This window comes from Haliotis rubra, unplaced genomic scaffold, assembly GCF_003918875.1.
Source record: "Haliotis rubra isolate DU_JTF1 unplaced genomic scaffold, ASM391887v1 Scf799, whole genome shotgun sequence".
NCBI lineage: Eukaryota > Metazoa > Mollusca > Gastropoda > Lepetellida > Haliotidae > Haliotis > Haliotis rubra.
Genome location: NW_025767522.1, coordinates 171,516 through 459,873, shown reverse-complemented (window position 1 = coordinate 459,873; position 288,358 = coordinate 171,516). Strand labels below are relative to the sequence as shown.

At 40.9% G+C, this 288,358-nt stretch overlaps 13 protein-coding genes and 1 long non-coding RNA gene across 21 annotated transcripts in view; 10 read left to right on the top strand and 4 right to left on the bottom strand.

The window, feature by feature from the left end:
* Window positions 1-4,125, top strand: part of LOC124261363 (toll-like receptor 4) — a 12,178-nt gene extending 8,053 nt beyond the window's left edge. Inside the window, exon 2 of the mRNA XM_046695663.1 lies at window positions 4,045-4,125. Coding sequence (XP_046551619.1) covers window positions 4,045-4,125 — 81 coding nt within the window. The remainder of the gene's footprint in view (window positions 1-4,044) is intronic.
* A 29,094-nt stretch (window positions 4,126-33,219) lies between these two features.
* LOC124261373 (failed axon connections homolog) lies at window positions 33,220-61,918 on the bottom strand. 6 transcript variants are annotated; one of them, XM_046695684.1, is made up of 7 exons: window positions 61,726-61,918; window positions 60,252-60,390; window positions 59,782-59,978; window positions 58,821-59,020; window positions 58,393-58,509; window positions 57,188-57,282; window positions 33,220-33,909 (listed from the first exon to the last, which is right to left on the bottom strand). In XM_046695684.1, exons 1-7 carry the CDS (start codon window positions 61,842-61,844, stop codon window positions 33,898-33,900), a joined length of 879 nt encoding a protein of 292 aa, XP_046551640.1. In that variant the 5' UTR covers window positions 61,845-61,918; the 3' UTR covers window positions 33,220-33,897. The 6 variants fall into 6 exon arrangements, with proteins under 6 accessions (XP_046551640.1, XP_046551637.1, XP_046551636.1 ...); XM_046695681.1 differs by lacking the exons at window positions 57,188-57,282; window positions 58,393-58,509 and adding an exon at window positions 34,996-35,112 and having other exon boundaries at window positions 33,220-34,004; window positions 61,726-61,908; XM_046695680.1 differs by lacking the exons at window positions 57,188-57,282; window positions 58,393-58,509; window positions 58,821-59,020; window positions 59,782-59,978; window positions 60,252-60,390 and adding exons at window positions 34,996-35,112; window positions 36,048-36,250; window positions 37,457-37,653; window positions 38,055-38,190 and having other exon boundaries at window positions 33,220-34,004; window positions 61,726-61,888.
* Window positions 61,919-64,187: 2,269 nt separating this feature from the next.
* Window positions 64,188-71,113, bottom strand: LOC124261372 (failed axon connections homolog). The gene is made up of 6 exons (XM_046695677.1): window positions 70,928-71,113; window positions 69,398-69,536; window positions 68,600-68,796; window positions 67,898-68,097; window positions 67,434-67,550; window positions 64,188-64,678 (listed from the first exon to the last, which is right to left on the bottom strand). The coding sequence occupies exons 1-6, from the start codon at window positions 71,044-71,046 to the stop codon at window positions 64,572-64,574; spliced, it is 879 nt and encodes a 292-aa protein (XP_046551633.1). The 5' UTR covers window positions 71,047-71,113; the 3' UTR covers window positions 64,188-64,571.
* Window positions 71,114-72,994: 1,881 nt separating this feature from the next.
* Window positions 72,995-77,830, top strand: LOC124261376 (failed axon connections homolog). The gene is made up of 4 exons (XM_046695688.1): window positions 72,995-73,196; window positions 75,718-75,850; window positions 76,764-76,875; window positions 77,562-77,830. Exons 1-4 carry the CDS (start codon window positions 73,084-73,086, stop codon window positions 77,627-77,629), a joined length of 426 nt encoding a protein of 141 aa, XP_046551644.1. The 5' UTR covers window positions 72,995-73,083; the 3' UTR covers window positions 77,630-77,830.
* A 3,990-nt stretch (window positions 77,831-81,820) lies between these two features.
* Window positions 81,821-86,942, top strand: LOC124261362 (failed axon connections homolog). Its single transcript, XM_046695662.1, is given in 8 exon segments — window positions 81,821-82,026; window positions 82,360-82,492; window positions 83,399-83,595; window positions 83,908-83,944; window positions 83,980-84,106; window positions 85,463-85,477; window positions 85,480-85,578; window positions 86,319-86,942. Coding segments are annotated over 8 exon segments (834 nt in total). The 5' UTR covers window positions 81,821-81,907; the 3' UTR covers window positions 86,426-86,942.
* LOC124261374 (failed axon connections homolog) lies at window positions 85,227-96,774 on the bottom strand. 2 transcript variants are annotated; one of them, XM_046695686.1, is made up of 7 exons: window positions 96,589-96,774; window positions 93,037-93,169; window positions 91,889-92,085; window positions 90,990-91,189; window positions 89,590-89,706; window positions 89,142-89,262; window positions 85,227-85,271 (listed from the first exon to the last, which is right to left on the bottom strand). In XM_046695686.1, exons 1-6 carry the CDS (start codon window positions 96,705-96,707, stop codon window positions 89,156-89,158), a joined length of 873 nt encoding a protein of 290 aa, XP_046551642.1. In that variant the 5' UTR covers window positions 96,708-96,774; the 3' UTR covers window positions 85,227-85,271; window positions 89,142-89,155. The 2 variants fall into 2 exon arrangements, with proteins under 2 accessions (XP_046551642.1, XP_046551641.1); XM_046695685.1 differs by lacking the exon at window positions 85,227-85,271 and having other exon boundaries at window positions 88,826-89,262; window positions 96,589-96,773.
* A 2,534-nt stretch (window positions 96,775-99,308) lies between these two features.
* Window positions 99,309-100,704, top strand: LOC124261375 (failed axon connections homolog). Its single transcript, XM_046695687.1, has 3 exons — window positions 99,309-99,483; window positions 99,976-100,175; window positions 100,527-100,704. Exons 1-3 carry the CDS (start codon window positions 99,347-99,349, stop codon window positions 100,649-100,651), a joined length of 462 nt encoding a protein of 153 aa, XP_046551643.1. The 5' UTR covers window positions 99,309-99,346; the 3' UTR covers window positions 100,652-100,704.
* Window positions 100,705-106,886: 6,182 nt separating this feature from the next.
* Window positions 106,887-118,901, top strand: LOC124261361 (toll-like receptor 4). The gene is made up of 2 exons (XM_046695661.1): window positions 106,887-106,901; window positions 115,718-118,901. The coding sequence occupies exons 1-2, from the start codon at window positions 106,887-106,889 to the stop codon at window positions 118,445-118,447; spliced, it is 2,745 nt and encodes a 914-aa protein (XP_046551617.1). The 3' UTR covers window positions 118,448-118,901.
* Window positions 118,902-120,598: 1,697 nt separating this feature from the next.
* LOC124261360 (failed axon connections homolog) lies at window positions 120,599-127,689 on the top strand. The gene is given in 7 exon segments (XM_046695660.1): window positions 120,599-120,687; window positions 122,447-122,579; window positions 123,460-123,650; window positions 123,993-124,192; window positions 125,608-125,724; window positions 126,191-126,205; window positions 126,208-127,689. Coding segments are annotated over 7 exon segments (834 nt in total). The 3' UTR covers window positions 126,297-127,689.
* An 11,702-nt stretch (window positions 127,690-139,391) lies between these two features.
* LOC124261359 (failed axon connections homolog) lies at window positions 139,392-145,883 on the bottom strand. The gene is made up of 6 exons (XM_046695659.1): window positions 145,680-145,883; window positions 142,763-142,907; window positions 141,660-141,856; window positions 140,750-140,999; window positions 139,750-139,756; window positions 139,392-139,527 (listed from the first exon to the last, which is right to left on the bottom strand). Exons 1-6 carry the CDS (start codon window positions 145,877-145,879, stop codon window positions 139,421-139,423), a joined length of 906 nt encoding a protein of 301 aa, XP_046551615.1. The 5' UTR covers window positions 145,880-145,883; the 3' UTR covers window positions 139,392-139,420.
* A 931-nt stretch (window positions 145,884-146,814) lies between these two features.
* LOC124261378 lies at window positions 146,815-172,352 on the top strand. The gene is made up of 5 exons (XR_006894306.1): window positions 146,815-146,910; window positions 148,010-148,206; window positions 148,695-148,904; window positions 167,104-167,106; window positions 172,311-172,352. It is a non-coding gene; the product is annotated as an uncharacterized LOC124261378 (long non-coding RNA).
* LOC124261369 (toll-like receptor 4) lies at window positions 150,042-166,373 on the top strand. Of its 2 annotated transcripts, none has more exons than XM_046695676.1 (2): window positions 150,042-150,515; window positions 163,247-166,373. In XM_046695676.1, the coding sequence occupies exon 2, from the start codon at window positions 163,307-163,309 to the stop codon at window positions 165,974-165,976; it is 2,670 nt and encodes an 889-aa protein (XP_046551632.1). In that variant the 5' UTR covers window positions 150,042-150,515; window positions 163,247-163,306; the 3' UTR covers window positions 165,977-166,373. The 2 variants fall into 2 exon arrangements, with proteins under 2 accessions (XP_046551632.1, XP_046551631.1); XM_046695675.1 differs by lacking the exon at window positions 150,042-150,515 and adding an exon at window positions 155,658-155,714.
* A 14,846-nt stretch (window positions 172,353-187,198) lies between the features above and the next one.
* On the top strand, window positions 187,199-211,139 carry LOC124261358 (toll-like receptor 4). Its single transcript, XM_046695658.1, has 3 exons — window positions 187,199-187,277; window positions 208,410-209,308; window positions 210,587-211,139. The coding sequence occupies exons 1-3, from the start codon at window positions 187,263-187,265 to the stop codon at window positions 211,137-211,139; spliced, it is 1,467 nt and encodes a 488-aa protein (XP_046551614.1). The 5' UTR covers window positions 187,199-187,262.
* A 24,751-nt stretch (window positions 211,140-235,890) lies between these two features.
* LOC124261380 (CD109 antigen-like) lies at window positions 235,891-279,774 on the top strand. Its single transcript, XM_046695690.1, has 42 exons — window positions 235,891-235,955; window positions 236,249-236,323; window positions 237,432-237,589; window positions 237,940-237,965; window positions 238,109-238,268; window positions 238,634-238,704; window positions 240,321-240,446; window positions 240,588-240,627; window positions 240,756-240,849; window positions 242,404-242,521; window positions 242,768-242,998; window positions 245,050-245,220; window positions 245,524-245,622; window positions 245,778-245,840; window positions 246,463-246,654; window positions 248,212-248,361; window positions 248,760-248,825; window positions 250,093-250,126; window positions 250,490-250,609; window positions 250,959-251,075; window positions 251,346-251,456; window positions 251,754-251,864; window positions 252,253-252,363; window positions 255,774-256,041; window positions 256,409-256,526; window positions 259,060-259,173; window positions 259,604-259,660; window positions 259,895-260,029; window positions 260,880-261,018; window positions 261,855-262,031; window positions 263,156-263,234; window positions 266,398-266,554; window positions 266,943-267,017; window positions 267,141-267,324; window positions 268,002-268,216; window positions 270,561-270,725; window positions 271,268-271,330; window positions 271,472-271,581; window positions 274,238-274,385; window positions 276,295-276,397; window positions 278,012-278,103; window positions 279,687-279,774. The coding sequence occupies exons 2-42, from the start codon at window positions 236,271-236,273 to the stop codon at window positions 279,699-279,701; spliced, it is 4,836 nt and encodes a 1,611-aa protein (XP_046551646.1). The 5' UTR covers window positions 235,891-235,955; window positions 236,249-236,270; the 3' UTR covers window positions 279,702-279,774.
* Window positions 279,775-288,358: the final 8,584 nt, after the last annotated feature.

The window sequence follows — 288,358 nt, the reverse complement described above, 5'->3', positions numbered from 1 at the left end:
AAAAGTACACATATTCTACGATTAAAAACCTGGTACACTTAAATTGACTAAATGTTTTGGGACTTACGTACCCTCTCAGGAGGACAATAATTTTACGCTACTTCAACCCACTTTGAGGGTACAGCCACTAACAATATCAGTTACTAATTTAAACTACCAATAATAAAATATATATCTATTTACAAATCAGTTAGCAAGTCTAATTTTTTTTAAAAGGCAATAATCAAATGAGAACTTATATGACTAAAAAGATCCTTCATAGTTTTTACTTTGAAATAAATATCCCTTGTGATGGAATATTCAACACAGTCAAGCAGGACATGCTTGACCGTGATTCTTTCATCACAAGGGATACAAAACGGAGGATCCTCACCTTTCAATAGGTACTCATGAGTATATCTTGTGTGGCCAATACGACATCGTCGTATGATGACCTCTTCAAATCTGGACTGACAACCCAAGTAAGTGTAACCGATAGTTGGTTTGATTGCATGTAATTTATTGATACCTACTTGGGCATCCCACTTCTTTTGCATCAGATCGCGGATGTATGTTCTAATGCTGGCTTTATAATCAGAGTATGGAATTAGAAGTGGTGTCACAGATTTGTTGAGTGCTGCCTTGGCAGCAAAATCGGCCATTGTATTCCCAGAAATGCCAACGTGGCTGGGTAACCAACAGAGGACGATGTCGTATTGGCCAGTTGCAAGATCATTATATAATTCTATAATTTCTATTAAAAGTGGATGTTTACAAGAAATATTTTTAATCGCCTGAAGGCAAGAAAGAGAGTCAGAAAATATGATATATTGTTTATATTTAGGGTGTCTATGCATATATTTAAGAGCTGTTAGGATTGCGTTTGCTTCTGCTGTGAAAGTTGAACTGTCATTGGGTAATCTGGAAGAGATTGTTTTGGACCCAATGACAGTGGCACAAGCAACCGCGCCACCATCTTTGGACCCATCTGTAAATAAGGATTTATATGTATTATATGTACTTTTTAATTGATTATATTCTTGTTTATATAATAAGTCATTAGTTTCTGATTTTTTAAATTTAGTGAGTGTTAGGTCGACTTGTGGCCTAACCAATTGCCAAGGAGGAGAAGAAAGAAGACGGGAAGAAGCTATATTTTCCAGCTCAATGCCGGCAGCAGCAATAAATGGCTTAATTCTGAGCCCAAGAGGCGGAACAAGAGAAGATTTTTTGTTATACAAATCCTCATAGAGAGGATTAAAGACACAGTGAAATGCAGGATTTGACTCATTAGAATATAATTTTGTAATATATTGTAATGATAATTTTATACGGCGTTGGGTAAGAGAAGGTTCGTCTGCCTCGACATAAAGACTGTCAACAGGAGAAGTTCTGAAGGACCCAAGACAAAGTCTCAGACCTTGATGGTGGACTGAATCTAAGAGGTTCAGGTTGCTTTTAAAGGCTCCACCATATACTATGGAGCCATAATCAAGTTTCGAGCAGACAAGTGATCTGTATAGGTGTAGGAGCGTAGCTTGATCCCCTCCCCACCTTGAATTAGACACGGCTTTCAATAAATCGAGTGCCTTCAGGCATTTAGTTTTTAGGGATTTGATATGTGGAAGGAAAGTCAAATGGGAGTCGAAAATTAGACCCAAGAACTTGGCCTCCTTGACAACTTTAATGGGAATACCATTTAAAAATAGTTCTGGGTCCTTATGAGGCTTATATTTTCTACAAAAGTGTATACAATTAGTTTTTGACTTAGAAAATTTAAAGCCATTTTCAAGACACCATTTATTTATTTTATTTAAACACAACTGCAGTTGTCGTTCAATAGTGTGCATATTTTTACCGCGACAAGAGATATTAAAATCATCCACAAATAATTATCCATCAATTGAATCATTTAAAACTTTTGATAAACTATTTATCTTTTATACTAAACAATGTGACAGACAAAATACTGCCTTCCGGCACACCCTGATCCTGATTATAATGGTCAGACAGGGTTGAACCCACTCGGACTTGAAATTGCCTGTCTTTAAAAACTGTGATATAAAAGAGGCAAACGGCCTCTTAAACCAAAATCATGTAAATCCCTCAAAATGCCATGCTTCCAGGTTGTATCATAAGCTTTCTCAAGATCAAAGAAAATTGATACAGCATGTTGTTTATTGACTATTGCATTTTTGACAAAGGATTCTAAACGTACCAAATGATCAATGGTACTACGATTTTTCCTGAAACCACATTGGATATTTGATATCAGGTTATTGGTTTCAAGATACCAAGTTAATCTATTATTCACCATTCTTTCCATGGTTTTACAGACGCAACTCGTTAAAGAGATTGGTCTATAATTAGACGGATCAGTATGATCCTTGCCAGGTTTTGGTATAGGGACTACTATGGCTTTACGCCACGAAGTTGGGAAATTCCCTCAAGTCCATATTGTGTCAAAAATATTTAGAAGTGTTTCCAAACATGAATCAGGTAAATGTTTCAAGAGCTGATAGTGTATATTATCAGCTCCTGTTGCTGTATCATGAGCTTGCTCAAGGGCAGTACGTAACTCATGCATTGAAAATAATTCATTGTAGTCTTCTCCATTGTCTGATGTAAAATTTATTCTTTTCTTCTCCTGTTGTTTCTGATGTTTCTGAAACTCAGGGACATAATTGGACGAAGACGAATGTTAAGCGAGTGTTCACCAAGCTTATTGTCAATGTCAGCCTTATCAGTTAACAAATTATCACCGTCCTTTAAATGATGAACGGTAGATTTGGAACCTTTGCCCTTTATTCTTTGTATCATGTTCCACACCTTTGACATCGGTGTTCGAGAATTTATTTTGGAAACATAGTTTCGCCAAGACTGACGCTTATTCTGTTTAAAACTGCGTCGCGCCTTGGCATTTAACATTTTACATTTATCTAAATTATGGACAGTAGGATGTCGGCGAAAATATTTTTCTGCTTTCTTCCTACACTTTCTGGCCTGTTTACATTCGTTATTGAACCATGGTTTACGAATATGTGGAACCGCAGAGGACTGAGGAATTGTTCTGTCAGCAATGCCATTAAGGATATCAGAAAACGACTGAATAGGATCTTCACTGTTCCTAAACCGATCATGAGTTAATTGTTCAGCACACAGAGTCTCATATAAGGACCAGTCAGCCCTGGCAAAGTTCCTTCTCGATAAGGTGGATCATCACTAGGGTTGACTGTTTTGAGAATGGTGGGGAAGTGATCACTCCCACATAGGTCATCATGGACCACCCATTCAAATTCATTATACAAGCTGGAGTCGGCAATTGACAGATCCAGGGAAGAATATGTTCCCGTAGCTGGATGTAGATAAGTGGGAGAACCATCGTTATATATACACAGGTGATTATCGGAAATAAATTCCTCAAGGATTTTACCTTTAGTATTAATATGGTCACTTCCCCAAAGGGTTGTGACCGTTCAGATCGCCCATGATGAGACATGGCTTCGGAAGTTGATCAAACAGATTTTGAAGATCGGATTGTTGAATATTTGAAGAAGGAGGTATATACAAGCTGCACAATGTCAGAGCAATGTGCAGAGTGAGACGCACAGCAACAGTTTGAAGATCCGTATTTAAAGTGACAGGACTGTGAATGACACTCTGGTGCACCAAAATAGAGGCGCCTCCATGTAGCTTTATTGCCTGGAGGGGAGAAGGAATGATAATCACTAAACCTTCTTAAATTAAAAGTATCAGTATTTTTAAGGTATGTCTCTTGAAGACATAATGCTGACGGTTGAAGATCTTGAATGAGTAATTGTATTTCATTGAAGTTATTCTTCAGTCCTCTGCAATTCCACTGAATTACATTAGACAATTGAGTCATGGTGGTGGCTCAATCGGAGATCTCTCGTGAATGGGAAGAAGAGCTATTCCTCCGCTTGTCCTGTGAGGACAGTGTGACCTCCATGTCGAGAGGTCCAAAGGGGTTCTCCAAAGGGAGCTCGGAAGGTAAAGGGACGGAATGTGTCTCTTTTCTGTTAAATTTTACCTTTGGTTTTCCAGAACTGGCTGAGGCTGGCTGTTTGTGAACTGTTTTGGATAGTATCTCAGGCTGACTCGCAGTCTGGGAAGAAGAAGAAGTAGATTGTGTGACTGGGGCATAGGTTGAGTAGCTGGTGGCTTTAGTGGAGCAGCAGAAACAGGGTTTACTGACCTGACCCAAGTCAAGTCTGTTTGACAAGCAGCAGAGGACGTTGCTACAGTACGAGTGACTGCAGCAGAGTATGTCACTGGAGTAGAAACCTCATGTACAAAAAAGTTTCTTGGCCTCAAGGTAAGAGATGTTTTTCTCACACTTTAATCTCATGATTTTTTGACTCTTTTGCCACACAGGGCATGATTTTGATGAGGAACCATGAGGGCCATGGCAGTTAGCACATTGAAAAATCTTGTTACAGTCTGTGCTGTCGTGGCTCTCGCCACAGCGATGACAAATCACAGAACCACGACAAGAGTTTGATCCATGACCGAATTTTGACATTTATAACACCGGAGCGGACTGGGGACATACACATCCACTCCGATATTAAAATACCCTGCTTTTATAGACTGTGGCAATGAGGCACGCGCAAACGTTAAGAGGTAAGTATTTGTTTGCACAATGTTACCTTCTTTGTTGAACGTGAAACGTTTGACTGCTGTCACACCCTGATCATGTAGTTCTGCGGCAATGTCCTCCTCGGACATATCCGAAAGACAACGAGCTCTGTCGCGAATGATTCCACGACAGGAATTTAAAGTTCTGTGCACAGACACAGCAACCTCAACATTAGCAAATGTTTCAATCGATAAAAGATTGAGAGATTGCTGTTTCCATGCACATTCCACCAGAAGTGAACCGCTACGGAGACGGGTGACGTTTTCAACGTCCCCACAAATTCCAGAAACAGCCTTAGAAATAGCAAAGGATTTAATTTGATCGGTAGGAAATCAGTAGCCTCTATCACCAGGAAACGAGCCCAGGAATCAGCATTTGAGGGAACAGTTCTCAAAGATTCATCAACATTGTCGATTCGTCTCTTTTTCATTTCTTGCTGAACCAGAGAGTTGTGTAGTCATAATGGAACGAATATGGTTCAGCACCCCTGTTCCCCACCCACCATGGAGTGTCAACAAGGACAGTGTCAATATGCACCGGATCTCCAAGATGCTGACACCAGGGATACAGGAGTGTTATACTCCAGAGAAAACAACACAAATGGCTGCATTTATCTACCAACCAAATATCAGACTGGTTCGGCCCGTGACAAGAAGTTGAAGACATACATCATTTGGAGGTCATTATCACCAGATTGGCCCATGAGCCACCGCCTTCTGGCATAGAACTCTAGGCAAGTTAACATAATAATTTGAACATTGAGGATAAAAAAATAACCACGGCCCAAAATAAAGCAATGTGCATATAATAGATTCACCATGCACAGGGCTTGGCGTGACCAGCCGATTGATAGAACCGGGCCAGTTCTACCACCCGTCTAGGTGAAGTAAGGGCCGAAGTGGTGTGTTGGGCAACAGGAACACGGTTCCAGGATCCTATTGCCCTCAACCACCAGAATCCCGTCCTCCACCGACACAGGGCGCAGGGGTTGCAATCCCCTCGGCAAACGGGGGTGGTGGACCTTAGCATTATCCCCCCACCACGAGGAGGTCCATGGGTGCAAACCACATTGGGGTCACTGAAGGGCTCCAAGTACCAGCGTTGTTGACCATGCGCTCCATGCACCGCACCACGAGGAGGTGGCGCGGCTTCATGTGCCACGAAGGGGGAAGTGTCCGATGTCCAGATGTCATCATAACATATTTAGGAGTGTTTCCAAGCCTGTGTCAGGGAGGTGTTTCAGAAGTTGATAATGGATTTCATCAGCTCCTGCCGCAGTGTCGTGAGCCTGTCCTAGGGCAGTACGTAATTCATGGAGGGAAAACATTTCGTTGTAATCCTCCCCATTATCAGAGTTAAAATTGATTGGTTTCTTTTCTTGTTGGGTTTGGTATTTCTGGAACTGAGGGTTATAATTTGATGAGGAGGAGTGGTTTGCCAAAGTTTCGCCAAGTTTGTTTGCAATTTCAGATTTATTTGTTAGGAGGGAGTCACCATCTTTCAGGTGGTGAACTCCTGATTTTGACCCTTTACCCTTAATCTTTTGAATCATGTTCCACACCTTGGACATGGGTGTGTGGGAGTTGATTTTTGACACATATTTCCTCCATGACCGGCGTTTAGTTTGTTTGAAGGCACGTTTTGCCCTGGCATTTGTCATTTCAACAACATTCAGGTTATGCACTGTAGATGTTGTCGGAAATATTTTTCCGCCTTCTTCCCTATTTTTCCTAGCTTGTTTGCAGTTTGTATCAAACCATGGTTTGCGTATGTGCGGGTTTGCAGAGGACTTTGGAATAGTTTTGTCTCTGATGGCATTTAGGACGTCTGAAAATAGTTCCATGGGGTCAGGAACATTCCTGAAGTTGTCCGGCTTAAGTTTTTCTGAACATAGGGTTTGGAATAAAGGCCAATTGGCCTTAGTAAAATTCCATCTTGTTGATGGTGGTTCATCCGTGGGGTTGATAGGAGTAAGAATTGTTGGGAAGTGGTCACTTCCACAAAGGTCGTCATGGACCGACCATTCGAACTCATTTAAAAGATTAGAATCTGTAAGTGATAGGTCGAGAGCAGAGTATGATCCAGTGGCAGGATGGAGGTAGGTGTTTGATCCATCGTTGAAGATGCATACATCATTATTTGAGAGAAACTCTTCAAGGACCTTTCCCTTACTATTTGTATCAGTACTCCCCCATAGGGGGTTATGGCTGCTGAAGTCGCCCATGATTATGCAGAGCTTCGGGAGTTGATCATATAAGTTCTGAAGATCTGATAGGCGAACAGTTGAGGTGGAGGAGATAGAGGGAACATAGTGTAAACCCTATGTTCAGAGTCAAGGACAGGAACAGTTTGTAGGTTGGTTTTAAGTGAAACGGGGCTATGAAGGACGCCCTGCCTCACCAGGATAGAAGTGCCTCCTGTAGCTTTTACACCGGAGGAGAAAAGGAGTGGTTGGAACTGTACCGACGGATGTCGAATTTATCGGTCCTTTTAGGTAGGTTTCTTGAGACAAAACGCGGATGGTTTGAAGTCTTGAATCAATAGCTGTAATTCATTATAATTATTCTTAAGTCCTCTGCAATTCCATTGGATCATGTTTTGTGGATTCATGGTGCTTCCATTGGTGACATGTCACGTGAACGTGAGAAAGCGTTTGATGAACTCCTATTGGTGAGGTGGAGCTGGAGTTACCTCCATATCCAGAGGGCCAAAGGAGTTATGCACCTTGATGGGGACCTCTGAAGGAGAGGTGGCCTTTGCTTTTGTGTTTGGCAGTTGTTCAAGTTGTTTTAGTCTCTAGCCTCTTTTTCCCCTTTTCTGCGCGCAGTTTCTGTTTCTGGTTTTGGCATTTGTTCTGGTGTTTGTGATTCAGAGGTTTTGACCTTTGGCGTTGGAGATGGAGTTGCTGAGATAGGCTGAGTTGTGCTGAGTTCAGTTGGCTGAGAAGACATGATCCATGTCAGGTGGGTCTAACATGAGATGGTTGCAGTAGTGATAGCAGGACGGGAGACAGCAGAAGAGTAGGTGATGGTTGAAGGGGCTGCAGTTAAACTTGCAACCCTCTTCTTTGCTTCGTGAAAGGAGATATTTTCTTTGTGCTTGATCTTTAGTATCTCGGATTCGCGTTTCCACACTGGACAGAACTTGGAAGAGGCCGTATGGTTACCACCGCAGTTTGTGCACTTGACTTCCTTAGTACAGTCGTTGCCCTCATACTACTAATAACAAAGCAAAATTCAGATTTTTTACTTTGTAGCAACAACGAGATTCGTTCGTCTTTTCAGCACATCAGATCAATATCTAAGAATATGCATGGGAATAGTGTCGTATCAAGAATTAGGCTGGAAAAATCGATAGATCTTATTGATTTCAATAATTACAGAAATTGTCAACAATCCATGATGCAAAATCTTGCACTACGACCACGACTTATTCCATTCTGCATTTTGACTAATCCTCCTGGTTACAATAGAAAACATTTAAACAAAAAGTATATACATAGATTTCTGGGAACTTTTAAACTGCCGTGCAAGAGCAAATATTCAATCTTAGTAATTAACAGAAAATGAATTAAACTGAAACTGGTCATTTAAGAGTAATGTATGTGGTACGGGTATCATAATTGTGTTTTGGATTCAAACCTTGCAGTGTTTCGGTCAATGTTTTCTGCCTAGTACTGTTTTGTCAAAAAACTCTTGGTCAAATCCTGCTGCCCCTTTCAAACTTCCGGGCACTTTAGAATGAAACAAAAGCAAAATATTCTACTAAACATAACACAGGGTGCAATGTGGAGGTGCCACAAAAGCAACTCCATTTCCTCGCTGGACAGTGAAAGACGAACATGTGGCGCAAGAGTAATGGTAAGTTATCCCTCGCATTTTCATTATTTTGCAAGTATACTACCCATCAAAAGTTTAGACTCACTAGTGTAAATGTAGCCACTTACTTGTCCACTGTTCTAAACTAGCTTTTTGCAAAATATTCCATACTGTTTAAAGGTACTGTTTAGTTATGAACTGGTGTATTGTAAAACATATTCGTAACATTGAAAAGATTATTGTCATGAGTTCAGTAAATGATTAAAATCTGTGAAAATTGGCGAATTCTTAACAAAACTTTACACCAAAACGAATCTGTTCACATGCACGACATTTGCTCATGCCTTTCGCAATTTGAAGCATCATCCTTGTGCAATTCATCTGCATAAGGTTTTCAGTTGGTTCCCCCAAGTTGGTGGAGAAATTCATCTTCGATGTAACCACATACATATACATAACATATAGTGAGTGCTTTAAGTGAGTCTAAACTTTTGATGGGTAGTATATATCAGGTTTTGCCATTTATCAGAAGGGACTAGAAATTTACAGATCTTTCTATAATATACTACTCAAAGTTTGATAAGGATCATATAGTTCTTACATTATAAAATCAATATATGAATTGATATGACACGCAAATTTCATCACAATGTTGGACTGACCCCTCTTGAGCCTCAAAACACAGGTTAGGTAGGGAAATGCATGCTGCAATGATCATGAGTAGCACGTGAAGCATGGTACCCACATTTTTCACATTTCTGAGTGCTTGTCGTTGATTTGAATTTGGGCATTGTCTTTACATCTGACATCGTTTAAGTCACTGTTACTCTATGAAAATGCCTCCACAACGTCAAAGACGTCGTTTGACTTTGAAGAATTGGCCAGATGCATAGGAATGCTCGAAAATGGTGCAAGACAACGTCACGTTGCAGAGCTATTGGGTGTCAGTCAGAGCGTTGTTTGCAGAGCTTGGAACCGGTATCAATCTCATGGTTCAGCTTCTCATCGACATGGAGGCGGCAGAGAAAGGTCCACCACGCAGCAAGCAGACCGTTTTCTTCTTGATTTCAGCACGACGTCATCGGTTTGCAACGGCGACTGCGCTTTAGAAATGATCTTCTGAATGCAACTGGAGTTAACATTTCCACGCAAACTGTGCGTAATCGTCTTCATGAAGCTGGTCTTCGTTCCCGGAGAGCCTGTATTCGCATCCCTCTTACTCAGCGACACAGACAAGATCGTTTGAATTGGGCCAGGGCTCATGTGAATTGGAGGGTTGTTGATTGGGCCCCTGTACTTTCACAGACGAGTCGAGGTTTTGTGTTGACTTCACAGATCGTCGTGCACGAGTGTGGAGAAGGGCAGGAGAATGATATCAGGACGCTAATGTTGCTTTACAACACGACAGATATGGTGGTGGGTCGTTGATGATTTGGGGAGGAATCAGTCGAGCTGGACGAACTGATCTCCATCCCTGTCCTGCGAGGCACAATGACCGGAGTGCGCTACAGGGATGAAGTCCTGATGTACGTGAGACCATATGCTGGTGCTGTTGGTCCTGACTTCATCTTCATGGACGATAATGCACGTCCACATCGTGCTAGGGTGGTGGACGAGTACCTGGAACGTGAGACAATTGTTCGTATGGACTGGCTGAGCTCTGTTCTCCAGACCTCAACCCTATCGAGCATGTCTGGAATATGCTTCAGGTAGCGATTTCACGTCGTCCTGTACAACCAACCACCCTCCAGGAACTTGAAAAATGTTCTGATCCAAGAATGGAACAATCTCTCTTGCGTCCATTCAAAACCTCGTTGGAAGCATGAGACGACGTTGCTAAGCTGTCATTGGAGCCAACGGAGGCCATACCCGCTATTGACACTTGTTTGTGCAGTGTGAAATGGAATGTGCAGAGTTTAAACAATTTCGTGATCATGAAATTACCATGCTTTTTATGGTACTCTCCCTTTACCTTAGGAGTACGCGATGAAATGTCATGTTTGCCAAATTTTTCTGTCACAATTTCTTGAAGTAAACATTTCTGAACATAAATCACTCTGTGTTGGTTGTCATTCACCTTTGTTGACAGTTTTACTAGTGCTGAAAAATATGATCCTTATCAAACTTTGTAGTATAGCTTGACACCCTCTCTATTTATTGCAATTGTGCGTTAAGCGAGGGCACCCTCCTGAGGGTCAAAACAAGATCTCGGAAAATGATCGTTTCAACACGAAATATGACAACCTCATCAGCAGACACGCCTTTGTTTGCTGTCAATTCTTGTATCTAGTTATTTAGGCCTTCATTCACAGTTTAGGCTAAATGCGTCAGTATTTTTTCAGTAATCGTTGAAAAATCAAACTGTACAATTTATATGGAGTTGCTCAAATTTAGCAAACAAACTGTCCATTGCCTTGTGATTTTACTGTCCAGGAGCTGACAGTTTGTAGTTTTAACCGTCATGTCATCAAACGTTATTCTAGAGATATTTGTTGTGAAGAAGAATGTTTTGTTGTAGACCTGCCTATACCTGGCGTATTTTGGAGTATTTATTACGATTTTGCAGTTTGTTCGACAGGGATTTAATGTAAAAAAAAAGAAACCAGCATGTACGATCAGAAAGAACAAATATACATCTACCCCAGGAATAACCAAGTCCTGGGCCCCGTTTCACAAAGCTCTCGTAAGCCTAAAATCTCGTAACTTTTCTTGTAGCATTCGTACTTACTATACTGTAACAATAACTTGCGATAGTTGTAGCGCTACGAGAGCTCTGTGACACGGGGCCAAGGTTATTACAAAGTATGTACATTGTTCATACTATCATTCAGATATTAGCATTGCACATTCGGGTTAAGGACATCACTAAGCATCTGAAAACCAAGACACAGCTAACCACTGTTGAATGTGCGAAATCAAATACAATAATGACTTCCTTTGTTCCAACCGTTGGCACCAGCGATATGGACAAGTCAATGGCTGTTGTTAAAGCAGAAATCCAAATGACAGACGAGCAGCAGCCAGACCAGCTACAACTCCAACCACAAAGGGCCAGGAGAGCTGCAGTCAGGCACTCCTGGGTGCGGCCATGGCTCAGAGAGGAGACGGGATAACAGTTTGGACAGTTCTCCAGCCTCGTAGACACCCATTTGAAAACAACACAAGGTTAACACCACAGCTCTTCGATGAAGTCCTGCTGATGGTGGCCCCATCAATCGATTGGGAAGTCACCCGTTTCAGGCAACCTCTTTCACTGAAACTGGCAGTCACACATAGGCAGCTTGAGGCGGAAGACAACTATGGGTCCCTTGCAGGTGTGGAGTGTCCACCATCTCAGAGATGGTTCCAGAAGTGTGACAGGCAATTGTGTCTAGCCTACCTGTGACCCCTGAAGCCTCGGCAGCCGTAGCTAACCAGTTTGTACAGAGATGGATATATCCCACGCCATTGGGGCCCTGTATGGCGAACACATTGCTATCAAGAAGCCACCTCAAACTTTCAGTCAATTACAAGGGCGTCTTTTCGATGCCACTCCTAGCTCTGATGGATGAATATTACAAGTTTGGATCGAGCTTGGTACTACCTCATGAAGCCATACAGCAGAAGGATGTCCAGGAAGGAGAAGACTCTCAAGAGGGAGGATAATCGTTATGATCCTGGCCAATAGATTCAGGTGTCTCCTCATGACCCTAGGGCAGAAGCCCAAAACTGTGAAGAATATAGTTGAGGCGGCAGTGGTTCTGCACAACCTATTTAGGCTGAGGCATCCATGCATTGCAGCACAATAGGTGGGCCATGAGGATGAAATCCACCATGGCATCCCAGGCGCATGAAGGACCAAGTGGACAGGCTAGATGTGGTTAAACCTCCTGCACCTCGCAGCCACATCAGCTAGAGCTAATGCGGTGGATCAGAGGGAACTCCTAAAGGCGCAGTAATTCTGATTTTCAGTACATATATGGGCGCAAGAACTCGTAACAGATCGTGAGCGTCCGTGAAACATACTCGTATCTACTCGCATTTTGTCGTATCTGCTCGTGAGTCATTCGTGTCAGGTCGTGAGCGTTGGGACCAGACAGAGCGTCACAGATCATCATGGGAGATCGTGGCATATCGCAACACATCTCAACGGAGCGTGGTGTTTGTCTTGTCTACGATTGATTTCGACCACTACGATTTCTAAGCACGATTAGTTGCGACACGCCGTGCTTTGTTATGATGCAATACTATCTATATGATCACGATTGACAATAAAATTGTGTTGATCGTAGAATTTGTTTTAGCCGTCCTAAATTGTTCTACGATCAACACAATTGTCACGACTGACCTCAAGATCTAATAAGATTTGATAGGATTGCCACAATTAGTCCACAATAGTCCATTTTCCACTTTACGAGATCTCCAGAGATTCCGGCAGTTTTTCCATAGCAACCCTTGCCAATGACGCAACAAAGGACACGCTATCTTCACAAAATGGCCTCCATGCTTTGACAGACAGCTTTTCTTTGTGTTATTTTTTTCTTTAACATGGATTTTCAGAATTTTAAAGTGCCCGAATTGAAACTGTTTTTGAAGAAATATGGCATAACATCATCGGGACACAGGAAGCATGTGCTAATTGCATTAGCTACTTGCGTTAGAGACCTTAAGTTAGAGGAGGACCCTGACAGGACCCGGGACGATCCAGAGAAAGACGTTCAAACCCGTCTGCGTAAATTAGGATGTCAATTCACTGACCCCTTCATGGTTCCTGGATATTCGCAAGATTTCTCTCATATTCCCGAATTCGGTTTGTATGACGTGTTCAATTATTTAATTTGTAACAGGGCCGAATACGACCGCAAAAAGCTAAAGGCCTACAAGTCTTACGAGGACTACCGTCTCTTCTTCGATGGGCATGTTTTAGACATGTTATACAATCATATCAGCGAGTCAAGTTGCATCGGGGCGTTTAGGGCCAGAGTGAAACCTACACAGAAGGATCGTACGTATCTTGGGAAAGATGTGTACGATCTGTGGTTTCTAATCCACAAAGAATCTGGGGAGGTGAAGGCTGCCTATTGTCAGTGTCCTGGGGGGTAAGAATCATATGTGTAGCCTCATCAAAACTTCTTTTTTTCTCTGTGTCCAATTTTTAATAGAGCTTATATTCATGATTTTATTCGGATTCTGTTTCTAAATTTAGTTGTGATTGCATGTATTTTCATTTGTTGTTGACAACTAGGACCCAACAATGAAATAGTGAAACTATTGGTGTATTAAATAAGGGTTCAAATGAACTGTTCAGTGAAAACGTTACATATGTGAAGGGAGTCAAATTGTTATTAAACTTTAGCATAAAATGCCCAAAACACAGCTTTGCATAAAAATGGAAGTGTTCATCCTCATTGATTTTCAAGGGTCTGCAGCCGCATGATGGAAAGGTATGTAGGCTAATCTCAACTGAAATATTTGTTTCAGTTTTCTGACCTTAAATGAGTATGTTGAATGGATCATTATGATGATGATATGCATTTCTTAGTAAACAAATTTATGTTTAAGAGACTGCTAATGTAAGGGAGATATTACCTTGTTTTAATGTTACATTAATCAAGTTTTAGAAACACAAGCAAATATGTGCATTGTGATTCATCTGTGGCCATGAATTAACACTGACTATGAGGTAGGTATGAAAAATATGCCACACACTGTAACAAATTTGCTGGACCTCTACATCCTCTGATGGCTGAAACAAGACTGAACAGTACTGATTTTGTGGTTTACTGTAAGTACCCCCTGTATATTTCATGCATTTAGTATCCTAGAAAGTGTGATGGGTTCACACAATTATGATTTCAACGAGTGTGATGGGTTCACACAAATATTATTTTAACTAGTGTGGTATGTTCAAACATTTATTATTTCAATCAGTGTGATGGGTTCACACAAATATCATTTCATCACAAGCATGATGGGTTCATGCTGTGGTGTGCATAATAACAAAGTGTATATTGTTGATACTGAAATGAGATGTAATGAAGCTTTTGAATGGTAGTCTTAAGAGTAATCTTTGACATCGGTTCGATTCCGGTCGAAAGCAAACACATCAAAGTCCTATTCAATGCATGCATTTATGTAGTGTCTTATGTTCAATATTTTGTGTTTGTATTGTCAATATAAATGTAGCATGTTTTTAACAACAGGTTACTTATATTTACCCAATAATCTTAAGTTGTGCACATATTATAACAGAATCCTTATTCACTGCTAGTATTTTTATTTGATGATACAATGTGTTATTGTATTAATATCTTTCTCATAATTGCTGCATGTTTCTGAGAAGCAAATGCATGTATTGCCAATAGCAATAGTATTTTCAGTATTTGAAAATCATCAAGTCTATAACTGATATCTAGCATTTTAATTGTAACATGGTTTTAAGATCTTCCTTATGTATGTATTTCACATACCATGCACATTGTTACTTAGTACATAAAAAGTAATTAACACGATATCTTTCCTAGTGTCAGCAAGTTTGAAACTTACTACTAATTTGTAGCAGTGCTCTTAAAATCTCTCTCTAAAATATGTTAGAAAGTGTTTTGATTATTGTTCACTGAAAATGTCATAATTAGTTGCCATCTGTCAAAGTATGACTTATTAGGCCGTGGGCCGAAGCCCCAAATTGTGTCAAAGTGCTTCAACATATCTGGTGAATACAAACTTAGTGTTTTATAATTAAGGCTGTTATTTATAAAGCCTATTAAAAAACCTTTCTTGTTAAATCACTTGCACATTAATTATTTAGAAGCCTTTAAATGAAAAATTCTAAAGCATTGAATCACCATGGTTGCAAGGTATTTTTGACCAATCAGAATGCAGGAAGCAGCTATTTTGTGCAGTACTACAACATGGCCGCTGCCATGGCTGTGGCATGTTTATGTCTCATTACTGACAATAAAATCGGTGATTTACTTCCAATTACGGATATAGCATGAGCAAAAGTGAGTGAATGTGTTGCAATATGGAAATAACTAGATGGCATTGAAAAATCTGTCTCTGAGAAAGTTAATACAGCTTCTAAAAGCACTTCCATCTGAAGTGTTACCAAACATTTACTGATAAGACTAGCAATGAGAGAGCTTTGACACGAAAAGACAAGGGTTGTTTGCATAAAGGATGGGCAGATTCTCTTCCTTAAAAAACTTGCAGACTTATGTTGCACTTTTGGCCTTAAATGTTAGATTAGGTAATGATTTATGTGGCCAATGCATATGCTTTACTCATAACGGTTGCAGTGTTGTTGACTACATGTTACCTTCTTCATTATTTCCTTTCACCACACAGTTTAATGTAGGCACACTAGATAACTCATGTCACTTTCCCCTGTCATGCACATTCAAACACATTTACCTCTAACAGTAATACACAGGAGGGTAAACAGGACAAAATTGAAAACAGTGCATTCATTCAAAACTTTACACTTGGTAACACTTTTTCAGAAGGCAGCTGATCACACACAAAAAACACATATGATGCTACATTTGCTTCAACTAACGAGAACACAACCATCTTGGTGGGATCAGGAATTAGAAAACATACAGCATGACAATTATGCAGCACTCAGAGCTCAGAGAGAGACTTTAGCTCGTAGACTTTAATATCTTCAGACAGTTACAAACACTCTTCAAATGAACATTTAAACAAAAAAAGATGACAGTTCCAAAACAAATAGAAAGATAAATTAGTAGCAGCAAGCACTAACCCTAAATTATCGTGGAAAACACTTTCAACCAATCATGTCAACAAATTGAACAATGGATAGATCACTTCTCAAATCATTTATGCATCAATACTCCTCAAAACACACAAGAACATTTACCTCCACCTTTACAACCTACAAACAACACACGTTCTTTTTTAAACCAACCTTTTTGCGACCAAGAAATATTATTTTCTCTTTGCCAAATAGTAAAACCCCTGATCCATGCGGAATTGCACATGGATTTCTGAAAGAGTGAAGAAGTTTCATTGTCCCAACTCTCACTGTTCTTTTAATAAAATATATTACTTTGGTTATTTCCCTCACATTTGGGGTAGGGGCATTGTATCCCCTTTATTAAAATCTCAATGACTCCCTTTGTAAATTATTTACATCAATTCTAAATAAAAGATCAAAGTTTGGTGCGATTTGAATAATATCATTTGTGAATATCAGGCTGGTTTCTGGGAAAACTATCCTAAAATAGACCACATATCTTTACACATCATACAGAAATATTCAATTAAAAAACAGGGTAGATTTTATTGATTTTTCAAAAGCTTTCAAGACATTTAAACATGATGAACTTTTAAATGCTCTCCATAAGGCTGGGTTAGATGGGAAGTATTTAAACATTATTACTTGTATGTATAATTCACTTTGTGCCTGTGTCAGAACCCTTGAGAGAAATTCTAAACAATTTTCTTGTAATGTGGGTAACCGTCAGGGATGCATTTTTAGCCCACAATAATTTATATTTATCAATCATTCATGTACAATTATGCAACGTGAAGGTGGTAAGGGGATATCTATTTCCACTGCTTTTAATAATAATGTGTATGACCTTATGTTTGCTAATGATGTTTCGGCTCTTTCGGACATGTGTATTCAAGTGCAGAAAAAAGATGACTGCCTTTGAATTATTTTGTAAAGAATCAGGAATGGAAGTAAATCTTAAGAAAACTAAAGCTGTTATATTTAGAAATGGAGGGCCTAGATCTTATGAAAAGTGGTATTTTAATGGGGAATAATTGGAAACTGTGTCTTTTAAATATAAGGCATTATATTTACACCAAAACTTGTTTGGTCCAGAGCAACACTTATGTTTAGCATCTCAAGCCAGAATTAAGCTGGGACAATCTGGCTGACATTCAGTCAGGCCCATAGAATTACAATATGACCTATATATTTTAAGATACCTTTTACAAAAATCAAGCTGTACAGATTTAATATACTCATGCCAATAATGGTTGCAACCCCCCTCCCCACCCTAACCCCACATACCCTCTCCAATAAAATAGACTGAAGGGGGTGACAACCATTATTGGCATGAGTATACATTTACAATAAGAAGTTCCCCATATTTCTGAGCCATAGCATAAAATTGGTGTGATCAGTGAATAAATCTTTTTTGAATAAATCTGTACAATTACTGGTTCCAAATTTCTTTCGAAAATGATTAACTGATTAAATTGCCTTTATATGACCCATGTAATCATATATTGGTGTAGAGAAATACAACTTCCCCATGACAGATTACCCTTTCAAAGTTACCTTATGGTTAAGTCATTAGATGATAGTGGTAGAACAACATGGGCATCAAAAGGTAAAAGTATTCTTTTAAATTTTGGTGTTGGATATGTTTGGTTGAGCCAACATGTTGGTGATGTAAAAATGTTTATAAGCTAATTTAAACAAAGATTATAAGATAATTTAAAGCAGTCTTGGTACACTTCCTTGAGTAATTCCTCCAAATGCAATTATTATCGGTATTTAAGGCAGTATTAAATGTTGCATGTTATTTACATAACCCTTCTACCCATTTAAAAACTGCTTCAGCACAATTTAGGTGTAGTAAGCTGTAAGGTAGCTGTAGAAACAGGCCGTTATATAATAGCATGCTTGTAATGCGCTGTTTTCCATGTACAACATGCTCAAAGCGCAAGACATAGAAGTACATACAAACAGACTATAGGAGAGAATAAAAGATTAGAGAGATACATGGAAACAATGCAATGAATTATCGTTTACACTCATAAGCTAATCTGAAAAAGTGCGTCTTTAGTAAAGATTTAAAATTAGAAAGTTCTGTACAGTCACTTAGATATTGAGGTAGTTGATTCCAGGCTGTAGAGGCTGCATACGAAAAGGACCTTTCACCATACGTAGAAGTCCTAACAGTGGGGATAACGAGGAAACGTTTATCCTGTGAATGGAGAGAGCGACATGGGCGGTGCTGTGTGAGGGACTGGGCCAGATAGGAAGGGGCAGATCCAGACAGACAGCGGAAAGTGAGGCACAGAAGCTTGAATTAAATCCTATAGTGAATGGGCAGCCAGTGTAAAGAATGTAGGAGTTTCAGAGCGTCATCAGATTTACGTGACTGGGTCACAATACGTGCAGCAGTGTTTTGCACACGCTGAAGTTTCCTTATCTGTGTCTTAGTGGCACCAGCGAGAAGAGAGTTACAGTAATCAATCCTGCTCATAACTAGAGATAGGACAAGAGTGGTGGCAGATTCGGTGGTGAGATATGGTCGGATATGTCCAATAGTACGCAACTGAGCAAAGCAGCTCTGGACTAGATGGAAACGTGATCATCCAGTGACACATCTGAGTCGATAATCACACTGTCTTTGACCTTGTCAGCGATTTGGATGTTTGTATTATCCCAATGGGCTAGCACTATAAAACCTGCTTAAGTCTGGGCTAGAACAAGCAGCCGTACATACACATACACACGCATGCACGTCGTCATATGAGCGAAATATTCTCAAGCACGACGTTAAACCAAATTTCACCTCACCTCGTTATCACATGACTTCAATGGTTCAATTTGGTTGTTTTATTGAGGCCCCTATGTCAATATTCCACAGAGAGAAGGCAAATGATTATCCCCGAGATACGGTGATCCTCCATCAGATCGGAAGAGGTCCTTACGCCCCCAGCATGACGACGTTTGCTGTTAAGCAAATACAGCTACATATTCAGATCGGGGATAGTAATGAATGATAATTACCCAGTTTGCACAGAGCTTTATTCTATGACGTGACACACATTTTGCCAAAGCGGCCATCACAGCTTTCTGGATAACTGGATTACTACTTGGTTGCCTCCCTTGTTCCACCATGTGTGGTACACTGGTCCCAGTCAGGCCAGAACGTTTCCTTCATACGTTCACAGTAGGCGGCCAGGTTAGGGTATTTGTCTACGGAAAAGCAAACGTTCATAAACGACAAGTATTTAACAACAATTGATGTCATTAATTCATATGACATCTTTTGAATTTTAGCTAAATTTAGTAAATTAAGTTGAAAACGGAAAGTGATAAATTTATATAATAATATCTCATAGTCGAAATAGAAGGAGATGTTAAAACCTTAGTGTAATGAGATGTAGGGTGGTACATACATTTTGTTGCAAATATTTGTCAAGACCTTTTTGGCAACACTTTTGTAAATGCAGTTGAGATGAGAAAAAGGAAGGAGTACATTATGTATCTTATGTTAACATTTTTCTGCGATGTTTCCAAGTCAGTACATGGTATGTACATTAATAAGTGAGTGAGTGAGTGAGTTTAGTTTTAACTCAGCAATATCCCAGCTATATGGCCGCGGTCTGTAAATAATCGAGTCTGGACCAGACATTCCAGTGATCAACAGCATGAGCATCAATCTGCGCAATTGGGAACCGATGACATGTGTCAACCAAGTCAGCGAGCCTGACAACCCGATCCTGTTAGTCGCCTCTTACGACAAGCATAGTCGCCTTTTATGGCAAGCACATGGGTTGCTGAAGACCTATTCTACCCCGGATCTTCACGGGTCTGTATTTTAATGTATGCATTGGCAGGATATTATCTATATAACACAATGTAGACCTATCAGAAGAGACTTTGATTTGGTTGTTTATAAGGCACACGGCCTGGTTCAAGCAAGAAAGAAATTAACAAATGCTGAGACCAATGAGAGCTCAGATTATATCGCAAAAACGGCAATATTTCACGTGCAACATGTTTAATGGTAGGATTCGCATGTAGTTGTTGCATGGAGCAAGGTTCATTAGACACTTTTTCATTTAACTCCATTTAAAGCGATGACCTTTCGCTTTTGATTTTGTAACTGTAACTGATTCTGTACCAGGAATTTACTGTTCATTCTGACCAAACATTTTAAACAAGTGAAACTGACTATACTTTTGGCAATTTCCGAGAAACTATACATTAACCATGTCATTGTCTACATCAGATAATAGGTCAATTTCTTAAAGTACAATTAACTTCTAAAATTAAATTATTCTTCTGATTTCTTCATTACACGAACATTCATCACCACACCCAAAGTAGGTCATATGCATTCAACGTAGATGGATGAGGTAACTAAAGGTACTTGCCCTTGAGGATGTTGTCGTGTCCAGTGCCTATGAAGTGCCAGTAAACCTTCGACAGTTGACCAAACACCACGCAGTCCGTCTCGCAGGGCTCGTCCCCTATAAGGAACCTCTTGGTCCCTGGAGCATGTGTGGACACATGAGTACATTGAAACAAAACAAATCACGTGACAGGTACAAGATTTCATTAATTTCGGGATGCAATTTCTTCCTGTTCTATGCTTATATGGGCCCGAAGATACTCGATGCTCAACCAGTGGAACGTGATTGTCTTAAAGGCACAATGCCAAACAATCTCTATAATATTTTGGCCTATATTACATATTGGGGCATATGCACTCGCTTTAGCTTCCTATTGGTGCAACAAAAAGACTTATTATCCCTTACCACTTGCCTGAGGTAAATAATTGAAACTTCGAGGCGAACAACACAGAGAACACTTGCCATATATGGAAGGCAAAGAATTACTCCGTACATCGAAAACTGTCGCATGCGGTGTTGTTGGTGTTTGCGGAACTGGTTTCAATCTCAAGTTGTGTGTGGGATATTCATAAAGAGCGCTCCAAGGGACATAACTCTATGGGGTTCGGTTGAAATAATGTTCGGCCGGCAGAGGGCGCGACAGTCGATTTAATGCAACGCGTAATTCTTCTTTGGATAATTTATATGTGTGTCATGGAACATCCTTGAATGTTTGCCACTACAGTTATGACACAATCAACCACTTTTCATTCTCTGTATTTTCATCCGGATGAAAACTGTATGATACACATCTACTTTCATAATATTACATATTGAATGTGGGATTCGATGTACTAAGTGTCAGGTTTATTATTTTGTCCAGACAAATTGCTCTTAACATCTATGTAAATAATTCCTTAGGACTTCTGCATACCTATGAAGTCTGACATGGATTGTAGATCCTTCTTAAACATTTCAGCAACCTCCTCTTCTGTGTGTCGGCCCAAACCTTAATTCCATCCTTGCTTTTTAAGAACTCGTTGAAACATCAGAAATGTAAACTTCGATAATTTCATGGCATTCATTACGAAAGATTTGTCGTTGTCAAATTGCCATCGGAAGAGGCCAACGAACCTGAAACCACAGCACTATTCGTTCACTATTCCTACACATATATGCGAGTAAAATACAATGGAGACGGCGATGTTAAGCGCCACTCGTGGCATGTAATATCGTTCTTCGTCTCCATTACCCCAGCCGGGGTGAAGGAACAAGAATACGCAGAAATATAATTTTTATTATTTTACCATTAAACTTTTGGAGATTACATTTCTTACCTGCCTTCGTTATTGTTAGAATTTTCGTAACATTTATTCTACAAAAAACACTTCTGGCGTAGTGGGCGAATGAAGCAAGGGCGGTAACTCCGCAAGTATATGGGCGCAAATACGCCTCTGATTGGCCCACGCCGCCCTAAAACTATAAAACCAACCAACCATATGGCGGACATGTGATTCAACGAGTTTATTTAGATTTAAGTCCCCTGTTCCTTCACTCCGTTCAACCGGAAGCTGGCGGGGGTAATGGAGGCGAAGAAAGATTTGATATGCCACGAGTGGACTTTAAAGTGTTGAATTAAATATATTATACACGAGTAATTATTAAATATAAGGTGTTAAATCTGAGAGCACAACCCTGTGAGGAAATGAGTGTCTACCTTTGATGGTGGCGATATTTTATTTTGATATTAAAAATATTTTTCGAACCAAAGCGAGGGAAGCACGCTGCCAACCTTTGCTCGCTTTGCTCGCATATACGAAGACTGGTCATTTTCTCTTTGTTGCGCAACCCTATTTGAGCTACAGTTTGCCTGTGCTTGAAGACAGCTGAGATAGGAGTATACAAATTATCAATCTGTTTGGCGTTATGGTTACGATGGACAGACAGATAGAAGTTCAATGGCACCAATTGACTGCTCCTCACCAGTATAGATGATCCTCCACCATGGCATGCATCGCCTGAGCTACTCCTCTGTCAGCAGCACTCAGGTTCCTGTTGAGGTCCACCCCCAGCTTCTTGTTGAGGAATTTGATACACAGTGATGACTCCGCTACCGACTGCCCATTATACTCAGTCCAAGTGAATTTGCCCTTTGATGAAGCTTCCATCACCATGGACGTTCTGTGTGGACGATCACAGACACATTGTAGTATTATTATTATTTCGATGGAACAAAACAGGAATTTAAGTGACTTCTTTGAGAGGCATTTTAGAAGTTGGATAGGTGAAGGAAAACCAAAATCTATGGACAGTCAACGTCTTTATTGCAATGGGTGCGACGTTTCGGTGTAGGTACTAACACCGTTATCAAGCAAGTGAGGCCTCACTTGCTTGATACAGGTGTTAGTACCTACACCGAAACACTTGCTTGATAATGGTGTTAGTACCTACACCGAAACGTCGCACCCATTGCAATAAAGAAGTTGATTATCCATAGAACTTGTTTTTCCTTTTCCTTCAGGAATTTAGGTGGCTTGGGATTAGAATGACTGTTTTGTGTCATAGGGATATGAATCGTTGCTCAGGGGGTCAACAACCTAGACCAGATTCAGATATGTCGTGACACATAGAGAACATTGCGAACCGCGACATGAAACAACAGTGTTGTCACTCATTTACTCACACTTTCACCTACCTGGTAGGGTATCTTAGCCATCCGGAGATAGGTCTCCAGCTTCACAGCAAATGGTGTCATGCTTGGGGCATAGGGACCTCTACCGATCTGATGATGGATCACTGTATTTCGAGGATAGTCCTTCTTTGCCTTTGTCTCTCTGTAAAATATCAAAATAGCGTATGTAAGTCTCGCGAGGCGCTACTACCGGTATTAAGCTGTTTCCCGGCTCCCTTTGCCAACTTGCGATATGAGAGACGATGCCAAGCTTACTTCCCGTACCAAATTTCCAGGTACAAACCACATAATACACTCTCCTACCCAGAGTTCCGTGCTACCAGGTAGGTCATCACTGCAACAGAGAGTGAGCATAACATACTATTCTGGCCGCATGGTCCTCTGGGTAGGAGAATGGTGACAAGCGTATATTGAAGGACCAGTTCTAGTTCCAAATATAACTTTACGAGACCGGACCAAGTGTACAGCCATGCTTGACTGTCATAGCTGTTTATACCATGACAAATATGAAACGTTGTTAGTTACCGGAAAGGCTAAGGTCTCGCGAAGTGTCGTGACCTACTTATTGGCCAAATAGATCAATGTACAGCTGATGGTTATGTTTTGGTTTCAAAGTTCTCAAATGTCGCTGACATAAACATTTAGCATATATATATTGTAGGACATACACTGTATAATTTTGGGTTCCATGTTTTTATGGTTGGCTGGTTGGTTTGTTTGTTTGTTGCTTAACGCCGCAATATTGAAGTTATATGACGGCGAACTGTAAATAATCGAGTCTGGACCAAACAATCCAGTGACCCACAGCATGAAGGTCATCTACGCAGTTGGGATACGATGACATGTGTCCACCAAGTGAGCAAGCTTGATCCCATTAGTCGCCTCTTACGACAAGCATGGGTCACTGATGACCAATTCTAACCCGGATCTTCAAGGTGTGATTTTTCAGTATTATGCATCACCTGAATTGATCAGGCATTCCACTGACATAATTTACAGTTAAACAGTTTCTGTTTTGATTCCACCTAAACTAATGCTTGGCAAAGGTGAAAACATTCACATTTACATCTGCGTGTGCAGATTGTGGAATATTTCCACCACCGAACGTTAGTAGCTTAAGGACTGAAATTACTGATTGATATACGGAATGCAGTCTGATACCATTAACCATACAAAAGAAATCTCTCAAAAAGACAAGGACATTTCATGAAATAAAACAATCCCATTCTTGCACCATCCTATTTCATAACTTCTCCAGTTTGTAATTTGATTGCATGAGTGATTTAGGCTTAACGCCGATTTCAACAGCATTGCATGTAAATAAAGGCGTTTCAGCTCTTAGTGGGAGGAAACACAGAAATGTTGATCTCAGACATGCAACATTTCTGTGACACTTCGAGCACGGCTATAGTGCTCACAAACCTGGCAAGGGCGCACCTGTATTCGAGCTCACATCCATCGGTTTCAGTGTACGACACTCTGTACGGTACGACGCACTGCAGAACGAATCGAGGCGCCTCAGACAACTGAATCTAGCCAAATACTGAATCTCTCTTTATTAGATATTCACACGTGATAACTCACTTGAAACATAGTTTTCTCAGGCCAATGACCGTTACAATGGCTACGACAGCACCTCCCACTACATACAGTACTTTCTGTGACGTGTCCATGTGGGTGAAAGTATCCATGACACTCTCCATAGTTTGCTCTGTGTGTCACTGTGCACTTCGCTGTGTTGCACAATCTGTCCTCAATAACATTCACTACGAGTGTTGAAGACTTTGGACTGTCGCCTGGATCGGGTTGGTTGTCTGGGGTCAGATATATAGTTAGTCTTACAGTCTCTCATTTTACCTTCCTTTCCTTCAATGTGAAAGCGTTATGTCTTCTGAATCTCCAATCTCACTGTGGCTCCTTTTCAGTTAAAATAAAATTATTTGTTTCTGTCAAAATGGTATATATTCTGAGATACAGCGTTAGTGTAGGTCAGATATGGTCAAATGTCGTTACAGGATTATTACCTGAGTTTATATTACTATTCTCCTGTTTGGTTGCCATATTCGGGATATATTCGCTCTTCTCTCTTCAGTTTTGTTGACTGTATTCTGGCGCGCCCAGATTGAAAGGAATTCCTGATGTTTGAATGTTTTAAATACGTTTTAAATATATCAGTTATTCAATTTCTGATACTTTACGTTTAAATACAGATAACATACAAAAGTAGTTTTTGTTGTTGTTTTGGTTTGTTTTTTTCCAGACAGCGAGGCTTTATGCATACACACATATATATTATACAGGAACCAACAGATGTTTCTTAAAAATACATTAGTAAATGTCAATTCCAATTCCACCATTACAAAAGTAATTTTACTGATATCTTGAATGGGTGATTTTATTCCAAAACTCATAACTCATTTTGTGATATATCGAGTCCGGTCTGACATCAACATTAAAGACAGAGCCAACACATATTCCGTTACCGTTTGCCGCCGTTTGGAAAACAGATGAAGTTACGGACATACACTCCTCAAAAAGAGTTACGCACAGACGTTTTCAGCTTTTTGTTTCGATATATTCTGACAGCAATCGTCTTTGAGACAATTCCTATGTTTGAATCCCGTTCATCATGTCGCGGTTAACAAAGATATTTTTACCGGGTTACATCTTCTTTTTATTCTCGAGTACAACGTTTCAGGGCTTGTTCTGGCCCCATCATCAGGTAAAACTGAACAGTAACTGTTCACTCTGGCCGTGACGTCACAATGCTTATGACGTCACAATGCTATGACGACGCAATACATGTTGGGGTCAATAGATACAGATGACATGGCTAATAGAATACATGCTATTATGAATATATAAGATGTCGTTTACTGCAAAATTAATGGATCAATTCAGAACTGTGCAGATTGTTGATTGATTTAGAAATGTACAGAGACGTATTTATAAATGTATAGAATGTAAAGTAATAGCAGTGTATACATAGAAATTATGCTTTATACATGGGAACAGTGACGAAGGTAGGGTATTGTCTTATTGTTTTATGTACCATGCATTTGGGAGGTAGACACCCTGATCCCTGTTTATTGCTGGTTTTGTGCGTTTGATGAAGATAGCTTCAATCAACTTGCGTTTCCGCCAGTCACTGATGTTTTTTGAGAGGACTTCAGTTCCCCAGTCAATTTCATGATCGGGATTATTCATAATGTGTTGGGAAACTGCAGATTTCAGATCTGATTTGTCCACTGAAGTTTTGTGTTCTTTCACACGTGTAGCTACTGGTCTGCCTGTCTCACCAATGAAGATGTCACCACAGTCACATTTCAGTTTATACACACAGCCTTTAGGGTTCTTGTGTATTGCGCGCAAACGGACCCCAAAAATGTGTTTGTAAACGTTTGTTATAAGAAATGAAAACGATACCTGAAACGTGCATGCAGAAAATGTTTTTTATGTAATGCACGTGCATGAGTAGAGACATCGACTATAAAAGACCAAACCAAATTCATCATATCATTAAAGGTCACATGCAACGTAAAACACAACTTTGCAGATTCTGATACCTTTCGGTGTGGACTTACCGAAACAAAGCGTAAAAAATGCAAATTCAACTTATAAAGTTGAAAAATAACGCGATGAAAAAAACGCGCGAAATCGGAGTTCAAACGTTTCACTAATTTTCCCCAGACTTTTCTGGGGAATACGGGTTTCAACAGCTGGGCTGCGCTCATAGCACGTGCGCAGTGAAATAGGTTCGCGCAACTTGGAAGCGGGCTGTCTGGTGAATACTCGGTGAAGGCTTTGGTGTGAGCTATTTTCATAATGTTTTGTTGATATCTCACAGGCGCGAGCTTTTTGTATGTTATGACAGTAAATAAACTGTTTATATAATTTCATTTGTCTATTTCACCACACGTTCTTCTTACCGAGTCACTTTCTCAGTTCGATACTTAAAAACAATGTCATTATTTAGAGTTGACACAATTTCTAACTGTGATATAGATATGTCGCTGTCACAGACAAAACTCAATGTCTTGTTTTATTGACACCTGTGTGTCTGCCTGCCTGTCTGCTAATGACAATATTCAATACACAACTGCGATCACTGACCACATGCAATTTGAACTTAACACCAATCAGGCTATACACCATAAACAAAACGCATTGATTTATGGCCCGAGTTCGGTCTCTGCCACATTATGTAATTACACAGACAGGCAGGTGTGATACTTGAACACATGACATGTTACGATGTCTGTTGATTGCAAAATGTTATACACAAAAAATGAGCAGGTATTTACAAAACCCAACTTTCTATATATACACACAATGAGCCGTGGAGGAGGCATCTGCTAATGAACCAGCCGTTACACTTGAGTGCACACCCACCCGCTCTGACTGGGTTCGGTATTCCGGCTGCTTCGTTTCGAGGGAGGTAAACCCAAGTACAAAATATTGCACTTTGGATTTGCGATTATACGCTTATAATTTTGTTTATTTGTTTTTTCATAATCAGCAATGCATATTATATGTCATGAAGAAGTGATAATTGTGTTTTAATTATGTTTGATTTTTTGGTTGCATGTGACCTTTAAGACATTTACGATTTAAACGAAGATAAAATATGACAAGATTGAATATTACTGGCCTAAATAACGCCACTGGACGTTTGGAAGCAGGGGGGTCCCAGTCTGCTGTTGCAAGACACGTCAACGTCCACCACAGCACCATATCCCGATTATGTCATCGATATACCCGCTTCAATTCGACCCAAGATCGTCCCCGAAGTGTAAGACCAAGATTTACCACTCCGGCCCAAGACCGTTTCATCCGGGTGTTCCACCTACGTCACGGATTTGCTACAGCAGCGTACACAGCAGGACAGATGCCTGGTCTTCGAAGAATTTCCAACCAAACCGTCAGAAATCGTCTGAGAGAAGTGTCCAGTGGTGTCCAATGGTGCAACAGGGTACAGGCATGGAACCGGGGGAACTAGCGACACGTTTGGTTTAGCGATGAATTGCGTGTCCATCTGCAAAGACGGGGTGGGAGACAACGTGTCTGTCGACGTCGCACGAACGTTTTGCGCCGAACTGCGTTTGACAGGTGGACAGATTGGTGGGGAAGGCATCATGTTGTGGGTAGCCATGTCCTACATGGGTAGATCAGAGATAATGGTGGTTCAAGGCAATCTTACTGCAAATCGCTACATAGACTAAATCCTGCGACCTTAAGACCTCCCACTTTTATACCGCCAGAGGGAGCTGTTTTAACACCACAACGCTCAAATCCACACAGCCTATCTCGCCAATACAAACGTCAATGTCCTTCCCTGGTCTTCCAAATCGCTTGATTTGAACCCGATCGAACATGTATTGGACGAAACCGCCTCCGTGGTGTAGTGGCTAGAGCATCCGCCAGGAGAGCAGAACGTCGCAGGTTCGATCCCCGACTGCATCTTACAGCCCCATTCCACAGAGATTTCAGACTCATCGGTCACCCACCAAAGAGTATCGTATCACAGTCCGAGGAATCTGATTTGTGTTTTTCGACTATCAGGTGAGTGTCCGACGTGTCGGGCGTGATCCGATGAGGCGAAATCGTCCGATGAAGGAAATAAGCTCAGAGCTTTTTCCGGTTGCAAATCGAGTCAGTGTCGGATGCATGTCAAGTCAGTCTGATGTGTGTCAGATTCGTGTTGTGCAACTACCGGACGTGTCCAGGCGACGTCTGCCGGCAATCTGATAAATATCCGATTATTAACAGTCATCTGACGCTGATTTGATTGCAGTCTGCGGTCTGTCAGATGCGCCTGATAGTCGACCATCACCAATTCGATTCTCCCCGGAGGGTAACATGATATTTAGCACCGTCCAATTCCTATCCGGTGTAACATCGGAGGTGTGCTCGTCGATTTCGTTCAGTTTACCCATGTTGTTCATCAGTTCTCAGCGCACGTTTTTCAAGGCTTCGTCTAGACCCCCGAAGTTCCCTAAGAGGAAATTCGAAACTGGGAAAGGGTTCGTTCGAGTATGTAACCAATATTTTCGAATTTCGTCCGACGCTTCTTTGGTGCACTGGGGCATTTCTCTCGGATCATCAGCAGCGCCATATTAAACTTATAAACTACATAGTTTCAATATAAACAATGTTGCAATACGGACAAAAGCAAGATCCTTTCCGAAGATCGAGAGAGCCACTCGGTGTCAAAGCCGTGCATCAGTCAGTGACGATCACCAACAATCCGAGCACGATCGATCAAAACCAAACGTTTTACCAGGCCCCGCTGGCCGACCGGCTGGAATGCGAACTCATTTTCAACGACTACGGCAAAGTTATCTTCTCGGGCTGACACACAAAGCACAGCGTTTGGGTTTTGACGCCGAAATTCAACTCGGTGCTGAAAGATTTACAGGCACAGATGCGATGGGTCGCCCTGTTTCACTGCATGGACAGGGATTCGTTCGAGGACTGTTTGCGAGAAAACCACGTGATCCCGAGCAAACAAGAACGAGAACGAGTGAAGAAACTGCTCGCCGAAACGAAACACGCCAAACTCTTGTTGAAAGCCAACCAACCCATGGCGTATAAAGTCTGCTAGCTTTTAAGCAAAATTCTAGCATAACTCAAGCGGATTAATGTTTTTGGTTAACGATGTTCGAAACTCTGGTTATGTGCAATTTGTCTTTCATCTCGATGTGTTTCGCGTGCATCAGATTTGATTTTATTAGACCTAAACATCGCTTCTTACATTACAATATGGAGTGCGACGAACTGCTCAAACAAATGTTGGATGACAATGATAATAATAATAATAAAAACGAGAAGCGAGAGAGACTGGTGGTGCTCGCAGTCGGTGGCAAAGCCAAACAATACTTGGGTGGGGGCGACCACACTCCCAATAAAATTAACAAAATGCCAGCCGAAGAAATCGACAAGCTGTACGCGAGATACAAAGCCAGACTCGGCGCCGAAATGATGAAAACTATAGGGTCGGCCATGTAGCAGATCTACGCCGACCTAGCGTCGTACTTCCTTCCCATTCCTCGGAACGTTGACTTTACCTGTGGGAAGATCTCTAGAAAGATCTGTTCATCGACCACGCCTTGAGTGCCGTCAGCTGTGTGTTGTACCATAGGTACGGCATGTTTTTAGCTCTGTTGACTGTGGCGTTCATCACGGCAAAGCACTGTCAATTTAAAGAAGAAAATAATGATAAAGCCGACGATGACGAAATCAGGAAGGTGAAAGGCATGAAAAAACACGTTGTGAAAAAGCACATCAAGCACGCCAGATTCAAGGTAGCCCTGTTCAAGAATAAAATGTTCAAACACCAGATGAACATGCTGAGAAGCGACGGACACAGGGTATACGGACTGAGAATCAACAAGACCTCGCCGTCTCCCATGGACACGAAACGATGGATCGCCATCGACAGAGTCACCACTTACACATACGGGCACAAACGTGTATCGATTGTTGAATGCTCACACACAGATGCGCACATACATCATGGAGAAAATTTATTAAAGCCTGCGCGGGTACTGGAAAGGTGCGGACGCCATCCCGAAACTCGCCAAAGCAGCTCGAGTCTCGGAAGAGAAAGCCAAAGACTGGCTAAAAAACAAGCCATCTGGCAAGTCTACCTGCCGGCGCCTCGATACATCCCGAGAAGAAAATTCCACATTCCGACGCCGAATAGCGTTTATCAAGCCGACATCCTGTTTCTCCCTCATGACAGGGTGAGGCGCAAAACCTACAAGTACGCCCTGACTGTCGTCGATGTCGCTACAAGGAAGCCGAACCGTTGATGACCAAAGATTCGAATGAAGTCGCCAAAGCCTTAGAACGCATATACAAACGCAGTCGCTTGACCTGGACTGCCGTATTGCAAGTCGATCCCGGACGCGAGTTCATGGGAGGCGTGTCGAAGCTGCTGGCCAAGCACGACGTTCAGGTGAGACGAGGTATAGCGGGAGGTCACCATAGCCAAGCCATCGCTGAGAGATTAAATCGCACCCTAGCCGAACGCCTGTTCTCGCACCAATACTCGCATGATATAATCGATCCTGGAAACAGAAACACAGAATGGGTTGTACGCTTGCCACGAGTGGTGGATGGCATCAACAACGAAGTCACCAGACTCGTGGGCAAAAGACCCGTCGAAGCCATCAATATGAAATCCGTCAAATCATCACCGGCGGCGGCACGTTGCGATAAAACAGAGAAAACATTACCTGACCGTGTCAGCGTTAGGTACTTATACCAGCCGGGCGAATACAAGGGAGACAGCAGAAAACGCGCCACCGACACGATATGGTCCATGAAAACGTGCAACATCGACCTGGTCAACATCAAAGACGGCGAACCGAACTTGTACTACTTGAAAGACGGGCCGCAGAGAGCATTCGTCAGAGAGGAGTTGATGATCGTACCTCGCGACACAATCCCTTACACATCACCAAGTGTGTGATGATAGTTTCTCATCATGATTTTTATCGGTCTTGCATGCCTATTTTCTGCTTAATGTAGCCAGCCAGCCACCCGTACACCGAGCCGAGAGAGACACACGCACACGCACTGTGACTCGTCCGGCCACAGCGCTCGGAGGAGCAACCACCCCCGAGGCAACCCGAGCCTTTTTGAAAATTAAGCCTTGGATAAGGACCTGGTCCCGTTCCACCATTGTGTATACTACTTGAACTCTACCAATATGATGATGGATCACCATATCTCGAGGATAGATTTTCACCCTTGTCTCTCTGTAAATATCGTAATAGATCAATGTACAGCTGATAGTTGTGTTTTGGTTACAAAGTTCTCAAATATAAAAATTAAGCATATTTCTATAGTCATTAGACCACATGCAGGGTATAATTTGGTGTTCCATGTTTTTCAGGTCGGTGTGCTACTACTAAAGCATAATTCAACACCAAAATTGATCATGCATTCCAGTAAAATGATTTACATAGAAACAGTTTGTATTTTTAGCCAACTACTTTGACTTTGAGTCTTTGAGCACCATGCAATAAAGAGAAAGATATTCATGATAACAATGTTGATGATGTTGTGAATACAAGAGCTATTTAAACGTTAATATTTACATATCTTGGTGAGGCAGTGAGTGTTTATGCTTTTTACACTGTTTTCATCAATATTCCAACACAGTAGCGGACACCAGAAATTGGCTTCATGCATTGTACCCATGTGGGAATCCCATCCAGGCCTTCTACCTGACAAACAAATGCTTTAACCACTGGGTTTTACATGAGATATATAAGCAAGTCGATCATAAATACGTTGTCCTAAATGATCAAGACCGCCTCCGTGGTGTAGTGGTAAGAGTGGAAGGTCGCGATTTGGATCCCCGACCATGTCATACCAAAATACGTTAAAATATGGTACTTGTTGGTCCCTCGGCGCTCGGCATTAATGGGTACAACAAGGACTGGTCGGCTCGGGGTCAGCAAGGACTGGTCAGCTGTATAATGTGTCTGAGTGTGGTATTCATGCTTCACTGCGGCATGGTATCTCAGTGGGCTAGCACTATAAAACCAGCTTCAGTCTGGGCTAGTACAAGCAGCCGCACATACACATACACACGCATGCACGTCATCATATGAGCGAAATATTCTCAAGCACGACGTTAAACCCAATTTCACCTCGCCTCACCTTAATGATCAAGGAGGCCTATAACCTCATTAATATACACAAGAAACAGTCATGTGACAAAGACCCGACCTTGACCTCTAACAGATCGGATGGACGCTGTGATTTGCTATTTACCGCATGTTGGTGGTTCAGGACGTTGCTCATAACATCAATCACTAGTATTTGATTCACTAACCAGCCACCGTCATATAATTTGAGTGTTCATGGTTAATGCGTACGTCGTTTAACAGCAAGCAAATAATAACTCCATTACAGAGATGCTGTCTCTGGTTTCCAAAAAGCAGGGTAGCACAACTAACAACTGATAACTTTATGGTAAAATATATTGTAAAAGAAGCTATTCGCATTTCAAACACACAAAATGTACATGAAAATGAAAGTTATAAATCAGTATGTTTATGGCCTCTTAAGGCAATAACTAGTTTTGATAGTGAGGGGGACAAGAATGTCCAAATTATATTCATGCCCTTCTTCTACGCCCCCCCCCCCCCCTTTCAGTCACTCTCTTACCGACCATGGCAAATAAACAAACAAACGAAACAAAACAAAACAAAACACAAAGAAACAAACATAAAATACTCCCCAAACAACCTACCCAACTCAATAACATTGTAACTTATTGTGGATTCCAACAAGCAGCAACAGAACCACTAAGAACTAGGAACATTACAGTACATTTTATATTTCAAACAAAGCTGTTCGATCCCCCTTCAGTCAACCTCTCCTTTAGCGACCAAAACATACACTCACACACACACACAAAGAGAAAAAATAGCAATAGCAACAGCAACCCAAACTCTCACTGGTGCACAAAAGAGGATATGAATTCATTTTACAACCTCAGTATATCAACATACATTGTGAGTATGTACAGCTACTAATTCCGTTCGAGGATAGTAATGAATGATTATTATCCAGTTTCCACAGAGCTTTATTTTATTACGAAGCACACATTATACGGCCATCACAGTTTTCTGGATAAATTACTTTGTTGCCTCCCTTGTTCCACCGTGTGTGATGCACTCGTCCCAGTCGGGCCAGAACACTTCCTTCATACGTTCACAGTAAGCGGCCAGGTTTGGGTATTTGTCTACGGACAAAAGAGAAAGGTCATAAGCAACACGTATGTAACAACAAATGATAACATTAATTCATATGTAAACTAGATCATTTGAATTTAAGCTAAATTCTGGGAGACTGGGATGTTAAAATCTCAATGTAATGAAAGGTAGGTTGGTGAATACATTTTGTTGCGATTGTTTGCATAATCAGTGAAGTCGAATCAGCCTGAAATCGAAAACTTCAATCCAATGGAAAGACATACACATCATCTCTCATCCAGGTAATGATATGATGACAGCTGGTAACAATTTAGGATAAATCTTTGTAATGTCGATTTTGTTGATGTTCACTTTTAGGCATGCATAAGATGACAGATATGCTTCAATGTAGGAGACTGGGTTAAAGTATGGTTTAAAGACCTTTTCGACAAAAAGTTTGTAAATGCAGTTGTTATGTGAAAAAAGTAGGAGTACATTATGTACCCTATGTTAACAATTTTCTGCGATGTTTTGAGCTCGGTACAGGGTATTACTTTCATGTATGCATGGAAAGAATCTTACATATATATAACTCAATGTTCACCTATCAATAGAGACTTTGAATTGGTTCCTAATATTGGACACGACCTGGCCCAAGCAATAAATAAATAAGCAAATGCTCAGACTAATGAGAGCTCAGATTATATCGCAAAAACGGCAATATTTCACGTGCAACATGTTTAATGGCTTGGTCGCTCATTTGTTATTCATGTTGCATGCACAATGGTAGGATTCATTGGTCATTCTGACCAAACATTTTAAACAAGTGAAACTGACTAAACTATTTGTAATTGCAGAGAAAATATGCATTAACCATGTCATGGTTTACATCAGATAATAGTTCAAATCAGTATTCCTGAAGATTAACTTCCGAAATCAAAATATTCTTCTGATTTCTCCATTGCATGAACAGACATCACCACATCCCAAAGTAGGAATATGCACTCAAGGTAGATGGATGAGGTAACTAAAAGTACTTGCCCTTGAGCATGTTATCGTATCCAGTGCGCGTGAACTGACTGTAAACCTGTGACAGATGAGCGAACACTGTGCAGTCCGTCTCACAGGGCTCGTCCCCCATCAGGAACTTCTTGGTCCCTGGAACAACCAGCATGTGTGGACAGATGAGTACATTGAAACACATCAAATCACATGACAGGTACAAGACAATAATCAATTTCAGGATGCAATTACATCCTGTTCAATGGTTACAATGGGTTCGCAGATATACGAGGTTATGCAAGACGAAGTGGAACAGGATTGTCTCAAGTGAAAGCATACCAGTGGAAGCGTACAGATGTTGCACAGGAAGGGGTAACATCACTGTCAGTGATGTTGCCGTGAGTGTGATCGATGTGAAGGCTGCATCATAGTGGTTTGGGAGAATTTGGGGGATGGGTGGTGGGGTTGGAGTGGGTTGGGTGTGTGTCCTGGAACAGCCTGCAATGTTTTCCTCTCTAGTTATGATGCAGCCACTTTTCATTGTCTATATTTTCATCTGGATGAAAACTGTATGATACACATCTATTTCCATAACATTGCATATTGAATGTGGGATTCGATGTACTAAGTGTCAGGTTTATTAATTTGTCCACCAAAAGTTACCGTTGCTCCTAAAAATATTTGACAGCCTCCGTGGCGTAGTGGTTAGAGCGTCCGCTTGGGGAGAGGAAGGTCGCGGGTTCGATCCCCGACCGCGTCATACCAAAAGACGTTCAAAAATGGTACTTGTTGGACCCTGCCTGGCGCTCGTCATTAATGGGTACAACAAGGACTTGTCGGCTCGGAGTCAGTATAATGTGTCTGAGTGGGGTATTCATGCTTCACTGCGGCACGGTATCTCAGTGGGCTAGCACTATAAAACCAGCTTAAGTCTGGGCTAGTACAAGCAGCCGCACATACACATACACACGCATGCACTTCATCATATGACGGAAATATTCTCAAGCACGACGTTAAACCCAATTTCACCTCACCTCACCTAAAAAATATTTAACATCTATGTACACAGATACCTTAAGACTTCTGCATACCTATGAAGTCTGACATTGATTGTAGATCCTTCTTTAACATTTCAATTCCCTCCTCTTCTGTGTGTCGGCCCAAGCCTTGATCCCATGCTTGCTTTTTGAAACGTCGTTGCAAGATCCAAAACAGAATCTTCGATAATTTCAAGGCATTCTTTACGAAAGATTTGTCGCAGCAGTCATATTGCCATCGGAAGAGGCCAATGAACCTGAAAATATATGCTAGTACAGTGGAAATTGCCAGCAACTTATCTTAGACGGTGATGGGAATTAAACTCGTTCGTTGTCCCCTTAAGCAGAATAGAAGTTACAATTCATGCTATGTATTAACGTCTTTTCCTATGACACGGTCAGAGGATTGAACCACCGATCTTCCACTCTCCAGATTGATGCTGCTTCGTCCTTCATGACTTCAGCGGTTCTAATGAAATCTAGGGTTGTCAGGTCCGCTGAATAGGTGGATGCATGTCATGATCATCGTATCCAAGCCACGTAGATGCTCATAATGGCAATCACTGGATTGACTGGTCCTGGTACGATTATTTACAGTTCGCCATCACATATCTGGATTATTGCGTTAATCAACAAACTAAACAATCTTGAAGAGACCTGAGATTCAAAATATCAATGTGTTTGGCGTTATGGTTACGATGGACAGTAAGGCTGGATATTGCCCTGATTCTCATATTGTGATATATTGCAATAATTTAAGAGATATAGCAATACATATTGTGACTGGAAGGTTTCTGTGCGACATCATCATCTTAGTTCCCGTCCCCAGTGTGTATGGTTGTATGCCACCGGTTTACCACGGATAAATAAAATGATATGAAGCCTTAATGTGGATTGTTTCATTGAACTATTACAACAAAGTTTTGCGAACACAATGATAAAGGTAATAGCATAACATGATTTTTATGGTCAGTGTTGTTTGCTTCAACAGAATGCACTTCAATGCAGTATGTAATTATTGTTACTGTTTGTCAGTGATTCATTCAGATTCAGCTCCAATATAAAGATGTGTTAACATGAACTATTGCAAAATGAAACAAAAACATGATTTAGATGAACTGCTTGAGCTAAAATCTCATATGACCTCAAATAGCCTAAGATCCTTGACGAGAATGTCATTATACCGTCCTACAAAATTTAGAAGACTTAGTCCTTGGTAGAACATTTGGCACTTTTGGAGCCACTTATAAACATACTTCAACATGTAAAATGTAGAAGTTAAAGGCAGATAATTCAAAGGGAGCTAACCCTGGATGACCCAATATATTGCACAATCTGAACCATATCGCGATATTCGAATCGGGAGGCACTGTACCGGTATATACCGGTTTATACTGGTTTACCGGTAATATTGCATAGTCCTGATGGATAGGCAGATAGAAGTTAAACTGACTGCTCCTCACCAGTAGATATGTTCCTCCATCATGGCCTGTATTGCCTGAGCTACTCCTCTGTCAGAAGGGCTCAGGTTCCTGTTGAGGTCCACCCCCAGCTTCTTGTTGAGGAATTCGATGCACAGTGATGAGTCCGCTACCTCCTGCCCATTATACTCAATCCAAGTGAATTTGCCCTTTGATGAACGTTGAAACCCATGGACGTTCTGTGTTGAAATCATAGACAAATTGTATTATAACATAGGATTTCCCTTGAAAAAGGTTCGGTGGGGTAGCCTAGTGGTTACAGTGTTGGCTCGTCACGCCGAAGACCCGGGTTCGATTCCCAACATGGGTACAATGTGTAAAGCCGTTTTCTGGTGTCCCCCGCCGTGATATTACTGGAATATTGCTAAAAGAGGCGTAAAACCATACTCACTCACTCCATTGAAGAAAACAGGGAATTGGATGGCTTAGGATTAGAATGACTGTTTTATTGATAAAATGATATGAATCGTTGCTCAGGTAGTCAACAGCCTGCTTTCCTCGACCACAATATGTCATGACACAACGAGAATATTGCTAACTGCGGCATGAACCACACTCATTCAGTCACTCTCTCACCTACCTGGTAGGGTATCTTAGCCATCCGGAGATAGGTTTCCAACTTCACAGCAAATGGCGTCATGCTTGGGGCATAGGGACCTCTATCAACCTGATGATGGATCACCGTATCTCGAGGATAGTCCTTTGCCTTTCTCTCTCTATAAAATATCATAAAAGATCAATCTACAGCTAATGGTTGTGTTTTGGTTTCAAAGTTCTCAAACATCGCTGACATAAACTTTAAGTATATTCATAGTCATTTTTTGACACACACACTGTACAATTTAGTGTTCCATTGTCTTATGGTCAGTGTGCAGCTACTAAATCTTTTCAGTACAATACATCACTTGAATTGATCATGCATTCCAGCAAAACAGTTTCCGTTTAGATTCCATCTAAACTAGTGCTTGGCAAAGGTGAAAACATTCATATTTACATCTGTGTGTGGAGTTTTGTGGACTATTTCCACTACTGAACCTACGTAGCTGAAGGACCTAAAATTACTCATTGACATACGGAATGCAGTCTGATGTCGTTAATCATAAAAAGAAGTCTCCTAAATAGACAGGAACATTTCATGAAACAAAAATCATCCCATTTTCATGAATTCTCCAGCTTGTAGTTTGATTGCAGTGATTTAGGCTTAACGCCAATTTCAACAGCGGTGCATGTAAATAAAGGTGTGTCAGTTTTATGTTTGGGAAAAAGGAGACATGGAGATTTCAGACATGTAACATTTCGGTGAAACCTTCGAGCACGGGGAATGTGCTCACAGGCATAGCAAGGGCGCACCTATATTCGAGCCCACGTTCATCGATTTCAGTGGATGGCGCTCTGCACGAGGCTATACAGAACGAATCGAGGCGCCTCAGACAACTGGATCTAGCCAAATACTGACTGAGTCTCTCTTTATAAGATATTTACACGTGATAACTCACTTGAAAAATAGTTTCCTCAGGCCAACGACCGTTACGATGGCTACGACAGCACCTCCCACTACATACAGAACTTTCTGTGATGTGTCCATGTCGTTGAAAGTATCCATGATACTCTCCATAGTTTGCTCTGTGTGTCACTGTGCACTTCGCTGTGTTGCACAATCCGTCCTCAATCACACCCACTGCATTTATCAGCAATTCTAGGTCATGTTCAAAAGGGGAATAAATGTTGAGGGCCTTGGACTGTCGGCTGGATCGGGTTGGTTGTCAGTAGCTCTCGCCCATTTTTTAGTTGTCTGGTGTAAGATATAGTCTTCTCAGTGGAACTCATTTTCCTTAAGTTTCCTTTCCTTCAATTGGAAAGGGTTATGTGTTCAGAATCTCCAGTCTAACTGTGGCTCCTTTTTAGTAAAATTATCAAAATGATATATATTCAGAGATAAAGCGTTAATGTAGGTCTTACGTCTTGTTTCAGTGTGTTGACTGCATTCGAACGGATCTGCAGGGATCTGATGAAGAATATCAATGAAAAGAGTTGCTGATATCTGAAATTTATTTAATTATATTAGAACACGATTTGAAGACACAGACAAATTAATGTTTTTAATATATCAGTAATTCAAATTCTGACACCTTGCATCTAAATACATACAACAAACACAAAAGTAATTTTACTGATTTTAGGAATAGGTGATTTTATTCCAAAAGGCGAAAAATGATTTAGGGCCCGTAAGTAAGTCACGGGACTTCGCGAGACCTTAGTACTTCCGGTGACAAACAACGTTTCATGCCTTTTCGAATGGTCTCATGACTGTCAGTTGACAGTTTACAATGTACCGATGATCCTTGCAGGGATAGCAAATATCCGACCTAACAATCCCCAATTTAGCTATTACGAGGAATTTAGGACCAGAACTGGTTCTTGAATATACGTTTGTCACCGGAAATCTGGTACCGGAAGTAAGCTTGGCACCGTCTCGCATATCGCCTCGCGAGACTTACAGGCCCTATTTCTGCATTAAAGAAGTATGTATATAGTGAGGAAGAGAGTCAATGCTTCTTTTACCTTTACAACAGCGATATCAGAAATGGACTTCTACCATTGCACCACGTTCAAAATCGAACAGCGTTCTTGGTGTGACGATCCAACGCATTACCCACATTTCTTCCCTCGTCCCTTTTACACTCATATGAATAGACATTTTCAGAGTGAATCTGATTTGCATATGTGATACTAGGTTATGGTATTAACAAAAGGGCACAAGTGGTCATGACATTTAATGGGCAACAATTCGCTGTGCAGAGTTGAATCCTTGTCATCGAACATCCAAATTCCACAATTGCCGAGCTTGTTTCTACGTTCGACAGCTCGGGAACAGCGCAGGTATCGTGGTTTCCAGCAAATTATATTGGTCGTGAGCCCACAAAATGGAGTAGGTTGGTCGAGGTCAGGTATTTGCTCGAGAACGTGTCAACGTGTCCCTGCGGCATGGATCGTTATACCAAGCACTCGATGGGCAGGTTCAGATTCATATCTTTTTGTGCCGCGTTAACAGAGCTTGAATAACACACAAGCTCACAGTGGCTTATCAGAGAGTGAATATTTGGTGTTATTCAGGTTGGTGTGTTTACACATGTACAGCCGGTTTAATCAGTTGCAGGTTCACAGTTCAAAAGCTAGAACGAGTACCCAAGGTCGAATTCCGGGTCGTGAACAGAAAGCGACACATTTTTAGATTTTAACACGCATTAATCAATTGTCAATTTAATTTGAAGGTATTGGGTTATCGTATGGTGTTACACTTGTGCCGTTGAATATGATTATGTGCATTTTCCTATGGTGCACGGTTCTCAATGGGAACTGATAACATTGTGTCGATAGCTTTGTACAGGGAAATACATGTGCAAGAAAAGATATGTGCCAGTTTAGCACACACTGATAGTTGCTGACGCTGTAGGTGCCCTTGAACTAAGGGTGAGACACCCGTCATCGTCTCTGGACAAACGCTAATCTAGCGATGACACAGATTAAGTCATTAATCAAATGGTAATTAATGGTATCACAGCACAACTCGTTCAAGATGGCTGTCTGCAAATGTACAATACATCAGTGATAAGGATTAACTATGGGGAGTACATATTATTATATAAAAATGAAGGGATTCATGATATACAGATGTCAAAGTTAAATAGTAGTTAGTCTTAGAACTAAGTGTTCAGTCCCAATGTGCTGGTCCTCAATCGCACGTGATGACATTTTCGGGTGAAATACTCTTGACTTTAAGATATTATATACAGTACAACCAGAAATTATTGAGAATTTAAGATTGTAATTTTTAATATTTTTTTCACTAATTACTCACGTATTAAATGTGAATATTAGCAGAAAATAACTCCAGATTCAAAGACAGGTGAACAGTTAGTATTTTGTCAAGTTACCATGGGCAGCAATGCAGGCTTCAATGCGGCGGGGCATACTACTGATCAAAGAAGTTAGAAAGTCGTGACCCATGCTGTCCCAATATCGGACCACCTCTTCTTTCATTTCAGCAATATTTGTCAGATTGTTCTTATTGACACTTTCCTTCATAAGTCCCCAAACATTTTCTATTGGATTTAGGTCAGGGTTATAGCTTGGCCAATGTAATAATGTTATATTTTGGGTCCGAAACCAGGCCTATGAATGCTTTGAACGATGTTTTGGGTCATTGTCCTGCTGCAAAATCCAAAAATTTCCATAGAACACGTGAGCAGATGGAAGTAAATGTCCCTCGAGAATATCTGTGTACCGCTCACTGTTCATATTCCCTTCAAAAACACAGAGGGGCGTTTCCCCTAACACAGATATGCCACCCCACACGTTAAATTTCGGATTGTACTTTGGGCGCTGATACAAAGGTTTTTCAGTTTTTTGGTCCAGAATTTCAGTGTATTAGGAAACAGCCACACAGAACTTTCATCTGAGAAAATCACATTGTCCCAGTTAAAATTTCTATGCTGTAAGCACCAGTTCAACCTTCGCTCCGTTTGCTCAGGTTTCATGATCGGTGATGGAATTCCTCGACTTTTCTGCCAACCCACTGCATGCAGCTCAGTTCTAATTGTCTCCTTACAGACAGACACAGTTCCTCTATCAATCATATCCAGCCTTAAGTTTTTTAAACTCCTTCGTTTGTTTTTAGAAACAAGAATACCAAGCCGCCACCTGTCACCGACAATCAATTTTCTGGGCCTACCTGCGCCCCCCTGGTGCTCAATGCCATATCCATGTGCAATATTTTTCAAAACACGATAAACAGTGGACAAAGGGATGCCGGTTCTACTTGAAATCACTTTAGCTGATCTGATGTCCTTGTTATAATACTCTAAAATCAACTTCCTCTTCTCTAAATCATCCATACTGAGGATCACTGGAAATGTCGCCTGCTAGCAAGTAAACAAAGGGGGATAACTCTTCCCAAACTTATGAAAAAGGATTAACGGAGTTGTCTCTATTGAGTGAAACCAAGCACTTGATAGCTGGTCAAGGTTGTTTATACTAGAAATCCAATTAAACATATTCCTAAAATTCTCAATAATTTCTGGCCATACTATATATTATACTGATCTGTTGATAATGACGCATTGCCGCCTTTTCACAAATTACTAAACGCAGGCGCAGTGATAGTTCTGATTCTCTTCCAGTGGGCTTTTATGATTCGATGATTCTGATCAAAGTCACCAGTATCATAATAGGTTCCTCTTCTTAAACTGTAAACAAAGTTTTAAATCTGAATGGTTTCCTAGAAAATATTTCATGTGTCTGTATTGTATGAACCATGTTGATAAATGAACGCGATTTGACAACCGGGAACACATTTTTTCTTATATCTATATCATTTAACGCGGGTCGTTATCATATTTGATTCCATTAGGGACATCTTATGCCCAGACACCTTTAAAGGCGCATTTCGATACGAAGAGTTGCTTCCCCTGAGCCAAACGCCCATGGGGCCCGTAAGAGTGGCGCGAGGCGCTACTTCCGGTAATAGATTTCCGGTGACATGCTTGTACTCAAGAACCAGTTCTGGTTCCTAACTGCGCGACCGCAAAATATGACTTCACTAGAATGGACCAAGTGTACTATCACGCTTGGCTGCACAGCTGTTTACAGGTACACGCGTGCTATTCATACAACTTAGTCCAGGTATGTTTGTAGCCTGTCGCATATCACAGTTTTCTGAGTCAGACAGCGTGTGTCGAGTATGATTAGCCAGGGCATGCCCGTTGTAGCAGTGTTATCGCCATTGCCGAAAAACGTTGTTTGTCACCGGAAGCACTAAAGTTTCGCAAAGTCCGTGACCTACCAACGGGTCCTATGATCATGGGTTTCGTTCGACGAGTCGTACTGATTATGTTACTGGGTTTCTCATACCCAGACTGTGGGGTTTGTGCAATCGTTTAAGTCATTGTAAAATATCTGTATGAATATTATTTAAGAAAAAACAATAACATACTATCAACATATATTAGGAAGGTCGTGAGTGATGAGGGTTCTAGGTATTTGTCACTTTGCTGAAACCTATAAGAACAGGTTGTGTACTCAACAACTAGGACCTGGGATTCGAACCCACGATCCTAGGTTTCTGGAGGGGCCATGTTGTTTGTCAGGGACATGCAGTATCGTATACATGCATTATTTCAGATTTACCTCCCACATCAAGCTCACACGCCATGGTATAACTAAAACATAAGGTTCAAAACGGCGTTAAAGCCACTTCCCTGCTAATAAGTACCAATAACACCCCACCCCAACCCCGCCCTTTCCAGCTTGGCTGTGTAATATTCCACAGGGAGAAGGCGAAGGGGTATGCCCGAGATACAGTGATCCTTTATCAGATCGGTAGAGGACCTTGCTTACGTCCCCAGCATGACGCCGTTTGCTGTGAGGCTGGAGACCTATCTCCGGATTGCCAGGATACCCTACCAGGTGCATTATGTGTTGAGTCAGTGAGTGAGGTAAACCACTGGCAATGACAGAATAAACTGTCGAAGCAACAAACCATTGTACACAATCAGCCAGGTAGACAGTGCTATAAAACAAATCACACATAACTTGACTCTCACTGCACATTCACCATGTGAGCATATAACCGCTGTTACAACTGCAATACCCACCAGTGGTAGTATCATTGACTACAACGTCCGAGACTTTGATCTGTTTGAAGGTGATTGTTGCACGCTGGTGGTCAGTTCATCACAGATCGTCCAGTTATTCGGTTGCTGTGTCAAGTACCAACATCCACCACATCGGGTCAAATTGAATGTCTGAAAGGCTCTCTGTATAGTTAGTGCTCGGTAGTTAGATGAACACTCCGTGTCAATGTTACAAGTTTTACTGGCATTGCTAATCGGATTGGGAATGATAGAGAATGAAAAGTATCAATCTGTGTCCCTCAGCACTGATACTTAGCATTTGATCTTTTGTTTAAGATGTCCTCGTGTAAGAAAGTGAGTGAGTTGTGATTTACGCCGCAAATATTCCAGCTATATGGCGGCGGTCTGTAAATAATCGTGTCTGGACCAGATAATCCAGTGATCAACACCATGAACATCGATCACGCAATTGGGATACGATGACATGTTAACCAAGTCAGCAAGCCTGAACACCCGATCCCGTTAGTCGCCTCTTACGACAAGCATGGGTTACTGAAGATCAATTCTACCCCGGATCTTCACGGGTTTCCTCATGGAAGTCACGTGGTAATACAGTTTAATTTCTGATGAAAATGTCAAAGGGCAAGACCCTGGATTGAGTACAATGGGAAGGCTGTACCGGATTCGACATTATATACTGACTTCCTGAACGAGAGAGAAGCTGGAGGTGGACCTCCACAAACACCTGAATCCCAGTGACACGGGTGCAACTATGGCTATGCGGGTCATAACAAGGCTCATCTGTACTGGTGAGCCTCGAGACTCTTATGAAGGATCATTACAATGAAACTACATTCGATTATAAATTTGGAACTCATAAGGACATGTATCCCATTAGTATTGATCAATCTGAGGTTTCAAGAAAAATTCTGTTTAAAAGTCTGAGTTATCGCAGAAGCGTAAATGTTGTCTCTGTCAACCCAAATCATTGACGGAGGATATGTTGAAATAACGCGGCCTAAAATATTGAGAAAGTCACATTCATTATCATTCATAATATTTTCAAATCATTTCCAATAAAACAATAATTTCACTTAATGACTGGCACCCGTGAAAATCCGGGTTAGAATTGGTCTTCAGTAACCCATGCTTTCGTAAGAGGCGTCTAACGGGATCGGGTGGTCAGGCTCGCTGACTTGGTAGACACGTCATTACTTCCCAATTGCGTAGATCGATGCTCATAATGTTTATCACTGGATTGTCTGGTCCAGGCTCGATTATTTACAGATCTCCGCGATATAGCTGGAGTATTGCTGAGTGAGGCGTAAATCTAAACTCACTCACTCTTGATGACTGACTGTGTCCCTGTTTCACGCTAATTAGAAAGTCTGGACGTTGACTGGAAGTGGCTACAAGACGGTGAAGCTTTTCTTTAATGCTTGGTTTGTGTGACACCGTTAATCTTTGACCAGGTCACGCACATGTGGATAAACGTATCCACGGGATCAACATGAATTGATATTAAAGATAATGAACAGCTGGAAGAGTGTTTCATGTTTCCTGCTATATTCCGCTACCAATATAAAAACGACAAAACCTTTACCAAGCAAACGTTGAACTCCTTGTTCCTTTCACACCGATCATATCTGTGATTGCTTCTGCCTCACTCCCAAAGAACATCGATATTAGCTTGCGAACTCGTTTGATAACCTTTGATGTTATGCCAATTTTAATGCAAATAGATATTAATAACATGATGTGTGATGTTTTCCTCAATAAGTGTAAAAACAGTTGACAGGATAATATCGGAATCTGATTAACTTGACACTAGGCGTGGTGTCAAAAGTCGGTTCACAAATACAGTATGGTGTGTGTCCACCACTGGCGCTGATGCAGACTTGACAACGACGACTCAGACAACACACAGCGATTGAAGAAAACTTGTTGTTCCATGTCTGAACCAACTCTTGTCCCAATTCAATGGCTAGGCTTAACGTCGCCCCATTTCATCCCAATACTCGATAGGAGACAGGTCCGGAGAATCAGCTGACCAGGGGAGTACCGGAATGGTCTGCTGCCTCAGGAAATCTGTCACAACACGAGCGACATATGGACGGGCATTATCTTGGTAAAGCGTGAAGTTATGTCTCTGTCCTTGATCTTATTCCTGTATCGAAGACCTGTCAGATTGCTGTTCACAATGCCAAGTTATATCCGACCATGAGATGTGATGCTCCCCCATACCATAGCGCCCCGCCACTAAACTGTCAACGTTGAACAACGCACACGTCAGCATACCGTTCACCTCGCCGTCTGTAGACCCTTGTCCTGCTATCTGACCTGTACTGATGAAATCTCGACTCGTCAGTGAACAAAACCCCAGCCCATCATGCACAAGGTACACGTGTCACGCGGGATACGTGACATCAAATTTCATGCAAAGGTCTTTGTTACATGTTTATTTATTTATTTTTATGCAATTTTTTTGTTATGCACAGTTACTTTTTCCTGTTAGTATATAACAATAGACATTGCAAGTGCAGGGACAAATTCAGTTTAGGGATAGTAATGAACGATAAGTACCAAGTTTGTGCAGAGCGTTATTTTATTACGAAACATATATTATGCCAAAACGGCCATTACAGCTCTCAGGAAAAGTTACTACTTGGTTGCCTCCCTTGTTTCACCGTGTGTGATGCACTGGTCCCAGTCCGGCCAGAATGTTTCCTTCATACGTTCACAGTAGGCGGCCAGGTTTGGGTATTTGTCTACGGAAAAAGAGAAAGGTCATAAGCAACAGGTATCTCACAGCAAATGATAACATTAATTCATGTGTCTACTAAATCCTGTGAATTTGAGTTGAATTTAGTAAATATAGTTAAGAAATGAAACTGATAAAATAATGTCACAACTCAATTTGTCAAACTCGATTCTGTTCATGTTCACTTTTAGGCATGCATAGGATGACAGCTATACTTCCATTTTGGAGACTGGTATGACTCAAAGACAATACTCTTGAAAAAGCAGTTGTGGTGAGAAAAAGGTAGATGTACATTACGTACCCTATGTTAACAGTATTCTGCAATGTTTTGAGGTTGGTATATGGTAAGTTCTTAAATGTATGCATTGACAAAATCGTACCTTCATATTTATTCAAGATTTAAACAAGGACAACTGACGCTACTATTGGCATCTATTGAAACTATGCATTAACCATGTTATTGTTTCCGTCAGGAAACGGTCCCAATCTGTATTCCTAAAGTAGAAATAACTTCCATGATCAAAGTATTCTCCTGATTTATCCATTACATGAAAACACATCACACACCCCAAAGAGGCCAGATGTATTAAGTGGAGATAGAGAAACGGAACGTTTTCAAATGATGAGGCAGCTAAAAGTACTTGCCCTTGAGGATGTTCTCGTGTCCAGTGCCCGTGAAATGCCAGTAAACCTGTGATAGCTGACCGAACACCGCACAGTCCGTCTCAAAGGGCTTGTCCCCCATCAGGAACTTCTTGGTCCCTGGAACATCCAGCATACGTGGACAGATGAGCATATTGAAACAAAACAAATCACATGAAACAAAGTATCATCGCTCCTGAAATATAGTTAACATTTATGTATATTATGCAGTTTACAATGACTTCTGCATACCTATGAAGTCCGACAGGGATTGTAGATCCTTCTTAAACATTCCTGTTGCCTCCTCTTCAGTGTGTCGCCCTAAGCCTTGACTCCATGCTTGTTTTCTAAAATGTCGTCGAATCATCCAAAAACTAAATTTGCCTACTTTGAAAATATCTATTATCCAAGATTTGTCGTTGCCATACACCCATCGAAGGAGGAGAAGGAACCTGAAACGACAGTACTATTCAGTCAACCATTCATGCAAGTAGATGCAAGTAAAATATGACATGGAAATTGCCAGCATCTTATCGTAAAGATATAAATTGAGGTGAACGCGTTCTTGTTTATTCCCCACTAAAGCATAACCTCAGTCAACGCCGTTTGGTTTGAACTATCTGGATACACCGGAGGAAGGATTGTTCAAGCTATCAATGTGTGTTGGCTCTATGGTTACGATGGACAGGCAGATAAAAGTTAAATGGCACCAACTGACTGTTTCTCACCAGTATAGATGATCCTCCACCATGGCATGAATCGCCTGAGCTACTCCTCTGTCAGCAGGATTCAGGTCCCTGTTGAGATCCACACCCAGCTTCTTGTTGAGGAATTTGATACACAGTGATGAGTCCGCTACCTCCTGCCCATTATACTCAACCCAAGTGAATTTGCCCTTTGATAAAGGTTGCATCCCATGGACGTTCTGTGATAGAAAGGGTGTGCGATGAAGCTGAATCTGTGTTTTGTTCAAAAGTAATATGAATCGTTCCTAAAGTAACCACGCGTCGTGACTAAACGAGAACTGGATCTTGAAACAACACTCATGTACTCACTCTCTCACCTACCTGGTAGGGTATCTTAGCCATCCGGAGATAGGTCTCCACCTTCACCGCAAATGGCGTCATACTTGGGGCATAGGGACCTCTACCAATCTGATGATGGATCACCGTATCTCGAGGATAGTCCTTCTTTGCCTTTGTGTCTCTATGAAATATCATAAACGATCATTGTTCAGCTGATGGTTGTCTTTTGATCTGAAAATCCTTGAATGTCTCTGACGTAGACTTTAAGTATAGTGATATAGTCATTGTATGACATACACTGTATAAATTATTGGTTTTATGGCCGGTGTGCTGCTAATAACTGTCTTCAGTATAAATCAACACCTAAACTGATCCACGTCAAACGAAGCTAAAAACTTTCAAAGCTCTGACTTATGAGGCAACTAATTTTGTTCAATGTTGCTCCTCCCCGTGAAGATCCGGGTTAGAATTGATCTTCAGTAACCCATGCTTGTCGTAAGAGGCGACTAACGGGATCGGGTGGTCGGCCTCGCTGACTTGGTTGACACATATGATCGGTTCCCAATTTCGCAGATCGATGCTCATGCTGGATTGTCTGGTCCAGACTCGATTTTTTACAGTTGAGAGCTATCTGAGTTAGATCGTAGTTGACGAAGTCGAAGGGATTCCGATTATACTCTCCAGCCACCGCGATGGATGGTACCAAACCTACGACTACCTTGTTGGGTCGGACGCCTTAAAAAATATTATCGTATGTGAAAGCCACTTGACCTCTGGGTATGGACATCATTTTCACTTCCGTGTGAGGGTAAAAATATTTAGCCGTTGTCGTAGAAAGAGCGGTGTTGTGTCCGTATATGTTACCGGGGTTAACCTCGACTCTCCTGATGCGAAGGACGATGTCGTCTATGTGTACCGTGTAATTTTCATCTTTTATGGTGGCCATCAAGAGAAAGGTTGGAGAGGATCTGTATAGTTTCACTTGCACGTCGACTTGGTTCATGATGTAGCGTCTAAGTTGAACGAGATCGTGCATTAGGGGACCTTCAATGTCGAAGCTCTTACTCTCCAGTATTATCTTGAATCTTTCGTACATTCCATCTGTTATGCCATGTCCTTGACGAATAGTTGCGATGTCAGCTTGGACTTGGCGTCGACTTCATTTGTAGTCAGCAACGTCTTAATGATAGCCTTGTACGGATAATAATTGTTCGTGGAATTGACGAGTCGTCCCTGTAGCCACATGTCCACTTGAGAGAATAGAGAATGCAGAAAAAGATTCACCGGAGAACATTCGTCCGTGGGCGCTAGACTGGTTCCGTCGGCCTTGGTCACGTGACATTTGACGTACAAGGATGAGCGTCTGAGATCTATGTAATCTAGACTGTACATGTTTTGTCTGCTAGTGTGAAATTCGATTGGAGCTGATCCGGATTGGGGACAAATGGGCGACAGTCTTGCAAATACGTCCTTTCTACTGCTGTTTGCATCGGGCCAGGCAAAACAGATTCAGTTCCGGGGACTGCGTTTTGCTGAAATACCCGGACTGTAGAGAATATGTCAGACATAATAAGCTAAATATATCTCTGGGGTTAATTGATTACATGGACCGTTACATAAATTTAAAAACATGTTTGTTTAAATAAAACTCATATTTATTGAGTTTGTAATTACTTTGTTTGATAAACATTCCGACACTGACATTGTTGACAGCAGTAGTGGGGTATTGGTCACGCTGAGAAATTTTTGAATGGAAATTCCCATGTTAAATGTGTCGATAAAAAGAGGTCCCCCAGTTCAACAGTATTGCAGATCAATGACGCAGTGTCAGCTTTATGTGGCCGGAAAGCAAGAAATGCAGGTCACAGACATATGAAATCATCAAGCACTCCGACCTGAATAACACCCACCATCGCAATTCAAGATCATGTTGAAAGGGGGCATAATTGTTAAGGGTCTTGGACTGTCAGTTGGATCGGGTTGGTTGTCATTCTTTTTGTTCTGTGTAGCAAACATAGTCTGTTTCACGGTCTCTGTTTCGCATTATGTTCCTTACCGCCTCGCCCTTTCTGCAGTGCGAAAGCGCTTTATGAAGCAAGTCTAAATGTCCTCAGGCTCTGAATCTCCCATGTTACTGGGGCTCCTTTTCAATTTGAAAGACTAATTCTTTCCATCAAAAGGATACACATACAAAGAGTAAGCGTTAGTAGAATTCAGATATGGTCAAATGTCGTTAAAGGATGAGTATTTAATATAATACTGTTTTAAATGGTCACCATATTTGCTTGAGTGTGATATTTTCGTTCGAGCACGGACTTCTCGCCCCAGGTGAATGCGTCAATTGTGTTGACTGTGTTCTGGCGCCCTGCCCGATTATGATGAGCAATATTAATGAAAAGAATTGGTGATATTTGATATTTGTTTAATAATATCCGAGGCACCATGTGCAGATATAAACAAATTCCTTTTTTTTAATGTATCAGTAATTAAATGTCTGGTATCTTGGAATTAAATACAGATAAGTTCAACTAATTACTCCTATCGTGAATGGGTGCTTTTATTCCAAAGGACGACAACTCTCCTTTTAAAACTTGAGAGACGTGAACACAGGGCCAAGCTCACCTGTTACAGATTGCCGCCATTTTGGAACCTGTAGAGTTGTATTTGAAGAAATCTGTACATCATTTCCCGCCTTTTGAGGATTGAAACAATTGATAATGATAATGATATCTTTAATTATATTTTATCAACATTGGAATACATATATCATTAAGACAACTGAAGATATCAGTAATTTATCATCCGGACAGTTAACATCCCAATAAGTGAATGAGTGAGGTTTCTTTTTACGCCGCTTTTACAGCAATATCACGACGGGAGACACCAGAATTGGGCGTTACACATTGCGCCCATGTGGGGAATTGAACCCGGGCCTTCGGCGTGACGAGCGAACGCTTTAACCACTTGGCTACCCCACCGCCCCAACTTCCCAATGAATTCATTAGTTTTGACATACATGTATTACTGGATCAAAGAAGTATGTATATAGTTAATAGGTGAGTCCACGCTTCTTTAAGCTATATGACAGCGATATCAGAAATGGGCTTCTACCATTGCACAATGTACCACAGAATCGAACAGGGGCCCTTGGTGTGACGATCGGACGAATTACCTACATTTCTTTTTTGAAGATATCTATGAACCACTTACCGCCTTTGGTGGACTGGAATAATTCTTTTGCCGTTCTTTCATGATACTTTTATTACAGATATATAACGATATTTTCAAGATCACTAATGATAGGTTTTATTTGATTGTAAATATCAGTAACGGTGAGAATCGAAGATGTCTTGAATTTAATAAACCATAACTCTCATTGAATAAATGATAGCTTAAACGAAGTATTGATATATGAAATGCATTTCTGGATATGTATAAAAGATTAGTTACACTCGTGTAACCTTGATTCGTGGATATAAGGGAAGTGCGGTGGAATTCATATTTTAAATGCATGATTTCATTTTGTATACGCACTGATTATTCTATTCACTGATTCAGCAAATTGAAAATGCCTAATATTCCACTCGTGAATAAAACCTTTGTTTACAGAAGCCATTTGCAATCATCACCTATTCATGTGCCCACAAAATGTGACGTCACCTTGTTTCGTGGATTACATAGTCGGTAACTTTATACCACTGCAGTAAGCATTGACACCAAGGAAAGCAGACAACGAGAAGTGAGAAGGTTGGAGCTAACAGTTTCTTTTTTACTTGACATTTTGTAAAAATAGAATTTGGTAATAGTAGTATTAGTGATCTGGGGCTATTTATCTCAGTGTTGGACAATTATATCTAGTGTACTTGCGTGTAATGCAGAGATTTCGTGGCATTGTATGTACATCAAAAGTACCGCTTCTTGACGTCAGTCGAGACTTAATTTACGAGCTAGCATGATAATTTCCACGATCCATGAATCAAGGTTATCCACGAATTTAGGTTAAAGTTCTGTATATAAGTTATCTTAAACTAAACTTTTGTTCTATAGATGTCAAAGTTTAATAGAAATTATCCTTTAGAACTAAATATACGATCCGACTGTGCTGGTCCTTCATGTAATGTGATGTCAACTTGTGGCATTTTCAAGTGTAATATTCTTGACTTCAGTCAATTATATTGACATGTCGATAACTTCCCATTGCTGCCATTTTACAATAGGGCGCATGTCGTATAAGTTAATCGACGCAGGCGCAAAAATAGTACTGATCCTTTTCTTTATAAATTCCAAATGATTCTGGAATAAAAGTGCCAGTATCAATATATTTATCTTTTCTCAAAATGTAAACCAGGCTTAGAAGTTATTTCATGTGTCTTCATTGTATGTACCTGTGATAAATCAATGTGATTTGAGAACGGGGAACAAACCCTTCGTATATCTGTTGTATTTAACGCCGGTCACTCTTTTCGATCCTCCTGAGATAGTACGTAAGTCCCAAAACTTTCAAAGTTAAATTTTTGCTTACCCGATTTTTAAACGTAGTATATTTGTTCCTTCAAATTTCGGCTAAACTTGTTCTACAATCGTCGGCGGCTGAAGGGGTGGTGTAAATTCGATTAAGGGGCAAGCTGTAACCAGACACCTTGGATTTCGATGCGCAGAGTTGCGTCCCCTGAACGTACCACAATCCTATGATCGTGATTTACGACCGACGATTCGTACTGATGATGTTCCTAGGTTTGTCAGAGCTCTACCTATCCTACTGAACTTCATCAAAGTACTTAAATCTTAGGGCGTTGGGGTAGCCTAGTGATTAAAGCGTTCACTCGTTACGCCGAAGGCCCGGGTTCGATTCCCACATGGGTAAAATGTGTGAAGCCCATCCCCCGCCGTGATATTGCTGGAATATTGCTAAAAGCGGCATAAAACCTTACACAATCACTCACTTAAATCTGAAACCTGTCTGATTTCGAGCTGTTGTCCGAAATTACAGAAATACTTATCAAAGCGGCGTTAAACAATGCTCACTCACTTTTTATGACAAGCATTATATATTTTAGCAGAACTTAAGGCAAGATTGCTGATTTATTGAGTGAGTGAGTTTAGTTTTGCGCCGCACTCAGCAATATTCCAGCTATATGACGGCGGTCTGTAAATAATCGAGTCTGGATCAGACGATCCGGTGATCAATAGCATGAGGTGCTGAGTCAGCTTGTGTGTTGAACCACTGGCAATGACGGAACAAACCATTGTACACAATCAGCCAGGTAGACAATGTTACGACACGATCGCCTGTTTCTCCCCTACACTGAGTACAAATACTTTAATTAGTTATCTAAGACACTTTCTAAGTAAAGTACAAATTCCAGAACGTTTATTGGGTTGAGTCCATCCGAGATTCGAACTCAAACGCCGCTGTGGCTGAGTGGGTTAGACAGCTGGCTTTGTGTGCTGGCGATGCCTGATTCTAGTAATTATGTTGGGTTGAGTCCCATCCGGGATTCGAACCCACACCTTCAGAGTAAGGCAGATGTTAAACTTCAACACACAGTCTTTTCTTGCATTGTATGTCAGCCTCAGTTGGCAAGCATATTAACTTGCAATTAGTGCGGCCGCTGCTTTACCCACTGCTTGAGCTTATGAGGGTCGTGTCATTCAGAAGCATAACTTCTGTCTGTGAAATGATCACATCCAAATTTAACACCCTGACTTCGATGGTCAAGGTGTCATCCACAAGCATAACTTCGTTATATCCAAGTTTAACACCCTGACTTCGATGGTCAAGGCGACTTATAACTTCGTTTATATACACAAGGAACAGTCATGTGAAAAAGACCCGACCTTGACCTTTAACGGGCTGGTGGTTCAGGGTGTTATTCATAACATCAATCACTTGTATATTTGCTCCTTACTTGATTTGACCGTATCCATGGTGTAGTGGTTAGAGCGTCCGCCCGGAGAGCGGAAGGTCGCAGGTTCGATCCCCGGCCGCGTAATACCAAAATACGTTAAAATATGGTACTTGTTGCTCCCTGCCTGGCGCTCGGCATTATTGGGTACAGCAAGGACTGGTCGGCTGTATAATGTGTCTGAGTGGGGTATACATGCGTAACTGCGGCATGGTATCTCAGTGAGCCAGCACTATAAAACCAGCTTAAGTCTGGGCTAGTACAAGCAGCCACACATGACACGCATGCACGTCGTCATATGAGCGAAATATTCTTAAGTTCTCAAACTCCATTTCACCTCACCTCACCTTACTTGACTTATTCACCACCCGTCGTCATGTAGTTGGAGTATAAATACGTGCGGCGTTAAACAAAAACATATAGTATCTCGATAACAGTGTATAGTCTGTTTGGGTACCGATGAATCAATCTGTTCCTGCAACAGTACGACTGTTACTTTACCCTCATAAAACTCATTAGGAAAATCAAAACAAAATGATGAGAGTTTGTTAAGTAACTTTTAATTTTGGAGACAAACGTTAAGCAACTTTTTTCCAGAGTTGCTCTGATGTTTTCATTACATTGATCATGAACTCATTTGGGGTTAGATTGTGATTCATCGGTATCATTTTGACCCAAACAGGCTGAAGCTCACTGTTGTTTTCAGCACGCAGGAATAGCACAAATAAGAGTGAGGGTGTAAGTGAGTTTAGTTTTACGCCGCACTCAGCAATATTCCAGCTATATGGCGGCGGTCTGTAAATAGTCGAGTCTGGACCAGACAATCCAGTGATCAACAGCATGAGCATCGATCTGCGCAATTGGGAACCGATGACATATGTCAACCATGACAGCGAGCCTGGCCACCCGATCCCTAGTCGCCTCATACGACAAGCATGGATTACTGAAGGTAAATTCTAACCCGGACCTTCACGGGTAAGCACAAATAAGAACTGAGAACGTTATAATAAATTTCTGTCCTAAACGAAGCTAATCACATTTCAAAGACAGACAGCATAGATTGGTGAATGAATATGTGTAACGCTGCGTTAGTATTGATAGTGAGGGACACAAGAATGGCAACATTGATATAACTGAAGTACAGTCAGCAGCCCGACCATTTGCAATGCTACCGACTTTCATTACCCATACGGTTGAGGAGATCCCGTGTAATATCTTTTTGATATTTGCACAGTGTACAATTAAGTGATTTTCGACGTTGATTGGTCGATCGTATATTTGTACCTTTTCATTGGATGTCGGAACGACTTTCACACCACTACGATTCATTGATGAATCGACCGTGCTGTAATCGCACTAATTTAAGATTCTAAAATGGAACCAAACAAAAAAAAGATACAGGGTTCCGATTTTGGTGCTTATTTAATGCTTCATTTCAATATGGTGTCTTTATCATCACAACATGTTTTTCATAAAAAAACATGCCTAATCGTATTTCAAACAAACATGGCTACCCAGTGCAATCAACGTCAAGGTCAAGGACGGATACATTACTGGACTTGTAGTGAGAATAATGCAACCGCTAAATTCCTTTCGCGTGTATGTGATAAACGCTGAACATGGTGAAATGGAAGTCGCAAGGTATTGAACAGACTGAAAGTGTTGCGGGAAACGATATTGAGTGAGTCGGCATATCGTCCTACTTACCGGGGAGTGTCACAAATGACATACTGCAAGATGATTTTTTACCTCCCAATCGAAAACAAAACTTTTGAAAGAGTTTGTTCCTGTTTTTGACCATGACATTGAAAACGTTTTGACTGTTTGGAGTTATCGTTCCTGACAAGGACACTGACGCGAGCCAAAACTAGGTCACAGTCCGTTTCAGCAAAATGTTGACAAACGGTCATAATTGTGTATCGTCTCTTAAAGAACGTTCATCATTCCTGCGTTTTTTGTTCTCTTGCAGATTTTCACTGTTTTATAAGTTAACGTTAACAAAAATTGACAGGTTTTCGCTGTTTTGTATCCAACAACAGTCACCTACTTTCTGACACAAGCAGGCTTGATCGACACATTTGCGATCTACGACTAAACATTATATATGTGATTGTACTCGTTGAAAATAAACTTAAGCTTTACAAGGTGGTTTGGTTTATAAACTCACCATCACACGAATTTGGAAACTGTTGAATTGTGTTGTTTTTCATAACGTTTTCTAAAGTACTATATTGTGGTTGGAATGCGATTCCATTAAGCTTGAGCAGTTTGGTTTCATTCGCGCATTAATACAGATAAGTTGATTTACTTGTAAACACTTACATGTATAAGGAGATGCGGCTTTGAGTTCATAAATACTGGTTTCTCGGTCGAATTACAGAATGGGTAATAAATAGAATAACCCACCAGGTACGAGTGATTACGGGAAAAATGTCCCTCGTGAAATAAATGTTAATCTCTATTTCTTAGCCCTCCACAAGCAAGCACGTACGTAAGCAATCAACCAATCAATCAACCCAGCAAGCAAGTAACTCACAAACTCACTCACTCACTGATGCACGAAAAAGAATATGAACTCCTTTCCCACAGTATAACAATAGACGTTGAAGGAACAGGCACAAATTCAGTTTGGGGGTAATAAAAAAGTGATAATACCTAATTTGGGCAGAGCTTTACATAATTACGAAACATATATAATGCCAAAACTGCCATTACAGCCCTGTGGAAAAGTGTTACTACTTGGTTGCCTCCCTTGTTCCACCGTGTGTGATGCACTGGTCCCAGTCGGGCCAGAACGTTTCCTTCATACGTTCACAGTAGGCGGCCAGGTTGGGGTATTTGTCTACGGAAAAAGGAAAGCTCATAAGCAACACGTATTTACCAACAAATGATAACGTCAATTCACATGAAAACTAGATTATTTGAAGTTTGATCTGAGTTAAATAAATTGATATAGAACTGAACCTGTTCACATAATATCACATCACATAGTCAAAATACATTGTGACTGGAACGTTAAAATCTCAATGTAATGAAACATAATTTGGTGGATTAATTTAGTTGCCAACAATCCAACGGAAAGAAATACAATAATATTTTTATACATGTAAGATATGTTGACAGCCGGTTAGGAGAAATATTTGTCATACTCGATTCTGTTTATGTTCATTTTCACGCATACATACGGTATAGGCTGATCATACGTTTAAAACACCTATACAGCACCTTTTGTAAATACAATTGTGAAAGCTGGGAGTACATTATGTACCCTTTTAATATCAGTACCCTGCGATGTTTAGAGATTGGTACAGCATACACACTTTAATGTATGCATAAACAGAATCTTAATTACCTTACCTTAATTACCTGTAACGCGATGTTCATGACGTCAACGTGTGAATATTCATATATAAATCTAATACACTATCAAAGCTGAACAGGTTTCAATTACACGTTAATGCCTCATCACCTGTCCATTGGAGACTTCGATTTGTACTAATTTTGTACACAGCCTGGTTCACGAAAGGAAAAACGCGTCTTCATCGACCAATGTGAGCTTAGATTGCATCGCAAAAACGGCACTATTTCACGTGTTGCATGCACAATAGCTTGGTCGCACATCTGGTCTTCATAGTGTGAGACAATTGTAGGGTTCGCACAAAATTCGTGCTTGGAGGAAGGCTGATTTGATTTGCGACTCATTTCTTCAGTTAACTCCAATCAAACCCACGATCGTGTAACTGGTTCTGTGAGAGGGATTACTGGTCATTCTCAACGAATATTTTACACGTCAAGTAAAACTGACGCAACTATTTAATTCTAAAGAGAAACTATGCATAAACTTTGTTATGGTTTTACTTGAGAATTGGGGTGAGGGTGGTTGTGGGGATAGAAATGCTTTCAAACCCGTGAGGTAGAAATGATAACTTAAAAGGCAACAAAAGGTTCTTGCCCCTGATGATGTCCTTGTGTCCAGTGCCCATGAACTGCCAGTAGAACTCTGACAGCTGACCGAACACCGCACAGTCCGCCTCGCAGGGCTCGTCACCCATCAGGAACTTCTTAGTCCCTGGAACAACCAGCGTGTGTGGACTGATGAGTATGTTGAAACCAAACAAACCCCATGACAAGTGCTAAATTTCATCAATTTCAGGATGCAGTTTCATCCTGTTCAACGTTTATGGAGAAAGTTATTGAACGTCATGCAATATTTTCCAACTTCAGTTATGCAATCCAGTTCCCATCGTTTGTATTGCTATTGTCGGTTTCAAGTGTGAAGTTTATAGTTTGGTCCATCAGAACCTACCCTCGCTGCTCAAAAAACATATTTAACGTCTCAGTATATAATTCAGTTCACAATAACTTAAAACTTCTGCATACCTATGAAGTCCGACAGGGATTGTAGATCCTTCTTAAACATTTCTGTTGCCTCCTCTTCTGTGTGTCGTCCCAAGCCTTGACTCCATGTTTGCTTTTTATAACGCCGTTGAATCATCCAAAACATAAACTTGCCTATTTTAAAAGCATTCACCATGAAAGATTTGTCGTTGTCATATTGCCATCGGAAGAGGATAAGGAACCTGAAACAAACGTACTACTCATTCTCTATTCATGCCAGTAGAGACCTGTGAAGATCCGGGCTGGAATAAATCTTCGACAACCCATGCTTGTCGTAAGAGGCGACTAACGGGATCGGGTGGTCAGGCTCGCTGACTTGGTTGACACATGTCATCGTATCCCAACTGCGTAGATCGATGTTAATGTTGTTGATCACTGGATTGTCTGGTCCAGGCACGATTATTCACAGACCGCCGCCATATAGCTGGAATATTGCTGAGTGCGGCGTAAAACTAAACTCACTCACTCGTGCACGTAGATGTAAGTGAAATATGATGAAAAGTGCCAGCAGCTTATCTTAGAGACGTGAACATGTTGAACATGTTCTTGTTTCATACAGCAAAGCAGAACAAGAGTCAAAAGTTACAAAACATCCTATGGATTCACGTCTTTTGGTATGGCACGGTTAAGGGTTCGATACATACACGCTCCTTCCACTTCACAACTTATGTGGTTCTAAGGGGGGAATAACGGTAGTTTGTTGATACATGTCATGATCATCGCATCCCAGATTCCTAGATCGATGTCAATGACTGGATTATCTGGTTCTGACACGATTATACACAACTGACCGCTGTCATATAGCTGGAATATTGTTGACACAACAAACAAAACAATCTTGAAGACAGCGGAGACAGATTATTGAAGCCATCCGGGTGTTGGCATCATGGTTACGATGGACAGGCAGATAAATGTTAAATGGCACCAACTGACTGTTTCTCACCAGTATAGATGATCCTCCACCATGGTCTGCATTGCCTGAACTACTCCTCTGTCAGCAGGACTGAGGTTCCTGTTGAGGTCCACCCCAAGCTTCTTGTTGAGGAATTTGATGCACAGTGATGAGTCCGCTACCTCCAGTCCATTATACTCAATCCAAGGAAATTTGCCCTTTGATGAACGTTGTCTTCCATGGACGTTCTGCGTGGATGATCACAGACTAAATATAGAATAACATAGGAATTCCATAATAGAAAACAGACATAAATTGCTTAGGATCAGAATGACGAGTCAGGGTTTTGGCTATAGTTGATGATTCACCTGAATCTGTATTTTGAGCAACATAGATGTGAATCGTTCCTAAAGTAGCCAACAGCTTGCTTTCTAGGACCAGATTAAGATATGTCATGACACAAAGAGAATATTGCGAACTAGATCATGGAACAACACTCATTGACTCACTCTCTCACCTACCTGGAAGGGTATTTTGGCAATCCGGAGGTAGGTCTCCAACTTTACCGCAAATGGCGTCATGCTTGGGGCATAGTGTGCTCTACCGGCCTGATGAAGGATCACCGTATCTCGAGGATAGTCCTTCTTTGCCCTTTTCTCTCTATTGAAATATCGTAATAGATCAAGGAGCAGCTGATTGTTCTCACTTGTTGCTGATATAAACTTACAGTGTAGTAATCCAGTCATTGTATGACACACACTGTATAAATTCCGTGTTTTTAAGGCCGATATGTGACTCGTGACTGTTTATTGTACAATAGAACAACGAAATAGATCATGCATTCCAGTATTATTTACAGTGAAACTGTTTCTATTTTGATCCAACTACTGAGTCTTTTAACACCATGAAATAAATAGAAAGACAATATACAAAAGCGACCTGAACTACTGCTGGGCAGAGGTCAAAACATTCACATGCACATCTTCGTCAGTTTAAGGACCTAAAAGTACTGATTGCTATACGGAATACTGAGAATATAGATAGGCCTTTTGAATAGAAAATAAAAATTCTTCATTAAATAGAACAATCACATCCAGGACGCCATCTCATTATTATTATGGTCTCTCCAGAATTTCGTTTTGATTGGACCGCCCCCGTGGCGTAGTGGTTAGAGTGTCCGCCCGTAGAGCAGAAGGTCGTGGGTTCGATCCCCGACCGTGTTATATCAAAAGACGTTAAAATATGGTACTTGTTGCTCCCTGCCTGGCGCTCGTCATTAATGGGTACAACAAGGACTGGTCGGCTCGGAGTCAGTATAATGTGTCTGAGTGGGGTATTCATGCTTCACTGCGGCATGGTATCTCAGTGGGCTAGCACTATGAAACCAGCTTAAGTCTGGGCTAGTACAAGCAGCCGCACATACACATACACGCGCATGCACGTCATCATATGAGCGATATATTCTCAAGCACGAGGTAAAACCCAGTTTCACCTCACCTCGTTTTGATTGGGTTTCGATCGGGTAGCCTGGCGGTTAAAGCGTTCGTTTGTCACACTGAGAACCCGGGCTCGATTCCCCACTTGAGTGTAATGTGTGAAACCATTCCTTAACCATTTCTGGTGTCCCCGGTTGTGATATTGCTGGAATATTGCTAAAAGCGGCGTAAAACTAAACTCACTCGGTCTCTCGTTTTGTTTTGGTGCGTGAGTGAATTAGGTTTACCTCCAGTTTCAGCAGTGTGGTCAAATGACGACTTTATGCGGGACAGCTTTATGTCGGAGGAAAGCCAGAAATATAGGTCTCAGTCATGTAACATTTTGGCGGAACCTTTGAGCATTGGTATGGTGCCCAGATAGAAGGGCGAACCGATACTTGAACCCACATTCGACGAAACTCTGAACGACGCTTGGCAGAGCGTCAGCTGGGTCACCTGTTTGTTTGGAGAAATATAAACTGTGTATCTCTTGACTAGATATTGACACTTGATAACCTACCTGAAACATAGCTTCCTCAGGCCGACGACCGATACAATGGCTACAACAGCACCTCCGAAAACATACAGTACTTTCTGGGATGTGTCCAGGTCTGTGAAGGTATCCATGATACTCTTCATCGTTTCCTGGGTATGTCAGTGAGCCTACGAGGAGTCAAACAGACCGACCTAAATTACACCCACCCTTATTATCGGTAATTCAAGGTCATGCTGAAAAGGGGCATAAGTGATAAGCGAATTGGACTGTCTGTTGGATCGGGTTGGTTGTCAGTCTATCTGGCCTTTCGTTGTGTGGGGTGTCTGATTCGCATTATTTTCCTTTCTGCCTCGCCCACTGCTCTTTTGCAAAGCATAGAGGCGTGTCACGCTTAGAAACAGCGTTAGAAAGACATATAGGTATATAGACCCTACCCTAGTACTATATAAAAGGAAAGGGATGTAACGACGGAACCACCCCCTCCTCAATCTAAGTTAGATTTCACCACGTAAACTATTTTTAAGGCCCCGTCGAGGCCTACGGATCAAAAGCGATACGATTTCCCTACAAAATGAGCTCTAAGTGGTCACAATCGGATCATTATTTCAAAAGTTATACGCCACGACTCACCGAAAACAGCTACCTCCGCAATTCCAAGCCAAAATCATGGATCACCCAAGACAGCGAAAACTCACCTTTTAAATTCGTTTTTTAATTCCAGCCACGTTGACAGCACCTATGTAGGGCTAGATTCGATCGGCAGCGCCATTCCACGGGTCTAACAACATCTACAAATCATTGATTGAGGATCTACAACATCATATTCCTCGACAGTAAGCCTATATGTCTTTCTAACGCTGTTTCTAAGCGTGACACGCCCCTGTGGGCTTGATTTACCCATGAAGTCAGAAAGAGCCTGTAGCTCCTTTGTTTCAAAGTAAGTCTAGATTTCCTCAGGTTCTGAATTTCTCTTTTCACTGGGGCTCCTATACAATTTAGAACGAAGTATTTGTGTCTGACTAAATGATATATACTATCCCCCCAAAAGAAACGCATAGGTCAGAAATCTGTTGAGAAAATGTTGTATTTTCAAACATGTATAACTCGTCCACAAATAGACTTTAGTACATGAATTTTGACATCAGTTTAGAAGAAGGTAATGTCTATACAACCAAGTGGATACTTTTAGATAACGGAGACGTTGAGCGCGATGGTGACGACGTAGCACGGTCCCGACGTCGGGTCTCCTGGCTCTCAGACCTGTTCTGAACCTGTTCTGTACAGTTTGACCGGTTATGATCCAGGCACCCTGGCTGCTGTGCTCTCACCCGTGGCAGTACGATCACACAAATGTAGTACCAGGATGTACCGATCTTGGGCGGCAGTGGTGACTCGAGGTCTGCCTGTACGGGGACGGTCATTTGTTATACCTGTTTGGTTGTAAGGAGCTACGAGCCGTGATATCGTGCTCAGACTAACATTCAGACGCCTGGCAACAGAAGATTGGTAATATCCAGCGTGCATTCTTTCAATGGCGATTTTCCGTGTCGCAGCGTCAAGACGTGGCGTAGTGATTTGACCTTGAAACTCACTCAAAACGAATGCCAATTTCCGAAAGTAATCTGTATTTTTATAGCCAGACAGTGCATGTTCTTTGCTGCTCAATTTCAACTGGAAGGTGATTTCTGTTGCGTTGTGGCGATGCCTATTTAATCCTTGTAAGAATTCTCATCAAAATCAATATTTTCAGGTAAAGTTTTCAGGTAAACACTTTTATTACATATTTTGACGATTGCTTGAACACAATAGGTAATTAATAGATTTTTGAAAATGCAAAACGCCTATGCGTTTCTTTTTTTGGATAGTATATATTCAGGGACTAAGCGTTAGTATAGGTCAGATATGGTTAAATGTCGTTGCACGATCATTGTTTTCATTGTATTACTGTCATGAATACACAATGCCATTTAGAAAGTGGTCAAATGTAACATAGGAGCTTGGGATTACATTTTCTCAGTAAAATACAGATTCTAGTAATTTTGTTGGGTTGAGTCCCATCCGAGGTGTCAGGCAGGTCTGAGGGTGCGGGTTCGACACAGTCTTTTCTTCCATTGTATGCCAGCCTCAGTTGACAAGCGTACTAACTGCTTGAGCTTATGTGGGTCGTGTCATCCGCGATTATAACTACAGGGAAATGATCACGTCCAAGCTTGACTTCAATGGTCAAGGCCACTTCGGTACAGGGAACAGTCGTGTGAAAAAGACCCGACCTTGACCTTTTATGGATCGGATGGACGCTGTGATTTGGCTAATGACATTGCTCATCGTATCAATCACGTGTATGTTCGACCTTACTCGATTATACTATTATCATATAGTTGGAGAGTTAATGTTTTCGGCGTTAAACAAAACATAAATGATAACTATATAATAATGTAGTCCACTGTGGTTTTCGACAACCAGGAATAACACAACTAAGAACAAAGAACAGCATAATACAATTTTATTTTAAACAAAGCTATTCCCATTTCAAAGACACACAATATACATTACTGACACGCCAAGAAGATGGAGTACGTGTAGCGTTGCTTGAGGTAATATTTAATTTTTATTGTGAGGGACAAAAGAATGGCCACATTATATAATTGAAGTACGTTTAGAAGCCCGACCAGTCTCAGAACTACCGACTTCTCTTAGCCCTCAACACACACGCACGCACGCACGCAATCAAGGTAAGACACTAACTCACTGGTGCACGAAAGAGAATCTGAACTCCTTTCACAACCAAAGTATATCAACAGACTTTGGAAGAACAAGCAAATGATTTATATTATACCAAAACTGCCATTACAGCTCTCTGGAAAAAGTTACTACTTGGTTGCCTCCCTTGTTCCACCGTGTGTGATGCACTGGTCCCAGTCAGGCCAGAACGTTTCCTTCATACGTTCACAGTAGGCGGCCAGGTTGGGGTATTTGTCTACGAACAAAAGGGAGAGGTCATAAGCAACACGTATTTAACAACAAATGACAATTTTAATTCATATGTAACCTGGATCATTTCAATTTATCTAAATTAAACAAATTCACACAGAACTGAAACAGTTCACATAATTTCACATCACATAGTCGAAATACATTGGGAATGGAAAGTTAAAATCTAGTAATGATGTAGTTTGGTGAATTAATTGTGTTGCCTTTGTTTTTATGTATACTCTCCCAAAAAAGGAAACGCATCATGAAAATAACAATTTCATGTAGCAATGAATTAAAACGTGATTCATTTTACAAAAGGTTTTGCTCTCTTTATGAGTCCTATGGTGTTTATGTTTTGAAACATCACAACAAAACGCACCATCCGTAAAATACCCATATTTAACAGCATGATTTTCAATTTCGGCGTGTAGTGTCACAGAATACACAATTCACATGCAATGCACTTGAAAGTTGGGGATCAGATAGTCTCAATGATGGGTATAAAAGGCTGATCGCTGTCTGTCGATTATTCACTGTATTTGGAATATTGTTGACGAATGCAAAATGCCCCGTCTAAGTGAAGCCAACCGTCATATCGCCATTGGTTTGCTTGAAGCTGGCCAGTCTCAACGAGCAGTTGCCCGACGCAGGAATGTTCACCAAAGCACCATTTCACGGCTCTGGGAGAGATATCGCCGGCAGAATGCGGTAGCAGATGCCCCTCGTAGTGGGCGACCTCGAGCGACCACTGCGGCGCAGGATCGCTACATCCGGGTACATCACCTGCGGTATCGAACAGCTACGGCGACCAGTACCGCTCGACAAATACCCGGATTGAGGAGGCTTTCTGCACAGACCGTCAGGAACAGGTTGAGAGAGGCTGGTTTAAGTGCAAGAAGACCTTATTTTGGCCTTGTGCTTCGACTACAACATCATCGACATCGAGTTTAATGGTGCACCAACGTTCAGGCCTGGAACCTACCGAATTGGCGCAGAATCTGGTTCAGTGATGAATCACGATTTCTATTGGAATGACGCGATGGAAGAATGCGGATGTACAGACGTGGACGTGGACGTTTCGCCGAAGCTTGCGTTCGCCAGGTGGACAGATTTGGCCGGGGAAGTGTTATGATGTGGGTAGCGATCACCTGCCGTAGGAGAAGTGATTTGGTGATGATCCAGGGCAACCTGACAGCTCAACGGTACTGTGACGAAATCCTACGCCCACACCTCCTTCCAGTCATTGATCGCCAGAGGGAGTTGTTTCAACAGGACAATGCCAGGCCCCACACAGCACGTCACACTAGAGACTTTCTTCAGAACCACAACATCATTGTGCCCCCCTGGCCCTCAAGATCACCGGACTGAAACCCGATCGAACATCTGTGGGATGCCCTGGACGGACGGGTGTGATGCCGTAACCCTCAGCCCCAGACACTTCAGCAACTCGCACAGGCACTACAGGCAGAGTGGGCTGCGATTGGGCAACACGAGATTCTGAGACTTATTCGTTCGATGCCGAGGCGATGCCGTGCAGTTCTGGATGCCCACGGTGGTCACACGAGGTATTGACTTCAGCGCCACCACACGTCTCCATGTGACACTCAAACTGACTTTCCTCGAGTTGGTACCAAAGACAGATAAGTCTGCATTCCCAGTGTGCAAGTTCGCTATATTTCATTGACTCATAAAGCCTACAAGATGTTTCAAAATAAACATAAAAACACAGTTGAAATTCATATATGCGTTTCATTTTTGGGAGAGTATATATTTGAATCAGTCTGAAATCGAAAATGTCAATCGAACGGAAAGAAATACACACAACTCCCTTTTATACATGTAACGACATGTTGACATCCGGTTACAATTATGGAAGAATATTTGTCAAACTTGATTCTGTTCACAGTAGACGGCATATGTAACCAGCTAGATCATTTCAATTTATCTAAATTAAACGAATTCATACAGAACTGAAACATAGTCGAAATACATTGAGAATGGAAAGTTAAAATCTTAAAGTAATGGTGTAGTTTGGTGGATTAATTGTGTTGCCTTTGTTTTTATGTATATTTGAATCAGTCTGAAATCGAATATGCCAATCGAACGGAAAGCAACACACAACTCCCTTTATACATGCAACGACATGTTGACAGCCGGTTACAATTATGGAGAATATTTGTCAAACTTGATTCTGTTGATGTTTATCGACTTATACAGTTTACATACCTAAACAACACATTTTGTAATTGTGATGAGGAAAAGGTAGGTGTCCATTATGTACACTATGTTAACAGTACCCTGCGATGTTTTTGGGCAGGTACAGAGTTCTTTAATGTATGCATTGACAGAATCTTACCTATATACAACACGATGTTCATAACATCAACGGGTGAATATCCATATATAAATCTAATACACTATCAAAGCTGGACAGGTTTCAATTACACTTTAAGTATGCCTCATCACCTGACCATTGGAGACTTCGATTTGTACTAATTTTGTACACAGCCTGATTCACGAAAGAAAAAAATGCGACTTCATCGACCATTGAGAGCTTAGATTGCATCGCAAAAACGGCACCATTTCATGTGTTGCATGCACAATAGCTTGTTCGCACATCTGGTCTTCATAGTGTGATGACAATTGTCGGGTTCGCACAAAATTCGTGCATGGAGGAAAGCTGACCAATAATAGCTCAGATTGCATCTCAAAGACGTTCAAAACCGTGAAGTGGAAATGATAACTTAAAAGTCACTTGCCCTTGAGGATGTCCTTGTGTCCAGTGCCCATGAACTGCCAGTAGAACGCTGACAGCTGGCCGAACACCGCACAGTCCGTCTCACAGGGCTGGTCCCCCATCAGGAACTTCTTGGGCCCTGGAACAACCAGCATGTGTGGACAGATGAATATATTGAAACAAATCAAATCACATGAAACAAAGTATCATCCTGAAATATAACAAACCACACCACAAGTGCCAAATTTCAGGATACAGTTTCATCCTATTCAACACATGTGGAGGAGGTCATGGAACGTCATGCAATGTTTTCCCACTTCAGTTATGATGCAATCCAGATCCCATCGTCTGTAGTGCCATTGTCGGTTTCGATATAACAAGTGTCAAGTTTATATTTTGGTCCATCGGAACCTACCCTCGCTGCTCAAACATATTTAACGTCTCAATATATAATTCAGTTCACAATAACTAAACACTTCTGCATACCTATGAAGTCCGACAGGGATTGTAGATCCTTCTTAAACATTTCTGTTCCCTCCTCTTCTGTGTGTCGGCCCAAACCTTGACTCCATAGTTGCTTTTTCACTTGTCGTTGAAGCATCCAAAACGTAAACTTGCCTATTTTAAAAGCATTCAGCATCAAAGATTTGTCGTTGTCATATTGCCCTCGGAAGAGGACAAGGAACCTGAAACCACAGTACCACAGCACTACTCATTCACTATTCAATATTCATGCAAGCAAACTATGATGGAAATTGCCACAAGTTTATCTTAAAGACGTAATGTGTTCCCCTAAAACATAACACCTGTGGAAAGTTACAAAACATCTTACATCGTGTATTAACGTATATTCGTTTGACGCCGTTACGTGAGTGAGTGAGTGAATTTGGTTTTACGCGGCGTTAGCAATATGCCAGCAATATCACGGGAGACACCAAAATGGGCTTCACACATTGTACTCATGTAAGGAATCGAACCCGGGTCTTCGAACAAACGCTTTCAACACTAGGTTACCCGCCTAAGGGATCGAAGCACAGGATAGAAGGAGCATGATGTTAATCACTGCATTGTCTGGTTCCGACATGTACACACCGCTATCATATACAAGGATTATTCAAGCAATCAATGTTTGCCGTAATGGCTACGATGGACAGACAGATTAAATGGCACCAACTGACTGTTTCTCACCAGTACAGATGTTCCTCCGCCATAACCTGCATCGCCTGAGCTACTCCTTTGTCAGCAGGACTCAGGTTCCTGTTGAGGTCCACTCCAAGCTTCTTGTTGAGGAACTCGATGCACAGTGTAGAGTCTGCTACTGCCTGTCCATTATACTCAATCCAAGGAACTTTGCCTTTTGATGAAGGTTGAAACCCATGGACGTTCTGTGTGGAGGATCATATTTTCATATAGAGATCAGACACTTACATGGCTAAGGATTAGAGTGATTCATAAAGGATTTAGGGTATTAGTGCTTGATCCAACTGAATATGTGTTTTGTGCAACAGCTAGGGGTATGAATCGCTGCTCATGCAGTCACCAACTTGCTTTCTTGGACCAGATTCAGAGTGGGTGAGTGTGAATATGGGATTCACCCATGAGGGGAATAGAACCCGGGTCTTCAGCGTGACGAGTGAGTGAGTGAGTGAGTTCTACGCCGCACTCAGCAATATCCCAGCTATATGGCAGCGGTATGTAAATAATCGAGTCTGGACCAGACATTCCAGTGATCAACAGCATGAGCATCGAGCTGCGCAATTGGGAAGCAATGACATGTGTCAACCAAGTCTGCGAGCCTGACCACCCGATCCCGTTAGTCGCCTCTTACGACAAGTATGGGTTACTGAAGATCAGTATTCTAACCCGGACCTTCATGGGTATTCGGCGTGACGAGCGGACGCTACTAGATTCCGATATGTGGTGACACAATGAGAATATTGCGAACTACGGCATGAAACAACGCTCATTCACTCATCTCTCACCTACCTGGTAGGGTATCTTGGCCATCCGGAGATAGGTCTCCAGCTTCACCGCAAATGGCGTCAAGCTTGGGGCGTAGGGACCTCTACCGACCTGATAATGGATCACCGTATCTCGAGGATAGTCCTTCTTTGTCTTTTTCTCTCTGTAAAATATTGTAATAGATCAAGGAACAGCTGATTATTCTCACTTGTCGCTGACATAACTTAAAGTATTGTAACCCAGTCATTGTACGACATACACTGTGTTATTTAGTGTTCCATGATTTTAAACCGATGTGCTACTGTTTTAAAATAGTACAATGGGCCGCTTCCGTGGTGTAGTGGTTAGAGCATCCGCCTGGAGGGCGGGAGCTTGCGGGTTCGATCTCCGGCCACATCATACCAACATGCGTTAAAATATGGTACTTGTTGGTCCCTGCCTGGCGCTCGGCATTAATGGGTACAACAATGACTGGTCGGCTCGGAGTCAGTATAATGTGTCTGAGTTGTGTATTCATGCTTAACTACGGCATGGCATGTCAGTGAGCGAGCACTATAAAACCAGCTTAAATCTGGGCTAGTACAAGCAGCCGGAATGCAGTCTCATATTGTTAAACATACACGAGGAGTCTTCTGAATAGAAAAAAATATACAGTCGAGCACCGTTGTCTCGATATTCATGGGACCAAGAAAAATATTTAGTTATCCGAACTTCGAGACATCCGACCAGGGTATATCATCACATATCAGTATGAAAGAAAACAAAACGTTTCTCAGTATGTTTTGATTCGCCACTATAATCCGTTATCAAAAGTTTTAGTTGTAACAGTGAGTACTTCCTTATTAAATCCTTCTTAATTAATCCTCATTAAATAACAAACGAGTGACACTGTCGACTCAATTAGCCCTAATTAGTTTTCACTACCGCATCCCTTTGTAAACGTGTGTAAACAACCTCACTTCAGATGGATAATTGCCCACGAAAGGTAGGTGAATATCGAGTTTCTTTGCAAATATCGAGTTAAAAGGGTAGTTTTGTTTGTTGGGACCATGACATTATATCGAGATATCCGAACTATCGAGACATACGTATCGAGTTAAAAGAGCTTGAATAATGATAAATTATAAAGGATTTTGCCGGGACCAAGATGTTATATCGAGACAACCGCGAGATATCGAGTTATCAGAGTTCGACACAACGGTGTTCAACTGTACATCATTAAATAAAACAATCTCATTCATACGCAATATCATTCTTATGGTCTCTCCAGCATCTCGTTTTGTTAGGGTGAGTGAATTTGGTTTAATGCCAGTTTCAACAGTGTTACAGTCAAATGGCGGCTTTATGTGTGAGGAAAGCCAGACATGTCGGTCTCAGACGTGTAACATGTCGGTTAAACGTTCGAGCACGCGTATTGTGCTCACATAGAGGGGCGAGCCTGTATTCCAACCCACACGACGCTCTGCAGAGAGACGTCGACAACTGGGTCATCCGTTTGTTTAGCGAAATATCGAGTGAGTATCTCTTGACTAGCTGTTCACACGAGATACTTACTTGAAACATAGTTTCCTCAGGCCGACGACCGACACGATTGATACGACAATACCTCCGACAGCATACAGTACTTTCTGTGATGTGTCCAGGTCGGTGAAACTATCCACGATACTCTCCATCGTTTTCTGGGTATGTCAGTGAACCTACGCTGTGTTAAACTGGCCGACCTAAATAACATCCACCATGATTATCGGTATTTCAAGATCATGTTGAAAAGGGGCATAAGTGGTAAGGGCCTTGGACTATCAGTTGGATCGGGTAGATAAACGTTTTCGCCCTTGTGTAGGGTCAAACATAGTCTGTCTCACAGTTTCTGATTCGCATTGTTTTCTTTCCCGCTTCGCCCTTTACTGCAGCGGAAAGCACTGTATGAAGCAAGTCTAGATTTCCTCAGGTTCTGAATCTCCCTTCTTACTGGGGCTCCTATACAATTTCAAAGGAAGTAAATATTCAAAGATTAAGAGTCAGCATAGGTCAGGTGTGGTCAAATGTACGTCGTTAAAGGATCATTACATCTTCAGTTTTTATAACTGTCGTGCTACATTTTATTTGTTTGCCATATGTGCATGAGTGTGATATTTCTGCTCGAGCATAAACTCTCTACCCCCCCCCCCCCCAGGTGAATGCATCAGTTCTGCTGACTGTACGGGGTGGTGGGGTAGCTTAGTGGTTAAAGCGTTCGCTCGTCACGCCGAAGACCCGGGTTCGATTCCCCACATGGGTGCAGTGTGTGAAGCCCATTTCTGGTGCTCCCCCGCTGTGATATTGCTGGAATATTGCTAAATGCGGCGTAAAACAAAACTCACTCGCTGACTGTACGGATATGATTATGTATATCATTGAAAATAGTTGCTGTTATTTGAAATTTGTATGCTACCATTAGAACACGATTTGAAGATATAAACAAATTCATGTTTCCAATGTATCCGTTATTCCTTTTCTTGAAACTTGATAAAACTTGAACGCTGTTCACTGTGTAAAAGAAATACTTTGATTAACATAAATGTACCTTCTTGAAGCGACGTACGTTGACAGTGGCTTACCAGACAGTCATTCGTCACCACTCGCTCCTTTCCGTCACCTCCAAGAAGACTCGTACCCCACTCGATACTTGTTGTGTGCGAAAATACGACAAACCAATCAGAACGCGCGTAAATGAGCGCGGTGCTTTGATAAAAATAATCCCGAGTACTTAAATCGTTTATGGCATTATGTCATTGTGTAAAAAATCATGAAAAATATATATCGTAATATTGAAAGTACAAAGAACGTAGCTAAAAGGATTTTGCTGCCTATCATGAAGTTTTTAATAAGAATCATGCGATTTACGGTGAGAGATTCAAATGCACGCACGTGCGTTTGTTGACAAAACTGCTCTCATGGGTCCAGCTAAGTGTATTTCTGACGATCTTGTGAGCTTGTTATGGAGATTGTACGTGCGCTTCGACCAATTTTAGGAAATGTGATTATAATCGCTACCAGTTTCAAAACAATAATATCGTTTTAGTCTGACTGTTTTTTGGTCATTCATATTTTTTTCAGCGAATTCATTTAAAATTCCACCAAGGGTGTGACAGCAAGGTTACACGAATGTTCAGTTTGAGAAATATTTTAAAGTAATTTTTGAGTATCTGCTTTGGGATTCAATGTAGCTGAATTTTTTTATTTGTATATTCAATATCCATTTGTGATGATTAAACCCTTTTAAGAACCCTTTTAATTAACATAACTGGAATTATAAGGTGAACAGCTGGTAATAATTACATTAGAATGTGTCTTTAACAAATATGTTTTTCTCCTTCTTTTAGTTGTATCAAAGAGGTTCAATTCTTTAAAATAAATAAGTAAACACCCCCACCCCCACCCCCACCCCCTTCCAAAACGACAACCTAGCAATACAATGTACATTTGCTTCGGTGATTTTTAGAAACATTGCAATCAGAGTTGACGTTCTTGTTTAAAGTTGTTCTGATGTTCATGCGCCAATATAAAATCCTTCTAGAGGGGCACGAGTCGCTATTCGGCTTGTCCCGGAATAACACGAGTTGGTCACGGATGACCAGAGAGTGAATGTTTGGAGTTATTCAGGTCGGTGTGTCGACCCACATACGGCCGGTATTCAGTTCAGGTACATACTTGTCGACGATTCACGAACCATGGAGGGACTTTTGGACACTTTCGTAGACGGGTCACCCAAAATTGCATATGCAGTCGGAGGTGTTGTAGTAGCTGCTGCATCGGTCGTCGTCATCAGGAAGCTCTTGTTAAAGTATGTAGTAACATCTAGTTATCAAGTCAGCTGCGGAAACCGCCGGTGAACGATTGTTTTGATACCCAGAGAAAACTCGCCGGGTATATCACAGTACAGTTTTTGTATCGAACGGAAAGGGCTGCATGTCTTAGTCTATGTATGTATGAAGTCGTACCTATGTGTAACAGTAAACAAGAGTACTGTGTTATTTAAAATGATAAAATATTTTGGTATAGCGCCTTTTCGATATAAATAACTTTCAGTGACTGAGAACGAAAGGTCAAAGGTCAAAGTTTAGAACAAGCACCCAAACTGAAATCTAGGTCGTGAACAGAAAAAGACATATTTTCAGATTGTAACAGTCATTATTCAAAAATGTTAGTTCCATTTAAAGGTTCTGGGTTATCGCACGGTGTTATCAGATTTTCTGGTTACTATAACAACAAGCGGTTTGCGGGTGTGCTAAACACGCTTACGTTGACCTTGAATAGCAATACGTGCAGATTCCTATGTACATGATGACAGTGTACGGTTCTCGGTGTGAGGGGCGGTGGGGTCGTGCCGAAGATCCGGGTTCGATTCCCTGGATGGGTACAATGTGTGAAGCCCATTTCTGGTGTCCCCCACCGTGATATTGCTGGAATATTGCTAAAAGCTGCGTAAAACCTAACTCACTCACTCTCGGTGTGATCTGATAACATTGAGTCGTTAGTTTCTGTAAATATTTAAATAAACCAGAAGAACTATTCGCCAGGTCAGCACACACTGATAGTTGTGGTGGCCGTGGTTCCCTAGAGCACCAAGCCTTACCCTCCGTAGGCTAATTGGAAATGATTAAGGAAGAACAGTTTTCAGTCTCTGTCTCTCAGGATTAATACTACTACTTTGCCACTTCACATTTGTTTGTTTGTTTACGATGTCCTCATATAAGTCTCACAGGTAATAACATGTATTTCGTAAGAGCTGTGAATAATGTGAATTACCCCACCTAGGCTAGGGGTGAGTCCCCGCTCTTTGTTCCGGGACCGATACAGTCACACGAGTGAACTGAAATTTATACACACTCCGATCGCGGCACCGAGGTACATGTCTAAATAATTATTATGTACAACTTATGTATGTTAAATACACATATGATGCACGAAATGGTTATGTTTACATATCTTTTGGTTGCAAGAATAGACTATGTCTACATGTACATGCATTTAACCAGTTTAAGACACAGATTAATGATACCACAGCACAGGACAGCATGACTGTCTATAAATGTACAAAACATCAGTGATAAGGATTAACAATGGGGATTACATCTTATAACTTATAACATTAAGGGTTCGAGACAAACAGATGTCAAAGTTAAATGGTAATTATCCTTTAGAACTACATGTTCGACGTGTGAAGGCCCTGGTTAGAATTGACCTTCATTAGTGAGTGAGAGTGTTTAGTTTTACGCCGCACTCAGCAATATTCCAGCTATATGGCGGCGGTCTGTAGATAATCTGGGCCCCGTTCCACAAAGCGATCGTAGCGCTAAGATCGTGACCCCCATGCTTTCACATAGACTTACGACTGTCGTAGCGTTACGATCGCTTTGAGAAACGGGGCCCTGGCCTTCAGTAACCCGTGACTTGTCGTAAGAGGCGACCAACGGGATCGGGGAGTTAGGCTCGCTGGCTTGGTTGACACATGTCATTGGTTTCCATTTGCGATCCTCATGCTGTTGATCACTGGATTGTCTGGTCCAAACTCGATTATTTACAGACCGCCGCCATATAGCTGGAATACAGCTGAGTGCGGCGTAAAACTAAATTCACTCACTCACTCACTCACTAAATGTTCAATCCGACTGTATAGGTGCTGAACAACGTGATTGCAGTACGTAACATGGCATTTTCAAGTGAAATATTCTTGACTTTAGTCATTCATATTGATATATTGACAATGGCCCATTTCTGCTCTTTCACTGTTGGGCGTATGTCGTGTAAGTTAGGCAGGCGCAAAATGGTTCTGATTATTTTCAAAGTCCACTGGACATTTTTAATTCCGAATGATTCTGAAAAACAAGTACCAGTTTCAATATAGGTTTCAAGCCGTGATATAACTGGTAAGGTTCAATGAGTGAGTGAATATGGTTTTTCACCCCTTTTAGCAATATTCCAGCAATTTTACGTCGGGTGACACCAGAAATGGTCTTCAGACATTGTACCCATGTGTCGAATCGACCCCGGGTCTTCGGCCTGATGACGGAACACTTCAACTACCCCACCACCCTTCTTTACGAGATTAAGACGAACCAACTCGTTGAAATATATACGCACCAATTACAACCCATTTTCACTTGGTTGTGTACCACCTATAACTAATTAACAACAGACATCACTTTATTATCGACATGCAACAAATTATATTTGTAAATCGAACTTATGCTCTTTTGTAAAACAGCAGGGTGCTTGATAACCGAAGCTAATACATTCTATTCATTTCTATTGAATAGACAATTTGGTTGTTATATTGAGGACACTATGCCAATATTCCACAGGCAGAAGGCGAAGGAGAATCCCCGAGATACGGTGATCCTTCATCAGATCGGTAGAGGTCCTTACGCCCCCAGCTTGACGCCGTTTGCTGTGAAGCTGGAAACCTACCTCCGGATGGCCAGGATACCCTACCAGGTAGGTGAATGATGTGTTGAGTCAGTGAATGAGGTAAACCACTGGCAATGACAGAACAAACCATCGAAGCAACAGACCATTATACACAGTCAGCCAGGTAGACATTGTTACCACCCGATACGCATAACTTGACTCCGACTACTCTGACTACAATGCCAACGTTTCAATGAGTTACTGAGTGAGAATGGGTTTACGCCGGTTTTTATCAAAATTCTAGCAATATCACGGCGGGGTACACAAGAATTGGGCTTCTCACATTGTACCAATGCTGGGAATCGAACCCGGGTCTTCGGCGTGACGAGCGAACGCCTTAATATTAGGCTACCCCACCGCCCCCCGAAAGTTTGGTCATTTGAACGTGGTTGTGGCACGTTGGTGGTCAGATCATCGCAGATCGTACAGAAACGTGAAGATCCGGATTAGAATAATATTATTGTTCTTCAGCAACCCATGCTTGTCGTAAGAGCTGACCAATGGGATCAGGTTGCTGACATGGTTAACACATGTCAGAGATCGATGATCATGGTCCAGACTCGATTATTTACAGACAGCTGGAATATTGCTGAGTGCTGCAACAACAAGCAAACAAAATCGGATCGTACAGATATTTGGTTGCTGTGTCAGGCACCAACAGGGTCCGAAAGCATGTCTGAAATGCTCTATAATTTGTGTTCAGTGGCGAGATGAACCCTCCATGTCAATGTTACCCTGCTGGTATTGCTAATGGAACTGGGGAATGATACAGAATGAAAAGTAACAATCTCTGTCTCTCAGCATTAGTATTTTGCCATCTTCACGTTTGTTTGTTTATTTAAGATGTCCTCATGTAAGCCACATATGGTAATAAAATGTAATCTGAAAGAGCCTTGAATTAATAGTACAAGTAACATTTGCTCTGTGATCTTCCACTCAGAACGTCCACGGGCTGAAAGTGTCATCTAAGGGCAAGGTCCCCTGGATTGAGTATAATGGGAAGGCTGTGGCGGATTCGACATTATGTATTGACTTCCTGAACATCTGTACTGGTGAGCCTAGAAACTGTTTGTTAGGATCGGTACAATGAAACCATGAAGATAGATTCTACTATGAATTTGGAAAATACACGTACATGTGCCCGATCGATTTGAGGTTTCAAATGGCAATAACCATTTCTGTGTGAAATGTTGCGTTCTCCTCGATGAAGTTAAAATATCATATAAAAGTCCCCCCCTGCTGATTAACATCGTTGACTGAAGGTATTTTGAATATATTTTGTGTAAATATTGGGAAAGTCTCATTTATTATCACTTAAAACATACTTTTCCAAATCATTTCAAATATACTGAGGGAAACAAATAAAGGAACACAGGACAGTTCAAGTGTTCCTTTAAAATATTCCAGTTTTCATCACCAGCTTGTGATGAATGGCGCTGTCGGAAGAAATCCGAGAATAAATAAAGGAACACTGCAATGAAGTGGTGTTCCCTTATTTATTTCCTTCAGTATATGTCACTTAAGCTGTTGATGACTGACGATGTCCCTTGCTTCACGCTAATTACAGTCTGGACCTTGACTGGAAGCGGACGCACGACGTCGGAACCTCCCTTTAATACATGTAGTTGGTTTGTGTGATATCGTCACTCTTTAACCAGGCCATGTAAAAGAACGTATATATCCGCTGGTTAAACACGAATTAATATTAATGATAATGACAGTTAGATTTGTGTTTCAGGTTCCTTGCTCTATTCCGCTACCAATATGACAACGACAAAACCTTTATTAAGCAAACGTCGAAGATAGGATGGATTGTTGTACCGATTATCAAGTATATGGTTGCAAAATCAACATGGTATCAAGGTTTGGGTCGCCACACAGAAGAGGAAGTGACACAGATGTTTAAGAAGGAGCTACATGCTCTTTCTGACTTCATGGGTAAATCAAGCCCACAGGGGCGTGTCACGCTTAGAAACAGCGTTAGAAAGACATATAGGTATATAGACCCTACCCTAGTACTATATAAAAGGAAAGGGATGTAACGACGGAACCACCCCCTCCTCAATCTGAGTTACATTTCACCACGTAAACTATTTCTAAGGCCCCGTCGAGGCCTACGGATCAAAGGCGAGATGATTTCCCTACAAAATGAGCTATAAATAGTCACAATCGGATCATTATTTCAAAAGTTATACGCCACGACTCACCGAAAACAGCTACCTCCGCAATTCCAAGCCAAAATCATGGATCACCCAAGACAGCGAAAACTCACCTTTTAAATTCGTTTATTAATTCCAGCCACGTTGACAGCACCTATGTAGGGCTAAGTTCGATCGGCAGCGCCATTCCACGGGTCTAAAAACTTATTGAAACATCTACAAATCATTGATTGAGGAGGGGGTGGTTCCGTCGTTACATCCCTTTCCTTTTATATAGTACTAGGGTTAGGGTCTATATACCTATATGCCTTTCTGACGCTGTTTCTAAGCGTGACACGCCCCTGTGATCAAGCCGACATATTTGTTTTCTGTGACACTATCTTGTATGTACCTGAAGTTTTACATACCAGATCAATTATTTTATCAAAAGAGACATTATGGGTACAGAAGAATCCGTGACTATATTTACAACTTCAGACATCAACATGTATATTTATGATATCGCAATGATACCTGGGTGGCAACTATTCATGGAAAGCGTGCTTGATAATTGCCTTGACATACACAAGATACACCGGCTGAGTCATTCTCAAGGACTTCAAGTCAAAGTCACTCCGCCTCAGTAACGTCTCACCCACAAAGAAGCCTGCTGAAAATACGAAAGGATGCACGTACAATTGACGACCATATAGCTTGAGATACAGGACAAAGATGTTTATGCAGGCGAATAGGGTCACATGTTTGCAGCACTGTTTATATACTGGTCAGTGATAGTTACTGCCTACTAGCTGACCCGTGACGATCAGGGTTACAATTGGTTTGCAGCAACCCATGTTTGTCGTAAGAGGCGACTGGAATATTGCTGAGTGCGGCGTTAAGCTACAAGCCAGCCAAAACCTAAAAGCTAACTTAGAACACAATGGATTTTACAATGTCATGCATCAGTTCTCTCAAAGTGAACCACAAGCATACAATTCATGACACAGCAATGATACATCGGTGCCAAGTGTCTGTGTACTGCATGTTCCTTAATATTCCTTCTATTTTCCTCTCGTCTCAGGGGGAGAGGAAGTTCCTGATGGGAGATGAACCTTGTGAATCTGACTGCGCGGTGTTCGGACAACTGTTTCAGCTGTACTGGCATTTTCTTGGAACAGGGCATGAAAATCTCATCAGAGGTACCACATTAAATACATAATTTTTATATTTATTCATTTTCGCATCAAAGTGCCAGGACTGCATCGAGGTCAACAAATAAAATCTACATTCGTTTTTGATGGTTAAGGGCAGTTTGGTACATGTGTGCTGTTACGTAATAGATTGCAGGTATTGCTTTTATACACTTCATTTTGATTTCGTCCTCTGAAACTGATTTGTGAAGTGGAAACTTGGTACATGTTAAGATGTAATGTAAGATGTAAGATGCATCATTTTGTCTTTAGAAACAGTGACAAATTACAAAGATACTCATACTGTTCTTTCTGTTTATTTATATGATATTTAAACAGTCAGTCATATATTTAACATTTATTATCTCGTATTGTTCCTTGTCCTAGACAAGTACCCAAACCTAGCCGCCTACTGTAACCGTATGAAGGAAACATTCTGGCCTGACTGGGACCAGTGCATCACTCATGGTGGAACAAAGGAGGCAACCAAGTAAAGGGAGGCAACACGGTGTGGACATTTGCACCACATTAATTTCATGCCCTGTTTCTTTAGTCAGGTATAATACTAAAAGCTTTTAGTTTTATGATGAGAGTCCAAAGATACCTGGCATATAGATATAGTTCACCCGGATTATTGACTGACCATAATGGATAATGTCTCATATCAGCTTTAGCTCCTTCGCCTTTTCACATGGTAATTTTTTTTTCTCATATATTTCTTGTTTATCTAACCGGTGAAGGTCCGGGTTAGAAGGAACCTTCAGTAACCCATGCTTGTCGTAAGAGGTGATTAATGGGATCGGGTGGTCAGGCTCGCTGACTTGGTTCACACATGTCATTGGTTCCCAATTTCGCAGATCGACGCTCATGCTATTGATCACTGGATTGTCTGGTCCAGACTCGATTATTTACAGACCGCCGCCACAAGCCTTGAATATTGCTGAGTACGGCGTAAAACTAAACTCACTCTTGTATTCCTCTGTCACAGACAAGGCATTATTTTTCAAGATTATAGCTTTTCGACTACTTCACTCTTGAAAAGTATTGACTTTCCTTCTTGAGGGTCATTTAGACTACTTCACAGTGTGCCACAACTGTCTATATGGTTGTCTCCCAAAACCACTACAACCCATAAACCCTACAGCCCAGTAACCCTACAATTTATTAAAACAACACGCGGCATTTACCTGTCTGGTATAATGAACTGACCCAAAGGAGAGATTACAGGATACAGATAAATAATTAGAGATGATTTTGGGTGGTATATACCAGGGGCGTTCAAAAGGTAGTCAGCCTAAGTATATTCTCGATGTCCAATGTTTGAAATGCTTCCATTTTATTTTGGAGAAATTATTAGCAAAGCCATATCCAAAATTTCACATATGTGGATGCGGTTACAACCCATTAAGGTATAATATTTCTTTAAAAAATTGAGGAAAATGAAAAACAATCATTTGGTACGTCTTGGATAATTGTGTACCCTCAGATAATATCATAGAAAATATGTTCAGTATAATTTTGGATGACTACCCGTCATAATCAACATTCAAAGATTTGGATTGCTAGATTTACATTAAGACGGGTGCTGTTTTTCAAGGACACCCCCATTTTAATCTTTAAAAAAACATTGTGTCCAGATATTCATGCTGGCACTGTTTACAATATATTGAGAGCTGACACTTGTGTGACCATTACTTTTTTATGCACTTTAATATCTAAGTTTCATTCTAGCCGACTTCTGCCTGTCTCAAACACACAAAATGTTTCTTGCATATTTTGTTTCCTAAAGTTAGTGATGCATTTATTGCAGATTTTTTCGTTTGGGGGGGATATCAAGATAAAATGTCAAAAAAACTGGGGGTCGTGAGGCTGGAACATAGCAAAACCAATTTGCTTGAGGTTGACACATAATATGTAGAAAAATAAAACACGTTATGACATAATGATATTTAAAGAAGTTAATTAAACCTCAAGTTCAATATTATTGAACTTTTGTTAAAATATTTTTGTTATCATCCATTAAAACCATTATCTCAAACTCTTTCTAAGTGTTTGGCCTGGTCCATTGTATGAAATATACAACAGGCAGGACTTTGTTGTTATAAACTGTAGGGGTTATGGGCTGTAGGGGTTTGAGGAGGTTACCATCTATACTATTATATAAATAACCTTAACTGGATATCCTCTCGGCCGTGTCTGCCATCACATCAATCAGTCCAAAGCAATACTATTGTTTCTCTGTCTGACTACTGTTGTCGTTTTGTCTGTCCATTGTTGTTGCCTATAACTACAAACGTAAAACGTTAAATGAGTAAGTGTGAGTGTATATGTGCGTAATGTGTGTGCGTCTGCGTGCGTGCGTGCGCGCGGTGGACATGTGCCACGACTGATGTCCCTGGCATGAGAGAGAAAAACTAGGCCTAGAATCACTTCATTTGTTTATAATCAATTTCATGATGAATAAAGTATTATGAACACAGTTCTGCTACTGATGTTCCAAGCATGAGAGAGAAATCGGGTCTAGAATCTATGTTTATAATTAATGTTAAGCTGAATAAAGTTATATGATTACAATTGCTGTTGCGTCTTCTTACGGCGGAATGAGAAAATACATTTTGTGAAATACGCTCCGAGACTTGTTTCACATTCCGCGCCCATACAAGCCTGACGCTGCTGAGGAGTGGCCTCCCTTACATGTATTGTACCATTCAGCAGGGACGCTTGGAGAAGGAAGAAGTATAGTCGACTCGTAAAGAATGGAAAGTCTTCTTGAAACGTTCAGAAACCTTGACCCATCACAGAAAATCCTATATGGCGTCGGATGTGCGGCAGTGACCACTGTGTCCTTCGTGGCTTTGAGGAAACTCACGCAAAAGTATGTTGTTACCTGCTGCAGTCGACATTGAAACGCAGTCAACCGGTGCAGAGATAAATTTGTTTCCCATGACATTTCATGGGGTATTGATCCGGTTTTAACAATTTGTGGAAAGGAATGGGCGAGTTATCTGAAAACATAACACAAACAGGCTGTATTATGAGTTAGCTTAGTATATTTCCCATGTAATGAATCCTTAATTATGTCACAAGCAAAGCTGAAGACATATTTCTAGCCAGTGAAACTGATACATTTATCTGCAATGCGGTTAAGGGGTGAGGGTACTGGGTCTGAAGGGACGGTCATTTACAATAACGTTGTTTCGTTGTATAGAGAGAAGCGTAAAGAGTATCCCCGAGATACGGTGATCCTTCATCAGATCGGTAGAGGTCCTTACGCCCCCAGCATGACACCGTTTGCTGTGAAGCTGGAAACCTACCTCCGGATGGCCAGGATACCCTACCAGGTGGGTGAATGAGGTGTTGAGTCAGTGAGTGAGGTAAACCACTGGGAAGGACAGAACAAACCATCGAAGCAAAAGTCGTTGTGCACAGTCAGCCAGATACACAGTGTAACCACCCGATACGCATAAATCGACTCTGACTTCACTGACTACAATGTTCGAGATCGGAGACAACAGTCACAGCTTATTGGTAATTCCTACATTGTTGTCAACTAATATATGTATACATTGTGACCTGGCTGTTTGTGTTTATCCTGCTGTGTATACTGTTGTTCATTCTATCAACCACTAGGCAGTGAAAGTTGATGTTTGCAGTTAATCACTCATCTTCTGCCCAGAACCTCGTTACACAAGACATACATACTTATGGTAATATATGAGGCGATTGCTTTGTAAACCAAAACGAGATCACCGAAGAAGGCTCTGTGTGTCCGTCCGTGCGTGCGTGCGTTTGTCTGTGCATGCATGCGTGTAAGAGGCTTAAGGGACAAGAAGAAGGTTACACCGGATATAACATGGAAGACCACGAGATATCGAGTAACGTCGCGTCTTCAGGTTAACTCAAGAAACACATCACTTACAGTATCATGTAGAAATTTCCTAGTTTACATATACCATTAACGAAGTAGGGGATATTCCATTTTGCGAGCATACCACAAGCCAATGCCAATGCACATGAGAAAAATAGTATATATCCATACAGATGAAACATTTCCAAAGGAATGGAATAAATTCTCACATTAACCCTTAATTTCTCTTCATCATCTCTTTCCTCCTTGGCTTCATCATTTGCATTTTATCAATCTTGTAAATCCAATATCCCCTACTTTTTTGGAATGGTATATATTCACATAAGTCACAGTTTTTCTTCTGCGCATAGTTCCTCATGCCGTGTCACGTTTTCCATAGAACGTCCATGGAATGCAACCTTCACCTAAGGGCAAGGTCCCCTGGATTGAGTACAATGGCCAACCTATTGGGGACACCACGCTGTGTATAAATTTCCTCAATCAGAAGCTTGGGGTGGACCTCAACAAGCACCTGAGTCCAGCTGACAAGGGTATAGCGCAAGCGATGCAGGTTATGACGGAGGAACATCTGTACTGGTACGTCAACTTTAATTGGTCTTCAGTAACCCATGCAACGAGATAGGGTGGTCAGGCTCGCTGACTTGGTTGACACATGTCATCGTATCCCAGTTGCGTAGATCGATGCTCATGCTGTTGATCACTGGATTGTCTGGTCAAGACTCGATTATTTACAGACCGCCGCCACAAGGCCATATAGCTAAATCACTCATATGGAAGACATATAAATAATTGACGCATCAGTGACAAAAATCATGTCTGATGCAGTTCCCTATTAAGACATATAGCATATTTCCAACGTACTGATGATTTGAAATGATTCCGATCCAGGTTGCTTGCCCAAATCCGCTGGTTGTACAGCAGAGACGCTTATTTATTTTCGAAACGTTTAAATTCTCCAAGTTCTTTCTATGGATGATACGACGACATATCAGAAGACAAACATGGAGTCAGGGATTGGGTCGCCACACGGAGGAAGAGGTCGTCGAAATGATGTATAAGGACTTCCAATCTATCTCCGACTTTATAGGTATTTATTTGTGGAAATTGAGTTTGGTAGTGAGTCTTTGAACAGTCATTCGGTTATATTGCTGGGTACATTCACCTTGGAGATTCCTGCTACGACTGTCGTGAGTCTATGTTGCAGTATAGGAGGTACGAAGTCGTAGCGCTGCGATAGCTTTGTGAAACGGGACCGACTTTAGGATGTCCCAGCGTAATGATTTACGACCGTTCCACTAAGATAGAAAATAAAGAGCTGTCGTAAGCCTATGTTACAGTATAGGAGGTACGACATTCGTGGTGCTACGATAGCACCCCGTTGTGAAACGGGGCCCTGGTTTACGATGTGGTTTAGGACGTCGTAGCGCTAACAGGCTTTCGTGAAACGGCACCCTGGTTAGAACAGGTCACTGTGTTGTGTTGGTAGTAATAGGTGACCAAACGGATCGGTAGTCACTCTAACTGACTCGTTTGATAGCGTGTCACGACGGCTTGAAACATGCCTCTAAATATCATTCACAGGATTGCCCGGTACAACCTCGAATATCCACAGTCCGCTGTCTTGCAGTTGGACTAGTGCCAAGGCTTAAAACAACAAACAAAACTGACAAAACAAACACAACCTGTATCAACTTGCTTTGAACAGGAGGCAGTACCTCAACCCAAAGTTTTGCAGGTCTGAGACAGAAACTCAGAAATATAATTTTGACCCCAACTTAAGGTTCGAATCCAATTCTGCAACCCCTTGGCTCCAGACTGAAATGAAGAGATTTTCATATATTGTTATATTTAGTGATTAAGTATATAGGTTACGTAAGTCTATAATTTATAAACCTTAAGTTTCCCAATCGCCCCAAACCAGACGGTCAGTTGTTTCAAGAAGCCTTTACTCTTTTAACGTGCGCCGACCACATGTTTGATTGTCCCTGTCCATTTTAATTAACCAGTAACAATGGAGAAAAACAAACAGAGGACATGAATATCATAATCCCTCTTCTCTTCGATGCTGTATGGAAATCTAGCGGTGAAGATCCGGGTTAGAATTGGTCTTCAGCAACCCGTGATTGTGGTAAGAGGCGACTAACGGGATCGGGTGGTCAGGCTCGCTGGCTTGGTTGACATATGTCATCGTATCCCCATTACGTAGATCGATGACCATGCTGTTGATCACTGGATTGTTATGTCTTGTATAGCTGGAATATTATGAGTGCGGCGTTAAACAACAAACCAAACAACCAACTGTATGGAAATCGAAAAGGAAATATTTTAATTTTTTCCCCTTTGTTAGATAACTTGATATGGTTTACATATATTTATCCTGTACAATCTGAATGGATGTACAGGTACAGGGACATTATTAACTTAGTTACATCCTGTATACTAGGGAGGAAGAAGTTCCTGATGGGGATGATCCCTGTGAAGCGGATTGCTCTCTGTTCGGTATGCTGTCTCAGGCATATTGGCAGTTTAATGGATCTGGATTTGAGAGTCTCATAAAAGGTAAAACCCGGAAAACAGGTGATATTCCCATTAATTACCTGATCGAAATTATCACTCTCGTCACATATACGTCATTGTTATTCCTTAGTAGTAAACTGTTACATGCCTTCTACTTCACTCACTTTTCATACATATTCGCGATGTGAATTCCAGATGAAAGGGTTTTGAGAAATTTTAAATAATTCTTATTGAAAGTGTGTAATGTTTGCAAATGCTGTATAAGTCAATATCAACGTGGGTGGTGGGGTAGCTTGGTGAAGACCCGGGTTCGATTCCCTACATGGGTACAATGTGTGAAGCCCATTTCTGGTGTCCCCGACGTTATATTGCTGGAATATTGCCAAAAGCGGAGTAAAACTAAACTCACTCACTCAATAGCAACGAGTTCAACTGATAAAGAAGGCTGAGTTGTGTCTTACACCACAGGGAACGGTATTTTGTTTTGTTTGTTTTGTATTTTGCATGTTGATATAGTGACCAAATCCCAGTTGATGCAGTTCTGAGTTATGTCCGTGGTTATGCAAAAGAAGAGTACTTGAAACCAGGTTCATTTAAGGACATTTTGAAGTGCAGTTCTCCGCAGTCAATAGCGCTCTGGACGATGTTTACCTTATGGCTAAAGAAATTGCTCCAAAACTCTCGTCGGTGTTGTCTCTTTTGAAGTATTTGTGTATCATGTATGACATATGCATAGTGGTGTTTGTGGAACATTTTTGTTGATAACATCTTATTTTCCCCAGATAAATATCCCAACCTGGCCGCCTACTGTGAACGTATGAAGGAAGCATTCTGGCCCGACTGGGACCAGTGCATCACACACGGTGGAACAAGGGAGGCAACCAAATGAAGGGAGATAACTCAGTGACTGCCCGTCCATTAAGCCTTCAAACATGAGATATTATAATTGTTTGACCGAATATGGAGCTGAATTATATTATGTATTCATATAATATGTGTTTGAGTGTAAGAGAATCAGTGAATATAATTTTACGGCTCTTGCCGCAGAATTTCAGCAGTGTATCGACGGGGAACTCCAGGAACGGAAAATGTTTGAAAGAATGTGAACTAGTGTAGCCAAGTGGTTACATCACTTTGTCTTGTTTGAAGACCCGGGTTCGATTTCGAATACGATGCGCGAATAACGTCGCCGAAATAATGCTCAAAACCCCTCTCACATAGATATTTTATTGTTCATGAAATATTCACTGACCTGTGAGAAGAAGTATAATGAATTCAACTTCTTTTAATCCAGAGTAACTGTTTACATCTAACTGATGTACGTTGTGTTCGGTAATATTAAGAACGTAAGTGCTTTAAATAATTGTTACTCATATTAACTGTTACTAATAACATATATGCTTCAATTGCTTGTTTTTATGTTCAAGTGAGTGAGTGAGTTTAGTTTTATGCCACACTCAGCAATATTCCAGTTATATGGCGGCGGTCTGTAAATAATCGGGTCTGGACTCAAGCCATCTTAGCTATGACTGTCGTAACTCTACGTTAAAGGCACAATGTCACACATTTTCGACTATATTTTGGCCTATATTTTAGTCATATATGCACTCACTTAAGCTTCCTATTGATGCAGTTGAAGACTTATTATCCCGTACCTGTTGCCTGAAATCGATAATTGAAACTTCGAGGCATACAGCTTCCAAACAGATAACACTTGTCATATATGGAATGTAAACGATTGCTCCGTACATCGAAAACTGTCGCACGCGGTGTTATCGGTGTTTGCCGAACTGGTGGTGGTGGAATTGGGTTTGAGATAATGGTTTTAATGGATGATAACTAAAATATTTTAACAAAAGTTCGATAATATTGAACTTGAGGTTTAATTAACTTCTTTAAATATCATTATGTCATAACATGTTTTTATTTTTCTACATATTATGTGTCAGCCTCAAGCAAATTGGTTTTGCTATTTTCCAGCCTCACGATCCCCATTTTTTTTTTTACTTTTTATCTTGATATCCCCCCCAAAACGAAAAAATCTGCAATAAATGCATCACAAACTTTAGGAGGTGAGGTGAGGTGAAATTGGGTTTTACGTCGTACTTGAGAATATTTCGCTCATATGACGACGTGCATGCGTGTGTATGTGTATGTGCGGCTGCTTGTACTAGCCCAGACTTAAGCTGGTTTTATAGTGCTAGCCCACTGAGATACCATGCCGCAGTGAAGCATGAATACCCCACTCAGACACATGATACTGACTCCGAGCCGGCCAGTCCTTGTTGTACCCATTAATGCCGAGCGCCAGGCAGGGACCAACAAGTACCATAAAGTCCACAAACTTTAGGAAACAAAATATGCAAGAAACATGTTGTGTGTTTGAGACAGGCAGAAGTCGGCTAGAATGAAACTTAGATATTAAAGTGCATAAAAAAGTAATGGTCACACAAGTGTCAGCTCTCAATATATTGTAAACAGTGCCAGCATGAATATCTGGACACAATGTTTTTGAAAGATTAAAATGGGGGTGTCCTTGAAAAACAGCACCCGTCTTAATGTAAATCAAGCAATCCAAATCTTTGAATGCTGATTATGACGGGTAGTCATCCAAAATTATACTGAACATATTTTCTATGATATTATCTGAGGGTACACAATTATCCAAGACGTACCAAATGATTGTTTTTCATTTTCCTTCATTTTTTAAAGAAATATTATACCTTAATGGGTTGTTACCGCATCCACATATGTGAAATTTTGGATATGGCTTTGCTAATAATTTCTCCAAAATAAAATGGAAGCATTTCAAACATTGGACATCGAGAATATACTTAGGCTGACTACTTTTTGAACGCCCCTGGTATATACCACCCAAAATCATCTCAAATTATTTATCTGTATCCTGTAATCTCTCCTTTGGGTCAGTTCATTATACCAGACAGGTAAATGCCGCGTGTTGTTTTAATTCATTGTAGGGTTACTGGGCTGTAGGGTTTATGGGTTGTAGTGGTTTTGGGAGACAACCATATAGACAGTTGTGGCACACTGTGAAGTAGTCTAAATGACCCCCAAGAAGGAAAGTCAATACTTTTCAAGAGTGAAGTAGTCCAAAGGGTATAATCTTGAAAAATAATGCCTTGTCTGTGACAGAGGAATACAAGAGTGAGTGAGTGAGTTTAGTTTTACGCCGCACTCAGCAATATTCCAGCCTTGTGGCGGCGGTCTGTAAATAATCGAGTCTGGACCAGACAATCCAATAATCAACAGCATGAGCGTCGATCTGCGCAATTTGGAACCGATGACATGTGTCAACCAAGTCAGCGAGCCTGACCACCCGATCCCATTAATCACCTCTTACGACAAGCATGAGTTACTGAAGGTTCATTCTAACCCGGACCTTCACCGGTTAGATAAACAAGAAATATATGAGAAAATAGTTAACCATGTGAAAAGGCGAAGGAACTAAAGCTGATGTGAGACATTATCCATTATGGTCAGTCAGTAATCCGGGTGAACTATATCTATATACCAGGTATCTTTGGACTCCCATCATAAAACTAAAGAAACAGGGTATAAAATTAATGTGGTGCAAATGTCCACACCGTGTTGTCTCCCTTTACTTGGTTGCCTCCTTTGTTCCACCATGAGTGATGCACTGGTCCCAGTCAGGCCAGAATGTTTCCTTCATACGGTTACAGTAGGCGGCCAGGTTTGGGTATTTGTCTAGGACAAGGAACAATACGAGATAATAAATGTTAAATATATGACTGACTGTTTAAACATCATATAAATAAACAGAAAGAACAGTATGAGTATCTTTGTAATTTGTCACTGTCTCTAAAGACAAAATGATGCATCAGGATTACATCTTAACATGTACCAAGTTTCCACTTCACAAATACCTGCAATCTATTACGTAACAGCACACATGTACCAAACTGCCCTTAACCATCAAAAACGAATGTAGGTTTTATATGTTGACCTCGATGCAGTCCTGGCACTTTGATGCGAAAATGAATAAATATAAAAATTATGTATTTAATGTGGTACCTCTGATGAGATTTTCATGCCCTGTTCCAAGAAAATGCCAGTACAGCTGAGACAGTTGTCCGAACACCGCGCAGTCAGATTCACAAGGTTCATCTCCCATCAGGAACTTCCTCTCCCCTGAGACGAGAGGAAAATAGAAGGAATATAAAGGAACATGCAGTACACAGACACTTGGCACCGATGTATCATTGCTGTGTCATGAATTGTATGCTTGTGGTTCACTTTGAGAGAACTGATGCATGACATTGTAAAATCCATTGTGTTCTAAGTTAGCTTTTAGGTTTTGGCTGGCTTGTAGCTTAACACCGCACTCGGCAATATTCCAGTCACCTCTTACGACAAACATGGGTTGCTGCTAACCAATTGTAACCCTGATCGTCACGGGTCAGCTAGTAGGCAGTAACTATTACTGACTAGTATATAAACAGTGCTGCAAACATGTGACCCTATTCGCCTGCATAAACATCTTTGTCCTGTATCTCAAGCTATATGGTCGTCAATTGTACGTGCATCCTTTCGTATTTTCAGCGGGCTTCTTTGTGGGTGAGACGTTACTGAGGCGGAGTGACTTTGGCTTGAACTCCTTGAGAATGACTCAGCCGGTGTATCTTGTGTATGTCAAGACAATTATCAAGCACGCTTTCCATGAATAGTTGCTACCCAGGTATCATTGCGATATCATAAATATACATGTTGATGTCTGAAGTTGTAAATATAGTCACGGATTCTTCTGTACCCATAATGTCTCTGTTGATAAAATAATTGATCTGGTATGTAAAACTTCAGGTACATACAAGATAGTGTCACAGAAAACAAATATGTCGGCTTGACCACAGGGGCGTGTCACGCTTAGAAACAGCGTCAGAAAAACATATAGGTATATAGACCCTACCCTAGTACTATATAAAAGGAAAGGGGTTTAACGACGGAACCACCCCCTCCTCAATCAATGATTTGTAGATGTTGCAAAAGGTTTTTAGACCCGTGGAATGGCGCTGCCGATCGAACTTAGCCCTACATAGGTGCTGTCAACGTGGCTGGAATTAATAAACGAATTTAAAAGGTGAGTTTTCGCTGTCTTGGGTGATCCATGATTTTGGCTTGGAATTGCGGAGGTAGCTGTTTTCGGTGAGTCGTGGCGTATAACTTTTGAAATAATGATCCGATTGTGACTATTTATAGCTCATTTGGTAGGGAAATCATCTTGCATTTGATCCGTAGGCCTCGACGGGGCCTTAAAAATAGTTTACGTGGTGAAATCTAACTTAGATTGAGGAGGGGGTGGTTCCGTCGTTACATCCCTTTCCTTTTATATAATAGTACTAGGGTAGGGTCTATACACTTATATGTCTTTCTAACGCTGTTTCTAAGCGTGACACGCCCCTGTGGGCTTGATTTACCCATGAAGTCAGAAAGAGCCTGTAGCTCCTTCTTAAACATCTGTGTCACTTCCTCTTCTGTGTGGCGACCCAAACCTTGATACCATGTTGATTTTGCAACCATATACTTGGCAATCCGTACAACAAACCATCCTATCTTCAACGTTTGCTTAATAAAGGTTTTGTCGTTGTCATATTGGTAGCGGAATACAGCAAGGAACCTGAAACACAAATCTTACTGTTCATTATCATTAATATTAATTCGTGTTTAACCAGCGGATATATACGTTCTTTTACATGGCCTGGTTAAAGAGTGACGATATCACACAAACCAACTACATGTATTAAAGGGAAGTTCCGACGTCGTGCGTCCGCTTCCAGTCAAGGCCCAGACTGTAATTAGCGTGAAGTAAGGGACATTGTCAGTCATCAACAGCTTAAGTGACATATACTGAAGGAAATAAATAAGGGAACACCACTTCATTGCAGTGTTCCTTTATTTATTCTCAGAATTCCTCCCACAGCGCCATTCATCACAAGCTGGTGATGAAAACTGGAATATATTAAAGGAACGCTTGAACTGTCCTGTGTTCTTTTATTTGTTTCCCTCAGTATATTTGCAATGATTTGGAAAATTATGTTATAAGTGATAATAAATGAGACTTTCCCAATATTTATACAAAATACATGTATATTCAAAATACCTTCAGTCAACGATGTTAATCAGCAGGGGGTTGGGGGGTGGGCGGGTGGGTACTTTTATATGATATTTTAACTTCATCAAGAACGCGACCTTTCTCATAGAAATGGTTATTGCTATTTGAAACCTCAAATCGATCGGGCACATGTACGTGTATTTTCCAAATTCATAGTAGAATCTATCTTAATGGTTTCATTGTACAAACAGTTTCTAGGCTCACCAGTACAGATGTTCCTCCGTCATGACCTGCATTGCCATAGCTGCACCCTTGTCCCGGGGACTCAGGTGCTGGTGGAGGTCCACTTCCAGCTTTTCGTTCAGGAAGTCAATACATAATGTCGAATCCGCCACAGCCTTCCCATTATACTCAATCCAGGGGACCTTGCCCTTAGATGACATTTTCAGCCCGTGGACGTTCTGAGTGGAAGATCACAGAGCAAAAGTTACTTGTACTATTAATTCAAGGCTCTTTCAAATTACATTTTATTACCATATGTGGCTTACACGAGGACATCTTAAATAAACAAACAAACAAACAAACAAACAAACAAACAAACAAACGTGAAGATGGCAAAATACTAATGCTGAGAGACAGATCTAGAGATTGATACTTTTCATTCTGTATCATTCCTCAGTCACATTAGCAATACCAGCAGGGTAACATAGACATGGAGGGTTCATCTCGCTACTGAACAAAAATTATAGAGCATTTCAGACATGCTTTCGGACCCTGTTGGTGCCTAACACAGAAGCCAAATATCTGTACGATCTGATTTTGTTTGCTTGTTGTTGCAGCACTCAGCAATATTCCAGCTGTCTGTAAATAATCGAGTCTTGACCATGATCATCGATCTCTTATCGATGTGTCAACCATGTCAGCGAGCCTGATCCCATTGGTCTAATCTTACGACAAGCATGGGTTGCTGAAGAACAATAATATTATTCTAATCCGGATCTTCATGTTTCTGTACGATGTGCGATGATCTGACCACCAACGTGCCACAATCACGTTCAAATGACCAAACTGTTTTGGGGGGCGGTGGGGTAGCCTAATGTTAAGGCGTTCGCTCGTCACGCCAAAGACCCGGGCTCGATCACCCGCATTGGTACAATGTGAGAAGCCCATTTCTGGTGTACCCCGCCGTGATATTGCTAGAATTTTGATAAAACCGGCGTAAACCCATTCTCACTCAGTAACTCATTGAAACGTTGGCATTGTAGTCAGAGTAGTCGGAGTCGAGTTATGCGTATCGGGTGGTAACAATGTCTACCTGGCTGACTGTGTATAATGGTCTGTTGCTTGGATGGTTTGTTCTGTCATTCCCAGTGGTTTACCTCACTCACTCGCTCAACACATCATTCACCTACCTGGTAGGGTATCCTGGCCATCCGGAGGTAGGTTTCCAGCTTCACAGCAAACGGCGTCATGCTGGGGGCGTAAGGTCCTCTACCGATCTGATGAAGGATCACCGTATCTCGGGGATACTCCTTCGCCTTCTGCCTGTGGAATATTGGCATAGTGTCCTCAATATAACAACCAAATTGTCTATCCAATAGAAATGTATTGAATTTATTAGCTTCGGTTATCAAGCACCCTGCTGTTTTACAAAAGAGCATATGTTCGATGTACAAATATAATTTGTTGCATGTCGATAATAAAGTGATGTCTGTAGTTATCATAGGTGGTACACAACCAAGTGAAAAGGGGTTGTTATTGGTGCGTATAAACGAGTTGGTTCGTCTTAATGCCGTTAAGAGTGAGTGAGTGAATATGGTTTTACGCCGCTTTTAGCAATATTCCAGCAATATCATGGCGGGGGACACCAGAAATGGGCTGCACACAATGTGCCCATGTGGGGATTCGAACGCGGGTCCTCGGCGTGACGAGCGAACGCTTTAACCACTAGGCTACCCTATCGCCCCTTAATGCCGTTAAGAAGTGTTCGCTCGTCAGGCCGAAGACCCGGCGTCGATTCGACACATGGGTACAATGTCAGAAGACCGTTTCTGGTGTCACCCGACGTAAAATTGCTGGAATATTGCTAAAAGGGATGAAAAACCATATTCACTCACTCATTTAATGCCGTTTTGAACCTTACTTATCAGTTATATCACGGCTTGAAACCTATATTGAAACAGGTACTTATTTTTCAGAATTATTCGGAATTAAAAATGTCCAGTGGACTTTGAAAATAATCAGAACCATTTTTGCGCCTGCCTAACTTACACGACATACGCACAACTGTGAAAGAGCAGCAATGGGTCATGTCAATATATCAATATGAATGACTAAAGTCAAGATTATTTCACTTGAAAATGCCATGTTACGTACTGCAATCACGTGGTTCAGCACCTATACAGTCGGATTGAACATTTAGTGAGTGAGTGAGTGAATTTAGTTTTACGCCGCACTCAGCTGTATTCCAGCTATATGGCGGCGGTCTGTAAATAATCGAGTTTAGACCAGACAATCCAGTGATCAACAGCATAAGCATCGCAAATGGAAACCGATGACATGTGGCAACCAAGCCAGCGAGCCTAACCACCCGATCCCGTTGGTCGCCTCTTACGACAAGTCACGGGTTACTGAAGGCCAGGGCCCCGTTTCTCAAAGCGATCGTAACGCTACGACAGTCGTAAGTCTATGTTAAAGCGTGGGGTTCGCGATCTAAGCGCTACGATCGCTTTGTGGAACGGGGCCCAGATTATTTACAAACCGCCGCCATATAGCTGAAATATTGCTGAGTGCGGCGTAAAACTAAACACACTCACTCACTAATGAAGGTCAATTCTAACCCGGATCTTTACGGGTCGAACATGTAGTTCTAAAGGATAATTACCATTTAACTTTGACATATGTTTGTCTCGAACCCTTAATGTTATAAATTATAAGATGTAATCCCCATTGTTAATCCTTATCACTTATTTCTTTTACATTTATGGACAGTCATGCTGTCCTGTGCTGTGGTATCATTAATCTGTGTCTTAACTGGTTTAATGCATGTACATGTAGACATAGTCTATTCTTGCAACCAAAAGATATGTAAACATAACCATTTCGTGCATCATATGTGTATTTAACATACATAAGTTGTACATAATAATTATTAAGACATGTACCTCGGTGCCGCGATCGGAGTGTGTATAAATTTCAATTCACTCGTGTGACTATATTGGTCCCGGAACAAAGAGCGGGTACTCACCCCTAGCCTAGGTGGGGTAATTCACATTATTCACAGCTCTTACGAAATACATGTTATTACCATATGAGGCTTATATGAGGACATCGTAAACAAACAAACAAAATGTGAAGTGGCAACGTAGTAGTATTAATCCTGAGAGACAGAGACTGAAAACATTTCTCCCTTAATCATTTCCAATTAGCCTTCGGAGGGTAAGGCTTGGTGCTCTAGGGAACCACGGCCACCACAACTATCAGTGTGTGCTGACCTGGCGAATAGTTCTTCTGGTTTATTTATATATTTACAGAAAACTATCGACTCAATGTTATCAGATCACACCGAGAGTGAGTGAGTTGGGTTCTACGCAGCTTTTAGCAATATTCCAGCAATATCACGGTGGGGGACACCAGAAATGGGCTTCACACATTGTACTCATCCAGGGAATCGAACCCGGATCTTCGGCATGACGATCGAACGCTTCCATCACTATCTACCCCACCGCCCCTCACACCGAGAACCGTACACTGTCATCATGTACATAGGAATCTGGACGTATTGATATTCAAGGTCAATGTAAGCCTGTTTAGCACACCCGCAAACCGCCTGTTGTTATAGTAACCAGAAAACCTGGTAACCCAGTGCGATAATCCAGAACCTTTAAAAGGGTCTAACATATTTGAATAATGACTGTTAAACTCTGAAAATATGTCTCTTTCTGTTCACGACCTGGATTTCGGTTTGGGTGCTTGTTCTAACTTTTGACCTTTGATCTGACCTTTGACCTTTCGTTCTCAGTCACTGAAAGTTATGTATATCGAAAAGGCGATCGAGGTCAGGGCTGTACCAAAAGATTTTATCATTTTAAATAACACAGTACTTTTGTTTACTGTTACATATAGGTACGACTTCATACATACATAGACTAAGACATGCAGCCCTTTCCGTTCGATACAAAAACTGTACTGTGATATACCCGGCGAGTTTTCTCTGGGTATCAAAACAATCGTTCACCGGTGGTTTCCGCAGCTGACTTGATAACTAGATGTTACTACATACTTTAACAAGAGCTTCCTGAGGACGACGACCAATGCAACAGCTACTACAACACCTCCGACTGCATATGCAATTTTCTGTGACCCGTCTACGAAAGTGTCCAAATGTCCCTTCCATGGTTCGTGAATCGTCGACTAGTATGTACCTGAACTGGATACCGGCCGTAAGTGGGTGAACACACCGACGTAAAGAGCAAGAGTTTATGCTCGAGCAGAAATATCACACTCAAGCACATATGGCAAACAAATAAAATGTAGCATGACAGTTATAAAAAACTGAAGATGTAATGATCCCGTAACGACGTACATTTGACCACACTTGACCTATGCTGACTCTTTATCTTTGAATATTTACTTCCTTTGAAATTGCATAGGAGCCCCAGTAAGAAGGGAGATTCAGAACCTGAGGAAATCTAGTGTGCTTCATACAGTGCTTTCCGCTGCAGAAAGGGCGAAGAGGAAAATAATAATGCCAATCAGCAACCGTGAGACAGACTATGTTTGACCCTACACAACGAGCACGCGTATTGTGCTCACATAGAGGGGCGAGCCTGTATTCCAACCCATACTTCAGTGGACATTTTGCACGACGCTCTGCAGAGCGACGTCGACAACTGGGTCATCCGTTTGTTTAGGGAAATATCGAGTGAGTATCTCTTGACTAGCTATTCACACGAGATACTTACTTGAAACATAGTTTCCTCAGGCCGACGACCGATACGGTTGATGCGACAATACCTCCGACAACATACAGTACTTTCTGTGATGTGTCCAGGTCGGTGAAACTATCCACGATACTCTCCATCGTTTTCTGGGTATGTCACTGAACCCACGCTGTGTTAAACTGGCCGACCTAAATAACATCCACCATGATTATCGGTATTTCAAGATCATGTTGAAAAGGGGCATAAGTGGTAAGGGCCTTGGACTGTCAGTTGGATCGGGTAGATAGACAGTCGTTTTCGCCCTTATTTTCGTTGTGTAGGGTCAAACATAGTCTGTCTCACAGTCCTTCTTTGTCTTTTTCTCTCTATAAAATACTGTAATAGATCAAGGAACAGCTGATTATTCTCACTTGTCGCTGACATAAACTTAAAGGTGCTCGACTGTATATTTTTTTCTGTTCAGAAGACTCCTCGTGTATGATTAACAATATGAGACTGCATTCCGGCTGCTTGTACTAGCCCAGATTTAAGCTGGTTTTATAGAGCTCGCTCACTGACATGCCATGCCGTAGTTAAGCATGAATACACCACTCAGACACATTAAAAAGACTCCGAGCCGACCAGTCATTGTTGTACCCATTAATGCCGAGCGCCAGGCAGGGACCAACAAGTACCATATTTTTAACGCATGTTGGTATGAAGTCTTGAATAAATAGCTGTTATTCATTATAATTATTCTTAAGTCCTCTGCAATTCCATTGGATCATGTTTTGTGGATTCATGGTGCTTCCACTGGTGACATGTCACGTGAACGTGAGAAAGCGTTTGATGAACTCCTATTGGTGTGAGGTGGAGTTGGAGTTTCCTCCATATCCAGAGGGCCAAAGGAGTTATGGACCTCGATGGGGACCTCTGAAGGAGAGGTGGCCTTTGGTTTTGTGTTTGGCAGTTGTTCAAGTTGTTTTAGTCTCTCTAGACTCTTTTTTTCCCTTTTTCTGCGCGCAGTTTCTGTTTCTGGTTTTGGCATTTGTTCTGGTGTTTGTGATTCAGAGGTTTTGACTTTTGGCGTTGGAGATGGAGTTGCTGAGATAGGCTGAGTTGTGTTGAGTTCAGTTGGCTGAGAAGACATGATCCATGTCAGGTCGGTCTGACATGAGATGGTTGCAGTAGTGATTGTAGGACGGGAGACAGCAGAAGAGTAGGTGATGGTTGAAGGGGCTGCAGTTAAACTTGCAACCCTCTTCTTTGCTTCGTGAAAGGAGATATTTACTTTGTGCTTGATCTTTAGTATCTCGGATTCGCGTTTCCACACTGGACAGAACTTGGAAGAGGCCATATGGTTACCACCGCAGTTTGTGCACTTCACTTCCTTAGTACAGTCGTTGCCCTCATGCTTGTCACCACAGCGGTAACAAACAGCAGAGGAACGACAGGACTTGGATCCATGTCCAAACTTTTGGCAGTTGTAGCACCGGAGTGGATTGGGGACATACACCTCCACTCCAATGCTACAATAACCAGCTCTAATCGAGTCAGGAATGTTTGCTCGCGCGAACGTGAAGAGATAGGTGTTCGTTGGTTGAACAACACCGTCCTTTTTGAAGGTGAATCGTTTTACGGCTGTGACGGATTGCTGAGAGAGTTCCTTGACAATTTGTTCTTCAGTCATGTCAGACAGGCATCGAGCTCTGTCCCGCACAATGCCTCTACACGAGTTAAGTGTTTTGTGTGCTGAGAGAGCGACCTTGATATTGACAAATTCTTGTATTTTGAGGAGATTTAGTGATTGTTGTTTCCGGGTACATTCTATCAGAAGAGAGCCAGATCGAAGCTTTGTAACATTGGCAACCTCTCCACAGATACCAACGATACCTTTGGAGATTGCAAAAGGGTTCAATTGCAAAGGTTGCTTGTCACAAGCCTAAATGATCAGGAAACGTGGCCAGTGGTCAGGTCGGAGGGGCGTACTCTCGTCAGACGAGGAGTTGTCAGTATCCATGTGTCTTCGTTTTGAACCTGGGTATTGGGAAGCCATGTCGTTAGTAATGTGGTTCGGCATCCCCTCTCCCCACCCACCGTGGAGTGTCAACAAGGACGATCTTATACTGCAGCGGGTCTCCAAGCTGCAAAGACCAGGGATAAGGGGGTGTTATACTCCAGCGAATTTGACATGAAATGGTGTAGCTGCCTACCAGATTAAAGGTCAGGATGGTTCTGTCCATGACAATCAATTGGAGACGTACAGAAATCGGAGGTCAGCATCACCAGATTGGCCCATGAGCCACCGCCTTCTGTGCATGGGTCTGCGAGGCTAATTTGTTTTGGTAGAATATAAGTTAACATTTTGAACATTGTCAAAAGTGTTATGTAATACCAAATTTTGTATAGACATTCCATGCACAGGGCAAAGCGTGACCAGCCGATTGGTAGAATCGGGCCTATTCTACCACCCGTCTAGGCAAAGTTAGTGTCGAAGTGGTGTGTTGGATTATTGAACACTATTGCCGGTTCCGTCATCCTCAACCACCAGACTCCCTTCCTCTGCCGACACAGGGATGCAACCCAGGGCAAACGGGTTGCCCAATTTGGTCGCCTCTTACAACCAGCAATGGGGTGCTGTGGACCTATTCGACCCCGGGTCCACACGGGGGCAAAGAGCCATTGGCGTTACCCAGCACCCACCACGAGGGGGTTGCTCTTCAAGGGGTGCCTCGTCCACACAGAACGTCCATGGGTTTCAACCTTCATCAAAGGGCAAATTCACTTGGATTTGAGTATAATGGACAGGCAGTGGCGGACACAGTGCATCGAGTTCCTCAACAAGAAGTTGGGAGTGGACCTCAACAGGAACCTGAGTTCTGCTGACAGAGGAGTAGCTCAGGCGATGCAGGTTATGGCGGAGGAACATCTGTACTGGTGAGAAACAGTCAGTTGGTGCCATTTAATTTGTCTGTCCATCGTGGCCATTACGGCAAACATTGATTGCTTGAATAATCCTTGTATATGATAGCGGTGTGTACATGTCGGAACTAGACAATGCAGTGATTAACATCATGCTCATTCTATCCTGTGCTTCGATCCCTTACGCGGGTAACCTAGTGTTGAAAGCGTTTGTTCGAAGACCCGGGTTCGATTCCTTACATGAGTACAATGTGTGAAGCCCATTTTGGTGTCTCCCGTGATATTGCTAACGCCGCGTAAAACCAAATTCACTCACTCACTCACTCACGTAACGGCGTCAAACGAAAATACGTTAATACACGATGTACGATGTTTTGTAACTTTCGACAGGTGTTATGTTTTAGGGGGACACATTACGTCTTTAAGATAAACTTCTGGCAATTTCCATCATAGGTTGCTTGCATGAATGAATAGTGAATGAGTAGTACTGTGGTACTGTGGTTTCAGGTTCCTTGTCCTCTTCCGATGGCAATATGACAACGACAAATCTTTCATGCTGAATGTTTTTAAAATAGGCAAGTTTATGTTTTGGATGTTTCAACGACAAGTAAAAAAGCAAATATGGAGTCAAGGCTTGGGCCGACACATAGAAGAGGAGGGAACAGAAATGTTTAAGAAGGATCTACAATCCCTGTCGGACTTCATAGGTATGCAGAAGTTTCAAGCTGTTGTGAACTGAATTATATACAGAGACGTTAAATATGTTTGAGCAGTGAGGGAAGGTTCCGATGGACCACAATATATACTTGACACTTGTTATATCGAAACCGACAATGGCAATACAGACGATGGGATCTTGATTGCATCATAACTGAAGTTGGAAAATATTGCATGACGTTCCATGACCTCCTCCACATGTGTTGAATAGGATGAAACTGTATCCTGAAATTTGGCACTTGTGGTGTGGTTTGTTATATTTCAGGAGCGATGATACTTTGTTTCATGTGATTTGTTTTGTTTCAATATATTCATCTGGCCACACATGCTGGTTGTTCCAGGGACCAAGAAGTTCCTGATGGGGGACCAGCCCTGTGAGACGGACTGTGCGGTGTTCGGCCAGCTGTCAGAGTTCTACTGGCAGTTCATGGGCACTGGACATAAGGACATCCTCAAGGGCAAGTGACTTTTAAGTTATCATTTCCACTTCACGGTTTTGAACTCCAACCCCCAAACCCCCACCCCCTCCTCTCTCTCTCATCAAACCATGGCTGATGTATAGTTCCTCAATAATCACAAATGGTTGCATCAGTTGTACTTTTAATTTTCGTTTAGAATGACCAGAGAATCCCTGGCACAGAACCAGTTACAAGAACGGTAGCGTAGGATCATTTTGTTGCTTTTAAAGTTATTATTTCTACTTCACAGGTTTAAAAACATTTCTTTTCTCCACCACCACCCCCACCCCCACTCTCATCCTGACTTAATACCATAACATGGTTGATGCATAGTTTCTCTATAATTACCAATAGTTGCGTCAGGTTTCTTTACATATTCGTTCAGAATGACCAGAGATTTCCTGGCTCAGAACCATACATTAAAGAACTCTGTACCAACCTCAAAACATTGCAGGGTACTGTTAACATAGCGTACATAATGTACACCTACCTTTTCCTCATCACAATTACAAAATGTGTTGTATAGGTATGTAAACCGTATCAGTCGATAAACATCAACAGAATCAAGTTTGACAAATATTCCTCCATTATTGTAACTGGCTGTCAATATGTCGTTACATGTATAAAGGGAGTTGTGTATTTCTTTCCGTTAGATTGACATTTTCGATATCAGACTGATTCAAATATACATAAAAACAAAGGCAACACAATTAATCCACCAAACTACATCATTACCTGAAGATTTTAACTTTCAATTCTCAATGTATTTTGACTATGTTTCAGTTCTGTATGAATTTGTTTAATTTGGATAAATTGAAATGATCTAGCTGGTTACATATGAATTACAGTTATCATTTGTTGTTAATTACGTGATGCTTATGTCCTCTCCCTTTTGTTCGTAGACAAATACCCCAACCTGGCCGTCTACTGTGAACGTGTGAAGGAAGTGTTTACAATATCTGTCTTGTGTCCTCAATAAATCAATAGTCCTCGACAGAGTAGGAGAGGAAGTCATCAAACTGAAACTGCTACCCATCCTCTTGTTCTCCCTCAACAGTAAGATAGCCCACATCCCTGCCAGATAGTAGGTGCCTTAGTTCCTTGTGAAATATTAACCTTACACGACTCCTGTTTGGCCTCACAGGAGCAGAATCATAAAGCAGTCATTTTGACATAGGCTGCACTTTCTAATAATTTATGACATGGCGGTATTTATTCCTTTGTGTTCGCCACCGCTATGTATTCCTTTATAACTGTGTTTTAGAACCATGCATGCCATCCATATCAACGACGTCAGAGATGTGTGTTACTTTCTTAATGAAAGAATATTCTGAATTGAATAGCAAGGATGTCTGGAAAACAATCATAAAGTATATCATTTTCCTTGAAGAGAGGTATCAAATATAGAACGTCACTTCGAATGAATTATCCAATCTTGTCTATCCTCAGAAACAAATTCTGTATGGTGTAAATGGGGAAACAGGTGTGAACACTATACCAATAGATCACTGCAAATTAGTGTTCAGGCCAGGTGTTCGTTAAAAGGGTACGAAAAAGTTACTACTTGGTTGTCTTCCTTGTTCCACCATGTGTGATGCACTGGTCCCAGTCGGGCCAGAACATTTCCTGCATACGTTCACAGTAGACGGCCAGGTTGGGGTATTTGTCTACGAATGCCCTGCCAACATCTGTTCGTCCAGCTGTACAATTCTAGCCTGCATGACCCCAAAGAATGATGATTGTTATAAGGTTTGTAAGAGATCCTGGAATGTACAACATTGCATTTCGATCAATCAGTTCGATTGTGCTTATTGAAAGTCTGAAATATCAGACTATTTCACATCAGTTGTTCTAAAGTCATACTTGATCACAGTGTCCAATCGTGTCAACTAACAATTAACTTGACCAAACAATTGCAAACGCTCTCAAACCGTTAACATTTCCGCTTTAGGTACGTAACCAATCTCTAGACTAACTGTTTCATTTTAACCACTATCAAACATACTTTTCTTGCCCTGCAGCTTATATTGCAAATAACAAACAATATTGATTTTAGTCAGAACACCTTTGTGTGTACACATCGCCTTATCAAATTGTTTCAGTAACGCATTATCCTGGTCCAGATGTTTACATTCAGCTTACATCTAGCTATTAGTCTGTGTCACTAACTGATATCAATGGCTATTTCCTCTGCCCAGAAACCACCTTGTTGCAGGTTGACTGTTTGGACAGTATATCACAGGAAGTTTACAACCGGGCACTAGGAAATTAATTGCCTCTGCATCTTAACCCAAGGTGAGAAGATAAACTGTTTCGAATATGATTATATGGAAGAACATGTCAGACTATCTGTGCTTTGAACAATGGAATCATGTCATTGTCATTGTTTTCTAGCATAGAGATTACAGGTAGAATTTGACCCCAGTAATCTGTATGCCTTACGTTGACTACAATACATGTATTTCTGGATCTGTGGTCAGTTTCTGTGGGTTGACCGCGTGTAATTGTGCCTGAAGTACATGGACAGTAGCTCATATTTGTGCATGTACAGACCTCGACTGACATTTGGTCCCAGAAATATATTTTATACTTAATATCCAAATGGAACTCATTACAATGTGTCATTTTCTAGAACTGAGGCAATCAAGACTTGCCAAATCATTCTAAACTCGAGACGGACTCCTATTCAATATATCCTCGAGGGTCTGGTAGACGGACTTGCTCAGACCAACAATCGCTGATTTCAACAAGACAATTCAAAGGGGAGTGTTCAGCAAGCTGTCTTCAGGTATCAGAAGGATTTACGATTTCATCCCCTTCTCACTCTACTGGGTTCCAATTGTCTGCAGGTTCTACGAATTCACTTATTCAAAGATACATCATCTTCTGTATTCCGGTAGGACGGAAGCCCTTGAGACTCAAACATACCGAAATATCATCTATTCCACCCATCCAACAACTTTCCGCCCCTACCCTCGTTTAATATTACCTCTTCTCTACACACAGGACCAACTTAAAACTCGAATGAATGAATCATGAATGAAATAATGAATGAATTAGTATTAGTAAGTATATATATGCAAAACTAATTTTCCTACCTTGATTTCACTGTTATCACACTGAACGGTTTGCAGTGGTTGTCCTCCAGGGCCTCCTTTCACAAAGCACTAAGGTATTCGTAAGTCACTAAGGTAACCTTAGTGCAGTGTTAAAGAATGGTGATCGTAAGTCACTAAGGTAATTTTAGTGCAATGTTAAAGAATGGGGGTTAAGGTTAACCTTAGTAAAGGTTGCTTCGTAAAAGGAGCCCCTGGTCACGCCGTTCCAAACAAGATGGCAGTTACTGTTACCTGGATCTGAATCAGTGTAATGTGTCCGTCGGACGCATCCACATCAAGAGTGAAATCGAGGAATAGTGACAAAACCACTGAATCAATGCATTTCTTACATTACCACACGTGTATATTAAGAATGTTTAACTCTTTCCCAGCCTCCCCAACTCCTCTTCCAAACCTCGGCATGGCCGATTGTGCTCCAGTACCGTTACTCTGCACTATCCGTAGCTGCCAATATAGTTGTGACAAAGTAACAAGCTATTTATGGTTTGCAAAATTGCATGATCCCGATATATAAGCTCACAATAAAGCCGATGATTTACTGTTTTAAACACGTATGCTGACTCAACATCACCGTCGAAGGATCTACCCTAAAGTATGGCTAAATGCCGCTCTCTTCAGCTGGAGATAATCTGGCGTTGCTCAACATGAGAAAGGGTTTGCAGTACTGCTCATTTATGAGATCGATGATAGCGTGGCCGGGAATAGTAATAGGTGAATATCATACTTCATTTTATGTTCTTTTTTCCATCATTTGTGCACGACTAACTAGATAAATCATCAAACACCTTCAAAATGCGAAAAACGATCAAATAGTTATTGAATGACTCGTGACTGCATAATCACTTGCAAATGATTTCCATAATCATAATCTTTGACAAAAGCAATCTCTCTTACCATTCCGACTGCATTATAAGCCTGAGTTGTGTTCCAAAATCTACATATATCTTAAATCTTTCTCCATAATCCCAGCATCAGATCCTTTGCACTTGTTCGCAACAGAAGCATTTCTGTGTCTTTCGCTTTCAGAGTCTACAGTTCGATAAATTCAACATCATGAAAATCCAATCATTATATGTATTTACAGTAGATTTTGTACAATGCCCTGAAAATGCTATGGCGTCATCAACGTAGATCAGGATCATACAGGGTACATACAGAATCTCACCAAAGTGTCTACTGATATCAATTATATCAACACTCGTTGATAAAGGTAAAAATACCCTCGGCAAGCCTCCCATATTTGTAACTTTATCAACTTGTGTTGATGTAGTTGATATCAGTAGACACTTGGGTGAGATTCTCTATGTACCCTGTATAGTATACACTGACAAAATCTACAGAGCATTTCTCAGCCTATGTTTTTAATCAATACTTACACATGTCCTATCACAGCGTCGATGTTTAGCTTTCCTTAGTTAAACTCGAACATATCAGCAGCGGACTTTTAATGTTTTCCTACAGAAAACTAATTGTTGAAGCCTGTATTTTCTCGTCTTGAAGCCGTTTCTATCTAATCTCTTCATGTTCACACCTTGTTTTGACAACAAATCCACAATGAAATTTAATCACTAAAAGTTCAGTTCATTCAGATCAATGAATGAAGTACTGGAAGCAACGGCATATTCAAATCCGCTGATATTCATCTCCAATTTAATTCCTAAATTTTTCAAAGTGTTGCATCAGCGTATTTCGACTAGTACCATAACGGCCATGCTTTTGTGGCGGGTTGCATCCAGGGCACGTAATCCTTTCTTCAAATGCCAGTCATCATCGCTGTTTGGGTCTGTCTGGAGATAGTTTTAAAAAAAATGAAACCACTGTGGAACATAATTTCATGCAATGAAGTTCCACTGTTTCTTTACAGCACACCATGGGGCAGAAAGAACACAGTATGTTTTTTTTGTTGAAGTTCTGAAGTGATAAGTGGCTCTTCTTATTCATATAGAATTCGTTAAAAACACTTTCCATTACACTGTTATATTGTTTTATTTTCATTACACTTTTATATCGTTTTATGTCGTCACTTTTAAAATACACATTTACCGTTCTCTTGGCACAATCCGGTGGTCCTGGGGATAAAACAAAATTTGTACGTCCAAAATGTACATCGCTATATCGCATGACTTGTCATCCACATCAAGCACACACGCCTCCTCCCTCACTCATGCCAATAGTGTGCTGATACACTTAGGTTTGATGTTTAATATACATGTAACTAAGGGGTAACAAAGCGAAACATGAGTCTTAACCATATCAGACAATGACCTTCTTATAAGCCGATCCGAATTTTCTCGTGTGAAAGTGAAAAAAGACACTACAAACAACTATGGTTACAGCGAATTTCAATTCCTTGTTTCATAAGAAAAATGGTATTTACAAATGAATTTTAATTTTAAACTTTAAAAAAGTCGTATATTTTCTATATTTTGGGACGAAGTTCAGGCAGCATGTCGTTAAATAAGACGTCACAGACTGCCCCTGTCTGAAGAGGTCGTACAATGACTCACAATTCATCTGGCTCACTGGTTACACCTGTTACGTATTCTTTGCGCTTTTTAAATGTATTTTTGTAACGTACAATGTGATTGGTAGAATATCAATTCCGTACCAGACCGCCAAACTTTTCTAGCGGCCGAGCCGCATTTTGAGGTTTCCACGATTTCCGGATTTCCGTTTGTCAGAGCAAGCTGTACGACAGAGCACGCTGCACGATTATGGACTGGTTATTGTACTAAGTTGCGGAATAGGACGGATCCCAGTCAGGAGGAAACAAGACTGTTAATCAATGTTTTGACTTTGATGTAACTTTGTTACGTAGCGTTTACATAACTATGGAGTGTTGTTGGGAACATCCTCGCGTTCTCGTGATCTCGACGTTTCGAATACGAGATCACAAGTTTTGGCAAATTTATCGTATTTCGATCTCGAATTCGCGAGGTTGCGAGAATGTGAGTTTTTCCCACAATATTAATTAGGGGGCTGTATAACACGAGACAGGAAAATGCTTCAATCTAATCTACAGCTAAGGCGTGTGCACTCAGCCATTGGTTAGATAAGCAGTTTTCCTTATGATATACACATATATGGGTCCCGAACGCTGAATAGAGCTAGTCAAGATTCGGACATGGAGCTCGTTCAGGTGAGTAGTGGAGTTAGAGATAGTGAGTTTAGTTTGACGTCATTAACAGTAATGTCTTCACGGAAATATGCTATGAAAGTTTGTAGCTCTTTGGTTAATCACGGGCGTGGTTCTGAAAAGTCTAGTTACATAACAAGGGCGAACCTAGGACTTGATCAGAGGTATTACCATGTCTCCTCAGTGCCTACTCGAAAACAGGAAGACAAAGTATTCATGGAACCCATGTTTCATTTTCCATTGTGAATTATGTTAATGAGATGTGTGGTATTCAGTTTCTGAGTCAGACGCTGTTTTTAGCAACATTCGCCGCATATCATGACAGGAACATCAGAAAAACACACCTCACATACATGTATTTTACCCATGTATGGATTCGACAATATGTTTCCGTGAACGCTTCCAAACGTGTACAGAAAATATAGGAATTTGCAAGAAGGAAAAGACGACGAAACCTGTCAATGACACACGTGTGTGTGTATGTGTGTGTTTTGTGCGTGCATGTGGTTCATCTAGACTCTATCTAATTGTATCGTTTGACTGCTCTAAGATATTAATCGTTGCTTATATCTTTAGCAGTATCACCAGTGTCATCAGTGTCGTCTACATAAAATGATCTAGACAGGTATTGTTGAAGTAGTGCAACTGCAACCACGTTCAAATTACTGCTGTTGAAAGGGAACGCTAGTTGACAGATGTGTATTCGTACGTGGGTGCGTCCGTACGTGCCATATTTCGACGGGATGAAAGCACTATTTAAAGAAGCCTGACCATTACCAAAACGTATTTCTATATTTTATGTCTAGGTTTAGGCAGCACGACCTTAACTAAATATTCACAGACTGCCCCTGTGAATGTTGAATGAATTCAGTTGAATGAATTGGTCTCAAAATTCTGGACTGGTTATTGTACTATGTTGCGCAATAAGAGGAAACCCAGTCAGCAGGAAACGAGACTGTTGTGTAATCAATGTTTTGACTTGCCTTGTGCAAGTAACAGTAGCACTGACAGGCATCAGATCCCGCAACACCACGTCATTCCGCACGTGAACGTCAACGGTGGACTGCCCCATCTTGGCAACGCCCGGCTACGTGTTGCACCGGCTGTCAGGAGTTTCTACAGCGCCACAACTTCCACGCATTACCTGGCAGTTCCCACTAGGGAGCACTTGATAAGCGTTCATATAATACAAAATCCTTATTTCACGTTAGTTATATGGAACTTGTCAAATAGTTGTACGGCAACCATCATTATATGTCAGCCGGTGACTTCAACGCAAGAATGAGAGACTTCTTGGACTATATACCAAATGATGATCTTTTACATATCGTGGGTCGGTCAGGACTGGGATGATTATCCATCAGATATGCCTAGAAATAATCGCGACAATAAACATTATAATACCTATGGTTTGATGTCCATGCAATGAATGGAAGGTTGTTTGGGGATGTACAGGCAAACATTACTTGTGTTACAATGGTTTCAGCGTAGTTGATTATGTGTTGGCCTCATTTCCCATACTTTATTGATTTTAGAATATTATCTCGTGATGATTAATCACATTTTCCGCTATCTTGTACACTTTCTTGGAAATTTGATAGAATAGTAGAAGCTAATCACTAAGTTAGTGTTGATAAGTCAGATGTATCTTATCATTCCAATTGTGAGTCTTGAGTGAAATATGTTTGCAACAATGACCTTGCAACAGTATTTTTAACTAAGTTTCAAGAACTATTTCTTCAATCTTGTGATTGCTTACATGCTTCAGCCAAAGATAATATTTTCAAGTGCATAGAAGATATTACTTGTTTATATCAGTCAGCTGCTAGTGTCATGAAGAAAACTATCCATTACGTCAAGTCACAACTAATGATGTCACTCAACCACCTTGGTGGGACGAAGAACTGGAGTATTATAAACATAGACAATATGCAGCATTGAACAATTATCGGCAGTGTGGCCTCAACTTCGATCTGTGTAGACAATTAAGAAATACATTTAAGAGGTTATATTGTGTTAAGAGAGAAGTTTTTCAGAGCCAACAGAGAATGCTACTTGTAAATGCCAGACGTGACCCCAAAAGGTTTTGGGAAGTGCTAAAGAGAGATAGGATTAATATTTCCTTGCCCAAAAATATCACTATATATAATTGGTTTAGATATTTTAATAATTTGTGTAGGTTTCTCATGAGAATGATAGTTGTAATTCTCAGACAACCTCTTATTTTCATTTCATGCCATCTTGTGAGGATGTAAATGCTTCAACTTGTAATTTAAATGTACCTATCACAGAAGACGAAGTAAAGCAGAGCTTGGCAAACTTAAAAAATGGGAAAATCCCTGTGTTAATATCGTATACAAAGTAAATTTTTAAAGTCCACTAGTTGTTATATTGTACCATTATTGACTAACATATATAATAAACTTTTTCATGATGGAATATTTCCCATCAGGTAATAAGAATGACATAGAAAATTATAGAGGAATTTCATTAATTGATACTCTAAGTAAAGCTTTAGCCGCTATCCTGAACAAGAGACTTCCTGTATGATGTGAGGAGAACCATGTTATCTCTGAACTCCAGGCAGGTTTTAGACCTGGTCACTCCACTATCGATCAGGTATTTACTTTACAAGCTATGATTCCGAAGTGCATATCTAATAAAGAAGGCAGATTTTATTGTAAATCTATAGATTGTTTTGCTTCAAAGTTTATACAATATAGGTGTACGAGGTCATATTGGAACCCGTCAGGGTTGTATTATGAGTCCTCTTATATTTGTTATGTTTATAAACCAATTGTCTGTAATGCTCGAAGAGAAAGGAGATAATAGTATATTTGTTTCCCAAAAACATCCATATGTTGTAGCATTATTCTTTGCGGATGATGTATCAGGTGTATCTGATTCTGTTATCAATCTACAATGGAAAATAAATGTTTTAGAACAGTTTTGTGAAGCAACTGGTATGAAGATAAATATACAGAAAACTAAGATAATGGTATTCCAAAGTGGTGGTCCTCTAAAAGGTTACGAGAAGTGGTACTTTAAAGGTCAGAAAATTGATGTTGTTAATAATCATAGGTATGGTATGACCAGAAATTATTGAGAATTTTAGGAATATGTTTAATTGAATTTCTAGTATAAACAACCTTGACCAGCTATCAAGTGCTTGGTTTCATTCAAGAGAGACAACTCCGTTAATCCTTTTACATTAGTTGATGAAGAGTTATCCCCCTTTGTTCACTTGCTAGCAGACGACATTTTCAGTGATCCTCAGTATGGATGATATAGAGAAAAGGAAGTTGATTTTAGAGTATTATAAGAAGGACATCAGATCAGCTAAAATGATTTCAAGTAGAACAGGCATCCCTTTGCCCACTGTTTATCGTGTTTTGAAAAATATTGCAAATGGATATGGCATTGAGCACCAGGGAGGCGCAGGCATTCTTGTTTCTAAAAATAAACGAAGGAGTTTAGAAAACTTAAGGCTGGATATGATTGATAGAGGAACTGTGGCTGTCTATAAGGAGACAATTAGAACTGAGCTGCATGCAATGGGTTGGCAGAAAAGTCGAAGAATTCCATCACCGATCATGAAACCTGAACAAAAGGAGCGAAGGTTGAACTGGTGCTTACAGCATAGATATTTTAGCTGGGACAATGTGATTTTCTCAGATGAAAGTTCTGTGTGGCTGTTTCCTAATACACTGAAATTCTGGACCAAACAAACTGAAAAACCTTACGTTTGTATCAGTGCCCAAAGTACAGTCCGAAATTTAACGTGTGGAGTGGCATATCTGTGTTAGGGGCAACGCCCCTCTGTGTGTTTGAAGGGAATATGAACAGTGAGCGGTACACAGATATTCTCGAGGGACATTTACTTCCATCTGCTCACGTGTTCTATGGAAATATTTCGGATTTTCCAGCAGGACAACGACCAAAAACATCGTTCAAAGCATTCAAAAATCTTTAAATTCTCAATAGTTTCTGGTTGTACTGTACCTTGGGGTTGTTTTCACACCAACTCGTTCATGGTCAAAGGCACAAAGCTGTTTAGCCGCCCAGGCTAACAAGGCACTGATGTCATTATATAATTATCAAAGAAAGCATGGTTTTGTCTCTTGTACTGATGCCTTCAAGCTATTTGATACAATGATTGTTCGAATTATTTCATATGGAGCTGAGTTTTGGGGTACACAGTATTCTAAAACCATTGAAAGAGTACACACTAGATTCTGCAAGAGAATATTAAGGATACATAAGAACACATGTGATGTTATGGCACTTGGTGAATGTAGAAGAGTACCACTTCAGTACAACTATACTAGCCACATAAAGAAACTGTGCATTGTCAAAATATTATCCCAGTTGATAAGTACGATAACAATGTCAAAGGTACATATAAACTTTAATGGAGGGATCATGAGACCATAACAAGTCGGGAGAATTTCAATTGAAAAGTCAATCACAATGACGTCAAGAGTCCACAAGCGGGACAGTGGTCAAACGACCATGTCACAAGCTCAATAACGGGTATGTCCACCATCGGCATTGAGAACAGCAATGCAACGACGACGCATAGAGCCTATCAAACGTGCAAGGAAGGCTTGTGGGATGTCACGCCAGATTCTCTCAAGTTCTGTTGCAAGGTCAAGGACGTTATTTGGCGATTGAGGAAGACGGCGTAGACGTCGATCCCATCTCGTCCCAAGCATGCTCTATCGGGGAGAGATCCGGTGGATTTGCAGGCCAAGGCAGTAAGTCAACGTTGTGGTGTTGCAAGAAATCCATAGCAACCCTTGCCGTATGAGGGCGGGCATTGTCCTGTTGGAATGTTAACCCAGGGCCATGACGTTGCAGAAAAGGAATTGCCACAGGTCGAAGAATCTGATCCCTGTAGCCCACACCAGTTAAGTTGCCCTGAACAATCACCAAAGGAGTTCTTTTGCGTGCTGTTATTCCACCCCAAATCATCACGGAACCACCACCAAAGCGATTCCTCTCCACGACACAGGCCTGTGCATAACGTTCTCCCACGCGTCTATAGGCACGTTGACGTCCATCACTATGGGAAATGTTAAACCTGGACTCATCTGTAAAAACAACATTCCTCCACCAAAACAAGGGTCTGCGGACATGATTTCGGCACCACATTCGGCGAGCTTGTTGATGACGTTGTGTCAGGATAGGCCGTATGGCGGGACGTCGTGGTCTGATCCCGTGATGACGTAAACGTTGTCGAACTGTGTTGGGGTGGATACGGCGAAGTACTGGGATGGTTCGGACAGTCATCACTGCAGTCTGAAACCTGTGGCGAAGACGGGTCACCCTTATCCATATGTCCTGTCTTGGCGTTGTTACACGTGGACGTCCAGAACGTGGCCGATCGATGACGTCATTTGTGTTCTGGTAGCGTCTCACCGGTGGCAGTGGAAATGTGCAGCCACTTGTCGTTGAGACATTCCCCCACGGACCATCCCAATTGCCTCATGACGTTGTGCAGATGTGAGCCTTGGCATGCTATGCGTTTCAATAGCCGTTTAATTTTTTGAACGATCGCAAGGGCAGGGGTTGAGCTTTCCAAGGTGACAGTATTGTGTGGCATTCATTTGCTCTGTTTCCCTTTCCCGGAATGCACGTGCAACAACGTATTGCACGTCTCAAGGACGAACCCACTGACGTCACGGAACGTGGCACGTGCATGCATGTTGGATACATGTCACTAATGTCTGAGTTTAAATCCTTATGTGTCTACACAGGTTTGATAAATTTAGATTTTAAATTTTTGTATGCACAGTTTCTTTATGTGCCTAGTATATATGTTAAAACTAATAAAATACTGGTGTAGAATAATTCATTTAGGTTACAATCGTTTACCTTAGCAGTCTTACTTAATGCTTAAATACCTCGATGATGTTGGTAGAACTACTTGGGCCTCTCATGGTGGATAGGTCAAGATATTGGCAATGTGAAAATGTTTATTTCTATATTTAAACAGCGATTATGTGACTCCTTGAGCCAGGAATAGCACTGTATTACTCCACAATTGAGCAAGTGTCAAACTTATTGTCAATTTAAAACAATATTACATGTTCAGTCTTATCTTTCAATTGACATTCAACAACATTTAAGAACTATTTTCTGTAAATTCAGGTGTAATAATTTCAGGCTAGCTATTGAAACAGGAAGGCATTGCAATTTAATAGCTAGTGAAAGATTTGCTTATATTGTCATTGTAAAAATTTATTTTTTGTAGAAGTCTTGATGATCTGTCAGTGCTATGAAGCCCAAAGAAGAGAATATCTTCATAATAGTATAAGAAATAGCTCTTCTAGGGACAATTTTGTTAGAATTATGTCAAGTACTGATAAAAATGTAATATTCAATTTGGCAAGGATTTTATATAAAGGTTTTAGGATAAGAAATACAACAAATTAAAATTATATCTTCAGTATTTATGCTGAAATATTATTTGATAGTTTAGTGCAGCATCTATATTATTTTACGAGATCGTCTTTGTTCCGGTGGTGACCAAATACCTATAACAAGACCAGCATGAATACACTTATTAAAATTGTTTTGTAAAATGGGCCATGGCCTTGAATACTTGAAATAAATTGTTATTCTGTCTGTCTGTCTGTCTGTCTGTCAAAATACTTATGATTCACAACCGCGACATGTCCAAATCACGATGGCTGATAGTTCTTACGTAAATGCCAGCGAGTACTCTTTCAAAATAATATGTTCAAAATATTGCAGTAAAGTTAATTTCTAAGAAACATGTAACATGTCGAAACTGTTTTTGCCTCTTGAAATTCTGGAATACACAGCTGGAATTCACGAAGAAATGCTAAGTATTTCAACTGAAAACACGCAATCGGCGAAAACAGGTAACCGTAATCGCTAGATATTCCGCTTTCGTATTTTAACCTCTCATATGAAATAAGTTATTGATTTTACCTGTCACACACGACTCTATTAGAAAAATAGCTGTTTCGAGTGATCGAGTCCGCCATGTTTGTTTGTCCTTCACTTTCAATCTGCTCGCATCAACGACGAGCTGCTCTCTGATTGATTAAAAATAAAATACCTGTATTTTGTAATATTTTCAGCAATACAAGCCCCTGTGCCATAACGATTTGAAGATTTATAAATCTTAACGGTCGCATCCCAAAGATAAATTTGATACTGATGCCTTACAGTGACATATATAGTGTAACAATGTCCCAGGTCTGCTATATATAGTTTTGAGCTATATTTAGAGTTGTGGGTTGAGTTGAGAGATAACCTTTGCCTCGCACTTCAGATCATTGCCGTGCACCGCCTATTTCTCGTAAACGCGTTCTCGAAACATTTGAATTTAGGAAAATATTTGGCACAAACTAATCCATGCTGAATCCCAACAAGTTGGGGAATGTTTGCCGATGACAAAACGTTTGGAAAAAGAAACAAAAACGTTACATTACACTAACGTCTATCGTGAATCGCTAAAACGCACCCTATATGAAATGCACGTGCATCATTTAATTGTGTATCACCCTGAGCTGACTGTAGGCGTTAAAGAAACACATCAATGGTACTCAACATGCATTGCTTTAAGCCACTATAGACGACAAGAGAATGAAAAGACCGACAGAAGCTCAACGACACAACGCCATCGGCCGTTTACAAGGAGGGGCATCGCAGCATGAGGTTGCAAGGCACTTCAGCGTGTCCAGAGAGACCATCTCAAACCTATGGATCCGATACAACAATACTAGGAGCGTTAATGACAGACCCAGGTCAGGTCGACCTAGAGTTTAAACCGCCGCCCAGGATCGCTATATCCGGTTGAGACATCTTCATTAAAACGCCACGGCCGCATCATCCACAACAATCCAAATCCCTGGACTGCGCCGAATCTCCGACCAAACATTGCGCAATTGGCTATGGGAAGCCAGACTTTTTGCCAGAAGACCAGATCAACGTCACGTCGTTCCCTTCATCAACATCAACGGTTGATGCTCGACCTCACGTTGCACGTGTTTTGACAGGACTTCCTCCAGTAAAACAATGTTCAGGTGTTACCTTCGCCTTCTCGATCACCCGATTTGTCCGCCATTGAACACCTATGGGATACTCTTGATCGACGCTTGTGCCAGCGTATTCCACCACCTCAGATACAACAAGAACTGCACACAGCACTTCAGCAAGAGTATCAAAACATTCCTCAAGACAGAATTCGGCATATCCTTTCTTCTATGGGTCACCGCTATCGATTCTCGAAGTGGTCACACCAGATACTGACATTTTACTCTGACCAAGTCGCTTTAATAACCCTCTGTAGTTTTATCAAACATTTTCTGGATAATAATGTGTTGGAAATTTGTAAAGTGATGATTTTACTGTAATTGAGCAATGATGTCATTTTTGAATCAGTAATATGTATTCAGTAAGTAAACTTCAAAACAGCATGTCAAGTTTCCTTTTTTTTGGAAGAGTATATTACATGTATATTACCACTGAACTTGTACTACCACACTATTTTGTACTGCCGTGGAGATACCTTTGTGTTGATTTGTGAAGTTATAGACTCTGTTAGTTAATTTAACAATTGGGGTGGCCTTACCATCGCGCTACATCCCACTCGTAAACAACACGTGCAAAAGAAGGCTTGCGCTTTCGCTTTGGAATTCCCGAAAATGGTCCAGTTAGAGCTTATAGCACATACTGCAAATCTGAAAGAAAATATTGTCCTGGAACATTCTACGGGATTTGTTTCAAACACATTCTTCTTGACGTCTTTATCTGCGAATAATGTTTGTATATGCTACTTTCAGAACCTTCTGGTGCTGGTTCTACTTCTGGAACTCCGAGTGTCTAAGAATGTTATCACATCAATACAAGCTGCGAGTCGAGATGCTAGCTACTTTACAACTAATAATGCAAGTAACAATGAACGTCCAGATGTACGTAATAGTGCAAGTCAAGATACACGCAATAATGCAGATCTAGATACAAGTGATGATGCACATCAACATGTGAATCAAGATCAGTGTGTGCCGTGCAAATGTCATTACGATGGAGAGAGAGTCATAGCTGATTGTGGGAATAGGCAACTTGACAAAGTCCCATCACATCTACTATCCAACATAACTGATCTCAATCTTTCAGGAAACTACATACATCACTTGGAAAATGGATCTCTCAGTTATGCACATCTTACCAGATTGGATGTGTCTTTCAATCGTCTCAAGGACATTGAACTCGGCGCGTTTCAAGAGCTAAGAAACCTTGAAGTTTTGGATCTCACTCACAATCGTTTATCTCCAACAAAGGTCTATCGTGAAGGGTTATTCAAACGTCAGGCTAAACTGAAAGTACTCCACATTAACCAAAATGTTGAATCTCGCCCTTATGACGAAAGCTTAAACCGAAGAGTGGAAAGCCGATCATTGAAAGACAGCTCAAATTCTAGTTTCATTGAGAAAGACATTCACCCTATGCATTCTGGAAACAACTTTGGACGAGATGCTTACCCGGGCTGTGCATTCAAATCCTTAATCTCCTTACAAGATCTGCGCATTGATGGACCGATAGAACTATACTTTGGAAAGGGATTCACATTGAAACAGCTCCAGTCATTATCACTAGGGGGAGAGTTAAGGACGTGTTACACACGTTACTTGAGGAATGACACATTTGTGGATGTGCCTCACTTACAGACTCTGGATGTGTCATACTGTCTGTTGATTGACATTGAAATATCATCTTTTGAAGTTTTAAAGAATCTTACATCCCTCCTCGTGTCACATAACAGATATCTGGGAATTGCAAAAATGGGACAAGCTACGTATGGACTGCAGAATTCGTCTCTGAGAACACTAAACGTAAATAGAATAGGTCGAATGATGGGGCGTAGTACACTGTTGACAGTTGAAGATGTCAAATATCTAAAGAATACCAAGTTAGAAGAATTGTACATTGAAGCAAACAGAATAGAAATGATTGATAAAAATGTAATTATTAACCTTCCAAAGTCTCTCAAAAAAATATCCATCAAAGAGAATCACCTTTCGTTTGGGCTTTACTTGATGGAATTGTCGCTGTTGACAGATTTGGAGTGGGTAGATACGTCGCATCAAGGTACATCATCAATATCCTTCTTTGACACTACAAGCCTTCATTCACGTCGCCTTCTTCAACTGGATAAATATAACAAACCTATCAGGGGAAATGTTACAATTTATGTGCCTCCAAATGTTACATTTATCGATGCAAGTCATTCAAAAATGGCCTATGAAGTCATACGTTTCCAAATTGGTGAAAACAAAATTCGGGAGATAGATATATCGTTTAATTATTTTTCCTTGTGGACGGGTCCCATCATAGGATTAACACACCTAGAAAAATTACATGCTTCTAACAATTTCCTCGAATACCTTGCTGAAGGAGTTTTTTCATACTTTCCATCCTTGAAGTATCTGGATATCAGTTCCAATTATTTTGGATATACCCTCACGAATGACACATTTGGTGAAATGCCTTTGCTGGAACACCTTGACTTATCAAATAATAAAATAAGTTCACTTCCAAAGCTGATCTTCAAAAATAGCCGTCGGCTTAAATTCTTAAATTTAGGTTCTAATTATATGATGTCCTGGAAAATCGAAATAATCAATTTCAATATGACAGTCATCAATTTATCAAGAAACGCTTTTGATGAAATTCCATCTCTTCTGCGCCATCAAGTCAGATGCATGGTTAGACGTGATTTTCAGCTTTACTTTAAAGACAACCCTCTCAAGTGCAATTGCTTGACACTGAACTCACTGAAATGGATGATAGATAATTCTTTTAAATTACCTGGTCTTGATAACATGATCTGCGTGGATGACAGCAACAGACAACTATTCTTGAAAGACATCCATCAGATCGTTTTTGACCTTGACAAAAAGTGTACCTCCTACTTAGGTTTATCTATCGGTGTCCTCTGCCTTGTGATGCTTGTTCTAAGCTTGTCCATAACAGGAATAGTGTACAGGTTTAGATGGAAATTGAGGTATCTTTACTATCTGGTACGAATAAAACACCGGGGTTATCTGGCTGTGGAGGGGGAAGAAGAAGGTGGACCTCAGTTTGAGTTTGATGCTTTCATCTCCTATGCTGACGAGGACCGAGGATTTGTTGTGGAGAACATGAGGCGGATATTGGAAGGACAGCAGGGACTTCGACTCTGTATCCACCATCGAGACTTTCTTGTGGGGGAAGCTATTGCTGCAAACATCCTGCACGCCATCAGATCAAGCAGGAGGACAGTGATAATCCTGTCAAGGAACTTCCTGAAGAGCTACTGGTGTAAGTACGAAGTGGAGATGGCTAAGATGGAGAGTATCTACACTGGACGGAACACACTGCTGGTGGTAATCCTGGAGAAGATCCCGGTGAAGAATCTACCCCCTAACATTGTGGAATTAATGCGCCAAGACTCCTACTTGGAGTACACAGATGATCGGGAAGGTCAGGAGGTGTTCTGGGAAAGTCTTCAACGTGCTGTACATACTGCGTAGTTGCTTGCCTAGATATGGGAGCATGTGTTTCATAACTGAACTTACCTTTATCATTTCTAATTTCATACTTTTCACATTGGTGAAACTTAGTGATATATTATATTATCGGTTTCTTTGAGGAAAGTAAGCAATAGCAGTACACAATGTAAATATATGTTTGTAGGGATTTGATCATTTTCTGACATGGAACTGAAATGTAAACAGAACAAACATGTACTTTAACGTGATTGTTTACTAAAATCAACCAGTCACTGAAGCTAGAACCCATGTCACAAAACCTATCGTAAGCTCCATCTCATCATAATGTTTGTGTTCATTTGTTTTCCTTCATTTCAGTTTTATATAATTGTTTGTATTTTCCCGAATATGGGATAATATCCACTGTATCTATGAGCAGACATATATCTGCAATTGTTTCGTTTGTTTACGATCTTTAAATAAATGTTTGCTTTTATATGTAGTTAATAACTGTTTTTCCTCGCAGGGATGAGTGAGTGATGATTAACGCTGCTCTGCGGTTTTGTAAACAGGTCCAATGTTACCCAATGTCAATACAACAAGAAGACAAAGTCGTCAATATCCCCCGCAATGGCAAAATACTCTTCATGAATATGTCTACGAGTTAAGATTATGTCAAATGTTTTGGTGTGTATATAGAAAAGTGGAAGGAGAGTATTGAAAGGTTTTCAAAGTTCTGCTCCAGAAAGAAGCAATACCACCAGATTCTAAGTCAAACTTTTTGGCATGGAAATGCAAAGATATTTTATTCAGAAATCCAAAACTACCAAAAGGCACCAGTACACCACCAGACCAATCGATGTGCCAAGTTTGGTGACGAAATAGTGAACGGTTTTAGAGTTCAGCTCCGGAAAAGACAAATGTGCACGGACGCACGGACGGAGCGCATTTTAATACCCCCACAAAACGCGCTACGGGGGATAATAACTGCCTTGATAATTCCTTCAATACTAACTGTGATGAAGGAAAACTAAGTTCTACCTACACCGAAACGTCGCACCCATTGCAATAAAGAAGTTGACTATCCATAGAACTTGGTTTTCCTTCATCTATACAACTTCTAAGAAGCCTCTCAAAGAAGTTACTAACTGTGATGTTGTGAACAGGTCTAAAGTTGTCCCATGGCTTCACAAGTACATTAATAATTCCTTGAACACTAACTCGGATGTTGTAAACAGGTCTAAAGTTACCCAACCGCCTCCGTGGTGTAGTGGTTAGAGCGTCCGCCCGGAGAGCGGAAGGTCGCGGGTTCAATCCCCGACTGCGTCATACCTAAAGACGTTAAAATATGGTACTTGTTGGTCCCTGCCTGGCGCTCGGCATTAATGGGTACAACAAGGATTGGTCGGCTCGGAGTCAGTATAATGTGTCTGAGTGGGGTATTCATGCTTCACTGCGGCATGGTATCTCAGTGGGCTAGCACTATAAAACCAGCTTCAGTCTGGGCTAGTACAAGCAGCCGCACATACACATACACACGCATGCACGTCATCATATGAGCGAAATATTCTCAAGTACGACGTTAAACCCAATTTCACCTCATCTAAAGTTATCCAATGTCGAATATATATACACCAACTACCCTGAAAAGAATATGAATAATAATAGCGAGGAGATAAACACATCTCTCATCACTATAATCTGTTTTCGTAAACTATGTTTAATTGGTGATTTTAAATTCGAAACGGGAATGGGTATTGCTATTTGCTGCAGACACGAATGTCAGCCTGAACAGGTCCAGATTTTAACCTTTACCTGGAGGTTTGTTTTATCACAGGAAGCAGTTGAGTCAAGTGATAATTTATTTTTAGGTTAGCCATGATAACGTAAATGAAAAATGGACATTCTACATCAAATCTCTAGTATAGTGTATGCTATATAAAGGACATACCTAATCGTAGGAAATCGGGCAGGACAATGCATATTTTTACACACACAGTAAACGATATCGCGAGCGCAAGCCTAATGAATGATTGCTTCGCTCAACGCTTATTCCCCTTTTCAATATGACCTAGTACTGCCGCTAGCATTGTGGGTGTTATACAGGTTGGCCTGTTTTTAACACAGTGCAGTGAACAGTGACAACACAGGAAGACTCAGACCATCAGTAATGGACTGAATGCTTAAAGCGACATGGACACATCACAGAAAGTGCTGCATGCTGTCGGAGGCGTTGTTGTAGCTGTCGTGTCAGTCGTCGCTGTCAGGAAACTATTTCACAAGTAAGTTGTCACGTTGATGAGCTAGACATACTTTTAGCAATATTCCAGCAATATCACGGAGGGAGACACCAGAAATGGGCTTCATGCATTGTACCCCTGTAGGGAATCGAACCCGGATCTTTGGTTTGACGCGCTAATGCCTTAACCACTGGCCTACCCCACCGCCCCCATAATCTAAAGAAAAATCCTGGGTACTTTCGTCGCTAAAGCAAAAAGTTTAGCCAGAGCTTTTCGCTCTTCAGATCTGTCTGTAACTGTATACCGAGGGGTCTAAAATTCAAGTCTATACAACGCTGTCCATGCAAACAATGGCAGTACTGCTAAATCACGTGAGTGTACAGGAGAGACCCGTCAGTCAAGTCCGTTCAGCCCCATGGATGCCAGAGGGGCACGTGCATGTTACTCCTCTTCAACCCTGACTTTAAAATTAAAGCTTAGTTTTTAAGACTGAGCCCGGTTTATTTTCAACAGCTGATTACATTCGCTGAGTGTTGTGACAACTGAAAACCTATATGTAGAAGACAAGTTACCTATTCTGTCACTACATTTTAAGTCAAATAATTGTTATTAGTGTCGGTATTAGTACAGTAGATTTGTAGTAAAGTTTCAAGTCGGCATGTTATAGCTCACTGGCTTCAGTTCTCGGTACACAGCGAAGAAAGACTAAATTCTACTGATAAAAACCTCTTTCACATATTCGATTAAATTTTAGAGGGGAAATATACCTTTAGTTGAAAGGTGTTTGCAAGTAATAGTGATAGTTTTATAACTTTGAAAAAATTGTTAGAATCTATTTGAGGTGTGTGAAAAATATGACATCGCCGATCTCCCATTGAAATACTATAGGGCGTTGTTTGAGTGTCTAGTTATTGTTCTAAAAACTTCTTTCACATACACCTTTAATTTTTATGAGGGGAATATACCATCAGGTGAAAGGTGTTTGCAAGTAATAGTGATAGTTTTATAATTTAAAAAAATTGTTAGGGTGTATTTGAGGTGTGTGAAAAATATGACATATCGCCTATCTGTTCTGATCCGCCATTGATGCTTGTGATGCTTAAGTGTTATAGTTCTAAAACTTCTTTCTGTCTTGTTGGTCTAAACTTTCTGTATTTGAGGGGTGTGTGACAGTGTCAGTTAATATTCTGTCAATGTCCATGCCATTCCACACATGCGATAAGATATCTGAATTAACTACTAATGTAAAAAATGTCTCCAAGTAGATTTTAAGAAAAAGGGACAGCTGATGTTAACACATGTGTTCTAGCGATAGTTTTGCGTTCTTTAACATGTTTGGGGAGGGATGGCCGTGGTGTATCATTTATTCTTTCATTCATTCACATATGTATTTCTTTCTGTTGTTCTTTTTCTTTAATTCTTTCATTCATTCACATATAATTCTTGCTCTTAATTCTTGCTATAATTCATTCATTCATTCATTCATTGTAAAATTCCGACTGATACAATAAACTGGCTGAAGTACTGCTAAACGCAGCCGAAGTTGCGCTGGGAACGAACCAAGTCATTGTGTGCGTTGGAGCATGACGAGACACACGCTACAATTAGTACAAATGGTAAAGAAAGCAAGCGAGTGACCTATCCCTGATGTAGATTATCCCTGATGTAATGAATCCTTAACTATGTCACAAGCAAAGCTGAAGACATAATTCTAGCCAGTGAAACTGATAATGCGGTTAGGGGGTGAGGGTACTGGGTCTTTAGGGACGGTCATTTACAATAACGTGGTTTCGTTGTATAGAGAGAGGAGTAAAGAGTATCCCCGAGATACGGTGATCCTTCATCAGATCGGTAGAGGTCCTTACGCCCCCAGCATGACACCGTTTGCTGTGAAGCTGGAAACCTATCTCCGGATGGCCAGGATACCCTACCAGGTAGGTGAATGAGGTGTTGAGTGAGTGAGTGAGGTAAACCACTGGGAAGGACAGAACAAACCATCGAAGCAAAAGTCATTGTGCACAGTCAGCCAGATACACATTGTAACCACCCGATCAGCATAAATCGACTCTGACTTCACTGACTACAATGTTCGAGATCACAGCTTCCTACATTGTTGTCATCTAACATATGTATACATTGTGACCTGGCTGTTTGTGTATATCCCGATGTGTATATTGTTGTTCATTCTATCAACCGCTGGGAGCGAAAGTTGATGTTTGCAGTTAATCACTCATCTTCTGCCCAGAACCTCGTTACACAAGACATACATACTTATGGTAATATATGAGGCGATTGCTTTGTAAACCAAAACGAGATCACCGAAGAAGGCTCTGTGTGTCCGTCCGTTCGTGCGTTTGTCTGTGCATACATGCGTGTGTAAGAGGTTTAAGGGACAAGAAGAAGGTTACACCGGTTATATCGTGGAAGACCACGAGATATCGAGTAACGTCGCATCTTCAGGTTAACTCAAGAAACACATCACTTACAGTATCATGTATAAATTTCCTAGTTTACATATACCATTAACATACTAGGGCATATTCCATTTTTCGAGCATACCACAAGCCAATGCCGATGCATATGAGAAAAATAATATATATCCATACAGATGAAACATTTCCAAAGGAATGGAATAAATTGTCACATTAACCCTTAATTTCTCTTCATCATCTCTTTCCTCCTTGGCTTCATCATTTGCATTTTATCAATCTTGTAAATCCAATATCCCCTACTTTTTTTGAATGGTATATATTCACATAAGTCACAGTTTTTCTTCTGCGCATAGTTCCTCATGCCGTGTCACGTTTTCCATAGAACGTCCATGGAATGCAACCTTCACCTAAGGGCAAGGTCCCCTGGATTGAGTACAATGGCCAACCTATTGGGGACACCACGCTGTGTATACATTTCCTCAATCAGAAGCTTGGGGTGGACCTCAACAAGCCCCTGAGTCCAGCTGACAAGGGTATAGCGCAAGCGATGCAGGTCATGACGGAGGAACATCTGTACTGTTATGTCAACTTTAATTGGTCTTCAGTAACCCATGCAACGAGATAGGGTGGTCAGGCTCGCTGACATGGTTGACACATGTCATCGTATCCCCATTGCGTAGATCGATGCACATGCTGTTGATCACTGGATTGTCTGGTCAAGACTCGATTATTTACAGGCCATATAGCTGGTCTATTGCTCAGTGCGGCGTAAAAATAAAATTCACTCATATGGAAGACATTTAAAAAATTGACGCATCACTGACAAAAATTATGTCTGATGCAATTCCCTATGTTGACATATACCATATTTCCACGAATCAACCAACGTACTGATGATTTGAAATTCCGATCCAGGCTGCTTGCCCAAATCTGCTGGTTGTACAGCAGAGACGCATCGTTTATTTTGGAAACGTTTAAATTCTCCAAGTTCTTTCTATGGATGATACGACGACATATCAGAAAACAAACATGGAGTCAGGGATAGGGTCGCCACACGGAGGAAGAGGTCGTCGAAATGATGTATAAGGACTTCCAATCTATCTCCGACTTTATAGGTATTTTTTGTGAAAATTGAGTTTGGTAGTGAGTCTTTGAATAGTCATTCGGTTATATTACTGGGTACATTCACCTTGGAGGTTCCTGCTACGACTGTCGTGAGTCTATGTTACAGTATAGGAGGTACGACAGTCGTAGCGCTACGATAGCTTTGTGAAACGGGACCCTGTGGTTGCCGTTTCACCAATGCCTCTCATAGCTACGACGTCCTAGCGGATACGACCGACTTTAGGATGTCCCAGCGTAATGATTTACGACCCTTCCACTAAGATAAAAATTTAAGAGCTGTTGTAAGCCTATGTTACAGTATAGGACGTACGACATTCGTGGTGCTATGATAGAACCCCGGTGTGAAACGGGGCCCTGGTTTACGATGTGGTTTAAGACGTTGTAGCGCTAAGAGGCTTTCGTGGAACGGCACCCTGGTTAGAACAGGTCACTGTGTTGTGTTGGTAGTAATAGGTGACCAAACGGATCGGTAGTCACTCTAACAGACTGGTTTGATAGCGTGTGATGACGGCTTGAAACATGCCTCTAAATATCATTCACAGGATTGCCCGGTACAATCTCGAATATCCACAGTCCGCTGTCTTGCAGTTGGACTAGTGCCATGCGAGGCTTAAAAGAACAAACGAAACTGACAAAACAAACACAACCTGTATCAACTTGCTTTGAACAGGAGGCAGTACCTCAACCCAAAGTTTTGCAGGTCTGAGACAGAAACTCAGAAATATAATTTTGACCCCAACTTAAGGTTCGAATCCAATTCTGCAACCCTTTGGCTCCAGACTGAAATGAAGAGATTTTCATATATTGTTATATTTAGTGATTAAGTATATAGGTTACGTAAGTCTATAATTTATAAACCTTAAGTTTCCCAATCGCCCCAAACCAGACGGTCAGTTGTTTCAAGAAGCCTTTACTCTTTTAACGTGCGCCGACCACATGTTTGAATGTCCCTGCATTATAATTAACCAGTAACAATGGAGAAAAACCAACAGAGGACATGAATATCATAATCCCTCTTCTCTTCGATGCTGTATGGAAATCTAGCGGTGAAGATCCGGGTTAGAATTGGTCTTCAGCAACCCGTGATTGTGGTAAGAGGCGACTAACGGGATTGGGTGGTCAGGCTCGCTGGATTGGTTGACATATGTCATCGTATCCCCATTACGTAGATCGATGACCATGCTGTTGATCACTGGATTGTTTGGTCTTGTAAGCTGGAATATTATGAGAGCGGCATTAAACAACAAACCAAACAACCAACTGTATGGAAATCGAAAAGGAAATATTTATATTTTTTCCCCTTTGTTAGATAACTTGATATGGTTTATACATACTTATCCTGTACAATCTGAATGGAGGTACAGGTACAGGGACATTATTAACTAAGTTACATCCTGTATACTAGGGAGGAAGAAGTTCCTGATGGGAGATGATCCCTGTGAAGCGGATTGCTCTCTGTTCGGTATGCTGTCTCAGGCATATTGGCAGTTTAATGGATCTGGATTTGAGAGTCTCATAAAAGGTGAAACCCGGAAAACAGGTTGGCAGTGATATTCCAATTAATTACCTAATCGAAATTTTCACTCTCGTCACATATACGTCATTGTTATTCCTGAGTAGTAAAATGTGACAAGCGTTCTATTCCACTCACTTTTCATACATATTCGCGATGTGAATTCCACATGAAAGGGTTTTGAGAAATTTTCAATTATTCTTATAGAAAGTGTGTGATGTTTGCAAATGCTGTATAAGTCAGTATCAACGTGGGCGATGGGGTAGCTTGGTGGTTAAAGCGTTCGCTCGTCACGCCAGAGACCCGCAGTTCTCCGCAGTCAATAGCACTCTGGACGAAGTTTACGTTATGGCTAAAGAAATTGCTCTAAACTCTCGTCGGTTTTGTCTCTTCTGAAGTATTTGTGTATCATGTATGACATATGCATAGTGGTGTTTGTGGAACATTTTTGTTGATAACATCTTATTTTCCCCAGATAATTATCCCAACCTGCCGCCTACTGTGAACGTATGAAGGAAGCATTCTGGCCGGACTGGGACCAGTGCATCACGCACGGTGGAACAAGGGAGGCAAGCAAGTGAGGGGAGATAACTCAGGGACTGCCCCTCCATTAACCCTTAAAACATGATATATAATAATTGTTTGACCGAATAAAGAGTTGAATTATATATTTTCATATAATTTGTGTTTGAGTGTAAGAGAATCAGTGAATATAATCTTTCGGCTCTTGCCGCTTAATTTCAGCAGTATATCGACGGGGGACTTCAGGAACGGAAAATGTATGAAAGAACGTGGACTAGTGTAGCTAAGTGGTTATATCACTAAGTCTTGTTGAAGACCCGGGTTCGATTTCCAACATGGATGATAATACGATGCGCCAACAACGTCGCTGAAATAATGCTCAAACCCCTCTCACATAGATATTTGATTGTTGATGATATATTCACTGGCATGTGAGAAGAAGTATAATGAATTCTGCTTGTTTTTATCAAGAATAAACGTTACTGTTTATATCTAATTACTGATGTACATTATATTCGGTAATCTTAAGAGCGTAAGAACTTTAAATAACTGTTACTCATATTAACTGGTTCTAATAACATATGCTTCAATTACGTATTTCTGTGTTCGAGTGGGTGAGTTTAGTTTTACGCCGCACTCAGCAATATTCCAGCTGTATGGCGGCGGTCTGTAAGTTATCGGGTGCGGACCAGACCATCCAGGCATCTGGACCCCATAACTCTGTGGGGTTCGCTTAGCGAGGAGCGAGAGTCGATTTAACGTTGCATTAATTCATTCGAAGTTTTCAATAGTGTAATTCAAATACGTAATTTGTTTTTGGGATAAGTTTCCTATCTGACCTTGTCCAAGGAACCTTAGATCATCAACACAACATATGTCAAAGTCAGCTGTTGGTCGGACAAAGACATTCGGAGACAGGTCTTTTCAATCTGGGGGTCCATCTTTATGGAACAAGCTACCACTGTCTACGATCAGAAGAGCAACTGAGTACTTTCAAATCAAAATTAAAGACTCATTTATTCTCGGCAGCCTACGACACCCACCAGTGCTTTTGAGCAACCTTCCGAGGGATGGATATTAGCGCTATACAAATGCATATACATTGATTTCTGTATATTTAGATAAATGTGGTGTGACATTGTGCCTTTAAAGTATAGGTGATACGATAGTCGTAGCGTTGTGATTGCTTTGTGAAACGCGGCCTTGGTCCACACTCGCCTGTGACAGAGATGGGAGACTGAAGAAACACCCGCTTAGGACACCATTCATTTATTGTTTCCATGGCTGCAGCTATCAGCTTTCACAGTATGTCATCAAATTATACATAACATATCTAACTGGTCATATGCTGACATGTCAAGCGAGCATATGGAGAAACACATTTTCACTAAAACCTGTCTTTGTACCATGTACAAATTTCTATTTTGTTTCAAATAAAATATTTTAATATAAGATCGTTTGTTTCATTGAAACACACCCGTGGGGATTTCTATTTGTTTTATGTTCCCAGCAGCCAGTGTTAGTCCACGAGGTGTTTGCATGGATCAGCTGTTTGCGGTTAAATTTCGCTTACTTGAAATTTATTAACCACTTGGCATAACACCCCACCGCCATGAATCGTTGTCAGTCTCTGGTCCCCCTTGTCGAGTCGAGGCGGCGGGTTAGTCTAGCGCTTAATGCATTCGTTCGTCACGCTGAAGACCCGGGTTCGATTCTCCCAGGGATAGAATGTGTGAAGCTCATTTCTGGGATCTCTGTGATGTCGCCCTCGCCTTGATGTTGCTGGAATATTACTGACAGCGGCGTTAAACAATACTCACTTGTCGAGTATATATATATGTATATATACATGTACACAATATGTAACAGGAATATTCATGTATGCCACGCAAACAGGAACAAGTGTCAGGTGCACGAATAACAATTTCAATAATAACACGAGCTGCGAGTGAGTGAGCGTAGTTTTACGCCGCACTCAGCAATATTCCAGCTATATGGCGGCTGTCTGTAAATAATCATGTATGCACCGGACAATCAAGTGATCAACAGCATGAGCATCGATTGACACAATTGGATACGATGACGTGTCAACCAAGTCAGCGACCCTGACCACCCGATCACGTTAGTCGCGTCTTATGAACCCGGATCCACGAGCAGCGAGAAATGCTGCAGGATGGTACTACCTCGGCAGGAAAGATAATTATTCTGTAGTTCCCGAATCATGAGTAGGTTATTTGATATATAATTTTGTTTGTGAGAAAATATAAATAATGCACGTGTCAAAGTGATTACGTAAGCTTAGTACCTCTTTGGTTGGAACGACGTGACCGTATGACAAAATGCCATGATCAGATGACTGACATCATGAGCATCTTTGTTGACTAACCATTGAACTACAGGGCTAAAATTAAGAAGAGTGGCGCTGAATATACGTTTCACCTTAAATCCTGAGTGTGCGTAAGTATGCGTAGCGGGGCGGTGGGGTAGCCAGTGGTTAAAGCGTCCGCTTGTCAAGCAGAAGACCCGGGTTCGATTGCCACATGGCCAATTTCTGGTTTCCCCCGCCGTGATATCGCAGGAATATTGCTAAAAGCGGCGTAAAACTCACTCACTCACTCACTCAGCAATGAGTTATGGACGTACTGACCGTAGGTACATGAGATATTTGAGCTGAACAGTTTAGTTTAATGCTTTATTCAGACATCCGGTTTTGTGAATAGACAACCTGGTATGACTGTGAAGTAATCATAGTGAACTACATGAATAAACCCAGTCAGACATTACTTGTTTCTCCTTTCAACGTGACATAAAATATCCAGTCGCTATCTGGGAGTTGTTTAGCTCAGCCTGTTACCACAGCAAGTAGATCACCAATGGATACTCTCGTGGATGTCTTCCATCAGACAAACCGCTATATACTGTCGGGGGTGTTGGATCGGTCATCACCGTCAGGAAACTGATTTCCAAGGAAATCGTACGCGTTCAACGGGCTTGTTCTCAACAATTAAGGGGTGGTGGGGTAGTCTAACGGTTAAAGCGTTGGCTCGTCACGAAGAAGACCCGGGTTCGAATCCCCACATGGGTACAATGTGTGAAGCCCATTTCTGGTGTCCCCCGCCGTGATGTTGCTGGAATATTGCTAAAAGCGGCGTAAAAGCAAACTCAGTCAGTCAGTCTCAACAATTAAACGGTGAAACAGTAAATTTGGTACCCCTGTAAACCTGCTGTATCCTCATAGGAATAGACTGGATCCTCATGGCGTTTGAAAACACGCTAGGTGCTATGAGCCGTTTTGATATAGGGAGAGGAAGAGTTGGGAATATGTTCAGAATTTTAAATTTGGAATGAATGCTTCAATTTCGTTCTCTCAATGAACGCAACAAGGTCGAAGAGACAGTTTTATGTAGCACATCAGCTTTATTTTTGCATGTTATTTACCGCACTCAGCAATCTCCCGACTTCATGACGGTGGTGTGTGAACAATCGATGACATGTATTGACATAGCAGGCGAGGCTGAACATCCGATCTCGTTGACAGCCTACTACGACAAGCATGGTTGCTGAGGATCATTTCCGTCGAGGGGCTCAAGTCCCAGATCTAAGAAACGGGAAGCTTTAAAACGAGAACTATTTGTTGAGATTGCGTTAATAAAGGCCACTGGAGCAATAGATCAGAATTATTTTTACATGCCTTCCTCACTAGTTTTCACATCTGAGTTTAAGAGAATAGTGGATTTTGAATATGGCCTCCATACATTTTTCTACCTATAGGAAATTAGCAATAACACGGCGGGGGACTCCAGAAATAGGCTTCACACATTGTATCGATCCATGTGGGGAATCGAACCCGAGTCTTTAAAGGACGCTTCAACCTCTACCTCACTGGTTGATAGGCTCACTGTGCTGACTTATGGTCACACCTCACTGAAGGAACTATTAATAAGCACATCTCAGTCTATTGATGTTTGATTGGCACCCACTTTATGAATGAAATATTTGATGTCTGTCAGTGAGGCGTCGAAGTTGGTTTTTCAATCGTTCATTGAGCAACGTGGGCCTAACAGTTGTTTTAAGGGAAAGACAAACATCATTCATAAAACGACTTTGATCTTTCAACCATTCGGGGAGTGAAGTGGGACTATCAAATATTTCATTCATAAAGTGACGGCGAGGGCGACATCACAAAGACCCCAGAAATGAGCTTCACACATTCTATCCCTGGGAGAATCGAACCCGGGTCTTCTGCGTGACGAACGAATGCATTTACCGCTAGACTAACCCGCCGCCTCGACTCGACAAGGGGGACCAGAGACTGACAACGATTCATGGCGGTAGGGTATTATGCCAAGTGGTTAATAAATTTCAAGTAAGCGAAATTTAACCGCAAACAGCTGATCCATGCAAACACCTCGTGGACTATCACTGGCTGTTGGGAACATAAAACAAATAGAAATCCCCACGGGTGTGTTTCGATGTAACAAACGATCTTATATCAAAATATTTATTTGAAACAAAATAGAAATTTGTACATGGTACACAGAATGGTTTTAGTGAAAATGTGTTTCTCCATATGCTCGCTTGACAGGTCAGCATATGACCAGTTAGATATGTTATGTATAATATAATAACATACTGTGAAAGCTGATAGCTGCAGCCATGGAAACAATAAATGAATGGTGTCCTAAGCGGGTGTTTCTTCAGTCTCCCATCTCTGTCACAGGCGAGTGTGGACCAAGGCCGCGTTTCACAAAGCAATCACAACGCTACTACTATCGTATCACCTATACTTTAAAGGCACAATGTCACACCACATTTATCTAAATATACAGAAATCAATGTATATGCATTTGTATAGCGCTAATATCCATCCCTCGGAAGGTTGCTCAAAAGCACTGGTGGGTGTCGTAGGCTGCCGAGAATAAATGAGTCTTTAATTTTGATTTGAAAGTACTCAGTTGCTCTTCTGATCGTAGACAGTGGTAGCTTGTTCCATAAAGATGGACCCCCAGATTGAAAAGACCTGTCTCCGAATGTCTTTGTCCGACCAACAGCTGACTTTGACATATGTTGTGTTGATGATCTAAGGTTCCTTGGCGGCTGATATTCATGCACAAGATCAGATAGATATACTGGCGCTTTTCCGTGCAAGGATTTGAACATTAATACAAGCATATTGTACTGGATGCGTTCTTTGATTGGCAACCAATGTAATGCCATCAGAACAGGAGTGATATGTTCTGACTTCTTAGTTCGCAGCTGAGTTATGGACCTTCTGTAGCTTCATCAGGGGTATTCTGGAAGTCCGTGAAGCAGATCATTGCAATAATCCAGTCGAGATGTAGCATATGCTTGAATCAGTGCTGCTGCCGTTTCCTTGGTGTTATATTTCCTTATCAGTCCAATATTGCGGATGTGATGGATATCTCTCAATAATGCTAACTATCAGCCCCCAGGGAAGGTACCATATAACTTATCCCAAAAACAAATTACGTATTTAGATTACAATATTAAAAACCTCGAATGAATTAATGCAACGTTAAATCGACTCTCGCTCCCTCTACCGGTCGAACATTATTTTAAGCGAACCCCACAGAGTTATGGGGTCCAGATGCCTGGATGGTCTGGTCCTGACCCGATTAGTTACAGACCGCCGCCATACAGCTGGAATATTGCTGAGTGCGGCGTAAAACTAAACTCACCCACTCGAACACAGAAATACGTAATCGAAGCATATGTTATTAGTACCAGTTAATATGAGTAACAGTTATTTAAAGTTCTTACGTTCTTAATATTACCGAATATAATATACATCAGTTAGATATAAACAGTAACGTTTATTCTTGATAAAAACAAGCAGAATTCATTATACTTCTTCTCACATGCCAGTGAATATATCCTCAACAATCAAATACCTATGTGAGAGGGGTTTTGAGCATTATTTCAGCGACGTTGTTGGCGCATCGTATTATCATCCATGTAGGAAATCGAACCCGGGTCTTCAAACAAGACTTGGTGATATAACCACTTAGCTACACTAGTCCACGTTCTTTCATACATTTTCCGTTCCTAAAGTCCCCCGTCGATATACTGCTGAAATTAAGCGGCAAGAACCGAAAGATTATATTCACTGATTCTCTTACGCTCAAACACAAATTATATGAAAATATATAATTCAACTCCTTATTCGGTCAAACAATTATTATATATCATGTTTTAAGGGTTAATGGAGGGGCAGTCCCTGAGTTATCACCCTTCACTTGCTTGCCTCCCTTGTTCCACCGTGCGTGATGCACTGGTCCCAGTCCGGCCACAGTACGTTCACAGTGGGTAGCCAGGTTGGGATAATTATCTGGGGAAAATAAGATGTTATCAACAAAAATGTTCCACAAACACCACTATGCATATGTCATACATGATACACAAATACTTCAGAAGAGACAATACCGACGAGAGTTTTAGAGCAATTTCTTTAGCCATAAGGTAAACATCGTCCAGAGTGCTATTGACTGCGGAGAACTGCATTTCAAAATGTCCTTAATTGAACCTGGTTTCAAGTACACTTTTTCTGCATAACCATGGAAATAACTCAAAACTGCATCAACTCAGGATTTGGTCACTATATCAACATGCAAAATGCAAAACAAACAAAACAAAATACCGTTCCCCGTGGTGTAAGACACAACTCAGATTTCTTTATCAGTTGAACTCGTTGCTATTGAGTGAGTGAGTTTACTCCGCTTTTGGCAATATTCCAGCAATATAACGTCGGGGACACCAGAAATGGGCTTCACACATTGTACCCATGTAGGGAATCGAACCCGGGTCACTGGCGTGACGAGCGAACGCTTTAACCACAAAGCTACACCATCGCCAACGTTGATACTGACTTATACAGCATTTGCAAACATTACACACTTTCTATAAGAATAATTTAAAATTTCTCTAAACCCTTTCATCTGGAATTCACATCGCGAATATGTATGAAAAGTGAGTGGAATAGAACGCTTGTCACATTTTACTACTCAGGAATAACAATGACGTATATGTGACGAGAGTGAAAATTTCGATCAGGAAATTAATTGGAATATCACTGCCAACCTGTTTTCCGGGTTTTACCTGTTATGAGACTCTCAAATCCAGATCCATTAAACTGCCAATATGCCTGAGACAGCATACCGAACAGAGAGCAATCCGCTTCACAGGGATCATCTCCCATCAGGAACTTCTTCCTCCCTAGTATACAGGATGTAACTTAGTTAATGATGTCCCCGTACCTGTACCTCCATTCAGATTGTACAGGATAAGTATGTATAAACCATATCAAGTTATCCAACAAAAGGGAAAAAATAAAACTATTTCCTTTTCGATTTCCATACAGTTGGTTGTTTGGTTTGTTGTTTAACGCCGCACTCATAATATTCCAGCTATACACAACCACTTGTTTGAGTGCACTTTAGCAGTTGAGACGTACAATATGGAACAAGTTTTTATGGATAACAACTTCTTTATTTCGTGAGTGCGACGTTTCGATAAAGATTCTTGTACCGTTGTCAAGCAAGCGTGATACATGAAGTGGAGGAGCTGCATATTTATACTGTGTATAACAATGAAACTACATACATTGCAATTGACAAAGGAAACAACATAATTGCCATAATTGGTTAAGCAGTGGAGAAGAGTTCTGTGTCAAGGCTGGAGCTGAGGGAGGTGTTGAGGTCATTGATGGCGGACGTGGACAACACCGTCAACAACAACAACCCGAAATGTGTTATTTATAAAATAAACTGTGATTCTGGACAAAGCTACACAGGTGAAACATCCCGACCCATCAACACGCGAGTCAAAGAACATCGCACCTCTGTTGCTAACTCCGACACCAAATCAGCTATCTCTGACCACATCAAAGCAAACCCCAATCATCAAATAGAGTGGTCCGACTTCACCATTCTCGCCAACAACCAAACGGACTTCACTAAACGCAAGCCCACCGAAGCCATTCACATCAAACGCCATAAGCCCACCATCAACCGTGACCAATGATACTTCATTCCATCAGCTTATGATCCACTCCTCCACCAAGCCCAATCTATTGTATAAACATCGCACCTTTTGTATAAACATATCCTTCATTGTACCACTCCTGTATTTATACATCTCTGGCTTCCATTCACTATCCTTTGTGCACTCACTGGCTTCATCAGCATACTGCTTAACCAATTATGGCAATTATGTTGTTTCCTTTGTCAATTACAATGTATGTAGTTTCATTGTTATACACAGTATAAATATGCAGCTCCTCCACTTCATGTATCACTCTTGCTTGACAACGGTACAAGAATCTTTATCGAAACGTCGCACTCACGAAATAAAGAAGTTGTTATCCAAGCCGGCGAGCATGACCACCCGATCTCGTTAGTCACCTCTTACCACAATCACGGGTTGCTGAAGACCAATTCTAACCCGGATCTTCACCGCTAGATTTCCATACAGCATCGAAGAGAAGAGGGATTATGATATTCATGTCCTCTGTTGGTTTGTCTCCATTGTTACTGGTTAATTATAACGTAGGGACATTCAAACATGTGGTCGGCGCACGTTAAAAGAGTAAAGGCTTCTTGAAACAACTGACCGTCTGGTTTGGGGCGATTGGGAAACTTAAGGTTTATAAATTATAGACTTACGTAACCTATATACTTAATCACTAAATATAACAATATATGAGAATCAGTCTGGAGCCAAGGGGTTGCAAAATTGGATTCGAACCTTAAGTTGGGGTCAAAATTATATTTCTGAGTTTCTGTCTCAGACCTGCAAAACTTTGGGTTGAAGTACTGCCTCCTGTTCAAAGCAAATAGATACAGGTTGTGTTTGTTTTGTCAGTTTCGTTTGTTCTTTTAAGCCTCGCATGGCACTAGTCCAACTGCAAGACAGCGGACTGTGGATATTCGAGATTGTACCGGGCAATCCTGTGAATGATATTTAGAGGCATGTTTCAAGCCGTCGTGACACGCTATCAAACGAGTCAGTTAGAGTGACTACCGATCCGTTTGGTCACCTATTACTACCAACACAACACAGTGACCAGTTCTAACCAGGGTGCCGTTTCACGAAAGCCTCTTAGCGCTACGACGTCCTAAACCACATCGTAAACCAGGGCCCCGTTTCACAACGGGGTGCTGTCGTAGCACCACGAATGTCGTACCTCAGCTCTTAAATTTTTATCTTAGTGGAAGGGTCGTAAATCATTACGCTGGGACATCCTAAAGTCGGTCGTATCCGCTAGCACGTCATAGCTATGAGAGGCATTGGTGAAACGGCAACCACAGGATCCCGTTTCACAAAGGTATCGTAGCGCTACGACTTCGTACCTCCTATACTGTAACATAGACTCACGACAGTCGTAGCAGGAACCTCTAAGTAATATAACCAAATGACTGTTCAAAGACTCACTACCAAACTCAATTTCCACAAATAAATACCTATAAAGTCGGAGATAGATTGGAAGTCCTTATACATCATTTCGACGACCTCTTCCTCCGTGTGGCGACCCAATCCCTGACTCCATGTTTGTTTTTTAATATCATCCATAGAAAGAACTTGGAGAATTTAAACGTTTCCAAAATAAACGATGCGTCTCTGCTGTACAACCAGCGGATTTGGGCAAGCAACCTGGATCGGAATCATTTCAAATCATCAGTACGTTGGAAATATGCTATATGTCTAAATAGGGAATTGCATCAGACATAATTTTTGTCACTGATGCGTCAGTTAATTATAAAACCTACCTTCAACTTATGAAAAATGGCAAATTATCTTTGATATTGCAATTCCATGGCAAGATATTTTTAGAAAATATAGAAAATGTACAAAAGATACTAAATTGATTGACTTCCAGTTTAAATTTATCCACAATATTGTCTACACAAAGAAAGAATTATTTAGAATGAAATTAGTAGATGATAAACTTTGCTCATTTTGTAATTTAATGTCAGAAAATTTGATACGTGTTTATTGGGAATGTGAGTGTGTGAAAACGTTCTGGCTGAAACTGAAAGAATATATTGAAGATAAATCATCAGAAAATTTTACCCTGACAAAATATACAGTCTTAATAACGACCTTATGAATCACATACTTCTTGCCAGTAAAAAATATATCCATATATCAAGTATTAAAAAAAATAAGCTATCACTGGATACATTTGTGAAACTATTGAGTGATATTTTCAAGACAGAAAAGTTTATTGCCAGTAAGAATCAAAACATATTACAATTTGACAGAAAATGGTCATCTCTACTGCACACATTCCCAGCTTAATGAAGATTCCAATATGTGTAATGCCAACCCATATGAATATCTGTTTTACGGTGTACAAGTGCTGTTACATCATGTACTTTGTATATTTGTATCTACTGATCCTGAATGAATAAAAAAATTAAACCAAAAAAAATTAATTAATATGTCTTCCATATGAGTGAATTTAGTTTTACGCCGCACTGAGCAATAGACCAGCTATATGGTCTGTAAATAATCGAGTCTTGACCAGACAATCCAGTGATCAACAGCATGAGCATCGATCTGCGCAACTGGAATACGATGACATGAGCCTGACCACCCTATCTTGTTGCATGGGTTACTGAAGACCAATTAAAGTTGACGTACCAGTACCACCCCAAGCTTATGATTGAGGAAATGTATACACAGCGTGGTGTCCCCAATAGGTTGGCCATTGTACTCAATCCAGGGGACCTTGCCCTTAGGTGAAGGTTGCATTCCATGGATGGAAAACGTGGCACGGCATGAGGAACTATGCGCAGAAGAAAAACTGTGACTTATGTGAATATATACCATTCCAAAAAAGTAGGGGATATTGGATTTACAAGATTGATAAAATGCAAATGATGAAGCCAAGGAGGAAAGAGATGATGAAGAGAAATTAAGGGTTAATGTGACAATTTATTCCATTCCTTTGGAAATGTTTCATCTGTATGGATATATATTATTTTTCTCATATGCATTGGCATTGGCTTGTGGTATGCTCGAAAAATGGAATATCCCCTACTATGTTAATGGTATATGTAAACTAGGAAATTTATACATGATACTGTAAGTGATGTGTTTCTTGAGTTAACCTGAAGACGCGACGTTACTCGATATCTCGTGGTCTTCCACGATATAACCGGTGTAACCTTCTTCTTGTCCCTTAAACCTCTTACACACGCATGTATGCACAGACAAACGCACGAACGGACGGACACACAGAGCCTTCTTCGGTGATCTCGTTTTGGTTTACAAAGCAATCGCCTCATATATTACCATAAGTATGTATGTCTTGTGTAACGAGGTTCTGGGCAGAAGATGAGTGATTAACTGCAAACATCAACTTTCACTGCCCATTGGTTGATAGAATGAACAACAGTATACACAGCAGGATATACACAAACAGCCAGGTCACAATGTATACATATATTAGTTGACAACAATGTAGGAATTACCAATAAGCTGTGACTGTTATCTCCGATCTCGAACATTGTAGTCAGTGAAGTCAGAGTCGATTTATGCTGATCGGGTGGTTACAATGTGTATCTGGCTGACTGTGCACAATGACTTTTGCTTCGATGGTTTGTTCTGTCCTTCCCAGTGGTTTACCTCACTCACTCACTCAACACCTCATTCACCTACCTGGTAGGGTATCCTGGCCATCCGGAGATAGGTTTCCAGCTTCACAGCAAACGGTGTCATGCTGGGGGCGTAAGGACCTCTACCGATCTGATGAAGGATCACCGTATCTCGGGGATACTCTTTACGCTTCTCTCTATACAACGAAACAACGTTATTGTAAATGACCGTCCCTTAAGACCCAGTACCCTCACCCCTTAACCGCATTGCAGATAAATGTATCAGTTTCACTGGCTAGAAATATGTCTCCAGCTTTGCTTGTGACATAGTTAAGGATTCATTACATGGAAAATATACTAAGCTAACTCATAATACGGTACAAGAACGGTACAAGAATCTGTATCGAAACGTCGTACTCAGGAATAAAACGAAGTTGTTATCCATAAAGTTTGTTCTATATTGTACTTCCCAACTGCTAAAGTGCCACTCAAAGAAACAAATCTTTGAATGGTGTTTATGACGGGTAGTCATCCAAAATTATACTGAACATATTTTCTATGATATTATCTGAGGGCACACCATTATCCAAGACCTACCAAATGATTGTTTTTCATTTTCCTCAATTTTTTAAAGAAATATTATACCTTAATGGGTTGTAACCGCATCCACATATGTGAAATTTTGGATATGGCTTTGCTAATAATTTCTCCAAAATGAAATGGAAGCATTTCAAACATTGGACATCGAGAATATAGTTAGGCTGACTACCTTTTGAACGTCCCTGGTATATACCACCCAAAATCATCTCAAATTATTTATCTGTACCCTGTAATCTCTCCTTTGGGTAAGTTCATTATACCAGACAGGTAAATGCCGCGTGTTGTTTTAATTAATTGTAGGGTTACTGGGTGTAGGGTTTATGGGTTGTAGTGGTTTTGGGAGACAACCATATATACAGTTGTGGCACACTGTGAAGTAGTCTAAATGACCCTCAAGAAGGAAAGTCAATACTTTTCAAGGGTGAAGTAGTCGAAAAGCTATAATCTTGAAAAATAATGCCTTGTCTGTGACAGAGGAATACAAGAGTGAGTGAGTGAGTTTAGTTTTACGCCGTACTCACCAATATTCCAGCCTTGTGGCGGCGGTCTGTAAATAATCGAGTCTGAACCAGACAATCCAGTGATCAATAGCATGAGCGTCGATCTGCCAAATTGGGAACCGATGGCATGTGTCAACCAAGTCAGCGAGCCTGACCACCCGATCCCGTTAATCACCTCTTACGACAAGCATGGGTTAATGAAGGTTCATTCTAACCCGGACCTTCACCAGTTAGATAAACAAGAAATATATGAGAAAATAGTTTACCATGTGAAAAGGCGAAGGAGCTAAAGCTGATGTGAGACATTATCCATTATGGTCAGTCAATAATCCGGGTGAACTATATCTATATGCCAGGTATCTTTGGACTCCCAACATAAAACTAAAAGCTTTCAGTATCACACCTGACTAAAGAAACAGGCATAAACTTAATGTGGTACAAATGTCCACACCGTGTTGTCTCCCTTTACTTGGTTGCCTCCCTTGTTCCACCATGAGTGATGCACTGGTCCCAGTCAGGCCAGAATGTTTCCTTCATACGGTTACAGTAGGCGGCCAGGTTTGGGTATTTGTCTAGGACACGGACCAATACGAGATAATAAATGTTAAATATATGACTGACTGTTTAAATATCATATAAATATACAGAAAGAACAGTATGAGTATCTTTGTAATTTGTTACTGTTTCTAAAGATAAAATGATGCATCAGGATTACATCTTAACATGTACTAAGTTTCCACTTCACAAATCAGTTTCAGAGGACGAAATCAAAATGAAGTGTACAAAATAAATACCTGTAATCTATTACGTAACAGTGAACATGTACCAAACTGCCCTTCACCATCAAAAGCGAATGTAGGTTTTATTTGTTGACCTCGATGCAGTCCTGGCACTTTGATGCGAAAATGAATAAATATAAAAATTATGTATCTAATGTGGTTTTAGGTTTTGGATGGCTTGTAGCTTAACGCCGCACTCAGCAATATTCCAGTCGCCTCTTACGACAAACATGGCTTGCTGCAAACCCTGATCTCAAGCTATATGGTCGTCAATTGTACGTGCATCCTTTCGTATTTTCAGCAGGCTTCTTTGTGGGTGAGACGTTACTGAGGCGGAGTGACTTTGACTTGAACTCCTTGAGAATGACTCAGCTGGTGTATCTTGTGTATGTCAAGACAATTATCAAGCACGCTTTCCGTGAATAGTTGCCACCCAGGTATCATTACGATATCATAAATATACATGTTGATGTCTGAAGTTGTAAATATAGTCACGGATTCTTCTGTACCCATAATGTCTCTTTTGATGAAATAATTGATCTGGTATGTAAAACTTCAGGTACATACAAGATAGTGTCTCAGAAAACAAATATGTCGGCTTGATCACAGGGGCGTGTCACGCTTAGAAAGAGCGTCAGAAAGACATATAAGTATACAGACCCTACCCTAGTACTATATAAAAGAAAAGGGATGTAACGACGGAACCACCCCCTCCTCAATCAATGATTTGTAGATGTTGCAAAAAAATTTTAGACCCGTGGAATGGCGCTGCCGATCGAATCTAGCCCTACATAGGTGCTGTCAACGTGGCTGGAATTAATAAACGAATTTAAAAAGTGAGTTTTCGCTGTCTTGGGTGATCCATGATTTTGGCTTGGAATTGGCCGTAGGCCTCGACGGGGCCTTAAAAATAGTTTACGTGGTGAAATCTAACTTAGACTGAGGAGGGGGTGGTTCCGTCGTTACATCCCTTTCCTTTTATATAGTACTAGGGTAGGGTCTATATACCTATATGTCTTTCTAACGCTGTTTCTAAGCGTGACACGCCCTGTGGGCTTGATTTACCCATGAAGTCAGAAAGAGCCTGTAGCTCCTTCTTAAACATCTGTGTCACTTCCTCTTCTGTGTGGCGACCCAAACCTTGATACCATGTTGAATTTGCAACCATATACTTGGCAATCCGTACAACAAACCATCCTATCTTCAACGTTTGCTTAATAAAGGTTTTGTCGTTGTCATATTGGTAGCGGAATAGAGCAAGGAACCTGAAACACAAATCTAACTGTTCATTATCATTAATATTTATTCGTGTATTAACCATAGGATATAACGTTCTTTTACATGGCCTGGTTAAAGAGTATTACTACATGTATTAAAGGGAAGTTCCGACGTCGTGCGTCCGCTTCCAGTCAAGGTCCAGACTGTAATTAGCGTGAAGCAAGGGACATCGTCAGTCATCAACAGCTTAAGTGACATATACTGAAGGAAATAAATAAGGGAACACCACTTCATTGCAGTGTTCCTCAGATTTCCTCCCACAGCGCCATTCATCACAAGCTGGTGATGAAAACTGGAATATATTAAAGGAACGCTTGAACTGTCCTGTGTTCCTTTATTTGTTTCCCTCAGTATATTTGAAATGATTTGGAAAAGTATGTTTTAAGTGATAATAAATGAGACTTTCCCAATATTTACACAAAATATATTCAAAATACCTTCAGTCAACGATGTTAATCAGCAGGGGGGGACTTTTATATGATATTTTAACTTCATCGAGAACACGACCTTTCACACAGAAACGGTTATTGCTATTTGAAACCTCAAATCGATCGGGCACATGTACGTGTTTTTTTTTCCAAATTCATAGTAGAATGTATCTTAATGGTTTCATTGTACCGATCCTAACAAACATTTTCTAGGCTCACCAGTACAGATGTTCCTCCGTCATGACCTGCATTGCCATAGCTGCACCCTTGTCCCGGGGACTCAGGTGCTGGTGGAGGTCCACTTCCAGCTTTTCGTTCAGGAAGTCAATACATAATGTCGAATCCGCCACAGCCTTCCCATTATACTCAATCCAGGGGACCTTGCCCTTAGATGACATTTTCAGCCCTTGGAGGTTCTGAGTGGAAGATCACAGAGCAAAAGTTACTTGTACTATTAATTCAAGGCTCTTTCAAATTACATTTTATTACCATATGTGGCTTACATGAGGACATCTTAAATAAACAAACAAACAAACGTGAAGATGGCAAAATACTAATCCTGAGAGACAGAGATTGATACTTTTCATTCTGTATCATTCCCCAGTCCCATTAGCAATACCAGCAGGGTAACATTGACATGGAGGGTTCATCTCGCTACTGGACACAAATTATAGAGCATTTCAGACATGCTTTTGGACCCTGTTGGTGCCTAACACAGCAGCCAAATATCTGTACGATCTGATTTTGTTTGCTTGTTGTTGCAGCACTCAGCAATATTCCAGCTGTCTGTAAATAAAAGAGTCTGGACCATGATCATCGATCTCTTATCGATGTGTCAACCATGTCAGCAAGCCTGATCTCATTGGTCTGCTCTTACGACAAGCATGGGTTGCTGAAGAACAATAATATTATTCTAATCCGGATCTTCACGTTTCTGTACGATCTGCGATGATCTGACCACCAACGTGCCACAGCCACGTTCAAATTACCAAACTTTCGGGGGGCGGTGGGGTAGCCTAATGTTAAGGCGTTCGCTCGTCACGCCGAAGACCCGGGTTCGATTCCCCGCATTGGTACAATGTGAGAAGCCCATTTCTGGTGTACCCCGCCGTGATATTGCTAGAATGTTGCTAAAACCGGCGTCAACCCATACTCACTCAGTAACTCATTGAAACTCTGGCATTGTAGTCAGAGTAGTCGGAGTCGAGTTATGCGTATCGGGTGGTAACAATGTGTACCTGGCTGACTGTGTATAATGGTCTGTTGCTTGGATGGTTTGTTCTGTCCTTCCCAGTGGTTTACCTCACTCACTCACTCAACACATCATTCACCACCTGGTAGGGTATCCTGGCCATCCGGAGATAGGTTTCCAGCTTCACAGCAAACGGCGTCATGCTGGGGGCGTAAGGACCTCTACCGATCTGATGAAGGATCACCGTATCTCGGGGATACTCCTTCGCCTTCTGCCTGTGGAATATTGGCATAGTGTTCTCAATATAACAACCAAATTGTCTATCCAATAGAAATATATTGAATTTATTAGCTTAAGTTATCAAGCACCGTGCTGTTTTACAAAAGAGCATATGTTCGACGTACAAATAATATTTGTTGCATGTCGATACTAAAGTGATGTCTGTTGTTAGGTAGTTATCATAGGTGGTACACAACCAAGTGAAAAGGGGTTGTTATAAGTGCGTATAAACAAGTTGGTCCGTCTTAATGCCGTTAAGAGTGAGTGAGTGAGTATGGTTTTTACGCCGCTTTTAGCAATATTCCAGCAATATCATGGCGGGGGACACCAGAAATGGGCTGCACACAATGTGCCCATGTGGGGATTGGAACCCGGGTCCTCGGCGTGACGAGCCAACACTTTAACCACTAGGCTACCGCACCGCCCCTTAATGCCGTTAAGAAGGGTGGTGGGGTAGTTGAAGAGTTCGCTCGTCAGGCCGAAGACCCAGGGTCGATTCGACACATGGGTACAATGTCTGAAGACCATTTCTGGTGTCACCCGAAGTAAAATCGCTGGAAAATTGCTAAAAGGGATGAAAAACCATATTCACTCACTCATTTAATGCCGTTTTGAACCTTACTTTTCAGTTATATCACGGTTTGAAACCTATATTGAAACAGCTACTTATTTTCTAATTATTCGGAATTACAAATGTCCAGTGGACTTTGAAAATAATCAGAACCATTTTTGCGCCTGCCTACCTTACACAACATATGCACAACTATGAAAGAGCAGCAATGGGCTATTGTCAATATATCAATATGAATGGCTAAAGTCAAGAATATTTCACTTGAAAATGCCATGTTACGTACTGCAATCACGTGGTTCAGCACCTATACAGTCGGATTGAACATTTAGTGAGTGAGTCAGCGAATTTAGTTTGACGCCGCACTCAGCTGTATTCCAGCTATATGGCGGTGGTCTGTAAATAATCGAGTTTGGACCAGACAATCCAGTGATCAACAGTATGAGCATCGCAAATGGAAACCGATGACATGTGGCAACAAAGCCAGCGAGCCTAACCACCCGATCCCGTTGGTCGCCTTACGACAAGCACGGGTTACTGAAAGCCAGGGCCCCGTTTCTCAAATCGATCGTAACGCTACGACAGTCGTAAGTCTATGTTAAAGCGTGGGGGTCGCGATCTAAGCGCTACGATCGCTTTGTGAAACGGGGCCCAGATTATTTACAAACCGCCGCCATATAGCTGAAATATTGCTGAGTGCGGCGTAAAACTAAACACACTCACTCACTAATGAAGGTCAATTCTAACCCGGACCTTCACGGGTCGAACATGTAGCTCTAAAGGATAATTACCATTTAACTTTGACATATGTTTGTCTCGAACCCTTAATTTTATAAATTATAAGATGTAATCCCCATTGTTAATCCTTATCACTGATGTTTTGTACATTTATAGACAGTCATGCTGTCCTGTGCTGTGGTATCATTAATCTGTGTCTTAAACTGGTTTAATGCATGTACATGTAGACATAGTTTATTCTTGCAACCAAAAGATATGTAAACATAACCATTTCGTGCATCATATGTGTATATAACATACATAAGTTGTACATAATAATTATTTAGACATGTACCTCTGGTGCCGCGATCGGAGTGTGTACAAATTTCAATTCACTCGAGTGACTATATTGGTCCCGGAACAAAGAGCGGGGACTCACCCCTAGCCTAGGTGGGGTAATTCACATTATTCACAGCTCTTACGAAATACATGTTATTACCATATGAGGCTTATATGAGGACATCGTAAACAAACAAACAAATGTGAAGTGGCAACGTAGTAGTATTAATCCAGAGAGACAGAGACTGAAAACTTTTCTTCCTTAATCATTTCCAATTAGCCTACGGAGGGTAAGGCTTGGTGCTCTAGGGAACCACGGCCACCACAACTATCAGTGTGTGCTGACCTGGCGAATAGTTCTTCTGGTATATATATCTACCTGCCCAAAACCAACTAATATTTACAGACTACTATATACTCAATGTTATCAGATTCACACCGAGAGTGAGTGAGTTGGGTTTTACGCAGATTTTAGCAATATTCCAGCAATATCACGGTGGGGGACACCAGAAATTGGCTTTGCACATTCTACTCATCCAGGGAATCGAACCCGGATCTTCCGCATGACGATCGAACGCTTTAAACACTATCTACGCCACCGCCCCTCACACCGAGAACCGTACACTGTCATCATGTACATAGGAATCTGCACGTATTGATATTCAAGGTCAATGTAAGCGTGTTTAGCACACCCGCAAACCGCCTGTTGTTATAGTAACCAGAAAACCTGGTAACCCAGTGCGATAATCCAGAACCTTTAAAAGGGTCTAACATATTTGAATAATGACTGTTAAACTCTGAAAATATGTCTCTTTCTGTTCACGACCTGGATTTCGGTTTGGGTGCTTGTTCTAACTTTTGACCTTTGACCTTTCGTTCTCAGTCACTGAAAGTTATGTATATCGAAAAGGCGATCGAGGTCAGGGCTGTACCGAAAGATTTTATTATTTTAAATAACACAGTACTTTTGTTTACTGTTACATATAGGTACAACTTCATACATACATAGACTAAGGCATGCAGCCCTTTCCGTTTGATACAAAAACTGTACTGTGATATACCCGGCGAGTTTTCTCTGGGTATCAAAACAATCGTTCACCGGTGGTTTCCGCAGCTGACTTGATAACTAGATCTTACTACATACTTTAACAAGAGCTTCCTGAGGACGACGACCGATGCAACAGCTACTACAACACCTCCGACTGCATATGCAATTTTCTGTGACCCGTCTACGAAAGTGTCCAAATGTCCCTTCCATGGTTCGTGAATCGTCGACAAGTATGTACCTGATCTGGATACCGGCCGTACGTGGGTGAACACATCGACCTGAATAACTCCAAACATTCACTCTCTGGTAAGCCACTGTCAACGTACGTCGCTTCGAGAAGGTGCATATATGTTCATCAAAGTATTTCGTTTACACAGTGAACAGTGTTCAAGTTTTATCAAGTTTCAAGAAAAGGAATAACGGATACATTGGAAACATGAATTTGTTTATATCTTCAAATCGTGTTCTAATGGTAGTATAAAAATTATAAATAACAGCAACTATTTTCAATTATATACATCATCAAATCCGTACAGTCAGTGAGTGAGTTTTGTTTTACGCCGCATTTAGCAATATTCCAGCAATATCACAGCGGGGGGCACCAGATATGGGCTTCACACACTGCACCCATGTGGGGAATCGAACCCGGTCTTCGGCGTGACGAGCGAACGCTTTAACCACTAAGCTACCCCACCACCCCGTGCAGTCAGCAGAACTGATGCATTCACCTGGGGGGGGGGAGGTAAAGAGTTTATGCTATAGCAGAAATATCACACTCAAGCACATATGGCAAACAAATAAAATGTTGCACGACAGTTATAAAAACTAAAGATGTAATGGTCCTGTAACGACGTACATTTGACCACACCTGACCCATGCTGACTCTTAATCTTTGAATATTTACTTCCTTTGAAATTGTATAGGAGCCCCAGTAAGAAGGGAGATTCAGAACCTGAGGAAATCTAGACTTGCTTCATACAGTGCTTTCCGCTGCAGAAAGGGCGAAGCGGAAAATAAAATAATGCGAATCAGAAACTGTGAGACGGACTATGTTTGACCCTACACAACGAGCACGCGTATTGTGTTGACATAGAGGGGCGAGCTTGTATTCCAACCCATACTTCAGTGGACATTTTGCACGACGCTCTGCAGAGCGACGTCGACAACTGGGTCACCCGTTTGTTTAGGGAAATATCGAGTGAGTATCTCTTGACTAGCTATTCACAAGAGATACTTACTTGAAACATAGTTTCCTCAGGCCGACGAGCGATACGGTTGATACGACAATACCTCCGACAACATACAGTACTTTCTGTGATGTGTCCAGGTCAGTGAAACTATCCACGATACTCTCCATCGTTTTCTGGGTATGTCAGTGAACCTACGCTGTGTTAAACTGGCCGACCTAAATAACATCCACCATGATTATCGGTATTTCAAGATCATGTTGAAAAGGGGCATAAGTGGTAAGGGCCTTGGACTGTCAGTTGGATCGGGTAGATAGACAGTCGTTTTCGCCCTTATTTTCGTTGTGTAGGGTCAAACATAGTCTGTCTCACAGTCCTTCTTTGTCTTTTTCTCTCTATAAAATATTGTAATAGATCAAGGAACAGCTGATTATTCTCACTTGTCGCTGACATAAACTTAAAGGTGCTCGACTGTATATTTTTTTCTGTTCAGGAGACTCCTCGTGTATTATAAACAATATTAGACTGCATTCCGGCTGCTTGTACTAGCCCAGATTTAAGCTGGTTTTATAGAGCTCGCTCACTGACATGCCATGCCGTAGTTAAGCATGAATACACCACTCAGACACATTATAAAGACTCCGAGCCGACCAGTCATTGTTGTACCCATCAATGCCGAGCGCCAGGCAGGGACCAACAAGTACCATATTTTAACGCATGTTGGTATGACGTGACCGAAGATCGAACCCGCGAGCTCCCGCCCTCCAGGCGGATGCTCTAACCACTACACCACGGAAGCGGCCCATTGTACTATTTTAAAACAGTCACGAGTAGCATATCGGTTTAAAATCATGGAACACTAAATTACACAGTGTATGTCGTACAATGACCGGGTTACAATACTTTAAGTTTATGTCAGCGACAAGTGAGAATAATCAGCTGTTCCTTGATCTATTACAATATTTTATAGAGAGAAAAAGACAAAGAAGGCCTCGACACGCTGAAGACCCGAGTTCTATTCCCCTCATGGGTGAATCCCACACTCACACTCACCCACTCTGAATCTGGTCCAAGAAAGCAAGTTGTTGACTGCATGAGCAGCGATTCATACCCCTAGCTGTTGCACAAAACACATATTCAGTTGGATCAAGCACCAATACCCCAATACTTTATGAATCACTTTAATCCTAAGCCATGTAAGTGTCAGTTTTCTATATGAAAGTTTGATCGTCCACACAGAACGTCCATGGATTTCAACCTTCATCAAAAGGCAAATTAACTTGGATTGAGTATAATGGACAGGCAGTAGCGGACTCTACACTGTGCATCGAGTTCCTCAACCAGAACCTGGGAGTGGACCTCAACAGGAACCTGAGTCCTGCTGAGAGAGGAGTAGCTCTGGCGATGCAGGTTATGGCGGAGGAACATCTGTACTGGTGAGAAACAGTCAGTTGGTGCCATTTAATTTGTCTGTCCATCGTAGCCATTACGGCAAACATTGATTGCTTGAATAATCCTTGTATATGATAGCGGTGTGTATATGTCGGAACTAGACAATGCTGTGATTAACATCATGCTCATTCTATCCTGTGCTTCGATCTCTTAGGCGGGTAACCTAGTGTTGAAAGCGTTTGTTCGAAGACCCGGGTTCGATTCCTTACATGGGTACAATGTGTGAAGCCCATTTTGGTGTCTCCCGTGATATTGCTAACGCCGCGTAAAACCAAATTCACTCACTCACTCACGTAACGGCGTCAAACGAAAATACGTTAATACACGATGTAAGATGTGTTGTAACTTTCAACAGGTGTTATGTTTTAGGGGGACACATTACGTCTTTAAGATAAACTTCTGGCAATTTCCATCATAGGTTGCTTGCATGAATGAATAGTGAATGAGTAGTACTGTGGTACTGTGGTTTCAGGTTCCTTGTCCTCTTCCGATGGCAATATGACAACGACAAATCTTTGATGCTGAATGCTTTTAAAATAGGCAAGTTTATGTTTTGGATGTTTCAACGACAAGTAAAAAGGCAAATATGGAGTCAAGGCTTGGGCCGACACATAGAAGAGGAGGGAACAGAAATGTTTAAGAAGGATCTACAATCCCTGTCGGACTTCATAGGTATGCAGAAGTTTTAAGCTGTTGTGAACTGAATTATATACAGAGACGTTAAATATGTTTAAACAGCGAGGGTAGGTTCCGATGGACCAAAATATAAACTTGACACTTGTTATATCGAAACCGACAATGGCAATACAGACGATGGGATCTGGATTGCATCATAACTGAAGTGGGAAAATATTGCATGACGTTCCATGACCTCCTCCACATGTGTTGAATAGGATGAAACTGCATTCTGAAATTTGGCACTTGTGGTGTGGTTTGTCATATTTCAGGAGCGATGATACTTTGTTTCATGTGATTTGTTTTGTTTCAATATATTCATCTGTCCACACATGCTGGTTGTTCCAGGGACCAAGAAGTTCCTTATTGGGGACCAGCCCTGTGAGACGGACTGTGCGGTGTTCGGTATGGACTATATATCTTGTTAGTCCATACCCTCCTACAATATATGTCTTGTGTCCTCAATAAATCAATAGTCCTCGACAGAGTAGGAGAGGAAGTCATCAAACTGAAACTGTGACCCATCCTCTTGTTCTCCCTCAACAGTAAGATAGCCCACATACCTGCCAGATAGTAGGTACCTTAGTTCCTTGTGAAATATTAACCTTACACGACTCCTGTTTGGCCACACAGGAGCCGAATCATAAAGCAGTCATTTTGACATAGGCTACACATTCTGATGATTTATGACATGGCGGTATTTATTCCTTTGTGTTCGCCACCGCTATGTATTCCTTTATAACTTTGTTTTAGAACCATGCATGCCATCCATATCAACGACGTCAGAGATGTGTGTTACTTTCTTAATGAAAGAATATTCATTTTCCTTGAAGAGAGGTATCAAATATAGAACGTCACTTGGAATGAATTATCCAATCTTGTCTATCCTCAGAAACAAATTCTGTATGGTGTATATGGGGAAACAGGTGTGAAAACTATATCAATAGATCACTGCAAATTAGTGTTCAGGCCAGGTGTTCGTTAGAAGGGTACGAATGCCCTGCCAACATCAGTTCGTCCAGCTGTACAATTCTAGCCTGCATGACCCAAAAGAATGATGATTGTTATAAGGTTTGTAAGAGATCCTGAAATGTACAACGTTGCATTTCGATCAATCAGTTCGATTGTGCTTATTGTAAGTCTGAAATATCAGACTATTTCACATCAGTAGTTCTAAAGTCATACTTGATCACAGTGTCCAATCTCGTCAACTAACAATTAACTTGACCAAACAATTGCAAACGCTCTCAAACCGTTGCTAACTTTCCGCTTTAGGTACGTAACCAATCTCTAGACTAACTGTTTCATTTTAACCACTATCAATATACTTTTCTGGATGCAGCTTATGTTGCAAATAACAAACAATATTGATTTTAGTCAGAACACCTTTGTGTGTACACATCGCCTTATCAAATTGTTTCAGTGGAGCATATTATCCTGGTCCAGATGTTTTCATTCAATTTACATTCAGCTATTAGCCTGTGCCACTAACTGATATCAATGGCTATTTCCTCTGCCCAGAAACCACCTTGTTGCAGGTTGGCTGTTTGGACAGTATATCACAGGAAGTTTACAACCGGGCACTGGGAAATTAATTGCCTCTGCATCTTAACCCAAGGTGAGAAGATAAACTGTTTCGAATATGATTATATGGAAGAACATATCAGACTATCTGTGCTTTGAACAATGGAATCATGTCATTGTCATTGTTTTCTAGCATAGAGATTACAGGTAGAATTGAACCCCAGTAATCTGTATGCCTTACGTTGACTACAATACATGTATTTCTAGATCTGTGGTCAGTTTCTGTGAGTTGACTGCGTGTAATTGTGCCTGAATTACATGGACAGTAGCTCATATTTGTGCATGTACAGATCTAGACTGACATTTGGTCCCAGAAATATATTTTATACTAAATATCCAAATGGAACTCATTACAATGTGTCATTTTCTAGAACTGAGGCAATCAAGACTTGCCAAATCATTCTAAACTCGAGACGGACTCCTATTCAATATATCCTCGAGGGTCTGGTAGACGGACTTGCTCAGACCAACAATCGCTGATTTCAACAAGACAATTCAAAGGGGAGTATTCAGCAAGATGTCTTCAGGTATCAGAAGGATTTACGATTGCATCCCCTTCTCACTCTACTGGGTTCCAATTCTCTGCAGGTTCTACGAATTCACTTATTCAAAGATACATCATCTTCTGTATTCCGGTAGGACGGAAGCCCTTGAGACTCAAACATACCGAAATATCATCTATTCCACCCATCCAACAACTTTCCGCCCCTACCCTCGTTTAATATTACCTCTTCTCTCCACACAGGACCAACTTGAAACTCGAATGAATGAATCATGAATGAAATAATGAATGAATTAGTATTAGTAAGTATATATATGCAAAACTAATTTTCCTACCTTGATTTCACTGTTATCACACTGAGCGGTTTGCAGTGGTTGTCCTCCAGGGCCTCCTTTCACAAAGCACTAAGGTATTCGTAAGTCACTAAGGTAACCTTAGTGCAGTGTTAAAGAATCGTGATCGTAAGTCACTAAGGTAATTGTAGTGCAATGTTAAAGAATGGGGGTTAAGGTTAACCTTAGTAAAGGTTGCTTCGTGAAAGCAGCCCCTGGTCACGCCTTTGCAAACAAGATGGCAGTTACTGTTACCTGGAGTCTGGATGGATCTGAATCAGTGTAATGTGTCCGTCGGGCGCATCCACATCAAGAGTGAAATCGAAGAATAGTGTCAAAACCACTGAACCAATACATTTCTTCCATTACCACGCGTGTATATTAAGAATGTTTAACTCTATCCCAGCCTCCCGAACTCCTCTTCCAAACCTCGGCATGGCCGATTGTGCCCCAGTACTGTTACTCTGCACTATCCGTAGCTGCCAATATAGTTGTGACAAAGTAACAAGCTATTTGTGTTTTGCAAAATTGCATGATCCCGATCTATAAGCTCACAATAAAGCCGATGATTTACTGTTTTCAACACGTATGCTGACACAACATCACCGTCGAAGGGTCTACCCTAAAGTATGGCTAAATACCGCTCTCTTTTGCTGAATATAATCTGGCGTTGCTCAACATGAGTAAGAGTTTGCAGTACTGCTCATTTATGAGATCGATGATAGCGTGGCCGGGAATAGTAATTGGTGAATATGATACCTCATTTTATGTTCTTTCTTCCATCATTTGTGCACGACTAACACAATAAATCACCAAACACCGTCAAAATGCGAAAAACGGTCAAATAGTTATTGAATGACTCGTGACTGCATAATCACTTGTAAATGATTTCCATAATCATAATCGTTGACAAAAGCAATCTCTTTTACCATTCCGACTGCATTATAAGCCTGAGTTGTGTTCCAAAATCTACATATATCTTAAATCTTTCTCCATACTCTCAGCAGCAGATCCTTTGCACTTGTGCGCAACAGAAGCATTTCTGTGTCGTTCGCTTTCAGAGTCTACAGTTCGATAAATTCAACATCATGAAAATCCAATCATTATATGTATTTACAGTAGATTTTGTACAATGCCCTGACAATGCTATGGCTTCATCAACGTAGATCAGGATCATACAGGGTACACAGAGAATCTCACTCAAGTGTCTACTGATATCAATTATATCAACACTCGTTGATGATGGTAAAAATATCCTCGGCAAGCCTCGCATTTTTGTTACTTTATCAACTTGTGTTGATATAATTGATATCAGTAGACACTTGGGTGAGATTCTCTATGTACCCTGTTTAGTATACACTGACAAAATCTACAGAGCATTTCTCAGCCTATGTTTTTAATCAATACTTACACATGTCTTATCACAGCGTCGATGTTTAGTTTTCCTTAGTTAAACTCAAACATATCCGCAGCGGACTCTAAAAGTGTTCCTGCAGAAAACTAATTGTTGAAGCCTGTATTTTCTCTATCTAATTTCTTCATGTTCACATCTTGTTTTGACAACAAATCCACAATGAAATTTGATTAAGTAAAAGTTCAGTTCATTCAGATCAATGAATGAACTACTGGAAGCTACTGCAGATTCAAATCCACTAATATTCATCTCCAATGTAATTCCTAAATTTTTCAAAGTGTTGCATCAGCATATTTCGACTAGTACCATAACGGTCATGCTTTTGTGGCGGGTTGCATCCAGGGCACGTAATCCTTTCTTCAAATGCCAGTCATCATCGCTGTTTGGGTCTGTCTGGAGATAGTTTTAAAAAAATGAAACCACTGTGGAACATAATTTCATGCAATGAAGTTCCACTGTTTCTTTACAGCACACCATGGGGCAGAAAGAACACAGTATGTTTTTTTTTTAAGTTCTGAAGTGATAAGTGGCTCTTCTTATTCATATAGAATTCGTTAAAAACACTTTCCATTACACTGTTATATTGTTTTATTTTCATTACACTTTTATATCGTTTTATGTCGTCACTTTTAAATTACACATTTACCGTTCTCTTGGCACAATCCGGTGGTCCTGGGATAAAACAAAATTTGTACGTCCAAAATGTACATCGCTATATCGCATGACTTGTCATCCACATCAAGCACACACGCCTCCTCCCTCACTCATACCAATAGTGTGCTGATACACTTAGGTTTGATGTTTAATATACATGTAGCTAAGGGGTAACAAAGCGAAACATGAGTCTTAACCAATTCAGACAATGACCTTCTTATCAGCCGATCCGAATTTTCTCGTGTGAAAGTGAAAAAAGACACTACAAACAACTATGGTTACACCGAATTTCAATTCCTTGTTTCATAAGAAAATGGTATTTACAAATGAATTTTAATTTTAAACTTTAAAAAGTCGTATATTTTCTATATTTTGGGACGAAGTTCAGGCAGCATGTCGTTAAATAAGACGTCACAGACTGCCCCTGTCTGAAGAGGTCGTACAATGACTCCCAATTCATTTGACTAACTGGTTACGCCTGTTATGTATTTGTGTAACGCACAATGTGATTGATATACTATCAATTCCGTACCAGTCCGCCAAACTTTTCTAGCGGCCGAGCCGCATTTTGAGGTTTCCACGATTTCCGGATTTCCGTTTGTCAGAGCAAGCTGTACGACAGAGCACGCTGCACGACGTGTTTGTCAAGGATTAGAAGGAGCATAGTGTTGCAATATACAAGTGATTAGATGTAACAAATAGTACTGATTGATATTTATATATCCAGTTGAAATAGTTGGTCTCAAAATTATGGACTGGTTATTTTGCTAAGTTGCGGAATAGGACGGATCCCAGTCAGGAGGAAACAAGAATGTTAATCAATGTTTTGACTTTTGATGTGTAGGGGGCCGATAACACGAGACAGGAAAATGTTTCAATCTAATCTACAGCTCAGGCGTGTGCACTCAGCCATTGGTTAGATAAGCAGTTTTCCTTATGATATATAATTATAAGGATCCTGAACGCTGAACAGAGCTGGTAAAGATTCGGACATGGAGCTCGTTCGGGTGAGTAATGGCGTTAGAGATAGTGAGTTTAGTTTGACGTCATTAAAAGTAATGTCTTCACGGAAGTATGCTATGAAAGTTTATAGCTCTTTGGTTAAGCACGGGCGTGGTTCTGAAAAGGCTAGTAACATAACAAGAGCGAACCTAGGACTTGATCAGAGGTATTACCATGTCTCCTCAATGCCTACTCGAAAACAGGAAGACAAAGTATTCATGGAACCCATTTTTCGTTTTCCATTGTAAATTATGTTAATGGAATGTGTGGTATTCATTGAATCTGAACTGAACCAGACGCTGTTTTTAGCAACATTCGCCACATATCACGACAGAAAAACCACATAAACACACCTCACATACGTGTATTTTACCCATGTATGGATTCGACAATATGTTTCCGTGAACGCTTCCAAACGTGTACAGAAAATATTGGAATTTGCCAGAAGGAAAGGACGACGAAACCTGTCAATGACACACGAATAAGTGTGTGTGTGTGTGTGTGTGTGTGTGTGTGTTTTGTGCGTGCATGTGGTTCATCTAGACTCTATTTAGTTGTATCGTTTGACTGCTCTAAGATATTAATCGTTGCTTATATCTTTAGCAGTATCACCAGTGTCATTTACATAAAATGATCTAGACTGGTATTGTTGAAGTAGTGCAACTGCAACTACGTTCAAATTACTGCTGTTGAAAGTGAACGCTAGTTGACAGACGCGTATTCGTACGTGGGTGCGTCCGTAAGTGCCATTCACAATTCATCTGGTTACTGGTTACACCTGTTATGTGTTTTGTGCGCTCATTCAGTATAGTTTCGTAACGCACATTGTGATTGTTATAATATCAATTTCGTACCAGTCCGCCAACGTTTCTAGCGGCCGAGCCGCATTTTGAGGTTTCCACGATTTCCAGATTTCCGTTTGTCAGAGCAAGCTGTACGACAGAGCACGCTGCACGACGTGTTTGTCAAGGATAAGAAGGAGCATAGTGTTGCAATATACAAGTGATTAGATGTAACAAATAGTACTGATTGATATTTATATATCCAGTTGAAATAGTTGGTCTCAAAATTATGGACTGGTTATTGTACTAAGTTGCGGAATAGGACGGATCCCAGTCAGGAGGAAACAAGAATGTTAATCAATGTTTTGACTTTTGATGTGTAGGGGGCTGTATAACACGAGGCAGGAAAATGTTTCAATCTAATCTACAGCTCAGGCGTGTGCACTCAGCCATTGGTTAGATAAGCAGTTTTCCTTATGATATATAATTATAAGGATCCTGAACGCTGAACAGAGCTGGTAAAGATTCGGACATGGAGCTCGTTCGGGTCGAGTAATGGCGTTAGAGATAGTGAGTTTAGTTTGACGTCATCAAAAGTAATGTCTTCACGGAAGTATGCTATGAAAGTTTATAGCTCTTTGGTTAAGCACGGGCGTGGTTCTGAAAAGGCTAGTAACATAACAAGAGCGAACCTAGGACTTGATCAGAGGTATTACCATGTCTCCTCAATGCCTACTCGAAAACAGGAAGACAAAGTATTCATGGAACCCATTTTTCGTTTTCCATTGTAAATTATGTTAATGGAATGTGTGGTATTCATTGAATCTGAACTGAGCCAGACGCTGTTTTTAGCAACATTCGCCACATATCACGACAGAAACACCACATAAACACACCTCACATACATGTATTTTACCCATGTATGGATTCGACAATATGTTTCCGTGAACGCTTCCAAACGTGTACAGAAAATATTGAAATTTGCCAGAAGGAAAGGACGACGAAACCTGTCAATGACACACGAAAAAGTGTGTGTGTGTGTGTGTGTGTGTGTGTGTGTGTGTGTGTGTTTTGTGCGTGCATGTGGTTCATCTAGACTCTATTTTGTTGTATCGTTTGACTGCTCTAAGATATTAATCGTTGCTTATATCTTTAGCAGTATCACCAGTGTCATTTACATAAAATGATCTAGAAATGATCTAAGTGCAACTGCAACTACGTTCAAATTACTGCTGAAAGGGAACGCTAGTGACAGACGTGTATTCGTACGTGGGTCGTCCGTACGTGCCATTACAATTCATCTGGTTACTGGTTACACCTGTTATGTGCTCTGTGCGCTCATTCAGTATAGTTTCGTAACGCACAATGTGATTGTTATAATATCAAGTTCGTACCGCCAGACCGCCAAACGTTTCTAGCGGCCGAGCCCCATTTTGAGATTTCCACGATTTCCAGATTTCCGTCAGTCACAGCACGCTGTACGACAGAGCACGCTGCACGACATGTTTGTAAGGATTAGAAGGAGCATAGTGTTGCAATATACAAGTGCTTAAATGTATCAAATAGTACTGATTAATATTTATGTATCCAGTTGAATGAATTGGTGTCAAAATTCTGATACCTTTGATATGCCTAGAAATAATCGCGACAATAAACATTATAATACCTATGGTTTGAAGTCCATGAATGGAAGGTTGTTTGATGATCAACAGGCAAACATTACTTGTGTTACAATGGTTTCAGCGTAGTTGATTATGTGTTGGCCTCATTTCCCATACTTTATTGATTTTAGAATATTATCTCGTGATGATTAATCACATTTTCCGCTATCTTGTACACAGTCTTGGGTGAAATATGTTTGCAACAATGACCTTGCAACAGTATTTTTAACTAAGTTTCAAGACCTATTTTTTCAATCTTGTGATTGCTTACATGCTTCAGCCAAAGATAATATTTTCAAGTGCATAGAAGATATTACTTGTTTATATCAGTCAGCTGCTAGTGTCATGAAGAAAACTATCCATTACTTCAAGTCACAACTAATGATGTCACTCAACCACCTTGGTGGGACGAAGAACTGGAGTATTATAAACATAGACAATATGCAGCATTGAAGAATTATCGGCAGTGTGGCCTCAACTTCGATCTGTATAGACAATTAAGAAATACATTTAAGAGGTTATTTTGTGTTAAGAGAGAAGTTATTCGGAGCCAACAGAGAATGCTACTTGTAAATGCCAGACGTGACCCCAAAAGGTTTTGGAAGTGGTAAAGAGAGATAGGATTAATATTTCCTTGCCCAAAAATATCACTTTATATAATTGGTTTAGATATTTTAAAACTTGTGTATGTTTCTCATGAGAATGACAGTTGTAATTCTCAGACAACCTCTTATTTTCATTTCATGCCATCTTGTGAGGATGTAAATGCTTCAACTTGTAATTTAAATGCACCTATTACAGAAGACGAAGTAAAGCAGAGCTTGGCAAATTTAAAAATGGGAAAATCCCCGGGTGAATATGGTATACAAAGTGAATTCTTAAAGTCCACTAGTTGTTATATTGTACCATTATTGACTAACATATATAATAAACTTTTTCATGATGGAATATTTCCCACTGCGTGAGGTAAAAGTATAATTTGCCCACTAGATAAATCAGGTAATAAGAATGACATAGAAAATTATAGAGGAATTTCATTAATTGATACTCTAAGTAAAGCTTTAGCCGCTATCCTGAACAAGAGACTTCCTGTATGGTGTGAGCAGAACCATGTTATCTCTGAACTCCAGGCAGGTTTTAGACCTGGTCACTCCACTAAAAGGCAGATTTTATTGTATATCTATAGATTTTAGTAAAGCGTTTGATTGTGTAAACCACAATGTTTTGCTTCTAAGTTTATACAATATAGGTGTACGAGGTAATATTGGCACCCATCAGTGTTATGGGTCCTCTGATATTTGTCATTTTATAAACCAATTGTCTGTAATGCTCGAAGAGAAAGGAGACAATGGTATATTTGTTTCACAAAAACATCCAAATGTTGTAGCATTATACTTTGCGGATGATGTATCAGGTGTATCTGATTCTGTTATCAATCTACAAAGAAAAATAAATGTTTTAGAACAGTTTTGTGAAGCAACTGGTATGAATATAAATATACAGAAAACTAATATAATTGTATTCCAAAGAGTTGGTCCTCTAAAAGGTTACGAGAAGTGGTACTTTAAAGGTCAGAAAATTGATGTTGTTAATAAACATAGGTATACTATGACCAGAAATTATTGAGAATTTTAGGAATATGTTTAATTGAATTTCTAGTATAAACAACCTTGACCAGCTATCTAGTGCTTGATTTCATTCAAGAGAGACAACTCCGTTAATCCTTTTTCATTAGTTTGTGAAGAGTTATCCCCCCTTGTTAGCAGACGACATTTTCAGTGATCCTCAGTATGGATGATTTAGAGAAGAGGAAGTTGATTTTAGAGTATTATAACAAGGGCATCAGATCAGCTAAAGTGATTTCAAGTAGAACAGGCATCCCTTTGTCCACTGTTTTATCGTGTTTTGAAAAATATTGCAAATGGATATGGCATTGAGCATCAGGGAGGCGCGGGTAGGCCCAGAAAATTGACTGTCGGTGACAGGAGGGCGGCTTGGTATCCTTGTTTCTAAAAATAAACGAAGGAGTTTAGAAAACTGAAGGCTGGATATGATTGATAGAGGAACTGTGGCTGTCTGTAAGTAGACAATTAGAACTGAGCTGCATGCAATGGGTTGGCAGAAAAGTGGGGAATTCCATCACCGATCATGAAACCTGAACAAAAGGAGCGAAGGTTGAACTGGTGCTTACAGCATAGAAATTTGTGATTTTCTCAGATGAAAGTTCTGTGTGGCTGTTTCCTAATACACTGACATTCTGGACCAAACAAACTGAAAAACCTTAAGTTTGTATCAGCGCCCAAAGTACAGTCCGAAATTTAACGTGTGGAGTGGCATATCTGTGTTAGGGGCAACGCCCCTCTGTGTATTTGAAGGGAATATGAACAGTGAGCGGTACACAGATATTCTCGAGGGACATTTACTTCCATCTGCTCGCTGCTCTGGTTAAAGCGTTGGCTCGTCACGCCGAAGACCCGGGTTCGAATCCCCACATGGGTACAATGTGTGAAGCCCATTTCTGGTGTCCCCCCCGCGTGATGTTGCTGGAATATTGCTAAAAGCGGCATAAAACTAAACTCAGTCAGTCAGTCCATCTGCTCACGTGTTCTATGGATATTTTTGGATTTTCCACCAAAAACATCGTTCAAAACATTCAAAAATCTTTCAATTCTCAATACTTTCTGGTTGTACTGTATCTTGGGGTCGTTTTCACACCAACTTTTTCATGGTCAAAGGCACAAAGCTGTTTAGCCGCCCAGGCTAACAAGGCACTTATGTCATTATATAATTATCAAAGAAAGCATGGTTTTGTCTCTTGTACTGATGCCTTCAAGCTATTTGATACAATGATTGTTCGAATTATTTCATATGGATCTGAGGTTTGGGGTACACAGTATTCTAAAACCATTGAAAGAGTACACACTAGATTCTGCAAGAGAATATTAAGGTTACATAAGAACACATGTGATGTTATGGCCCTTGGTGAATGTGGTAGAGTACCACTTCAGTACAACTATATGTTAAAACTAATAAAATACTGGTGTAGAATAATTCATTTAGATTACAATCGTTTACCTTAGCAGTCTTACTTAATGCGTAAATACCTCGATGATGTTGGTAGAACTACTTGGGCCTCTCATGTGAGAAATATTTATTTTCAATACGGTTTCGGAATTTTGAGGATACGTCAAGATATTGGCAATGTGAAAATGTTTATTTCTATTTTTAAACAGCGATTATGTGACTCCTTGAGCCAGGAATGGCACTGTATTACTCCACAATTGAGCAAGTGTCAAACTTATTGTCAATTTAAAACAATATTACATGTTCAGTCTTATCTTTCAATTGACATTCAACAACATTTAAGAACTATTATCTGTAAATTCAGGTGTAATAATTTCAGGCTAGCTATTGAAACGGGAAGGCATTGCAATTTAATAGCTAGTGAAAGATTTGCTTATATTGTCATTGTAAAAATTTATTTTTGTAGAAGTCTTGATGATCTGTCAGTGCTATGAAGCCCAAAGAAGAGAATATCTTCATAATAGTATAAGAAATAGCTCTTCTATGGACAATTGTGTTAGAATTATGTCAAGTACTGATAAAAACGTAATATTAAATTTGGCATGGATTTTATATAAAGGTTTTAGGATAAGAAATACAACAAATTAAAATTAGATCTTCAGTATTTATGCTGAAATATTATTTGATAGTTTAGTGTAGCATCTATATTATTTTACGAGAGCATCTTTGTTCCGGTGGTGACCAAATACCTGTAACAAGACCAGCTTGAATACACTTATGAAAATTGTTTTGTAATATGGGCCATGGCCTTGAATACTTGAAATAAATTGTCATTCTGTCTGTCTGTCTGTCTGTCAAAATACTTATGATTCACAACCGCGACCTGTCCAAAACACGATGGCTGATAGTAATTACGTAGATGTCAGCGAGTACTCTTTCAAAATAATATGTTCAAAATATTGCAGTAAAGTTAATTTCTAAGAAACATTTCACATGTCGAACTTTTTTTTGCCTCTTGAAATTCTGGAATACACAGCCGGAATTCACGGAGAAATGCTAAGTATTTCAACTGAAACAGGCAATAGGCGAAAAAACGTAACCGTAATTGCTAGATATGCCGCTTTCGTATTTTAACCTCTTACATGAAATCAGTTATTGATTTTACCTGTCACACACAACTCTATTGGAAAAATAGCGGTTTCGAGTGATCGAGTCCGCCATGTTTGTCCTTCACTTTCAATTTGCTCGCATCAACTACGAGCTGCTCTCTGATTGGTTAAAAATAAAATACCTGTATTTTTTAATATTTTCAGCAATACAAGCCTTGTGCCATAACGATTTGAAGATTTATAAATCTTAACGGTCGCACCCCAAAGATAAATTTGATACTGATACCTTACAGTGACATGTATAGTGTAACAAATGTTCCAGGTGTAATACATCGTATGTGATATTCAGTGAGGGCAGTGGTGTGCTATATTTAGTCTCGTGCTATATTTAGAGTTGTGGGTTGAGTTGAGAGATAACCTTTGCCTCGCACTTCGAATTACATCACAAGAAAAGAGAGATCATTGCCGTGCACCGCCTACTTCTCGTAAATGCGTTCTCTGCACTGATCCAACTTATCCTTATTTGCCAGTAGTTGGACTACTGTTTCTGAGAAGTGAATATTATCGTCAATGTCTTTATTGATATAATCGCTGCTCTTATATTCTCTTCAAACAAAGAAATTTGACACAGGAAAAATTTGAATTTAGGAAAATATTTGGCACAAACTAATCCATGCTGAATCCCAACATGTGGGGGAATGTTTGCCGACGACAAAACGTTTGGAAAAAGAAACGTTGAACAAAAACGTTACATTACACCAACGTCTGTCGTGAATCGCTAAAACGCACCCTATATGAAATGCACTTGCATCATGAAATTGTGTATCACCCTGAGCTGAAGTCTATGACTGTAGGCTTTAAAAAGCCACATCAATGGTACGCAACATGCATTGCTTTAAGCCACTATAGACGACAAGAGAATGAAAAGACCGTCAGAAGCCATAGGCCGTTTACAAGGACGGGCATCGCAGCAAGAGGTTGCAAGGCACTTCAGCGTGTCCAGAGAGACCATTTCAAACCTATGGACCCGATACAACAATACTAGGAGTGTTAATGACAGACCAAGGTCAGGTCGACCTAGAGTTTAAAACCGCCGCCCAGGATTGCTATATCTGGTTGAGACATCTTCATTCAAACGTCAGGGCGGTGGGGTAGCCTAGTGGTTAAAGCGTTGGCTCGTCACGCCGAAGACCCGGGTTCGAATCCCCACATGGGCACAATGTGTTAAGCCCATTTCTGGTGTCCCCTGTCGTGATATTGCTGGAATATTGCTAAAAGCGGCGTAAAACTAAACTCAGTCAGTCAGTCATTCAAACGTCACTACCGCATCATCCACAACTATCCAAATCCCTGGACAGCGCCGAATCTCCGACCAGACATTGCGCAATTGGCTATGGGAAGCCAGACGTTTTGCCAGAAGACCAGATCAACGTCACGTCGTTCCCTTCATCAACGGTTGATGCTCGACCTCACGTTGCACGTGTTTTGACAGAACTTCCTCCAGCAAAACAATGTTCAGGTGTTACCTTTGCTTTCTCGATCACCCGATTTGTCCCCCATTGAACACCTATGGGATACTATTGATCGACGGTTGCGCCAGCATATTCAACCACCTCAGATACTACAAGAACTGCACACAGCACTTCAGTAAGAGTATCAAAACATTCCCCAAGACAGCATTCGGCATCTCCTTTCCTATGGGTCACCCCTGCCAAGCTGCTATCGATGTTCGTGGTGGTCACTCCAGATACTGACATTTTACTCTGACCAAGTGGCTTTATAGCCCTTGGTAGTTTTACCAAACATTTTCTGGATAATAATGTTTTGGAAATTTGTAAAGTGATGATTTTACTGTAATTGAGCAATGATGTCATGTTTGAATCAGTTATATGTATTCAGTAAGTAAACTTCAAAACAGCATGTCAAGTTACTTTTCTTTTTGAAGAGTATATTACATGTATATTTCCACTGAACTTGTACTACCACTCTATTTTGCGCTGCCGTGGAGATACCTTTGTGTTGATTTGTGAACTTATAGACTCTGTTAGTTAAGTTAACAATTGAGGTGGCCTTACCATCGTGCTACATCCCACTCGTAAACAACACGTGCAAAAGAAGGCTTGCGCTTTCGCTTTGGAATTCCCGAAAATGGTCCAGTTAGAGCTTTTAGCACATACTGCAAATCTGAAAGAAAATATTGTTCTGGAACATTCTACGGGTTTTTTTCAAACACATTCTTCTTGACGTCTTTATCTGCAAATAATGTTTGTATATGCTACTTTCAGAACCTTCTGGTGCTGGTGCTACTTCTGGAACTCCGAGTGTCTAATAATGTTATCACATCAATGCAAGCTGCGAGTCGAGATGCTAGATACGTTGCAACTGATAATGCAAGTAACGATGAACGTCCGGGTGTACGTAATAGTGCAAGTCAAAACACACGCAATAATGCAGATCAAGATACAAGTGATGATGCACATCAACATGTGAATCAAGATCAGTGTGTGCCGTGCAAATGTCATTACGATGGAGAGAGAGTCATAGCTGATTGTAGGAATAGGACACTTGAGAAAGTCCCATCACATCTACTATCCAACATAACCGATCTCAATCTTTCAGTAAACCACATACGTCGCTTGGAAAATGGATCTCTCAGTTATGCACATCTTACCAGATTGGATGTGTCTTTCAATCGTCTCAAGGACATTGAACTCGGCGCGTTTCAAGAGCTAAGAAACCTTGAAGTTTTGAATCTCACTCACAATCGTTTATCTCCAACAAAGGTCTATCGGGACGGGTTATTCAAACGTCAGGCCAAACTGAAAGTACTCCACATTAACCAAAATGTTGAATCTCGCCCTTATGATGAAAGCTTAAACCGAAGAGTGGAAAGCCGATCATTGAAAGACAGCCCAAATTCTAGCTTCATTGAGAAAGATATTCACCATATGCATTTTGGAAACCACTTTGGGCGAGATGCTTACCCGGGCCCTGCATTCAAATACTTAATCTCCTTACAAGATCTGCGCATTGATGGACCGAAAGAACTATATTTTGGAAAGGGATTCACATTGAAGCAGCTCCAGTCACTATCACTAGGGGGAAGGTTTAGGACATGTTACACACGTTACTTGAGGAATGACACATTTGAGGATGTGCCTCACTTACAGACTCTGGATGTGTCATACTGTCTGTTGATTGACATTGAAATATCATCTTTTGAAGTGTTAAAGAATCTTACATCCCTCCTCATGTCACATAACAGATATCTGGGAATAACAAAAATGGGACAAGCTACGTATGGACTGCAGAATTCGTCTCTGAGAACACTAAACGTAAATAGAATAGGCCAAATAATGGGGCGTAGTACACTGTTGACAGTTGAAGATGTCAAATATCTGAAGAATACCAAATTAGAAGAATTGTACATTGAAGCAAACAGAATAGAAATTATTGATAAAAATGTAATGAGTAACCTTCCAACGTCTCTCAAAAAGATATCCATCAAAGAGAATAACCTTTCGTTTGGGCTTTACTTGATGGAATTGTCGGTGTTGACTGATTTGAAGTGGGTAGATGCGTCGCATCAAGATACATCAATAATATCCTTCTTTGACACTACAAGCCTTCATTCGCGTCGCCTTCTTCAACTGGATAAATATAACAAACCTATCAGGGGAAATGTTACAATTTATGTGCCTCCAAATGTTACATTTATCAATGCAAGTCATTCAAAAATGGCCTTTGAAGTACTGCGTTTCCAAATTGGTGAAAACAAAATTCGGGAGATAGATTTATCGTTTAATTATTTTACCTTGTGGACGGGTCCCATCATAGGATTAACACACCTAGAAAAAGTACATGTTTCTAACAATTTCTGCGAACACCTTGCTGAAGGAGTTTTTTCATACTTTCCATCCTTGAAGTATCTGGATATCAGTTCCAATTATCTTGGATATACCCTCACGAATGACACATTTAGTGAAATGCCTTTGCTAGAATATCTTGACTTATCAAATAATAAAATAAGTTCACTTCCAAAGCTGATCTTCAAAAATAGCAGTCGGCTTGAATTCTTAAAATTAGGTTCTAATTATATGATGTCCTGGAATATCGATATAATCAATTTCAATATGACAAGCATCAATTTATCAAGAAACGCTTTTGATGAAATTCCATCTCTTCTGCGCCATCAAGTCAGATGCATGGTGAGACATGATTTTCAGCTTCACTTTAATGACAACCCTCTCAAGTGCAATTGCTTGACATTGAACTCACTGAAATGGATGATAGATAATTCTTTTAAATTACCTGGTCTTGATAAGATGATCTGCGTGGATGACAGCAACAGACAACTATTCCTGAAAGACATCCATCAGATCGTTTTTGACCTTGACAAAAAGTGTACCTCCTACTTAGGTTTATCTATCGGTGTCCTCTGCCTTGTGATGCTTGTTCTAAGCTTGTCCACAACAGGAATAGGGTACAGGTTTAGATGGAAATTGAGGTATCTTTACTATCTGGTACGAATAAAACACCGGGGTTATCTGGCTGCGGAGGAGGAAGAAGATGGTGGACCTCAGTTTGAGTTTGATGCTTTCATCTCCTATGCTGACGAGGACCGAGGATTTGTTGTGGAGGACATGAGGCGGATATTGGAAGGACAGCATGGACTTCGACTCTGTATCCACCATCGAGACTTTCTTGTGGGGGAAGCTATTGCTGCAAACATCCTGCATGCCATCAGATCAAGCAGGAGGACAGTGATAATCCTGTCAAGGAACTTCCTGAAGAGCTACTGGTGTAAGTACGAAGTAGAGATGGCTAAGATGGAGAGTATCTACACTGGACGGAACACACTGCTGGTGGTAATCCTGGAGAAGATCCCCGTGAAGAATCTACCCCCTAACATTGTAGAATTAATGCGTCAAGACTCCTACTTGGAGTACACGGATGATCGGGAAGGTCAGGAGGTGTTCTGGGAAAGTCTTCAACGTGCTGTACATACTGCGTAGTTGCTTGCCTAGATATGGGAGCACGTGCTTCATAACTGAACTTACCTTTATCATTTCTAATTTCATACTTTTCACATAGGCGAAACTTAGTGATATATTATATTATCGGTTTCTTTGAGGAAAGTTAGCAATAGCAGTTCAAACACTACGTTTCAGCAGTACACAATGTAAATATATGTTTGTAGGGATTTGATCATTTTCTGACATGGAACTGAAATGTTAACAGAACAAACATGTACTTTAACGTGATTGTTTACTAAAATCAACCAGTCACTGAAGCTAGAACCCATGTCACAAAACCTATCGTAAGCTCCATCTCATCATAATGTTTGTGTTCATTTGTTTTCCTTCATATCAGTTTTATATCATTGTTTGTATTTTCCCGAATATGGGATAATATCCACTGTACCTATGAGCAGACATATATCTGCAATTGTTTCGTTTGTTTACGATCTTTGAATAAATGTTTGCTTTTATATGTAGTTAAGAACTGTTTTTCCTCGCAGGGATGAGTGAGTGATGATTAAAGCTGCTCTGTGGTTTTGTAAACAGGTCTAATGTTACCCAATGTCAATACAACAAGAAGACAAAGTCGTCAATATCCCCCGCAATGGCAAAATACTCTTCATGAATATGTCTACGAGTTATGATTATGTCAAATGTTTTGGTGTGTATATAGAAAAGTGGAAGGAGAGTATTGAAAGGTTTTCAAAGTTCTGCTCCAGAAAGAAGCAATACCACCAGATTCTAAGTCAAACTTTTTGGCATGGAAATGAAAAGATATTTTATTCAGAAAACCAAAACTACCAAAAGGCACCAGTACACCACCAGACCAATCTATGTGCCAAGTTTGGTGACGAAATAGTGAACGGTTTTAGAGTTCTGCTCCGGAAAAGACAAATGTGCATGGACGCACGGACGGACGGACGGACGGACGCACGGACGGAGCGCATTTTAATATCCCCGCAAAACGCGCTGCGGGGGATAATAACTGCCTTGATAATTCCTTGAATACTAACTGTGATGAAGGAAAACCAAGTTCTGTGGATAGTCAACTTCTTTATTGCAATGGGTACGACGTTTCGGTGTAACTTCTTTATTACAATGGGTGCGACGTTTCGGTGTAGGTAGTTGCTTGATAACGGTGTTAGTACCTACACCGAAACATCGCACCCATTGCAATAAAGAAGTTGTCTATCCATAGAACTTGGTTTTCCTTCATCTATACAACTTCTAAAATGCCTCTCAAAGAAGTTACTTACGGTGATGTTGTGAACAGGTCTAAAGTTGTCCCATGGCTTCACAACTACATTAATAATTCCTTGAATACTAACTCGGATGTTGTAAACAGGTCTAAAGTTACCCGACCGCCTCCGTGGTGTAGTGGTTAGAGCGTCCGCCCGGATAGCGGAAGGTCGCGGGTTCAATCCCCGACCGCGTCATACCTAAAGACGATAAAATATGGTACTTGTTGGTCCCTGCCTGGCGCTCGGCATTAATGGGTACAACAAGGACTGGTCGGCTCGGAGTCAGTATAATGTGTCTGAGTGGGGTATTCATGCTTCACTGCGGCATGGTATCTCAGTGGGCTAGCACTATAAAACCAGCTTAAGTCTGGGCTAGTACAAGCAGCCGCACATACACATACACACGCATGCACGTCGTCATATGAGCGAAGTATTCTCAAGCACGACGTTAAACCCAATTTCACCTCATCTAAAGTTACCCAATGTCTAATATATACACCAACTACCCTGAAAAGAATAAGAATAATAATAGCGAGGAGATAAACACATCTCTCATCCCTATAATCTGTTTTCGTAAACTATGTGTAATTGGTGATTTTAAATTCGAAACGGGAATGGGTATTGCTATTTGCTGCAGACACGAATGTCAGCCTGAACAGGTCCAGATTTTAACCTTTACCTGGAGGTTTGTTTTATCACAGGAAGCAGTTGAGTTTAGTGATAATTTATTTTTAGGTTAGCCATAATAACGTAAATGAAATATGGACATTCTGCATCAATTCTCTAGTATAGTGCATGTTATATAAACGACATACCTAATCGTAGGAAATCGGGCAGGACAATGCATATTTTTACACACGCAGTAAACGATATCGCGAGCTCAAGCCTAATGAATGATTGCGTCGCTCAACGCGTATTCCCCTTTTCAATATGACCTAGTACTGCCGCTAGCATTGTGGGTGTTATACAGGTTGGCCTGTTTTTAACACAGTGCAGTGCACATTGACAACACAGGAAGACTCAGACCATCAGTAATGGACTGAATGCTTATAGCGACATGGACACAACACAGAAAGTGCTGCATGCTGTCGGAGGTGTTGTTGTAGCTGTCGTGTCAGTCGTCGCTGTCAGGAAACTATTTCACAAGTAAGTTGTCATGTTGATGAGCTAGGCATATATAATTTAGACAGAGCTTTTCGCTCTTCAGATCTGTCTGTAACTTTATACCGAGGGGTCTAAAATTCAAGTCTATACAACATGCAAACATTGGCAGTACCGCTAAATCACGTGAGTGTACAGGAGACACCCGTCAGTCAAGTCCGTTCAACCCCATGGAATCCAGAGGGGCACGTGCATGTTACTCCTCTTCAACCCTGACTTTAAAGTTGCATAAGATTCAAAATACATGAGGCTCGCAAATATACCTTACTATTTTATATTTCCTGATATCACCCACTGCCGTCTTAGGCAAAGCGAATTTGTTAAAAAATCAGGTACATCATAAAAACTCTCGTCGGTGTTCTATTATAAATGTACAGATTTACTCGGAGTATTGGATTTAAAAAACCCAGCATATTAGTGGTCTCTCATACCTGTTTTGCTTTGTCAAAGTCGAAGTCAAAAGACGTCTTAAGAAGTTTATTGTACAAAAAGCATTCGGTCCTTAAGCAAGAGAGAATTATGTATATCGTTTGTAGAGTGTAACATATAATCCTTGGAATTTCCGATTTATAAGGAAGCAAATAGATGACCCCGACGATGAAATTCAGTTATGATATGCTCAATGAAGAAATGTTAATCCAACATCATCTAAAACATGGATAGGGGTCACGTTGGTTTCGTGGTAATAAATCACTTAATTGAATGTAAGTGAGGTTCTGCGTTTTAATCAAAACATTATTTTTAGTATGCTTTCGTTTCCATGGAAACTCAAGTCAAATTTAAGTATTTTCGCATTTCCCAACAAAACTTTAATTCGAAGAATGTGGACATGTTTAAGGTAAAACTTTCATAGAAATTTAATTCATGTAAATGAGTAACGAGTGCCTGGTCAGGTCGGGTAAAGCTACCTGAGTATCCGAGTCCAGAACTTCTGACCCGTGACGATCCGGGTTAGAATTGGTCTTCAGTAACCCATGCTTGTTGTAAGAGGTGACTTATGGGATCGGTTGGTCAGGCTCGCTGACTTCGTTGACACATGTCATCGTATCCCAATGATCGATGCTCATGATGTTGATGATTGGATTGTCTGGTCCAGATTCGATTATTTAAAGACTGCCGCCATATAACTGGCATATTATTTAGCTGAGTGAGGCGTTAAGCAACAAACCAACAAAAAAATAAGAAAAAGTAAAGTACAGTAAAGGTTGACGTGGCAGATTAGTGACTGTATAGTCCATGTATGGTTTGTATTATTATCTATAACTGCGTAATGTACAAACATAGTCTCAATTTCCACACAGGAGTGTCCTCGGCTAGGGCAGACTTGTTAACACCTTCATCATCCATGTGGTAAGGATATCATTCACATTATCTTCTTCTGTTTTACATTTTCGTAACAGACCAGCGGTTTGTTTGAAGAGGAAGTTTATCTTTGAAGTCTCGCACACAGAAATAGCTCTCACGATCAGCTGTTTGAGAAAAAATACGGAATTTCAATTTTTTTATTCCGTAATGTTCAGCAGCTTGTTTGAACGGGGTATGCCTGACAAGGCTGTAAGTCGCTCACATATTAGGTAGCATATATTGTGTCCGTTCTCAATTTCCCTTCACCCCTTTGAAACAATATCGTCGTACAGTTCTTTTTTCGTTGCACGATAATAGACATTTACTGTGTTTATACTCATAACTAAATCTCGGAAACCACATTGTTTTTATCAGCCGGTTTAATAAGTGCAGTTACATTTACACCATGATTACTTATATAGTCGAACGCTAACTACTTCACGTATCGATACGTACATTCCGTCATTCTCCATAACACCCTGGAGCGATGGGGTAGCCTAGCCGTTAAAGCGTCACGCCGAAGGCCCGTGTTCGATTCCCCACATTGGCACAATGTTTGAAGCCCATTTCTGGTGTCCCCCACTGTGATGTTGCTGGAATATTGCTAAAATCGGCGTAAAACCAGACTCACTGACTCACAACTCCCTAGTTTAGAATCACAGATGTCAGCAATATAAAATGCCAGGATGAAATGAAGCGAAATAAACTAGATGTTGAAAAGGACGCCATGCTCGGAGAAGTGAACTTGTGTGAAATACTACTAATAACAAAGCAAAATTCAGATTTTTTACTTTGAAGCAACAGCGAGATTCGTTCGTCTTTTCAGCACATCAGATCAATTATCTAAGAATATGCATGGGAATAGTTTCGTATCAAGAATTAGGCTGGAAAAATCGATAGATCTTATTGATTTAAATAATTACAGAAATTGTCAACAATCCATGATGCAAAATCTCGCACTACGACGACGACTTATACCATTCTGCATTTTGACTAATCCTCCTGGTTACAATAGAAAACATATAAACAAAACGTATATGCATGGATTTCTGGTAACTTTTGAACTGCCGTGCAAGAGCGAGTATTCAATCTTAGTAATTAACAGAAAATGAATTAAACTGAAACTGGTCATTTAAGAGTCATGTATGTGTTTTGTAAAAAAACACTCTTGGTCAAATCCTACTGCCCCTTTCAAACTTCCCGGCACTTTAGAATGAAACAAAGGCAAAATATTCTACTAAACATAACACAGGGTGGAAGCGCTGTCCACGCAAAATGCAGAGTTGCCCGAATGAAACAAAGGCAAAAGCAACTCCATTTCCTCGCTGGACAGTGAAAGACCAACATGTGGCGCAAGAGTAAAGGTAAGTTTTCCCTCGCATTTTCATTATTTTGCAAGTAAATTAGGTTTTGCCATTTATCAGAGGGGTCTAGAAATTTACAGATCTTTCTATAATAGCTTGACACCCTCTCTATTTATTGCAATTGTGCGTTAAGGGAGGGCATCCTCCTGAGTGTCAAAACAAGATCGCGGAAAATGATCGCTTCACCACGAAATATGACAACCTCATCAGCAGACACGCCTTTTTTGGCTGTCAATTCTTATATCTAGTTATTTTAGGCCTTCATTCACAGTTTAGGCTAAATGCGTCAGTATTTTTTCAGTTATGGTCGAAAAATCAAACTGTACAATTTATCTGGAATTGCTCAAATTTAGCAAACAAACTGTCCATTGCGTTGTGATTTTACTGTCCAGGAGCTGACAGTTTGTAGTTTTAACCGTCATGTCATCAAACGTTATTCTAGAGGTATTTGTTGTGAAGAAGAATGTTTTGTTGTAGATCTGCCTATACCTGGCGTATTTTGGAGCATTTATTACGATTTTGTATGATCAAGTACGATTGTACACCCATATTGCAGTTTGTTCGACAGGGATTTAATGTAAAAAAAAAGAAACCAGCATGTACGATCAGAAAGAACAAATATACATCTACCCCAGGAATAACCAAGTCCTGGGCCCCGTTTCACAAAGCTCTCGTAAGCCTAAAATCGCGTAACTTTTCTTGTAGCATTCGCACTTACTATACTGTAACAATAACTTGCGATAGTTGTAGCGCTACGAGAGCTCTGTGAAACGGGGCCAAGGTTATTACAAAGTATGTACATTGTTCATACTATCATTCAGATATTAGCATTGCACATTCGGGTAAAGGACATCACTAAGCATCTGAAAACCAAGACACAGCTAACCAATGTTGAATGTGCGAAATCAAATACAATAATGACTTCCTTTGTTCCAGCCGTTGGCACCAGCGATATGGACAAGTCAATGGCCGTTGTTAAAGCAGAAATCCAAATGACAGACCAGCAGCAGCCAGACCAGCTACAACTCCAACCACAAAGGGCCAGGAGAGCTGCAGTCAGGCACTCCTGGGTGCGGCCATGGCTCAGAGAGGAGACGGGATAACAGTTTGGACAGTTCTCCAGCCTCGTAGACACCCATTTGAAAACAACACAAGGTTAACACCACAGCTCTTCATATCTACTCGCATTTTGTCATGAACAAACATGAATGGAGTAAGTGAGTGAGTGAGTTTAGTTTTAGGGCGCACTAGGCAATATTCTAGCTATATGGCGGCGGTTTGTAAATAATCGAGTCTGGACCAGACAACACAGTAATCAACAGCATGAGCATCGATCTGCGCAACTTGGAACCGATGACATGTGTCAACCAAGTCAGCGAGCCTGACCACCCGGATTAGGTGCCTCTTACGACAAGCATGGGTTACTGATGATCAATATTCTAACCCGTACGGGGCGGTGGGGTAGCCTAGTGGTTAAAGCGTTGGCTCGTCACGCCGAAGGCCCGGGTTCGATTCCCCACATGGGCACAATGTGTTAAGCCCATTTCTGGTGTCCCCCCGCCGTGATATTGCTGGAATATTGCTAAAAGCGGCGTAAAACTAAACTCAGTCAGTCAGTCAGTTCTAACCCGTACATTCACCGGTAAACATGCATGGAAACATTTCGAAAACTGCCTTGCTAAGTCTGGAATGTTGTATCCAATCACAATACTATTGAGCAAGATTCGTCATACACTCAAATCTGCATTGAAAGTGCATGCTCGACTGTATCGATAAGTTCTGAAATGTAGACCCCAAAGGCTGGATTTATTCCTCTTGTCTTACAGTCTTCTTGATATGAGACACATGAAACAGCGTAACTGACTGGTGTTTTATGTTGACGAATGTTATATCACCGCTTATTTAGTTTAAATACAAACTATGAGCTGATGTTCTATTTGACATAAAGGATCAGGTAATTAATATTCTGGGGTGCATCCGCGGGGGTCACTGGGATCCTTTGCTAGAAATTCGTTCAGAAAAAGATCTGACAATCAATTTGTCCTCAACTTTGATATTGTGGAGAGGCCAAGAATGTTTAATGGGTTGAGAATGGGATGTTTTATTTAACAAACTGCTCAAGCGTCTCTAAACGATTGCCTTTGCATGATCAACTTACAAGAAGGCATTCCGTATGTCAATCAATAAGTCCAGGTGCTAAAGCTCTTCTAGTGATGTGGTAGAAGCATTAGAAAGTACTCACGAAGATGTAAATGTGAATGTTTTCATCTATCCATCCATCCATCCATCCATCCATCCATCCATCTATCTATTTGGACCCGTGAAGGTCCGGGTTAGAATATTGATCTTCAGTAACCCATGCTTGCCGTAAGAGGCGACTAAAGGGATCGGTTCACACATGTCATCGGTTCCCATTTGCGCAGATCGATGCTCATGCTGTTGATCACTGGATTGTCTGGTCCAGACTGGATTATTTACAGACCGCCGCCATATAGCTGGAATATTGCTGAGTGCGGCGTAAAACTAAACTCACTCACTATCTATATGGAAAAACGTATATATAGCGCTATATCCAGAATAAACTGCTCTGCAGCGCTTGAGACTCTGACGGAAAGTTAGTTGTTGTATGCTTCACAGAAGTAGTCAATCTTTAGCTGTGATTTGAATGAGTCCAGGTCGTGGTTAGATCTCAAATGTTGTGGGAGTTCATTCCACAAGTTTGGTCCGGCAATTTGGAAACAACGGATGGTGATGTGACTGGGTTTTAGTGCAGGTGGCTGAAGGTGAAACAGGTGAGAGGATCGAAGAGATCTGACAGGTTGCTATCTGCATGCATGGTTATAATGTGAATGTTTTCACCTCAGCAAAGCAATAGTTTAGATGGCTGTTTGTCATACACGTGTGTATATTGCGCGATACACAAATAAATATACGCAAGGCATAGCAGTTAGCTTCGACATAATAACTGCTTTTCGAAATACAGTCGAACACCGTTGTCTCGATATTCATGGGACCAAGAAAATATAACGAGTTATCCGAACTTCGAGACATCCGACCGGGGCATATTATCACATATAACTATGAAAGAAAACAAAACAAAAAGTAGATTTCATGTATATTTATTTGTATATACATGTTTACTCAGAGGGATCGCGATCGAACACGATACAGATCATGTTACAGTGTTTATCTTGAATGATACACACGTTCTTCGTCTCAATCTTCTTTATTGTCAGCTTTCTCTTTTTAGGTGTACCAACATCTGATCTAGTTATCCCCCCAGATAAGCCGGGTCCTTTGCTCAGATATGGTGATAACCATGCTAGTCACGTGATTACACAAAACCCTCATTGGATTCTCAATATGTTTTGATTCGAACTATAATCCGTTATCAGTATTGTTTAGTCGTAACAGTGAGTACTTCCTAATTAAATAACAAACAAGTGACACCTTCAACTCAATTAGCCCTAATAAGTTTATACTACCGCATCCCTTTGATTCATGCCGCACCTTGTGTAATTTGCAAATATCGAGTTAAAATAGTAATTTTGCTTGTTGGGACCATGAAATTATATCGAGATATCCGAAATATCGAGACATCCGTATCGAGGTAAAAGAGCTTGAATAATGGTAAATTATGAAGGATTTTGCTTGGATGGAGATGTTATATCGAGACAACCGAGATATCGAGTTATCAGAGTTCGACACAACGGTGCTCGACTGTACTTAATTGGAATGCAAGATCTGTTTGAGAACAATGATGGGTACGCATCAACCTTAGAAGAATATCGAAAGGGGTTTTCGCTTTTATGTAAATTAAATTAAAAATAAATGAACACTGATTTGTGCCCTTTCAGTTTTCTTATAGCTTGTTTTAATGTTAATCTTGACATATATGTTTCAAATGCAACGCATTTCATGTCATCTGATTTCATAGTACTTCTAACGTGTCGTTATGGTATTTTGAAAAATATATGCAACATGTCCTCAAGGTTTACTTTGAAAATGCATTTTGCGCAGGACGTGTATAATGCACTGGAAAACATTTGCTTTCTTAAAACAAGAAGAGTTAATTTTTATGGAAAGACATTGCATATTTTGAAGAAGTGATCGACAAAATATCCAGTCTTTGGGCATGACATATTGATTTGTTTGAATTTTTGTGGTTGCACGTTGGTAACCAGTTCGATGTTCATATATGTCACTCTGTTATTGGGTTGTGCGGCTGACTGTTTCTAAAAGCGGTTCTGGGTCAAACCGAAACACGAGTCTCATTAACCTATTCAGACAATGACCTACTTTTCAGCCAATCCGAATTTTCTCGCGTGAAAGTGAAAATAGACATCACAAACAACTATGGTTACACTGGAATCCAATTTCCCTCTTTCATAAGAAAATGGTATTTACAACTGCATTTTAATTGTAAACTTTACAAACATCGTATTTCTATATTTTATGGCGAGGTGTAGGCAGCATGATGTTAACTAAGACGTCACAGGCTGCCCTTGTTTGATGATGTCGTAAAATGATTCACAATGCATCTAGCTCACTGGTTACACACATTATGTCTTTTCTGTGCTTATTCAGTGCAGTTCTGAATGTGATTGATATAATATCAAGTCCATACCGACTTTTCGAGCTGGAGAGCCTCGTTTTGATATTTCCACGATTTCCAGGTGTCCGTTTGTCAGCGCTCGCTGTGTACGACAGAGCAGGCTGCAGACGTGTTTGCAAGGATTCGAGGGAGCGTAGTGTTGCAATATACAAGTGCTTAGATGTGTCAAATTATACTGATTAATAATTATGTATGCAGTTAAATTAATTCGTCTCAAAATTCTGGACTGGTTATTGTACTAAGTTGCGCAATCGGACGGGACCCAGTCAACAGGAAACGAGACTCTTGTGTAATCAATGTTTTGACTTGAACATGAAGGCAGGTAAGTTGTACACAGCCATATGATGAATAGCGGCTGAGGGTCAGGCTTTACTGTGATTCATTCAGCGTGAATATTGATCACTCTCAATCCTGTCTACTTTTGGTTTGGGGGAGTAGTTTTGGAGAAGCAGTCATCTAAAGAATAGTGAAAGGTATCCATAGTTGTTTGTGATGTCTATTTTCACTTTCACAAGAGAAAATTCGGATTGGCTGAAAAGTAGGTCATTGTCTGAATAGGTTAATGAGACCCGTGTTTCGGTTTGGTTCCCTCGATGTCCACTTCGTATCTACTTCTTCGTTTAAAACTCATCCATTAAATAAGTCCTGTGTATAGACAAATGCCATCTCCTGTCATCTGGAGCCTCGCATGACGCATCGTGTCTTTTTAACCTTGCATAGCTATGGTTGGTTTGTTTCTTTGTGTTAAGCCGCACTTAACAATATTCAAGCAATGTGACGGCGGTCAGTAAATAATCAAGCCTGGTCCAGACAATCCAGTGACTTACATCATGAGCATAGATCTGTGAAATTGAGACACGAATACATGCATCAACCTGTTACGAAAAGCATGGGTTTCTGAAGACTAATTCTAACCCGGATCTTCACAGGTTGTATATATAATGAAGGAGAGCAGGGCAGTGATGTTTAGTCTTACCAGTCAGGGTCGAGCTACGGTCCTGGTTTGATCCCCATCTTGGATACAATCCGTGAAGCCTATGGTGCCCTTTAATTATATATTGCTAGATAAACGCAGCTACATGTATGTCAGTCATAAATATATTGATAGAGCGCCAGGCATATCGTTGTACTATATAGTCCCTCATTCGACGAGTAACAAATGTTTTTAGATGTAGAATTGCTATGTGCAGGAAGGTATTGAGGAGCTCACTGGAATGCCTTGCTATTGTGGTCGTTTTACTTTGGTCTTTGAAATATTACTAAATGTCAAACGAATTACAGGTACCAATAGCTGTATCCCAAAAAATAATTCGGTTGAAGATTATGGCTCCAAATGATTCAACAGAAGTGCGACTTCGAGTCCGCTGCTTTGACGAATTGATAATTAGAAACAAGCATGTTACATACATGTTGACAATCTTTGAAATTGTGTATATTTTCTAAAAATCACAGGGGCATTAGATTAAAGTTATTGTTATGGGATGCTTAATGACAAGAACACAACGATAGGTTTAATATGATCTATATTCTGAATAGAATATATCTACTTGATTGACAATTCCTTTATTACACACCTAAGCTAATCAATACTTCATTTATCCAAATAAATGTTCAGTGGTTTTCAATATCCACCACGACAAACGACACAATAATCTTAGGCCGTATTTTGTATCTGTCCGGTGTTTTCCTCCATGCCCATATACTTATAACACCTCATGCTGGATGTTCCAGGGACCAAGAAGTTCCTGATGGGGAAGAGCCCTGTGAGACGGACTGTACGGTGTTCGGTCAGCTGTCACAGGTTTACTGGCATTTCACGGGCACTGGACACGAGAACATCATCAAGGGCAAGTACCTTCAGATACATTATCAATACCATAATTGAAAACATTAAGCTATTCAATCCCCCGTCAAAAGTAACGGCCAATTTGCGATTTGGTTGTGGCGTTTGTGTACTTTTATTCAACAAACGTCAAACTCCGCGCATCATCTCCTTGCGAACCCTACCCTAGTGAAAGTTATGTGAGGAGCAGTTGGGCGGGCAACCAATGACTCGTGATGTTCTTTTTACGATGAAAGCTGAATGATCATTGCTCAGAGCACTAGCTATCTTTCCTTCCCACTTGAAATAGGTCTTGTCTTGATTCGATGGTTTCCATAAGCGGAAACGGTTCAAATCTGCAGAGAGTATTCACGGGTGATATACATATATAGTGTATGTAGTCTACACAAAGGATGCATCAGACGTAGCGCGTTTATTCCAACGTTTGTGAAAAACCATCTTGTCACATGGAGGCAGCATTCTGCTAATGCCTGCATTAATGTGTGTTTCTGCAATGTTCTGTACCAACCAACGGATACCGATTACGTAATGTGCATGAATTGCCTGTACCCTTTTGTCATCATTTTTGTGAAAGTGTGTTTCTGTAAACAAACAAGACTCCGTCAAGATCCGGATTAGAATTTGTTTTCAGCTGCCCCAGCATGCCGTAAGAGGCGTCTAACGGGAACAGCTGGTCAGACTCGCTGTCTTGGTTGACACATGTCATAGTATTCTAATTGCGTAGATCGATGCTCATGATGTTGATCATTGGATTGTCTAGTTCAGTCTATACGATTTACAGATTGCCGCAATATATTCATTTTTTGCTTATTGCGACCTTAAACAACAAACCAGCAGAATGAACGGACACGGTTTACACGTGTATTTCATTTCAATTGATTTAGAGCTTCGATTTCACGTTAATTCAATGCTAATGAACATTTTAAAAACACCAACCTCGATTTACTTTTTTTTACATTTTCTACGTGTCAACCTAACGTTATTCAATCTCGGAGATGTCATATTTAGTATTCAAATCCAGTTCTCTTACTTAACTAAATTATCATTTCCTTTAAAATAAGATCGCATTACAAGACACTAATTTACATAATGCATTGATGTTATCAATGACATTATTTTGTTGTTATATGGTGAACTTTTCGTTTTCGTAGACAAATACCCCAACCCGGCCGTCTACTGTGAACGTATGAAGGAAATGTTCTGGCCCGACTGGGTGGAACAAGGGAGGCAACCAAGTAGTACCTGCGGATTCCAAGTATTTCCAAGGACATATAACTGTTCAGATGGCGTAATATACATTTAAACAGCTGTGTACAAAGTATTTGTTTCAGACGTCACTCACAAACTTTACCAACTCGATCAATAATCCAGCTGACTTGAACTGAACTTCGTCCGTTTAATAGTTAGTAGCCCTTTAGCACAGAACTATCTTGATATTTAGAAATAGTTTTCTCTACCCCTGTATCTTGTAACAAAGCACAGTTGGTTCTTTGCTGTAATTAAGTTCAGACATACTTTACAAACCCAACCTCAGCGATCTGTCTTTTAGATGAGACATCTTGCTTGACAACTTGAAAGAATGAAAGATTTCGCTAAAGATACGTTAGATCACGGGGAGGTAATTGGAACAGCTCGATGACGAAAGGTCAAGCTATCCTGCTGGGCCTCCTTTCACAAAGCACTAAGGTGATCGTAAGTCACTAAGGTAACCTTAGTGTATTGTTAAAGAATGGGAGTTAAGGTTAAGGTTAAGGTTAGTAAAGGTTGCTTCGTGAAAGGAGCCCCAGATCAGTAATGTGAGAAATGTTGTCACGAAGGTTGGGTCAGCTCAACACGTACGAGGGTCGATCAAAAAGTACATAGACTCACTGTATTCTCGATGTCCAATGTTTGGAAAGCTTCTATTTTATTTTGAAGGAAACTTTAGCAAAGTCATATAAAAAAATTCACATATGTGGGTAATGTGGTTAACGAGATATTCGTCATCACAACACATTGGGGTATAATATTTCTAACAAAACTGCAGAAAATGAAAAACGATCTGTCATTTGGTACCTCTTGGATAATAGTATGCCCTCAGAGTATATCATATAAAATATGTTCAGTATAGTATTGGATGACTTCCCGTCACAAGCAACAGTCAAAAATTTGGATTGCTTAAATTATATTTAGTCGAGGCCTGTTTTTTAAGGACACCCCCATTTCAATCTTCCTAAAACATTGTGTCCAGATATTCAAGCTGGTACTGTTTACAATAAATTTTGAGCTGACACTTGTGTAACCATTCAGTGTTTAGTTTGAACCCTTGGCATCATGTATGAATAAATGAAAACATAAGAATAAAGTTATGTCCTTATGATTACGTCATCTGAAAGGGGATGGTTAGTGTCTCCAAAACAAGCTCTTTCAGTCAACATGAAGGGGGTAGTCACTTTAGCAAGCGATTGTAATTTCAAATTGCTTTTTTATGAACTTTAATATCTAAGTGTGATTCAAGGGGACTTCTATCAATCTCAAAACACAAAATATTTCTTGCATATTTGGTTTCCTGAAATGTGTTATGCATATATTGTGGATTTTGCGTTTTTTGAGGGTACCAAGATAAAAGATAAAACAAAATGGGGATGGTGAGACTGGTACATACCAAAACCAAATTGTTTGAGCTTGACAGATAATGTGTAGAAAAATAAAACATAAAAATAACTGCATTTGTAACGTTTTCTTGGTGACTCTACATACTTTTTTGATCGCCCCTCGTAACTTACAAAGTAAAGTAAAGCATAAAGTACAGCCAGAGTCTTTGATATTTTACGAGCATCTTAGAAAATCATTCACTATTATTGTATACTTGTGCAGATCTAATATTGGTTGGAGCCAGCAAGTCTTAAGTAAGTTTACAATCAAAACCATATAGTTTACCCCAAATATTCGTTCTTACATATTCGGCACTATATGATATTGGGTAGACAAACAGCTAATCTCTGAAATGAACATATTTTACAGAAAAACACAGTTCACAGTAAAAAACAAAAAACATAATGAAAATGAGCCCTGATACTTTCTTCACTTTCAGCCTGAAACTGTGGAAATCTAGACTTGCCACATATTCTAGACTTGCATGGGCTTTCTTGGATATATTTGTTTCAGGGTCTGTATGCTAGACTAGATATTGTGTTTACCAGAATGATGTTTCGTCCTTTCATGCATTTCATTTGTGGCGTTTCGTGTGATATGTTGTTTCGCTTTTAGTTGATATATAACCTATATATATTTGATGCCTTTGTTAAGAATCAAAACTGTTCTTGCAAAAATAGTTGCACATGAATGTTTCACAGCTCCTGAAAGAAGGGTACCCCCTGACCGGATTCTCATTACACGGCCTTGACCTTGGCCTGTTGATACAGCCTTTTATGGTACTTGTGCAAAAGGAATGTTGTAGAAACATCAGAAATGTTTTCATAATTTCATAATCAGTCAATATTTGGTAAAATTCAAATTTCTTGAATTAAACATTTCACCAGTTAAACGTTTTTTCAGGGTGTTGATCATTACACACCAATCATGAAAATAAAAAAATCCAAAAGAGTATTGTCCAAGAAACATATTAATCCTGTGATTACACAATGCAATTTAGAACGTGGTCAAATGTAGCATATGTGATATTTGGGATTACACTTTCTCAGTAAAGTACAGATTCTAGTAATTTTGTTTGGTTGAGTCCCATCCGGGATTCGAAACGACGCCCTCAGAGTCAGGCAGCTAATCACCAGCAAGTGAAGTCAGCCGCCCAACCTGTGGAGGTCGCAGGTTGGGCGGCTGACTTTGTGTGCTGGCGCAAACATAAGGTCCCTGATCCGTACCCACATTACAAGAAAATTGTGTAGAAAGTCCTTCAGGGCTTCTAACACAGGCACAAAGTCAATGATACATACAGGTAATAATGTTTAAAAACTTCCCATTTAACCCAACCTTACGGACAAGATGTAAAAGTTCATCATGTTTAACTGTCTTGAAAGCTTTTGAAAAATCAATAAAATCTACCCTGTTTCTTACATGAATATTTCTGTACCATAGCCTGAAGTGTAAAAATGTGGTCTATTGTAGAATAGTTTTCCCTGAAACCAGCCTCATAGTCACAAATGATATAATTTAAATCACACCGAATTTTAATCTTCTATTTAGAATTGATGTAAATAATTTACAAAGAAAGTAAATGAAGGATATGCCACAATAATTGTCTGGGGTCGTTCTTTTCGCCAGATTTTAACAAAGGGCAAAAATGCCCTTACTCTAAATGGGAGGGATATAGCCAAAGTCATAATTCTTTTTTTAAAAAGAAACAGTGAGAGTAGGGACAATGAAACGTCTCGACTCCTTTAGAAATCCATGTGCAATATCATATGGATCAGGGGCTTTAATCTTTAGCAAAGCGAGAATAGTTGTAAATATTTCTTGTTTGGAAAAAGGTTGATTTAAAAAAGAATGTGTTGCTTGTAGGTTGTAAAGGTGGGGGTAAATGTTCTTGTGTGTTTTGAGGAGTATTAATGCATAAAAGATTTGAGAAGTGATCTATCCATTGTTGACATGATTGTGATATTGGTTGAAAGTGTTTTCAGAAATAATTTAGGGTTAGTACTTGCTGCTACTAATTTATCTTTCTGTTTGTTTGGGAACAGTAATCCTTTTTGGTTGAATGTACATTTGAAGAGTGTTTGTAAGTGTTTGAAGATATTAAAGTCTGCATTGTGATCTCTAATAGCTTTGAGCGCTGCATATTTTTCGTGCTGTATGTTTTTTAATTCCTGATCCCCCCAAGGTGGTTATGTTCTCATTTGTTGAAGCAAATGTAGCATCATATGTTTTTTGTGTGATCAGCTGCTTTCTGAAAAACGTGTTACCAAGTGTGAAAGTGTGACCTAAAGTTTGTAATGAATGCACTGTTTTCATCCTTGAACCACATGTGTTTTGTCCATTTGTCCTGTTTACCCTCCTGTGTATTATTGTTAGAGGTAAATGTGTTTGAATGAGCAGTGTTGGGGGGAGGTAGAATGTGAATGACATGAGTTAATTACTGTACCTACATTAAACTGTGTGATGAAAGGAAATAATGAAGAAGAACCTGTAGTCACAGCAACCAAAGCAAAGCATATAACTTGGCCACATAAATCATTACCTAATCTACCATTTAAGACATGAATGCCCAAAGTGCGACATATTTCAACAAGTTTTAAGAAGGAGAATCTACCCCATCTTTTTGCAAACAACCCTTGTCTTTTTGTTTCAAAGCCCTCTCAATGCTAGTCTTATCAGTGAATGTTTGGTAACACTTCAGATGAATTTAGCTGTGCTTTTAGAAGCTGTATTAACTTTCTCTACTACAGATTTTTCAATGCCATCTAGTTCTTTCCATATTGCAACACATTCACTCACTTTTGGCCTGGTTATATCCGTAAATGGACGTAAATCACAGATTTTATTGTTAGTAATGTAACATAAACATTTCACAGCAATGACCGCGGCCATGTTGTAGTACCGCACAAAATAGCTGCTTCCTGTACCCTGATTTGTCAAAATACCTTGCAACCATGGTGATTCACTGCTTTAGAATTTTCCTTTCTAAGGCTTCTAAATAATTAATGTGCAAGTGATTTAACAAGAAAGTTTTCAATAGGCTTTATAAATAACAAACATAATTATAAAACCCTAACTTTGTATTCACCAGATATGTTGAAGCACTTTTACACAATTTTGAGTTCGGCCCACTACCATGACTACGTGAAATGCTCGAATTTGATTGGTCAATCAAAAAAATCAGACGGTATCAATTTTGGATTGACAATGCGTCTGATTTCACGGCGCATCACTCACGGTGGAACAAGGGAGGCAACCAAGTAGTAACTGCGGATTCCGGGGGTTTGTTTAAACTGGTGTTGGCTCAATACAGATTCATATCCTCTATGCAAAGTATATGGACGTGGCTGATTCTCTGTAGGAAATTAATTAACTGACCACTGACAACGTAATGCTATATTCACTCATATGTCATTCAGTGAGGGCGGTGGGGTAGCCTAGTGGTTGAAGCGTTTGCTCGTCACGCCAAAACCCGGGTTCGATTCCCCACATGGGTACAATGTGTGAAGCTCACTTGTGATGTAACCCGCCCTGATATTGCTGGAATATTGCTAAAAGCGGCGTAAGACTAAACTCATTCACTCTGAGAGCTTGATTGTATTCAGAATTCAAGGTCTCAGTCGAATGATACAAAAGTACACCGGGTGTAACTTTCACACATGCAAAACCGAGTAATCAACATCTAAACAAAATTACAATAAACGTTATTGGGTCGATTGGTCAAACTAGTTTGAGTCGATTTTTCTCAGTGACGTACTTTGTTCCCGCTCATAAGATAGAGAAAGTTAATTAGATATTCACATTCATTTACCAACCGTTCTACATTATAAACATTTTAACTGCTTGGCTCATCATTTTCCTTGGCAGTCTATCATTTTGTTAGAATTTTAAAACCAATATTTGACTACACATTCCCCAAATGCCATTGAAATCTATTACAACATATACATATACCATTTCCAATAGCCATGGATTCGTTGAAGCCTTCCATGTCTGAGCCATATAAAAGTATATGACATATTTCAAGATCACTGTGTGAGTCGACGAGAAACTGATCCGTCTCCTGACTCCATATAATCTCTCGTTGAAGCGTGCGTATCATGTAATGGAGAATACGATAGTTTCCTGCCTTTATAGAAATTGTGTTTTTGAGGCGTCTTTCTCTTTGTACTTCTTAATTTCCTTGCCTTTGATTCTATGTCAGGTCACTTGCTATTCAATATCCTTAGCCCTTCAATGACTTATAGTCTTTATTTTATGTTCCAAATTCATCATGTTAACTATGACATGGCGTGATCTGTCCGTGACGAGTGCACGTTCGATATTACCTGGCAGTAACGCAACAATAATGTTTGTCTCACAAGCACAGGAAGAAACCTAGTCTTTACATGCTGTTAAAGTTTTTTTTGGCCCCTTTGTAATTCGATGAACAAACGTATTTTTTCCTCTATCTGGATTCCAACCCGTCAAATTTATAATAAACATCATTAACCATTCACTAACAGCGAAAAGTTGAGTAACATTTTGATTTTGTGTCACGCCTAAGTCCCGGGTTCGATGTATCAAGAAAGACGATTTGTTGTATTCAAACAGGAAAATGTCCAATGTCCTCACTCATTCACTCACTCACAATGCATGAACAGAACTGAGCAAGGTAACTAGTATTACCTTTCAAACCACCCATATAGTATAGTGCTATCTGTAATGTTCTCCATCTCAAGAACAACCACCTTCGTCTAGACTCAAGGTGTGTGTGTGTGTGTGTGTCTCTCTCTCTCTCTCTCTCTCTCTCTCTCTCTCTCCTCCTCTCGCTCTCTCTCGCTCTCTCTCTCTCTCTCTCTCTCTCTCTCTCTCTCTCTCTCTCTCTATTTCTCTCTCATCTCTCTCTCTATTTCTCTCTCATCTCTCTCTCTCTCTCTCTCTCTCTCTCTCTCTCTCTCTCTCTCTCTCTCTCTCTCTATATATATATATATATATATATATATATATCTTTCTGTGTGTGTGTGTGTTCCTCTATGGTTGGATTGCTGTAACAGCATGATGTGACAGAATTCCAATGACAAATTGCCATATTCCGCAGTTGCTGGGCGACTGTTTTGGGATGACCTTAGCGAACATCGAATCAGATAACCCGGTGATTGACATCATGAGCATCGCATCTTTATAAACTAACCCTTTGATCGAGCTACAGGGGATGTGGGGTAGCCTGCTGGTTCGTTCGTCATGCCGAAAGTCGAAGACCCGGGTTCGATTCCCCACACAGGTGCAATGTGTGAAGCCAACTTCTGGTGTGCCCCTCCATTATATTGGTGGAATATTGCTGAAAGCGGCGTGAAGCCCAACTAACTCACTTTCACTCATTTTTGTTTGAAGCGACCAGGGGATCGAATCACCGATTCGACTACAAGGCTAGAATTCAGAAAGATGGAATTGAATGTAAGGTTCACCTTAAACCAATAGTGAACCTTCGTGTGTTAAGCTATGTGACAAAAATTACCTGGACATGAACACAATTAGCATAGAATAAAGTCTTAACGGACTTCCAGTCGGGACGTACTGACCGCAGATACATGAGATAACTGAGGAAAACAGGTTAGCTGAATGCATTATTCAGACATCCGTATGACTGTGAAGTACCTGCTGTGAACAAAAAAATTACTTTAATAAACCCAGTCAGGCATTACTTTCCTCCCTTCAACGTGACGTGAAATATCCGTTCGCTATCCGAGTGACACTGCTTCTAAGATGCGTACATTTATCATACAATAAAGGAGTTGATCATCCATAAATACTTGTCATTTCTACTTCTTGCATTTCCTCGTCATTCCTACTTCTTTCAACTTCTAGAATGCCTCTCAAACAGTACAACTTATAGTGTACACATCCCCGTATCAAATTGTATCAGTAGAGTATTATCCTGGTCTAGATGTCTGCATTGTTATCAGCTTTAGCCTGTGTCAATAACTGATTGGATATTTCCTCTACCCAGAAACCAACTGTGACTATATTGGCAGCACATCACGAGGAAGTTTACAGCAGGGAAGTAAAATAATTAATTTGCATTTAAGTGAGTGAGTGAGTTGGGTTTTACGCCGCAGCAATATCACGACGGGGACACCATGAATGGGCTTCACACATTATACCTATGTTGGGAATCGAACCCAGGTTTCGGCGTGACGTGCAAACGCTTTAACTACTAGGCTACCCCCACCGCCCCAATTTGCATTTAACCCACAAGGGGGGAGGGGGGGGGTAAATTGATTTGAATATGATTGTATGGAAGAACATATCAGACTATCTGTGCTTTGAACAAATGAATCATGTCATTGTCAGTATTTTCTGAATGTTTTCTACTGTAAGGATTACAGGTAGAATTGATCCAATGTAATCTATACGTCTTAAGTTGACTACAATCATAGATCTGTGGTCAGTTTCTGTGAGTGTAATTGGGCCTCGATTGCATGTAAAGTAGCTCAGATTTGTGCATTACAAACAATTCCAAAAATGGACCGCATAACAATGCTTCATTTCATAAAAGTAGAGGCAATCAAACCTTGCCAAATCATTCTAAACTCATATTTACTTCAACAATCGCTGATTCCGCTGAGTATAATTTTTCCAACATCGGTATTTATCGACCAATGTCCTACAATTACGTTTTTTACGCTTTATGAATATGCACGATTCGAACGAAGACAGATGCGGTGTTATCGGGACCATGTTGCGTTTTAGCGAATGTTTTCTGCTTGAGTTCACACCTATACCAGCGCTTTTGTTTGTTATACAATTACTTTAAAAGTGATAACTTTCTTTTGCTCGGTAGTTTATATTAGCATCATCATTATTTATTTTATAATCACTACTACTGTACCGCATTATCCGGTGGTCGTGGAGTTGCATCCCAGATTCGCCCTAATTGAATATTTGGGTGCACTTCACCCTTTGACATGAGACAGGGAAGTATGTACTGAATCAGCTCTACAGCTACGGTGTGGGCACGTCACCCATTGGTTAGATAAGCAGTTTTCCTTATGATATATAAGGATGCCGAACGCTGAATAGAGCTCGGCTAGATTCGGACATGGAGCTCGCACGGGTGAGTAATGGAGTTAGATAGTAAGAAATAGTTTAGTTTGATGTCATTTAAAGTAATATTTCAGTTACATCACGATGTGTCTTCACGAGAGCAGGCTATGAAAGCTTAGCACTTTGGTTTAGCATGGCCATGGTTCTGAAAATTAAGGGCGAACCTGGGACTTGATCAGAGGATCATGTCTCCACAGATACATTATTGGTGGAACCCATGTTTCGTTTTCCATTGTGAATTATGTTACTGAGATGTGTGGTATTCATTTTCTGAGCCAGACGCTGTTTTTAGCAACATTCGCCACATATCACGACAGGAACACCAGATAAACACACCTCACATACATGTATTTTACCCATGTATGGATTCGATAATATGTTTCCGTGAACGCTTCCAAACGTGTACAGAAAATATTGGAATTTTCCAGAAGGAAAGGACGACGAAACCTGTCAATGACACACGAAATATTCCCCAAGTGTGTGTGTGTGTGCGTGCGTGCGTGCGTGTGTGTGTGTGTGTGTGTGTGCATGTGGGTCATCTAGACTCTATTTAGTTGTATCGTTTGACTGCTCTAAGATATTGATCATTGCTTATATGTTTAGCAGTATCACCAGTGTCATCTACATAAAGGATCTAGACAGGTATTGTTGAAATAGTGCAACCACGTTCAAATTACTGCTGTTGAAAGGGAACGCTACGTGCCATATTTTGACGTGATGGAAGCAAAATCTAAAGAAGCCTGACCATTACTTTTTTCGATTTGAATAACAAGCTCGCAGGAAATTTCAACGGTGACTGACAAAATGGTTCCTTACGTTAAAAATATCCGGTAATAGCAATCATTTGTTCCAAAAGTACGGCCATTTCGGTTTGAAATGTATACTAAATGCTGCAAGTTACTTAACAAGATATTTTAACATATTATTCCTGATATAACAATAGTCTCAGATGCAATGTATTCGACGAATGTATCAAAACCCCATTACATTAGTGGGTATTTTCTAACTGAAAACGTGTACCTAACGTTGATACCTATTTCCCGTTTGGTCTGCGAGAACATTGTACACGTTAATTGTAATTCCTGCCTGTAAAACAAGGACTTGATTGACTTGGTTCAACGCAGTAATGCAAGGCACTTTGGCGTGTTGGATGGAGGGGTAGCCAAGCGGTTAAAGCGTTCTCGCGTCACGCCGAAGACCCGTATTTTATTCGATTTGTTTTCCCCACAATGGTACAATGTGTGAAGCCCATTTCTTGTGTCCTCGCCGTGATATCGCTAGGATATTGCTTACAGCGGCGTAAAACCATACTCACTCACCCATACATACGATCTCTGCTTTATGGGCACAATGCAGCGCTACTTAAAGTGATAATCTCTATTAATGACAGGCCATGGTCAGGTCGTCCATGAGTAACCGCTGTCGATCAAAAATCGATGCATCCGGTTCGGCGATTTTTTGAATTCGAACCACAATAGCCACAAGCACAGTGTCGCAAATTTAAGCAGAATTTCAGACGAAGAAGGAATTTGGACTTGGCTGATGACTGTTTAATTCTCCTTTTCTACTGCTACGTGTCTATAGACGATGCGCGGAACGTTGTGCTCCAAATTGGGTACATCAAGTCGGTCGTTTTGGTGATGACGTGACAATGTAATGCTGTCGGCAGGAATGCATCGTGCTAGTAGGACGGCTCTTGTGCATGTAACAGGTGCACTGACAGGCATCAGATCCCGCAACACCACGTCATTCCACACTTGAACATCAACGGTGGACTGCCCAACCTTGGCAACGCCAGGCTACGTGTTTCACCGGTTGTCAGGAGTTTCTACAACGCCACAACTTCCACGCATTACCTAGCAGTTCCCACTAGGAGTGAGTGAGTGAGTGAGTTAAAATGTATCGTCACATCGGCAGTATTGCAGCCATATCGTGACGAGAACAATTAATTTTATACATAGTAAATAATGGTAAATTGTAAAACCTGTCAACGAAGGACAGTAAACTAACTAGATTATCACAGATTCGAATTTACAACTAGTAATTAAATCTTAAACAGTTTAACAATAGATGACAATACAAGGTAAAAACAGGCTATGCATTGCCAACGACTGAAGGTAGATCACCATACTAGGGACCATGGGGACTTACGGTACATATACTTCCTGCATGGACCCTAGCTGGATGTTCCCTCTAGGAAGCACTGGATGAGCGTTCATATAATACAAAATCCTTATTTCACGACTCGTCAGTTATATGAAACTTGTCAAATAGTTGTACGACAACCATCATAATATGTTAGCCGGTGACTTCAACACCAGAATGAGAGACTTCTTGGACTATATACCAAGTGATGATCTTTCACATATCATGGGTCAGGACTGGGATGATTACCCATCAGATAGCTTTGATATGCCTAGAAATAATCGTGACAATAACCATTATAATACCTATGGTGTGAAGTTAGCTAACTTATGCTGTGTATTTGATGTCCATGCATTGAATTTATGGGCAACATTACTTGTGTTACTCACAATGGTTTCAGTGTAGTTGATTATGTGTTGGCCTCAACAGATTCATTCCCATACTTTATTGATTTTAGAATATTATCTCGTGATGATTCCTCAAATTTCCCGTTGTCTTGTACACTTTCTTGGAAATTTGATAGAATATTAGAAGCTAATCACTTAGTTAGTGTTGATAAGTCAAATGTATCTTATCACTCTAATTGTGAGTCTTGGGTGAAATATGTTTGCAACAATGACCTTGCAACAGTATTTTAAACTAAGTTTCAAGAACTATTTCTTCAATCTTGTGATTGCTTACATGCTTCAGCCAAAGATAATATTTTCAAGTGCATAGAAGATATTACTTGTTTATATCAGTCAGCTGCTAGTGTCATGAAGAAAAACTATCCATAACGTCAAGTCACAAGTAAAGATGTCACTCAACCACCTTGGTGGGACGAAGAACTGGAGTATTATAAACATAGAAAATATGCAGCATTGAACTATTATCGGCAGTGTGGCCTAAACTTCGATCTGTATAGACAATTAAGAAATAAATTTAAGAGGTTATTTTGTGTTAAGAGAAAAGTTTTTCAGAGTCAACAGAGAATGCTACTTGTAAATGCCAGATGTGACCCCAAAAGGTTTTTGGAAGTGCTAAAGAGAGATAGGATTAATATTTCCTTGCCCAAAAATATCACTATAGATAATTGGTTTAGATATTTAATAATTTGTTATATGTTTCTCATGAGAATGCATTTCTGGTGTCCCCCGCCGTGATGTTGCTGGAATATTGCTAAAAGCGGCGTAAAACCAAACTCAGTCAGTCAGTCAGTCATGAGAATGATAGTTGTAATTCTCAGAAAACCTCTTATTTTCATTTCATGCCATCTTGTGAGGATGTAAATGCTTCAACTTGTAATTTAAATGTACGTATCACAGAAAACGAAGTAAAGCAGAGCTTGGCAAACTTAAAAATGGGAAAATGCCCAGGGCCCCGTTCCTCAAGGCGATCGTAGCGCTACGACAGTCGTAAGTCTATGTTAAAGTATGGGAGTTACCACTGTCGTAGCGCTACGATCGCTTTGAGGAACGGGGCCCAGGTGAATATGGTATACAAAGTGAATTTTTAAAGTATTGACTAACATATATAATAAACGTTTTCATGATGAAATATTTTCCACTGCGTGGGTAAAGTATAATTTGCCCACTAGATAAATCAGGTAATATGTAGTTGTTGTTTTTGTTGAGTTAGGTGCTTTGAAGGTCGCCTTCGCCTGCTGGCATGTCGGCAGACCTATCCCGCCTTGGGATGCGTGGGGCTCGTGGATATGGGTGTGGTGTCCCTCCTTGGGACGCATGGGGCTGGGCCGGGGGTTAATAAGAATGACATAAGAAATTATAGAGGAATTTCATTAATTGATACTTTAAGTAAAGCTTTAGCCGCTATCCTGAACAAGAGGCTTCCTGTATGGTGTGATGAGAACCATGTTATCTCTGAACTCCAGGCAGGTTTTAGACCTGGTTATTCCACTATCGATCAGGTATTTTCTATACAAGCAATGATTCAGAAGTACATATCCAAGAAAAAAAGGCAGATTTCATTGTATATCTATAGATTTAAGTAAAGCGTTTGATTGTGTAAACCACAATGTTTTGCTTCAAAGTTTATACAATATAGGTGTACGAGGTAAATCTATTGATATATTGCCTCTATGTACTCATCATTATCTTGATGTGTAAGAACAGATGGAGGATTAACAGAGTACTTTAAGTGTAATATTGGAACCCGTCAGGGTTATATTATGAGTCCTCTTCTATTTGTTATTTGTATAACTAATTGTCTGTAATGCTCGAAGAGAAAGGAGGTAATGGTATATTTGTTTCACAAAAACATCCAAATATTGTAGCATTATTCTTTGCGGATGGTGTAACAGGGGTATCTGATTCTGTTATCAATCTACAAGAAAATAAATGTTTTAGAACAGTTTTGTGAAGCAACTGGTATGAAGATTAAAATATACAGAAAACTAAGATAATTGTATTATGTAGGTGGTCCTCTAAAAGGTTACGAGAAATGGTACTTTAAAGGTCAGAAAATTGATGTTGTTAATAATTATAGGTATCTTGGGGTTGTTTTCACACCAACTTTGTCATGGTCAAAGGCACAAAGCTGTTTAGCCGCCCAGGCTAACAAGGCACTGATGTCATTATAAAATTATCAAAGAAAGCATGGTTTTGTCTCTTGTACTGATGCCTTCAAGATATTTGATACAATGATTGTTCGAATTATTTCATACGGAGCTGATGTTTAGGGTACACGGTATTGTAAAACCATTGAAAGAGTACACACTAGCTTCTGCAAGAGAATATTAAGGTTACATAAGAACACATGTGATGTTATGGCACTTGGTGAATGTGGTAGAGTACCACTTCAGTACAACTATATGTTAAAACTAATAAAAGTGTAGAATAATTCATGTAGATTACAATCGTTTACTTAATGCGTAAATACCTTGGCGATGTTGGTAGAACTATTTGGGACTCTCATGTGACAAATATTTAATTTCAATACGGTTTCGGAATTTTGTGGATAGGTCAAGATATTGGCAATGTGAACATGTTTATATGTATTTTTAAACAGCGATTATGTGACTCCTTGAACCAGGAATGGCACTGTATTACTTCACAGTTGAGCAAGTGTGAAACCTATTGTCAATTTAAACCAATATTACATGTTCAGTCTTATCTTTCAATTGACATTCCACAACATTTAAGAATTAAATTCTGGTGTAATAATGTCAGGCTAGCAATTAAAACAGGAAGGCATTGCGATTTAATTGCTTGTGAAAGATTTGCATATATTGTCATAGTAAACAATGTTTTTGTAGAAGAGGAATTTCATGTCTTGATTATCTGTCAGCGCTATGAAGCCCAAAGAAGAGAATGTCTTCATAATAGTATAAGAAATAGCCCTTCTATGGACAATTTTGTTAGAATTATGTCAAGTACTGATAAAAATGTAATATTAAATTTGGCAAGGTTTTTGAGTAGTATACACAACAGGGGTACGAGATCACTTCCAACGAAAGACTCTGTAAAGTTTTATTTTATAAATAAAGGGACTTGTCAGTCCCTTATCCCTCTCCACTAGTGTGCATACCACTTTTGAATCCCCAGCCAAGTTCCTGGTCACTATGACCGCGAATCGGCACTTTCCTGGTCACGTGCACTATTGTGATCACTCGACAGGGAGGTAAGTGTAGCAATAAATTTTCGCATCAATAAACTATACAATGTTGATCTCAGCGAAACAATTTAATGTGAATCTCCTATGATTTTTTTGGTTTTCGTAATGAAAGCTTGTTGGGCTTGTTGTATCCCTTGTTCTATGTACTTTTTTTTCTCGTCTTCACAGATGGCAGTGCTTTTACGAGACTTGGACCGAATCTCTTGTTTCATTCTGTGATATTTTGCGAGTTCAGAGAGGACCAAACGAAATTCTTCCTCTGAGATTTTATTGTCAGTGTGTGCGGTGGAAATATGGTCGTCTATTGTGTTTAACTTTACTTCGGCCAGAATTCTGATTTCGTCGTGTTTCAATGCTTTACGATGTAATCTGCGGGATGCAAACTTAAACACCAACCCCACCAACCCTGATACCTAAGCTGTTATTTCAATGCCCAGCACTATGGGTGCGGCTATGATGGTGGTCAACAAACCGACACCTACTGCTCCTAATCCCATGCTGGTTCCCATAAGGGTGGTATCAGCCCCATCCACGAAATTGAAAGCCTTATGGTATTTCTTACTTAACGACGCACTTGTTCTAGTTGGCGTTTTACGTCGCATAACTGCCTCAACCGAAACCCATCTACGTTTTTCCATTGTTTTTGCTACTTCTTCTACGACTAGGTACAGCCCTATCCTGTGTGTATAATATATTTTATAAGATATTTTTTAATTGTTTTTTTGTTAATTTCTTATTAATGTATTTGAGGCTTATAAGGTTTAGATTATTGTACACGTAAATATGTGAGACTATAATTGGTAAATTTTGGTCTACACGAACCCCATAGAGGTTTACTAAGGGTGGTGATATCAGTGAGGGTTCCGGTCCCCATTCTATGACGATACGGCAACGTTGGTAATTGTGTTTCCTTTCCCAGTGTATTGTCAACCCAGATAAAAGTTGTCGTTCTGAACCATCACGAACCTCTCCGAGAAAGATTTCTATTACGAGTGTGGAGACTGCTATATTAACACATTTTTTCAAACGCATTCCAGGATCTTGGGCACTAGTCATTATCGTATGTGCAGCGTCACGCTGAGGTATCCTACATTCACAGGATTATGTTTTATACCTAAAACAGATACTTTTAATTCCGAGATGATGCCTCGGGTTAATTTCTTGTACTGCCGTGACGAAAACGATTCGGTTCTGTCGGCTCTCAACAGCGTGGAAGGGTGTTCACCTTGAACGTTGTCCGTCGTGCTCAGCTGATAGAGATGAATGCACAGTTCACGGTACAGACGAGATCAGGTAATTTCGTGCCGGTCACGGTGGTTTTTGGTGGAATGTCATTCGAAGTAAACCCGAGCGTTTTAGTCAACAGCTTACTGAGTCTCAAGTCGTGCCGTTCGAGTCGTTCATTTTGAGTTCGGCTCCCACGGGCTTGAAGATTTCTTCGTTGAGAGAGCACACACTGTAGTAGCCGTCCGTTATTTGGTTGCGGACAATGTTGACAAACAGCCTGTTGTTTTTGCCGTTGATGTTGGTCCATCGCGGGTAGTAGGTGATGTCGCAGAGTGCGACTTCGAGCTGACTCGTGTTATCGATCTTGTGCAGCAGTTGAACGGTCTCACCGCTTGTTATTCCCGGAAGCGTCACGTACATATTGGAAGTAAATATTATACATTATATAACAATTCAACATGTACAAACCGGGAGTGTTTTATTCTAAAAGCGATACTTCCAATTTCACACACATGAAGATCGTGGTTGCAGATGGGTTGCATTTCAGAGCACCATTTGTCGATGTGTTTAAAAATTACAGATTTTCGGTGACGAGCGTTAAGACGGTACATGCTTGGTTTAACAACCCGATGCAGTTCTGGCAGAATCAATTTAATTTTGCCGTGTGGTGCGCTACAACGGGGGTGCGGTGTGACATTGAGCGACACTCAGCGTGGCCCGCTGAGTCAGGCTGTGTTCACGTTTCACGTGTACTACCAGATCAGGCATATCCTCAAAGAAATCAGCGCTCCGCTTCCACAGGACAAAGCATGGGATGTGGTAAACAACCCGTACGATCGATGGGCATATGAAAGAATTTGCAACGAATTCGACGGATTGGCATTTGCCCGGGTCCGAACCACGGGTTGGGTATTCTATATGATGGGGTGCGATCCATGAAAGAAGTAAGTGATGATTTACTGAAACGAGATTTACTACGTCAGGACTTTGCTTTGTCGAGTAATGAATGGCGAGATGATCGTATGAACTTTAAAGGTGGTGTTGCTTTCACCGTCCAGAAAGTGGAGCAGCCCAAAGACTCCATGGACGATTGGAAAATGTTCATGCTGGACACGTCGAGAGGCTTGAATGACTCGATTCGAACGTACGTGTGGGCAGTGCTCGGCGCTCAGGCGCAAACGTGTTCTGACATCGTGGGTAAAGGGACGGCTTACGACGCACAGAAACAGTTTGTGTCAAACATTGAGGATGCTATCAATGCTCCAGTTGACCTACCGAGTTCTATCCAATGCTACCAAAACGTGTTGGAATACGCCCAGTCGAAATTCGACTACGTGTTCGGAGTGGGACTGTACATGGCCCCGAGCGACATGCAACTGAGAATCCATAAAGTGGTGGGTTACAACAACGAAATAGTCATTGCCACAACCGATCAAAAGTTGGATATCAACCCGGGTATCAACGTCTTAAACGTCACACCCACGGTGATTACCAGTGAAACGGGTATAGTGGCGTCATCCCCGGAGCCAAGGTTTCGACCTGCAACCCCACAGCCCCTTCCACCAAGCAAGGTGTCTGAAAGTAAAGAACACCTCGATCGTAAAACAGCGCTAGTGGTTGGCGGGATTGCGGTTGGGCTTTGCCTCATTTGGTTAAAAATTCCTTAGCGGTCACATACACCAGCCCGGCCACGGTGATGATGAATGCCCACAGGTTTTGACCGAGCCACGTGACAGTTTTCGACAGCGTACTCAGTAGCCACGAGACGATGCGACCCAAGATTCCCGGAAGAACTTCGGCGGCTTTACTGGCGAGTTTAGCCAGGGCTTCCCCGAGTTTTCTTACCCAGTCTCTGACACCCCCGCTTGATGATGGTGTTGGTGTTGGTATGCCACTGCCACCAGTCAACGCTAGGACCAGGGTTGATATGATGAAGCCCAATGCCGTAAGAACGCTGGCGATGGTGATCCCTTGCTCTCGGAACAAAATTCGGATTCTGTCGGCCAATGTGGTGTCTTCGTTCAGGACTCAATCGATGGTTTCTCGCAACGGCTGATCTGAGATCGGAGTCGTTCTCGATTCGAGGAAGCGGATTCCAATCGAGTCCGTCTCTTGTCTTGTAAGTCGCGCGACCGTTTTTCGATGATGGTTTTCAGAGACTCGTTTTGGACCTGACTGAGTTTTATTTTCTCGCGAGCGATGTGCTCATCGATTTCGTTCAGTTTCCCCATATTGTTCACGAGTTCTCCATGAACGGTTCGAAAGGCCTTGTCTAGCCCTCGTAGTTCTCGAACAGGAAATTCAAAACCCCAGCAAAGTCTCGTTCCAGTACGTGCTCAACAGTTTTTTCGATGCTGTCCGATGTTTCTTTGGCATCTCTGGCATTGCTGACGTTTTGCAGATCACGAACTACTTTTGATGGAAGTTGTTTGGGTCGTGCACCGCTGTAATCTCACATGTTTAATTCACCGCGGATCAGTTGCCCACCATGACGACTGGCTAGCATGGACAAGGCAAGCAGTTTTCTCGTGTCTTTGCTCATGAGATCAATACTTGGATGAGCTTTCAATCGCAGCGTCCCTTTGTTGTCAATTTTGAACGTTGAATAGTCTCGTCCCAACGGTTCGAAGTAATTTTTATCTAGCCTCGGTGTCGCCCATGAATGAGGTGTCTTCAAAGTAATCCCCATCATCGAGCACACCACCCAAATCATCCATCGGAATGTCCATTATATTAATTATATTAAACTCATATATTTCATGTATATAACAATGTCATACGAGAGAAAGTTAGATCCTTTCCGAAGATTAAGAGAGCCTCTCGGGAGTCAAAGCCGTGCGTCAGTCGGTGACCATCACCAATAATCCGAGCAAGGTAGATCAAAAGCAAACGCTGTTGGTTCGATTCCCCAACATGGGCGAGAATGACCTTATCGTCCCTCGGCACCTTTCGACTGGCGTTTAACATCGCGTTGACTTCCGATGACAAACGTGAGCTCGTGCGAACATTGGTCATGCCATCGTCAAGAAAACCACCATCAAAATCAGCGGCAACGAGGTGTTGAGTACAGACGACAGCGACGTGTTTTACTGTTACATGGATCTCTGGAAAAGCAAGGGCGAACGCGATAACGATGTGTACCAAGGCATCTGTTCACAGAACTGTAAATCAACCCGGTTGCGCGTGGGGTACGGCTTCACACAAGACGAGCTCGACAAGATCCCGGCTGGTGAAAAAGCCATCGCCGAAGCGTACGGGAACCGGTTTTGCGTGCCGCACGACTTCAAGTTGCTCATGGGACATGCACCGTTTTACGAGGCCGCGCTGGGCGATCGGCTGGAATATGAGCTCACGTTTAATGACTACAGTAAAGTCGTGCGTACGCTGAACGGCGATGAGGCCAGTTACGCCATCGACAACATCTCGCTGGAGTTCGACATGGTCACGAGTCCGGAGCTGGCCTGGCAGATTCGAAACCAGTACTCAGGGAAGCTGTCCATCCTGTACGATCGCATACTGCGACATAGAACGATAGTACGGGACAAGAGTGACACGTTGTGGAACATCAACTTGAACGTGCTGGCGCGATCGATGAAAGGCATCTTGATCATTCCAGTGGAGGAACATGTACCATTCGAAAGAGACAGCGAAAAGATTTTCACCCCCGAAATCACAAAAGTGGAAGTGACCATCAAGGGCATGCCCAACCAACTGTTCAGCCAAGGCATGAGGGCATACCAGCAATGGGACGAGATGAAAAAGCTACCATGACACCCACCGGAAGTCAACATTGCCGAAGACCCTGGGCCTGACGCATCGACAATGGCAGCGAGGGCATCACCATCCAGATCACCAAGAAGGCTCAAACCACAGGCAAATTAAAATTATATTTGTACGTGATTATGGTCGCGCAACTTCATATAGACAATGGAAGATTCGTGCAGGCAGTTTATTGATCTACCTCGCGATCCGCACTGAGCTATAGTGGCTCGTTTCCGAGTGTCTCCTTCATGTTCTCCCGCTGATATACGAACCTCACGAGAGCCCGGGCGGGTATTTGTTTCTCTTTCCCACGCGACGGTGCAGCTGATTCAGCATTCACTGATTTCAATTTAATAGCGGTGGCTGTTTTTTTATCGGTGAGATGAGTGATTTCGTGATTGATAGCCGACACAACTTGAGGTAGCCGCACGACCCATTCAGTGTTGGGTTTATTTAGACTTATTTCCTGTGCGTACTGATGCCCGAATAAGCGCTCGGCCAAAATCTTTTTGGATGTCATGACGTTATATTATATACGTTTATTTTTTAGTTCAGTTTTTCATGTCCGTACGCGTATGTGTTGATTCCGTCGATGGCGATCGTGTCCATCGGCGACAGGGACGTTTTGTTTATTGTCAGTCCGTATATCCTGTGTCCGTCGCTACTCAGCGTATTCATTTGATGTTTGAAAGTGCGAGTCTTGAACAGGGCTTCCTTGAATGTGGCGTGTTTGATTTGTTTTTTCACCACATATTTTTTCACGCCTTTCGCTTTTCTGATTTCATTATCGTCTGCTTTCAAGATGGAATACATTTTGGGTCTCAAGCCGATGTATTCCGCAATCGGTGTTCCAAGACATTCGTCCTTCATCTTGCCGAGCACTTTTTTATTGATAGTGTCATGCATCGGGTGATCCTTGGGGTAGTCGCTGGTGTCGTACAAATCGATGTGTTTCTTCATGTCCTCGTACACGTCAATAGTTCAAATCTCCATCAGCAGGGAGTCCGTGTCCGTGTACAGCACTTCACACTGTTCGCCGTACTGTTTCTTCAGTTTGTTGTAGTAAAAGTCGTACATCAGGTGTTTGGATAAGTCGAGGATGCTCATCCCCACGTAAACAGGCCGTTTGTATTTGATGTGGCTTTTCTTCATGTGCAGGGCCACCAGATCGTTGCTGGTCAAACTTGAGAACCCTTTGAATTTTCGTGAGTTTCATTCCCAGCGACAGTTACAGTTGCAGGTTGCGATAGTGAATGATATATTTTTTCTTGTTCATCAAGTTGGGTACGAGTTTTTTGATGTTAGCCGGTTTATTTTTCCCCAGCAAGTTTCGTTGGTAGTAGGACATCCAATCTGGGTTAACCATCAATCGTTCGGGAGCGAGTGGATAGCTGTTGTGTGATTTGTGAAATTCCACGGGATATTCCAAGTCCACTTTGAGTATGTAGCCTTTTTTCGAATCTGACACGATGCTCATGACATCAATCTCGGATGTCAACTTGAATCCCCGGTGGGTAGATACTGGCTCATGGCTCAGCCGTACAGGTTGTTGGCGTCGAGATAGAGGATATGGGTGGTGGGTTGATTCGGATTATACTTCACGTACTTGTTGTTGGCTTTCGCGTAGCATTTGGAAGCCATGGAAATCCCACCTCGCAAGCCTTTTTCAATGAACAGGTGCATGTCGTAATCCGTCAATAGTTTGAGTTTCACACCAGTCTTTTTCAACAAGGCATCCCAAGAGAGACCAGGGGAGGAGAAGTACCACGTGGGTCTAGGTCGTACTGTTTCCAGCACGTTTTTCTGAATATCTCGAACACGTCGGTCAACAGGAGTACATCTGTTTTCAAGTACAGGTCGTGGTAATCACACAGATTCTTACAGCCGAGTTTATTCCATACGTTAATCGTGTGCGAGTAATCGTCCTGGGTGATGGCCGAGTCGGTCAAGTTGCTGTAAAATTCCTTGATGGGGGGTAGTCGTGTCTCGTTGAACTTGGCCCAGCATGTATTCATAGGGGTAAACGCTCTTCCTCATCAGCAGGGGCCGAGTCTCTGCGTCGGTCTATCGATTGGTGATGTGGAAGTCATTCGGGTCGTTGGCCTTGACCAAACTATCGAGAGACGACAGTAGGAACTGAACTGAGTCTATGAACCTCAGGCCGTTCAGGAAGAAGGAGATGTATTTTTCCATGTTGTTGGGGATGCACGTCAGGTTGCCGTCGACCTTAGTGATGGCCTACATGATCAAATGAGAGTCGTACCCTCTCAAATTGTGAAACACGACGGGGATTTGGATGGTTTGGGGATTGATTTTGAGTTTGAGGTTGCACGTGCTGTGGGCTGCGCCTCTGTACTCGCCAGTGATGTGACAGTGATCTCTCACCGAATCGCCGTTCAGCGGTTCCTTGCACATGTGGCATACGTGACTGCTATCGTGAGGTCGCCGGTCGGCTTGAGTCATGCGCATGGGAATGACGGTGTACAATTTTTTCCTGATGATTTTTTCTTCCTGTTGCAAACACATTAGAAATTTTGATTGGTCGTACAACAGCCTGCTGAAGTGTTTTATCCACGCGTAGTGGTACTTGTCACCTCACTGGATCATGAATATATTGATCACGTGGCCCTCGGTCACTGGGCTGATCCTGTGCACGATCGTTTTGTTGCCTTCGTGTCTAAAGACGTTGATGGCTATGTGGTTGTGTTTTTCGATTTTGGTGATCTGAGATATGGGCGTGGGTTCGTCTATACCGTCCCAGTTGAGTCCGTCGTCTTCGGGGTAGCTCGAAGGTCTGTTCGAATTGACGTCAGCTGGAAACAATGCGGATCTGATCGCTAACCTCAAACAATTATTACCTCTGTTTTTGATGTTGACCATGGCTTGTTTTTTCTTGTAGTAGGGGGGCAAGTCTAGGTACGATCCGCCTTTGAACGGCATGTAGTTAGCTATGTCTAGATAGAGTTTATCGATTTTGTCCAAGGTCCACCCGGAACCCCTGTGCGTGAAGCATTCCAGGTATTCTCGTATTGTTTGCAACGAGGTGTCGATGGACACGTCTTGTTTGCCCCTGAAGTAACGCTGAACGTTTTCAACAGCACCATCCGTCTGCTGTTTATCAAGCGACATTTTCACCGTAATTTGAAATTTGAGGCTTCCCAGGTCGTTCAATTCCTCTTTGACTTTGTCAGCGATCAGAAGTTTGGCATCGTCAATGTCTATGTTTTTGTCTACATTCATCCGCCAGCCTCTCAGATAGTTACCTATAGCGTGTTCAGTGCACAGGAACTGTACATCGACGACTCTGTGCTGATGCAACAGTTCACCGAGCTCGGGTTTCCTCATACGGGAATAACCTACCAGCCCCAGCTCTTTAGCTTGGAGTTTGAGTTGTTTCGCCGTGGGAGCAGGTTGTACGGGGTCGTGCAATAGTTCGACTAGCCCGGCTTTCCTCAGTCGGGAATAACCCTTCAGACCGAGCTCTTTTGCTTGGAGTTTGAGTTGTTTCATAGTGGGCAGGGATTGTATGTTGAGTAATCTTAACAGCTGATGTTTCCTTAATCGGGAGTAACCGACTACACCTCGCTCTCGTGCAATCCGTTTAAGCTCTCGGACAGTAGCCATTGTTATACTTAATTGCAAAGTCAATCTCTAATTGGGTGTTCGGTACTGAGTAAAAAGATGAAGCTCACATATTTTTTCATCACGAATCTAGTCCCCTGCCCAGTGCTATATTCAGAATAACCGTATCGATTCTGGGCTCAGGATAGCTTTCCCGTTTTATTATTTCCAGATCGTTGGGGATATATTGGCTGATTCAGTCAAGAATTGTTCTCTGAAGACGTCCAGCTTTGTAGTAACAACCGTCATTTGAAAGTTGATATGCCCCATTTCGTTTATTTCCTCTTCGAGTTTGCCAATGATCAGAGGTCTGATGTCGTCCATACTGCGTTTACCTGGAAATATCAACCAGCTTCTCAGGCCAAAAGATTTCGAGGGTGGAATTCGAATGAATTGAATAGTAGTCATTGTTATACCTAGGTGCAAGCCAATTTCTAATTGTGCCACCATTGTGTAAGGGAGGTAACTACGTCAGCCTTATCTGCCAGGCAAAAAATTAAGCCTTTTTAAATTTTCATTCTGAGGAGGCGCTTACGTTCGTTTAAATAATCTTTTTTCTTGTCGTAAATCAGTTGGTTTCGGACCACGTTCGCCCCGTGGGCTCTACATAAACAGTAATGGCATTTCACTCCAATACCACACACAGAGCACGTGTAGTTCACGAAACCATTTCTTAGACTCCTCATGTGAAAACAACAGTACCCCTCGGTCCTGCATTTCCTACCACAAGTCTCGGTTGTCCCCATAAGAACGTATTGACAACGATACGGAGCGGGTCTCATCTTTGATATACTCATATGAGTACCTAGTCTAATTGTTTCGCAATTAACACGGTCGCTGCTTGACCCAGTTCGACGAAGGCCAGTTATCGTTTTTTTTGTTCCGGGGAAGGCGTAATACTGGGAGAGTGTGGGTTCATCGAGAGGTTCAAGCTGTTTACCAGTTAGCAGGTAATATTCTTTCGCGCATCATCAATGTTCTTGAACGTTCGAACATCATGGTTTTCACGCTCGATTTGATCATTAATGAAATCGTGTCTCTTCATGCGTTTTTTAGCGTACTCGGTTTGCTTAGCTTGTAATTTCTCCACGGCTATATCGTGCCGTTTTCGTTCTGCTTCTACCTCGGCCGCGTTCGACTCCCGAAATTTCGAGAACAGGTAATTACTCCCGGAAAATGCCAGGGCTTTGACTAAAGCCCCGCCGACCATCATAGCGATCGTAGCCATTCTGTATATATTTATTTTACTTTAAAATATTTTCCGGTATGATTTCTTGTTTTACGAGGACGTCCTTGGTGGCCATCGCCATCCCTAAATTCATGATGAGCATGCCCATATCCTGCAGGTCGAAGTCGAGCTTGATAGTCGGTTGTTCGAGGACCATCTTGGTCAACCGAGCGTATGCTACGGCTAGACCGGCAACCACGGTTGCGTGGTATGCTTCGTTAACGAATGTTTTTCCTTCAGACATTATGTATATAACATAAAATATATTTTTAATTATAACATAATATGGGGGTTGACCTCTAATTGTGGTTGCGGTGTGGGTTTTGGTGCTGGTTGTGGTTTATTATATGACATAAATAATGTTGTCACGGCAGCAGCACCTGCGCCTGCAATCCACAGAGTATAATTTTTTTTGTGGTGCTCAGCTAAACCACCTTTTCTACCGGCAGCGACTCTTTTAGGGTTCTTCTTCTTTGTGACTTGTGTCAGTATTCCCACCCCCCACCCCCCCGCTCCTGTGTTGGAGTCGGAGTCATTTCTTGGTGGGCAGTTTCCATCTTGTATACTATTATTATTATTTTTCCCTCTTTAAATTGGCAATGCTTTGCTGTGATGATCGCCGCCGTCACCAGAGCTAAAAACATACCGTATTTGTGGTACAACACACAGCTGACGGCGCTCAAAGCGTGTTCAATGAACGGATCTTTCTCGAGATCTTCCCACAGGTAAAGTCGACGTTCCAGGGGAATGGGAAGGAAGTACGACGCTAAACCGGTGTAGATCTGCATCATGGTTGACCCTATAGTTTTTGTCATCTCGGCCCCGAGCCGGGTTTCGTACCTTGCATACACCTTATCGATCTCATCGGGAGGCATTTTCTGATTTTTATCGGGAGTGTGGTCGCCGCAAAAGTATTGTTTGGCTTTGCGTCCGACAGCCAGTGCCACCAGTTTATCTCTCTTGTCATCGCTCTTATCATCCGGCGACACCAACATTTGTTCGAGCAGTTCGTTACACTCCTTCTTATAATATAACAAGCGATTTTGAATTCTAATAATATAATACCCCATGCACACAAAACATAGCGAGATAAAAGTTAAGTTACACACGATGAGGATTTCAAAAGTCGAAATTTAATATAAACCCATATCAACATTATATAAATGACATAACCGAGTGACAAGGAAAGTGCCGATTCGCGGTCATAGTGACCAGAAAGTTGGCTGGGGATTCAAAAGTGGTATGCGCACTAGCGGAGAGAGATACAGGCCTGACAAAAGCTTTATTTATGAAATAAAGCTTTACAGAGTCTTTTGTTGGAAGTGATTTCGTACGCCTGTTGTGTATACTACTTTTTTGTATAAAGTCTTTAGGATAAGAAATACAGCAAATTAATATTAGATCTTCAGTATTTATGCTGAAATATTATTTGATAGTTAGCATCTCTATTGTTATTTTACGAGAGCATCTTTTGGTTTCGGCTGGTGACAAGATACCTGTAACAAGACCAGGATAAATACACTTGTTAAACTTGTTTTGTAATATGGGCCATGGCCTTGAATACTTGAAATAAATTGTCATTTTGTCTGTCTGTCAAAATACTAATGATTCACAACCGCGACCTGTCCAAAACACAGATGGCTGATAGTTCTTACGTAAATGTCAGCGAGTACTCTTTCAAAATAATTCGTTCAAAATATTGCACTAAAATTAATTTCTAAAAAACATTTAATATATCGACCTTTTTTTGCCTCTATAATCCCTGTCTGTCAATTGTCTTTTCACTTTTACTTCTCTGTGGTGTTGATCACCATCTTAATCCCGGACCTGTATATCATACAGCACAGGGGCTTGTATTGCTTAAAATAATACGTCCTAGGTCCAACACTCTTTAACTGATAGCCATCTACATATAAAAGAAGGAAAGGGATGTAACGCACACAAAGTTGACAAACATACCACTCTCGTTTCTGGGCGAATTCTGGGTGGGAAACTCTGGAATACACAGCCGGAATTCACGAAGAAATGCTAAGTATTTCAATTGAAAACACGCAATCGGAGATAAAACGTAACTTACCGTAATCGCTAGATATTCCGCTTTCGTATTGTAACCTCTCATATGAAATAAGTTATTGATTTTACCTGTCACACACGACTTTATAAGAAAAATAGCAGTTTCGAGCGATCGAGTCCGCCATGTTTGTCCTTCACTTTCAATCTGCTCGCACCAACGACAAACTGCTCTCTGATTGGTTAAAAATAAAATATCTGTATTTTGTATTATCATACAATGGATTGTGTTCTCGGCAGGATAAAGCCAACGGATATTTTCGGTATCTGTCGGGGTCATATACGGAAATCGATGCAAATTAGAGAGGTCATATGCAAATTTCAGGGACTACTTTCACAGTGTTAACAAACATGGCGTCAAGGGGCGGCGGTCGTGTCCGGATTAACGGCCGTGGTTACGGTACTGTCAGTGCTTTGATCCCAGAAAATCCATGCCTGGTTTTGATAGATGGAAATTCATAGGCTTACGAATATACTAACATCAGTTCCCCGACCGACTGTCAGTGTTAGCGAGAGAACGGCATAGGAATCCAGGTGCACAATGCCACGCTAACATTAAAGCGTATTTTGTTGTTCAAAAGGTTATTTGAAGGTTTCTGAAGTTCCACGCGAATTTGTTGTTATTTTTCAAACGTAAGCTAAGATTTGTTGACAACAATACGTGCTTCAGCATCAAAGCTTACTGGGAACTAGATGACCGCTGAGTGATCAGGAGAAAATTATGTCACCGGGCTTGTGACGTAACGTATTACTCCGCACATATTTGTGACGTCATAGACATTCCACGAAGTTTAATTTCATGATTTGTGGCATTTGAAATCGCATTTTTTTAAATTATAAAGCAAAAATGACATTGTATGATAAATACGTTATCACACTCGTGTGTTTTGGGATGGTTAATATCCTGCATTAGGAATAGACAGTATGTATTAGCTCGCCAAGGCTCGCTAAATACAATGATTATTCCTAATGCAGGATATTAACCATCCAAAAACACACTCGCTTCATAACCTATATTTATTTTCAGCAATACAAGACCCTGTGCCATAACGATTTGAAGATTTATAAATCTTAACGGTCGCACCCCAAAGATAAATTTGATACTGATAGCTTACAGTGACATATATAGTGTAACCATGTCCAGGTGTAATACATTGTATGTGATATTCAGTGAGGGCAGTGGTGTGCTATATTTAGTCTCGTGCTATATTTAGAGTTGTGGGTTGAGTTGAGAGTTGAAATGCCTTTCACATTACATCAAAATAAAAGAGAGATCAGCATTTTTTGTGATCACCATATACCCAGTCAACTCAGCTTAAGCCTTTCTACGTGGCAAACAAGGATAAGTTGAGCACCGACCTGACAATTGACCCGTATTAGCATCTATGAGTGCTGTCCACTGGCGCTTACTATTGTTAGCGAAGAAAACCCCATGTTGTCTGCGATCTAGTGTAGCGAGACTGGCTACAACAACGTGAGAGTGTTATGAGCAAGGCGGGTGCAGCTAAAATCAATTTCATCGTCATGCCCTAGCCTACATCTGCTCTACCTTTCACAAACCAAATGGGTTTGCTCATTGACGTGCTCCCCATACTTCTCGTAAACGCGATCTCTGCACTGGTCCAACTTATCCTTGTTTGCCAGTACTTGGATATACGGTTTCTGAGAAGTGAATATTATCGTCACTGTCTTTATTGATATAATCACTGCTCTTATATTCTCTTCAAAAAAAGAAACTTGACCTAGGAAAATTTAGAATTTTAGGAAAAATATTTGGCACAAACTCACTGTACCTAAGGTGATGCATCCCAACATGGCGGCAGGTAAGATCGCTTGGCGATTATTCCCCTCGAATTAGCAGCCTTCCACCTGTATACAATCAACATTATTCAGCACACTGATAAGCTTTGATGGTGGAAATACATTAAATGTACTGAATTTGCTTATTAATCTCTATGTGTTGAAGAATAAGCATTTTTAAAATCGGGCAAGGATGTCGGTAACTCAAAGTCTGGATGTCGGTAACCCGCAATGAATGATGCTGGTAACGCATACTGTCCTGCTTTAGTCGGTAAAAAGAAGCTGTCGAGTTATGTTTAAATACAAAGGAGATACAAATATCAGTTCTAATGTCTTACATAGCTAAAACGCACCCTACATGTAATGCACTTGCATCATGAAATTGTGTATCAACCTGAGCTGAAGTCTATGACTGTAGGCTTTAAACAGCCACATCAATGGTACTCAACATGCATTGCTTTAAGCCACCATAGACGACAAGAGAATGGAAAAAAACACAAGAAGCTCAACGCCACAACCCCGTCGGCCGTTTACAAGGACGGGCATCGCAGCATGAGGTTGCATGGCCAGAGAGACCATCTCAAACCTATGGACCCGATACAACAATACTGGGAGTGTTAATGACAGACCCAGGTCAGGTCGACCTAGAGTTAAAACCGCCGCCCAGGATCGCTACATCCGGTTGAGACATCTTCATTTAAATGCCACGGCAGCATCATCCACAACAATCCAAATCCCTGGACAGCGCCGAATCTCCGACCAGACATTGCGCAATTGGCTATGGAAAGCCAGACTTTTTGCCAGAAGACCAGATCAACGTCACGTCGTTCCCTTCATCAACATCAACGGTTGATGCTCGACCTCACGTTGCGCGTGTTTTGACAGGACTTCCTCCAGCAAAACAATGTTCAGCTCCAGTTCGCCTTCTCGATCACCCGATTTGTCCCCCATTGAACACCTATGGGATACTCTTGATCGACGCTTGCGCCAGCGTATTCCGCCACCTCAGATGCTACAAGAACTGCCCACAGCACTTCAGTAAGAGTATCAAAAAATTCCTCACGACAGCATTCGGCATCTCCTTTCTTCTATGGGTCACCGTTGCCAAGCTGCCATTGATGTTCATGGTGGTCACACCAGAGACTGAAATTTTACGCTTACCAAGTGGCTTTAATAGCCCTCTGTAGGTTTACCAAACACTTCCTGGATAATAATGTTTTGGAAATTTGTAAAGTGATGATTTTACTGTAATTGAGCAATGATGTCATGTTTGAATCAGTTATATGTATGCAGTAAGTAAACTTCAAAACAGCATGTCAAGTTTCTTTATTTTTTGAAGAGTATATTACATGAATATTACTACTGAACTTGTACTACCATTCATTTTGCACTGCCGTGGAGATACTTTTATGTTGATTTGTAAACTTATAGACTCTGTTAGTTAATTTAACAACTGGGGTGGCCTTACCATCGTGCTACATCCCACCCGTCAACAACACGTGCAAAAGAATGCCTGCGCTTTCGCTTTGGAATTCCTGAACATGGTCCAGTTAGAGCTTTTAGCACATACTGCAAATCTGAGGGAAAATATTGTTCTGAAACATTCTACGTTTTTTTTCCATAACATTCTCCTTGACGTCTTTATCTGCGAATAATGTTTGTGTTTGCTACTTTCAGAACCTTCTGGTGCTGGTGCTACTTTTGGAACTCCGAGTGTCTAAGAATGTTATCACATCAATGCAAGCTGCTAGTCCAGATGCTAGCTACGTTGCAACTGATAATGCAAGTAACGATGAACGTCCGGATGTACGTAATAGTGCAAGTCAAGATACACGCAAAAATGCAGATCAAGATACAAGTGATGATGCACATCAACATGTGAATCAAGATCAGTGTGTGCCGTGCAAATGTCATTTCCATGGAGAGAGAGTAATAGCTGATTGTCGGAAAAGGCGACTTGACAAAGTCCCATCACATCTACTATCCAACATAACTGATCTCAATCTTTCAGGAAACTACATAGGTTGCTTGGAAAATGGATCTCTCAGTTATGCACATCTTACCAGATTGAATGTGTCTTCCAATGGTCTCAATGATATTGAACTTGGCGCGTTTCAAGAGCTAAGAAAACTTGAAGTTTTGGATCTCACTCACAATCATTTATCTCCAGCAAAGGTCTATCGAGACGGGTTATTCAAACATCAGGCCAAACTTAAAGTACTCTACATTAACCAAAATGTTGAATCTCGTCCTTATGACGAAAGCTTAAACCGAACAGCGGAAAGCCGACCATTGACAGACAGCTTAAATTCTAGTTTCATTGAGAAATACATTTACCATATGCATTCTGGAAACCACTTTGGACGAGATGCTTACCCGGGCTGTGCATTCAAATCCTTAATCTCCTTACAGGATCTGCGCATTGATGGACCGAAAGAATTATACTTTGGAAAGGGATTCACATTGAAGCAGCTCCAGTCATTATCACTAGGGGGAGGGTTAAGGACATGTTACACACGTTACTTGAGGAATGACACATTTGAGGATGTGCCTCACTTACAGACTCTAGATGTTTCGTACTGTCTGTTGATTGACATTGAAATATCATCTTTTGAAGTGTTAAAGAATCTTACATCCCTCCTTGTGTCACATAACAGATATCTGGGAATTACCAAAATGGGACAAGCTACGTATGGACTGCAGAATTCGTCTCTGAGAACACTAAGCGTAAATAGAATAGGCCGAATGACGGGGCGTGGTACACTGTTGACAGTTGAAGATGTCAAATATCTAAAGAATACCCAATTAGAAGAATTGCACATTGAAGGAAACAGAATAGAAATGATTGATAAAAATATAATGATTAACCTACCAACGTCTCTCAAAAAAATATCTATCAAAGAGAATCACCTTTTGTTTGGGCTTTACTTGATGGAATTGTCTGTGTTGACAGATTTGGAGTGGGTAGATGCGTCGCATCAAGATCAACCACCAATATCGTTCTTTGACACTACAAGCCTTCATTCACGTCACCTCCTTCAACTGGATAGCTATAACAAACCTATCAGGGGAAATGTTACAATTTATGTGCCTCCAAATGTTACATTTATTAATGTAAGTCATTCAAATATGGCCTATGAAGTCAAGCGCTTCCAAATTGGTGAAAACAAAATTCGGGAGATAGATTTATCGTTTAATTATTTTACCTTGTGGACGGGTCCCATCATAGGTTTAATACACCTAGAAAAAGTACATGCTTCTAACAATTTCTGCGAACACCTTGCTGAAGGAGTTTTTTCATACTTTCCATCCTTGAAGTATCTGGATATCAGTTCCAATTATCTTGGATATATTCTCACGAATGACACATTTAGTGAAATGCCTTTGCTGGAATATCTCGACTTATCAAATAATAGAATAAATTCACTTCCAAAGCTGATCTTCAAAAATAGCAGTCGGCTTGAATTCTTAAAATTAGGTTCTAATTATATGATGTCCTGGAATATCGAAATAATCAATTTCAATATGACAAGCATCAATTTATCAAGAAACGCTTTTGATGAAATTCCATCTCTTTTGCGCCATCAAGTCAGATGCATGGTTAGACGTGATTTTCAGCTTCACTTTAATGACAACCCTCTCAAGTGCAATTGCTTGACATTGAACTCACTGAAATGGATGAAAGAAAATTCTTTTAAATTACCTGGTCTTGATAACATGATCTGCGTGGATGACAGCAACAGACAACTATTCTTGAAAGACATCCATCAGATCGTTTTTGACCTTGACAAAAAGTGTACCTCCTACTTAGGTTTATCTATCGGTGTCTTCTGCCTTGTGATGCTTGTTCTAAGCTTGTCCATAACAGGAATAGGGTACAGGTTTAGATGGAAATTGAGGTATCTTTACTATCTGGTACGAATAAAACACCGGGGTTATCTGGCTGCGGAGGAGGAAGAAGATGGTGGACCTCAGTTTGAGTTTGATGCTTTCATCTCCTATGCTGACGAGGACCGAGGATTTGTTGTGGAGGACATGAGGCGGATATTGGAAGGACAGCATGAACTTCGACTCTGTATCCACCATCGAGACTTTCTTGTGGGGGAAGCTATTGCTGCAAACATCCTGCACGCCATCAGATCAAGCAGGAGGACAGTGATAATTCTGTCAAGGAACTTCCTGAAGAGCTACTGGTGTAAGTACGAAGTGGAGATGGCTAAGATGGAGAGTATCTACACTGGACGGAACACACTGCTGGTGGTAATCCTGGAGAAGATCCCCGTGAAGAATCTGCCCCCTAACATTGTAGAATTAATGCGTCAAGACTCCTACTTGGAGTACACGGATGATCGGGAAGGTCAGGAGGTGTTCTGGGAAAGTCTTCAACGTGCTGTACAGACTGCCTAGTTTTTTGTCTAGATATGGGAGCATGTTACATGTCATTCATAACTGAACTTTCCTTGAACGTTTCTAATTTCATACTTTATGCATTGGTGAATCTTTGTTAAATATATTATGATCGTGTTCATTGAATGCTTTTTTGTGTTTTATTGTTATGCTTGGTTTCTCCTGCTTCTGGATTGTCTCCCCGCTCCAAGTTATCTTTTTCATAAGAACTGATATATCTAACGTGTACCATGCGTGCTTTATGTCGCGTCTATGTTTTCAATCGTCTATACTTTTCGTTACCGTTTTGTTTCTCCTCTATCGTATCACGCTTGCATACAACAAAGGTGGTGTGGCATACTTTGAATTTCAATCCCTTGGTAGCTGTACCGGAATGCAGTTGAACTGTACATCTTAATGACTCTAAAGTGTCTTCCAAGAAGAGTTTTAGACATTGGAAGGTTACGGATATCATTTCATATCAAATAAATGTTGTACGTACTCACCATTATTTCGTCCACAACACAGGGTATGACAAGGGGTTTTGACTTTGATTTGGCTGTCGACTGTACTGAGGACAGAGGTGTGGTTTGCAAAAGTGTCTGACAGATAGTTTCGGGTACATTAATTTTCCCCCAGAAATAGAAGTAGAAACTTATGGATAGCCTTCAAACACTATGTTCCAGCACTAAGCAATGTAAATCCATGTTTGAAGGGATTTGCTTATATTCTGACATGAACATGATTTTTTAATGTAAACTGAACAAACATGTTCTACCCCGTGATTTACTTAAAACAACCACTGCGGTGCAGGCTAGGGCCATTGTCACTAGACCCTATGAATGCTTTTTTGTGTTTTATTGTTATGCTTGGTTTCTCCTGCTTCTGGATTGTCTCCCCGCTCCAAGTTATCTTTTTCATAAGAACTGATATATCTAACGTGTACCATGCGTGCTTTATGTCGCGTCTATGTTTTCAATCGTCTATACTTTTCGTTACCGTTTTGTTTCTCCTCTATCGCATCACGCTTGCATACAACAAAGGTGGTGTGGCATACTTTGAATTTCAATCCCTTGGTAGCTGTACCGGAATGCAGTTAAACTGTACATCTTAATGACTCTAAAGTGTCTTCCAAGAAGAGTTTTAGACATTGGAAGGTTACGGATATCATTTCATATCAAATAAATGTTGTATGTACTCACCATTATTTCGTCCACAACACAGGGTATGACAAGGGGTTTTGACTTTGATTTGGCTGTCGACTGTACTGAGGACAGAGGTGTGGTTTGCAAAAGTGTCTGACAGATAGTTTCGGGTACATTAATTTTCCCCCAGAAATAGAAGTAGAAACTTATGGATAGCCTTCAAACACTATGTTCCAGCACTAAGCAATGTAAATCCATGTTTGAAGGGATTTGCTTATATTCTGACATGAACATGATTTTTTAATGTAAACTGAACAAACATGTTCTACCCCGTGATTTACTTAAAACAACCACTGCGGTGCAGGCTAGGGCCATTGTCACTAGACCCAGTTTTAAGTACCATCTCATCATGTATGTGTTCAGGCAATGACATCTTTCATATCATTTTTGCATAATTGTGTGCATTTATTCCAATATATTATCCACTATATTTATGAACAAACAAATATCTGCAATTGTTAAAAGAACTTTAAATAAATGGTTGCTTTCATCTGTAGAGAAGAGCTGTTTTTTTCTTACAAGAATGAGTGAGTGATTATAAACGCTGCGGTCACCAATATCCCAGCTTAAAGTTTACTTTTAACATAATGGATTGTAAATAATCGAGTCTGAACCAGGAAAATCAATGTATATAATTGCATGGGATAACCAGGCCTTGTTGCAGGAGGTATATCCCACTAAGGTGATATCAATTTATGACAAGTATTTTTAAATGAATAGTCAGTTCAGCATGTGACACTTTCTTTAAAGATGAATGAGTATAAACACACAAATGTATATATTTAGTAAGGACAATTTGTTATTCATGTATTCTCAATTGTGTTATGAGTGACAGCGCCGATGCGATTCAAATAAATACAAACAAAGTACATGTTCAGGAACCCTGTATTACATCGAACAAGATGCCACATGCATGATGTCTGAAACAACCTTCAGGTTAACCGTCCATGGGTTGACATCCGCCATGGTAAAATGATCAATGATTGTTTAATTTCTGCTAGAGTAACATCTAGTCTCTGAAATGAACAATTTTTACCAAAAATGACTTTAATGATACTCATGAAATATAATGACAAGGAGCCCAGAGACGTTCTTTATTTTCCTGAAACTGTGGAAATTTAGACTTGCCACATATTTTAGACTTGCATGGACTTTCTTGGATATATTTGTTTCAGGGTCTGTATGACAGACAAAACTTTGATTTCCTTCTGTGTGATGAAACGCCATGTTAGATCTGTATTCTATATGCGGTTTGCAGGTGTAGCTAGTTTGCATCGGCCACTGCATGATATTATATACTACCAAATCAATTTGAAAATTTGATTGAAATATTTGAACAGTATATGTGATTAAAAGCAAAGAGCCGCTCTTGTCCTTAAACCACGGAATGATTTCTTGCAATGAATATTATTGGATTAATGTGCTGATAATGAAATGCATTCTGCTTTCTATTAATTATTGTTTCTCATGATCCAAAACATACAGGCAAACGAGTAAACCAATTAATAAATTAACCCGCGTATTACATAACGAACTACATTCAAGTGAAGTCACTGTCAACGTTAGCACAGAGGATCCATCATAACATCATGTGTAAGTTTTATTACTTAGAAACATAACTAAATATAAAGGAATTTAAATTGTGGTGCACAATAGACACGGAGTATCCAGGTGGATACAACCCGTTGACATGCCTGACACTGGTACTCAGTACGGAGTAGATCCGTATGGAGGTGGGTACTCTGGGTAAGATGGACCAATGTATCTGAACGCAGCCGGTATGTTGTCTCCCCCGACCGAAGCAGAGTCAATAGGTGGGCGCTTCCTGGAGACCCCAGGTCTGGGTTCAGATCCTGATATGGAGGACGAACTGGGGAAGTGACAGTTCATGGGTGCAGCATTACCTCCCAAGTCACTACCGGGTCTGATTTTGATGGAAGTTTTGAAGGCCGGTCCAAGTGAGCCGTCGGACTTCGTAGTGAATACTTTCTTCGAGACTCTTCTAGCTGTGGACTTCTGTTGGTACTTCCGGCGACACACGATGTAGATAATTAGGCCCATTATTATCATGAACACTAGGGCTCCTACTATCCAACCAATAACATTGTTGTTGGTTTCTTTACGGTCAGACTTTGGCGCCTGGGTAACTACAGCAAAACTACTGTATGTTGCTGAAGAAGAAAGATAAACATCATGTTATGCACAAAATATATATTACTGTCAAACATATATGTATTTGAAACGTTCTGATCATCGCGAGTGCCATTTCAGCATTGGTGAAATACTGTTCAGGACCTTAAATGTATTTTAAATATTGTTGTGTAATAATCCTGTTTTGATTTCAATGTCAGGTTTGACTGACTGACTGACTGTGTTTAGTTTTACGCCGCTTTTAGCAATATTCCAGCAATATCACGGCGGGGGACACCAGAAATGGGCTTAACACATTGTGCCCATGTGGGGAATCGAACCCGGGCCTTCGGCGTGACGAGCCAACGCTTTAACCACTAGGCTACCCCACCGCCCCCAGGTTTGACCATATTACAGGAACAATTTATCTTTTCCAAATGGTAAACTTAGAAAGCAAATTGTTTTAATCATCTCGATTGCCTTTTCAACATTAGTAGCAAAACATCTGAGCTATATATTTTTAAAATATTAATTAATTTGATTTAGTGTAACCAATCCAGACTGTATCCCAAAGTCAAGTCTGCGCATATTTCAGGGAAACATTGTCTTTATAGAACGGTGAAACTCCCGACGTTGAGGGGTAGAAAGGAAATTGACAGTTCTACCACGATGTAACAATTTAATGTGAGAGAAAGGTCAAAGATGTCTACGAGCATGGTTAGCGTGCCTATATACCCAGAACCACAACCCGTTATCATGTTTCTGGCACTGCAGCCCCTGGGTCACCCCAGTGTCTGGCCAACATGCTACATACCCCAGTATTTGATCACAAATCCCTTGTAGGTGACGCTGTAGTCGCTGTTGAAGTATAACTTAAGGTCAGGTCCGGTGGACGAGAACGATATGTCTGACAGGTCGCCGCATAATCGTTCAATTACAGTACTTGAGTTCGCTGAAAACCAAACATATGCAATGTCACTTTGATCTACTTTGATCCACTCGGATCAGATCAGCTTATTCAGCTTCTAACAAAGCATTTCGTGCAACTTTGTCACATGTGATGTTGCGACTCTTTGCGGTGATGGTCGAATAATGTATACAATTTTTAAATAACAAAACCCCAGAAAATATAACATAAAACATATATGTAAGGCACCAACAAAGAATATATTATTAATTAGTGTATTGTATCATATGATATTGGATTGTAACTCCAATGCTGATTCATTACCTCTAAAGTCGAGAAGTTGAATAGAGAAGTTTAACAGAGAAAGGATAGTATATGTAAGTAGACCAACCAGACAAACCTGAAATAATAGCAATGTACTCAAGACCTTCTTAATCATAATCATAATCGAGTTTTAGTTATTTAAGAAATTACAGGATCTTTGTAATGATTTCCTTTGTGAATAGGTATCAACTTTCATATGAAAGAATATATGAATATGTTATAACACCGTAAACACAGACGCGGATGCTCACCGTCGATCACGTCAAGGTAGTCATAGGCGCAGGAACTGTGGTCCTCCATCTGGAAGTATTCCACATTGATGTTGACCACCCACGTGCCCCTGGAGCTATCCTGTCCCGAGGTGGTCAACAGCCACGTCTCCGTGCTGTCGCTGTAACAGTGTAGACATTGATCGAAAATTGTAAATCATGTTAATCATCATAAATTGTGGTCTGCTGTAGTATTTGGATCATTATCAGAAACATTTGTCTGTTACAGTACACCCATTATTTACAGCGGTGGACACAAGTGCACACATTATTTACAGCGATAAACAACATTATTTTCAGCGATGGAACACGTGGTTCAGTGGTTGACAGCATGGGCAACAATTATAGTCAGTTTGAATTCAAACGTCATTGAGTCGATGACATTAAATGTCTCTTACGAAAGATTGTGGATATTGAACAGCTTATTCTGATTTAGAATATATACGGTATTCATGGCCTTGGAAACAGAATTTGTACAAGAAAGCCTAATACTTGATGCGTCTTGTGGATGGAACTGCCTTCATTAATGTAATCAATAAAATACAACACAACCAAGCTGTAGTGCATCATTTTAGATGCACCACGACGTGCGAGGTGTGATGCAGGTTTATAAGATGACCAGGGGCTCCTTTCACGAAGCAACCTTTACTAAGGTTAACCTTAACTCCCATTCTTTAACATTGCTCTAAGGTTACCTTAGTGACTTACGATCATCTTAGTGTTTTGTGAAAGGAGGCCCAGTTTGGTGGGAAAAGCACGAGTATGCAGCTGACAATTGAAGAATCATGATCCGGACGGAAATGGGATTCAAACCCATGACGCTAAGATTCTGACACACCAAAGGATCATAACTCTGCACCGAGGTTAACTTCGATATAATACAGGAACTTGCGTCCATGGTACCTGGGATAATTGCCAGGATAATCAGGGGACGTGAGCTCTTGTTCTTGATCTGTGACCTGCAGTACGATCACCCCGATGGTTCCTGAACAAACTAAAAAATAAGAAATATATTTCCCCAATATATTCAGTGTTAGGGATATCTTAAAATAAATACGTTTGTTGTAAATAATTCGTAAGTTTTAGATTAAACGCCGTCCTCAACAGTAGTTACGTTATACCTAGACGTGCCAGCTTTAAGTGGAAGAAAATATCAACATGATGCAGAAGTTCTTCCAAATTTATCATGAGCGCGAGTATCGAGCAACATTAAAACTACATGGCAGCGATAATTGAGTCAGGGCCAGACAATCCAGTGACTGACATTATAAGCATCAATTTGTAGCACGTATGTGTGTGTGTGTGTGCGTGTGTGTGTGTGTGTGTGCGTGCGTGTGTGTGTGTTGTTTATGTGTAGATATTTGTGTCTGCGCGCACGTTTGTGTGCCTGGAGTGAACGGGTACTGCTAATCCTTGCGCTGGATATATAGTGTTAGCCCATAGTTAAGAAGCCACGCCTCAGTTTAACACAACTCAGAAACTGTAAACTGCCTCCGAGACGACATTTACTGATTTTATCCACTTTCTGTCAATCGCCAGCATAGTAACGACACATACGATGTGTTAGGTATTGTGGTATGACCTACCCATCTTCCGCGCTCCGGGTAAACACCTCGCCACAACACCACGAAGGCGGTCTGCCCGATCAATACAAACACATACAACTATACTTACAGACAGAACAGAGAAGTGAACGGAGAAGTAATTGGCTGGTCATGTTGTAGGCAATCTGGAAAAAGAAGTATCAATTTTTATAACAGTGGCTGAAAACTCTTTCATGTCACAGCCAGCTATATTTCCAACAAATAACGCCGCTAGGGGTCCAAATTGGTTGCCCTACCATGCGTAACCAAACATGCCTCATTCGAATTGTTAAGCTTGGATCCATTTTCTGAGTTGACATCTTGTAAATAATCAAATGGTTGGTATAAGAAGCATTTACGACGTTGGGACACGCCTAGACCGGCAGTTCATAACATTTTATACAATCATCAAAACGTTACAAGAATGCATAGGATATACACAGACCGCAGTACTTTTCAGTGTATATTGCCATTACGATATCTATGTGTTGTCGTGTGTTTGTACATGTGTTCTTGAGCGCGCGTGTGTGTTTGTGATATATGTTGTCGAGTCCCATTTGCACTTGTTTTTAACAAATAATATATTTTGACACTCTAGTGAAATATTGCAAACTGTTTTATGGAAACTGGCACGAGGGGTTCGACTAGATGCAATAGACTACTTCTGCTACAGCGACAGGGCGATGGTGATGAAATAAGTCTGGGTAATTAATTATCTCTTTGATAAGAAAATACTGTACAGTTATCAGGCCTGCGAATGAGACGTGTGTAAGTTTGGACTGTTTTCATGTCGGGCGATCAAATAATGGTATCTTACTTGTCCGTGGGCCACTAGATAATTACTGCTTACGGTTTCAAACTGCAAATAAGCTTGGATTTCATTTCATATCTGCTCAAAATGTAGCTATTAAAATTTGACACGATACGAGAACGAAATGAAGTCATTTGCGCAATTATAATAAACTAATTATCTTTCTTTATCAGTTATTTATCAGTTTTCGATAATTAGTCCAGTAAACATTAACATCAAATACCATGTTGATTTATTCTTTCATAATTACATCATCACGATCATGTCATAACAATAAGGGAAAGTGGAAAATTAGTCAGGACAAGTTACTTTCATAAAGTCACTTTGCCCTGTTGCAAGTGGCTTTTGTTTTAAAATTGAACCCCTGAACTTTCATGTAGAGGGAAGTACATGCCCTCGTGTCTCTGCGAGGACTACTTTGTTTTAAATATATAAAAATATGAGATGACCCCCGACTCGAAATGCTTCATAGTACAATATATACATCCTTATTTGTTCAGGACTATGTGGTTCGAATAGATATGTCAGACGTTTACCCGTCTTGTACCCTGCACCGTGCTGACTGACCAACGACTAAGGATAATGCAGGTGCTTCATCGGCAGAGAGCATCAACGTGTATCACACAACATGTGGCGACTCACACGAAATAGCGAGTGAAGTAATAATTTTAGTCTACAAAGAGGCCTGCTTTATGTTTCAACAAGATTGGAATCGATCTACTTTACACAAAATGTAGAACATTTTGAATCTATGGATTCCTATATGTGACATCATTACGTTATTGTTTTCTTTGACATCTCGACAATGTCCCTTCTGGGAATCCATAAGAATCAGCGATGTTTTCTGCGCTGGAGAATATATTAGTGTCGGCTTCAACGTTGACTCGTATGCACGAACCGACTGCTATGTTCCCTTTAACACAACTAGACATTGTGCTGAGGTTGGAGTTGGAGCAAGATGTATAAGTATACTTGCGGAGTATCTGGTATTTGAAATCTATACGTTACATGATAAATGTACATAAGCACCTTGTTTCTATTCAAAGTAAAGAACGGTACTCACACTATTCAAGTCGGGCCCCACATATGTTGTTTCTGAAGTAACAAACAGCCGTCTCCATACAAGGGTCAAGGCAACAGTGAGACTCGTTAGTCCCTCTAGTGTGCTCACTGAATCAGAACAAATACTGGGCCAAGATAATCACTGGATTTGTGTCGGTGAGCAGTTGAGGCTTAGCGTTCTATCCTGTTACGTAGTGTAGAGGGACCACTTGGAGCAATATGCGTTGCCGGGTGTAAATAACCTTCTTGTCGCCTCGCAACCAGGTCACCATCGGACAAAGGTTTATCTGTACCAGGTTCGATCTACAATTTCATTCATGAATGTTTATATAACAGATCATGCTTCTTTCAGACAAGTCTGCATTGTATGTTTGAGATGTTCTAACATCACTCGTAATGCAAGGCGAATTGGTCTTGATACCAATTAGAACAGGAGAGCAAATTTAGCATAGTGGATCAGGCGTTCGGTCCAGACCCTGGTTAGATTCTTAACATGGATATAATGATTGAAGACCATTTCTGGTGGTCCATGTCATGATATTGCTGATATTTTGAAAACAATCATACTCACACCAATTCAGTTATTATTTAAACATATTTATTTCCAAAGAAAATAACCAGATTGGTAAACAAGCATATGCTTATATGAATACCGCTCCGGGATACAATGGAAGGAAAAGTAAAAATGTCATGATGAATATACAATGTGAATGATATATAAATGTTGCGAAAACAAGAAATAACGCCAATCATTGTTAAAAAGTATAATATAAACAAATTATTTTGGATCAAATCTGCCTGGTAAATCTATAAACGTGTGCACTAAAATTAAAAGTTCTTTGTTTACTATGTAGGAACAGCTTTGGTTTCCAAACAATATTGATTTTAGGTCAAATCCTTCAGTATAAAAATACATAATTCGACGTATATCGTTGTAAAGAGTACATGAAAAGAAATAATGAGCAGAATCCTCATAGTTGTGGCCACAAGAGCAAGATGATGTTGGAGATATTATTGTTTCATATTTGTGTGCATTAAGGTCACTACATTCAAGTCGGAGACGAGAATGCATGATTTGACAAAATCTGCTACTGAAATTTAAGTCAGTTATTCAAGTCAGTTATATCACGGAGTGTCTGCTACATGTGGGAGGAAGACCCAAAGTTATGTTATGTAGACGTAAACACTATGGTAAGACCCACCAGCATGTGTATGGTGTGGACAGATAATAATGAGAGATTATAGGTCATTCTGGGAATCGAAGCCATACGGACAAAAATGTAATTCCAACGCAACCAAGGTTCTAATCATGCAAGGAATCATCACCATTGTGATGACATTTCTTAACATAATAATCTCGTTTGCCACATATGCTCTTCTACTATTGGTGTTGTATTGGGTGTTTTCTGGTAAGTCAGTCACATTATACGAGGATTGTTTACTTCTTGTATTGAAATACAATGTGTGCCTCATAATTTGTCAATGCAAGTAATTATAGATATAAATGAACTTATCACTCCAACCATATTTTCTGTGGTAAATCTCTTTTTAAATATTTTTTCTTCTCCTTACTATAGTCCGTTTGACTCAGAATCGGACCGATGAATTGCAATCTAACTCGAAAACTAATAAACATATAATTCTCAATGAAACACTGTTCATAATCAAAACATCAGACCAACTCTGTGATTTTATTTCAGAATTTATGCCCTTAAAATAAAAAAGTTTTTTAACAATCTATCATTAAAGTTCTGACACAGTTCACTATTTGTTACGAGGGAGGGGTGCAAAGAGAAGAACAGCCAGGTGTAGCTTTGTCGGCACTTGTGCACGTGCTCCGCGTACACCTGGCTGTTCCTCTCTTTGTAGACCTCCCTCGTAACCTTTTAATTTTTAGGACATAAATTCTGCACAAAAACACAGACTTGGTCTGATGTTTTGTTATGCTCAGTGTTTCACTGAGTATTATATGTTTAGTAGTTTTCGAGCTAGATTGCAATTCATCGGTCCGATTTTGAGCCAAACGGACTATAGTAAGTAGTAAGTAGTAAGGTAATTATATTCATAAATGAAGGTTATTTTTCCAAATTCCTCTAATTGTACAAACGATAGCGGTTTTGGAGTCAGAATAAAAATTATTCGTTTACAAATATCTTATTCTTTCACACAAGTTAGACCTTTAAGTATGGTTATTTATTGAGCAAATTATGTTTTAACAAGTCTCAGTCTATACCCTATTCCCGGCCTTTAATGTGAAATGTTCTGAAGTAGAATGAGATAAACACATATCGTATATCTCATTAGAATCGTGTCGGTATTAGTTATGTGAAACAAAATATTCATTTTTTTAAAAATGTTTAATTTCTGAAATTTTACATATTATATACAATGGTAATTACCAGAACACATATTTTTACAATAAAATACAAGCCAGCATCCCATTTCCAATAGCAACCCCAATTATGAATTGGTTTAAAGGAGAGTGAGAACTGATCTAGCCATCTGATCTGGTCCATAGATCTGGTTTGTTACAATAAAGTGCGGTCAGTATTAAGGTTTGATCGTATGGTTTCCTGGTCTCATTGTCCATGAATCACCACTGTTGAGTTCCTCAAACCAATGTCACAATTTCAAAACACTCCTTTTTGAAATGAAGTTTATGATTGCATCACAAGTGACGGCACCTCGTCATTACTTTTTAACTTTCACCGATGACGTCATATTCAAGATAGTCAACATTCCGCCTGACACCAGCATTTGGTACTCTCGGAACACCCGTTCTCTCTCCACGTAAAATACCGCTTCGGACGAGATCAATCCTGCTGACACTGGTTTTTGCGTACATGTGACCCCTCGTAAACGCTTCAACGCTTTTCACGCGGTTTATATTCCGTGCTCGACGTGCTTCCCGTGCCATTTTCAGTGCATTCGGTAGACCTTTTGATAGATTTGAACCTCGGGGACTGATGACGTCCCTTTTGCGGGTTTCATCGGCGATTTTAACCCTCGGTAACTGAATCATCCTTCCGGAAGCGTACGAAGTCAAGGGAGCTGCGCGACGGTTTTCCGGAAGTTGAATAGGTTGGAGTCTCCGGGGAGACAACTCCATCATGTCCAAATGTGCGTAGTGGGATTTGGGACTGTTTAAATGTTTACCATCAACGTCATCATAACACGACACACCTTGATGAGATGCTGGGACAGGTGCGAGGCTGTGGATGACATAGTCATCCTGGTTGAGACGGAAGGAGACTGACTTCGGCCTGGGTGAAATGAATGTGCCAGGGGAAGAGCGTGGAGTAATGTTGGTGCTAAACATATCCGTCGTAGAGGTCGCAGATCTGCTGCTCAAGTCGGCGTCTGGCTTCAGTATTGGTCGTCGTGGTGTTGGAGTGGTACATATTTTCTTCCATACGTCGTCTTCGTTTGGGCGTTTCCTTGGCTCAATCTTTGATTTCTTTTTGGAATTGTATACACACACAGTGGCGATTATGATGACGACAACTGTTAAACAGAAAGCCACGGCGATGAGGATGCCAATGATTGATGTGGTTGACATGGAACTCGTGCTTGCACCCAACCGAGACTCGCTCAGTGTGGTGGAGTCGAGTGGTGCTGTGGTTGTCGATATGCGGTCTTGTGTTGTTGTCGATGGTGTTGATGTTGTTAAGGTTTGAGGAGAACCTGTGTGAATAAATAACAATTTATGTTAATAAATCTTATTCATCTATTCGTCAGCAGGGCGAGGGTGGCTCAGTGGTCAAAAGCATGTCTATAATCTACGCGTTTCGTTCCTAAGCGCAAGTTCGAATTCTTGATATGTTGGTCTGTCAGCACCGTAGTCTTGCCGCGGATTTTAAGCATATACGGACTTTATCCTCGGACAGTTACTGCCCCTTGGCAACACGTGATGTTGCGTTGTTATGCAAATATTTAACTGGATGAACAATGAGGATATTTTGGTTTGTAAACACATACAAAATTGCATGTCACAATTACTTTACTTTGTTTGGTTTGTTTGTTCTTTAGGGGCGGCGGGGTAGCCTAGTGGTTAAAGCGTTGGCTCGTCACGCCGAAGACCCTGGTTCGATTCCCGACATGGGCACAATGTGTTCAGCCCATTTCTGGTGTCCCCCGCCGTGATATTGCTGGAATATTGCTAAAAGCGGCGTAAACCTAAACTCAGTCAGGCAGTGTTTGTTCCGAACTCAGCAATATTCCAGACGGCGGCGTGTAAATAATCTAGGCTGCACCAGAGAATCGAGTGAGTGACATCATGAGCATCCATCAAGGCAATTAAGATGCGATGACATGTGTCAACCATGTCAGCTAGCCTGGCCACCCGACCCCGTTAGTCGATTCTTACGACATGCACCGGTTGATGAAGACCAATTCCAACTCGGATCTTCAAGGGTCACTTACTGAAGTACTTTATGTAGAATCCAATTTGTCCGCCGGAACTATCCGTCTTGAACAACACGTACATGGAGGCACCGGAAGTGACGTAGGATGGAGTGGATGAGCCACAGAATTTGCCAATGACCGGAGCGGATGCATTCTGGCCTGGAAGACGAAAAATTATGGAATAAATAATATAGACAATTGATTTGTTTCATCGAATTTAGAGGCTTTGCGTTTACATGTGAGGACGTTGAACATAAAATAGAATCAAGCCAAACGGAAGGATACAGATTATATCTTTCTTACCGTCGTGTACTTGCACGAAGTCGTATAGGCAAGAAGCACTGGCCTCGATCTGACTGTCAATAACGTCCATGTGGATCACGTGACTGGGGTCGCTAGCAACGAGCAGCCACGACTCTTCGATGTTACTGTAATTATAATGATGAACATCAACAATCATGTCATCATTATATAGCCAAAGGTGACAGTTACGTTTTAGGAAAAGGTCATATGTGTCGAAGCGTTTGATTTAGGAAGACATTTTTGCCATTACTAAAATAACAAATGATTAGGTAAGATATATCAACTTAAGCAAATGATCACAGTATGCACTCACTCGCCATATTTTTGTGGATAGCTGGGGGAGAAGATATATGTGTCCTTGGGGGTGGCCTCCAGCTGGGTCACACTGACACATTTGTCTGGCAGAGTAACTGAAAAATACGTTACGATATCAGAAAGAACCCGCTCGTGGAAACTTTGTAAGTGATAATAAAAAAGAGTTCATTTTTAAAACGACACAGAATGATGAATATGATTGTACACCGCTTTTAGCAATATTCCAGAAATAGCAAAGCGTAGGAACTAGAATTGGGCCTTGCACATTTGTGGGGAATCGAACCCGCACTTCTGGCTTGACGCCAACCACTTTAACTGTTTGTTTCTAAACAGTGAAATTTGAAACGACAACGCTGTTGAATAATCAACCTTGAATACTTTTAAATTTCATCAGGTGTAAAAGGCAAAATAGCTGTGACATTACATTACTCGTTCAATGCAAAGTATACAGTAGTGACACCAGGTGTTCAAAAATTCCATTTACAAAGAAGAGTTAGTGAGTAAGACGCTCTGATGACGATAAATATTTCCGCAGATAATAGAGTGTCAGCTTTAATGTAGGAGAAAGCCACAATGACGCACATGTATGTGTTAGACTTTGTTGAGAGCCACGGCCGCCATTGTATTATAATTAAAAACACACACAGGATCATAACTGGAAAGGGTTTGGATTTAATCCCGGGATCAGTGGAAGTTAAAAGACCTACAAGGCACATCTATCTTATATACTGAGGGGAAAAATTATAAGTCTCAGTTAATGTTATCATATGTTTGAGTTTCAATTTTAAATCTATAATATATATTACATGATAGAAAAATATCTCTCCCTCTCTCTATATATGTAAGTCAGCATTTAAAGAAAGCTTTCATCTTGTATAATTTTAAAATAACGTTGTTGTTTTTAAAAATTGACAAATTAAAAAACAAAACTAAATAATGCACAGGATACATAATTGTTGTGGGGTTCTTTAATAGACATTATGACTTTGAACAAATCGAACCGGTTTTCGGCACCATTTTTACATTTCAAATACTGTACATAGTGGTCACGTGGTTAAACATTCTTTACCTTTCTCCAACAAACTGTTGAAGAAATGAGTAAAGGTTAAATAGACAAAATCAGCTTTAACAACAATTCTTTCAGTTTTCAATTACAGAAAAACCAACTATTATTTGCTACAGCATAACGTCTTACCTCAGATGAGGCGTCGCTAAGCAACACCCTAAATAACGATGATTCTATATATTGTGGTCACCTTAAACTTGCAGCCATTTTCATAATGCAATGTCAATAAAAGATGATGTTTCGCAAAAAAACGAAGACACATCAATCCACATGTTACCCGTTATTTAATTATCAGTTTGCCGATATTTTCACATAGTCAATAAAAAGGTATGATATTTTATAAATGACAAGTTCTTTATTTATACAATGATACGACGTTTCGGTATAGATTCTTACACCGTTGTCAAGCATGAAAATGCCAATCAAACAGTCAGAATATTTGCATAATTAAGAAAAAGTTAAATATATTGTTTTTCGTATTTTTCAACCAATGCTATCTGTCACTTTACAGTTTTCTGCTTGTTACAACAGAAATCTGGCACAACAAAACTTACCGACAACAACAAACACAAATATCAGTCCTGTATACATGTTTCCGTAAGGAAGAAACTGCGAGTGAAGCACATCCAGATTGTGAACTCACTGTAACCAAACACTTTAACGCCCAGCACAACCACCCGGGTGTAATCCTTATAGCATTAGCGTTATGTAAGATGACAATCAATAAGTTAGTTTACCCTGAGAAGTCCACTGTAAGTCTTATAGGGAAACAATTCGGTGACGTTAAGGCGATTGTAATGAGTGGACGTTAGGGTGAGCATGACGAGATTTGTATATTGACTGGTTGTTGTACTTTGCTACAATAGGAGCGATTATTATTGTACCGGTGTTGATTTTCATATTCTTTATGCGTAAAAATTATCGTTATTTCTATTAGTGATTTTCAAAATGATTTTTTAACCAAAGTTGACTTTTATTGATTGCAGGAATCTATAATAACCAGTTTGGGTGAGTGGTTTCGCGTAAAACAGCAGCTGAATGTTTTGGGATTTTAAAATTTATCTTTTCTAGTCAATCAACACCAGCGTTACGCTAAACCACAGAACTGCAGTGTGGATTTTATTTGTTTGTTTGATTGTTAACTTTGTTGTTTTAACGCCGCAATATTCCAGCTATATGGCTGTGGTCTGTAAATAATCGAGTCTGGGCCAGACAATCCAGTGATCAACAGCATCAATCTACGCAATTTGGATACGATGACATGTGTCAACCAAGTCAGCGAGCCTCACCACCCGATCCCGTTGGTTGCCTCTTCCGAAAAGCATTGGTTACTGAAGACCAATTCTTCACGGGTCAGTACGGGTTTTAACGTTGTCATGTTGAAATGTCAGTCCAGGACTATGTGGCTGTATGAATGACAGATTGGTGACAGCTCGGTTCCGATATCGTATGACATTGGGACTCCCCTATACAAAGGGGACCTCATACCAGTCCGTTGCCCCATCCGAATCGGTCAACCTCACAAACACAACACTGAGCGGAGTTATTCCCTCCTGTGCCACAGTTGCGTTCTGCCAACGGCAGTTCGTAATGTAAAGCGCGACTCGTCAATGAAAACTATCCCGTTGAATCTGGTATGTTTGCGGATCCATCGTTGAAACTGCGTCACTGTAGATTATGTGCATGATGGTCTTGGTTACTTGCGGGGCGGTGAGGTAACCCAGTGGTTAAAGCGTTGGCTCGCCATGCCGAAGACCCGGGTTCGAATCCCCACATGGGTACAATGTGTTCAGCCCATTTCTGGTTTCCTCCGCCGTGATGTTGCTAGAATATTGCTAAAAGCGGCGTAAAACCAGACTCAGTCAGTCAGTCAGTGGTTACTTGCAGTGGGGAGTCGATTCAGGGCCACTGTTTCACAAAGCGATCGTAACGTTACGAAGGGCGTAACTCCTATGATTTAACATAGACTTACGGCAGTCGTAGCGCTGTGATGGCTTTGTGAAACGGGGGCCGGATGGTCCGTGCTGTCACTCAGCGTCTGAACAAGTATCTACTAGTGGAGGTTGCAGCCACAAATATGTTTTGCGGAGATGACGCAACCCGATTTGTGCGCCATCTCGGTAGAACGTCACTCATAACGTTTGCTCATCACCCGGGTTACATTCCCTGGAAGTACAATGTGTTAAGCCCTGTTTCAGCCACTGTGTATCCCGCCGGTGATATTACTGGAATATTGCTACTGGCGGCAAAAAACTATACTCATTCACTATGTGACGTTAGGGAATAATAGATATCACTCTTAACACTATATTGTAGTCACGTCCATGATTCAGGTGATAAGTTAATTCACTGTAATTCTGGGACTTACTTTGTCAACAGTAGTTGCATTATATCCGTCGACGGTAAAACCACTTTTGTACTAGATCCTGAAGTATCCATTGACCCCTGAAGGTCCGGGTTAGAATTGGTCTTCAGTAACCCACGCTTGACGTAAGAGGCGACTAACGGGATCGGGTGGTGAGGGTCGCTGACTTGGTTTACACTGTATGTCGTCGTATCCGAATTGTGTAGATCGATGATCTGGTCCAGACTCGATTATTTACTGAACGCTGCCACATAGCTGAAATATTGCTGAGTGCGGTGTAAAACTAAACTCACTCACTCACTTACTCGCTCACTAACTCACTCCCTCACTGAAGTATCCAATGTTGTGTCCTATTGTTCTTTTGTAAATTCGAATCCGTGCTTTTCATCACCCAGACCACCTGGGTTTCGCTGGATGAAATATTGTCTGAATCTGCCAGAATCGATTTTGTTACAAAACGCTGACACATAACTGGAATATTGCTGAGTGCGACATTAGAAAGAAACAACTTCAACATGGTAGCTTCCACACACCAAAGTACTGGGAAATGGGGAGGAATATTTTATGTCCGTTACCAGTTGATCTCAACAAACATCAACACGAGTTAACTCCCCTTCCATTGTCAGACACACTTTCTTTTCATGGCAATCAATAATTATGCAAACAAAAGCCACTAAGTTGATCGACATTGCTTTCATGTTCAATTTTTAATTATACATAATATTTACGTATGTCAATTTATACTGACTATCAGTACAATCAGAAATAATGTTATTATCGCCACCAAAACCACCACACCTTTTGTATATTTCGTCGCCAGCATCGTGAAAACAGCAGGTGTATGCCGAATGTGACAGGTCGTAATATCGATAGCCGAATAGCGATATAAAGCGTCGGTGTCCCGGCATCCTGATCCTGGAGTGAATCCCAGACGCTACGGAGTTGCTTCCCTTCGTTGTACAAGGCTCAGGTGACGGAGGGTTAGAATTCCAGTTACCCTGATTATAAGTCTTGGCTGTCAACTCGTGCTCATTGGTATCAGCAATATGGTGACATATAGTGTATCGCTTTGAGCTTTCCTCTAAAATATAGCTGGCTGGGTATGATATATATCTAAAATCTTCTTAAAGGTAGTGCTCAAACCATACTAGTGGTCATTCACTAACACTGGTGCAACTGTTGGATACACTATTAATTTGCATACATAACATATATTGTGTATATCACACGTTCTCTAGTGTGGTTGTACGCCGCTTTAAGCAAAATTCCAGCACTATTACACCTGGGAACAAAAACTGGGTATCACACATTGTATCTGTTTTGAGAATCGCCCCCATGCAACGTAAAATTGTGATTGTATCAAATTTGTACAAAGTGAATGAGACAACCGCGATCAAAGTGTACCACATGAAGCCAAACTGTTTTCATCCTGATCAGAAAATGGTTAAAGACCAGTTTAGGAGTGAGTGAGTGTATTTTTACGCCGTTTTTAGCAATATTCCCACAAACTCACGGCGGGTGACGCCAGAAATGGGCTTCACACATTGAACCCATGAGGGGAATCGAACCCGGGTCTTCGGCGTGACGAGCAAACGCTTTAACCACTAGGCTACCCCACCGCCCCATATACCTTAGCATAGAGCAAGGGCAAAATATCGAGTGGCATTTACATCATATGATGCATGATACAGGTAGCATTCTGCTGCGGTGCTTTTTCACTAATAGTATGTTTTCTTCTAGTTCTAGCTATTATGATTTTTAACATACAAAAATGGTATTGCTTGCTCTAAAATGTGAGATATACTGGGCGTTGGAAAAGAGAATCCAAGTAGCGCTGAAGGCTAAAATAACCACCGAGAAAGAGTGCAAGAAAACCCTTCAGTAAACCGCTTCATTAGAGTGTCTGAAACATTAATGATGGTACCAGCTCGATTTTGATAGGCCGGATGCCAATCCTGCAAAGTCGTATTCCAGCACTTCGGATTTCGGGAAACATATTGTTTTACGTTTTTTGCACATTGTTACAATATTCATTTCACCCCTAAGCTAATGAGTGATCGATTAAGTGATCATTGTTTTACACGGATTTTACCAATAATTGTTAGCAGTGTCACCACGGGGGACACCAGGAATAGGCTTCACACACTAAAACTCATGTATGCAACTGTGCGTGTGTGTGTATGTGCGAGTGTGTTTGTGACTGTAATGAGGTGTGACACCCTTCTTACTTTGGTAAAGACCTACGGTACGTATATGGGAACTTGTTCAAGCACATTAACATTACAATCGGTGTACCGCGCCATTCCTACCCTAACAGGGTCAAATTCTAAAAACCTATCACTCTAATCTACTGTTCCACATCCAGAGGCAATAAAGACTGCTCCGTCTAAGTTCTGCTTCATTATATCATGCCTATTGATGACATGAACACATGATTCTGATATGACCAATCAAAGGTTTAAATTCCGACAATAAAACAGACCTTTCCAGTTCCAGGGACACCATTTATGACCATCTGGAGTAGACTTTGACAAACGTAGGAAGCTATCAATGACATATTGTTACCTGCGCTATGCTGGAGGTTATCGTGTCCAGGTGTTGAAAGTGTGACTTGGGACTCTCCGTTGGTCATAACTGAACTTGGGTTAGTGACGTGGTCTTTGAACAAGCTGACAGGTCGGTGGTTGAAGTGGGTGTTTAATGGTGGTAAGAGTAAGCAAACTGTGGTGAAATACTCGTGAGTTTTAACAGTTCATGTAATTTGACAGGAATGGATTTATGAGAAGGAAGGTTGTTTTATGTTCGTGTCCGTGTCGTGATCGGGTAGGACGTGTGTATGCTACCACTACTGGGCAGTAGTCATTACTCCAGCTTTACCACACACAGATGCCATCTGTCTGTTACTACTGTAAGTCATTACTCCAGCTTTACCACACACAGATCACAACTGTCTGTTACTACTGGAAGTCATTACTCCAGCTTTACCACACACAGATCCCATCTGTCTGTTACTGCTGGAAGTCATTACTCCAGCTTTACCACACATAGATCCCATCTGTCTGTTACTACTGGAAGTCATTACTCCAGCTTTATCACACACAGATCCCATCTGTCTGTTACTACTGGAAGTCATTACTCCAGCTTTGTCACACATAGATCCCATCTGTCTGTTACTACTGGAAGTCATTACTCCAGCTTTGTCACACACAGATCCCATCTGTCTGTTACTACTGGAAGTCATTACTCCAGCTTTACCACACATAGATCCCATCTGTCTGTTACTACTGGAAGTCATTACTCCAGCTTTACCACACATAGATCCCATCTGTCTGTTACTACTGGAAGTCATGAAATTAATGCGTCACAAAAATAATGTGAGAACGAGTATCAAAATAAAAACGCTTTTCACATAGTGAGTGTGGTTTTAAGTTTTATGCCGCTTTTAGCAATATTCCAGCAATATCACAACGGGGAACACCAGAAATGAGTTTCACACACTGTACCCATGTGGGGAATCGAACCCGGGTCTTCGGTGTGACGAGCGAACGCTCGAACCACAAGGCTACACTCCCTACTCAATAAATTCAATTCCAACAAGAAAATGCTACCATGGCACCACTTAATCCAGACGACAACGTTGTTTTTGGAACTTTGCGGATTGTCGAGTTTCCGGATTATCGAAAGGATGAATAAAACTGATTTAAATTACGCGTCGTGCCCACTTATCGAAGCAAGGGTTAGGGGTATTCACCGATAAAGGTCTATGTAAACAGCTGTCGTCAAGGTGACCGAGGTTCCGGATTATAGATGTTAGACTAATAAGACTTACCTAAGAGCTGCAAATGTACTCTTCCCCACCATACCCAAAACAAAGAAAAAAGAAAAAAAAGAAACGCATATGTGATATTGATAAATGGAATTTTAGATAAAAATAAAAAATAAATGTTACATGGTTTTAGGTTACTTTTTTGTGTACGCGGAGCGAAACTTTTAATACATGTGTGCGTTCCTGAATGTCAACGGGTACAAAAGTGGCATTGGTTCGAATATGCACGTGCAATTCTGAGGATTGTAAGCAGGGACATTCCCTATATAACGCCACCTTGCATTCAGATAGTCATCAGCAAGTTTTATCTAAATGAAACAATATTGTTATGCCGCTGGGTAGTCTCAACAAGCTGTTGTCACCTCAGAGGCCACCAGAGTACCATGTGACTGATACCAACAAAACAATTCAACGCCACGACATGATAGACCTCGGATGACCACTGCAGCACAGGAGAGGTACATCCGAGTACTTCTCAGCCACTGCAAGTAGAGTACGTTTGAGAAAATCGTCAGCGCGAACGAGTCGCAATCGAGCCAAAAGACTCTATATTGGCCTTGTACTAGAATCGCGGAATCTTCGGAATCTTCAAATGTGGCGACAGGCTTGGTTCAGTGACGATTCACCTTTTCTGCTTTAGTACTGTGACGTCGTTTCTACCGACGTCAAAATGAACGTTTTGCCCAGAATTGTGTAGCCCAAGTTGAATTATATGATGATGATGGGCGTGTCACGAAGAGATCTAACCGTGTGCGCCTTCCAGGAAATTCAGTACAGAATCTTAGGATCACTGACCAGCAGAGGGAGTTGTTTCAGCAAGATAATGCCAGGCTTCACACAACACATGCAGCTATTCTGTATCTGCAGATTGAGAACATTACAGTGTTCCATGGCCTTCACGTTCCCCGTTCTCAACCCCATGTGCGATGACCTCGGTCGATGCATACGTGAACGTCAACCGGCGCCCCAGACGATAAAACGACTGTCGCACAGATTGCAAAATAAATTAGCCAGAAGTCCACAAGGTTGCATTTATACCGAGACAGTGCAGATAAGTTTTGGGGGCTCGTGGTAGCCACGACATATATTCCTAACTGGGAACGGAAGCCTTGACTTACTGATCTTTCTAGAACCTCTGCGTGTTAAATGACATTTGATCTTTTGCACTGTGAAATTAGTCAGCAGCTGATCCAGAATTACATACGTTATCTTGCTTTGAAGTAAGCCGATTAAATTCGTGAAAGAGGGAGAGTGCACTTAAGTCACTCGTTGTATCACGTCTAACACTTCTGCATGTACTATTGCAGGAACTAACTTGTACATACCGACCGCTATCGCCTACACTGCGGCGACCTGTACTAAACGACTGCCAGTGCAGCAACCTATTCAACGTCCACGACTAATAACACTGCATCGTCTTCTATCACGACCTTCACTGATATTAGTAAACAACATATTTCACGAGTTCGACTAATACCAACGTCACTAGCATGACTACTGCAACGACCACGACTACTCCTTACATTGCCACAATCACAACAGCAACCACTACAGTTGCCACTACCACCACCACAACCGAGTGCTCCGTAGGTATTACCACGTCTACTGGCAATGAACTTGCCACAAACACTACGAATGCCATACCACGTCTATAGCTACTACGATGAATACGGCTAGTGTCACTGTCATTACACCGACTATTGCTAGTGCGACGACCAAGTGAGTGAGCGAGTGAGTATGGTTTTACGCCGCTTTTAGCAATATTCCAGCAAAATCACGTCGAGGGACACCAGAAATGAGTTTCACACATTGTACCCGCGTGAAGAATCGAGCCCGGGTCTTCGGCGTGACGAGCGGACGCTTTAACCACTAGGCTACCCCACCGCCCGCGATGACCAAGACTACTACGACTACGCACTGTAAATGCTACTACAACAGCTTACAACTGCTTTTCAACCACTACAACTACACCAGCTATACCACCCCACACCCCACCCCATCGCGATCACTGTAGAGTCTCTGTTGAACATTATTCTTAACCATCCTCAGAGACAGATTTTATTTGGTTTAATGGTGTATTCAGTTAAACTTATATACTCATTTAAACAAATAAGAGAACACTTGCCATGTACAAGTGTTCCTTTATTTATTTCCAGAATTTCACCTACAGTGCAATACATACCTTGTAAAAACCTGGAAAAGAATAAAGGAACACTCGTACTTTCATGTGTTCTCTTATTTATTTCCATGAGTGAATGGACCGACAATCTCAGCGTCTGCCATTCACACAGTTTTCCAAATACAGTAGGTACTTATATCCGGACGCCACACATCAAAACTCCCGCCATGCGACATGTAAACCCTACATGCACTCAACAAAAATGGGTTAAATATAACCATGATATGATCTCAAAGCCCTCCGTCATTACATTCGTTGAAACTTTTTTCTCAGGCTTGTGACATTTCCCATTAAACAGCAATAAATGCTAGGTGATATGTCTCCACGTGTTTACCAGCACAATGTCCTTCTCGTCAACAAACGTTGTAAAGACGCCAATACTGCAGCGTAATTATATCTATCACCAATAACGCTTGGCTTTATAGCCTAGATGTAGTATTTAGGCAACAGTTACCTCCAGTAGGCTGAACACATCATCTCAATGACATGCTTAATGTATACAACCTTCACATCCATGCATTGTTTGTTTGTAAGCAGGTCGTAAAGAGAGGAATTAGAGCACCAGGTATTACGGTTGGGTTGTTTGGTGATTCATGTTTTCGTAAACAACTCATCTGGAAGTAAGGCATGTTTAGTAATGTATCGGGGAGATGTAGAGATTAGTTGTATGACCACGTATAGCGAAACAATAACGTCAAAAGGGTCTATCGAACAATCCTACAAATCCACTTTTGAAACACTTCTCACATGATCGAGGCTAACATGTGACAATTGATGAGAATGTCGTATTTTATGACACTTCCAAACCAGTGACTATTTATGAGAATATCAGCGTTCACGACACATGCAAAACACTCCTAAAGTGATCGATTGTAACAAGTAATTATTGTTGGGAATACCGTATTTCATGAAACACCCATAACAAGTCTCGTGTGGTCTAGGCTAACGAGTGACTACTCATGAGTATACCGTTTGTCATGACTCTACCAAAACACGTCTCATGTGACCGAGACTAACAAGTGACTATTGATAAGAATACCGTTTTCCATGACTCTACCAAAACACGTCTCATGTGACCGAGGCTAACAAGTGACTATTGATAAGAATACCGTTTTCCATGACTCTACCAAAACACGTCTCATGTGACCGAGACTAACAAGTGACTATTGATAAGAATACCGTTTGTCATGACTCTACCAAAACACGTCTCATGTGACCGAGGCTAACAAGTGACTATTGATAAGAATACCGTTTTTCATGACTCTTCCAAAACACGTCTCATGTGACCGAGACTAACAAGTGACTATTGATAAGAATACCATTTGTCATGACTCTTCCAAAACACGTCTCATGTGACCGAGGCTAACAAGTGACTATTGATAAGAATACCGTTTTCCATGACTCTACCAAATCTCGTCTCATGTAATTGAGGCTAACAAGTAAATATTGTTGAGAATACCGTATTTCCTGGCACATCCAAAACACGTCTTTTGTGATCGAAAATACGCCACAGCTGACCACGGGCAACGAGTGAATATTGGGAATACCTCGTTTCATACCACATTCATAGTACTTGGAGCAATCAACACTTACAATGATATCATCACTTGATTCAACAAACTTTAATATGTAATTCTTTAAAACACTCACCGAAATTATGAAAAACAATAATTATTACATGTCATTGAGTTGGTCTGATTAAAATTAGGATTCTAGCACATACACAGATAAAACATTTAAAAACTTAGTGTGGTCATTAATCACTCAGAATATAATTCTACGAAAAGTGATATCATTTAAAGAAATAAAGCCATGATGAGAATGACACAGAAATGAAACCTTCCATGACTGAGTACTTAAAATGAAGGTTCAGCAAGTCCTTATGCTGGGAGCCCGAAAACTTTCATAAACTTTCTTAACAACAAGCATAGAAATGTGACTGTTTTCTCTGTATGCCTTGTTGATATAGTAGTCATGTCCTTGAGTTCAAATGATAAGATACGTGACACGTCATTAAGAAAAATGTTTACACGTTGCAATATATAAGGTACCAGAGTTTTCAAGTCTTTATTCGACGCAGTATTTATGGTAAGTTTGCCAGCCCTTCTGTTAAGTGGTTACTGGAGACAGATTTAAAGACATATTTCTGTGTGTACTTATACTCAATATTACTCTTTGATAGGATGTCGAATTTCAAAATATTTCTATAATTAGGTTGACTTAGGACTTTAGACACCAGTGATCTTTTATAGACATTATATACATTTAATGAATTAAACAATGCAACCCTTTGTATTGCTTTAATCAATTGCTGCACATGGCGAATGCTACCGTGTACACAATCAATGGTAATGTGTAAACCAGTGTTTCTTCAATTTCAGAATTTCAAGTTTAATATTCATTATGCTGCTGTTGGTATGGCTCTCCATCGTTGGGGCGGCTTTTGCCTCAGAACAGTGAGTGTCGAACAAATTTTTTGGCCTTACTATATGTGTACAGTGAGTTAATACACTGACGTACAAAAGAAAGAACCCATCTGGTCTTTGGGGATTATTTTCTACGAAACAAAGTAAACATTTTGAAAAGTGTTTTGATTGTGAATCCACAAACATTGTGGAAACACACCACAGGTATAGTACCCAGTTGCGACAATGCCTGAGCTTCGCGTCCATGCACCTCTTCTAGGGCTGGGACGGGTCCCGGGATCTACCCTACCCTACCCCAATACCCGTTGTATTAATCCTGACATCAAACTTGTAAGAAATGGCATTTTTTTCTCCAGCTAAAATTTCGAGTTTCTCAATGTCTTAACCATGTATTATATTCAAAAGAGGCGACTGTAAATTATGTCTGAATCTCCAAAAACAACACAACCTTTTAAGCCAGAGTCCAACTCATTACCCAACCGTCCCGGGTATCCGGGTTACTCGTCCCAGCCCTCTCATCTACTTTGCTTTTTTATGCCCAAAGGTGGATAATCTAGTATTACTACCTGGCGTCGACGTTTAATATAACATGTATCCAGACACGACTATGCATTTATGTTTCATCCAGCCTTAGGTCCGTTGGTCAATCAGCATAAATAGTAAATAAATGTATACTTGTCATAAACACTCGAAGCGTGTAGGCACGTGTGTTACTGTGGCAACACCTATTGGATGATGCATTGCTTACATTATCACATTCAAACTCATTGTCCTTGTAGGAGCAGCTTTAAGACACATTATATACGTATTATACATTATAGTGAGTTTGAGTCACTTTTAGAAGTAGTTCATTTGTTGTTTAACGCCACGCTCCACAATGATCCAGCAATTTGACAGCGACACACGGAGTCGGTGTTCGTCGACACGCAGTCAGCCTGACCATCTAGTTGCTCTTGGGATCATCAACATAGCAATAGGTTGCTATGGATCAATTCCTACCAGGTACCCGCTGGACCAAGTTGGCAATTCTGTTTTGAAAGAAAAGAAACGTGGCACTCCTTGAATTCTGTTAATGGTACACAATGGACATCAGGTTTACACATTTATAATAATTTATTCTATTTCCATCCACCTTCAGGAACCTGATATTAATGGTTCCCACCTTCATCCAACCCGGGTCCAACTTCAGTGTAGAGATCCATAGCAAGGCCTTGAGATGGGACATACCTCTCCTCGGAGCAATACTGGATGGTAACGGCAGAACTGTGGGCTCTGCAAGTACAACTGTTCCATCAAGTGAGCATACTTTCTTCTAGAGCCAGCCTTGACGCTTTTTCGGAATGGTCACTGACAACATACCTCATACAGCGGCAGACTTCCACAGAACATATCGCCCACAAACTTTAATTACGAGCCTGTGTCAGTCAAGTAACAGCTCTTATCGTATCTTTGAAGGGCATTTAGAAGTGGAACGCATTAGATAAGAAAAGCAAGATTTATGGATGTCAGCTTCTTTGTTGTGAATAACACGACGTTTCGGAGTGTATGATTGCTCCATCATCATCTTATGAGCTCTTATCGTATGTTAATGGATATATTTATTTTAGACTAAATATATAATTTATGATTAATATTATGTTTCACAGATGGAGTGGCTCATATGCGGATAAAGGTATGTGCATATGCCTTAAATGTTTTGTAATGTTTAAACAACAGCCCGAGCGACGGAAATCAAAAGAATTTACCATTTACGTCTATATAGCAAGGCAGTAATATTCATTCACTGACAATAGTCCTTGACGATTCCATTACCAGGTACCAAAAGGCATATCGCAAACAGCTGACCACATCTTTACCTGCCGACCGTCAACCCAAGATTTTAAGATGGAACCTGTTGAACAACATTTGGTCTTCAGAAAGGATGAGTATTTCTTCATCCAGACAGACAAATTCATCTACAAGGGGGGACAGACAGGTAAGTAATTCAATGTTTAACTCTACACCAGAATAACTCGGTGTCTTCCCGTCAAAATACATCACGTCAACGAAAGAGAAACAGAGCGGTTTGTCAAAACAGACAGTGGTGAAAATTATGCGTATGGACCAATGGGAGTCTTCTATTCCATCAATGAAAATGCATTATGGTGATCGTATTATTATTGATAACAGAACAACTATTGTAAGCTGATGGTCAAAAGAAGATTTACTATTTCAAAATCAAATAGCAAAACATTCATAAAAACAAGTTTAAACTAAATCAATACAAAATGCGTCGTCCAAAGACAGCAATGCTCTGTGAAAGCCATTTCGGTAAATGTTTTGAGTGACTTGCCTTTTCAGTGAGATTTCGGATAATTTCGTTGAATGAATACCTGCTGCCATCTACATCGAGCCTGAACATTACTGTTCGGGTAAGTCACATGGAAACGAAATCAACAATCTTTACGATGAGTCTTTATGTAAATTATACTGCCTTACCTTATCCTATAGCTACCTTTCAGCATGTCTCAGAACCAAACGATGTCGGACCCCTACAGTTTGTACGGAGATGGGACCATAATATCTTGTAGTGAGTGAGTGAGTGAGTGAGCGAGTTTACTTTTACGCCGCAGTTAGCAATAATCCAGCTTTATGGCGGCGGTCTGTTAATAATCGAGTCTGGTTCAGACAATCCAGTGATCAACAGCATGAGCATCGGTCTACACAATTGGTATACCATGACATGTGTCAACCATGTCAGCAGGCCTGACCACCCGACCCCGTTAGTCGCCTCTTACGACAAACATGGGTTACTGAAGATCAATTCTAACTCGGATCTTCACGGTTTAATATCTTGTACGTGACAAGACCTCTAAACTTTCTTTTGCAACGTTGACGGTCCGCTAATGCACCACAATATGCCAAACCGCGACACCACACGATGCGACAAATTCCTATAGATGAGAACCGGAACCAAACTATTACTGGACCTCACTATGGCACCAAAACTCTACGGAATAAGACATATTCCTGAGTACCCCGAAGCACCACATTATGAGGTGAGGTGAAATTGGGTTTTACGTCGTGCTTGAGAATATTTCGCTCATATGACGACGTGCATGCGTGTGTATGTGTATGGGCGGCAGCTTGTACTAGCCCAGACTTAAGCTGGTTTTATAGTGCTAGATCACTGAGATACCATGCCGCAGTGAAGCAGGAATACCCCACATTATACTAACTCCGAGCCGACCAGTCCTTGTTGTACCCATTAATGCCGAGCGCCAGGCAGGGACCAACAAGTACCATATTTTAACGTCTTTAGGTATGACGCGGTCGGGGCGGACGCTCTAACCACTACACCACGAAGGCGGTCGCACCACATTATGACATTGCGACCTTGCCCGCGTCCAGGCTTCTTAACATTGTGTATGACTAGCTCTATCCTTTTATTGCATGGCACCGTTTTTTCGCTCGGCAACCTTAAATAGGAAATTGATTATAATTCCCAAAATCATACTTCATTTCACGACGTATTGTGTCGAAGCTGTTGTTCTCTCACTCAGTGTTTTTCTTCTGTACTTGTGTGGTCGAACAAATCTTGAAGGGCATTTAGAAGTTGAATGCATAAGAAAAGCAAGATTCGTGGATGTCAACTTCTTGATTGTGAATAACACGACGTTTGGAGTGTATGCTTGCTCCTTCACCACATGATGAACTCTTATCGTATTCTAATGGAAATATTTATATTAGACCAAATATATTATTTATGATTAATATTTTATTTCACAGATGTTTCTTCATGAGAATGAAAACACGACGTGTCAAGCCCTAAGCACATATTTCAAACAGATTGATGACACTTAGTTTGTTATTACGGTGTGCTGAAGCCTTTTGTGATTGTGTAAAATACCAGAGGTCATTACCTGTCTCGAGAGTAATGTAATAATGCACTATATAAATATACCTACAGGTTTCCAGATTTCCTGATGTATCACTATACTAGTTGTTAAATAATGCACTTTGTCTTTTTATCTGTTTTATCTTGTAGGATCCTAATGGACAAAAGGTCAACGAATGGATCCAAGCAACCCCAACTAAAGGAGTGTTCTCTGAGACCATTAGACTTGTTGATCAGCCATCATTCGGCATATGGTCCATTGTGTCATCTGATGGGGTAACAGATGCAGCTATATTCTAACTAAATTCAAAACTTTAATATCACGCGCTGATGTTTATCAGGCTTTCATAGATCACCATGAAATCAGCTGGTATAAAGATGAATATAATTTGTATAATTGTGGTTTTATGTTTGCAGATAAAAGTAGCAACTGCCAACATTAAAGTGACCAACTTCTGTGAGTAGAACGTACAGGACAAATCAGTGCATGGCATTTATGAACGTGATAATTAAAATCAATGTTTTGTGGAAATAACATTAACTGGATTATATTACCTGCCAATTTAACCCGTACGTATTTTTCAGATCTACCTAAATTCGAAGTGAAGGTTCAGTCCGAAAACCAAGCTTCGTATGCCCTCTTGACAGACGCTTCCGTGGATGTGAAGGTCTCAGCAAAGTACGTGAAGGTTTCAGAAGTAGACACTAAGGCTTCAGCCAGATACGTGAAGGTTTCAGAAGTATACACTAAGACTTCAGCCAGATACGTGAAGGTTTCAGAAGTATACACTAAGACTTCAGCCAGATACGTGAAGGTTTCAGAAGTATACACTGAGACTTCAGCCAGATACGTGAAGGTTTCAGAAGTATACACTGAGACTTCAGCCAGATACGTGAAGGTTTCAGAAGTATACACTAAGGCTTCAGCCAGATACGTGAAGGTTTCAGAAGTATACACTGAGACTTCAGCCAGATACGTGAAGGTTACAGAAGTATACACTAAGCCTTCAGCCAGATACGTGAAGGTTTCAGAAGTATACACTACGGCTTCAGCCAGATACGTGAAGGTTTCAGAAGTATACACTAAGACTTCAGCCAGATACGTGAAGGTTTCAGAAGTATACACTAAGGCTTCAGCCAGTTACGTGAAGGTTTCAGAAGTATACACTAAGACTTCAGCCAGATACGTGAAGGTTTCAGAAGTATACACTAAGACTTCAGCCAGATACGTGAAGGTTTCAGAAGTATACACTAAGACTTCAGCCAGATACGTGAAGGTTTCAGAAGTATACACTAAGGCTTCAGCCAGATACGTGAAGGTTTCAGAAGTATACACTAAGACTTCAGCCAGATACGTGAAGGTTTCAAGAAGTATACACTAAGACTTCAGCCAGATACGTGAAGGTTTCAGAAGTATACACTAAGACTTCAGCCAGATACGTGAAGGTTTCAGAAGTATACACTAAGACTTCAGCCAGATACGTGAAGGTTTCAGAAGTATACACTAAGGCTTCAGCCAGATACGTGAAGGTTTCAGAAGTATACACTAAGACTTCAGCCAGATACGTGAAGGTTTCAGAAGTATACACTAAGACTTCAGCCAGATACGTGAAGGTTTCAGAAGTATACACTAAGCCTTCAGCCAGATACGTGAAGGTTTCAGAAGTATACACTAAGGCTTCAGCCAGATACGTGAAGGTTTCAGAAGTATACACTAAGACTTAAGCCAGATACGTGAAGGTTTCAGAAGTATACACTAAGACTTCAGCCAGATACGTGAAGGTTTCAGAAGTATACACTAAGACTTCAGCCAGATACGTGAAGGTTTCAGAAGTATACACTAAGACTTCAGCCAGATACGTGAAGGTTTCAGAAGTATACACTAAGGCTTCAGCCAGATACGTGAAGGTTTCAGAAGTATACACTAAGGCTTCAGCCAGATACGTGAAGGTTTCAGAAGTATACACTAAGGCTTCAGCCAGATACGTGAAGGTTTCAGAAGTATACACTATGGATGTTTAAGAAAAGTACGAGATGGTTGATGGAGTTTTGATGTAAATGAAGCATTTAATTGCATCATCATACCATCCATGCAGTAGTGCCTTGTGTACAAAATCATCAATGTTACAAAAACAAAAACAAAACAACCAGTAATATGTTACATACAATGCATCGGATTGGAAGTGTTTCAAAATGAATAGATGTCCAGTAAAAACGTAATTTATTTGTACAGGTACACCTTTGGTAAAGATGTTCAAGGAAATGTGTCCATAGTCGGTCTTTTGCAGTCCTGGGACATACCAACATACCATGGCCGCAGATTTCCTTTGATAAAAGATGGACCCCAAAATGTTTGTGGGCCTCGTCGTTATTTATAATAATAAATATAAAACTTGACACAATAAGTTTCAATTTCATCCGTATAACATAATTAGAAATTACAGGTTATGCTTTCATTATTAACTGCATGTATACCCCACACTAATGTAATTGTTACACTGAAAATACAAACAAAATATGAAATACTTAAAAATGTTGTTACGAGTATTTGCTAATAGTTTGTTTCCATTATTCCACAAGACGTATTATGATTGCAGCTGACCTCAGGAGAGGCTGTGTTTAGCATTCCTATGTCCCGGATCCTACAGATGCAGTCCTTCCTGGGTGCTCCCCTTTCAACAGACTCCCTGATTATCGACGCCTACGTGGAGGAGTCAGGGATCACAATGAATGGTTCCGGGTCCATCTCTCTCTATGAAACATCGGTTATCTTGAAACTCACTACGCCACACAAGTACTACAAGCCTGGTTTGCCGTTCATATTTCAGGTTACTGATTTTTCATGAACTTTGTTCTTGCTTGACCACATGTATCAAACAGTGTGTCACAGCAATCAGATAATACAACTAGAATAAACAACATATATAACGAACACGCTTATACCGAATTGACATTTATAACGAATTGTTTGTGGTTCCCGACCGCTTGCTGTATTTTAGTTTACATTCATATATCAAAGTGCCTGGTCTCCTTGAGTTCGTAATAACCGCAGTTGATAAAACTGGTGATCTCCTTGAGTTCGTTATAACTGTAGTTTACAAAACTGGTGAACTCGTTGAGTTCGTAATAACCGTAGTTGATAAAACTGGTGGTCTCCTTGAGTTCGTAATAACCGTAGTTGATAAACTTGTGGTCTCCTTGAGTTCGTAATAACAGTAGTTTATTAAACTGGTGGTCTCCTTGAGTTCGTAATAACCGTAGTTGATAAAACTGGTGGTCTCCTTGAGTTCTTAATAACCGTAGTTGATAAACTGGTGGTCTCTTTGAGTTCGTAATAACAGTAATTTATAAACTGGTGATCTCCTTGAGTTCTTAATAACCGTAGTTGATAAACTGGTGGTCTCTTTGAGTTCTTAATAATTGTATTTAAAAAAACTGGTCACCGCCTTGAGTTCGTAATAACCGAAGTTTATAAACTGGTGGTCTCCTTGTGTTCGTAGCAACCGTAGTTGATAAACTGGTGGTCTCCTTGAGTTCGTAATAACCGCAGTTTATAAACTGGTGGTCTCCTTGTGTTCGTAGCAACCGTAGTTGATAAACTGGTGGTCTCCTTGAGTTCGTAATAACCGTAGTTGATAAAACTGGTGGTCTCCTCGAGTTCTTAATAACCGTAGTTGATAAACTGGTGGTCTCTTTGAGTTCGTAATAACAGTAATTTATAAACTGGTGATCTCCTTGAGTTCTTAATAACCGTAGTTGATAAACTGGTGGTCTCTTTGAGTTCTTAATAATTGTATTTAAAAAAACTGGTCGCCGCCTTGAGTTCGTAATAACCGAAGTTTATAAACTGGTGGTCTCCTTGTGTTCGTAGCAACCGTAGTTGATAAACTGGTGGTCTCCTTGAGTTCGTAATAACCGCAGTTGATAAAACTGGTGATCTCCTTGAGTTCGTTATAACTGTAGTTGATAAAACTGGTGGTCTCCTCGAGTTCGTAATAACCGTAGTTGATAAACTGGTGGTCTCCTTGAGTTCGTAATAACAGTAGTTTATTAAACTGGTGGTCTCCTTGAGTTCGTAATAACCGTAGTTGATAAACTGGTGGTCTCTTTGAGTTCGTAATAACAGTAATTTATAAACTGGTGATCTCCTTGAGTTCTTAATAACCGTAGTTGATAAACTGGTGGTCTCTTTGAGTTCTTAATAATCGTATTTAAAAAAAATGGTCGCCGCCTTGAGTTCGTAATAACCGAAGTTTATAAACTGGTGGTCTCCTTGAGTTCGTAGAACCGTAGTTGATAAACTGGTGGTCTCCTTGAGTTCGTAATAACCGCAGTTGATAAAACTGGTGATCTCCTTGAGTTCGTTATAACTGTAGTTTACAAAACTGGTGGTCTCCTTGAGTTCGTAATAACCGTAGTTGATAAACTTGTGGTCTCCTTGAGTTCGTAATAACAGTAGTTTATAAAACTGGTGGTCTCCTTGAGTTCGTAATAACCGTAGTTGATAAAACTGATGGTCTCCTTGAGTTCGTAATAACCGTAGTTGATAAACTGGTGGTCTCTTTGAGTTCGTAATAACAGTAATTTATAAACTGGTGATCTCCTTGAGTTCGTAATAACCGTAGTTGATAAACTGGTGGTCTCTTTGAGTTCTTAATAATCGTATTTCAAAACACTGGTCGCCGCCTTGAGTTCGTAATAACCGAAGTTTATAAACTGGTGGTCTCCTTGAGTTCGTAGCAACCGTAGTTGATAAACTGGTGGTCTCTTTGAGTTCGTAATAACCGTAGTTATAAATCTGGTGGTCTTCTTGAGTTCGTAATAACCGTAGTTTACGGTGTCATTCAACCGTTTAACTAAATGATTTTTTGTGCCACAGACAACGATCACACAGCCCGACGGAAGTCCTCTTAAATCTCAAGACCAGAAAGCGCAGCTTACCATTATTACTAACAGAAATTCAACAAAGATGTCCTTTACTCCTTCAATGAGTGGTATTGATGGCCACAAAGTAGACATCCCCATTGGTACAAACTCTCTGTTTCTGGAGGTAAGAGACACAGTCACAGCACAGTTGGATTCATACAGCCCATTCCGTGATCAGACAGTAACAATGTGTACGCATTAATTTGAATACGAGAATAAACGTGGATGTTGGAACGAGAACGGTAATAAATTTCACTCTTTGAAAAAATATTTCCATATTTAATACATGTATTTATAATTTACTTCCATAATGTTTAATACCTCGAGGTCAGTCACCTATAAGAGAACTATCTGAACATTTCCCTTTCATCACTGCAGATTCCCAAACAACTGTTGAAACCATCATACATTGATTCTACTTTTTCAGGTGGAATACAACGGGCTGGTGGAAGGTTTGAAACCACAATCCTTCATGTCTCCTTGGAACAACTTCTTGGAAATCCTCCCTGTCACGAATGAAATACAGGTATCGAATATGTATAGCCCAATTGTTGTAGACTCGAACCCGTGTGACTTTAATCACTAAACTACCCAGTGTTTATTAACTTGTATATGCACCTGTTCTTGTGTCTTTTAATCATGTCTGCAGATCTCCTTTAAATATAGCGGAATTTTGTTTAGGCTGGAACTCTCCTAAACCTGACCGTTCTTTCAAACAAGCCTATGCCTGATCTACGTTACCAGGTTAGTGCACAAACCCGAGACCTATTTATTTTAATGTTTCACATTAACCTCATTCACAATAAAAAAAAAACAATTTCCATCCATTGTGCATACTTTCTCTTAGCATATTGGCAAATTAAAGCTTCTTTAAACGACACATTGATCAGGTCGCTCTATTGTGTCATGGTGAAGACACGCTTTATGTCAAATGCGTCCAGCCAATTCATAAGCAAATATGGCAATAGTTCTGTGTTCGTTTTGGTATTCAACTCCTGCACTGATAATTAAAGCTTACAAATAAATGGATTCGCTTATGAAGGAGCCACCACTGCCTCATTCATATAATTTAACCCATTAGTTTGTCTTTTACACCTAATATAGGTGTCGATGTATAATAGAGGCTGCTTTGTTCTATAGAAATGACGTTCTATATTCTGTGAAACCAATTGTGTTATGATCACGTATTGGAGTTAAAGCCCTTAAAGTCCTTAATATTTAGTACATTTTTATACCCAAGGGAAACCTAATGTATATATATAGGTATAATTTGTAAATGTTTGAATGAGAGGAATAACAATTTTATGGAAGATGTTGTTATCAAGGTAAACAAATCTAGCATGAACGTACAAACATGTTTTCTCAGATCTTTGTTCGAGACGAATCCGTGGAGGATGGGATATTTCATAGTAATAATAAAAGCATGACGACTATGGCGATTCCCGTCACACAGCTGATGTTTCCCAGAGCCCATGTCCTCGTCTACTACTTCCTCGACGACGGAAGAGCTGTGGGAGACATAACGTCATTTGACGTGGGGAACTCTGCCAAGAACAAGGTTGGTATATTCAGTTCAGTTTGTTTATTAGGAGTAGGTGGCAAAATATATCAAACGCAGATCATGGACTTCATCATTCAGATGTCACACTGAATCCTGAATTCAGACCATTACCATACATTTTATCGTGCTCAAAAAAGGCGCGTCATTCAAATTGATTTGGGGCACTTTATACGGCTGAGATACCAGTGCCCAATAACATACATTGCACCACATTAATCCATATTATGGCACAGATATTCGCTTAATCAGGATTTAGTGAAGTGATATTGTGGGATATGAATGGCACAGGTATTCGTGTGGTCAGGATGTAATGGAGTGATAAGGTGCGATACGAGCGGCACAGGCAATTTGTTTTTGTCGGGATTTAGTGATGTGATTTTGTGGGACAGCAGTGGCACAGGTATTCGTTTTCTCAGGTTTTAATGAAGTGATATTGTGGGATACGAGCGGCACAGGTATTCGTTTTGTCAGAATTTAATGAAGTGATATTGTGGGACAGCAGTGGCACAGGTATGGTCAGGTTTTAATGAATTTTAATGAATGAAGTGATATTGTGCGATACGAGCGGCACAGGTATTCGTTTTGTCAGGATTTAATGAAGTGATATTGTGGCACAGGTATTCGTTTTGCCAGGATTCAATGAAGTGATAATGTGGGACAGTAGTGGCACAGGTATTCCTTTTGTCAGGATTTAATGAAGTGATATTGTGGGACAGCAGTGGCACAGGTATTCGTTTTGTCAGGATTGAATGAAGTGTTGTTGTGGGACAGCAGATGCAAAGGTATTCGTTTTGTCAGGATTTAATGAAGTGATATTGTGGGACAGCAGTGGCACAGGTATTCGTTTTGTCGGGATTTAATTAAATGATATTGTGGGAACGCAATGGCACAGGTATTCGCTTGGTTAGGATGTAATGAAGTGATATTGTGGGACAGCAGTGGTACAGGTATTCGTTTTGTCGGGATTTAATTAAATGATATTGTGGGAACGCAATGGCACAGGTGTTCGCTTGGTTAGGATGTAATGAAGTGATATTGTTGGACAGCAGTGGTACAGGTATTCGTTTTGTCGGGATTTAATTAAATGATATTGTGGGAACGCAATGGCATGGCACAGGTATTCGCTTGGTTAGGATGTAATGAAGTGATATTGTGGGACAGCAGTGGTACAGGTATTCGTTTTGTCGGGATTTAATTAAATGATATTGTGGGAACGCAATGGCACAGGTATTCGCTTGGTTAGGATGTAATGAAGTGATATTGTTGGACAGCAGTGGTACAGGTATTCGTTTTGTCGGGATTTAATTAAATGATATTGTGGGAACGCAATGGCACAGGTATTCGCTTGGTTAGGATGTAATGAAGTGATATTGTTGGACAGCAGTGGTACAGGTATTCGTTTTGTCGGGATTTAATTAAATTATATTGTGGGAACGCAATGGCACAGGTATTCGCTTGGTTAGGATGTAATGAAGTGATACTCTGGGACAGCAGTGGTACAGGTATTCGCTTCGTTACTCACTCACTCAACAGTCCATTCACTCATTCACTCAGTTGAAGGTGGAGTTCAGTAAAAGTCAGACCCGTCCCGGGGACACCGTCAGCCTCCAAGCCAACGGCCCTGCGGGGGCTACCGTCTACATTACAGCCGTCGACAAGAGTGTTCTCATCTTGGGCAATACTAACGAAATGACACGATCAAGAGTAAGTTGATGACCAGAAATTATAAAGTGTATTCTTTTTAGAATTCTGGAAGTTAATATATTGGAGAGATGGTGAAAACGTATTTAAATTCCCGTTCCACGAACATTTTGGTATTCAATGGAGATGAATTTGAGATTAAATCATTTTAGCACTAATTCTAGGAACTAATTCTAAAAGCAAAAGTAGTAGCTAAACCATTTATTATACGATTGAACACTCCTTGGTGGTGTAAGCGAATTTGGCCGAATATTTCCGTAAAGAACATTCCGTTCCTGAACTTATCCGTACTGTTATCGGCAATATTATTGCTGAATCTTCAGGCAAACTACTGTTCTATCATTTTGATTGTATCAATTCTAATACCTCTAACTATAACTGACTTTTTACGTTTCATAAAGTATACCAACAAATTGCTGGAACATGACGTCACACCGGATGACAGAACCATGGATGATATGTTGACGGTATGAGGATTTTGCAGCAATTCCCATGAAATTTAAATAATATACTTAGATGGAGAACCTGCGATACAAATTGCAATGATTTGTTTTAACTGGGGGCAGAAATATATTGAAAATTTAAAACATTACCAAAAGCGTTGAATGTTTTCTTTACTCTACACGAATCATCTTAGACGGGTTCAATATTCAAAGATCAAGTGTTCAAAAAAAAAATATACATAGATGTTGCCTCATCCAGCCTATTCGTTACGTTAAAGGCACAATGACACACATTGTCGACAATATTTTGGCCTACATTATATATATTGGGGCATATGCACTCACTCTAGCTTCCTAATGATGCAATGAATACTAAGTATTCTTTACAACTTGCCTAATTGAACTGGTTTCAATCACAATTTGCGCCGCTATTTGGTCTAGGACGGAGTTCTGTCTCCAAAGGATATTCGTAAAGGGGACATAACTCTATCAGGTTCGCTTGAAATAATGTTCTGCCGGCAGAGGGCGCGCTAGTCGATTTATTGAAATGTTTCATTCATTCATTCGAACTTTTTAATTCAATATTGAAATCTGAATCCGTAATTTTGGGGGCATAAATTTATATGGTAGCTTCCCTGAGGGATGATAGTATTATTGAGAGAAATGTATTATTATTTATTTTTAGAGAAGTGTGGTATGAAATAGTGCCTTTAACACAAAAAGTCCACCTCATTCTGTGTTTGTCAACTGACATATTCAAATATATCTGGATATTATAAGCCTAAATTTAATAAATGTTATAATTGTAAATACCTCAACGTTTGTGATGTTTTCACATTATAGAGTCATGGCTATTTCGGAATAATGTCTTCTATGGATTCTTGTTTCGGTTCATCATCCTGTTCATTTTCAGAAAATGAAATATTTGTTTTCATAAACTTTTGCAAGATCTGTTTTTGAATTCAACCTTGATATCTTTCAACATATGGAGAGGAAGTTTGCATAATTAACATAAATGAAACCGATCGTATGTTAATTATATTCGGGTTTGGGGGCTAAAATATATGTACTTCCTCGGAGCTGATGCGTCATAAAACTTTTTGTCCGTAGTGTCAAGCTTGTTCTCGAACAGATATATGGAGAGACCTCAGTTCACCTCAAAATGTAACAAAAAAATCTCCAGAGTAAAACACTATGCTCTTCGTTATGACGATTTTGTCAGGACGTCAAAATATACATGTTATCTCTGTTTATTTTACAATCAAGATGTGTTTGTGTACTGTTATTTCAGCATGAGGGCATACAGATTTTGGTTCGCCAAGCAGGTTCGTTTCATTGAAAACAGAAAATCTATACATTGTTACTAAATGTTATAGCGTCTAACTTAAACATCGCTTATCGTCATGAACATATACATATAAGAAGAATGACTGTAAATATATATATATGTATATGTTCCTGATTCGTGTGTGTGTTTTTGGTAACTGTGATATATGCGTCTGAACCAGTAAGGATATTCCCCACGTTTCTTTAATTAGAGGTTCACAACTTTCTCATACAACACAAATACATAGATTGATACGTCATTTCTTAAATCCTCAACAGGATTTACTCCGTGGGAAATTATCTTTTTGTGTCGCAAAAAAACACAATTCATTTTAGTTTTGAAAATATTACTGCTGTCTTAGACATCGACGAATGCAACTCCAACCCTTGTATCCATGGAGGCACGTGCAGTGATAGACTCCCTGGTTACAACTGTGACTGCCCTATTGACGTCACAGGGAAGAACTGTGAGAGCTTCATGGGTACGAGAATATTAAAGTTGTCATTTACACATACCGAGAAAACACACACACACACACACACACACACACACACACACACACACACACACACACACACACACACACACACACACACACACACACATCCGCACATTCAATATATAAAGGCAGTATATCCGTAACTGTAATCTGCCCCTGAGGAATTTTTGTGTTGGGCCATCATTTTGTGGATTTCTTTATATGTATTAGGCTTAATATGCTTATGTAAAATGATATGTCAATATGCGTCATGGCTTGTCAATGCATCTTACTATATATATAAAATAGTATGTGTTCGTTATTTGTGCGTGGATGTATTTTTCACGAACAGGGTGTCGCATCATCCCTTGTCAACATGGCGGTACATGTCATCACATCAACTATGACCCCTGGTACACCTGCACATGCCCTCAACTGATCACCGGGAAGAACTGTGAACATGTGACAGGTGAAATTTCACATATACTCAACCAAATTAATTACGTCACATGTCCTATAAAAGAAGTAGTGTGTGCAGTTTTATAATAGCAGGTAATAACACCATGCTGTCTGTGACCGAATGTTTCTACGTTGTGTCCGAGATAAAATGTTTATCTCTCTCTCTCTCTCTCTCTCTCTCTCTCTCTCTCTCTCTCTCTCTCTCTCTCTCTCTCTCTCTCTCTCTCTCTCTCTCTCTCTCTCTCTCTCTGACAGAAAGTTTCGATTTGTTTTCTGACAGAATGCTTCACGTTGCCCTGCCAACATGGTGGAAGCTGTGTAGTGACCTCCTCGGGACACATCTGCCATTGTAACCAGTACATTGAAGGGGTTAACTGTGAAACGATTACCGGTACGTTAGTGATGCCTCACAGTTGTTTCCGCCTAGCACTGCGTGTGGTCCTAGATGAAACTATTTCAATCCAGTGTTATATCAAATCATTGCAAGACGCCAAGGTCAAACTGATGCTTCCATAATAATGACATGGTTAAAAAGAAAGGAAAAAACACAATTTCGTAAAATTAATTCGCACATTGGATCGGGAATAATATCAGTTAGACAGATGACTTGAACATGAAGAAAATACAAATCAAACTTATATATCTTGATAATCGTAGGTTTCACCCGTTGTTTATCTGATTATTCCAGAGTGTTTTCATCAGCCCTGTCAGAACAATGGAACATGTGTCGTGTTGCCATCAGGGCACAGATGCCAGTGTCCACAATACATTGAGGGTGACCACTGTCAGCTGGTGACAGGTAAAATATATTCCGTAAACATCTCGCTGTGCTTCAAAACAAAACAAAAGAACCAATTAACAAAAAATATCATTTCAAACCAACCAACACATTTAGAGAAGAATTATAAACAACTTGTCCAGGGTTACAATACATTTTGTTTATCTCGTAGGGTAGTCCTTCAAAAGTAATACATGGGAAAGGACCGTGGACTTATTATTACAATATCAGTCTCACAATCTTGTTGTGTGGCGCGAAGGGGTTAGGTCGGTGTGTGTTTTATAGTCTAGTTGAACATATCATAGTTGTGTGTACAGCAATACATTTTAACCAGACACAGGTATTTTCGGGATTAAACTACGGACGCTGGAACGTTTGGATCTTGCTGACACTGGATATTTTTGTTTAGACTGTTATTCTCGACCTTGTCTAAACGGAGGTACCTGCCAGGTGACGTCATTGGGGTACACCTGCGTTTGCTCTAGGGCCAACACTGGAATGAACTGTGAATCTTTCACAGGTGAGATATATAATACAGCGTTTAAGTATTGTAAAACCACTACAAATACCTGGTCTTGATTTTACCTGTTTTGCAATACCGTTCCTGTCGGTATTCGTCCCCAAAGCCATATGCTTCTTGCGAGTAGAATAGTCCACGTGATGATTGTCCTTATACATTGCGATTCCTGTGGGTAGTACACCAATCATCGGTGTATTCCAATCGATGACATCTCCGTTAGGTTGGTTTTAAAAGTGGTTGGGGTTACGAATCAGGTCAATGAAGAACATGTGATTTACTTTGTCGAATGACGCTGCTTGGTTGGTTTGGTTTGTTGTGTAACGCCGCTCTCAGCAATATTCCAGCTCTATGGCGGCGATCTGTAAATAATCGAGTCTGGACCAGATAATACAGTGATATGATCAACGGCATGAGCATCGATCTATGCAATTGGGATACGATTACATGTGTCCACCAAGTCAGCGAGTCTGTCCACCCGATCCTATTAGTCGCCTCTGACGACAAACATGGGTTGTTGAAGAACCATTCGTACCCGGATCTTCACGGGTGGCCACTTTAGGAGAATCCACAGCTATCCTGCGTGTCATTTATAAAGATACCATCGAAAAACTATCAAAATTACCTGATCTATTTGTTGTCATAGTCGACGCCAAAAATAGAGATTCAATCACATAACTTTCGTGAGCCAAAAGAAATTCTGTGTTCAGTTTCTACAAATGGGGAGGGGATGAGATGCTAACACGACACTTCCGAAAAAAGGTGAGGGGGATATTAAGTCCTTAAATGAAGGATAAAATTTGTTTGTCGTTTATCGCATCACCCAGCAATATTCCAACCATATAGCGCCGGTCTTAAATTATCGGGGGTAGACCAAACACTCCAGTGATCAATATCATGAGCAACAACCTTTACACTAATAGAAGGAACGCTGAATACATGAGGGTGCGTAAAACAATTTGTTACTGAGTGAAGCAGTTGGGGTTTTTTTCAAATATACTTTGTTCATCACATCGGATCTGACATCGCCACGGAATTTTAACTATACAACCATAGATAAATATATTATCATTTAAGATTGCCTGTTCTTTTACATTTCTCTGAAAGTACTCCAACAAAACACTTTCGTTGTCACAATCACGTCCCACGGGCGTCACATGCCAGATAATTATGACATTTTACAGCTTATGCAGTTAAACAGTTTATGCAGATAAACGTATTAACACATTAATTCTTGACTCACAAAAGTCCAGAAATTCTCCTCACTATGGACTCTTTCTGACAAAGGATTCGACAAAATTAAACATGCAGTTGTTATGAATATATGCTAAGGATAAAAAAATGAAAAAAATATCTTTCGAAAACTGGGCCGGCCCATGGGCGAACAGTGGCGCATGGGCGAGAATGTTTAATTTCGCTCAGAATTCATGTGTTGGAGGTTGCAAATGAATGAGTGTATGTTTAAAAGCATCATGACACAAATTTCAACTCATTTTGACTTAATTTGGCTAATCTAGAGTGATATTAAAAAATCTCGCCCACGGGCGAAAAACATTTTGGCCCATCGGCGAGAATATTAGCTTTTATTCAAAATACATATTTTTCCAAGTTTTGAAGGTTGTAAATGAATGAGTGTACACTCACGTGCAAAAAAAACGTCCCCAAGTATTTTTCAGCTATCAGACAACACAAGCACAAACACGAATAGATATGAACGTTTGATATGTATAACAAAGGTGTATGTCAAGCATTTCTGACATAAAGAAAGAGAACGTGGTAAACCTAACTGTGGTATAGGGAATGTTGTCACATGGGGGTCGATTGTCCAGTATTCGAGCGAAAGCCAAAACAACAAATGACAAAACAGAGGTTGAAATGGGAATGCAGATCGTCAATACCGCGCATGTCCACCCCTTCCATCGGAACACGTCAGAAGACGTCGTCGGGCCGAGTGTGTAAGTCTCCTGATTACGTGACCGGGGATCCGTCTCAATTCTGTCTGTAACGCCTGAGCCAGTGCATTTCTCGTCAATGGAGGGTGTGGAAGGCGTAGAATCCGACGTCCAGGATGCTCCATTGACAGTGCTCTGTCGGAGACATGTCAGGGGATTTTCGTGGCCAAGGTTGTACGGGCACGTTGTTGACGTTGAAAAAGGCCGTTGTGACAAATGCGGTGTGAGGTGTTCTATTGTCTTGTTCAAACACGGTTCCTGGATATATTGCTGGAGGAGAGGCAGGACAAGGGGCCGCAGAACTTCATCAATATACCGACGGGCTGCACCTGACGAACATTCCTGGCCAAAACCAATCTTCGACGTCGATATTCCGGCGGTAACGTCATGCCCCTCAACTGTCTATAGGCTCAGATTTCCATGCTGACGTTGTCGTCTGGACACAGTCCACCTGCTGACGCAATGACCAAGGCTAAGCACTGATGATGACGTCACGGCGAGGAATATGTTGCTTAAATGAAGCGTCCGTATATAACAGTCCTCTTGTGGGGTAGTGACTTGCTTTCGACCGCTCCTCGGCCTGTCTGCTGTCCAGCCAGCTTGTCTGTAACGTGTGACCAATGTCCCAATCGTTCTTTTTTGCACAACCCAGGATTCTTCCAACATGGTCGTGCGTTGCCCCAAGCTGCAGCATGCCAATCGGTCTTTCTCTCTTTTATGTTGTTAATCGAGGCATGTTCTACTGATTTTTCAGAAGATTGTGATTGCAAAGAACAGTTTCCAACGTGTTTTATAACCAATGTCCACACGGGTGATTTAATAAACGTGCAGGAATTTTCACTGAATAAATTTTTTTTCACATTTTTCCCGCTTCTGGCATGCAAAACGTGCATTTCCTTGGGGTGTCATACATTTGTGTGTTTGGGCAATGTGTTCATGTTTTTCATGTTTTTGGCCATATCCAGCAAATATAATATAACTTAAATTTTGGGGACGTTTCTTTTGCACGTGAGTGTATGTTTATAACGATCATGACACAAATTTCAACTCATTTTGACTTAATTCGGCTAATTTAGAGCGATATTAAAAAATCTCGCCAATGGCGAGAATATTTACTTGTATTCGGTTCTTGTCGGATTTAAAGGATAATACAGACATTATGTATGCGTCCTTTGTAAGCACATAGGAATACATGTATCGAAATATAAACGACGCCATTTTCCAACAGCTGATCACCTGTTTGTCAACATGCAGCGTGTCATCAATAGAAACTTCAGCTGAAAGTATCAAAAATGCAACTGTGAATCAGCAATGAGTCAGACAGTTCAGAGAGCTCCTTTTCAGATGACAATTATCAAGTTAACCAAAAATAAAATAAAATAGAATGATACTGTAAAGAATAATTGTTTTACTCAGAATAAGTTGTTAATTATCATCTTCATATTATCATTCTGTGGAAAGGACTTCCAGCAGCAGCATCTACCGCTTTCCCAACTGGGTCCCCAAGTCGTGGACAATCTGGCCTTCCAACGGCATTGCCCGGCCAGACAGTCTTTGGTCCAGCAACAGCTTCGCCTATGGCAGGTCAGTCTGGATTTCCAACAGCTTCTCAGCCTACGCCAGGCCCTTCTGGATTTCCAACATCGAGCACTGGGGATGTCCTCGTCGACAGGACAAGGGGACGGACCAATTTCGTTGATACCCTGCTGTGGACCAATGCCACCCTAGGGTTCGTCTCTAAAACTCCCTTATTTACTACTTTATGTTCAATCTAACTGATCTTCTTTTTCACTACTTTATATAAATGGCGCAGTTGACTATTGGAGAACACCTGATATCATTACTATTTGACAGTAACCAATAACCACACGTTCCTGATATATATTCGGAATCGTACAAAGGACACTGCTTATAATTTCTTAGGATTATAAAAAGCTTTCGTCTTATTTGCCATATGTATAGAGTATTTGCATATTTGTCTGTAGTTTTCTTTTGTATGAAAAAGAAGTCTGTTTCACCATGGTTTGTTATAAATAGTGGTTGTATTTACAAAATATAAATAAGATGGTCTGCTAAAATGCCTTATTCTGTTCCAGGTCGACGGGCAGTGTGGACATCCCCGTCCAACTGGGGGACACGGTGACGACATGGGTGGCGAGTGCCTTTGCTATGAGCTCAATGTATGGACTAAGCATTACGTCAGGATACACCGAGGTAGGCTTGGATCACTTTGAGTATGCGTGCGTGCGTGTTTGGAATTGGGAGTAACAAATAAATGTTTAAAATGTTCATGCTCCAGACTGTTGAAACTGGAAACTATCAGCCAGAAAAATATATACTCATTGAAACGAATACGGGAACACATGAAAGTACAAGTGTTCCTTTATATAAACTCTGTCAAAAAAAGAAACGCAACCCCTGTATTTTAGAGATTTTGATCTGAAGTTTTAGGACGACACGGCATTTTTATTATTTAAGACAGAAGTCTGAAATTTGGCAGAATAATAACCCAGATGGGCATGTTTAAAATTGTCATTTCAAAAGTCATCTCACAGACACCAGTTTGTCACCAGGGGGGGCGTCTGTCTCAGTATCTCGTATGAGCACCACGCGCTGCAATCACTGCACGGCATCTCCTTGGACAAGAACGGATAAGACGCCGGATTCTTTCCTGGGGAATGGCTCTCCACTCCTCCTGCAGTGCAACGGCGAGCTGTTGCAGCGTCTGTGGCGGCGGCTGACGTTGACGTACGCGTCGATCCAGAGTATCCCACAGGTGTTCAATAGGGTTGAGGTCTGGTGATTTAGAGGGTCATGGCAAGACATTGACGTTGGAATTCTGCAGAAAGTTCATTGTTGCACGTGCAGTATGAGGCCGGGCGTTGTCCCGTTGAAAATCTGTGTCTGTTGGTCAATAATCGGGAGAAGGTGAAGCTCTAACACGTGGTTGATGTAACGTTGGGCTGTCAGGTTCCCTGGAACGATCACCAAGTCAGATTTCTGGTTGTATGAGATGGTTCCCCAAACCATGACGCTTTCTCCGCCAAATCTGTCCACCTGTCGGACGCAGATGGGCGCTAAACGTTTATGACGTCTCCTATACAGACGCTGTCTTCCGTCGTGACGTTGCAAAAGAAAACGTGATTCATCAGAAAACCAGATTCGCCTCCAGTTTTGTAAAGTCCGTATCCTTACGTTGTTGCACCACCTGAGTCGTCGGCGTCGATGTAGGGGGCGTAGTACAGGTCCAACAACTGGTCTACAGGCACGTAAACCCGCTTCTTTCAGACGGTTCCTAATCGTTTGAGCTGACACTCTCCTCAAACCTGGTATTTGTGTGGCAGTCACGGTTGGTAGGGCATGCCGATTACGCAGGTGATGGACCCGGATGTACCGATCTTGAAGGGGGGGTCGTGATTCTTGGCCTTCCACTTCTCGGGCGATCGTTGGTCAAATTGAAGTTGTTGTAGCGGCTCCAAAGTCGGGATATCGTTGTTTTGTGAACATTTAGGTGCCGTGCAACAGTTCCAAAACTTTCTCCGGCTTGAACACGACCAATGGCGATATTTCGGTCGGCAGCACTCAATCGTGGCATTTTTAACACAGCTTTTCGGCGACAAATGAATGAATATAATACGGAAGCACATGGGCTTTTATACACCCCTACATTAACTGCCATTTTCATGATTTGCATGTGGTTTTTTTGTGCGAAGTCACCATGAGGGTCATTTCATGCGTTGTGACGGAATAAGCAATAAAATACACTTATGCGTACAAATGCAGTTGTTTGGATGGTAATCTTCATTAATTACGTGTATCATTTCAATACATTCGAATAAAATTTAGTTTGGAAGCAATAACTTCATTCAAACGAATTTTTCATATCTGAGGACAGGGGTTGCGTTTCTTTTTTTGACAGAGTTTATTTCCAGAATTTCACCCACAGTGCAATACATACTTAAGTATAATGGACTCGGTGTCAAGGTTAGAAATGATCTCCGCACAATTGCTGGTCTTCTGGTAAATTGTCATAGCATGTGAGATATGCATGCATGCATGCATCCATTCATCCATCCATCCATCCATCCATAGATGCATGCCTACATCCATCCATCCATACATACATGGATGCATACATACACACACTCACACACACACATGGATGCATACATACACACACTCACACACACACACACACACATACATACATACATACATACATACATGATATGTGGGATATCTGGTAAATTGACATATCATGTGAGACATGCATGCATACATGCATGCATACATACATGATATGTGAGATATGCATGCATCCATCCATCCATACATACATACATGGATGCGTACGTACGTACATACATACATACATACATACATACATGTATGCGTACGTACATACATACATACACACACACATACATACCAACATACATACACACATACATACATACATACACACATGGATGCGTACGTACATACATACACACAGACAAAAACACACACACATACATACATACATACATACATACATACATACATACATACATACATACATACATACATACATACATATATACATACATACACACACATACATACATCATTTGGGGACCATAGAATCAGCAACAATTACGTCACACTCATATACATGTTACTCAAGTGTTCTGTGATCAAAGTCTTAACTATTGGTTGATATTGAGATCTTAAGAATAATCAGGATGTCCCTTATATTTTTTTTCAGATTCTCTCGTCTTTAAAGTTTTTTGTGTCGCTTGTCACACCTGATCATATTATTTCCGGAGAAAAGATATATCTCCAACCGGTTGTCTACAACTACATGGGATCGGAAACTCCGGTAAGATGCAATACGACTATGCTCATATGATAGAATTATACCCGTGACTTTCATGAACCTCCTTGGCGTGCGAGAAGGTTTGGTCTATTTAAAATCAAACTGACTGTAAGTTAATAGGTGACATGCGAAAATGTGTAATGAGATACCGGCACCTTAAATGGTGTAGAATAGTTACCTAGAACTACAAAATTACTTTTGAAACCAAACTAATCGAAATATAAATAATTATACACTTTATAAGTATTAACATTTTATAAGTAACATTATTAACATTATTAACATTTTATAAGTATAATACCATGTATATATGTTTTGTAGCAACATCTTGCAGCCAATGGATGCTACTAAGTGACCATTTAAGATCATACGTTTGTGAACAGTACTATGTTTTACTGTTGAAATACATTCAATATTTGTCGTGTATTTTCAGGTTACACTCATCATTGAAAATTCTGTCAGCAAGGACAATGTTTACAGAAATGGCCAGGTACACATCTGTAATACAAACTATCAGTTTCAAAATTATATAAAAGCGACCTAGTGATGATAGGAATCAGAACATGAAGTACTTCATTTCTCGGCATAAATCACAATCACTTATTTTGTGGTTTAACGGAAGATTTATTGTAACTGGATACGCTTAAGATATATTTGCCCAAAATACTAATAGTCTATAATTCAAACAAAGTGGTAGAAATATGCGAACTCAACACTATTGCAGATCAAACATGGAGAGAGCTTGTCATTTGACGTACCTACATCCTTCACAGTGCTTGGTACAGTGACAGTGAAAGTAACAGCTGTGAGCTTACTTGGCAACAGCCGAGATACGGTCATTAAGGAGATACAAGTGAAGGTGAGACACTATTTCAGGTCAAACATGGAGAGAGCTTGTCATTTGTCGAACCTACTTCCTTCACAGTGCTTGGTACAGTGACAGTGAAAGTAACAGCTGTAAGCTTACTTGGCAACAGCCGAGATACGGTCATTAAGGAGATACAAGTGAAGGTGAGCGGTCCGCACACAATTAGTAATAATTGTGTTTTTCATATACAAATAAAGTTAGAACATTTTAAAAGTCAATCACTGCATATTGGTGAAGCGAAATATCATCCGACCATTCACAGAGTCGCCTTCCAGAACGAGAGTGTGAAAGTCCGAATCACTTTCACACCACCTCGCAAAGGTTAAGACGAGTCATTCTGGCAAATGCTGCGGGCAGTATCTATTCTCTATCTTTCATTCTCTATCCTTCATTAAGAATGGAAGATGCGTTCCATAAGATTTTTCATAGCCGCCGGGCAACACTTCCATATCATTTCAGTTCTTTTTGCTCAGTTTTCAAAATCTGACACGAGAACACAATATCTTTTTCCAGGCGCAGTCTGGAATGGAGGTCAAATATATGGAATGTTCGTCTTAATTTGGCTAATGTGGACTTCTTGCTAGTCATTTTCATTTGTTGAACAAATTTCTTGAAAGGCAATTTTGGCGTGATCTTGAATAGGAAGTAGACTGATCTAAGGTTTAATTTAGTGATTTGGAAGATAGCGTTCTGTCAATGATTCAGCCAAATGATGCCAGGTCAAAGGCAAATGATGCTTTATCGTTTGTCCAGATCCTATATTGTACAGCCGAATCGTTATGCTATCTACAAAGATTCGATTAGTGAGTCTAAATCCATGCACCTGTATTTCCATGTGCAGCCACAAGGAGCACCCCAGGATTATAATTTCCCAGTGATAATCGACCTGACCTCCACTTCATCTGTTCCCACGGTTGTCGATGTCGTTTTACCAGCTACCGTTGTCAAGGGGTCAGTGAAAATCAAAGCCAAATTATCAGGTAAGAAAAATCAGGGCATAACAGTGACAATATTAATGTAGACACAACGTCAGTTGATGGCATTGGTCACAGATGGTAGATTGGTCACAGATCAGTGTGGAGTAGACTGGACATCGTCAAATGTGTTGACTGTGTGGTCAGAATTTAGAATTCTTGGATTTCATGTAAGAATTGTCACTATTCATAAAATGTGATTGCGGTGAGTGATCTTACAAAATGTAAGAGAACGACCAGCGATCGGCACTCCTGGTTTGTTCAGTCTCGCAGCAACACAGATGGGACATCAAGGAACTGCATGAAACTCAAGAATTCTATTTTATTCACAAGGAATTTTACAAATATTAAGCTTTCCTTCACGCCAACAGTCCGGGTTCGATATATTATTCCCCATATGGCTGCAAATAATGAAGATCATAGTTTACATTGTTTGATAGTGCGTAGAACTCAGGTCACAAATCAGTTGAAGTTAAGCAACGTTGTTCAAAAAGTCCTTGGATGGGTGACCGTGAGTGACAGCTTGACTCTTGAAAGTTTCTAGGACTTCAATGATGCTCCACAACGACGCATACGTGTTACTTTAGGCAAGTGAGTTTGTTCATAAATTGCCCCTGTTCACCCAGCAGTGAATGGGCACCCGGTAGGATACGTCATATGACTGGTCACCTTCTAGCACCTCACAGACATCTTGGATTATCAGGGGCAATAATGCCTTGAGCATGCACAATTGCGTGGGAACTGGCGCTTTATAAATAACAATTATAATAAATAATAATAGTTACAAGCGACATAAAACCTTATTCACTCAATTATTGACATGTTTGCTTGTTCTCGCCCAGGTGAGATCCTGGCTTCCAGTATCCACGGTCTGGGCCAGTTACTGACCTTCCCTTCCGGTTGTGGTGAGCAGACGATGATCGGGCTGTCTCCAGACATTTACATAGCAAAGTATCTCACGGCCACTGGACAGATGACACCTGCCCTCAAAGACAAGATAGTCAACTATATCAAACAAGGTATAAAGTACGCGCTTAGGTCATTGCGAATAAAATTACGTGTATGTGTGCAGTGTAATTTAGGGGTGTATTGCCAGTCTGAATTTAGGTGAGCCATGATCAGGTTGAAAGCAGATTGTATGTAAGAGTGAAAATTATGGGGGCGCGGTGGGCAAGCGATGCTAATGATCCAGCGAGCTTAAGGTGCCGGGGTCGAGCCCACCTGTGACCGGGTGTAAAAACCTTGAGTCAACTTTGTGCAGACTCTTTCAGTGTTGTCACAACCCCTAGTGTACAGTACACAACCCTGTGCACTTAAAAGAACCCACGAATCCGTTGGTAAATGACCAGATGGTGGCCACATGAATACGTGCAAACAGCTACTTGCGGGTACAGCAACGTGCAGTAAGCTTGGACAAAGTACTGTGACTATGATCATTTTGATGATCCTTCTCAACTTGCGTACGCGTATTTATGTAAGCTCCTACGTGCTAATCGTCTATTCCAGTTAAAAATGCCAAAAACATGTCCTGTTCGTTCATCAGGCATGGGTGCACATCAACAAATACAAATTCGAAGTCACTTGAAACATGATTTAAAGCAAAATTGTTTTCAAATGTGTCTATTGAATTTTTTTAAAAAATACCCATTATAGACCGGACCTCGGCGGGTACAAGGATATTATAAAACCAATGAAAACTTTCAATGCTCATTCATAACAAGTGAATAAATAATCAGTGGTTCAGCATATAAGTCGAGCCATGGGTACATATTTCTCCTAAGAAGAATGGTTAAAGAAACGTTAAACGAATAGCCCTGTGATGTGCAACAATCACGTTGCAGCAGTATCGTCTAGGGCCTTGACGCAACTGTGTTACTGATGGGAAAATCTTTAAGCATTAAAGTGACAAAAGCCTTTCCACATTCATAGAAAAGAGTCGATTTCAAGTATTCGAACGAAATCTGACTATGAACTTAATCGTTTTATTTAAAGAAAACAATGATGATGTCAAGTCTACACTTGAGGCGTTGACACCCATCGCATCTCCTATGTCGCATTTTGTCACGAGGATGAATAGGGTATGGCTGGAAAATCATATAAATATGTAATTCATATTTCATATATACGTATTTTTTGTGCAAAGGGTATCAGAACGAGCTTATATATCAGCTTCATGACGGCTCCTTCTCCACCTTCACATATGATAACATCGGGAGTACATGGTAAGTAAAGCCAAGGAATCGTAGGCACTTGTTTACCCGTTAATGAATCACAGGAACTGATTGATCTTTGAGAATTAAACATCAGTTTAGTTTTTGAATACTGACAGGGATAGCGAGATGAAGCAGCTAAGCTTTTTTCTCAGTTTATACTGACTTTTCAGTAGATAAGAGTCGGACTTTCAGGTAGGTTGGGCGTTTGATCATGTCATGGACATAATCACAATTTTAGGAGCACAATATTAGGTTTAAAAATATAAAGTGTCTGTTGGATATACACGAACGATTTATGTTGATTTCATGACAACAACGTATAATTAAAGCCAATGGAAACCTAGGCATTAAGACTGAAGACGGAGGTAAAATACGGAGAATTTTAGTAGGCGAACTTCTTTGAGTGGCATGTTTGGACAACGATACAAGAATCTGTATCGAAACGTCGCATCATCCGAATAAAGAAGTTGTTCATCCATAAAGTTTAATCCTTATCCAATTTTAGTAGGGTTATACGCGCGTTCCAAGTTCAAGTTCAATGCTTTACTTACCAACATCACTGAAAACTGTAAATAGTGGAGTCTCAACCAGACAAACCAAGGGCCTAGATTTTCGAAGCTCTCTTAACGCAAAGATAGTCGTAAGTACCATACATTAACATTAACTTACGACTATCTTAGCGCTAAAAGAGCTTCGAAAATGAAGGCCAAGTTTCTTGAAGGCCGAGGAACTGTCCACACATAGGGCCACATGGATACACTGTCAACCAGATAACATATTATAATATGATCTGCTTTAGTAGCGCCTTATGTTTCGACAAGCAAGGGACAATGGACATCATTGCACGGATCCTCTTTCATCAAATCCACGTGTGTGATGATGTGGCCATTATTAGAAGGAATATAAAGTTGTACACGACGTATAAATACAATTCCCATGCCTCCATTCGTTTGTTTTCTCTGATCGTGCTCTAGGAATTCGATATCTCAACGCTAGAGAAGGAAGGATAACACTATTTATCATACAATGGATGAAGCCAACGGATATGTTCGGTATCCGTTGGGGTCATATATGGATATCGATGCAAATTAGAGAGGTCATTTGCAAATTTTAGGGACTACTTTTACAGTGTAAACAAACATGGCGGCACGTGTCGGCGATCGTGTCCGGATTGACGGCCGTGATTACGGTGCTGTCAGTACTTTGATCCAAGAAAATTCGTGTCTGGTTATTATAGATGGGGTGGATTACGAAGCGAAGATAGAAATTCATAGACACATCTTGCATCGTCCATTCAACATAATCTACATATTCCTTAACTCTTTCATTTTTGACGAGTCTTCACATCTAATTAAACATCTTTGATAGAATGGTTTAGTTTCACTGAGAAAATATCCTAGAACATGTAACACTATTTCGATTTGCGTAGCGATCCTTTGTTTACATAGGTTGTACGGCTCCCATCGAAGCTGATGGAGAGCAAACGATGCAACCAGTTTGATATCTATATATGTACTGTCATAAATGTTACTGTCGCAGTTGTGGAACAATATATATGTAACAGTGTAAAACATTGTGAAGAGCGCGCCGAAAACCCTGCCTAAGACCAGTCTCTTCTTCTTATGAATTTGCGCGCTTGTTTACAAACAAGAGAAAAGTCCGGTCACGTGATATGCAAATTAGCCTGTGACAGTGATGTTATGCTAAGTCATCACTGTGCCGGAGTGTGTCCCCCGACCGACTGTCAGTGTTAGGAGCAAATTTGTCACGGGAACATTAATGTGTATGTGTTGTTCAAAGGGTTAATTGAAGGTTTCAACAGGTTCCACACGAGTTTGTTGTTATTTTTCAATTTGAAACGGAAGTTGATATTTATTGACAACAATACGTGCTTTAACATAAACACTAGATGACCCACCGCAGTCAGTTGAGTGATCAGCAGGAAATTGTGTCACCAAGCTTGTGACGTGACGTATTACTACGCACATATTTGTGACGTCATAGATATCTACACATTCCATGAAGTTTAGTTTCATGGTTTGTGGCAATTAAAATCGCATTTTTTTTAAATTATAAAATAAGATTGACATTGTGTGGTAATAGGTTATTACACTCATGTGATTTGGGATGGTTAATATCTGCATTAGGAATAAACACTATGTATTTAAGTTGCCAAGGCTCGCTAAATACAATGTTTATTCCTAATACAGGATATCACCAATCCCAAAACACACTCGCATGATAGCCTATATATGAATGAACAAATTCCAAGCATGATCATCATGCTTGATAACGGTAACCGAAACGTCGATCTCGTTGTAATAAGTAAATTTTCAATCATATAGTGTTGTCCTTCCTAACTGCTCAAACTTCCTAATGCTTCTGGGGCGGTGGGGTAGCCTAGTGGTTAAAGCGTCCGCTCCTCACGCCGAAGTGAGTGAGTGAGTTAGAATTTAACGTCACCTCGGCAATATTTCAGCCATATCGTGACGATCGTCATGCCGAAGACCCGGGTTCGATTCCCCACATGGGTACAATGTGTAAAGTCCATTTCTGGTGTCCCCCGCCGTGATATTGCTGGAATATTGCTAAAAGCGGCGTAAAACCCTACTCACTCACTCACTCGTAATGCTTCTCAAAGAAGTTAAACGCCAGGGAATATTCACTGCGGAAACAGATTCCACTGGTCGTATGGTGAGAGGCAATTTAGTGACGGAGTTAATTTGAAGGAACCCCTCAGTCTTTAGCATTGCTATCAAATATTAACGTTATATTTGAGATTACGCTATCTTAGTAAGTTACAAATTCTAGTACTTAGATCGCTAATTTTGTGCTAATTTCCTGCCTCCGACTTGTCTGTGGGTTCGATTCTCGAATGGGACTCAACCCACTAAAAATTCTAGATTTTATACTTTACTAAGAATGTGAAATACCAATTTGAAATATAACATATAATATAATGATATGCTACATTTGACCACTTTCTCAAAGGCATTGTTTATTCATAGCTTTCGGCCATGTGAGCCGTGCCAATATGCATGTGTCTGAGGTGTACACAAAGTTCGCTATCATGTCTACCAGTTGTCAGACTTCAATTTGGCTGGAACAAGTGATTTCTTTAAGTGCACGAGCACGCATGTGTTTTGCTGTTCAACGGCCTTTTGCTTTACAGGTTGACTGCCTTTGTCATAGAATCGTTCAAGGAGGCCAAATCCTTTACTTTCGTCAGTGATGACGTCATTATCCGTGCATTGGATTGGTTGATGGGCCAGCAGAACAGTGATGGTTCTTTCCGGGAACCTCATACTCTCTACCATAAGGATATGCAGGTGATACTGGTGTGGCAACTTTATATCAGTGGAAAGCCAATCTGGGGTGTCTGTGTTAGACATGAAACATCCAAGGCCCACTGAGACATATCAAAACTGACGTTCATAGAATCCATTCTTCGTTCGCGATGCCGCGTGAACAGCAACAGAGTCACTACTGTGTTGAATGTTTCGAAATGCAATCACGACCAAGCATCAAGATTGTACGTAAACGTATCTTGTTCTATTTTACAAATATGAAAATGTTGATATACAAATAATGTAATGTCAGCAACTGGCTGGTCAGTCGCATACGCCAGGCGTCGTTTAGCTGCAGAATCTACGTTTCAACGTACTATAAATGTATTTACCTTAAGAACATATGTTCATTCATGGTCTTTGTGTACAGGGTGGAACCAAATCAACAGTTGCTCTCACAGCCTATATAACAGTAGCTTTGGAAGCTAGTAAAACCTTTGACAGGGTGAGTATGAGACACGTATTTCAATTCAATAGACATCAATGTTTACGTTTATGTATGTCTCTCCGTTAGTAACACTCACTATTTAAACTTTAACATTTCAACTATCCAAGAATATGTTTACAGGAATCACGAAGATCCATCGCAGATGCCCTTAAGCTAGCCCTCCGCTACCTCCAGTCGCAATACACCAGCCTTGACGACAACCATGCCCACGCCCTCGCTCTCACAGCATACGCATCCACCATCACTGGAACCAGTTTCAGCAGCCACATAGTAAACCAGCTGAACGCCATTGCTCATGTTGATGGTAAAACTCTGATAAAACAATATTTCATATTAAGTTATTTAGCAGGTTTTGAAATATTCCTACCCTAAATACTGGGACAAGCTTGTAGGCAAAATTAAGTGACAATGACTTCTTTCTGTCTACCGTCGGCCAAACAGCAGAAATAGCTACCATATGTGAAAGTCCCCATGTAAACTTCAATAAACAAACTGGAAGTTGTTTGAAACTGATGAAGTATCTGCCGGACACCTCACTTTGGATTCCGGGTTAGAATTGGACCTATGTATTAGTCACTGGATTGTCTGGTTCAGATTTGGTTATTTACAGGATACCTTCATATGGACGTTTGCAGTGGTAAACTAGAAACAAACATACAATTAGTCATTGATGTTGTTCGCTGTTGTAAAATATACATTTATGTGACTTTGGCACCCGTAAAATTCATTTATATTAAGGAACACGTTATTTAAGTGCAATATGAACCAAGGTTTATATGCACCTGCTCAGTAAAATAGGTAACTTTCAAAACCATCACTTCTGCATAATAGATCATCTGCCTCTTCATTGTGGTTTCTCCATCTGATACTAATATTTCATAAGCCACACACATGTAAGGCATATTTTCTCTGCGAATATTTATGAACCCGGATATGCATTGTAATCCAGTGCCTTACCAAATGTTTATCCCTATCGAAAAGGTCAAGTAAAATACTGGACGGCAAGTAAGACTACCACTGTCCCAAAACGAGAACCGTGGAAGGACGAACAGCGATTTAGTCGACCAATCGACATTGAGACTTCCGCCTTCGCTCTTCTCACCCACACAGCCAGGGGGGAACTCGGGGAGGGGCTCAAGGTCATGAAGTGGATTGTCCAGCAGAGGAACCCCAATGGAGGTTTCACATCAACACAGGTCAGAGTCAGGTCACCAGATATTAAACTACGTTTATCACGAACACGTTTACTGACGGGTGTAACGAAATTGTTTTTTTTTGTCTCGACCACATGAATGTTTGCTGCATATTTAAGTTGAAATACATACAAGGAACAACGGTTGTAACGATCTTGAATTAATGATCCCTTTTAGTTCGTTATAACCATAATTTACTGAATGTTTACGTCTCAGTCCTTTTAGGGAATCCTTGGGTCACACGAAACACTCTGGTCTATTTTCTTTGAGCTGAGAAGAGAATAAGGATATAGTATACTGAGTCCAAAAAGAAACTTCACAAAATGTAATTTGAAACATAATGAATAATTTTTCCCTAATGATACATCTATGTATCAGAAATGGGATCCCTATCTTTCGACTCTAGAAAAACGTTAGCAAAACCCACTCAAACCCATCCATTCGTCGTGCAAATGACGTTAGTGCCAAATCAGGTTTTGCGAGTGCAGTCGAGCACGTGATCTTCGCATCGAAGTTTTCTTCATATGCACGTGTTTGCATTGGCCTCAAGAATTGAAAAAACACTTTTAAACCACAGTTCTAACGTTACTTAAAATGCAACGATTGTCAAATGTGCTACGTGAACGTGCCGTTGGCATGTTGCAAGCGGGAAGATCAGTTATTGACGTCGCAAGAGCAATGGGATGCAGCCGTCGTACTGTGTATGACTTGCGAGGTCGTCTACAACAAACTGGCACCACTTCTGATCGCCCAAGGTCGGGTCGTCCACGTCTGACGTCACGAGCAGAAGATCGTCAAATCGTCCTACGTCACCAACGTGACAGATTTCTGCCGGCTACACGAACCAGGGCTGTGATGTTTAGAGGTCGACTGTCCTCACAGACCATTCGAAATCGGTTGCGGGCTGCCAATCTCCATTCTCGACGTCCATATCGTGGGCCAATATCGACGCCGTTTCATCAACGTCAACGTCTGCTGTGGGCCCAACGTCACCTCCGATGGACCCAGAGAGACTGGAATCGAGTCGTCTTTAGCGATGAATCCAGGTTTACCCTCAGATTCGCGGACGGCAGGCATAGAGTCTGGAGACGACGTCGTGAACGGTATGCCCAATGTTGTGTACAGGAAGTCGACAGATTCGGGGGCGGAAGTTGCATGGTGTGGGGTGCTGTCTGTGGGAACAACCGTTCCCGACTTCTGGTCATCCGTGGAAACCTCACAGCTGCTGCTTACCGCGACCAGGTGCTCACCCCTGAACTCGTTCCTTTCATGGCGGCTCATGGCCCAGGTCTACAGTTCCAGCATGATAATGCTCGGCCGCATACCGCGATGTTGACACGAAATTTCCTTCAAAACGCTGGAATCAACGTCATGGACTGGCCATCGAGGTCCCCTGACCTTAATCCAATAGAGCACGTTTGGGATGCACTTGGGAGAAGGCTTCGTGGTCTTAGGAACCAACCTCATAATTTGCAGGAACTTGGCGCTGCCTTGCAAGAGCAATGGCGCAGAATCCCCAACCACGTGTTCACAAGCATCAGGCAGTCGATGAGGAGACGGTGTTTGGCAGTGGTGAATGCGCGGGGCGGCCATACACGATATTGAACTGAGAAATTTCGCATTTATATTCTTGTGACTTGACATTCTGTATACCCATGTTTTGGAACGGCTGTGTAGCCTAATGGATCTGATTATGACACTGTCAGTCTATCGAGTACATCACACAGATCTCAGCAATGACATAATAACAATTTAACCATCTTACCATCTCTTGTTCTTTTATAGTGCCCTGAAGAAAGAATGTGAAGTTTCTTTTTTGACTCAGTATATAATATCATGTAGGCTGATAATGTTGAGGAGGGGATAAGGAGTTCCGTGAAATGGAGGTGATGCTTTGATAATTATATGCACTGGTGTCTGTAGCGAGTAATGCCGTTTTTAGCAATATTCCAGCAATATCACTCGGGTTTATCGAACTCCGGTCTTCAGGATAACGAGTCATGAAACCATAGTTCATAATGAATAGACCGTGATTAGTGGTACAGGCCTCTACAAATGGCGTGATCTGTAGCAGAAAGAAACGAAACAGGAATAAATAATCAGTTACGTTTCTGTAATTGAAACAAACTCCATCACCATCCCTATAACGGATGGTTCGAACAATGATCTTCACGTACAGCTGTAATCGGGCACGAGTGGTGAAAACAGGAGATAACACTGTAACGATTATACATATATAGGAAACAATGCTGTTCTTTCTTCCAATAATTACACGTCGCAGATTCAGATATGTACTGGACATTCATTTATTGTGTGCGTGTAATGATTTTACATGTTCGACTTGCAGGACACTGTGGTGGCGCTGAAAGCCCTGTCTGAGTTCCACACTGCCTTACACCAGGCCCAGTCCTCGCCACACCCGCTCAACATCGCAACAACCATAACCACTACTGGCTTCAGCAAGAGCTTTCAGATTGATGACACCAACAAAGATGTCCTTCACGAACTTGAGGTGAGGGAGGGAGGGAGGGAGACGGGACTCCGTTTTTCCTCTTATGTGACGGCGTTTCATCTTATTTCACGTATGTCACGGCGTCTCATCTTTATATGAGAGGAAAGCCCAGTGTTGTTCGTATTTATCATTGTTATGCCTAAGATTGGTAGCATGCTGACTAAATATGCTTCAAAACTTGCATCAAGAATAACAACCCATGACCAATCCTGGAAGAACGTAGGGAGTTTTGTTTTATATTCTCCTATTGAAGTACAATATTTCAGTTTAATAAGCCTTGGCAGAGGGCTGCTGAAAGATTGAGGATCCTCGTACGGCAAGGGGAAGCAACCCTTCACAGTGAATTGCGACACCTTAGTCCTCTCGGCTTTCTGTGCATCTACAACAGATACAAAAGAGCATACACTATTACAAAGTGTAAGAGAATGTGTTAAGAGTTTATCGGAAACGGTACTAACTATTTGGTTATGTTTAATAAGTTATGTTTATGTTTAACTTTGAATTACATAGCAATTATACCTTGTATGTTTTGCATGATACAGCTGCCGGTTGACAGTGGTTCAGTCAACGTAACAGCAACTGGTTCAGGACTCGGTGTTGTCGAGGTAACTGTTTCACCACTCTTAAAGATTCTAGTGCAGTTATGTTGTAAGTATATGTTGTTACCATTCGTAAGCATCTCAGTACCTATGTATATACAACGTAGAAATCCTTAATGTGTATTCTTGTATACACTATCATTACAGGTGGCAGTTTTCTACAATGTTAATGCACCGGAAGGCAACTCGGCGTTTGATCTTATCGTCACTGTAATCAAACAAAGTGTGCAGTCAGTAACAGTGCACATCTGCGCCAGGTGAAATTGTCTTTCTGCACGTTTCCATAAAATGTTAGATTTTTTCCATTCATGCTGCTCGAAATGTGTGTATTACTTGCTGGCGATATTTTTATGAATGATTGATATTTATCACTCGTACCTGGTATGTTTTCATGTACTCGTTCTCACTTTGCCAGTAATGGGATCACACAAGTGTATTTATGTATAACTGCATGCATGTAGGACGTCGATATCTATATTAACGCACATGTGTACCACCTTTGGTGCTACGATGCACGATCACTACTTAAAAAAGACCCAAACGAACAAAACACGTTCGCACGCACGCACGCACGCACGCACGCACACACATACACACACACACACACACACACACACACACTCCGTGAAGAGCGGCATTGGCCATCAGCGACCAATATGGGTGTAAGGGACATTCAGATTCGCCGGCTTAGTTGGTGCATGTCAAAGTATACTGAAAGCCATTATGTGTTGTCCTGGAACTTACAAAAGTTCTATTGAAGATTTTTTTCCTGCGATACAGAGGATGTAGGGACAAAAAGGATGTTATTCTGACCCATTTCGAGTTCGAGTCCCAGAGCATTCCTCTCACATGAACTTCGATGCTTAAAACTGAACCTTTGACATTTCTCGTAAACACAACCACATTCATGAAACACGTTGTAGTCGCGCATTACCTGCACCCAGGCCCTTGAAAAGCACAAGGAATTGTGAAACTCAATCACTCTGAGAATATGCCACGCTTGACACAAGAAAGGAATCAGGCTATCGGTATGGTCAGTCAAGGTGCTCAGATGTGATGATTGCCAGGCACTTTAATGTGCATCCATCCACTGTTGGTCGACTCAGACAACGTTTTCGGGCCACCGGAAGTGTTGCTCATCGTCCGCTACCTTGGGCACCACCTGTGACGCTAGCTCGACAGGACCGCAATATCCGAGTTTCACACTTGCGAAATCGGTTCCAAACAGCTGCTGATACGGCAAGAAGGACAATTGGGACAAGACAACGTCCCAAAAGGTGCGAAGACGCCTTGCTGCCTTCAACATCCGGTGTCGTCGCCCGTACCCTGGTCCAACTTATTGCATCGCCACAGACTTGCCAGACAGCGATAGACAGCTAATTGGGCCAATCTTGGCAACAGGCCATGGCAAGATGTCATTTTTCAGATGAATCCAGGTTTAACGAATCCATTCCAAATGGACGTCAACGGATTTATCGACGTCGAGGAGAACGACTGGCGCCAAACTGTGTCCTTGAACATGATGGTTTTGGAGGGGGTGGTGTCATGGACTGGTGTGTTATCAATGCCAACTTCCGATCCCAGATGGCAGTGGTTAACGGCAATCGGAATTCTCAACGTTATGTGGACAATATCCTTCGTCCGGCTGTACTCACAATGATGGATCAACATGGCGGTCGTAACCATTTTGTGTTTCAGCATGATAATGCACGTCCCCATGCAGCCAGGGTAACAGGGGACTTTTTTGAATAATGAGAATGTTCTTGTGATTGACTGGCCGTCATTGTCCCCAGACATGAACCCAATCGAGCATCTGTGGGGTGAACTTGGACGGCGAGTTCTAAATAAACTTGTGCCACTAAGGACAGTTGCTGAACTGACACTGACACAGACCCTTTAACATCACTGGCAGACCATCCCACAGCTGGTCCTGAGGCATTTGTGTCTTTTAATGCCCCCGACACTGCGAGCATGTCTCGATGTTGACTGCAAGTGACCCCTCCTTTGTTTGTTGTCGTTGTTGGGTCACTGATGTTGTTGTTGATTGGACTTTTTCAGGTGAAATTATCCACATATGTTCACTTAAAACATATCTGCCAGTTACATTTATATATGTTGACATTTGTTAACGTAAGTAAAGAAAGTATAAATGTCGAATTGCGTTTTTAATGGCTTTCAGTATACTTGGAGAAACGGGTTAGAATTGGTCTTCAGTAACCCATACTTGTAAGACGCGACTAACAGGATCAAGTGGCCAGGCTCTCTGACTTGGTTGACATATGTCATCGTATCCCAATAACAAACATCGATGCTCATGCCTTTGATCACTCGTTGCATGGTCCACATTCGATTATTTACAAACCCCCCGCCGTATAGCTGTAATATTGCTGAGTGCGGCGATATACTACAAACAAAACAAAAAAACAAGCATGTCAAAGTATCCCAAATTCATAGAAACAAGTTCATGAAGTCAACCACTGGACTCCATTAACCGTTGTCATCTTGCTTGAGAATTGCTAGACATAAGTTGGCGACTAACGGGATCGGGTGGTCAGGCTCGCTGACTTGGTATACACATCGCGTAGATCGATGCTCATGATATTGATCACTGGATTGTCTGGTTCAGGCTCGATTATTTACAAAAGGGCGCCTTACAGCTGGAATATTGCTGAGTGCGGCGTTAAACAACAAACAAATAAACATAAGTAAACAAAACATAAAATATTTGTGTATAGACGATTACTGGACAAATCTTGCCTCGGCTAATGATAAAAATTATTTTATCCAGAGAGGTCTGTGTATCTATTACGGTTACATAAAATGTAGAAATGCTGAATGTAATAACATAAAACTTTAAAACTGAAATATATGTTCATGAAAACAAGACCTTATACATCTCTCCTTTGTACACAGATGGAACCTGGCAGGGTCCAGTGGTATGGCCGTTATCCGGGCGGGTATTCCTACGGGGTTCGAACCCGATGTCGGACTCATCAAAGACACCTACAATCTCAAAAAGAAGGAATATAAATCAGGAAATGTTGACCTCTACTTTGAACAGGTGAGACTTTTAGTTTTTAACATACACCACCCTCCTGCGTTGAAGGGACAGTGGGGTAGCCAAGTGGTTAAAGCGTTCGATCGTAAACGCCGAAGATCCGGGTTCGATTTCCAACATGGGTACATTGTGTGAAGCCCATTTCTGGTGTCCCCCGCCATGATATCGATGTTACTGGAATATTGCTAAAAGCGGCATAAAACCATACTCACTCACTCACTCACCTACATTGAAGGTTATCATTGACAGTAGTGTCGTGGTAATGGGTATATGTAGGTGTCTGATTTTGGTGACCTTTCGGGACAATACCTGCATATGTTTGTGTAAGCCTCCACCGGGACATTTAGACATTGTGCCTTTTCTATATAAAACTTGAAAATGACTGCATACACTTAGATGGTGTAAAATATGCTGTTTAATATTAAGCTACGTGTGTTTTTGTTCCGGTAGTCTTTGTTATTGAACCGAACAAAATAGTTTGGGATGATTGTTTGGGAATGTTTTTGTGATGAAGAAGGAGAACATGATTTGATAATAAAAATAATATCCCCCAAATGTTCATGATCCACAGCTTTTTGTTCAGCATTTTGTAACCCTGTAATGCTACCAGAATAATGTTTTGGTCTTAACGCCTCTTTGAACACTTTTTTAAACTAAAAATCTCTCGGATGACAGAGATAGACGACAGTAGGGATTCAGATGCTGGTTAGAATAGGAGTGACTTGATGAGTGAGTGAGTTGGGTTTTACGCCGCTTTTAGCACATTCTCTTCCCACAGAGGTTACTTGTCATATCTTCCTACGAACCTCTGTTCTAATACGGCCATATTTCCCGGTTCTCGTAAAATCCCCTAGCGGCAAAAGATCACAACACGAATTATCTCCCTTCTTTCTATCCAATCAGAACACGTGTCACATCGACTTAGATTCAACTTGACTAACACAAGTAAATGTGGGGCCACAAATATCCCCCATCTGCCGGGGACTTGTGTTGATGTTACACACAAGACGTTTAATGGCTAGCTTGTCCGTTGTCAACGAGGGCGATGGAGACGCCACTGATCCGCCATAACATGACTGAGTTCTGTCTAGAAGAAACGTTTGCGCATCGCGCAGGGGAAGAGGTTTAGTTTTCTCGAAGCATACGGAAAAATACCGAGGCCTTGCGAATGATCACTTTTGAAACAACGTCGCTGATTGCACAACTAAATCTGATTACGTAGGAAGATATGACAGGAGTAACCTCTGTGGGAAGAGAATGCTTTTAGCAATATTCCAGTAATATCTCGGCGGGGGACACCAGAAATGGGCTTCACACATTGTACCCATTTCGGGAATCGAACCCGGGCCTCCAGCGTGACGAGCAAACGCTTTAACCACTAGGCTACCCCACCGCCCCAAGTGACTGATGGATCAGGTAGTCAGGCTTGCTGACTGGGTTGATAGCGTATCATCATATCTGTCGGTAGGGATCGTCAATGACAAATGCCAATCACTGGATTGTCTGGTCCAGAGTCCCGTATTTACAGACAACCGCTATATAGCTGTAACGTTACAGGGTGAGACACTAGCAGTAACCAAAGCCCCTCTGATGGAGGAAACACAGGTTGTAGTTGTATTGCCATATTAAGCGTTAAAACATTACGACCTGAGCTTTCATGTTACGGTGAACATGTAGACGAAATATACTCATGCCAATAATGGTTGTCACCCCCCCCCACACACACACACACACACACACACACACAACCCCCAACCCCAAACCCCCTCTCCAATTAAAAAAATTAAAGGGGTTGACAACCATTATTGGCATGAGTATATGACTTAATTGTGTAAATGTTCAAAACAATGTTAAATCTACATCCTGAACGCCTCTCACACGTATTTGGTTGGTATTTTGCCATGTGATCCAGATCGGGGGCAGTCAAACATGCGTTGATGTCATAGCCAACAGAGTCGGGATGACCGTCAATACGCAGAAGTCAGTAGTCCTGCTCTTTGACTACTACAACCCGGGTATGTACGCTAACAATAGTTATGGTAATAATAATAATAATAATAATAATAATGGTGTAAGTTATGATTGTAGCTGCATTGAACAGTTGATGCGGGAGGGAAGCCCAACGTGAGGCAGCTTTTAGACGTTTACAACTTTCGTCACGACCCGACCGCCTCCGTGGTGTAGTGGTTAGAGCGTCCGCCCGGAGAGCGGAAGGTCGCGGGTTCGATCCCCGACCGCGTCATACCAAAAGACGTTAAAATATGGTACTTGTTGGTCCCTGCCTGGCGCTCGGCATAAATGGGTACATCAAGGACTGGTCGGCTCGGAGTCAGTATAATGTGTCTGAGTGGGGTATTCATGCTTCACTGCGGCATGGTATCTCAGTAGGGTAGCACTATAAAACCAGCATGCACGTCGTCATATGAGCGAAATATTCTCAAGCACGACGTTAAACCCAATTTCACCTCACCTCACCTTCAACACGACCCGCGAAGATCCGGGTTAGAATTGATCTTCAGTAACCCGTGATAGTCGTAAGAAGCGACTAACGGGAACGGGTTGTCAGGTTTGCTGACATGGTTGGCACGTCTCATCGTATCGCAATGCTGTTGATTGTCTGGTCCAGATTCAAATATTTACAGACCGCCGCCATATAGCCGGAATATTGCTAAGTGTGGCGTTAAGCAACAAAAGAAAACAAGAAAACTTTGATCCCATCCAGGAAAAGGGATTTTGGAGAACTTGATCACTCCGATCATTCCGAGGATTCGAACCTCTGATCATAAACTTCTTGCTCGCTTAAGGAATGCAACATTGTACTCCGAAGACGACTGGGCCAAGTATCCCTCAGTAATACACGTCTATCATAACAGGTTAACATATTCCTTTATGATTAATACTTTGACAGACATTGTGTAATTATATAAAAGAGCGAATATATGAACACCAGTTCCCAGCCTTTATAATAGGCATCGCATATTCAGGACATAATATTTAGTTGAAAGACATCTGATCATGGCTATCATTTGATGGTAGATCTATTTAGATTTATTTACAACAGTTGGATCAGCTGGCGAAAACGTGTTTGACCTGACTGACACATTCTGGATTTGCTGGTTTACCCTGGCCCCGTCACACTCTTGTTTGAGTACGTTCATGCTGCCCGTACGTTCATCTGTGCAATCAGATTACGATACAAAATATTCGGAGCGAATAGACGATCATTCGACCACTAGGCCCGATGATCCTGAAGTGGCTTAAATGAGTTTACTAACGCCAATTTCTTTCATAGGGGTAAAAGCATTCTAAAAGTTACCTTCCATGATTAAAATTGAACAAAAAGCAATAAACACGTAAAATTTGCACTCGTATTTCCGCCTATTACGGAAACATCCGACAGTTAATGAGCAGAAGCAGGTATCACGTGACATGACGTCATAGCTGACCTATTGCTGATGGTTTTACTGGACAACCTGACAGAGTCCATGGATTCTGAAGATGTTCCCGATGTCATTTTTGACATGGATGTTAGACAGTATCAGTACGAGCCGATTTTAAACTCTGCCTAAATGCATCTTTGTTCAAATCAAACGTACTGTCTTAAGACGTGTTATCTGATCTTATCGCAGTGAATCACCGGACTGTGTTCTACATGTCTTCTGTCCTCAACGAGGCCACGCCCTGCGATATTTGCCCGACCTGCGCCGGTTGTGGGAATCTGGTGAGTACTACAGAAGACAACACAAGACCAACTAATATCTAGATCATGCTGTTGATCACTGGATTGTCTGGTCCAGACTCGATTATTTCCAGACCGCCGCCATATAGCTGGAATGTTGCTTAGTGCGGCGTACAACTAAACTCACTCACTCACTAATATCTAAAGCAGAGGGTTGTTTGTACCACTGGCTGCGCCAAACCAAATTACATGAAAAGATTGTACCCTGCTTGGCACTCGGCATTGAGTGAGCGAGTTTTGTTTTACGCCGCTTTTAGCAATATTCCAGCAATATCACGACAGGGGACACCAGAAATAGGCTTCACACATCGTACCCATGTGGGGAATCGAACCCGGGTAATCGGTGTGACGAGCGAACGTTTTAACCACTAGGCTACCCTACCGCATCTGAGGTGAGACAAGGACCAGTCGGTTCAGAGTCGGTATACTATGTGTTGAGTATTATATTCAAATGGGGCACTATATGTCGATGGGCAAGCACTATGTACTACTACAAGACAGTACAGCATCACACGCATGCCCATGCACCTCACTATAGTGGAAACCAGTTTATCCGGATGCCAGGTATCCAGAAACCTCGCCTACTGGACGATATTCGCATGAACGGAATTATAGGTTAGATATTACTGGCAAACAAGGATAAGTTGGGCCGTCGCAGAGAACGCGTTTACGAGAAGTAGGCGGTGCACGGCAATGAGTAAACCCATTTGGTTTGTGAAAGGTAGAGCAGATGTAGGCTCGTGGACGTGCATTGCATGACGATGAACTTGATTCCGCGCGTAGCTGCACACGCCTTGCTCATAAGACTCTCACGTCGGTGTAGCAAGTAGCACTACACTTGATCGCGGACAACCTGGGGCCCCTTCGCTAACAATGGCAAGTGCCAGTGGGCGGCACTCCTACATGCTAATACGGGTCAATTGTCAGGTTGGTGCTCAACTTATCCTTGTTTTCCAGTAAATGTATATGCTCCAGAGTAGTTAATGTGATATTAAACACCATATCACCTTCCATCGCCTGTTACCGGTGAAGATCCGGGTTAGAATTGATTTTGTAACCCATGCTTGTAGTAAGAGGCGACTAACGGGATCGGGTGGCCAGGCTCGCTGTCTTGGTTGACACATGTCATCGTATTCCAATTGCGTAGATCGATGCTGATGATGTTGATCACTGGATTGTCTGGTCCAGATTCGATTTTTGACAGGCCACCGCCATACAGCTGGAATATTGCTGAGTGCGGCGTAAAACTAAACTCACTCACTGTTACCGGTGAAGATCCGGGTTAGAATTGATCTTCACTAACCCATGCTTGTTGTAAAAGGTGACTAACGGTATCGGGAGGTCAGGCTCGCTGACTTGGTTGGCACATGTCATCGTATCTCAACTGTATAGATGCTCATGGTGTTGATCACATGATCATCTGGCTCAGACTCGATTATTGACAGCCCACCGTCATATAGCTGGAATATTGCTGAGTGTGACGTTAAACAACAAACAAAGAAATATATCATTACATCGTAAGCTGCAGTTGACTACAATACTCACTAATCATGTGTTTGTTCCAGATTATCGGGAAGTAGGTGATCGAAGCGCAAGGAATACCCTGACCACAACACTTGTGTACACTAACTTACCAATAAATAATCGAGCATATATTTGATAGTGTCATCATTTCATTACAGAAAACGCCATGAGACTTTCGGCTCAGAGCATGTACACAGCTCAACGTGCGTATCGCGAGAGTCGACCGAATGATTAGACAGTGGACTGACTGACTGAGTTTGGTTTTACGCCGCTTTTAACAACATTCCAGCAAAATCACGGCGGGAGACACCAGAAATGGGCTTCACACATTGTACCCATGTGGGGATTCGAACCCGTGTATTCGGCATGACGAGCCAACGCTTTAACCATTAGGCTACCCCACCGCCCCGATTAGACAATGGAATATATATCAGTGTTACTCTGACGGTATATGTAATCATATTTTGGGTACAAAAGTCACTTTAGTTGTTTTCTTGTATGTTTTCACATAGAGGATGAATAAACATTGTACGCGGTTGCCAAGACCATTTACCTTCGTTTCTGGATGTTATTAAAACTTAGTACAACACTCATGCCTATGCTCACACTGTCCCAAAGTAGCAGATATTTTGTATTAACTGTTCTAAATATTAAACGCAGTCACATGTATATCCTTTACTTGAATAAAAATAATCCATAAGGACACTTGCTGGCAAAAGCATTCACAGCATTTGATTCAATGGTGTATTTAAAAAGGTGGTGTTAATCTTTTTCCCACGTTGAACTAGGCAAAGCAGGTTGCGGTGTGGTTGGTTGTCGATGGTTAACGCAGCACTCAGCAATATTCCAGCTATATGGCGGCGGTCTGGACCAGACAGTCCAGTGATCATCAGCATGAGCATCGATCAACGCAATTGGGATACGTTGACATGTGTCGACCGAGTCATCGAGCCTGACCACCCGATCCCGTTAGTCGCCTCTTTCGACAAACATTGGTTACTGAAGATCAATTCTAACCCGGATCTTCCCAGGTTGTTTGCAGTGTTCACTTTGATTAATAGTTTATATTTGATGGACCTGTAAATATTTTTAATGGGATTTGTTTTTACACATGGAACCCCCATCTACTACCCGAAGATGACCGCCTCCGTGGTGTAGTGGTTAGAGCGTCCGCCCGGAGAGCGGAAGGTCGCGGGTTCGATCCCCGACCGCATCATACCAAAAGACGTTAAAATATGGTACTTGTTGGTCCCTGCCTGGCGCTCGGCATTAATGGGTACAACAAGGACTGGTCGGCTCGGAGTCTGTATAATGTGTCTGAGTGGGGTATTCATGCTTCACTGCGGCATTGTATCTCAGTGGGCTAGCACTATAAAACCAGCTTAAGTCTGGGCTAGTACAAGCAGCCGCACATACACATACACACGCATGCACGTCGTCATATGAGCGAAATATTCTCAAGCACGACGTTAAACCTAATTTCACCTCACCTCACTACCCGAAGGTACCCCTGCACGCAAGTCTTGGGGTGAATGATATCCACAAGGTTAGTAACGTGGTACATTCCAAATATAACCCTGGAATCACTCGACGAGAAATTAACAACACCACGTGATCGTCACGCTCAAGGCCCGTGCTTACACCGACTGTTAAGTGCATTTGACTGACACATTAATCAGGAGATATTGGATTGATAACAGCGGTATTGTGTCTGGTATTCATGTATCTAGACATTTGTTTGACATCCTGTAAACATGAGTCCAACGCTCAGAGTATTCAACATACAGATTGTTTGTTTATCTTCGACAAAGGGCAAGAACGAAGTCGAAAACAATGGCCGGTTAAGATAAAAAATATTTTGCTTACGCAGTTCTAGTCACTTTCAAATTATGCCCTAACACTGTAAACAGTTCAGTGACAACATAAAAATAATGTAAACAGCCGGGTAAAATATACTATTCACTTTAAAAATATTTGATAATAAAAGCAATATACATTATCAATAAAGGTTGAAATCGGTCGACGTAAAACTGCAAACATTGATACCCGAAGTAAATTTATATCCAAATCGAATAATCATAATTATATTTAGTTTCATTTTAAGCCACCTTTAACAGTGTATGAAATAAGCCAAAAACTCAGCCAGACATCTGGGCTGGTAACTTCAAAAACTTACCAGCCCAGAAGAGATTTAACTAGTCAGTGCCAGTGGGCATGTTATCGGAATGGGTTTTTTCACCCGTCCATCGGGCTGGCCAGCTGTAAAATTAGACCGTCCGGCAGAAATCTAGCCCGCCTCGGGCGATTGGACGGGCCTTATTTCATACACTGCCTTTAAAAGAGGTACATATTGTCTTGTGCACAGCAGTGTATGTCAAAATGCATGAATTATTTTAACTACATGAATGCCCTACCATGAATGTAGTGAGTGAGTGAGTGAGTGAGTGAGTGGTTTATGTCGCTTTGGACAGAATTTGGGTTGTCTCACGGCGTGCCAGCTGAATGACGGAGTGACTGAGTATGATTTTGCGCCGCTTTTAGCAATATTCCAGCAATATTACGGCGGGGGACACCAGAAATGGGTTTCACACATTGTACCTATGTGGGGAATCGAACCTGGGCCTTCGGCGTGACGAGCCAACGCTTCAACCACTAGGCTACCCACACCGCCAGTGAATGACGAAGGGAAACCCGATGCAATACACATCTAAGAAGTCAACGATATCGACGAAGCCAACGCGCACCGATATGGTGCAGACAAACCAAAACGAAATTTTCATGAAAAATGTTGGATTCGAACCAATGACATGAGGCGCATTTGTCGACCAAAAAACCAGTGCCCCTTATACATATACGTGAAGTGGCAGACCTGAAACATTGATTTCAAGTACAGATCATTTTTAAAACCCCTTATCTCTCATTCTGTCTTTCAAGTGATGATAAATTAGACACACCGACGCTGAGAGACGTTATAGAGTAGAATGTAAGCCCCGGATGAGCCGGATGAGCCGTGAAATGCACGATCTCACATTCTACTGAGGTGGTATTTCAGGGCCCCACCGCCCCGGCTGTATCACTAGTGAGGTGGTATTTCAGGAGGTGAGGTGAATGAAATGGGTTTATCGTCCACGCCATATGACACGTGAATGCATGAATATGTGCGGCTGCTTGTACTCAGACTGAAGCTGGTTTTATACTTGCCCACTAAGATACCATGCCGCAGTGAATATTGAATACCCACACATTATACTGACTCGAGCGCCAGTCCTTTGGACCATTAATGCCGAGCGCCAGGCGGGGTCATATTACCACATTTTAACGTCTTTTGGTATGACTCGGTCGGGGATCGAACCCGCGACCTTCCGCTCTCCGGGCGGACGCTCTAACCACTACACCACGGAGGCGGTGATATTTCAGGGGAGACCCGGAGAAGGGTCCTATAGGGGTCTGACGGTGGAGGCATGCTTTTGGTGATTTAAAGACTCTGATAAGTAAATAAATGCGTAAATGGTATTTTGATCTATTCGATTGGCAACGGTCCTGACTCGCGAAGCGAGATTGACAGGGTTATCTAATAATACAATCCAGGTCAATTTGGGTTGAGGGTGATACTCCGGCGTAATCCTTGAGATTGTGAAACCTGAGTGAAATTATGTCCGCGGGAGACCAATGACTTGTTGTTCTGGAGAATGGGGGTTCTTCTGGAGATTTTACATTCATAACAGAGAAGACCCATCAAGATCCGGGTTAATATAAGCATCCGGGTTTGCAACCTATGCTTGTCGTAAAAAAGGCAATTAAAACGATCGAGAGGTTAGGCTTGCTGGTATACATAAGCTGTATCAGAGAGTGTTTGTGAGCCCCACTCACCAATACTGCTGGAGATTGACAGCGTATTGTTCGTGAGTGAGTTAGTTTTACGCCGCTTTTAGCAATATTCCAGCAATATCACGGTGGGAGACACCAGAAATGGGCTTCACACATTGTACCCATGTGGGGAATCGAACCAGGATCTTCAGCGTGACGTGCGAACGCTTTAACCACTAGGCTAACTACAGCCTATCTCGCTTCAAACACCTGACACTCACTCAATTTGCTCAACAGTCGAATTTTGTGAACATGTCATCTGAACAATTTCCTGAGTAATGTTTTACTTTTTGAAAAGGTCGGCATGCATTACTGAATAGGGAACTCCGTTTAGTATCGTCAGTAATCCAGTGGTTGATAGTGCAAGCACACTACTCGTCGTAGGTGATGACACACACATTCATGCGGGCAGCCGATGGGTATTTGTCTTCCAAGATGGTCACGTTTATAAAATACAATCCGTTACTAATTCCATTAAATAACTGAAGATGGCAGCATGCTATGTTATGCGTTAGAGAACTTTCTAGATTGGTGTTAAAGTGAATGAGTGAGTTTAGTTTTACGCCGCATTCAGCACTATTGGGCTCTATGACGGCGGTCTGTAAATAAGCGATTCTAGACCAGACAATCCAGTGATCAACATCATGAGCATCGATCTACGCAATTGGGATACGATGACCTGTGTCAACAAAGTCTGCGGGCTCGACCATCCGTTCCCGTTAGTCGCCTTTTATAACAACCATGGGTTGCTGAAGATCCTTTCTAACAGGGATATTCACGGATCCTGGTCTTAAGGAAGCGACATATCATGGTAATATGGATACTTCAATTTGGTAAATTAGAACGTCACTCTTTGTAGCATCTGCACATAGACGCTCAAAACTATCAACACATGTACATGTTCTATTTATCAAAAGTTACATAAAGTTCATTCATCATGAGTGAGTGAGTTAAGTTTTACACCGCACTCAGCAATATTCCAGCTTTGGCGGCAGTCTGTAAATAATCGAGTCTGGACCAGGCAATCCAGGGATCAACAGCATGAACATCGATCTGCGCAATTGGGATACGATGACATGTGGCGACCGAGTCATCGAGCCTGACCACCCGATCCCGTTAGTCACCTCTTTCGACAAACATTGGTTACTGAAGATCAATTCTAACCCGGATCTTCCCAGGTTGTTTGCAGTGTTCACTTTGATTGATAGTTTATATGTGATGGACCTGTAAGTATTTTGAATGGGATTTGTTTTTACACACGGAACCCCCATCTACTACCCGAAGATGACCGCCTCCGTGGTTAGAGCGTCCGCCCGGAGAGTAGAAGGTCGCGGGTTCGATCCCCGACCGCGTCATACCAAAAAGACGTTAATATATGGTACTTGTTGGTCCCTGCCTGGCGCTCGGCATTAATGGGTACAACAAGGACTGGTCGGCTCGGAGTCAGTATAATGTGTCCGAGCGGGGTATTCATGCTTCACTGCGGCATTGTATCTCAGTGGGCTAGCACTATAAAACCAGCTTAAGTCTGGGCTAGTACAAGCAGCCGCACATACACATACACACGCATGCACGTCGTCATATGAGCGAAATATTCTCAAGCACGACGTTAAACCTAATTTCACCTCACCTCACTACCCGAAGGTACCCCTGCACGCAAGTCTTGGGGTGAATGATATCCACAAGGTTAGTAACGTGGTACATTCCCAAAATAACACTGGAATCACTCGACGAGAAATTAACAACACCACGTGATCGTCACGCTCAAGGCCCGTGCTTACCGACTGTTACGTGCATTTGACTGACACATTAATCAGGGGATATTGGATTGATAACAGCGGTATTGTGTCTGGTATTCATGTATCTAGACATTTGTTTGACATCCTGTAAACATGAGTCCAACTCTCAGAGTATTCAACATACAGATTGTTTGTTTATCTTCGACAAAGGGCAAGAACGAAGTCGAAAACAATGGCCGGTTAAGATAAAAAATATTTTGCTTACGTAGTTCTAGTCACTTTCAAATTATGCCCTAACACTGTAAACAGTGACAACATAAAAAATAATGTAAACAGCCGAGTAAAATATACTATTCACTTAAAAAAAATATATGATATTAAAAGCAATATACATTATCAATAAGGGTTGAAATCGGTCGACGTAAAACTGCAAACATTGATACCCGAAGTAAATTTATATCCAAATCGAATAATCATAAATATATTTAGTTTCATTTTAAGCCACCTTTAACAGTGTATGAAATAAGCCAAAAACTCAGCCAGACATCTGGGCTGGTAACTTCAAAAACTTACCAGCCCAGAAGAGATTTAACTAGTCAGTGCCAGTGGGCATGTTATCGGAATATTTATTTTCACCCGTCCATCGGGCTGGCTAGCTGTAAAATTAGACCGTCCGGCAGAAATCTAGCCCGCCTCGGGCGGTTGGACGGGCCTTATTTCATACACTGCCTTTAAAAGAGGTACATATTGTCTTGTGCACAGCAGTGTATGTCAAAATGCATGAACTATTTTAACTAAATGAATGCCCTACCATGAATGTAGTGAGTGAGTGAGTGGTTTATGGCGCTTTGGACAGAATTTGGGTTGTCTCACGGCGTGCCAGCTGAATGACGGAGTGACTGAGTATGATTTTGCGCCGCTTTTAGCAATATTACGGCGGGGGACACCAGAAATGGGTTTCACACATTGTACCTATGTGGGGAATCGAACCCGGGCCTTCGGCGTGACGAGCCAACGCTTCAACCACTAGGCTACCCCACCGTCAGTGAATGACGAAGGGAAACCCGATGTAATACACATCTTTGACGTAAACGACATCGACGAAGCCAACGCGCACCGATATGGTGCAGACAAACCAAAACGAAATTTTCATGAAGAATGTTGGATTCGAACCAATGACATGAGGCGCATTTGTCGACCATATAACCAGTGACCCTTATACATATACGTGAAGTGGTAGACCTGACACATTGATTTCAAGTACAGATCATTTAACCCCTTATCTCTCGTTCTCTCTTTCAAGTGATGATAAATTAGTCAGACCGACGCTGAGAGACGTTATAGAGTAGAATGTAAGCCCCGGATGAGCCGCGAAATGCACGATCTCTGACAGAGGTGGTATTTCAGGGGAGTTGAGGTGAGGTGAGGTGAAATTGGGTTTATCGTCGTGCTTGAGAATATTTCGCTCATATGACGACGTGCATGCGTGTGTATGTGTATGTGCGGCTGCTTGTACTAGCCCAGACTGAAGCTGGTTTTATAGTGCTAGCCCACTGAGATACAATGCCGCAGTGAAGCATGAATACCCCACTCAGACACATTATACAGACTCCGAGCCGACCAGTCCTTGTTGTTCCCATTAATGCCGAGCGCCAGGCAGGGACCAACAAGTACAATATTTTAACGTCTTTTGGTATGACGCGGTCGGGGATCGAACCCGCGACCTTCCGCTCTCCGGGCGGACGCTCTAACCACTACACCACGGAGGCGGTTATATTTCAGGGGAGACCCGGAGAAGGGTCCTATAGGGGTCTGACGGCGCAGGCATGCTATTGGTGATTTAATGACTCTGATAAGTAAACTAATGCCTAAATGGTATGTTGATCTATTCGATTTGCAACGGTCCTGACTCGCGAAGCGAGATTGACAGGACTATCTAATAATACAATCCAGGGCAATGTGGGTTGAGGGTGATACTCCGGCGTAATCCTTAAGATTGTAAAACCTGAGTGAAATTATGTCCACGGGAGACCAATGACTTGTTCTGGAGAATGGGAGTTTTCCTGGAGATTTTACATTCATAACAGAGAAGACCCATCAAGATCCGGGTTAATTTAAGCATCCGGGTTTGCAACCTATGCTTGTCGTAAAAAAAGGCAATTAAAACGATCGAGAGGATAGGCTTGCTGGTATACATAAGCTGTATCAGAGAGTGTTTGTGAGCCGCAGTCACCAATACTGCTGGAGAATGACAGCGTATTATTCGTGAGTGAGTTAGTTTTACGCTGCTTTTAGCAATATTCCAGAAATATCACGGTGGGAGACACCAGAAATGGGCTTCACACATTGTACCCATGTGGGGAATCGAACCAGGATCTTCAGCGTGACGTGCGAACGCTTTAACCACTAGGTTAACCCAGCGCCCCACATTACATCAATGAACAAATTTATAAACCCAAAAATATTGACAGTACACACATGGTGAGAAAATGGGTAAGAAACAAAGGACAAGCTGATGTTAAAATATTTACTTTTTCCTGCAAAAATTTGAGTAAGGCTAACCCACCGCCCCTGTTCGTGAGTGACTGAATATTTACACCATTTTCAATAGTTTTCCGTTAAATAAATATAGGTCAACTTAATGTGCCAAGAACGATCTACGCGGCGTAGGTTGGAGGTGGTTAATGCGTTGGTGGAAGTCCTGAGCACGCAAAAATACCATGGACATCAACTTGATGTTTCTGAATGAAGAGGGGCGGTGGGGTAGCCTTGTGGTTATAGCGTTGGCTCGTCACGCCGAAGACCCGGGTTCGAATCCCCACATGGGTACATTGTGTGAAGCCCATTTCTGGTGTCCCCCGCCGTGATGTTGCTGGAATATTGCTAAAAGCGGCGTAAAACCAAACTCAGTCAGTCAGTCTGAATGAAGAAGTGGAAGTGAAATACGGACAATGACACCCAATTCTGGACATACTCCATGTAAGCTGCTAGCTTCCATAGCCGTTGAACAGAAATTCAAGTAAGATTCTCGTTTTAACATTAACTCTTCAAAAACATCGTTTGCTGCATGTAAACCGTCAGATCCAGAAAACTATCCATCTCGATTT

Bases quoted from the DNA above. Each gene is read 5' to 3' on its own strand.
- LOC124261373 (XM_046695684.1), bottom strand. From the start codon at position 61,844: ATGAAGAGTATCATGGATACCTTCACAGACCTGGACACATCCCAGAAA. The intron at 59,021-59,781 runs GTGAGAAACAGT...CGTTTGTTTCAG, and splicing joins GTGGAGGATCATCTATACTG to GTTCCTTATCCTCTTCCGAT. The intron at 58,510-58,820 runs GTATGCAGAAGT...TGGTTGTTCCAG, and splicing joins ATCCCTGTCGGACTTCATAG to GGACTAAGAAGTTCCTGATG.
- LOC124261380 (XM_046695690.1), top strand. From the start codon at position 236,271: ATGCTGCTGTTGGTATGGCTCTCCATCGTTGGGGCGGCTTTTGCCTCA. The intron at 245,841-246,462 runs GTTAGTGCACAA...ATGTTTTCTCAG, and splicing joins TGCCTGATCTACGTTACCAG to ATCTTTGTTCGAGACGAATC. The intron at 276,398-278,011 runs GTATGTACGCTA...ATCTTATCGCAG, and splicing joins CTTTGACTACTACAACCCGG to TGAATCACCGGACTGTGTTC.
- LOC124261376 (XM_046695688.1), top strand. From the start codon at position 73,084: ATGGAGGGACTTTTGGACACTTTCGTAGACGGGTCACCCAAAATTGCA. The intron at 73,197-75,717 runs GTATGTAGTAAC...AATATTCCACAG, and splicing joins ATCAGGAAGCTCTTGTTAAA to GCAGAAGGCGAAGGAGAATC. The intron at 76,876-77,561 runs GTGAGCCTAGAA...TTTGTGTTTCAG, and splicing joins CTTCCTGAACATCTGTACTG to GTTCCTTGCTCTATTCCGCT.
- LOC124261358 (XM_046695658.1), top strand. The intron at 209,309-210,586 runs GTACTGTCTGTT...GCTTGTTCTAAG, and splicing joins TTACAGACTCTAGATGTTTC to CTTGTCCATAACAGGAATAG.
- LOC124261359 (XM_046695659.1), bottom strand. From the start codon at position 145,879: ATGTTTGGAGTTATTCAGGTCGATGTGTTCACCCACGTACGGCCGGTA. The intron at 141,857-142,762 runs GTGTTGAGTGAG...TCTTCCACTCAG, and splicing joins CCTACCAGGTGGTGAATGAT to AACCTCCAAGGGCTGAAAAT. The intron at 141,000-141,659 runs GTGAGCCTAGAA...TTTGTGTTTCAG, and splicing joins ACGGAGGAACATCTGTACTG to GTTCCTTGCTCTATTCCGCT.
- LOC124261374 (XM_046695686.1), bottom strand. From the start codon at position 96,707: ATGGAGAGTATCGTGGATAGTTTCACCGACCTGGACACATCACAGAAA. The intron at 93,170-96,588 runs GTAAGTATCTCG...AATATTCCACAG, and splicing joins CTGAGGAAACTATGTTTCAA to GCAGAAGGCGAAGGAGTATC. The intron at 89,707-90,989 runs GTAAATCAAGCC...CTCTCGTCTCAG, and splicing joins GGCTCTTTCTGACTTCATGG to GGGAGAGGAAGTTCCTGATG.
- LOC124261372 (XM_046695677.1), bottom strand. From the start codon at position 71,046: ATGGAGAGTATCGTGGATAGTTTCACCGACCTGGACACATCACAGAAA. The intron at 69,537-70,927 runs GTAAGTATCTCG...AATATTTTACAG, and splicing joins CTGAGGAAACTATGTTTCAA to AGAGAAAAAGACAAAGAAGG. The intron at 68,797-69,397 runs GTAGGTGAGAGA...TCCTCCACACAG, and splicing joins TGGCCAAGATACCCTACCAG to AACGTCCATGGGTTTCAACC.
- LOC124261375 (XM_046695687.1), top strand. From the start codon at position 99,347: ATGGACAGGCAGTGGCGGACACAGTGCATCGAGTTCCTCAACAAGAAG. The intron at 99,484-99,975 runs GTGAGAAACAGT...CTGTGGTTTCAG, and splicing joins GCGGAGGAACATCTGTACTG to GTTCCTTGTCCTCTTCCGAT. The intron at 100,176-100,526 runs GTATGCAGAAGT...TGGTTGTTCCAG, and splicing joins ATCCCTGTCGGACTTCATAG to GGACCAAGAAGTTCCTGATG.